The sequence below is a fragment of the Dipodomys spectabilis genome, unplaced genomic scaffold (genome assembly GCF_019054845.1).
Source record: "Dipodomys spectabilis isolate Male_0828 unplaced genomic scaffold, ASM1905484v1 ptg000054l, whole genome shotgun sequence".
Classification (NCBI taxonomy): Eukaryota; Metazoa; Chordata; class Mammalia; order Rodentia; family Heteromyidae; genus Dipodomys; species Dipodomys spectabilis.
In genome coordinates this window covers 1287953-1541605 of record NW_024870731.1, presented here as the reverse complement: position 1 = coordinate 1541605, position 253653 = coordinate 1287953, and the positions used below count along the sequence as shown (strand labels likewise).

Below are 253653 nucleotides of genomic sequence, written 5' to 3'. Positions count from 1 at the left end.
TCTGAAAGTATGAAAAAGCAAGTAAGTCCATGTTATAAGATCAACATTTTGTCATCATGTATGCATAAGTGTCTTTTTAAGAAGAGGTACTCTAATTGAAAAAAATGACAAAAGTATTTGAAACACATAATTTTATTTTTAAAGATAAAAATAGATTACATTGCTCAGACTTAACGCTCCACTTGTATTTTTTAAATAGTTCAGGTTGTCTTCATACTATTGGAAGCCTCAGCCTCCCTAGTGTTTGAACATTATAAGTATGGGCTACCATGCCTGGCTTACTTGCGTTTTAAAATTATTAAAGTCAAGCCGGGTGTCGGTGGCTCACACCTGTAGTCCTAGCTACTCAGGAGGCTGAGATCTGAGGATCGCGGTTCAAAGCCAGCCCAGGCAGGAAAGATGGTGAAACTCTTATCTCCAATAAACCGCTAGAAAACCGGAAGTGGTGCTGTGGCTCAAGCAGTAGAGTGCTCGCCTTGAACTGAAGAAGCACAAGGACAGCGTCCAAGCCCAGAGTTCAAGCCCCATGACAAAAAAAAAAAAAAAAAAAACGTATTCATTTATTTATTTTATTATTATTTTTTTTTTTGGTCCGTCATGGGGCTTGAATTCTGGGCCTGGGCACTGTCCCTCAGCTCTTCAGCTCAAGGCAAGCAGTCTACCACTTGAGCTACAGCGCCACTTCCAAAAAAAAAAAAAATTATTAAAGTCAGCAGAGACTTTGTATTTACAAAAGGTAAAAATGAGTTACAAGCAACATTGACATCTTAAAATGCTTCATAACAAAAATGAGCAAATAGGTGACATTGTGGGCATAAAGAAAAAGGTACTTGAAGCTAAAATCTCAATATTTGGATTTTTCCAAAATGCAAAAAGTTACCTCTGTGTTTTTCAACTTAAACCTTATTTCTAGGTACTTTCTAGTAAATATGTATTTCTCATTTCTAGTAATTACATACTTCTCTGGCTCAAGCAATGATCTCCTCATTCTTTTTGTTTAGATAAATGTAACTACACTTTATGGAAAGGACAGCTTTTAAATAAAGGAAAGCTTCTGTGCTATATTTCTTTGAGGTCATCCACGCAGGCATTTTTGCCTATTAAGCTGTAAGTATGGAACATTAAATAGCAATTCACTAATGCAGTTCTCTCAGTTTCTTTAGCTTTTTATATTTTTTTCACACTTACATTTTACTTTGTTCCCTAAGAAATGAGTATGAGTAGCTAGGATTACAGGTATGAGCTACCAGTGCCCAGCTGAAAGATAATTTTTGAAAGTTTTATCCTGATTATATAGATTGTTTTTCACTCGATGTTTTATATCTAGTAGACATAAAAGTTAACTAGTTTGTTACTGAGGGCTGAGGATTTAGCACAGTGGTAGAATGAAAATTCTGGGTTTGATTCTCTAGCACTTCAAAAAAGAAATGAAAGTTTATACTTTAATTATTTTAAATAAAAATCATAGCTTTTATTGTTTGTGGTTAGTAAAATTGACATAGGATTAACTTCTGGCCTAAGGGTATGGAAGGTGGGCAGTGTTGCTACAAATCTATTTACCTATATATAGGTATCTGAACATTCTATATCAAGTACTCTTTACAATAAAGCAAGTAAGTTATTAATGAATATACTCTTCTATTTTCTACCAAGTGTATATATTTGTCTGATGAAGGGGAGAAGAAAGTGGGGGAGAGAGGGAGGGAAGGAAGAAGAGGGAGAGGCATAACATTATTAGAATTTACAGTTCAGGCATGGCAACATGTTATTTATTTTCTTTCAGTCCTGAGAAGTTAGATGTTGAAACAGTTATGAGTATTGATCATCTGAAGCAGAAAATTCCTCCAGCATTGTTTTATAAGGAAACCTACTTAGGTCCCAATGAAGGTAATTTAATTTTTTAAAAAATTTTATCGGGTGGGGGCGGAGACGGGGGGGGGGGGGGGAAGGAGGAGGCAACAATGCTTGATAAAAATTGTACTCATTATGTTTCCCATGTAATTGTAACCCCTCTATACAGTATTTTCACAATAAAAAAAATTATCAGAAGAACTTGATTTGGATATTTACCATGTTATTTTTTTCTTACCAGTTTTGAAGAATGGGATGTATTGTAACCTTTATGAAGTTGTAGAAAAGCCAAGAATTGGAAATAACTTGGAAAGTTTACTGCAAAAACTGGAGAAAGAAAAACTTGTGAGTGATAGCTGTTTGGATATTCTTTTCTCTTTTTCAAAATTATCTGTGATCATATTGAAACCGGGTTTTTAGACCTCATGCCCAAAGTCCAGAAGTCACGGGTTTGGTCTGGCCATTTGCCTCCATATGCCAAAGAAAAATGGCAAAGGACAGAGATAGGAGGTTTATTATATTGCAGCCATGGGAAGATGACACTTCCATACACCTTTAGTCTCTTCAGATGTATAGAGACATTGGCTTCACTTTAAATAAGTGATGGGAAAAAGGTATTCACATAGGTAAAAAGTCCCAAGTCACAGGTATTGCCTTGTTGACCATTATTAGCTCAGTCTTCATCCCTAGAGGAATTCCAGGAAAGTTACCGCTTTATCACTGGAACAAGATGGGCTCCTGAGGATTTTAACTTGTGTCCATTAATATTATGGAAAGAAGACACTACTTGTTTGAGGGGCAGTTTCCATTCCATACAGATGATGATCAGAATCTGCTTTTCTTCTACAAAGAGGTGATTACAGAGGAACTGCACCAGATGAAAGGGCATAGATTCAGAGTTGAACTTTTAGTTAATTGACAGGACCCACCCAACAATCACATAAGAATCTCCGGAGACTATATATATTATATAATATCCAGATAGTTTAAGACAATTCCATGCAGACAACTCTGGACATTATTTTCCTGCTAAAGAGTGGTGATATTTTTGTTTCCATTTTTTTGTAGCTTGTATCTTACAACAGAAATCTTAAGCATGTGGGTGTTTTTTTGTTTGTTTGCTTGTTTTTTTTTCTGCCACATGTCTATTTTTATTCAATATATTAATCAGAAAAGTCACATACTATAAATTCAGGAAAAATACACAAGTATAAATGTCAGAATCTGTCATTTGTCTTTGTCCTCAAGTGACAGTCTGTGTACATGTGGAAGGAGGTTGGGAAGAGAGGGAGTTGAAAGAGGCTGGAAAGGCTTGCCCAAGGCTGGTGGAGGGTCCCCATCCCTTCCTCCCAACCCCGATCTCAACCTCTTCCTTCCTGTATTTAGAGCAGCATTTGGCTTATTTACAGTAGGGTGGCATGTGTTAAAAACGATTTATTTTATAAAAAAAAAAATGAAGGCCAGGTCTGGGCTAGGGGATAAGACAAATTGTGGGGTCACCCCTGTGAATGCACCCCCTCCCACAGAACTTGAGCTCCCTGCCAACCTCGTGAAGTAGGTGAGGAGGAAGGACAGTCGGCAGCTCAGATCCAGGCTAGGAGATGCTCTGGGGGTCCGTGGGCTCAAGGCATGTAGGGTGGTGTAAGAGTGTACAGATAGGTTTGCACACACGTTCAGGGCAGGAGTCAGAAGGGCAGTGTGTCCATAAAGATCTTGTCAAAAATTGGTGGAGGGGGCACCAAGTCCTCCAGCTTGAGGTACAAGATGGGCTGCAGGCCCTGGGTACACAGGGTCCGCAGCTCAGGCAGTTTGCCCAGCAGACATGACAAGCAACTGGCCAGCTGGGTCTCACCCGCCACAGCTGCCATGTGCTCCTTCAGGCAGCTGGCAATGCGGTTCTGTAGCTCCTCCACCCGCCTTGGCTCCTGCAGCCCATACCGATCAGTGATGAGGACGAGAGCAGAGAGGCAAGAGCAGGCAGGGACATCAACAACCAGGCTGTGCAGGGACCGCGAGAAGGCTAGGATACTGTCAATCCAGTCGCCAAAGCCCCGGGCACACTGCAACCGGTACAGCACCAGGCCTGAGCAGAAGATAAGCTTCCCTTCCCCTGGCTTAGACCGGTAGGCCAGACGGAGTATGAAGAGCTCCAAGAAGGCTGACTCCAGCAGCAGGTCCTGGTCACCTGGGGACAGCTCAGTAAAGCCTGGGATCTTCTCTGCCCACTTTCGGATAACATCCAGGGAACTTGAAAGCAGGTCATAGAACTGCTGCACATCGCCAGCATCCTCCTTCCCAAAACGGGGCAGCACCAGCTCCTGGAACTTGGAGTAGTCCAGTTTGGCAGTGCTGGGTCCTGAGTCCAGATGTGCCCGGACAAGGGACGTGAGTAGATTGACATGGGAGGTATCCAGGGTCTGTTTGGGTTTGGAAGGTAGTCGGCCCCGCCGCCCTTTCAGGCTGTCTGTCCGCACAACTTCTTTCACCATGCCCACAGCCAGGCACTTCTGGAAGCGGCAGAACTGGCAGCGGTTCCGCCGCCTCTTGTCCACAGGGCAGTCCTTGTTCGCCAGGCAGATGTACTTGGTGCTTTTCTGCACTGTGCGCTTGAAGAAGCCCTTGCAACCCTCACAGGTGCGGACCCCGTAATGCTGGCATGAAGCGTTGTCCCCACATACAGCACAGCGGCCCTCACTTCCACCTGGAGCCCCGCTCCGGGCCTTGGCAGAAGACATAGGTGCATCCAGCAACCCTGAGCTGTCGAGGTGCGGAGAAGTGGGTGCCAAGCCTGAGAAAGTAGCTGGCCTGGAATTGCTCTCTCCTTCTCCCAGCTGGTGGGAGGAATAGAATTGAAAATCCAGAAATGAACCTACAGAACTATAGCCATCTAATCTTCGATAAGGGAGCTAAAACAATAGAATGGAACAAAGATAGCCTCTTCAGTAAATGGTGCTGGCAAAACTGGTTAACTACTTGTAGAAAACTAAAGCTAGATCCTTATATATCACCCTGCACCAGAATCAACTCCAAATGGATCAAAGACCTCGAAGTCAAAGCAGACACTCTGAAAACATTACAGGATGGAATAGGAGAAACCCTAGGTCTCCTTGGCTCAGGCCGAAATTTTCTGAATAGAGACCTGGAAACACAACAAATCAAAGAAAGGTTGGACAAATTGAATTTTTTTTTTTTTGCCAGTCTTAGGGCTTGAACTCAGGGCCTAGGCACTGTCCCTGAGCTGCTTTTGTTCAAGGCTAGCACTCTACTACTTGAGACACAGCACCACTTGTGGCTTTTTCTGTGGTACTGAGGAATCAAACCCAGGGCTACATGCATGCTAGGCAAGCACTCTACCATCAAGCCACATTCCCAGCTGAGATTTGTGTTTTGAGTTTAGAGATTCATGCATGTTTAAAAATGAGAAAGAGGAGCTTTACCTTGTTCATTAGATGCCACCTGGTTTTTGACTCTGTTTCTGGATAGGATGAATGAAAATCTTCTGGCGAAGTGCCTCTATTTTGAGAAAGGTGTTCAGAATTATTTTTCTCTACCAATTGAAGCAGTTCCATCTGTCTTCTTACTTTTTTTTCTCCTCTCTGCTTTTGAAGCTGTTTAGGGTACTTTTCTGATGCTGGAACATACCTTTTGAGAGGCTTATTTCTATTCCAAGTCGGCCTTGTGGGACATTTCTTCATGAGTTTTGTTTATTTCTCTATTATAGACTGTTTACATTGCTCATTAAACCAGCTATTTTCTTTTTCTAAGTTGCCTACTCTATCCTGATTTAGTTCTTGCTTGTCTTTCTTAGTGTTAAGCTGTCCATCAAATTCTACAGAACTCTGGGGAGAAGAACAAGGTGTATTTTCCCTTTCTCTCACTGATCCACAGTGTGATAATGTGTTAGTGAAATTTCTTGTAATTAAGTCATCTAAAAGAAAAGATGATGACTTTTTAAACAGACATATAAAAGTTTACCACTTCTATCATTTTTCTCAAATGTTAAACAATTTTATTAGTTACACTTTAAGACTTCTAATTTTAAAACTGAAACTACCCACCTCTCATTACTTGCCCCAGTGGCAACCAGTATGCTACTTTGTTTCTAGACATTCACTACTATAGATAATATCCCTGTAAATGGAGTTATATTGTTTTGTAAATGGCTTAAACACTTGCCATAACATTTAGTCAATGGCATGTATCAATTTCTTACTAAAGCGAATTCCACTATATAGTATATACAACTTTTTACTACCATAATCATTCAGGCTATGAATACACTGTCTTTGAGGCCTTACTTAATCTTTTTTCTTGTGCTAGTACTGAGGCTTGAAATCAGGGTTTTATGCCCTTGCTTGGCCTTTTTGTTCAAAGATGGCACTCTACTACTTCAACCACATTTCCACTTTTAGTTTTTTGCTGGTTAACTGGAGATAAAAGAGTCCTGGGGACTTGTCTGTCCAGGCTCTCTTTGAACTACTGTATTCCAGTCTCAGCCTCCCAAATATTTAAGATTACAGGGCATGGGCCACCAAGGGGAGTGGGGAGGGGGGAAAAAACCCACTGACTTCCAACCCAAGACATTGCCTGATGATTTGAATTGAAAACCAGACATGAAAAGATGCTCATAAAATACAATTGGTGGGGAAATACAATTCAGAACCACTTAATATGCCCCCCATATAACAAGTGTTGGCAATCACAAGGAGAAATTAGAACCCTATTATATTGATGGCTGGATAACTGCTTTGGAGTCTGGACAGTTTGGAAGAATTAGCACATGATCCAGAAATTCTGTTTTTCTTTTTTCACAAAATCTGTACATGAATGTTTAAAGCAACATTATTCACAATAGCCCAAGAGTACAAATAAACGTCCATCAAATCATGAAGAACAAAATGTATTATATATACAACAGAATACTATTCAGGAATAATGTACTTACTGCCATTATCCTAAAGCAGAGTAGACAGACACAAAGGAACATTTTGATTCTAGTAACATGAAATGTGCAGAACAAGCAAACCAGAAAATGAAGAGACTCCCCTGCTAACTTAATGGGTTAGTAGATCAGAGTGAGGGAAAAGTTCTATAATTATGGTGACTGCTCAATTATTAGGAATATACTGAATAATGCTAACTATGCCCATTAAAGGATAAGTTTTGGGTAGGAGCTGTAGCTCAATGGTAAACCATTTGCTAAACCTGTAAGGTCCTGGGCGGGGGTGAGGGTGGTAAATTTGTGACTCATATCTGAAATAAATCTAGTACAAAAAATTAAAAACCAAGAGATGAATTGGGGGCTCACTCTTATATATAATCATAGCTACTCAGGATGCCGTGATTCCTGGAAGATCACGGCTCAAAGGCAACTGGGGCAGAAAATTCTGTATAAGACTCCTTTTCTCCAGTTAACAAGCAAAAGGCTATGGTGGTGAGTTCAAGCCAGTAGCAGTGGAAAAAAAAAATAGATCATTTTATTTTCTCATAAATCACAAGTTTTACACTTGAAATGGAACTCAGTGCTAATGCTTTGGCATTAAGGAAATTACAAATAAAAATTTCGATATGAATACCCGTTTGCACACCAGTATCTTTCTTGGGAGAAGTAGTAGAACTGATACATGTATTTATTTTGCTGCCAGCTTCATCAGAGTCATGTCTTGAGCTTGAAATATTAGGGGACACCTTATCATCCACTTGCAATAGGAAAAAATATTTTTCAAATGATACACAGCATTATTAAGAGAAATTATGTGTAGGAGACTGGGATTGTAGCTTAGTGGTGGTACTTGCCTACCTTGCAAAACTAGGTCTGATTCAGTAGTGAAAAAAAAGTAAATACATACAGTAACTAAACACAGGACTTGACTCAGAATGAATGCTGCAATAAAAATTTCATTAAAAAGTTCTTGCATTCTTACCCATTACTGGATTTACAGAGATCACTCAGTAAGTGTTTTCTTTCTTTCTTTCTTTCTTTTTTTGCCGGTGGTGGGGCCTGAACTCTGGGCCTGGGCGCTGTCCCTCAGCTCTTCAGCTCAAGGCTAGCGCTCTACCACTTTGAGCCACAGCGCCACTTCCAGCTTTTTCTGCTTATGTGGTGCTGAGGAATGGAACCCAGGGCCTCATGCAAGCAAGGCAAGCACTCTACCACTGAGCCACTTTCCCAGCCCCTCAGTAACTGCTTTCTTTGTACAAATGCATACAAATTTATTTTATCAGTGTCATGATTGCTATAGACAATATGTAAGAAAAACTTATGTGTAAAAAGATACTGAAAACTTACTTAACTCTATTTCTAAGATTATTTCCTAAAAGCACTCCTATTTACTAAAGTTAGATTAGCTGAAGAGCTGAAGTTCCTTAAAAATTTTTTATTGTGAAATAATGTTAGAAATAGACAAGTGGTTAAAATCATCTTCAAAAATTATGAAGTTCTGGTTAATCACTTACCATCAGGATTTTTCATCAATCTAGAAGTATCATGTCCTTTTTGAGCCAATGCTCAGAATCTCTGTTCTTCTTTCAGTCTCTGTGCTAACTCCTGTGCTCTCTGCATTTTTTTTTTTTTTTTTTTTTTTTTGGGTCCGGACGTGGGGCCTGAACTCTGGGCCTGGGCGCTGTCCCTCAGCTCTTCAGCTCAAGGCTAGTGCTCTACCACTTGAGCCACAGCGCCACTTCCGGCTTTTTTCTTTTTGCTTATGTGGTGCTGAGGAATCGAACCCAGGGCCTTGAGCATGCAAGGCAAGCGCTCTACCACTGAGCCACCTTCCCAGCCCTCTGCATTTTTTGGTATAGCTCATTTGTCTTGAGAGTCATGATTTCCTAACAACATATTCATGTATATGGTTATTAAATTGACTACTCTCAGTATTTCCTAAGCTTTCTTGGATGTCAGGCACTTGTCTAGATCCTTGTGATTATCATAAATGTTCAAAGAATACAGTATTTATGGACTTCATGTGCTATCACATAAACGTTGCAGCCTTAGATGACTTAAGTCAATGAAATGGGAACCTACACCACATGTCCCTTTACCAGCCAATATTCATTGAGTGCCAAGTGGGAAAAGATAAGAAACTATTGTATTGCTAAACTTTTAGTCTTTGGAAACTGAATGCCACTATATGATTGCTCTTTGTGAGTTGGCTCAATCATGGCACCTGACAACACTCTACTTCCTGTATCTAAATCATTTAATAGCAAAGTTCTCCTAGCTATGGAGATACTCTCTTTGAATTGGCTCTTATTTTAGCAAAAGGACTACTAATACAGCCACCGATTGTTTCATCAATCCCAACCATTTTGCAAAAGGAGCTTCTTTTTTCATTGGTAGATAAGGATAGAAATGCCCATCGTTTCTATACAGAATTACATTATAATCATGGTTTACAAATGAAGTCTACACACCTCTAATATGTAGGAGATAACAATCACATATATGGATGACTAGCATTATGCTATAATTCATCTTGACCTCCTCCATGTGCACAAAGGCCAGTTAATACAGCATTTGAGAACTTTATCATGTGAAGAAATAAAACATTTTTAAGAGTCTCTCTTATTTTCCCAATTTTTTATTCAAAATTTTAATGCCTCCACTTGTATTTCACCACTTCAAAATACAACTTGTAGTGCTGGATGTGGCTCTTGCCTATAATCCTACCTACTGAAAAAGCTGAACTCTTAGCATCTTGGTTCAAAGCCAGCCTGGGGAAGAAATACTCCTCTCCAATTAACCAGCAAAAAGCTGGAAATAGAGGTGTGGCTTAAGTGGTAGAGTGTGAGACTTAAGGCAAAAAGCCAAGACAGCAAGAGGCCCTGAGTTCAAGTGTCAGTAACTTCAAAGTTATTATTCCTCTGAAAACATATACTATTAATTCTAAAATGCTAACAGTTAAATGTAAATACCCACTTCCTTTTGTTTTTGCTTAAGGATATCCTCTTCATACTGTTTCTGCATGTTTTCTCGTTCCCGTGATAAGCGTTGCTCTTCTTCTTGTTCTTCCTTCCTTCTTTGTTCTTCTTCTAGTTGTTTTTTTCTGCGCTTTTCTTCTACCTGCGCAGTGATTGCTTTCTAGTCATAAATAATTCAGAACTCATTGTCACAAAAATCAGAGGAGCATTTGCTTTGGTGATGAAAATAAATCTGTTTTATCAGTACTTAAAATGACAAAATTGTAATTCATTTGGTTTATTTGTCCAGTGAAACGCTACATTGCTTTTTTGTTGTTGTTGTTTTTCCCCTTCAATTCCACCATGGCCATTAGAAGAACGGATAGAAAAATAACTGAATGAAACTTAGGGTATGGCTCAGTCATAGAGCACTTACCTATCATACACAATAAACTCTAGACTTGATCCCAAGCACAAGGGGGGAAAAAGAAAAGCAACTGAAGAAATAATCTCAATACTTTAAATCCTGCTTGATAAATAACAGAGCCTCTAATTTTTTTTTTAAATAGGTGATACTGTCTTTGAATTGAGGGCTTTGTGATTTGCTTGGCAGGTACTCTACTGAGCCATGGCTCCAGACCTTTTTTTGTCCTGGTTATTTTGAGACAGGGTCTTACCATGATTGTCTTACTACTTTATGTTTCCCACAATAACTAGGATGACAAGTGCACATCACCATGCTCAGCCTCTTCCACTGAGATGGAATTTCACAACCTGATTTGTCTTTGGCCTAGGCTGGCTTTGAAATGTGATCCTTTTGATCTAAGCCTCCAAAATAGCTAGGATTGCAAGCATGAGCCACCATGTCCAACTAGATGTTCCAAATTAACTCTACCAAATTATTCATGCATCAAAGTGCTTAAAGAATTATGCAGTTTAGGGCTGGGAAGGTGGCTCAGTGGTAGAGTGCTTGCCTTGCATGCCTGAGGCCCTGGGTTCGATTCCTCAGCACCACATAAGCAAAAAGAAAAAAAGCCGGAAGTGGCGCTGTGGCTCCAGTGGTAGAGCGCTAGCCTTGAGCTGAAGAGCTGAGGAACAGCGTTCAGGCCCCACAACCGGACCCCTCACCCCCAAAAGAAAAAAGGAATTATGCAGTTTAGTAGAGTGTTGAACACCTAGTACCTGGTCTATAGTCCCAGCCATTCAGATGACTGAGATGGGAAGATGATCTGAGCCCATGAGTTAGGAGCTTAGGAAAAAAAAGACTGGGGATATAAAAAAAGAACTACCACAAAAGATTATTAAGTCCCTTTAATATTAAACTAAATTAGGAGTTTTAACATCTTAATATCTGCTAAAGTTCTTAAACAAAATTGTATGTCAACCCCCATATTGTTCCCTCTTTAGAATTATCAGCCTAAACAAAACTCTTGGGAAATAAACTGATGAAAAAAATAACCAATACTAACCTAAAGACAATACAAATTCATATACCGAACTTACATGTTAAAGGCTATTGGAGAGTAATGGTAGGAATACTAACAATGCAGTGTGGATAGGAATTAGCTTTAGCATAGAATGGAACAGGACCTTTGCATATAAGCTTATACCAAAATTGTCATTTCCATTTACTTAAGTGTATGTAGATGTTGTTAAGGCAAGGACTTTGAACTAATTCACTTGTAGGGAGCCATTGAAGGATATATATATATATATATATATATATATATATATATATATATATATATTTTTTTTTTTTTTTTTTGCCTGGTCATGGGGCTTCAACTCTGGGTCTGGGTGCTGTCCCTCAGCTCTTCAGCTCAAGGTTAGTGCTCTATCACTTGCACCACAGCACCACTTCTGGTTTTCTTAGTGGTTTACTGGAGATAAGAGTCTCTTGGCCTTTCCTGCCTGGGCTGGCTTAGATTCTCAGATCTTAACCTCCAGAGTAGCTAGGATCTCAGGGGTGAGCCACCACACCCAGCCATTAGTTTCTTGACAAATAGGTATGATCCAATTTATGTTTTTAGGACATATCAAACAGCAAAACCAGTTAATTGCTAATTAAAAAAATTCAGGGAGAGTTTGATACAGTACTGAACTTAGTAGCTGGAGGAATGAAGATAGGAGACAAATGAAAAGCATTCCAAATATGTTAAAGGAATGCATTGAAAGTGAACAGATATATTGCTTGGAAGACTATAGAAAATATATTGCTGATTTATTACTCAGAAAAAGCTGTATGTGTCAAAAGAAAAATATAATCAGCATAGGTGCAGTGTTTGGAGGCTAACTAAGGTGGTAGAGTCCAGATGCTTAAGCCATAAGCAGTCTATTCAAAACGGTGAAAAGGGGCTGGGAAGGTGGCCCAGTGGTAGAGCGCTTGTCTTGCATGCATGAGGCCATGCCATGTGCTCCCTCTGGGGGGAAATATGGCTCCTCTAATAAACCTTATACTAATCTTTCTCTTTTTACCCCAAATTAGCAGGCTTTTGGTCATGTGTGACAGAGCAGGGACAGAGTCTGGGTGAGTTGTAGCATCTCCTAGTGTGTATGGATTGTCCACCTCCCGCTGGTTACCTGCAAAATTCTATACACTGGTTACAGACCTAGTTCACACTGGCTTTTGCAGGCTGATGCCACTGGTTTAGGCAGCTGTGGCAACTTTGTTCTGTTTCCTGGGCATTTACCATGCACAGGAGCATACTGCATCTTGAGTCACTCTGGTTCCTTGATCTTAAAGAGAGTTGATCGGTGCACAGGGGAGAAAATGGAGAAACACAACCTTAGCCTTAGTTTACGAGCTGTGGTCAGAGGTGCAATATTTAACTTTTAGCATAGATGGACATAAGGAATGACATAAATCACAACCAACTTAATTAGCAACTTCATTTACCTTGCAAAGGAAACCATCTTTTCTAACTCCTTTTCCAAGGCCTTTTAAAACTGCCTGTTTTTCTTTGGATTGTAGTCAGGTCTCAAAATTGACAAACCAAAAACCCAATTCAGATTAAATCACAGCTTCCATTGACAACGGATTTTCTTTTTAGCAAGCAGAATACTTGGTAATCTTGAAACCATAACTGTTTACATATAGACAGACAGACAGATGTGTTTGTGCACAGATCATATTGCTGAAAGACCACAAATAAGTTCGGCAGTAAGGAAACTTTAAGGAAAACATCTGTCATCTGTTTACTGGAGGATAAGTGTTAGAGCCTGCTCCAAGACAATGTAACATTATCAGCACAGACCAAGAGGTCAGAGGGCCCTGACTGGTTAACCCCCCAACTCTAGTGGGAAGCAATTTAGTGCAAGATTCACCCTGGAATCGCCAACCAATCACATAACCCCACACAACCAATGCTGTAATGGCCCCTCCCTCTGCTTCATGTTCCCTATAAAAACCCTGCTGGGCAAGGGATCCAGGGTTCAAATTTCTGGCCTGCTGCCTCAGGCTTGAGGTCTAATAAACTGCTCTCCCATATTTACATCAGTGAGGGCCCCCTAGTGGTCTTTGGCGAGGGGGGGGAGGGTCTACGGCCTGGTACTACAGAGCATGCTTAGATTTTAAAATCAGCCATTTAAAGTTTTTGAAATTTTAGCAGTATTACTTTGCCTAATTATGATGGAACCATGTGGTCAGTTTAAAACACAAAACTTTGCCAACAACAAGAAAACTTTTAGTAAACAGGAGACAAGACATGAAGAGACTTGCAGCCTGGCATGAGGGTGCCTGGGCTGACCATGTTGGCAGGGAGGGTCACAGAATCAAGTCAAGTCAAAAATCGAGTTGGTACAAAACAGCAACTAAGCTACCACAATGCCAAGATGGCACATCCACCACATGGTCAATGCTAGAGAGAAGATTTAACAGAATTTAATAATCCCCATGCTTAATAAGAACCAAAAACCTTTTAGCTAAGCTTTTTTTCTTTAAAACAATATAATTCTTTTACACTTTTAGTAATACCCAAACTTGTTGACCTTTTGGGCGGAGTTTAAACTTAAACTCATCCATTTTTTTTTTTTTTTATATCAACCAGTATAAACGAATGATTGCTGGGCGACATTTTTCCAGGGCTTTTCCAAGGCATTTAGTATTTCCAATACTTGTATTGAAGAGTACTGGGTGGGGATTCCCTGGAGCCCAAATTTGTCCTGATTATCAAGAGCATTTTACCTATCAATTGACCTTTTGAATACCTTTATTTGGAAGAAGGGAGAGTAACCAGAAGCTAATTTTAGCCCTTAACAGAGTTTAAGGGGAGGGGAGGGAGGGAGAGAGTTTTGCCTGCTCCAGAGCTCACAGAAGTGCAGTTTTAAATTTGGGGCCAAATTTGACTCTGATGAGGGCTCAGCAGCCCACCAAAGCCTTAATCCTCTGACAGGGGGCTCAGTAACTCACCAAGGCCTATGCAATCTCTTTTTTCCCCCCTTTCATTAAAAAATATTTTAATTTTCTTTAAGTAATTGTACAAAGGAGTTGTCATTCATTGAAGCAGTTTATGAATACAGTGAATCTTGATCAAGGTTACCCTTTTCAATGTTCTCATCAGCCCCTCCGTTCCCAGCCCTTCCCTTATCTTAACTTTAGGTTATATAATACATTTTTTGACATTTAGCAAAGCAGTTTATATGTACAATGCATCTCAATCTCTGTCATCACATCAAAATCTTCACCCTGCGTTCAGGCACAGGGTGCCTTCCCTCATATTTTTCAATGCTGTTGTATATACTAGAGATTCTTGCCCAAATTCCTTCCCCTTCCCCTCTTAATTCTTCTAGCCTCTCACCGGAATTCCACGGTCTGTGCTCTCCTTGGAGTCTTTCAGACTTCAATTATTTCATTTCTAACTCCTTAGGTACCACCCAAAGTGTTCACTTGCGAAGTCATTTGTAACCCCTTCCTTACCACCCAGTGTGTTTACTTGTAGAGGTATAAGCAACATTCTAGCTACCACAAATGAGAGAAACTCTGCAACCTATGTTTCCTTGAGTCCGGCTTACTTCACTTAATATATTTTTCCCCAAGGCTTTCCATATTCTTACAAAAGATGCAATAACACTCTTTCTGATGGAAGCATAGAATTCCATTGTGAATATACCACATTTTCTTGACGCGTTCATCCACGGAGGGGCATTTGGGTTGACTCCGTCTTGGCTATGGTAAATAATGCTGCAAGGCTGCACTAAAGCTACCTTCACAACCATGTTCATTAAAACTAAGGAAACTTCAAGTAAACCCATGAACCCTCAGTGGAAACAACCACATCTATGAAAAATGTAAAATAACAAATACAAATGAATCTTTGGAAAGATTCATAAGCAGAAGCCAATAGAAAAATAAATGCTAATATAGGAAGTGTTCATGGGTTACGAATACTGAAGAAGTTTTTTAATTTATTGACTATATAACTAGAAGACTACTCTAGAAGGAGTATTTTATTATCGCTCCACTTAAAATGAATGAAAACAGGAAGGGATGCTCTCTCTCTCTCTCCCTCTCCATCTCCCTCCCTGTTTTTCTCTTTGTGTGTGTGTGTCTCTCTGTGTTTAGGTGTAGGTTGTGTTTGTGTATGAGTTTGGGTGTGTTGAATAAATGAATAAATAAAATGAAGGGGTCAAGTATGAGTGGATAAAGGGCAAAGTTGAGCAAAAAGAAGAATGAGAGAATGAGAGAGCAAGAAAGAGAGAGATCAAAGCATTATGTCTTATGCAAATGAAAACACTGCAGAAAGCCTTCTTCATTAGCTGAGGAGAAGGAACAACCACTCACAGTGGTTCTCAAGCAGGATGAATGGACACAGGGAGAGCTACCACCTAACTGCAAATGCACCACAGGGGCCCAGTGCCAGTGGCTCCAGCCTAAAGTCTGACCAACTCAGGAGGCTGAGATCTGAGAATCTCAGTTCAAAGCCAGGCTGACAGGCATAAGACTCTTCTCTCCAATTACCTCCCCAAAAGCGGGGAGTAAATCTGTGGCTCACATACTAGAGTGCTAATGCTAATCAAGGACAAAGGCTCAAAGGCAGCTCCTAGACTCTGAGATCAAGCTCCAGATCTGGCACACACCTCAACACAACAAACTACATCTCCCAAACTCAACTCTCCTGTCTACTTAAGTAAGGGCCCTACTGAAGATAGATGAGCAATAGCCAGTCAGAACCACACAGGATTAAGACACTGCTTCTATTCCAAGCCCCATTCCTAGAAGCTATTCTATCTAAGGACCCTCCTCCACATAGGAGAGCTGAAGACTGAGCCACAGCCTCTCACCAGAGCCCTTCTTCTCCCTGTGCTCTCGTCCCTCTCAGTCCATCATAATGCATCATAATCACAGTGGAGATTATCTCAACATGAGAGCAGCTAGCTGTTCAGGTAGCCGCAGCTGGACTTCCCTTGGCTAGCAGGAGATGATTCTTTTCAGTTAACTGACATTCTGAGACCCCTTGGACAGACCGAGAAGAACCACAGAGGGCTGCAGTCATGTGTCTTTGCACTCAAAGTGCTCATTTTTAAGGCAGTGCCAGCCTCTTGCCCTGCGTTTGTCACAGGGAATGTGGACTCCAGGATTCAAAAAAAAAAAAAAAGCACGTTAGGGTTAGGACTGTGCAGGGGCTGGTTCAAGGATTGTCTCACATGTTGAAGGCCCTGGGTTTCATCCTTTTGAATGAAGCCATAAGCTGCCAACTGCATGCAATGCAATGGGTGTCTCAAAGTACTACTCTTTAGGGATTGGGGTTGCATGAGTTGCTTTATTATGTAGAAAATGAAGAGGCCTACTTTGCATAAACATCCATAACTGTACCTTTCCCAGAGTTCTTCCTTCAGACCTCTAAGAAATACTTGTAAGAAAGTAGAACCCAGCTGTTCAAGGCAGAACTGTAGGTAGAAATAAATTCCGCAGTGTTTGTGTCACTTCTGGGGGACCCAGATGCTGGAACAGATTTTGGGTTTGATCATTAGTATGTTCGGGGCTGAATAGATTGACCTACATCTCTGTGGCTTCCCTTGTTTTTGATGAGAAAATTAATGGTAAGCTTCTAGGAAATCCTGAAGGGTATCTTTGCCTCAGCTAGATACAGCACAGTTCACAATGAATCTGCTTATATATTCTAAATATCATATCAGACACGTGTTTGACATCCATCCAAACAGAATGAAAAAATACTGTGTTTAGAGTAGCCCTCATGTGATCATTCGACTTCAAGATAATGTCAATATTAAAGCAGAAGCAACAAGAATATTGAGGAATAAGAGAGGTTTGAGTTTTGATGAAGTGTTTGAGCTTAAGCTGACCTTAGAAACAGTGAGTCATGAGGGAGGGGGGAGGCTGGGAAGGGAGGTGAAGGGTAAACAAAGGAGGAGGCTGCAATGCTTGGTAAGTAATGTATGCATTATCCTGCCCATGTAATTGTAACCCCTCTGTACAGTATGTTCTCAAGTAAAATAAAATAAAATTAAAAAAAAAAAAAAAAAAGAAACAGTGAGTCATGCCATATCTGTGCTGGTGGTCATCATTTGTTCTTTTTCTTTTAAATTTTCCTGTAAAGGAGATACACAGAGAGGGTGCAGTTACCTAAGTTAGATAATGAGTACATTTCTTACTGAACAGTGTTGTGCTGGTAGTTTTTGAAAGGGATTTGCTTCTGTAGCAGGCAGCAGCCAGAACCTTCATCTTATTTGTCACTTGCCACCTTGGCTGGGATGAGAGGCATGCACCCTGATGCCAACCTGCTCCCTTGTCATGGGCTCTCATGGACTATTTGGCCTACGCTGGCTTCCAACTGCAATCTTCCCACTTCCAACCCCACACGTAACTAGGATTACGGATATGAGCACTCTAGGAGTCTTGATATCGGCACTCTCCCTAGACTGCCATCGGTTGAAATATTAAATATCAATCTACATAACCACCTAAGAAAACTTAGAGTAGACTCTTACTGAACAGAACCTAAGTTCTGTTTAACGTAAGTGTGTTGTAAGCATATGGCTACTGTAAGGCCTGTAATCCTAGCTAAGCAGGAGGCTGGCATATGAGGATGCTAATGCAAAGGCAACATGGGCTGGAAAATTCCCTGAGACTATTATCTCCCATGAAGCACCAAGAAGATAGAAGTGGGACTGTGGCTCAGCTGATAGAGCACCAGCTTTGAGTATCAAAGCTCAGGGACAGGGGCTGGGAATGTGCTTAGTGCTAGAGTGCTTGCCTGGGTTCAATTCCTCAGTAACACAGAAAGAGAAAAAGCGGGAAGTAGGTCTGTGGCTCAAGTGGTAGAGTGCTAACCTTGAGCAAAAAGAAGTTCAAGGACAGTGCCCAGGCCCAGAGTTCAAGGCCCAGGGCTGGCACTAAAATGAAAACAATAATGAAATCAAAATGCTAAAGGACAGTGCCCAGGCCCTGACTGCAAGGCCAGTCCAGGCATGCTCATCTAAGAAGCGTCCTGAAGGCCAGGAACTGAGATGGGCACAGGGGGCGACACCCACATGGGCAGAGACGCTTGGCAGCTCTGACATCACAGACACCTTCGTGAGGTCACAATAACCCTGGCTATATATATATCGCGTGCTGACTGGTGGACTCTTGTAGGTAGTTGGAGGGGTGGAGTTCAGGTGGTTGGTGGCTGGTGAGTGATTGATTTTCGGGATTTGGTTTATTGATTTGGCTTTGACTTTCGGTGTTTGGATTTGGATTGCGATTTGGCTTTGACTCTCTCGGACTTGGTTTCTCTTTTGCCTCTTTTACTTTTTCCTATCTTACTTCTTTCTTCCTTTTTCTTGACTTTTTCCTCTACTTTTCTTTTTCTCACTTTTCTTCTTTTACTCTTCTCTTTCACTTTTCCTTTTTCTTTTCTTGCTCTACTTTTTTCTTATACTTTTTTACTAGATAGCATTTTAGATAGCATTTTAGCATATTGTTCATTTATTATTCTTTCTATATTTACTTATATTGTTAGATAGATAGTTTGTTAGGTAGTTACATTTTATTATTCGTTTATTATACTTATTCATATTTTACTTACATTTTATTCCTTTATTATACATTTATACATTTTATTTCATTGTTTGATTCTATTTTCTCCCTAGACAGCATCGCTAGGGTGCTGTGTAGGATGAGTAGTGAGAGTAGAGAGGAGAGGTCCCGGCAGGGCCTTGAGGCCAGTTCCTCACACGAGGAGCTCCTCAGGGCTCACTACCGGGTGCTGAGAACCATCGGCGAGGGGGGCTTTGCCTCAGTCTATCTGGCCAAGCACCTGCCTACAGACAGCCTGGTCGCCGTGAAAACGATCAGCAAGGAGAACTGCCCATCTGTTGACACAGAACTGGACATCTTAAAGTCTGTGGAGCACCCTAACATCATCAAACTGTACCAGGTGGTGGAGGCAGAGCAGCGGGTGAACTTGGTGATGGAGTACCTCGAGGAAGGAGACCTAGCAGACTATGTGTACAAGGTGGTCAGACTGAGGGAGGAGGAGGCCAGGCTTCTGTTTAGGCAGATCGTGAGGGCGGTCAATTATTGCCACGACCAGGGCATCGTTCACCGCGACATTAAAGCAGAAAACATCCTGCTGGACAGCCAGGGCACAGCTAAGCTATGCGACTTTGGTCTCAGTATGCGGTTCCAGCCCCAGCAGGAGCTGGACGGGTGGTGCGGGACAATGGCTTATTGCCCCCCCGAAATGATTAAGCAGCAGAAATACCAGGGTCCCAAGGTGGACGTCTGGAGTTTGGGGATACTACTCTACTTCATGGTCATGGGCGACATCCCTTTTGATGACAGGTCCTGGCGCGTCCTAAAACAGCAAGTGTTAGCGGGCAGGTGTCTAATATTCAAAAGCTTTTCCACCGAACTGCAACATATCTTAAGGTATCTGATGACACCTGACCCTCAAAAGAGACCTGCTGTGAGGCAAGTGTTGTGCCACCCTTGGTTAAAGGCAACACAGGCACGCTCACCACGCCCCAGCCAGAGTGCCCTGGCCGAGCCAGATCCGGCCATTCTAAACGTCATGGCCTATTTCCTGGGTTTTGACCCAGACCAGGTTGGGGCAGCCCTGTCTGCCTCCATGGCAACCTATAAAATCTTAAAGCAGCAGCAAGACCAGGGCCAAGACCTGACGGGCCTGGTGAGGCATGCACTGCCTGCGCCTCCGCCTTGCCCCTCCCCCGTATGCAGGACCGGCCAGGCTCTACACTTGAAGCAAGCCAGTGCTCCCTTGGGCCACCTGGCTGTAGGCCTGCCTGCTGAGCAGCAGCAGGGGAGTGGTGGCAGGAAAGGCAGGAGATCCGTGTGCCTACCCTGCCTCCCTTGGAGACCCCATATTTCCAACACAGAGGGCAAGACTGTGAGCAGCAAGGCTGCCCTGGTACCAGCAGCTGCAGCAGCAGCAGCAGCCGAAGTAGCACTCCCCATGGCCAAACACAATGAAATGACCAGCTCGGCCCCTGAGCAGGAGAGGCAGGCGGGCAGCAGACCCCACTCTCTTCCCCCTGTAGTATATAACTCATGGGTACATTACAGAAAGAGGAGGAGGAAGATAAGATCTGTTGCCCCATGTCCAAAAACATGTGATCCCAGCGGGAAGGACCAAGCTGGGGAGGAGGAGAGCAGCAAGCTGCCCCCAAGTCCTGCACCTGCCAGAACTTCCCTACCATCCGCTCAACCCACAACATCCACAACAAATGAGCGACACAGGGGCTGGAGGCGCTGGAAGAAGAACATCACCAGCTGCTTTCGAAATTTATGTTGTTGCTGCTGCAGCAGGCCTAGAGTCCTTCCTACACACACTGATTCCTCCTGACAGCCTGGAAAAAAGTAGGTGGCCACTGAGCTGTGCTCTGTGTTTACCTATACTTCAAGGAAGTCCTTTTTTTTTTGTTTAGCTCATCCCCTCTGATCTATGGTTTCCTGGGTGAAAGGGAAGTGTGGAGAAACAAACAGAAAAGGGGAGAGGGAGAGGGAGCTAAAGGGATAGACTTTCAGAAAGAGATTGTGACTTGTCAGGTGTTGTCCTGTACAATTCAGTCCTGAGTTCCCTTTCTTCCTTCAGCTCCAATGGAAAGGCTGAAAACACATCGCTGTGGTGCTCACCTGGAACACGTGCCATTCCGCCTGAACATGCCTGGAGACAACGGTTCCTTCCTCTGCTGCGACCTCCAACAAGCTCCACAGACTTAAGTTTTTCGTATTGGAAATGATACTTAATATGCTTTCTGTATTTTTTTGCTTCTCACCAAACTTATTAAATTGATTTTCTCAAAATTTGATCATATAGGTTCTGAGTACTCTTCATTTCTGCATTGGGTACTGATGTTTGGTGGGAGTTCAAGAATGTGACAGTGACACTAATTTGTGCATCTTGTCTGTACTCCGAGCTATTCAGAGGCCAGAGGCCTTGGAGGATTGATGCTCAAAGAGAAACAGCACACACACAAGTCCTTTCTCCAATACTGCCCACACACAGGAGGGATTGAGGGAGGAACTCCAGCAGTACATGTTTGAACCTATTAAGCACAGCTAACTGCAAGGTCCTGAGTTCTAAACACTAAGAAAAGGACAAGGTGACTCCATGAGTAGCAACCAATTAACAGTGTATCTCAAAGACCTGAGATGCTTTCAGATCAGAAATGAAGCCTTGAACTCTTCTCCTAGTTTAGGGGTGATGTGCTCTCTTTGGGTTTTCTTTTGCACAAGTCCTAGAGCTGACATTCAGGGCCTGCACGCTCTCCTTGAGCTTTTTGTTTGCTTTGTACCAAATCCCTTTATTTGACGAAATGGTACAAGTTGAAAGAACTTAGGAGGTTTTGTAAAATGTATAGAAAAGGTAATAATAATCGCCAACATGCATGCACTGCCTTTGTGACCGGAAGTCATGTGTGGCTTGGGGGTCAGCTCAAGGCTTCTCTCTCATCACTTTCTCCCAGAGGGAGCTTGTCAAAGAGACATTCTGCCATGCCAGATCGGGGCTTCCTCCTGTGCAAGTTGTTGACATGGTCACCAACATGGTTCTTTGATGGACGTCACCTGCTCACTCAGGTAATGAGTCTCAATGAAGACCCACAAGTGGGGATCATTTTTGTCAGTGGCCAGTTCGTGCAGTTCCAGCAGTGACTGATTCACACTCTCTCCCAGTGAGGTGCACACTCCGTCAATTTCAGCCCGCTTTCCCCGACATCACACTCTGGTTTCTAGATCTCCTACAGGAAGATGCGGCCACCTCTCTGGTTCTGCAGCTTCATCCGTTTCTCTGCATGTTCTCTCTCTCATGAGACTAGCAAAAAAGTACTTGGCAAAGTTCTTCAGAGCCACACTTGGCAAAGTTCTTCAGAGCCACACCATCTCGGCGAAAGTCCCAAGACATGGGCAGGTAGACATAGGAGGGGTAGAGCTCCAGATGGATCTGGTGGTTGATGGTGGCCTCTGAGTCCTGGTAGCAGTTCAGGCACACCTGGCAGGAGACTGCATTCCTCAGGGCAGCAGTTAAGAGAGATGGAGTAGCAATGGGTTAGCACTGGGCTGACAACAGAGGCCTCCGGGCAGGTTGAGGACACGGTGAAGAGGTGGCACAAGGTTGGTGGCTTGGAGCAGATGGCCAGAATTGTGGTCCAGCACCTGGTTCCCCTCAAGCACTGTTGAAGCAGAAAACCCCAGCAGCTCTCAGCAGGGATCTTCTGGCCTCCTTGAGGGTTTTTTGGCTTTTCTCTCAAGGCTACTTCTCTACCATAAAGGCCATGGCTCCACTTCTGCCTTTACTGGTGTTTACTTCAAGAACTAATATCCTCAGATCTTAGCCTCCTGACTTGCTAAAATTACAAGTGTAAGATATCAGCACTCAGCAATCTTTCTCTCTTTTTTTTTTTTTAAGAAGGATAAAGAAACTTCTAGGTAGAGAAAACAGCTGTCCTAACTCGGCCTGGAAGTGTGCAATAGGTGGTAAACTCCAGTAACAGGAACAGAGACCTACGTATGCTCACAGCTCAGGCATGTTACTCACCTACATCCTTTCTGTTAACCATCTTTACAGAAGAGAGAACTCAAGAGAGTTCCAGAAATAAACAGTGCCTCATGACTGATAGGAGAACACATTACAGACAGGGTGCTGGTCACTCACACCTATAAATCCCACTACTTGGGATGCTAGAGTCTGAGGGTGGAGGTTCAAAGGCAGGCCAAGCAGAAAAGTTTGAGACACTCATATCCGCATTTATTCTGCAGAAAGACCAGAGGTGGGGTTATGGCTCAAATGACTAGTGCTAGTCATGAGCCACTAAATCCAAGAGAAAGCACAAGACCCTAAGTTCAAGCCCAACTCCTGGCACAAACCAAAGGAAAATACTATGCCACAAAGCTGCTGCCTCAGCCCCCTTCTAAGTGTTTCCACCAAGGGGCTCAGAAAGTTGGTCAACATGGAGGAGCTATTTCACCAAGAGACACACCCAGAAGATACAAGAGAAACTCTTCAGAAAGACAAAGAAGCTGATCGACTCCACTTCCAAAATACTTGAGCTGATTCAAAACTTTGGCAAAGTAGCAGGGTAGAAAAGCAATGGCTTTTCTGTATGCCAACAAGGAGAAGAGTTTGGATGAAATCAGGAAAGCTACTCCTTTGGTAATGGCCCCAATTCCTAGGAGGTAACTAAGAAGTGAATGACCTCTACAATGGAAACTTTACAAATCTGAAAAAGGAAATCAAAGCAGAAATCAGGACGTGGAACAACCTCCCATCCTACTGGATTGGGAGGATTAACGTAGTGAAAATGGCAATACTTCCAAAGGCTAGGTACATATTCGATGTGATACCTATCAATTACCCAACCCAATTTTTCATGGAAATAGAACTAGTCCAAGAAATCATATGAAACAGTAAAAGATGCTGAATAGCATAAACAATCCTTAGCAGCAAGAACAGCGCTGGAGGAATACCAGTAACAAATTTCTAACTCTACTACAAAGCCATAGTAATCTGGCACAAGAACAGACACAAGGACCAATGGAATAGCAACGAAGACCGAGAAACGAGCATGCAGACCCATAGCCACCTAATCTTTGATAAGGGAGCCAAAAAATAGAATGTAAGAAAGACAGCCTCTCCAGTAAATGGTGCTGGCAAAATTGGTTAATCACCCTGCAGAAAACTAAACCTAGAGCCTTATGTATCACCCTACACCAGAATCAACTCCAAATGGATCCAAGCCTCAATGTCAAAGCAGACACCCTGAAAACATTAGAGGAAGTAATAGGAGTAAGTGATCTGGAACCAAAAGCTTGCTCAGAGCATCCTCAGCAGTGCAATTTGGCTGGTAACAGGGTGGGGTGGGGGCCAATGGGAAACGTGGACACATTTTCTCCACGGGGCCCTTGGCCACGGTATGCCTTAGTGGTGAGTTCTGAGTACTTGGCCAAGATTTCTGTCAGTGGGGTGCGGGGGGGGTGTTAGTGGCGCAGGTGGCCTTACTATGGAAATACAGAAATCAGAAACCTGGGGCAGGATTTAAATTAGCCAGTGTTGAAGGCCCAGGTGGCCTTACTATGGAAATACAGAAATCAGAAACCTGGGGCAGGACTTAATTAGCCAGTGTTGATGGGCAGCAGGTAGAGTGCTAGGTCAGGAGAAAGTTACCTTGGTGGTCCTCTGGCGACAGGAGTGTAGGACCTCAGGCTAGGTCCTGGGGAAGCTGGTCAGACCCCCATTCAAAGTGGAGGGGGGAGCAAACCCACAGGGAACCAATCCAATGAAAGGACCCCTCACAGCCATCCCAGGGGACCACCCAGAGGCAAGCAGGCACAGGAGAAAGATTATTGTAAGGTATATTAGAGGAGCCATATTTCCCCCCAGAGGGAGCACATGGCACCTCCCTGTCCAGGTAGCAGGAAGATCTGGGGACAGGAAGTTAGGTGGGTGCTCCAGTGGGTCTGGGCAGAAAGAGGGAGTGGCCAACTGTAGGGCAGGAACTCCAGGGCAGGGTAGAGCTCAGGAATGGGTGGAGCTGAGGACCAAAGTGGAGTTGCTTTGCAGCTCCAAGTGGCAGAGTGCTAGCCTTGAGCTGGAGAACTGAGGGACAGTGCTCAAACCCTGAGTTCAAGTCTAGCAACTGACTGAGGAGAATGACAAAGATGCATTTATCTTAGCATGGAGAAAGGTACTCCAGGGACCCCAGCAACGTTAGCACATCTGATGGCAAAAATGGTGTCAGATCCTGGAGTCATTTATGCTTGGACCTTCAAAAATTGATCAGAGTCAGGATGTCATGGGAAGATAGTCTGTAAGCATGCCTAATGCCCATGTCTAACTGGGCAGGAACGTGTCAGTCATCTGTGAGAGTGGGTAGTCAAAGCTAAGGTTGTAAAATGTGAGGGATAATTTTAGTCCCAAACTCCTTGTATCTGTTCAAAGTCCTAATTGGCAGTGACTTGAGCTGACTCCAGTCACATAAATTCATTTGGTAAGGAAACAGTTTGTAGAACTGAGATTATGTGCTAAACAAGCTACACTGCTGTAGCTCAAGAAAAAGTCTGTACATTTGTTAAAAGTGAAATGTTGTTGACAAGCCACTTTAAGCAGGCTGCCCAGAGGCAATGGGTGGTATTTAGACTGTCAATAAGTTTCAGTTTAAAAAATATCTACTGGGTTTTGTTATTACAAAACTCTGATAAGTAATTGTTAGTCAATTGTTAACAAGTTATAGGTCACCTCTATCTCTATTGATCTCCTTGTTGCTTTAATTGGAAATAAAAAGGGCTTTTGTGACAAAGACGCCTTTTGCCACAGTTCAATGTCATCCCAGGCACAATCTCTCTAAAACTCCATCTCCCAGCTAATCAGCAACGAGCCAGACTGGAGGCATGGCTGGAAACTCTTACCTCTCAGTATCCAACCGAAGGCTAAAAGTGATGTGACTAAGTGGTAGAGCACTAGCCTCGAGCAAAAGTGTTCAAGGACAATGCCCAAGGCTTGAATCCAAACCTGATAGATACCAACTGGGACAAGGTATCCTAGCAATGGATGCTGAGGACCCTCCTTCCCCCCCACACACCCCCCACCCACACACACACAGCCAAGACAAAGTCAGTCCTGACAACAGAAAATCATGGAGAGGAGTAAGGGGACATAATATCCTAAATAGATTCACTTTACACTCATCCTTTCAAAATTAATCAGAGCCAGGAGATAAGAAAAAGAGTTGCCTGTCCATCCAATGTCCATACCTGTCTACCTTCTAACTGGACAGAAAGTTACAGTCTTGCCTCTGCCACCTGGTATTTGTATTTATAGTAGTCTCTGACTGGTACTCCCAACTAGTCCATTATGCCTCCCCTACCCAGTTGCCCAAAAGACTCTAGACACCCCCTTCCTGCCGGGAGTCCAGTTATTCTTCCTTCCCTGTAATGGGCCACAACTGAGCTTATGCTCCAAATGGAACTTTCCTGGCCCACGGCCAGTGTATGTTCTCCTATGTCATTCATGTTAACTGACCTTGTCACTTTGTCAGCTTTTTTGTCTAGCCTTTCCAAAAGTTTCTTTTAACAGGAGAACAATCCCCCACCCAGGACATCACCTGGGAACAAGTCAAAGCCATCCTGTTACTACAGGCAACCAGAGACATCACTTGCACTGCTCTGCCTTGCTCAGCCTAGACTGGGACCCTAAAGACCCCAGCTCCAGGGGCTCCTTGATGCCCCCAGGCCATCAGGAAGTACCCAAAAGAGCCCATGACACCTGTTGGCTCTGGAACTTTTAAATATCTCTGCTACCTCCTCCTCAGGTTAGTGTGATCCTAAAGTAGAAAAGGTCTTACTCCCCCCACCAGGATGACTGGGAGTCAGGTACATGCTATGTCTCCAATCCAAGACAAAAAAGACAATTTCAGGTCTTTGATAGCTCCTTCTGGGAATCAATCCCTCCCTGGCTTATTCCTCTCTTGGGCCACTAACAGCAATTTTTACTTTAACAACAATTTTGGCTTTTATTGTGCCTTGGATTTCAAATAACTATTGTCATGGAAAAAGGAGGACCTTTATCAACCAAACTGTCAAGCAGATGCTTCTTGGATGGTTCCAGCCCAACAACAAAGCAGGAACCCCTACTTTGCCTCTTTATAGCAGGAAGTAGCTATAGAAGAAACAACTTCCACCTATACCACCAGCCTGGTACCCCTATTTTTATTAAACAACAAAGTGGGGAAATGTTAGCATTATGACCACCTTTGGGCCTCAGCTCCACCCATACCTGAGCTCCTCCCTGCCCTGGAGTTCCTGCCCTAGAGCTGGCCACTCCCTCTCTCCGCTCAGACCCACCTGAGCCCCCACCTAACTCCCTTCCTGTCCCCAGACCCTCCTGCTACTTGGATAGGGACAGTGGCTATGTGCTTCCTCTGAGGGGAAATATGGCTCCTCCATTAAACCTTATAATCTTTCCCCTGTGCCTACTTGCCTCCGGTGGTACCCTGGAATGGACATGAAGGATCCTTTCACGAGAGTTTTGGTTTCTGTTTTTTGGGGTCCAGTCATGGGCCTGAACTCTGGGCCTGGGCGCTGTCCCTCAGCTCTTCAGCTCAAGGTAGTGCTCTACTACTTGAGCCACAAAGCCACTTCTGGCTTTTTTTTCCTGCTTATGTGGTACTGAGGAATCGAACTCAGGGCCTCATGCATGCAAGGCAAGCGCTCTACCCCTGAGCAACCTTCCCAGCCCCTTACAAGATTTTTGGTTTTTGTTTTCTGGTGGATCTGTCACTTGAACTCAGTGTTTAGGCACTGTCCCTGCGCTTTTTCACTTAAGACTCGATCTGTAGCAGTTGAGTCACTGCTCTACTTCCATAATCTACCCAAGTCGTATATTTCAGAAGGGATTTCTGAAGGAAGTAATTTTTATAATGAGTCACACTCACACAACACTGGATGGAGACATAGACTCTGGTGTTAAATTGTTCCATGTACAGTAGCCATAGGCAAGTTACTTAACCTCCTTGTGACACAGAGATGTTATAAAGGCTTAAGTCGTAGCCATAAGCACTTAGATGTGTGTCTGGTGCATGTGCACAAACACCTATATTTATTGAGCACTTGTGACTACTGCTAAAACATTCCTTTATTCTTAGTTACACAAAGGGGTTTCAATTCAGCATAGCAATTTGAGTACAGTGCATCTTGATCATGTCATCCCTTCCAACCTTCTCCTCAACCTCTTGCAACAGTATTTTAAAAGAGCTACAATGTGTCCAGCTTGAGTCAGGTTCACAGCAGGACACACACCCACCATATGCCTCCTTGTGTAGTGGTTGTTGAACCAAAATAAATCTTGCAAAGATAACTTCAGGCATAAGGAATGTAAATGAAAGCATTTACAGTTTTTGTTCCTCCCAGTTTTAGCAATTCCACTCAAGCTGAGGTATTCACTGAATGCAGGCAACTGCCACAAGCAGAGGTCTCAACTGCCCGCTCAGCCCGGTCCACCGGGTTCCCCTTCCAGGGCAAAGGTCTCCCAACATCTCCGCCCCCCCCTCCCTGCCCCCCCTTGCCCCCGCGGAACAACCCACCAGCATCCTCTATTCTGATTGGCCCTCTCACCTAGCTCGCCGGCCCTCCCTCATCCAATCGGAATAGCGCCTGTTGAGCTGAGCCGGCCCCCGTAGAACACCACAACGACCGGCAAAGAGAATCGGCGGTCAGGCCATGAATTTGGGGTTCGTCGGGCCCAGAGGGTGGTCGCGAGTGGGGCTAGGTTGGTGCTGGGTGGTTTTCGGCGCCGGCGCCCCGGGCCTAGCTCCCACGGTGGCGAGGCGGGGGGTGGAGGGGAGTGGGGAGGGCGCTCGGTCTCCCCACCCCGCAGGCCGCGTGCTTCCTTCCCGCCTCTGCTGGGAGCTGTCGCGGAGCCGCTTTCTGTGCCGTTATTCGCCGCTGACGCAGCGGGAGGAGAGGGGCAGCGGGAGAGGCGAGCTTGGCGGCCTCGCGGGGAGGAAGCCGGCCCGGACCCCCGCTCCTCGCTCACCTTGTGGTGAGGAGCTTAGCACTGGTGCGTGGGAGTCCCGGCGGGAGTTAACAGCGCCCAGCCTCTAGCGGCCTCGCTGCGGATCCCTGCGAACCACCAACCCGACCTCACCGCGCGGGTGCAGCAGATGAACGAATGCTGTGCTGTACAATCAGGGATTTGTAAATCAGTCCACGCCTCAGTGAAGTGCAGCATTGAGAGGAGTTTCAGGCAACATCTCTTTTTGTTTGGTTAAGTTTCACCAGCACAAACAGGATCTGCCCCACAGAAACACTTCTAATTCCTTCCTTCTTTCCTGTGTAGTACCTTTAATTTTTTAATTTTTATTCTTTTTTGGTGCTGGTACTAGGATGTTGAGTTGAGACCTGGGAGTTGCCCTTTAGATTTTTAGAGCAAGGCTGCCACTCTACCATTCGAGCCACAGTTTCACTTCTGGGTTTTTTGCTTGTTAATTGGTATAAGAGTCTCGCAGACTTTCCTGCTTGAGCTGGCTTCGAACCGTGATTCTCAGATGTAAACCCTCTGAATGGCTAGGATTACTGGTATGAGCTTTTAGCGTCGGTTACCATAAACAAATACTGAGGTAAGCCGGACGCCGGTTGCTCAGGCCTGTAATCCAAGCTCCTCAGGAGGCTGAGACCTGAGGATGCGGTTCAAAGCCAGCCCGTGCAGGAAAGTCCGTGAGACTCTTATCTCCAATTAACCACTAGAACACCGGAAGTGGTGCTGTGGCTCAAGCAATAGAGCGCTCGCCTTGAGCTGAAGAGCTCAGGGACAGTGCACAAGTGCAGAGTTCAAGCCCCACGACCGACCAAAAAAAAAAACAACCCACAAATACTGAGGTAAAATTTGTATTCTCTACCTGGGCAAAGCTGTAAATTTCGCTTTTGTAATCTGACCTTTCCCAGCCCTTCTCTTTTGAGACTGGATTTGGTTTTCTATCTGCCTTTTGTCTCAAAATAGTGTTGGCACGTTTTTTTTACCTCCACTTTTTTTTTTTACAATATGCTATTTTTATTTCTAGTGTAATTTTTGTGTAGGACTGTAGCAGGTGCACAAGTGTTGTTGGTATTACCCACCATTTTATATGCTCATGCTTTTGGCATTGGATCTATCATAGTAGCCAAAGTGTGTTGTCGTGATAGTAGCAAAAGAGTTAGTAAATGTGAATATGTATTATTCAAAATATCTTTTTAAAGTGGAACTCTATACTCAAAAAGTAAACTTTGTGACATTAGCAATCATTTTCAGGACTCCACAGAATGTTAGCCAAGAGAGATCATTATGAAACCAATAAATGTTAGCCAGATCTGCCTTGTTCCATTACCTACTTGAAGAGTTTTAGTAACAGCATTATTTTTTATTTTCAGTCTAGTTAAAGGATGGTATGAAACCTGGCGCTGTTGGCTCATTCCTGTAATCCTAGCTTTTCAGGAGCCTGAGATCTGAGGATTGCAGTTCAAAGCCATCCTAGAAAGTCCATGAGACTCATTTCCAATTAACCCAGAAAACCAGAAGTGGAGCTGTGGCTCAAAGTATAGCCTTGTGTGAATAAACTCAGGTACAGTGTCCAGATACTGAGTTCAAACCCCACAACTGATCCAGAAAAATAGTATGATAACTAATTATTGCTTACCAACCTTAAAAATCAGATTGCATTTTAAAGATGACAAATTCTTGGATTATTGAAAAGTTTTTTTTTAATTTTTTTGGGGGTCCAGTCATGGGGCCTGCACTCTGGGCCTGGGCGCTGTCCCTCAGCTCAAGGCTAGTGCTTTACCACTTGAGCCACAGCACCACTTCTGGCTTTTTTCTTTTTGCTTATGTGGTACTGAGCAATGGAACCCAGGGCCTCATGCATGCAAGGCAAGCACTCTACCACGGCGCCACCTTCCCAGACCCTATTGAAAGTTTTTAAGAAAATTTTTTCTCCCTGTAGTTTTCCTGTGGAGTGAAAAACATTTTAAATTAAAAGACTGTTCTGATATGTACAATATTCCTATCCTATATTTTCAAAGGAATAGATATACTTTCAAAGTTCAGGCTATTTAAAACATTGCTTTTTCTTAATAATGACACACCTTTTTTCATGTTGCAGAGATGGTTTAAAGTTGGAAACTGAACTGCTGGATGGAAAAACCAAGATAATATTATCTCCATATGGTATGCTGTGTAACTGGAAATCTAAAATATTGACTTCAAAATCCCTACATATAATTTATGATATTTAGCAATATTATTTACTTGAAATAAAGTGATATTTAGATACATTGAAAAAGCTGTTTTCCCCACTTCTTCAAATTCATTTTAGCCAAGTAAAGTCAAAAGACATCAGTGCTTTCTGTTGTCAGTATTCAGATGCATAAAATTTAGTATTATGATAGCTTTCATGTGTAATGTGTATTGGTTCTCTGTTTGCTTATAACAAGTATTCTTAATACCTAATGAAAATGCAGGTGTTTTAGGTAATTATATTCTTTGCATCTAAAGAATATTTTGTTTGAGAAAATTATACTGTAGCTATGGTTGCTAATGTTTTTAAATATTAGTTTGAAAACTCAGTGTACTTTGATACTTTTCCAGATTATTTGTCTTGAGTCCTGCCATCCGTTTATAGTTTTACCTGGGGACAATGGCTAAAATAAACAAAAAAGACATAAATACTTGAGCTACATTATAAAATTTGGAACATACAAGCAAGATTTAAAGTTAATGCTTTTGAGGTTAATGGGTTTTTTAATCTTAACATCTTTAATACTAATTAAAATTTTTCTCTTATGTTACTTCCCTAGTATGTTTTTTGGTTGATAGTTTAGTAATTTTTGTTTTCTTTTGTAGACCATAAATCAAAATTTTCTATGAAGGTAAGCCACATGATGTTGACCTGACTTGTTTTCAAACATAAATTGCACTTTTCTTTTCAGTGGTTTGAAAATCATTTTTGGGAAATGTTTTTGCTCTTTGGGGTTTGGAAAAATGAGAAAGAGTTACTATTGCCTTTTGTCAAGCTGGACTTTTCACAGAGATGAAATCGTTTAGTAAAGTTTTCTGTAAAAATGGAAGAGTTCTAAAATCAGTTCTGTCCAGTATAGTAGCCATTTAGTCATATGGAGATTTACCACTTAAAATGTGGCAAGTGTAACAGGGGAATTGTCTAATTTTATTTTTTAGTTAAATTTGATAGCTATTGAACAAGACAGTGATGCTCCAGAGATGTTTGAAAATAGATATTCAGACTTTGAAACAAAAAAAAGTTTTTTTCATACTCAGTTCCATCTACCCACATTTGGGTCACAAATTCTTTATCTTTTTAAGAGTTATTAAATAGTGACTTTCCTGGTTTTTTTGTTTTTGTTTTTGTTTTGTTTGTTTGTTTGTTTTTTGCCTTCCTTAAAAAATTACACTGAGAGCCAGTCACTAGTGGCTAATGCCTGTAATCCTAGTTACTTAGGAGGCTGAGATCTAAGGTATGGTTTGGAAGCCAGCCCAGGCAGGAAAGTTCATGAAGCCAAAAGTAGAGAACTAGCCATGACAAAAAGAAGCTCAGGGATAGCACCCAAGCCCCATAGTTCAAGCCTCAGGTCTGGCACCAAAAACAAAAAACATTGAGCTTGATGATTTTCCTTTAGGAATGTATTGTGCCTGTTGTCTACAAAATATATTACCACTTTATTTTCACTTTCCTGGGGATACATTGCAGGTCCTTACATATACTAGGCAAGCCTTCTGGTATTGGAGCCATATCCTCAGCCCTTGAGATTTGGGGATAGGGCCTTGCTAAGTAGTTAGGCTGGCCTTAAACTCATAATCCTCCCATATCTGCCCAGGATGGTAGCCATGTATCACCATACATAATCATACTATTTTTTGTATATATTGCTACTTGCTCTTGATTTCTTTTTCCATTAACAAGAATATTTCATCTTCCTTTTCTATAATTCACAAGAATCTATTTTTTCTTCACTGCCCAGTGTCTTAATAACTTCCTTTGGATGATATATTCTCCTTTATTCTCAGCCCTTGATAGTTTTTTCATTTTAAGTTTAATCAAGTTAGAATAGTTGCTTGAGTACCCAGCAGATTAATCATTTGATAAGAAGGTGACTATCAAAGTAATCCAAAAGCTACATATAAAAATTATTTCTCTCCATATATGTAAACATTTACTTTCCCTTTAATATTGTCCACTTTCTACAGTTTCAATAACTTGTAATTAATGATTTCTAAGAGTGGAAAATTCCAAAAATAAATAATGCATGAGTTTTACATTATTTGCTATTCTGAATCACATGACTGAAAACGTTTTACCTGTTTCCTATTCAGAACTTGAATCTTTCCTTGATCTAGCATATCCTTGCTTAATGGTTGTTAGCTATCTCAGTTGTCAATTTACTGTTGAGGTATCAGAGGTGCTCATATTTGAGTTTTGTTCCAGTGTGGTTTCAGGCATCCACTGAGAGCCTTTCATTGTTTCCTTTATGAATAAGAGGTACTCCCCCAGATGACAAGCTGATTGTAGTGGTTGATAGCTGTCTTTTCTGGGCATGAACACTCTTTCAAGTGTTCCTTCTTTCTAATCAGATTTGTTCTACTGACCAAATTTGTGAAGCCTTTTCATTGTCTTTTTAACCAACTCAGGATATCTGATCCCTTTCACTCTTGTGATAAAGTTACTGGTTTTAGACATTACAGAACTCTGTCATCTGTTTAGGGATATCTAGTCTTAGGATTTTTGATCTCCTAAGTGTTATAGACCTATAGTTGTATGTAGTAGTAGTAGTAATAGTAATAGTAATAGTAGCAGTAAGAGTGAGTTCAGACTCCAGTAGCAATATATCATTAACATAACATTTTGGTAATGTTATTTTGATTTGATAATGTTATCAAAATAACAACTTTTTATTCTTTGGTTGGTCATGGGGCTTGAACTCTGGGACCTGGGCGCTGTCCCTCAGCCCTTTAGCTCAAGGCTAGCACTCTACCAGTGGAGCCACAGCACCACTTTCAGTTTTCTGGTGGTTAATTGAAGATAAGAGTCTCATGGACTTTCCTGCCCAGGTTGGCTTTGAACTGTGATCCTCAGATCTTACCCTCCTGAGTAGCTAGGATACAGGCATGAGCCACCGATGCCTGGCTCAAAATAACAACTTCTAAAGCTGTAACATTCAGATAGTCTCAAAAATTAGTTGAAATAAGAAACATTCAAAAAAATTTTGGAGAGTGGAGTGTAGTCAGAATTTGCAGTGCATATCCTATGAAACTATGAAAATTGAAGGAAAGTGAGGATGGAAGGGAAAAGGGAGAATGATTGATGAAAGGGAAGATATTGATCAAGATGCGTTATACCTATAAACTGGTGTGATGAATGTAACCTCTTTGTACAGCTACTTAAATTTCAAAAAAAAAGGTGGGTGTTTTTGGCCAATTTTGATGGCTGTCTCCTGTAGTCCTAGGTGCTTGGAAGGCTGAGAGACAGGAGAATCACCTGAGCCTAGGAGTTAAAGACCAGTCTCAATCACATAGTTAGACTTGTCTCAAAAAAGAAAGAAAACCTTTTTCATGAATATTTCTACATAAGAGAATTGTGATATTCTAAAGGGAGTATATATTAGTGCAAAGTAGCACATTTTACATTTGAAATTCTTTTCTTTGATTCCTCTGCAGGAAGTTAGACAGTTTTAAATACTTTGAACAGTATAATATTAAAAATATTGGTAGAATTCAAACTCAGCAAAAGAACATTTAAAAATGTTCCATGAGGGGGTGGGAAAGTGGCTCAGTGATAGAGCGCTTGCCTTGCATGCTTGAGGCCCTGGGCTCGATTCCTCAGCATCACATACGCAGGGAAAAAAAAGCCGGAAGTGGTGCTGTGGCTCAAGTGGTAGAGCATTAGCCTTGAGCTGAAGAGCTGAGGGACAGCGCCCAGGCCCAGAGTTCAGGTTCCACAACCGGACCCCGAAAAAAAAAAGTTCCCTGAAATGTTTTGAAACATAAAGGCCTTATTCAATAAGTTAAAATGGGCTACGTTGCTTTTCATTGTTTAGTACCGGGAACATAATTGCTTTGTGTGTATGTATTTGTGCTGGCCCTGTGCTTGAACTCAGGGTCTAGGGTTGTCCATAAGCTTTTTGCTCAAGGCTAACATTCTATTGCCTGAACCACTCATTGTTCCTCTTCTGCATTTTTGGTAGTTAATGGCAGTTAAGAATCTCATGGACTTTCCTGACTGGGCAGGCTTAGAACCATGATCCTTAAATTTCAGCCTCCTGAGCAGGTAGGATTATAGGCATGAGCTATTGGTGCCAGTGGTAACTAAATCTTGGTATGATAGTTCATCAGTTTTTATAGCCTCCCTTCATTGTTCCTCTAATTTTAAGTGACCACATGCCAGATTATTGCCTTTTATTTTTTTAATAAATATTTGTAGCACACTCGGTATGTGGCAGAAATTCTAGTGAAATTAGAACTGCAGTTGGTAAACTAAAAAGTACTTACTGTCATTATGAACGTACAGTGTGAATATGAGAATCCATTTTGTCTTTGTTATTTTTTAGAGAAAACTAAACAAAACACAAGCAGAAAGTCCTTGTTTTCTATAAGTAGAGTTATTATTGGCCAGCTAAATAACTACACATAAGTAGAAAAGAGTAAGTTCTGTACCAGAGCTACTAAAAAGAACACATTGGAAAGAGCAGCTCCTTCTGGTTTGGAAACACCTAGTACATGCTACATAAATATGGTGAAATTTTAATTAGTGTTTAACAGATGAAGGATATACTTAGAGAAGTCTATAAGCTTAGAGAAAGTAGTAAGCAAAACATTGAGCTATAAAATAAGTTATAAAATAAGCTGAATGTGGAGAATAGTGTGTATGTCTGAGAAATTTAGGATATAAAGCCTGGGGGAGTTACAGTCATGAGGCGTTTCAGTGTATGCTCAAGGACTTTGAACTAATTCACTTGTAGGGAGCCATTAAAGGATATATATTTATTTTTTTTATTTTTTGGCCAGTCATGGGGCTTCAGGTCTGGGTCTGGGCGCTGTCCCTCAGCTCTTCAGCTCAAGGTTAGTGCTCTACCACTTGCACTACAGCACCACTTCTGGTTTTCTTAGTGGTTTACTGGAGATAAGAGGTGCAGTGATTGGAGGCTAACTAAGGTGGTAGAGTCCAGATGCTTAAGCCATATGCAGTCTATTCAAAACGGTGAAAAGGGGCTGGGAAGGTGGCCCAGTGGTAGAGCGCTTGCCTTGCATGCATGAGGCCCTGGGTTCCATTCCTCAGCACCACATAAGCAAAAAGAAAAAAGCCGGAAATGGCGCTGTGGTTCAAGTGGTAGAAGTACTTACTAGCCTTGAGCTGAAGAGCTGAGGGACAGCGTCCGGGCCCAGAGTTCAGGCCCCACGACCGGACCCAAAAAAAAGAAAATTAAAAAACGAACAAAAAATGGTGAAAAGCCCTGGGTCCAGGGTCCCAATCAAACTAGGCATGGCCACTTGTCCCTATATGCCAAATAAAGAGATATGGCTAAAATGGCAGGTGGGGGGTGGGGGGGGGTGGGGGTGGGGCCGGGAACTAGACGCATAGCTCATTTGGTAGAGTGCTGAGCATTAGCCAATGAGCAGAAATATCAGGTACTGAATTTTAGTCCTGGTCTTGGACAAATAAAGACACATGATGGAGGAGCCATAGGAGATAGAGTACTTCAGTACATTGTCAGCCATCTGTGGGATATATGTATTAGGGGATATATACATTTGCCTGAGGTTAAATAAAGAATTGTGTGTAGTTAAAAACAGTTCTGTAGCTGGGTGCTGGTGGCTCACTCCTGTAATCATAGCTACTCAGGAGGCTGAGATCTGAGCATCACAGTTCAAAACCAGCCCAGACAGAAAAGTCTATGAGGCTCTTAACTCCAATAAACTACTCAGAAAAAGTTGGAAGTTGTGCTTTGTTTAAGTGGTAGAGCACAAAGACAGAGACAGCACCCAGGCCCTAAATTCAAGTCCCAGGACTGGCCAAAACACACACACACAAAGAAAAAAACCACACAAAAAAAGCCCAGTTTCATGTCATAGATGTATTCACAGGTAGTAACAGACATGGTCTTTGACAGTACTTTGTCTCTGGTGAAGCTTGTTACTCTGAGTCAATGGGGCCTGGCAGGTGGTCCAGTCCTTTCTGTATTCCAAGATGGCTACAAGTGACTACAGAAGAAAATGGCTCAGGACAAAGAACATAGAAACAAAATAGAGGTGCCTAGGGTGCCTTACTTTATCTTGCTACCAGCCAATTTGTGAATCCAAGTAAGGAGTAAATACTTCCAGGCCAAAAAGCACTATTTACATGCTGATCATTTGCTTGATCCAAGAATTGATTTTTTTTTTAAAAAAAATCTAGAATGACTTGTTAGTGTCTAAAAATTGGAAAATTTCATGTAAAGTTTGGCTTTTGAAAATTTTTTCTTGAAATATTGAATGATCTTAACTAGGCTATGTTCCTGTTTTGACAACTATGCTATATGCCTATTTAGCAGTGTAAGGTAGTGGCTTTGAGTGGAGATAGTTTCCTTTAAATGGGAAAACTGACTCCTTTACATGGGAAAACGGACTTTTGTTCATCTCAGTTCCCATCTGGTCAATTCATAGCAGATATTTGAGTGTTTCATCCCTTGTTTAGACAAATAGTTACATAAAAATAGTTGCAGGCATGGAAGAGTAAAAAGATATTTTAGATTGAGATATTCATATTATCAAAAAGCTAAAACCAGTGAGGTACTATTCTTTTTTTTTTTTTTTTTTTTGGTCAGTCGTGGGGCTTGAACTCAGGGCCTGAGCACTGTCCCTCAGCTCTTCAGCTCAAGGCTAGTGCTCCATCCCTTGAGCTACAGTGCCACTTCTGGTTTTCTGGTGGTTTTTATTGGAGATAAGAGTTTCACAGACTTTCCTCCCCGGGCTGGCTTTGAGCCTCATCCTCAGATCTCAGCCTCCTGAGTAGCTAGGATTATAGGCTTGAGCCACCAGCACCCAGCTTTAATGATTCAGTTTTATAATCCTAGCTACTCAGGAGCTTGAGAGCTGAGAATCAGATTCAAAGCTAGCCTAGGCAATTACCCAGCAACAGCAACTAAAAAAACAGAACAACAAGAACAAGATGAGAAAAAGGGCTGGGGGGTGTAGCACAAGTGGTAGAGTGCCAGCCATGAATGAAAAAACTGAGATCAAGAGACCCTGAAATCAAGCTCTGTTAACAAAACAACAAACAACTTGTATCCATCTTGGAATACAGGAAGGACTGAACCACCTGCCAGGCCCCATTGACTCAGAGTAACAAGCTGCACCTGAGACAAAGTACTGCCAAACACCACCTCTGGGGGCTGGGAAGGTGGCTCAGTGGTAGAGTGCTTGCCTTGCATGCATGAAGCCCTGGGTTCGATTCCTCAGCACCACATAAGCAGAAAAAGCCGGAAGTGGCGCTGTGACTCAAGTGGTAGAGTGCTAGCCTTGAGCTGAAGAGCAGAGGGACAGTGCCCAGGCCCAGAGTTTAGGCCCCATGACTGGACCCCCCCCCCCCCAAGAAAAAAAGAGAGAGACCACCTCTGTTCCTACCTTATAGCTGATGCTTTGGGTATATCTTAGAAAGGATGAATTGTAATTGGCAAATTGGTTATATGTTAGAGTTTCTTGAAGCAAATTTGGAAATGGTAAATCAGATGAAAACTTTGAGGGCATATAACCTACTCTTTGACCCCAAAGTTCTTCTCTTAACCATTTGGGATGGGAGATGGTACAAGCACTGAACCTAGGGCTAGTTCTCAGGCAAGTTCTCTACCCTTTTCTCTCCCTCTTCCCTTTTGCTCTTTCCACCTCCTCCTCATCTCCCTAGCCCTTGTTTAGTCACTTATATCCTCAACACTTTTTAAATAGGGGCAAAAACACTAAAAGCAGTAGTTAATGTAAGTTAAAAGAAGTGATAATTGAATTATTTTAGTTGAGTTTACAGAAATGTACAAAGGATTAAATGGAAGACATGAAATAGGTAAGCTATAATCTAGTAGTGGTCATCAAAACCTGATGACCTAAGGTTTGTCCTTACGTTAAGATGAGAAAGGCATTGGGAATCAGTATATAATCAATATTTCTTAATAAGATAAAGACCCCCTTGAAGAATGAAGGTGTAAGATGACTTTATGGTTAGTATGGTTTCCTATAGAAAGGGAATATTTTAGAAAAGAGAGCTACTTTGAGAGCAAGAGATAAAGAATTGAATATCTTACATGTTGTAAGTAATGAGGAGACACTGGAATAAACAAAGTAGACAAAAATCTGCCCTGTGGAGTTTGTATTAGGAAGCTGTCAGTGGCAGACACTAAACTTAATAAATATTAAAGGAGCTCTGACAAGAAATGGAAGGGAAGAAGTGTGATCACTTTAAGGCCTTAGCAGCACTAGAAATAGTTGTTGCTAGAAAAGGGGGGAAGCTATGTAGAACAGGTGATTAAATTAGCCCTCGCTGAGTATGAGATACTTGAGCAGATTGGGAGGAGGTAAGGGAATGACTTGTATTAAATCTGGAGGAAAGACATCGTAGGAGCAGGGATTGACTTTTGCTAAAACCATGTTGAGTTAAAAAAACAACCAAGTACTAGAAGCTGAGACATAGAAAAACCAAGATAGATGTGAACAAAAGGGGCAAAGCAGCAGGGAGAAAGCAGATACAGATCATTAGGGCTTTTTAGATCGTCATGAGTTTAACTTTGCCTCTAAGTAAGATACAAACCATTAGAGGCTTTTGAAGACAGAGCATGATCTGACATGTAGTATGGTAATCACTGTGGCTTCTGTGTTGAAAATAAATTGACAAGCAAGAGTAGAAGCAGGATACCAGTTATTAGAACATTTTGTAGTAATTCAGGTGAGAGTGAAATATGTTGGAATAGAGGAGTAACAAGAGATGTGTGGGGTGGCAAGACTCAGGATATGTTTTAAAGATATTGTTAAACTGTTTGATGACAAATTAACTGTGGTATATAAGAAAGGAGTCAAGGTGCTGGGAAGGTAGCTCAGTGGTAGAGCGCTTGCCTTGCATGCATGAGGCCCTGGGTTCAATTCCTCAGCACCACATAAACAGAAAAACTAGAAGTAGCGCTGTGGCTCAATTGGTAGAGTGCTAGCCTTGAGCTGAAGAGCTGAGGGACAATGTCCAGACCCGAGTTCAGGCCCCATGACCGACCAAAAAAAAAAAAAAAAAAACGAGAGAGAGAGGAGTCAAGTATAACTGCTTTTAAAACTTTTGGCATGAAAAACAGAAGATGTGTTTCAATGTGGAAAGAGTAATCAGCTGTGTCAGATGTCGGTTTGGGTCAGTAAAATGAAGATTTGAGAATTCGTTACTAGAAGTAGTAAAGTAGAAGTTGTTAGTAACTGTTAGTTGAAATGGGCTTTTAGGAGATGAAAAGACAAGTGGAATCAAGACTTTTTTTTGGGTGGGGGGGGCAGTGGTTGGTCATGGGGCTTGAACTCTGGGACTGAGCGCTGTCCCTCAGCTCGTCAGCTCAAGGCTAGCGCTCTATACCACTTGAGCTACAGCAACACTTTCAGTTTTCAGGTGGTTTATTGGAGTTAAGAGTTTCATGAGGGGCTGGGAAGGTAGCTCAGTGGTAGAGCGCTTGCCTTGCATGCATGAGACCCTGGGTTCGATTCCTCAGCACCACATAAGCAAAAAGAAAAAAGCCGGAAGTGGCGCTGTGGCTCAAGTGGTATGGTGCTAGCCTTCAGCTGAAATGCTAAGGGACAGCACCCAGGCCCAGAGTTCAGGCCCCACGACTGGACCCCCCCCCCCCAAAAAAAAAAGAGTTTCACGAACTTTCCTGCCCAGACTGACTATAAACTTCGATCCTCAGATCTCGGCCCCCTGAGTAGTTAGAATTACAGACGTGAGCCGCAAGCACCCAGTGGAATCAAGAATTTTTTAAGATGGGCTGGGCGCTGGTGGCTCACGCCTGTAATCCTAGCTACTCAGGATGCTGAGATCTGAGGATCACGGTTCAAAGCCATCCCAGGCAGGAAAGTCTGTGAGACTCTTATCTCCAGTAAACCACTCAAAAACCAGAAGTGGCAAACCAAAAGTGGTGCTGTGGCTCAAGCGGTAGAGCGCTTGCCTTGAGCTGCAGAGCTTAGGGACAGCACCCAGGCGTAGAGTTCAAGCCCCACGACTGACAAAAAAAATAAAAAGAATTTATTTATTTTTTTGCCAGTCATGGGGCCTGAACTCTGGGCCTGGGCAGTGTCCCTCAGCTCTTCAGCTCAAGGCTAGTGCTCTACCACTTGAGCCACAGCCTCACTTCCAGCTTTTTCTGCTTATGTGGTGCTGAGGAGTCGAACCCAGGGCCTCATGCATGCAAGGCAAGCACTCTACCACTGAGCCACTTTCCCAGTCCCCCAAAAAAGAATTTTTTAAGATGGTAAAATAATACCATGTTTGTATTGAAACAGTTGTGATCAACTGCAAAAATAATTTGATTTGGGGGCAGCAAAAAATTGCTAGAGATCCTTAAGAATAAGGACTGGGTGAATAACAAGAGTTCTTATATTAAAGTTTCCAGCTCAGAGTAGGCATGAGAGAAAAAGTGTTCGGGGTTTTGGGGAAAAGGAGGTTAAATAATTACTAAAAGAGCAAGAAAGTAATTGGACTTCGGAAATATATGACAGGTAGAGGTTAGAACTCATTTGATGTTCTTGGTTATAAGTTTAAGTGAAACCAGTTAGCATGGCTATTTTTCTCTGCGGGTAAAGTTACAGACTTGTAAAGTTGTCTTGCCAGGGATGGGATTTGCTAAATATTTGTGACAGAAAACAGAGCAAAAAATGGAAAAATAAGGTTTAAGATTGTTAAGAAGGGAAATGGGAGCCAGAGAAATGTAGTATCAACAGATTACACACCCTAGTCCAGATGAAGATTGTTGGAATTGGGATATGGCAGGAAGTGAGTTGGAAAAAAATTAGATGATAGTCTTTCAATAATTGAAATTGAGGTTATGGACAAGTTACAGTTGTGGGTAGTTACAACGTCAAGATAAGAGAAAATCGTTAGGGTGTAGTACACGTCTTAATCACAGCACTCTAAAGGCAGAGGTAAAGTATTAGGAGTTCTAGGCCAGCTTGGGCTGCATAATGAGACCCTGTCTCAAACAACAATGACAACCACAAAAGTTTATTTTTCCACGACAGCAGTACATGAAAAAAATAAACAGTATTTTTTTTTTAACAGATGGGAAATAAGAGCAAGATTACAAAATGTCCTTTAAGAACAAAGCACACTGGACACCTTCTAAAGTCAACACAAAATTCTTATATTGGGAGTGAAAAACTTTTGCAAAAGAAGACAGTTGGTTCAGAAACTTCACAGTCCAAAAGTGAAAAGAATAGAATGACAGTTACACCCACTAAGGATTTATATAAGCAGTATGAAGATAAAGACTGTCTTCATATCCAAACAGAAGTATCATCTTTAACCCCTAATATAAAGAAGACTCGAAACACCATAAATCCATCTTTAGTAATTAAAGAGAAGCCTCATAAAAAACACAACATAACTGAAAACATGAGTAGCAGTTTGGTGTGTCTAACACAAGACCAACTACAACAGATTTTGATGAATATAAACCAAGGAAATGGATCTGTTTCTCTGACTAACAGTGAAAATGATGAGAAAACAAGTAAGATTTTTCTGTTTTGTTGAATATTTTTTCAGTATGTACTTTAGATTTTCTGATTGATTGGCTTTTATATAACTGCCTCTTTGGTTTCAATTTAACGTCTTTAAAAATTATCAAAAATAAAATAAAAATGATCTGTTATCTAAAATTTCTTTTGTAGTTATGCCATAGTTTAGATTAGTGCTCAAAATATCCTTAAGAAAACTAGTTTCTGTGTACTCCATTAAATATGTTAATACTAGCGGGGTGCTAGTGATTCACCCCTGTAATCCTAGGTATTCAAGAAGCTGAAATCTGAGGATCATGGTTTGAAGCCAGCTGGGGAAGGAAAGTGTGAGATTCTTATGTCCATTAAACTCAGAAAAAGCCAGAAGTGGTGCTGTGGCTCAAGGGGTAGACTGCTAGCCTTGAGCAAAAAAAACTTAAGGACAGCACTGGGCCCAAATCCTCAGGACGGGCATGCGCACACAGACACACATGCAAAGATGTTAATACAGAAAATTGTACATATTTTAGAATTTAGGAGACTTAACTTGTAAGGTAATTATATAAAACAGTGTTTTGTTTTTTAAAATGGTATTTCAAATGAAAAGGAGACTTCCCTTGTACTTCAGTTGCTGACAGACATTGCTCCTCTGTCCCTGTACATGTTCTGCCTTCAATTCATATTAAGGTCTGCCTTTAATCCTTTAGCCAATGTCAGGTACAGTTACATAAATCATAGTGTGTCATAAACTTTGTTTGACAATGTCAGGGCCCTGCCTTTTTTTTGGGGGGGGGGGGGCGGTGTCCAGTCGTGGGGCCTGAACTCTGGGCCTGGGCACTGTCCCTCAGCTCTTCAGCTCAAGGCTAGCACTCTACCACTTGAGCCACAGCGCCACTTCCGGCTTTTTTTTTTTTTTTTCTGCTTATGTGGTGCTGACGAATGGAACCCAGGGCCTCATGCATGCAAGGCAAGCGCTCTACCACTGAGCCACCTTCCCAGCCCCAGGGCCCTGTCTTGTGTTTACAATACTTCTAATATTATCTCTGATCTAAGGAATTGTAAATATGAAAATAATGGAGAAATATCATTATATTTTTATTAGGCAATAGCAGAAAATATCAATTTGGCGGTCTCTTTAGGCCTCCCAACTAGCTTGAGGGTCAGGTACCTGCTATACATTTCCAACTTGTTGACAATGTAGTCATTAGTCTATTTTAATTCATATTTTTCGGTTAAAATAAGGGAACTTGATTTTGTTCTTCAGCTTAGATTGCTAGCTCAAACAACAAAAATAACAACTTGACATAATGAGAAAGAATATTAACAGTTAAAGCACATTTTATCTAATCATGATAGGATCTTTTTTGGGGATGGGGGAGTCGGGGCATGGGGCTTGAACTCTGGGCCTGGGCACTGTCCCTGAGCTCTTCAGCTCAAGGCTATTGCTCTACCACTTGAGCCACAGCACGACTTCTGGTTTTCTGGTGGTTAATTGGAGATAAGAATCTCACAGACTTACCTGCCTGGGCCAGCTTTAAACTGTGATCCTCAGATCTCAGCCTCCTGAGTAGCTCGGATTACAGGCATGAGCCACTGGCATCTGGCTTGATAAGAGGATCTTGTATTTACTGTGCTTTCTCTTTTTGAGGAGCTAGAACAGTTCTGGGGCTAGCATATGAGCCCTTGACAAAATATTTGATGTAGCTAGTATAAGTAGGTAGGCCAGAGATAATGGTTCATGGAAAAGGTGTTCTTTTTTTCAAGTTGTGGTGATTGAACTCTGGGCCTGGACACTGTCCCTCAGCTCTTCAGCTCAGGGCTAGCACTCTACCACTTGAGCCACAGCACTACTTCTAGTTTTTTCTGCTTATGTGGTGCTGAGGAACTGAACCCAATGCCTCATGCATGCAAGGCAAGCGCTCCACCACTGAGCCACCTTCTCAGCCCTCAGGGAAAGGTTTTCTTTGTCAGTCATGGGCTTGACCCCAGGTCCTGGATATTGTCCCTGAACCTTTTTTTTCTTTTTCCTCAAGGCTAGCACTCTACCACTTAGAGCCATAGTTCTACTTCCAGTTTTTAGGTGGTTAATTGGAGATGAGAGCCTCATGGCCTTTCCTGTCCCGGCTGGCTTCAAACCACAGTCCTCAGATCTCAGCCTCCTGAATAATGAGGATTTCAGGTGTGAGCCACCAACACCCACTCATGGAAAAGTTTTTCTCTGATTTCACTGGTAGATTTTTAAATAGAATATAATCAAGATATTGAGCTTTTACTAAGCTATTTAAGTTAATTCCCTTTTAGGTTGTGACATACAATTTGTGAAAGTATGCTTAGCAAGAGTTGTATGGCTCTGGCCATGAGCAGCCACTTTGTATATAGATCCAGTTCCCCTCTTTTTTGGGCAGAAACTCAAGTCAAGGATGATTTTGAGAGTTAATATGTAAGATGTCTTTAAGCTGTATAGAAGTATGGCAGGGTAAGGAATTATAATAAATACAATTTAGTGTTAATTTAAAAATACACATTTCCACCCCCACCCCCTCCCCAGGTCAGGACAGTCTACATTTAAAAAATATTCTGAATGAGCCAGAGGATGAGAACATCATGGGCTTACTACAAAAAAAAGAGGCTGTTTTATCCACCCTAGATGAAAATAAATCTCTCTTCAATAAAAATCAGGAAGCAACTGAACAATATGAGCAGAAAACTGTCATGTATGTAACTCATACTTGTATTTCTGGGATCATCTTGGGAATATGGTTTTGCTATATGTGAAATACTCTAAAGATCTTGCTACTTAAAAGCTTATTAATATTTATGGAATTAGCCATATAAATACATAGTGTTAAGGTTTCTGTTTCCTTTTGTGTGTGTGTTTTACCTTAGAAAAAATAAATGGCAACCAGCTGACATATTTAGTACTCTGGGAGAAAGGGAACGTGATAAAAGTTTGTTGGAAGCAAAAAGAGCCCAGTGGCGGAAAGAGCTAGGTAGGTAATTTTTTTTTTAATTTAATTTTATTTTATTTGTGAACATACTGTACAGAGGGGTTACAATTACATGGGCAGGATAATGCGTACATTTCTTACCAAGCATTGCAGCCTCCTCCTTAAGTAGGTAATTTTTGTACCTTATGTTATAGTTTTGTTGGTGTGTGAAACATAGAAGATGAGTCATTATCTTTTATGTATTATTAAAAGTCTTGTTTTTGTTATATTAGATACCTGTATACATCTGTAAGTGCATAAAGAGCTTTGTGATTTCACATTACTTTGTGTCTTTTTATTTGATACGTTGTGATATCCCTGAGCCCTTGTTGCTGAAGCAAATTTATCATTTTTTTTTTTATAGTACTGTGGTTTTGTACTTAGGTCCCTGAACTTCTTTAGGTACACTACCATTTGAACTATGCCCTTAAAAGTATCCTCTTTCCTATTTTTCCGTTACAGAAATGCTTTGGGTTTAAGAATAACTTCAGTTTAAAAATAATTCAGCTCGGTGCTGGTGGCTCACACCTGTAATCCTAGCTACCCAGAAGGCTGAGATCTGAGCATTGCAGTTCAAAGCCAGACTGGGCAGAAAAGTCCCAGAAGTTTTTTTTGTTTTTTGTCTGTTGTAGGGCTTGAACTCTGTCCCAGGCACTGTCCCTGAGCTCTTCAGCTCAAGGCAAGCACTTTACCACTTGAGTCACAGCACCACTTGTGGTTCTCTGGTGGTTTATTGGAGATAAGAGTCTCACAGACTTTCCTGCCTGGGCTGGCTTGGAATCACTATCCTCAGATCTCATCCTCCTGAATAACTAGGATTATAGGCGTGAGCCACCAGTGCCCAGCTCCTGAGAGACTTTTATCTCCAATAAACTACTCAAAAGCCAGAACTGATGCTGTGGCTCAAGTGGCAATCACAAAAAGGCACAGGGACAGCGCCCAAACCCTGAGTTCAAACCCCAGGACCAGCAAAAAAATAGTAATAATTATTGAGCACTGCTGTCTCATATCTGTAATCTAGCTATTTAGGAGGCTGATATCTGAGTATCCTATTTCAAAGCCAGCTCAGCCAGAAATCTCTTGACTAAAAAAAAGTAGGTATGGCTCAAATTGTAAAGTGCCATCAATGAGGGATAAAGCCAAGCAGGAGTGGGAGGCCCTGAGGTTAAGCCCAGTACCAATACCAGGAAAAAAAAAATCAACAGCTGAGTGCAGTGGCATATGCCTATCATCACAGCAGCAAGGGAGGCTGAGAATGGGAAGATCTGTTTTTGGTCAGCTGAGACAGAAATGGTAGTGAGACTCCATTGTAGTGGAAAGAAACTGGGTGTAATGGTGAGGCATCTATCATCTATGACAGGAAGCCTATATAGATGGATCATAGTCCAAGCAGGAAGAAAGACTGACTCACCCATCTCAAAAGTAACTAGTCAGAAAAGGGCTTGAGTCAGGCTTAGTGTTGAGTTCTAGCATAGCAAGCCCTGAGTTCAGACACAAGTATGACCATAAATACATTAAACAAATTTAAAAATAAACACAGTTCTAGTTTTTTGTTTTTTTTTAAAAGATCAATATGAAGCCCAGCGGTAGTGGATCCAGGTTCAAAGCCATCCTGTGCAGAGAGATCCATGTGATTCTTAACCAGCAAAAAGCCTGAAGTGCAAGTGTGGCTCAAGTGGTAAAGTCCCAATCTTGAGTGAAAAAGCTGAGAGAGAAAGCAAGACCCAAGGCCTAAGACTAAGCTCCAGCACTGGCAAAAAAGAAAAAGAAAAAGCTATAGACAAGGGAATGAATTCATTTTGGAAGTTAAGATAACACAGCAATGAAGAATTTGTATTTATGTTAGTCTGATCTGTGTTGCTATCACAGTATTAGCCTTAATTTTTGTTTTGTTTCATTTCTTTGGCAGTACTGCTTTTGAATTCAGGGCCTCGTGCTGAGAGGCAGGCACTGTACCACTAGAGCCACACACATCTATTTTGCTGTACTTATTTCTCAATATACTTGTGCTTTTGCCAGGAACCAGCCTTGGGCCCTAATCATCCTGCATATTTCTTATACAGCTAGGATTACAGGTGTATATCACCAGACATGGCTCATCTATTGAAATTGGGATCTAAATAACATTTTTCCCTAGTTGGCTTTCAACCTCAATACTCCTGATCTTTATGTCACAAGTAATGAGGATTACTGATATATGCCATCACGCTCAACCTATTTTCTTTTAATGCATTTAACTTAACAATATGCAATGCCAAATTACTCAAATAATACAGAGCTACATGCCCAGATCTCTCCCCCTTTACAGTATTTTGTGGGTTTCATTATGCTATCTCCATGTTTGTGTGTATAATGCACTTCAATCTTCATCCCCTAGCTACCATCTTCTCCTCTACCTATTCTTCCCACTAATCCTCCCCCATCTCAAACAGTCTTCCTTTTATACTCATGTTCCATGATCATGATTATCATTATCAACATCATCGGAGTTCATGTGTGGCTGAACAAATGTGATTCTTGGCTTTTTAAACTTGGTTTATCTTGCCAAACATGATGATCTGTGGTTCCAGCCATTTTTCTGTACACCACATAATTTCATTCTTCTTTATGGCTAAATAATATTTCATGCTTAAGACTAGCCCTCTACTACTTGAGCCACAGCTCCACTTTTTTGCTGGTTAATTGGAGATGGGAGTTTCATGGACTTTCCTGCCTGGGCTGGCTTCACACTGCTATCCTTAGAACTCTGCCTCCTGAATAGCTAGGATTACAGGCACCACCAGCACCTACCTTATTTTTTGTGATTGGAATGGAATGGAATCTGTGTAGTTTTGATTTGCATTTCTTTCTTCTTTCTTCCTTTCCTTCCTTCCTTCCTTCCTTCCTTCCTTCCTTCCTTCCTTCCTTCCTTCCTTCCTTCCTTCCTTTCTATCTCTCTCTCTCTCTCTCTTTCTTTCTTAAACTCTTAAACTCTGGGCCTGAGTGCTGTCCCTCATCTCTTCAGCTAAGGCTAGCAGTGTTTTCTCTGTGTTTTCTGATGTAGTTTTGGTGTTTCAGGTCTTATGTAAAATCTTTGATTTATTTTGCACTGACTATTGTGTAGGATGAGATGGGGGTCTAGTTTTCAGTCTTAAGCATATAGACAACCAGTTTTCCCAACACTATTTGTTGAAGAGGTTGTCCTTTTTACAATGTGTATTTTTGGCCCCTTTGTCAAAACTCAGATGGGTGGACCTGTGTGGTTTCATTTCTGGGTCTACTATTCCTTTTTTCTTTGTGTTATTTTTGTTACTATGGCTTGGTAAAGTAATTTACACTTTAGTATTGTGATACCTTTAGGATTGCACTTTTGCTCTGGATTCTTTTTGTTATTTGAGGTCTTTCATGTTTCCAGATGGATTTTTCTTTTTCTTTTTTTTTGAAGGGGGGTCTGGTCTTGGGCCTTAACTCTGGACCTGGGCACTGTCGCTCAGCTCTTCAGCTCAAGGCTAGTGCTCTACCACTTGAGCCATAGCGCCACTTCCAGCTTTTTTCTTTTTGCTTATGTGGTGTTGGGGAATTGAACCCAGGGCCTCATGCATGCAAGGCAAGCGCTCTACCACTGAGCAACCTTCCCAGCCCCTATTTTTCTATTTTTATAAAGAATGATATTGGGATTTTCATGGGAATTACATTGAATCTATAGATTGCTTTCTGTAATATTACCATTTTCCACAATGGCAATTCTCTCAATCAATGAGCATGGGAAATTCTATCTTCTGGCATCTTCTTTGTTTTCTAAAAGGTTTTATAGTTTTCACTATAGAGGTCTTTTACTTCCTTAGCTAAGTTTATTTCTAGGGTTGTTTATGTTCTGAGGGTATCGTAAATAAAATTGTCTTCCTGATTTCTTTCCTAGTCTTGTTTATTACTGTTTTGGCATGTCACTTTTTTTTTTTTTTATCCTGCTACATTGCCAAAAATGATTTTATTAGATTCAAATGGTTTTTTTTTTTTCTGGAAATACTAAGGTTTGAACTCTAGTTCAGGGGCTGTGCTGCTGAGCCATATATCTAGCCCTATTTTTCCCTGGTTATATATTCTTACTTTCTTGATGAGATTGGGATTTGAACTCAGAGCCTCATACTTGACAGGCTGGTGAGATAGCAGTGAATCATGTTACCAGCCCTGTTTCTCATGAGTTATTTTTAGCATCAGGTTTTGCCTCCCACCTAGGCAGTTCCCTGAACTATGATCCACATACTCTATTGACTTTGTGTCTTTGTTGGGATCACAGGATGTATACCACCACATCCAGCTTCCTGTGTATCACAAATTTTTCTGTACAGGCTGGCCAGGCACTATAATCCTTCCAGTCTCAGCCTCCCATGTGTCTTGGGTTAATAGGTATGTGCCAGTGTGCCCAGATATGTTGAGGAGTCTTGTAAACATTTTTGCCCTGTTGGCCTTCAGCTGTAGTCCTCTTGCTCCCAGCTTCTCAAGTAGCTAGGACTATAGGCATGAGCCACCAGCATCCAGCTCACATTGGCTATTTTTGAAGTAGGTCTTACTTCCTACTTGGTCACCTGCCTAGACCACGACCTGCGTGTTTTACACTTCACAAAGTGGTTGACATGATAACTGTATACCACCATATCCAGGTTCTTCCATTGAAGAGGGAGTCTTTGACTCTTCTAAACCACAATCCTCTGATGTACCTAGGATGAGAGGCGTATACCTCATCACCTAGCTAATTGTTGACAAGAACTCTTGTGAACTTCTTTCTACTCAGACTGGCCTTGAACCTCAGTCTTGCTGATCTCAGCCCCTGAGATAGCTAGGATTATAGGCATGAGCCACCTGTGCCTGGCTTTAGAGGAAATGATGTTTAGAAGTATGATGGGTTTGTTATAGATAGCCTTTATTATGTTAAGGTACATTCCTTTCTACTTCAGAGCTTTTTAATTATTAAATGGTGTTAAATTTTGTAGAAGTTTTTTTTGTATCTTTTAAAAACACAAAGCAATTTTCTCTCAATTCTGTTTAAATACTGTATTACATTGAAATCAATTTTTATGAACTCAGTTGGCAATCTGCATTCTTTAAGGTCATGATTTGTTTACATGATTCTTTCTTTACAGTCTTTGTATATTATTTTTAAAAAAGGACATTATTTATAGATGAACAGGTTGCCTTAAAGAAGAAAGAAAAAGAAGCTTCTGAAAAATGGAATAATCCTTGGAAAAAATCTGAGAATGATAAAATAATGTTGGAAAAACTTCAAATTCTTAACCAGTCTAGGGTAAGAGTTTTGATTATGTCTTAACACAATACATGTTAGCATAAGACACCTTAATTAAGTTTTTGTTTTTTGGGAGTGTGTGTGTGTGTGCGTGTGTGCGTGCGTGCGTGCGTGCGTGCGTGCGTGCGTGCGTGTGTGTGTGCGTGTGTGTGTGTGTGTGTTATTACCGGAGCTTGAACTCAGGTCCTGGGTTCTGAGGCTCAAGGCTGGTGCTTTATCAGTGAGGCACAGCTCAAGTAGCTAGGATTATAAGCATGAGCCACTAGCACTTGTCTTAACTTTGTGTAATTTTTATAATAGTTGAGTTTAATTATGAACTAAACTAGTTTGGAGGCTCAACCTCATTTAGGCTCCTATAAATATAGGAGGTATTTTTAAATGCCACAGAAATTGGACACTAATCCTGTGATACCTATGAACCACAAAACCCTGTTTCCATGTCAACATAAATGTGCCCTTATGTGTTTTGTTTTGTATTTAGTTTATTTTTGTGTGACAGTACTAGGGATTGTAAACAGCAGGCCATGCCCATGAACACCTAGGATATGTTCAAAGTGCCTTTGTTTCCTTCCTTCCTTCCTTCCTTCCATTCCTTCCTTCCTTCCTTCCTTCCTTCCTTCCTTCCTTCCTTCCTTTCTTTCTTTCTGTCTTTCTCTCTCTCTCTTTCTTTCCTTTCTTTTCCTTCTTTCTTTTCCTTTCTTCTTTTCTCTCCCTCCCTTCCTCCCTGCCTTCTTTCCTTCCTTTCTTGACTTCTGCTGACTCTTCAAATGTTTTGTCACAGTCTCCTTGTCAGGTTACAATGGCTGATGGATATTTACTACTTACAGATAGCCAGGTTTTAGAGGTTAAGTCCCAGTGTCAATATTTAAACCCTTTATTACTTATTTCTATGTAACCTATTTGCCTTTAAGGAGTCTCTTTGATTTTTAATTACCAAATTATTTATTTATTTATTTTGGTTGGTCATGGGACCTGAACTCTGGGCCCGGGCACTGTCCCTCAGCTCTTCAGCTGTCAATTAGTGCTCTACCACTTGAACCTCAGCCCCACTTCCGGCTTTTTCTGCTTATGTGGTGCTCAAGAATCGAACCCAGGGCCTCATGCATGCAAGGCAAGCACTCTACCACTGAGCCACCTTCCCAGCCCCATTAATTACCAATTAATTTTTGCTGAATGTATTATATAGCTTCTTATAAAAGAAGTTTTAGACCTTTTTTTTGGGGGGGGGGTCTAGTCGTGGGCCTGAACGCTGGGCTAGGGCACTGTCAATCAGCTGTTCAGCTCAAGACTGGCACTCTACCACTTGAGCCACAGCGCCACTTCCGGCTTTTCTTTTTCTTTTTGCTTATATGGTGCTGAGGAATCGAACCCAGGGCCTCGAGCATGCAAGGCAAGCGCTCTACCACTGAGCCACCTTCCCAGCCCTCCTCGACCATTTTTTAACTTGCATAATCCCTTCTTGTGAACATTTATATTACCCAGTGAAAATAATAGTGTAAACTAAAGAAGTGATTCTGGTGGTGAAACTTTTCAGCCCCATGGCCACTTAGCTAGGAGGGATTCCATAAGATATTCTATTCTTTACCATGTAGGGCTGACTGGTTCTTAATCATTTTTATAGTATGTTAAAAATTTATGTTAACAAAAAAGAAGATAAAATGTAAATTGTATTTTTCTACCATCTCTAAAGCACTTTTACGTATTGTTAAAAGGAATAAATTAGTCTCACAAAAAATCTACAGAAAAAGTCTACAGATCTTGGTGGTATTTCTGGTACTGGGTTTGAACTCTCGACTTTGAGCTCTCATTTGTCTTTTTTAGTCACAGCTGGTTCTCTATCATTTGAGCCACACTTCTACTTCAGTTCTTTGTTGGTTAATTAGAGATTAGAGTCTTGCAGATTTGTCAGCTTTCTGAGTATTAGAATTAAAGGCATGAAGCCAGGCACCGGTTGCTCACGCCTGTAATCCTAGCTACTCAGGAGGCTGAGATCTGAGGATCACGGTTCAAAGCCAGCCCAGGCAGGAAAGTCTGTGAGACTCTTATCTCCAATAAACCACTAGAAAACTGGAAGTGGCTCTGTGCCTCAAGCAGTAGAGAGCTCACCTTGAGCTGAAGAGTGCAGGGACAGCACCCAAGCCCAGAGTTCAAGCCCCACGACCAACCAAAAAAAAAAAAGAATTAAAGGCATGAGTAACCAGTGCCTGACAGTATGTCATTTATTAATGATTAATTTGAATGGCTTTATAGGTCATGCTTTATCTGGGGGTGAACCATACCATGATTGTTAATAAGAGGTTAGCTAGGTACTGGTGGATTATACTTGGAATCAATCCTAGCTTTTCAGGAGGCTAATATCTGAGAAGCCAGCCCTACACAGACCAATCTTGGTTCTTTATCTCCAGTTAACCAGCAGAAAACCAGAAGTGGCTTAAGTGATAGAGCACAAGCCTTGAATGGAAAAGCTAAGGGTCAATGCAAGAGAAAGAGCACAGTGTCTGAGTACTTTATTAAAAAAATTGAATCCGGCACTAAAATCCCAATTCAGAACCTCACATCAAATGCCTTTTACTAAATTTTTGCGTATGTATGCTGGCACTGGGGCTTAATTTCAGAGCCTGTGTGCTGGTAGCTTTTTCACTCAAGGCTAGCACTTCTATCACTTGAACCACACCTCTGTTTTTGTCTTGTTAGTGATTAACTGCCGGTGGTAAGAATCTCTTGGACTTTACTGCCCGTGCTGGTTATGAACTGTGATCATTAGATCTCAGCCTCCAGAGCAGCTAGGATTATAGATGTGAGTCACTGGCATCCAGCTAAACTGCTTTAAGTAGAGAAATAAATGACAATTTTCTTTTCTGGCAGTAGGAGTATATATATTAGTATGTTTAAAATGTTTCCAAGGATGAGAATGTACCTATCAATAATATAATTGAGTTCTTTTTTTGACATACTGCTTCTCCTAGAGATAAATTCCTTTTTTGTGTTAAATTTGTCTGAATAACTTTGGCAAGATTTCTAATTATAAAGTAGTTAGAAAAAAGAGAATTGAACTTTATGGGTAGTTTGATGATTGCTGTTTAGGAAACTGTGCTGCTGGAACATCCTTTCAGTGCTGTGAGACAAGAACAGAGAATATGGACTGAAGATTTAAATAAAAAAACACAAGATGACTGGCAAAAGAAAACAGAGGAAAATTCAAAGGTAACCTAAGGAGACTTTATAGCTAAAGAAAAAAAATTCAAGACTTTAACATATAAACTTCAAAGTATTCTGAAACTGCCTATTAAGACAAAGTACTCCACATTTGCCCATAAAAACTTACTGTTTTTTAAGTTTTTAGAATTTCCCAAATGTTTAAATTCTTCAGTTTTTCCAAGCTATGTATCCAAATATATGAGGAATCAAACCAGTATAATCTTGTGTTTATGAGGCTTTATTAGCTCAGTGGTAACTTTTAGAAATCATATTGATTTGTAAATTTGGGATTTTTCATTGGAATAATTGGAAAAATTCTTAGTTCTTATTTCTCACCATCAGAGTCAGGAACATGACAGATGGGCAATGAATTTTGATTCATTAAAGAATCATCCTGGTTCTCAGTCTCGGCTGTCCTCTCAGTTCACACCAAAACACCCGGAGTACTTCTGTGTCTCCCCTGACACTCGGGATCTGGCTGATATCAGCAGTGAATATACTCTTACTCCTGGAAGTCAGATTGAATCTTCAGAGGAAGAGCATATAGTAAAACCTGTTAGCGATGTGGCTGTGGCAAACAGTCAGAAAACAAAGTAAGTTCATTCTTTAGTATTTATTGATTTCAGAAAGTGTGTTTTGGGGACTGGGAAGTTGGCTCAGTGGTAGAGTGCTTGCCTTGCATGCATGCATGAGGCTCTGGGTTCTATTCCTCAGCACCACATAAGCAGGAAAAAAAAAAAGAGCCGGAAGTGGCACTGTGCCTCAAGTGGTAGAATGCTAGCCTTGAGCTGAAGAGCTGAGGGACAGTGCCCAGGCCCAGAGTTCAAGCTCCACAACCGACAAAAAAAAAAAGTGTGTTTAATAGTAGTATGTCTAATTGGTTTTATATTAGTATTTTTGTGTGAAATAGAAATGATTGATATATCTCAAGCAGAAATGGTTTATTTTGTTGAGCCTACCTTATTGTTTTAAACAGCTAATTTATATATATTGTCAGCTTTCTCCGTTCTATGACTGCTCTCTTGGACCCAGCACAGATTGAGGAAAGGAACAGGCGGCGACAAAAACAGCTAGAACATCAGGTATTACATTGTAAAAAGTTTTTGCCTTAGTAATGGTCAACATCTACATACACTTAAGTAAATGGAAATTATAATTTTGGTATAAGCTTATATGCAAAGGTCCTGTTCCATTCTATGCTAAAGCTAATTCCTATCCACACTGCATTGTTAGTATTCCTACCATTACTCTCCAATAGCCTTTAACTTGTAAGTTCTGTATATGAATTTGTACTGTCTTTAGGTTAGTATTGGTTATTTTTTTCATCAGTTTATTTCCCAAGAGTTCTGTTTAGGCTGATAATTCTTAAGAGGGAACAATATGGGGATTGACATACAATTTTGTTGAAGAACTTTAGCAGATATTAAGATGTTAAAACTCCTAATTTAGTTTAATATTAAAGGGACTTAATAATCTTTTGTGGTAGTTCTTTTTTTATATCCCCAGTCTTTTTTTTCCTAAGCTCCTAACTCATGGGCTCAGATCATCTTCCCATCTCAATCTCCTGAATGGCTGGGACTAGAGACCAGGTAGTAGGTGTTCAACACTCTACTAAACTGCATAATTCTTTAAGCACTTTAATGCATGAATAATTTGGTAGAGTTAGTTTGGAACATCTAGTTGGACATGGTGGCTCATGCTTGCAATCCTAGCTATTTTGGAGGCTTAGATCAAAAGGATCACATTTCAAAGCCAGCCTAGGCCAAAGACAAATCAGGTTGTGAAATTCCATCTCAGTGGAAGAGGCTGAGCATGGTGATGTGCACTTGTCATCCTAGTTATTGTGGGAAGCATAAAGTAGTAAGACAATCATGGTAAGACCCTGTCTCAAAATAACCAGGACAAAAAAAGGTCTGCAGCCATGGCTCAGTAGAGTACCTGCCAAGCAAATCACAAAGCCCTCAATTCAAAGACAGTACCACCTATTTAAAAAAAAAATTAGAGGCTCTGTTATTTATCAAGCAGTCTTTAAAGTATTGAGATTATTTTTTCAGTTGCTTTTCTTTTTTCCCCCTTGTGCTTGGGATCAAGTCTAGAGTTTATTGTGTATGATAGGTAAGTGCTCTATGACTGAGCCATACCCTAAGTTTCATTCACTTATTTTTCTATCCGTTCTTCTAATGGCCATGGTGGAATTGAAGGGGAAAAACAACAACAAAAAAAAAAGCAATGTAGCGTTTCACTGGACAAATAAACCAAATGAATTACAATTTTGTCATTTTAAGTACTGATAAAACAGATCTATTTTCATCACCAAAGCAAATGCTCCTCTGATTTTTGTGACAATGATTTCTGAATTATTTATGACTAGAAAGCAATCACTGAGCAGGTAGAAGAAAAGCGCAGAAAAAAACAACTAGAAGAAGAACAAAGAAGGAAGGAAGAACAAGAAGAAGAGCAACGCTTATCACGGGAACGAGAAAAGATGCAGAAACAGTATGAAGAGGATATCCTTAAGCAAAAACAAAAGGAAGTGGGTATTTACATTTAACTGTTAGCATTTTAGAATTAATAGTATATGTTTTCAGAGGAATAATAACTTTGAAGTTACTGACACTTGATTTCAGGACCTCTTGCTTTCTTGGCTTTTTCCCTTAAGTCTGGCACTCTACCTCTTAAGCCACACCTCTATTTCCAGCTTTTTGCTGGTTAATTGGAGAGGAGTCTTTTTTCCCCAGGCTGGCTTTGAACCAGGATGCTAAGATTTCAGCTTTTTCAGTAGGTAGGATTACAGGCATGAGCCACATCCAGCACTTCAAGTTGTATTTTGAAGTGGTAAAATACAAGTGGAGGCATTAAAATTTTGAATAAAAAATTGGGAAAATAAGAGAGACTCTTAAAAATGTTTTATTTTTTCACATGATAAAGTTCTCAAAAGCTGTATTGACTGGCCTTTGTGCAAATGGAGGAGGTCAAGATGAATTATAGCATAATGCTAGTCATCCATATATGTGATTGTTATCTCCTACATATTAGAGGTGTGTAGACTTCATTTGTAAACCATGATTATAATGTAATTCTGTATAGAAACGATGGGCATTTCTATCCTTATCTACCAATGAAAAAAGAAGCTCCTTTTGCAAAATGGTTGGGATTGATGAAACAATCGGTGGCTGTATTAGTAGTCCTTTTGCTAAAATAAGAGCCAATTCAACGAGAGTATCTCAATAGCTAGGAGAGCTTTTCTATTAAATGATTTAGATACAGGAAGTAGAGTGTTGTCAGGTGCCATGATTGAGCCAACTCACAAAGAGCAATCATATAGTGGCATTCAGTTTCCAAAGACTAAAAGTTTAGCAATACAATAGTTTCTTATCTTTTCCCACTTGGCACACAATGAATATTGGCTGGTAAAGGGACATGTGGTGTAGGTTCCCATTTCATTGACTTAAGTCATCTAAGGCTGCAACGTTTATGTGATAGCACATAAAGTCCATAAATACTGTATTCTTTGAATATTTATGATAATCACAATGACCCAGACAAGTGCCTGACATCCAGGAAAGCTTAGGAAATGCTGGGAGTAGTCAATTTAATAACCATATACCTGACTATGTTGGTAGGAAATCATGACTCTCAAGACAAATGAGCTATACCAAAAAATGCAGAGAGCACAGGAGTTAGCACAGAGACTGAAACAAGAACAGCGAATCCAAGAATTGGCTCAAAAAGGACATGATACTTCTAGATTGATGAAAAATCTTGATGGTAAGTGATTAACCAGAACTTCATTTTTTTTTGTGTGTGTGTGTGTGTCCAGTCATGGGGCCTGAACTCTGGGCCTGGGCGCTGTCCCTCAGCTCTTCAGCTCAAGGCTAGTGCTCTACCACTTGAACCACAGCGCCACTTCCAGCTTTTTTCTTTTTGCTTATGTGGTGCTGAGGAATCGAACCCAGGGCCTCAGGCATGCAAGGCAAGCACTCTACCATTGAGCCACCTTCCCAGCCCAGAACTTCATAATTTTTGAAGATGATTTTAACTACTTGTCGATTTCTAACATTATCATACAATAAACAATTTTTAAGAAACTTCAGCTCTTCAGCTAATCTAACTTTAGTAAATAGTAGTGCTTTTAGGAAATTATCTTAGAAGTAGAGTTAAGTAAGTTTTCAGTATCTTTTTACACATAAGTTTTTCTTACATATTGTCTATAGCAATCATGACACTGATAAAATAAATTTGTATGCATTTTTACAAAGAAAGCATTTACTGAGTGGCTGGGAAAGTGGCTCAGTGGTAGAGAGCTTGCCTTGCTTGCATGAGGCCCTGGGTTCCATTCCTCAGCACCACATAAGCAGAAAAAGCTGGAAGTGGCGCTGTGGCTCAAAGTGGTAGAGCGCTAGCCTTGAGCTGAAGAGCTGAGGGACAGCGCCCAGGCCCAGAGTTCAGGCCCCACGACCGGCAAAAATAAAGAAAGAAAGAAAGAAAGAAAACAGTTACTGAGTGATCTCTGTAAATCCAGTAATGGGTAAGAACGCAAGAACTTTTTAATGAAATTTTTATTGCAGCAATCATTCTGAGTAAAGTCCTGTGTTTAGTTACTGTATGTATTTACTTTTTTTTCACTACTGAATCAGACCTAGTCTTGCAAGGTAGGCAAGTACCACCACTAAGCTACAATCCCAGTCTCCTACACATAGTTTCTCTTAATAATACTGTATATCATTTGAAAAATATTTTTTCCTATTGCCAGTAGATGCAATGCAAGTGGATGATAAGGTGTCCCCTAAGATTTCAAGTTCAAGACATGACTCTGATGAAGATGGCAGCAAAATAAATACATGTATCAGTTCTACTATTTCTCCCAAGAAAGATACTGGTGTGCAAACAGGTATTCATATTGAAATTTTTATTTGAAATTTCCTTAAGGCCAAAGCATTAGTACTGAGTTCCATTTCAAGTGTAAAACTTGTGATTTATGAGAAAATAAAAAGATCTATTTTTTTTTCAATGATACTGGCTTGAACTCCCAACCATACCCTTTTGCTTGTTAACTGGAGATAAGGAGTCTTATACAGACTTTTCTGCCCCAGTTGCCTTTGAGCCGTGATCCTCCAGGTATCACGGCATCCTGAGTAGCTATGATTATATATAAGAGTAAGCCCCAATGCATCTCTTGGTATTTAATTTTTTGTACTAGATTTATTTCAGATATGAATCACAAATTTACCACCCTCACCCCCGCCCAGGACCTTACAGGTTTAGCAAATGGTTTACCATTGAGCTACAGCTCCTACACAAAACTTACCCTTTAATGGACATAGTTAGCATTTTTCAGTATATTCCTAATAATTGAGCAGTCACCATCATTATAGAACTTTTCCCTCACTCTGATCTACTAACCCATTAAGTTAGCAGGGGAGTCTCTTCATTTTCTGGTTTGCTTGTTCTGCACATTTCATGTTACTAGAATCAAAATGTTCCTTTGTGTCTGGCTACTCTGCTTTAGGATAATGGCAGTAAGTACATTATTCCTGAATAGTATTCTGTTGTATATATAATACATTTTGTTCTTCATGATTTGATGGACGTTCATTTGTACTCTTGGGCTATTGTGAATAACGTTGCTTTGACCATTCATGTACAGATTTTGTGAAAAAAGAAAAACAGAATTTCTGGATCATGTGATAATTCTTCCAAACTGTCCAGACTCCAAAGCAGTTATCCAGCCATCAATATAATAGGGTTCTAATTTCTCCTTGTGATTGCCAACACTTGTTATATGGGGGGCATATTAAGTGGTTCTGCATTGTATTTCCCCACCAATTGTATTTTATGAGCATCTTTTCATGTCTGGTTTTCAATTCAAATCATCAGGCAATGTCTTGGGTTGGAAGTCAGTGGGTTTTTTCCCCCCTCCCCACTCCCCTTGGTGGCCCATGCCCTGTAATCTTAAATATTTGGGAGGCTGAGACTGGAATACAGTAGTTCAAAGCCAGCCTGGACAGACAAGTCCCCAGGACTCTTTTATCTCCAGTTAACCAGCAAAAAACTAAAAGTGGAAATGTGGTTGAAGTAGTAGAGTGCCATCTTTGAACAAAAAGGCCAAGCAGGGACATAAAACCCTGATTTCAAGCCTCAGTACTAGCACAAGAAAAAAGATTAAGTAAGGCCTCAAAGACAGTGTATTCATAGCCTGAATGATTATGGTAGTAAAAAGTTGTATATACTATATAGTGGAATTGGCTTTAGTAAGAAGTTGATACATGCCATTGACTAAATGTTATGGCAAGTGTTTAAGCCATTTACAAAACAATATAACTCCATTTACTGGGGTATTATCTATAGTAGTAAATGTCTAGAATAATGAGAGGTTGGGTAGTTTCAGTTTTAACATTAGAAGTCTTAAAGTGTAACTAATAAAATTGTTTAACATTTGAGAAAAATGATAGAAGTGGTAAACTTTTATATGTCTGTTTAAAAAGTCATCATCTTTTTTTTTTTAGATGACTTAATTACAAGAAATTTCACTAACACATTATCACACTGTGGATCAGTGATAGAAAGGGAAAATACACCTTGTTCTTCTCCCCAGAGTTCTGTAGAATTTGATGGACAGCTTAACACTAAGAAAGACAAACAAGAACTAAATCAGGATAGAGTAGGCAACTTAGAAAAAGAAAATTGCTGGTTTAATGAGCAATGTAAACAGTCTATAACAGAGAAACAAACAAAACTCATGAAGAAATGTCCCACAAGGCCGACTTGGAATAGAAATAAGCCTCTCAAAAGGTATGTTCCAGCATCAGAAAAGTACCCTAAACAGCTTCAAAAGCAGAGAGAAGAAAAAAAAGTAAGAAGACAGATGGAACTGCTTCAATTGGTAGAGAAAAATAATTCTGAACACCTTTCTCAAAATAGAGGCACTTCGCCAGAAGATTTTCATTCATCCTATCCAGAAACAGAGTCAAAAACCAGGTGGCATTTAATGAACAAGGTAAAGCTCTTTCTCATTTTTAAACATGCATGAATTTCTAAACTCAAAACACAAATCTCAGCTGGGAATGTGGCTTGATGGTAGAGTGCTTGCCTAGCATGCATGTAGCCCTGGGTTTGATTCCTCAGTACCACAGAAAAAGCCACAAGTGGTGCTGTGTAGTAGAGTAGCAGAGTGTAGTAGAGTGCTAGCCTTGAGCAAAAGCAGCTCAGGGACAGTGCCCAGGCCCTAGTTTAAGCCCCAGGACTGGCAAAAAAAACCACAAAACAAACGAAAATCTCACAATTCTCTATAGACATGCATGTTTTGATAGAGTTCTTGTTTGTCTAAATGAGTTCCAAAATTTTATGTTAGGGGTTAGCAAACTAGATTCTATTAGCAAATCAGTCTGCTGTTTTTTGTAAATAAAGGCTTATAGGAACACAACCATACTTGTTTTAATAATCTTTTTGTAAGTGACTTTATGCTGCAAGACACCATGTATGGCTGTAAACGCTGACATTTTATTTACTTGTCCCTTAAAAGAATCTCAAAAGCGAGCTGGGAAGTTGGTTCAGTGGTAGAGCGCTTGCCTTGCGTGTAGGAGGCCCTGGGTTCGATTCCTCAGCACCACATAAGCAGAAAAAATAAAGCCAGAAGTGGCCCTGTGGCTCAAGTGGTAGTGCTAGCCTTGAGCTGAAGAGCTGAGGGACAGCTCCCAGGCCCAGAGTTCAGGCCCCACGACCCGCCTCCCCCCCCCCCCCAAAAAAAAAAAATCTCAAAAGCAAGCTGTGCTTGGTGCCTGCCAGCTACATGCAGATAGTAGTAAGGAGTTCACAGTCTGAGAGTATCTAGGTAGAAATAAAACCCTATCTGATAAGGTAAAAAGCAAAAGGGCTGGTGTGAGGTAGAGTGTAGGGTAGAGTGAGCACTTGGCTAGCAAGCTTTAGGCTCTAAGTTCAATACCCAGAACCATCATAAGCAAACATTTAGACTTCAAGAAACCTGTTTTAGCCAGATATGGTAGTATACATCTGTAATTTGTTTCAGCACTTGGGAGGCTGAGGCAGGATTAGGAGTTCAAAGCCAGACTGCAGGGCTGGGAAGGCGGCACAGTGGTAGAGTGCTTGCCTTGCATTTGTGATGCCCTGGGTTCGATTCCTCAGTACCACATAGCCAAAAAGAAAAAAGCCGGAAGTGGTGCTATGGCTCAAGTGGTAGAGTGCTAGCCTTGAGCTGAAGAGCTGAGGGACAGCGCCCAGGCCCAGAGTTTAGGCCCCACGACCGGACCCAAAAAAAAGAGAAAAAATCCTTGTTTATAGTCCATATAAGTAATCAGTTGGAAGTTAAGGAATTTTTTTATTTGTTTGACTGTGAAAAAATACCTTTCTGACCAACATTAGAAATAGATTTTAAGGGGGGAATTGGGGGGAAGGAGAAGGATTGGGATTGCGGGGGAGGGGGGAGGCTGGGAAGGGATGTGAAGGGTAAACAAAGGAGGAGGCTGCAATGCTTGGTAAGAAATGTACGCATTATCCTGCCCATGTCATTGTAACCCCTCTGTACAGTATGTTCACAAATAAAATAAAATTAAATTAAAAAAAAAAAGAAATAGATTTTAAGTAACATAAGTACATGGTTTCACTTGAAAATGCTATATACTCTTCTCTATACTTACATATCCTTTTAGGAAGAAGAAACTATGAAAATTAATTCAATCAGTGAAGAAAGGTATGTGCATTACTTTTATAGGTATATTCACTTTATGTTTGATTCTGAAGAGGTACAGAACACATGCTCCATGTCTACTAAGGTTAGGCATAAAGGTGAAGATAAAAATGTGAAAGGAGTAGTTACCAGATGAAGGTTAGTAGTTTAAGGGATAAAAGGTTAGTAGTTTAAGGGATAGGTTTTGGCTGGACTGGGATTAAGAAAAACCTATGGCTGGGGCTGGGAAGGTAGCTCAGTGGTAGAGAGCTAGCTTTGAGCTGAAGAGCTGAGGGACAGCGTCCAGGCCTAGAGTTCATGCCCCACAACCGGACCAAAAAAAAAAAAAATATATGGATGACATTCTCCTATCTTCAGATTTAGCTAAACAGTTTTTACTTATCTCAGTATGACCAGTGAAACAGGCATTATGCTTGGATTGAATCAGGAAGAAGTAGGAAAGATAGTAACTTTTTCTTCTTAATCTGTCTTTTGTGCGTGCATAAGCCAGCTGGTTTAGAGTTGCCTCATATTGGGCTTAGTTCAGGTGGTGAGGATATTAATTTATGAAAAATTATCTAAGGAGAAATGAGACTTGTTAGCCCAGATAGAATAGTAATTTTATTCTCCCTTTGTATTGAGTACATACATGTAGCTAGTAAAAATTCCAGGGAACACCCTTTTTTTGCCTTGTTTCATAAATGAAACTTTTAGACTTTAGGCTTCCTTACATGATATTCCTAAAGGTGTAATTACATTTCAAATTATTGGAGATGTAGTTAATTAAAGAGATATATTTATTTTAAAACAAAATTTCTTATTCAAGCTTTTTGTTCTGTTGTGCTTTTTTTTTTTTTTTAAAGGTTCCAGTCATCACCAGTTCCAGCAATAAAAAACAGAACCCAACAAACTCAGACGGATAGCTTACACTCACCACTAAAAAATAGCCTCAAAAGAGAAACAGTGTCAGAAGATGGTGAAACACCTGGAGTGTTTGAACCATCCCATTTTATTCCTTATGTTCGAACAAATGAGATATATTACCTGGATCCAGATGCACCCTTGTCTAGGCCTTCGACTGATCATGGCAAGTAAACTACATATTGTAGATCTAGGAACCCCCAACCCTAAATTCACTTCTAAAGAATTTCTACCTCTAGTTCTACAAAGCATCTCAGCTGCACTTTATAAATCTTTAAGACTTTTAGAGTATGTATGTGAAGCTTTCTAGGAAATAAATTTACTAATGAATCTTACAGCAAACTATTTAGAAATATATTTGGCTTTTATAAATTTTGTCTGGTTTCAGATTGCAACCAAGAGCAAGGACTTGCTCTTGGTTCTGTCAGGGATCCACTTCTTAATCCTAACTTGGTAAAGAACAGGGATCGACAACAAGCAATTCTTAAAGGACTTTCAGAACTACGACAGGTATGAGATTTAAAACAAAAAATAAAAATAAGAATATATAGATGTGTGTGTTCTTTACATGTGGATGTGACATTAGGGAAATTTGCATGGCTAATTGCATTTTAGCTTCTCTAGTTAATCTCAAATAAAAAGGGACTTTGGATTTCCTTTCCATCTTTACAAATATTTTTTGGTGTGATGGTTATACATGCAGCACCTAAGAGGCAAGGAGGATCACAAATTCAAAGACCCTGTCTCAAAAATTTTTTTAGTATGAAATCATGAGACAGTCATTATACTGAGATAATTTTATTATTAAGAAATGTGTACATTTAAACATCCAAACATGATCAATAAGGCCCTAAAACCAAAGACAAAATATATGTGTTTTCAGCTTAAAACAGTGTTGTCTCTCCCAAAGAACATAGTTCAATATGAAATGATTGGGTTTAATAGGCTCACTGGACATTTTCCCACACCAATTATGATGGCCATGCTCTCTCGTTAAACAGGTTAATATCTAATATTTAAGATTATAGTAACTTTACGCCATCTTTGAAGCTTATAACTGGACTTTAGTTCCAAGTTGGGTTTTTTTAAATAAACTTTTTTTTAAGAGTCCAGTCATATTCTAGTGTGTTAACATCTCCCCCCCCCTCCACACCATTTATTTTAAGAAGTTGGTCATGTGTTACCCATTCTTTCCCTTTCTAAAACTAGAAAATCATTCCATACTTTACTTCTGGTTTTACTCATTTGACTTTGTGAAGTACCTTAAATGTACCTATGAATTAACTCCTAAAGTATAGAGGAAGGAGTATGAGGTACATATACCCACCAATATAGTGCCGACGCTTACTTTAGCAGAGCTAAACAATGCATGTTTCATTTTTTTTTTCAGGGACTTCTTCAAAAGCAAAAGGAGTTGGAAACTAATTTCATGTCTTTAGCTACAAATCAAGAAGAGAGTTTTAGTTCTTCATTTTAAATGTTGGAAGTCATTTTTGTCTTCTCAACAGTGCTCATCACTCAACTATTTTTTAATAGCCTAATTAGATTTCTTTTTTAAAAACTCATGTAAAACATGCACATTATGTAGTAAAATGCTGTGATTTTTAAAAAAGTTAATAAAAGACTTTTTGTAAATAAAATAAAATTTGGAAAACACCTAGTAAACTTTTTTTTCTGTTGCTTCAGTCTGGTCATTTAAAAATCCTATAGATACTTTCTACTTACCATAAAGTCTGGAGTTGCTGTTTAAGCTGTTGTCTTTCACGAACTCTTGAGGTTAATAGAACTACTAAAAATTTAGCCAAGAGCTGGTGGCTCATGCCTTACAGACAGCTAAGATGTAAGGATTTCAGTTCAGAGACAACCTTGAGTGAAAAAGCCAAGTGAGAGAACAAGGCCCCGAGTTCAAGCCCTAATATGGGCACCAGAATAAATAACTAACTCTTCACTTTTACTAAATATCAAAAATTGCATTTAGGCTATTTTTTATAGCATTTATTTTAGAAATAGCATTTATTTATTTATATTTATTTATTTATTTATATTTATTTATTTATAGCATTTATTTTAGAAATATTTTAGAAATTTAGCCGGAAGTGGCGCTGTGGCTCAAGTGGTAGAGTGCTAGCCTTGAGCTGAAGAGCTGAGGGACAGCGCCCAGGCCCAGAGTTCAGGCCCACGACCGGACCCAAAAACAACAACAACAACAACAAAAATCAGTAAAAGAAAAACTAGAAAAAATGGAAGAGGCAATGCAATCCAAAAAGAGCAATCTTACCAATTGTGACAACTTCTGGATTTAGAATTGATTCATCAGATACAACAAAACCTCCAGATACAAATAATTCATTGTATGTATGATTTTTAACATTATCCAGGCTATCAACACTAGCGAGAAATACAAGCATGAGCCACCAGTGCCTGGCTCAGTATTTTGACTTTTAAGCCAAAAGACTTATAAGACTTAAGGGAAGTTGTGAGTTCTCTAAAGGTGACATTATTGAGCTATTTGTACTTGCAGTTATAAAGTATGACTACAGTATCTCAAATAAGCAGAATGTACAATACCTACAGAGCATATTGAAGCATACCCATGGTTCCTAATGAGAAAGAATTACTGATAGATAGCATGCGTGAAACCCTAATAGAAGACTGAGGTAAAGAATCAAACACACAAGGACTTGTGTGGGTTCCATTTGTCTGAAGTTCAAGAGGCAAAACTAAACCTGTGGTAAAGTAAGTGAAATTAATTAATGCTTACCTGCTCTGAACAGGTGAAGTACAGACTGGAAAGATACAGAAGGAAATCTAGGGTGCTGAAAATATATATTGGGTGGTGGTCACAGTGTATACAGATGTTAAGCTTCTATGAAATATATACTAAAATGTATAAACTTTCCTGTATGTTATATTATTTTTTTTTTTTGGGTCCGGTCGTGGGGCCTGAACTCTGGGCCTGGTCACTGTCCCTCAGCTCTTCAGCTCAAGGCTAGCACTCTACCACTTGAGCCACAGCGCCACTTCCGGCTTTTTTCTTTTTTCTTATGTGGTACTCAGGAATCGAACCCAGGGTCTCAGGAATGCAAGGCAAGCGCTCTACCACTGAGCCACCTTCCCAGCCCTGTTATATTATTTTTGTACTTTATAAATCATCATTTTCTGGAGGAGCTAATTTTTTTTCTTTTTTTAAATTCCAAAAGGGTAGGATCGACTAAATCATTTAGTTTTCAGTTTCAACTAAAACAAGCAAACAAACAAAAAAACACCCATATGCTTAAGATTTCTGTTGTAAGATACAAGCTACAAAAAAATGGAAACAAAAATATCACCACTCTTTAGCAGGAAAATAATGTCCAGAGTTGTCTGCATGGAATTGTCTTAAACTGTCTGGACATTATATAATAAATATTATATACAGTCTCCGGAGATTCTTATGTGATATTTTTCAGAAATGCATTAGGAAGACATTACAAATCATTATCTATTGTAAATGAAGAAAATAACTATGAATATTCAGTGACTCCCCCAAAAACTCCATAGTAAGAATGTGATGTAATTCAATTTAATGATTGAAATATAAATATGATACTGTCCAAAATTCTTTGTATTTAGCAGAACTTAAAGAAAGCCTTCTCACCTGGTGTTTGTTTCTCATCTTGTTTCCCCAGATTGTCTTCTGGACTTCTTGCATTTGTTCCTGAAGAAAAGTACCCATTATTTGTAGACTCTCTTCATTGACCCCTCTTAAGCACCTTTCAGATAACCCCAAATGTTTAGAAATCAGAACATTTTATCTTTTGCCTAAGAGTTATTCAAAAATGGAAAGTTGCTTCCTTTTCCTTCAGGTGATGACAGCCTAACACCTAGATGTACCGCTTCAAAAGACTCTCACCATCAAGTTAAGGTGTTTAAATGCAGAACTATTAGGATAATCATCACCTATCAACTTCTCTATTCTATGTGTCTCAAGCTGGTTTCTGCAGCTCAGAAAAGAGGACTGGTTCCCTTACGATTATCATGGCCAGGCTTCTTGAACTTTCTAGCAAGGTACCAAGTAGAGAAAGTGTTTAAAAGCCTATGGAAACTCTAGTCTTGGAAATTTCTTCTTAGAACCTTTGGAGGTTTCATAGGTTGTAAGTCACAAGAAGGCAATTTTTCAGCAATAAGTTGCTCACTATTTCCTTTCTAAAGTTAAAAAAAAGAAAGGAATAGCAAAGTTGTGTCTTGAAAGCATTTCCAAAAATATTTTAAAAAGATGAATAAGCACTTGGGAGTAGTAAGACCATGTAGTTGTACACAGAGAAATTACAATGTTTGCAAATGACAATCTTTAAACATCTGCCAAACTATTCTTGCCCAATGGTTTAATGTATCTCTTGGGATACTTGCATTACCTGTAATGGGAATCAATTTCCAGTGTATTTCAGTCTCTTCAACATTACTTGACTTAGACTGTTGTCTATGGAATCCATGTTCGATGGGAACAGTGGGACACAAACTGCACTCTTCAAAATTATTGACGTTAATTAAATTTGCATCCTAAAAATTAAAGTACATATTCAATAGCTTTATTTTCAAGTCATTAAAACAGACAACTATTTTTCACAGGAAATTCCACCTTCAATTTAAGTATTACAAAAGACTAACAGCAATATAATAACTATATATTATATATATAGTCTTTTATTTCCCTTTCCCAAACATTACTTTGATAATGAATTAAAGGAGTAACTACTCCTTTACTTAAACTTTAAAGATACAGCAGCAGACAAGAGGTAATTTAGGGCTTTGTAGGACTAAATTTTGTCATTGTAGGGTAAAGGTAGTCACAAACAATACCAAAATGAATGGGCATAATTTATAGTTACAGAGAGCAAGCTGTGGTCAGCTCACTCCTATCAACTATGTATTAAATATATTGGAAAGTATTAATAATATAGATTAGTATCCCAATGCCTACTATATATTCCTCATCATATAAGCCTCTCAATATTTCACCCCTAAAATAAACATCTCAAAATTACATGGAGAATGGCTCCATATATATATATGACGTTTACTCAAAATAGAATAATTTAGGAATAATCCTTTAGGAAATATGGTGCCATCTAGTATTGTTCTCAATTGATGCAGACATTTCTTCAGGGAGACAAGACTGTTTCTCAGCTAGAAATCAGTACTCTAAGCACACACCATAATTAAATTGGATTCCTATTTGCATGAGAAATACAAAGTACCTAACCTTATTTGTTACACTGGTGCACTGAGTTCAGTTGCTTCATCTGCTTCACCTTTGAGTTTTGTTACTGCTAGCAGAAAGTGGCCAAAGTTTTGAGGACTCAATTTTATTATGAAACAATATGAATTAACTCCCAATAGGCCATTTTTTTGACAAACATTGTCCAGCCTTACTTTCATCACAACAGGGAAACCTTAGACTACATATAAAGCCTATAAGCAGGAAGGAAAACAACTACTTCAGCATTTATCTCTTGGTAACAAGGAATAAGTACCCTCCAGGACAGACATCTTCGAAGTACTTCTTAATTCTTCAAAAACAAACAAAAAAACCCAAAGCACACACCCTCCCTCCCTCCCTCCCTCTCACATATAAACTTTCTAGCAAAAGTAAACAAAGATAACCAAAAAACATGCTCACTTCTATCAAATGCAGCTTATGGTCAGTGCCTATTTCACCAGCAGAAATAGTAACAGGAAACTGTAAAGATGTGTCAACTTCTAGCTGTGGACTCTGAGCATTCTTAAAATGTACATTTTCAATTTTTGCGCAAGTTGACTGCACATAATCTTTCCTATCTGACGCACAGTTTAACTCATACTCATGTCTCAGTTCTTCTTCATAGGCATCATCAGTACTCAATCCTAAGGCTTTGTTCACTGTGTCTGTCAGAGATGCGCATTTGCAAGTGTTTCTGAGAGCCAATTAAACAATGTTTTGACATTAGAATTATTGGAGTTAGAGGTATCTTGCTGTTGCAGTCTCCAGTCATCATCATGTCCAACTAAGGCAACAGGTTGTGGAGACTCTGAAACCAAAGAAAGAAAAGTTATTTCTTGAAGTTTGTAAGCCCCTGTATTTTATTATCAAATACACCTCTTGGCCACATAGCCCCACTGTCTAATGGCTACACAACATGGCCACATGTACTGCCTCAGCTCAGAAAGAATGAAAAAACAGCAGATAACAGTTGCCATCCAGTCTTTATTTGTCCCTATTTAACTCTGTGTGTGTGTGTGAAAGAGAGAGCTCCCATGCAGTCCCAACAGCTTTGTTTTTTGTTGTATCTAGTTGGGAGATAAGAATTTCATGAACTTTACTGCCTAGACTGGCTTCCAATTATGATCCACAGCTATCAGCCCCTCAGTAGTTAGGATTACAAGTGTGAGCCACCGACATCTGTACCATCTACTTTTATAATAAAATAAATCCTTACTAAAAATTACTTTTAAAGCATCCATTGCAGCCAGGTGCCAGTGGCTCATGCCTGTAATCCTAACTTCTCAGGAGGCTGAGAACTAAGGATTGCAGTCCAAAGCCAGCCCAGGCAGAAAAGTCCCGAGACTCATCTCTAAGTAACTACTCAAAAACTGGAAGTGGCCGTGTGGCTTAAAGTGGTAGAGTGCTAACCTTACGCAAAGTACCCAAACCCTGAGCTCCTCTCCCTACCCCCTCCCCCCCCCCCCCCACACACACAAAGAGGGGGAAAAATCCAATTATGAGTAGGGCATAGATTTTTACAAATAAACACAACCATGTACAAATATGGCTCTAAAATTTTACACAAAGGCTATAACTCTTCCTAAGTGAAAATTAGTATATATTTTAACCTTTTTTTTTTTTTTTTTTGGTTGGCCGTGGGTCTTGAACTCTGGGCCTGGGCGCTGTCCCTCAGCTCTTCAGCTCAAGGCGAGCGCTCTACCACTTGAGCTACAGCGCCACTTCCGGTTTTCTGGTGGTTTATTGGAGATAAGTCTCACGGTCTCTCCTGCCCGGGCTGGCTTTGAACCGCGATCCTCAGATCTCAGCCTCCTGAGTAGCTAGGACTACAGGCGTGAGCCACCAGCGCGCGGCTAACCATTTCTTTAATAAGAAAAATGAGCTCACGCATCAAGTTGTAAATATAGATATAACATATATTAATAATTGTAACTGCGGCCAGGCATGGTGATAGACACCTGTAATCACAGCTCTCTACTCAGGAGTTGGTGAGACAGAAGGATCCCATTTCAAGGTTAGCAAAGTCAGCATGAGAGCCTACTTGAAAAACAAATGAAGACATGAAAGAACTTGGAACACAGCTCAAATAGTACAGAGCTTGGCTTAGAAAGCCTGATTCCATGAATTAAGTCTTTGGTTAAAAAAATAAAAGTTAGGGTGCTGGGAAGGTGGCTCAGTGGTAGAGCGCTTGCCTTGCATGCATGAGGCCCTGGGTTCAATTCCTCAGCACCACAGAAGCAAAAAGAAAAAAGCAGGAAGTGGCGCTGTGGCTCAAGTGGTAGAGCACTAGCCTTGAGCTGAAGAGCTGAGGGACAGCGCCCAGGCCCAGAGTTCAGGCCCATGACTGACAAAAAACAACAACAACAACAACAACAAAATTCCCTTACATACTTTTCAACAACAGAATGAAAATTTATAGTATTTATATATTTTTTTAAATTTAATTTTATTTGTGAACATACTGTACAGAGGGGTTACAATTACATGGGCAGGATAATGCGTACATTTCTTACCAAGCATTGCAGCCTCCTCCTTTGTTTACCCTTCACATCCCTTCCCAGCCTCCCCCCTCCCCCCCACCCAATCATACCTCCCCCCCCCCCCCCCACCGACATTGTAAAGCTCGTTTTGGACATGACAACTTGTACTTCTCATTGTTGCAACAGGTCCAACCTGTATCCTTAAACAACTGGTTTTTCCCCATCTCCTCCACAAGTTATACTGACATCAAATATAGTGAAAGCAGGGGTTATACTGTGGGGGAGGGACATACAAAGCAACAAAGAGATAATCTTATAAATGCGTTAGAAACAAATGCATGAAAGAAAAAGCATTAAAATACATATCTAAGGGTTCATTTTACTGACATCACATTATCTGACCTTTTCCGCTTGACTCATACATCTACTAGATATTGCAAATAAAGGAAACCATGGGACCTATGTTTCTTTGGGCCTGGCTTACTTCACTTAATATAATTTTTTCCAAGTTTTTCCATTTCCTAACAAATGGGGCAATGTCATTCTTTCTGATGGAGGCATAGAATTCCATTGTGTATATATACCACATTTTCTTGATCCATTCATCTATTGAGGGGCATCTGGGTTGGTTCCATATCTTAGCTATGGTAAATAATGCTGCAATAAACATAGTTGTGCTGGTAGCTTTAGTGTGGTCTTGTTTGTGAACATTTGGGTAAATGCCCAAAAGTGGGATTGCTGGGTCATAGGGGAGCTCTATGTGGAGTCTTTTGAGGAACCTCCATACTGCTTTCCAAAGTGGTTGAACAAGTTTACATTCCCACCAACAATGCAGTAAGGTTCCCTTCTATCCACATCCCCTCCAGCATCTGTTGTTGTTAGAGTTCTTGATTTTTGCTGTTCTAACTGGAGTGAGCTGATATCTCAATGTTGTTTTGATTTGCATTTCTTTTATGGCTAGGGATGTTGAACATTTCTTCATGTGTCTATTGGCCATCCTTCTTTCTTCTTCAGAGAAGTTTCTCTTTAAGTCTTTAGCCCACTTATTTATTGGGCAGTTGTTTCTTTGAGGATTTGTTGTTGGGGGGTTTAATTTTTTGAGTTTCAGGTAAATTTTAGATATGAGACCCTTGTCTGTTGTATGGCTAGTAAAGATCTTCTCCCAATCCGTGGGCTTTCTATTGATCTTGCTAGCTATGTCATTTGCCCTGCAGAAGCTCTGCAACTTTATGCAATCCCATTTGTCCAACCTTTCTTTGATTTGTTTCTGGGTTTCTATTCAGAAAATTTCGGCCTGAGCCAAGGAGACCTAGGGTTTCTCCTATTCCATCCTGTAATGTTTTCAGAGTGTTTGCTTTGAGTTCAAGGTCTTTGATCCATTTGGAGTTGATTCTGGTGCAGGGTGATATATAAGGATCTAGCTTTAGTTTTCTACATGTAGTTAACCAATTTTGCCAGCACCATTTACTGAAGAGGCTGTCTTTCTTCCATTCTATTGTTTTAGCTCCCTTATCGAAGATTAGATGGCTATAGGTCTGTAGGTTCATTTCTGGGTTTTCAATTCTATTCCATTGGTCCTGAGGTCTGTTCTTATGCCAATACCAAGCTGTTTTGATTACTATGGCTTTATAATAGAGTTTGAAATTTGGTATTGATATTCCTCCAGCAGTGTTCTTTCCGTTGAGGAGCGTTTTTTGCTATTTGGGGTCTTTTATTGTTCCATATGAATTTTTGGATTGCCTCTTCTATTTCCTTGAAGAATGGGGTTGGAATTTTGATAGGTATTGCGTTGAATTTGTAGATAGCCTTGGGAAGTATTGCCATTTTCACGATGTTGATCTTTCCAATCCAGGAGCATGGGAGGTTTTGCCATTTTTTAAGTTCTGTGTTGATTTCCTTTTCAAGATTTTAAAGTTTTCATCATAGAGGTCCTTCACTTCTTTAGTTAATTCCTAGGTATTTTATTTTTTGTGGGGCTATTACAAATGGAGTTGCTTTCCTAATTTCAGCCACACTTTTCTCATTGTTGGCATACAGAAAAGCCATTGATTTTTGGGGGTTAATTTTATAACCTGCTACTTTGCCAAAGTTTTGAATCAGCTTGAGTAATTTGGGAGTGGAGTCTATAGGATTCTTTAAATACAAGATCATGTCATCTGCAAAGAGGGAGAGTTTTATTTCTTCTTTCCCTATTTGGATCCCCTTTATGTCTGCATCTTGTCTTATTGCTGTAGCTAGGCATTCTAATACTAGATTGAAGAGAAGTGGAGAGAGTGGGCATCTTTGTCTTGTTCCTGAATTAAGAGGAAATGTCTTTAGGTTTTCACCATTGAGTATAATGCTGCCTGTAGGTTTGTCATATACAGCCTTTATTATATTGAGGAATATTCCATGGATTCCTAATTTTTCCAAAACCTTCATCATAAAGGGGTGTTGGATCTTGTCGAATGCTTTTTCTGCATCTATTGAGATAACCATGTGGTTCTTATTCTTGCTCCTGTTGATGTGATGAATAATATTAATTGATTTGCGTATATTGAACCAGCTTTGCATCCCTGAAATGAATCCTGTTTGATCGTGGTGTATGATTTTTTGGATGAATTGTTGAAGTCGATTGGCCAAAATTTTGTTGGCAGTTTGAAGCCAGCCCAGGCAGGAAAGTCCATGAGAATCTGATTTCCAATTAATCATCCAAAACCCAGGAATGGATCTGTGGGTCAAGTGGGAGAATACTAACTAGTCTTCAGCAAAAAAGCTCATGTACATGCCCAGGCCCTCAGTTCAAGCTCCAGGACCAGCATTTGAAAAAGTAAACAACAACAACAACAACAAGTCAGAAGTGGAGGGATAGCTTTAAGTGGCAGAGCACCAACTGTGAGTAAAAATGCCAAGAGAGGATCTGAGGCCCTGAGTTTAAGCCCCAAAGCTGCTAAAAAAAAACAACCCCCAAATGCCAAAACAACCAAACAAAAACTAATGTTCATCACAGTTTGGTTATAATAATAAAAAACCAGGAACAAACTGAAATCTCAAGCATAGGGGATGATAAAATTAATTATGCAATGATAAAAATCATAAACCAAGACTTATGCTTCTAGGACATGAGGAAATATATACAACATTAAATGATTAAAAGGCTAAAAAACTCCCTGTAATGTACTATGTCATATATTTGTTCGAATGTAAGAATGTACATCTTCTTTTTAATTTTAATTTTTATTTTTTGTGAACATACTGTACAGAGGGGTTACAATTACATGGGCAAGATAATGAGTACATTTCTTATCAAGCATTGCAGCCTCCTCCTTTGTTTACCCTTCACATCCCTTCCCAGCCTCCCTCCACCCCCCAACCAATCCCCCCTCCTCCCAACTCCCCAACCCCCCCCCCCCGCCCGTACCAAAGTTGTAAAGTTCATTTTTGACATGACAACTTGTACTTCTCATAGTTGCATCGGGTCCTGTACATCTTAATGCCAGTTATTTCTGAGTGGTAGGATTATGGGTATTTTAAATTTTTCTTCCTTGTATTTTTCGAGTTTTTATGATGAGCATATATCATTTTATGATAAAAGATTTATCTAGATGCTTTTAACTGTGGAAAAGTTCAGCTCCATAATAAAGGAGTTTACAAAATTAAATCATGATGGCTTTTTACATAGTTTATAATTATGCAGTAAAACTGAAGAAAAACCAATAAACATGGGAGAGTCTGGAATTTTTAATCTGCCATCAGCTTGCTACAGAAGAATGAAACAGAAGAAAGTGTCTTCCCAAAAAGGAATGTGGAGTCAAGTAAGAGCAAAGACAACTGCAGGACACATTCAATTCTGTGTCTGCTGACTGTCTAATCAGAACACAGGAGGATGAAGAATCCTCTTCTTGCTTAACTCTTATCTGCAAAAGCCAGCAAAGGACAGACTGGTTTGCACAACAATGCTGGTCCATGACAACATCAATGTGATGTGAACACACAGAAAGCAGAAAGGGAGTGAAAAGGGCTTTTCTTCCATTCTGAAGTTCAGCATCAGAAGGACACAAGGGCAGGAAGTCGGGTCCTTTTTCAGTTCATTTGAAATGATAAGGTGAAGACAGCCTGAAAAGACTTTTAATTATAGGAGGAAGGGAAAAGAGGGAGGGAAGGACAGAGAGAAAGGAACCGGGAGAAACCTGTTTTTATATGTTAAATGATGAAAAAAGAAAAATGAAAAACTAAAGGACAGGACAAAATTAAAGAAACAAACCCTGCAAACAGATACTTTGAGAATGAAACCCCAAAGATGCCAATACTTCTTAGGAAACAGAGCCACCTGAGGGAGGTTGGGCCCCTCCTCCCTCCAGGTGCAGGCATACCTGGCGATGCAGGAAGAGATAAATCTACCTAGCTCACATACTGTGGCCTCAGGTCATCCAGAGCCAGTTGGGGCCAAGGAAGAAGGACCAGCAAAGAGTACTCAGGATCACAGAATAAGGCCTTCTTCTTATGCTTCTTTTTAGTCCCAGTTTACAAGCAACTTGAGGGCCCCTCATGGGAAGATCATGGAAGTCTTTTGGTTGAGACCCCTGTGGGCTCTTGGCTCTATCCCTCACAGCATTGGGCTTGGCACAGTTCTTGGACATTGGCTCCTGCATCTCTGAAACAGGATTGTTAACACTTCATTTTCAGCGTTGTGGTTAGGCTTAAATAAGATAATATATTTTAAAATGTTATCGTTCTATTCTGAAATGTGAGCAGAAAAACTCTGATGAAGAGCAATAACTCACACACATTACACCTGAACAAAAGCCTTCCTGAAGTAATGCCACTCAAAGACCCCCATTCCCACCAAACCACACAGTATAACAGCTGGATTCCTCCTACACAGAGAGTAAGGGCTCTCTAGCAGCCAACATCTCTGCCCTGTTCTCCGAGGTGGTAATGAACTGGTTAAAATTGAGGGGATTTTGAACGTGTCTAATCCAATAAGAGGCTCAGTAAAACATGTGTTATCACTTAAAGGATAAATGTTTAAAAATAGAGCACAGATGTGAAATTTGAATAAAAAGAAGGGAGAGAGACAGCCTAGGAGAGACTTTCTTGGCATTTACATGCTAGTATGTTTTGGTCACTTTCAGTTTAAGCCTGCTGTTCTTTTACGCTCTACCAACCTTAGATACTGCAGAGTGATTCAGATCTTAAATACAAATCTAATAAATCTCCCTGAAACTTAAAAGTCAGACCCATTGAAATGTATTTCTTCTTTTCCTTGTCACTTTTTTTTTGTTGTTTGTTTCCTGTTTTGGCTTTTACTTGTGTTTGAAGACCAGCTTTGGCTACATAGTACAGGTTTGACCTGGAATTCTCAAATCTCCTGCCTGTTGCTAGGATTTCAGGTATGTGCCACATCTGGCTCCAAATCCTATACTTCTAAAAGCTGGAGAACACAATGTAAAGTTTGTCTGTCAAGGGTAATCTTAAAAAGCAGAGTAAATGTGTCTTTTGTTTTCTTCTGTAACTAGTGTATTTAACTCTTTGCTGCTGTGGCAAATACCTAAGAGAAACCATTAAAAGGAATACGAGTTATTTTATTTTGGTTCATGTTTTCAGAGGTTGAATTCAGTCCATACCTACCACTTCCATTGCTTCTGGGCCCAGAATGAGGTAGATTATGGGGAAGGGCTTCATAGAGCAGACTTGCTCACTTCATGGCAGTCATAAAGCTTTAGAAAGGACTGGGGACAAGATCTGTCTTTGGAGGGACTGCCTCACTGAGCCACCTCCTTTCCCTAGGCCCCACCTCCTACTTTCCACCACCTACCAATAATTCATCATATTATGAATCCACCAGGGGATTAATCCATTAACTAAGAATTCATGATCCAATTACCTCTCAATAGCACCACCAAGTGGAATCAAGGCTTTAACACATGAGCCTTTGGGTAGAAGGATGGGGGCACCTCATATCCAAAACCATAGTAGTAATAGTTATTCTAGGATCCTTAAAAACTGAAGAGAAAGCATCATGATTTGCACAGGCATTTGTCAAAAAAAAAGATAGGTTATTAATTGCCAATCACAGAATTGTCTAGTTCTACAAGAAATGTTCTTTGAACCCTTGGGTAAAGAAAGATTTTTTAAAAAATTTCAGTATTACTGTTATACAAAAAAAAAGTCACTTTGTACCTTTTTATTGGTGGTAGATAAGGTCCCAGTGTTCAAAGATAAAGTCAGCTATAGCTAAAGAGTCTCTAACAAATCTCCACTCATGATTAGGGAAAGGAACTGATGTTTTTTTGTTTTTTGTTTTCCGTGTGTGTGTGTGTGTGTGTGTGTGTGTGTGTGTGTGTGTGTGTGTCGTGGGGCTTGAGCTCAAGGCTAGTGCTCTACCACTTGAGCCACAGCACCACTTCCGGTTTTCTGAGTGGGTGATTGGAGATAAGAGTCTCACAGACTTTGCTGCCCAGGGCTAGCTTTAAACAGAGATCCTCAGATCTCAGCCTCCTGAGTAGCTAGGATTACAGGTGTGAGCCACCAGGGCCCGGCTCTGAAATAATGTTTTAAAACACTTGGCTTCCACAAAACAAGGCCTTCTGATGACAGACTCGGAAGTTGGTCCATTAGAGTCAGCTTGATGATTTGGGAAGGTTCTTTCTAAGAGGGATTTGAAAAGTAAATGTAACCACTGAGAATGTGTTTCACCTCCTCTGTCTTTTGTAACACAACTGGCGATCTGGATGGACTTTGAATATTGGGGTTGAGGTACAAGCCTAGGGGAAGAAATGTTTCCAGGCAATGAGAGCAGATTAGCATCATGCCTTAATACAGTGCATTAAGAGGAACTGTAATGACTCCAAGCAGTTTAGGGTTTACCACCTTGAAAACCGCCTGCCCTTAGCCTGAAAGAGAGAGGATCTGAGGTTTTCCTTTTTAAAGGGGGTGTTCTTCAGAGCACACTTCAAAGACATTTTACACTGAAGTAAAAGATAAATAGAGATGTGACTAGATTATAGCAGAGGGACAGGAACGGATTAGCCCAAAGTGAGGCTGTTGTAACAACCAATGCATTTGCATTTCAGCAATTGGAGCTGGAGAAAGTCTGCGATGCATTTAAATGCTGGGATCAAATCAAGCCTTTCTGGAACTCATCCAAACACAACAGGAGGCTATGGGAACCCTACTTCACGGAGTTCCTCCACTGCTGTTTAATTGTGCTCACCTTCTGAACTGGAAAGGGTAATTAAAAGTCATCTACATACCATACAAGGGATGTGTTAGGGGACAGCACAAACCCTTGGTCTCAGGTGGAGGGTAGCTAGCCACCCCCTGGTGGGTTTCTATCTTTCCTCACAGCATGGCTCCATCTCTAGTGTCATAAGATTGAGACTGGGACGTCATCCTTAAGTGTTTCTCCTGAGCACATTCGAACAGTCTCTGCTTTATCCCCTGCTTGGCCATATCGGTCTAGCTAATCCTTGAAGACACTCCTAGTACTTTTAGACAACCTAGGTCAGGGAAGACTCTTCCCAAACACATAGCCCAGGACTTATGCCAACTCCGAGAGAGAAAGAACCAGTGGACTTGTTCATCCTCTCAACTCCTTTCTGATCCTGACTGACCTGCATATTTCCTGGTGCCTGAAAGTAATGCCTAGAACTGGTAGGAAAGGGAAAAGAAAACCAAGTACAATTTATCTCTGATCTCAGAAGTATTTTAACTGGTTCTGAGAAATAAGCTGGTTCTAATTTTCACTAAACAATGGTGTCTGGCCCTCATTTAAAAAGGCATTTTCATCAAGGATGTGCATATCAGTGCTTCAGCAACAGGGAAGCATTTGGGAATAAAGCTTCGAGGGTAGGATTTAGTTTTAGCTTTCTTCAAAAATACTTTAGCAGCAGGCAAATCCAATGATTTCAGAATTAATTATTCTGAAGTTCTTTCTCTGAGGGAGGAGGAAGAGAGTTGGGGAGTTGAATCCAAGACACTAAAGAAGACAGTAATTTTTAATAATAATTTCTAGAGCTAGATCCCTTGAGAAAGAACAAAATTTAATTCATTCCCAGTTGAAAGCCCCTTCCCAAATTGCATGAATCTGCGTTCCACATTTATTTTTAAAGAGGTAGAGTGAAAAGAAGTGTGTGCTTTAAAGAAATAGAAACAGCTTTTGTGTATTAGATGATCTGTAGGCACACAATGTTTCTAGTGCTTTCTAAACTATGCATATGAGAACATGTTTTATTCGATGAAAATTTTTAATCAAAATATAGCCCTGTACTCTTATACAAAAAGAAGTAAAAATAACGATATACAAACCGTGACTTAATCAAACTCCACAGATTAGAAAAATAATTTGTGAATTTATATTACACTGAAGCATACACTTTTTGACTACAAAATGACTAACATATGTTAGAAGCGGTAATGGAAAAAAAATTGAACCACAAGTCAAAAGATCTGGTTTCTAACTTCATTTCTATAGTACTTTCTAGATGCTTTAGAAGAGTCATGCTGTTTTTCTTTATTTTTATCTATAAATGATGAAGTTAAATAGAATAGTTTTTGCAAAAAATCTTAGTTTTGTCTACATTACGATTACATCATATAAGTTATCCATAGAAATACATGTATCATGTATATATCATATATATTACATTATATCTATCTTATCTATCTAGGTATATATATAAAACCTCAAGCAAAATTATCCACTTAAATAATTACAAAAATGTGTAGGTCAGAATTCAGTTAATATTTTCTTTCATTTTCTTTTTAGCCTCTTTTTAAAATACATTTTTATTGTAAAAATACTGTACAGAGATGTAACAGTTACATGAGCAAGGTCATGAGTACATTTCCTAGCAAGCATTGTTGCCTCCTCCTCTGTTTTTACCCTACCATCCCCTTCCCTCCCACCTCCACAACTACACTCCGCCCCCTTCCACACCTAAATTGTAAAGTTCCTTTTTCAACATAGTGTCATGTATATCTCATTGTTACAATGGGTCAATCTGTATCCCTATTTAAGCATTTTGTTTTTTCCCTTCCCCTCTCCAAGCTAGAGAAACGTATATACAAGATGCAGGGCATTGTCAACAAATATAGTGAAAAAGGGGTTATACTGTGGGGGAGGAACATACAAAGAAACAAAAAAAATCCCATGGTACATTATAAATAAGTAAGGAGCAATAGCAAGCAAGAAAAAAAACACTGTGTCCCTATCTTGGGGTTCATTTTGCTTAACATCATCTTATCTGGTTCCTTTTAGCCTCTTTTATGAAAAATGGCAAACAATTATAACATGTACAATGATAGATTTTTAACTTTTTTCAGATTAAACTACAGTGGTTACACATAATTTTTCATAGCAATTATGCAAATTGTATTTATATTAAAATACCATAATAATAGCGATTCTAACGCACTAAAAATTAAAAAAAAAAGAAATAGAAACAGGAAGAAAACATAAGTTGGATCTACTTAGATGCCTATTCTATCAAACTATGTTTAATCTTTTTTTTTTTAATCCAACAAACAACAGCAGGACAATCTGTATTCTCTTACCACTAGAAATAACCAAAATGTCAACACCTGAGGAGTGTCAGAAAGATTCATTCATTGTTAGGCATAGCTGGAATTTCTGAGCTTACTTCATATTATCTCGGGCTTTTCTGATAGATGCTTAACAAGAGTTGAGGTATTTCTAGGCAAACTGATTTATGAGATACAAAATTTCAGGGTTGAATTGGAGGAGCTCCCCTCATAACAAGAGTTGTCAGTCACACTGGGAACCAAGTGACATTTCATTCAAGAAAATCTAAGCCATGGGAGGGCATTTAAAGTAGAATAAGGTAAAAGAGACTTGGAGAAAAGGGTCAAATTGGTCACCCTCTCAGAAACTTCAGGCATGGGAATAGGGATCCCTGTAAAGGGCCTTGCAGGAAAGGACAGGCCCTTTATCTGGCCATATCCCTCTTAATGATTGGTGGAGTGTGCTTTGAATATTAAAGTGAATATTACCAAGTTAAGCCTTGTCTAAAGTGAAGAGGACAGTAATTAATTACTTTTGATTCTAATGCTTACTATCAGCTTGCAATTGTGCTAGGAATGGGGATAAAAGGTGAGTTGGAAAAGTTATGTGACCACATTTTCAGTCTTCATGGAGCTCATAAGCTAACAGAGATAATTATTATTCAAAATCAACACAAAAACATATGCAAAACTTCATCTGGTACAATTACTATAAAGTAGATACACATGTACTACAAAGGGCCAAATTAGAGAATCTCATCTAATTGAGAAAGTCCCAGAGGGCTTCTCTGAAGAAAACATCTTGGGCTGAGACTGAATGGATAAACAGGCATTAACTAGGTGAAGAAAAGAGGAGAAAGTGTTCCAGGCAGATGGAAGGAAGAAAACATAAGGTCAAGAGTGCACTGGTTTGAGTATGCCTTTATCCTACTGCCTACGAGAGTCAAGGAAGGCTTTTCTTTTTTTCTTTTTATTTAACATTTAATTTTATTGTCAAGGTGATATAAGATAATGAATACATTTCTTGTGCAACGTTGTTACCCTCCTTCCTCATTTTTTCTCCCACTTTTCCTCCCCGCTGAATCCCCGCCCCCAACATTGTAAAGTTCATTTCTAACAGTGTCTTGTGAGTATGAGTGTAATGGGAGATTTATCTTTAGAAAAGAATTGACTTCTGCTCACTCACATTGGAGAATGGCTGGCCTGGATGCCATTTATACTTCTTGTATGCCCAGTCAACCAATGCACAGGCTAATGGTGTTGGAATGACTACTCCTGTCTACCTGAAAGCCTCCTGACAGGAGGTTGTATAGCAGGGAGACTCCAGTGAGTGGCTGAGATGCTCAGAAAGTTAGGGAGAGCATGGGTCAAAGAGCCCTGCTCCCATACTACCTGCAAATACATTAGATGTGATGGGTGAATTCCGGCATCCCTAACAGAAGTGGCAATGCATCTTCAAAATGGAAGCCAAGCTGCTAAGAGTTCTGGAGGCCAGCCCTTTGTGGGGCAGAGTGGACTTACTAGGGCAGAGTAGCAAAGGAGGAAGCCCTTTTCATTCCCACACTGTGAGGCTAGTGTATTCTGCTTCCTCACTACGGGAAACTTCTATCTCACAACACATTACTCTCAGCAGATCCTGTAGGAAAGTCCCTCAAAGCCCATTCCACCCCTTTACAGCTTTGACACCTTCTCTCACTCCAGCCACACTAACCTCTCTGCTGCTCGCTAACCATGCTCCTGTCAGAGCCTTTGCACTGGCTGTCCTATCTGCTGGAACATTCTTTCCAGATGGCTCCCTGGCTTCCTCTTCTCTCACCTCCTTCAAGCCTTTGTTCTATGCGTCCTTTCCCCTGGGGTTCTTCATGTCCAGCCTATTTTGAATTGTCACTAGCAACTCAACACCACCCTGACATCCCTGCTCTCCCTTAGCCTGGGCTCTATTTTACTTTTTCTCTACCCTATAATTTACTCTGTTCACTGTTTATTGTTTTTCTTCCATCATTAAAAAGAGGAAAAGGTCTTCATTTAATCTGGGCATTCCAAAAATGCCTAACACTGTCACATAGTAAATACTTGAATAATCCTTGAAGGGCAATACTGCTTCTGGGAGGTACCCCGAACTATAAGAATGAGTGGTATTATGGTGCTGAAGTCACTTCATCTCTTAGAGCTTTGGTTTAGTTTAATCAGTTAAAAAATAATGATGACGCTTTTCTTATTGTGCCAGGAAGAATATCTGTCACAGATGAATTCTCAGCACCCAGTAGAGATCCAGGCATGTAGAAGAAACACAAGAAATTGGCTATGATAATGTTTACAAATGTGTATATATGTATATACACAAAGCACTTGGCATAAAGTCTGGCAGGTGGTAACTACTCTTTCATATAACAAATGTTTTTTGAGCAATGTGCATTGAGAGTGGACACTCATGACTGACGAGGTACAATTACCATGGTGGCTGCTGAACTATTCCCATTCAGCTACCTGGCATGGTATGAGAAATGGAGAGACTTGCTGTATAAGTTCAGTTTAGGAGGCAACTCAAAGAACATGGTATCTTTCATGAGCCACTTCCCCTTACATTGTGTAAAGAAACTGAACAGAATAGACCCATAGATCTTCCATTCCCATTGGCCTCCTTCCTGAAAGAGTTCTGCTCTGCCAGGTCAGCCATGCAGGTAATGACAACAGGTCTCTATGGGCTTCACACACAAACCAAGCAAATTTAGTCAGCTCTACAGGCTCATTTCAGAATGAGCTAGGAGCTGGGATCTAGGACTTCTGATGTGTATGTACATTCACTGCTCCCCAAACGCTTGAGCTTTAAGAGAGGAGACTAGCAAGGTTGCGAATCAGCATATGTCTGTTTTTCCCACCACAGGTCAAGCTCAATGGGCTGTAACTGTAACCCTAGGTATGTGGGAAACTAATTATGAAATTAAAAAAACAACAACTATCTCTGAGGACCAGGAGTGCTATTAATTAGCAGTGGTAGTAGAAGAGCACACACACACACACACACACACACACACACACACACACACACACACACACACACAGAGCGCATACCTGTTACATGATAGGCATGTCCAAAGCGTTTTGCATAACCTTTTACTTCAGGAAAAAACAAAAAACAAAACAGCAACCCTACTTTGCATCAGGTTATCAGCCAAGGTGCAGATGGAGAAAGAAATGTGTCTGTGATCACCTAGCAAGTGCTAGAAACAAGATTCAACCCAAGTATTCCCACTCTGGATGTTGTTTATAAAATCCCTTCAGGATTGTTTGGGAAAGACTCTTCAAACATCATGGTATGCATGTACAAACTGTGAAGCCTAAGCAAGGTCTGGTTGTCTCTGATGGCTTCTTCTCTGTAGGAGTTTGGGTATGAGTTGATGTATGCGAAGGCTTTAGACCCATGCCTAGTGCATGGTGAGAACTCTCATTACCGTTGATGTGATACAATTGCTTAGCTAAAGGACTCGAGACAGAGGTCACTCTTTGTGGTTGGGGTTTTGAGCATCTTCAGGTTTTGAAACAGTGTTGCTTGTGACTCTGAATTACCTCCTGAACTTGCCAGGGAACCTGGGAGTGAGGTAGATTGTCTGAAGCTCTTAACTGGCCACTTACAAGTTGTGGGACTTTAGGCTCTGAGCCTCAGTTATGCTCCCACCAAAATAGAGATAATCTTGGTCCTGCACTGCAGGCCCGCTGTGGCAGCAGCTGCAGGACAAAAATCCCTGAGGGACCTTGGAAACAAGGTCTTGCCCACAGTAAACACTTGACAATAGGGAATTGCTTTTACAGGCAATTACCCATTATTCTTAGTATCATTATCAGTCGTGATAAGGATACTTAAATTCATGAGATATTTCTTGCTCTTTGCTGATAACTTGTGAGGAAACTTTCAAACCTTAACTAAGGAGTCCATTCAATCCTTTGGCTCCTCTTTTGCCACAACCCTTCAGAACCTGCCTCGGCCCAAGAGAGAACATAACTCTGCATAGCTGGGATTTCCTAAATGTGCCCCATAATATGCAAACTGCATTTGTCACAAAGAGTGAGGCCTTTGTGCAATTTCCCAGGAGCAAACTAAAGGCCTTCACTCAATCCTTACCAGCATCTAGGAGGGCATTTTCCTGATGTAGAGAAAGAAAAATTGCAGCTTCTTAAAAAATTGCTTAATGAGAAAAGTAGAGAGACATATGGGAAGAAATGTAAGAGAGAAAGAGAAAAAATAATTCATGGTGATTGGCAGTAATGCCTCTGGCTGCTCAGTTTTGCAGCCCAACAGGCTTGGGAGCATTGACAAATCTACATGGCAAATCATGATATGAGGTTGGTGTCTATGGTCTCAGATTTTATGGCTACCAGGCATTAGAAATCTTTCAAAAAAGGTGAAGGCCAAGATAGGATGTAGTTCTTATTTACCCCCACCCTACCCCTATGGTGGGGGCGAGTAGCTCCTTAACAGCTGACTGACCTGAGACCTTTGGATCATGTATGCATCGTAGCTGGACCCGTGGTACTTGGTCGTAATATCTGGGCTGTAGCCAGCATCACAAGTGCATGGTATATTCGAGCTTGGGGGCTGTTTCCTAGGTCTATAAACCTGTGGGAGAAAGCTACAATGGTTAGGTGTAGGAGCGGAGGGTGCAGGGGGCACAGGGAAGGAATTAGGGAAAAGCAAAGAAAGAGGTTCATCTTCACTTTCTGTAGCCAAGTGGGTGGAAAACCCAGTGTTGAAGGTGCACAGCTCCAAACAAAGAGGTCAGATGTAAGCAGTCCCCAGGGGCCAGCGATAGCAAAGCATGGCACTCTATGGAATGACCCCAGTGTTTGGCAGTGACTGAGACCCTCCCTCTGTGCGGAGAGGGTACCAGGCATGGTTGTAGTCTCTCTGTCTTTCAGTAAGATGACCCCATGAGAAAAGGACTCTGGTTCAAGGTCAAAGATGCCTTTACTTCTTGGCTTCTTTGCAAAAGGAGGGGGCATAACTCCATATTAATATACCCAGCACAGATCACCTTAGCAGGCACACAGCCAGTCCTGGGTGCTGAAATCAATGCAGATACTCTACAGGGTAACTGTGTTACTCAGAGAGTTTTGGAGCCACACATGGCCCTAGCTAAGATGTGGCAGCCACTGTATGAAGTCACAGACGCTAAGTGTTTTTGTAATGAAGTAATGAGTACTATTAGCAGGTTGTATTTCATCTACTTCCAGAAAACCCTCCAAAAAGCAAAGAACTTTCTATATGAGTTAAGATTATACCTCTCTTTCCACTTCCCTTAAAACAAGTACAATGACCTAATAAGGAGGAAACAATGCCAGATCATGGGGCAAAAAAAAAAAAAAAAAAAATGCTGATTAAAAATATAGGCTGAGGGCTGGGAAGGTAGCTCAGTGGTAGAGCGCTTGTCTTGCATGCCTGAGGCCCTGGGTTCGATTCCTCAGCACCACATAAGCAAAAAGAAAAAAGCCGGAAGTGGCACTGTGGCTCATGTGGTAGAGCGCTAGCCTTGAGCTGAAGAGCTGAGGGACAGCGCCCAGGCCCAGAGTTCAGGCCCCACGACCGGACCCAAAAAAAAAAAAATATAGGCTGAATAAGGGCTGGGAAGTCTCTAAGCCTGCTTTGGTAGTACTAGAGGCAGGGAGATGCTCCTCAGCCGAAAGTTTCCAGTTGAAGAACAAAGTTGGAAGTATAGAAAGAAACCTAAATAACTGGATGAGGGAAGTCATTTACACAAGTGAGCAAGATAGAAGATAACAGGTCCAACAGGAAAGAAAGTGTCCAGAATTTAATTGGGAGCTTGGAGGGTTTAACCAGAAGTCAAAGTCCACTGGAAGGTAGAGAGCAGAGAGCTATTTCTGGGGAGATGATGCTAATATAAAAGAAAGGAAAACAGTGTTGGTTGCAAACCCAGGCCCAGCCAACATGCGCATAAACACAGAGAAGCAATAAAATGGTGTTCCAGCAATCACTCGGGCATTTATGCTCCTACCTGTTTGGAGATGCTTCAGCCTGCAGGATAGACATGGGAAAATGAAGAGTGGCTAAACCCAGAGAAAGCACCAAGGCCCCAAACCCAGCAAGACCCAGCTTTCGTGCAGAACATCCCACCTGCTGCTTTAACTGATGCACTAGTCGATCTTTCTCCCGCTTGAGTGCCATGACTTCTTCCTGAGTCTTTTTCTTCTTAGAGGCAGACAGTTCCAGCAAAGCAATGTTTGCATCCTTCTCACTGATAGCGGCAAGCAGTGCTTCCTGTCTGGTGAAAACAAAAAACAACTGGGATTTTTAGTGGGAATTTGCCACAAATTATTAGCTCTATGGGAAGAAACTACAAATGTTTAGCATAAACTATCCATTTAACTCTCAGAATAGAGAAACTAGTTTGAGTCAGAATCACTGAGATCTAAATACTGTGTCCTGTGAGAGAGGATCTTTCAATGGCTTCATAGATCCAGCTATAAATTTTAAGAAGGGTAAATCTGAGCATTCATTTTTAAGACACTTTATTCTATCATGTACCCATCCACCCATTTGCCAATAAGGTCTAAGTTTCCAAGGAAACCAAACAAAACTGGCAGCAATTTCAATATCAAGTATTATTACTTTTTTCAAGAGCCATTTTCCCCCTCTGGGCAGGCAGAGTTATTTACAGGTCCATTTTCAATTCAATTAGTAAATGCTAACCTTGTTCTCTTCTCATAAGCTTGGACTTTGGCAGAGCTCCTCATCCTCCAGACTTGTGCTTCTCTCCTCTCTAGAGAGGCTCTCTCTAGCAGCTCTCTCTTAGAATGGTTCCCCATCTACCACCTTATATTCCAGTCAAGGGTCTGTATATCACACTAATTTTTTTCCACAGCACTATCTTTTGACCATCAATTTTCCAGCTTTTCAAAGAGCTCTGAGCACATAGTGGATGCTCAAAAAATGTGGGTTCAACTAATAGTTAAGTTCATATTTTACTTTTTCCAAATGTTAAATACAGCACTAGCCTTCCTCTCACATTTTCTCTCTGGCAGCACTGGGGTTTGAATTCAGGGCCATGCACCTATTAGGCAAGGACTTTATGATCACTTGAGCCACTGCACCAGCCTCTATTTACACTGGCTATCTTCACTTTATGGCTGGGCTGGCCTAGACTGTTGCTCTCCTACTCATGCTTCCCTGAATTCCTGGATAACAGGCATGTGCCACTGTTTCCAGCATTTTTTTTTCTTCTCCTGGGCTGGCTTCAAATTGAAGCTCCTGATCTCTGCCTCTCAAGTTGCTAGAGTTACAGATTTGAGCCACTGTTCCAGAGATCTTCTTACTTTTAAAAAATGAGAATGCTTTGCTTTCTGCCTTTTTTAAGTATCACTGACTATTCAAAGGTTACCTCCTTTCACCTTGAGAATCTAAGCTTGTGGACACATTTGCCACAAATTTTAGCCTAGGATCTTCTGGGGATACTTTTTGAAGTAGACATGCCTTACTTGGGTGTGTTTCTTTAAGTCTTCCTCTATTCCAACCAAAGGTAACAAGTCACTGGGGAAGCATTCTAGGTACTTCAGACGTCCTGAGAGTTCCAGACTCTCTACTGGTTACTTTCTGTGAATACAAGTTTCCTGCCCTAAAGCCTGCTCATGATCTTGTGTTGCTTTTTCTTCAATCCTCATCACCAGACCAGGTTCCCTCCAGATGTTTGGACAAGGTGGTCATTATTTGAATCTCAAATTCCCCCTTCCCACTGCAGGGATTTATATGGACTTTTCTGGGCCCCACTAATGCCTGGCAGTAAGAGCTTCTGTCTGAGGCGCAGGCAGATGTGTGAGCAGCACAATGTGTCAGGAAATATCTCCACTTTCCAAAAGAAAAACAGGGCAGTCTGGACTACCACCAGCAGAATTAATATCCAGCTTCACAGGACTGTTTCCTTCTGGATAACATCTTGAGATGGCAGACTGCTGGCTGTTCCTATGTAGTATGTACTTGTAGAGGAGGCCATACAGAAGATGCTGTACAGACTTCAAATCAGGGCAAGCCCATTTGTGACCTGCTGAACACTTACTATAGCACACAAGGCTACTGCGGTATTTTACCCTCTTTTCTCCAAGCTGAAATGTCTATATGATGCTTTGTTTCATGGAAAACCCTTAAAAGAGCAATCAGAGGAAAACTGGGAATTCGTGTCACATCTCTACACTTGGCCCTCTAGAGCTGTGTGCAGCCATTTTAAATGCCGATAAAGAAATCTTAATGGCATAGGAAAACATTTATGTTTGCTAAGAAAATACATTTTTATAATCAAAGACATTATTTCCTTCCCTGAGATCCTTCCAGGGTAGTGTATTAGTGACCAATGTTGAAAAAACAGGCAGTATCTCCCCTCAGATCAAAGGGCAGAGCTGTTCAGTGCCCCATGTAGTATAGTCTTCTTCAAAAAATACTCCATTTCCCTAAGGTCAGGTTGCTCTCTTGTAATGCTCTCAACTGCATAATCATGTTCTTCTGGTCTCCACAAGATTTGCAGGAAGAGGAATTGATATATATTCAAACACATCCATTCTGTGCTTGCTATAAGCTATAAAAATGGAAGTCTCCTGTAACTTTCCTGAACCCATAACTAAGGTGAGTTAACTTATTACATGTCAATAGGAAAAGTCTCAAACCCTTCATAGTGCTTAGCATGCAAGTATATATTCAATAAAGATCCCAAAGAAAACATCCTTCATTGGGGAAAACTGGAAAGAAGTACAGTAAAATGATACATGTCATCCTATCTCTGTTGTGGAAGGAATGGGATCAGCTTTATTCTTTTTCTACTCACATTTTTCTTTTATTTCTTCTCAGAAAAACATAGTAAGCATAAACAATTAAACATTATAAGCAAAGCTTTTCAGTCATCAAGTAAACTGTAGGTTCATGCTTCAAAACCTTAGCAGATGTGGAATGTGCTCACCCAGGTTACTTATGTTCTGTGTACTTTTCTCATTCTTTATACTTAGGTGCACACACATTTTCACATGTATATAATGTCTGATAAAATCTATATCCACTGCTATTTGATAAACTTCATGAATCTCTTAACAAGACTTCTTGTGCCTACTTTTGTCCCTTTTAATCCATTTTTCTCTTCTAGATAAAATTTGGTGTCCCATAGCTTTACTATTAATCATTATCATCAACCCAAAGGATGATCATTACCAGCTCCCTTTTCCCTATCAGACTATAATTTGGGCTTCTATGAATTTAAGACTTAAGTTTTCCTTCTATGATATAATAGGAGATCCAAATTTATTATTATTATTATTCTTTGAAGTGCTGGAGATCAAAACTAGGGCCTTGTGCATGCTAAGCAAGTGTTCTATCACTGAGCTTTATCCCCAGGAACAATCAACTAATTTTTACTTTTTATTTCACTATTAGAGGAAAAAGGATCAATTTCCAACTCTTTATAAATATTATTGACAAATAAGCTCCAAATCAAATTATTTTCAATTATTATATCTCAAAACACACATAAAGTTCTATTTATAAAAGTACTTAAACCCAGGTCCTAGTGGCTCATGCTTGTAATTCTAGCTACTCAGGAGGCTGAAATCAAAGCCAGCCATGGCAGGAAAGTCAGTGAGACTCTTATTTTCAATTAACCACCAGAAAACTGGAAGTGGAGCTGTGGCTCAAAGGGGTAGAGTATGCTAGCCTTGAGCAAAAGAGTTCAGGAATAACGCCCAAGTCCTGAGTTTAAGCACCATGTCTGACAAAAAAGAAAAAAAATAGCCACTTACTAACATTAATATTAACACAATAATCTATTTTGTTTTATATAACTTTTTTATGTTGCATGTTCTGCCTTTATCTCTTAGTTTTGCTTTAGGATAACAAATCTGTTTTATATACAACATTATACAGTTAGAGAACTCTAAATAAAATTAGATCACATCTTGAAACCTTCATTTAAGCATTGCCCCAAACTAATGATTTCATTAAAAAATATCTTGACTAAGATCAACATTTAATAATTGTAATCTATTTAAAATCAAAGAAAACAATGGTATAAAATAAAAGATTATGAATATTTTGCATTTTAGGATATTTGGAAAGGTATGTGAAGATTAGTCCATATCTGGCTGTATATATTTTTATAGAGATGCCAGACTAGGCCAACCTTTAGTTCTAGGTTGTAACTCACTTCTTATAAAGCAGATACATCTTTGTTAATTATTTAAAGACTATGAGATAAATTTTGTATACTTATGGGTTTTCACCATTTTTGCCTTCAGATTCAGGGTGGGTTTTTTTTTTGAGAGTGAGCAATAGTAAACATAATTTTTTTCAGAGTAACTTTATCTTGCCAGCTTATATTATACTTTAATAGTTCTTGGGAGTCAATTTACTGAGATATGAACATAGAGCACTTAATGAAAAATACATCACTAGAAATACACAATGGCCTGTTTTGAGAAATTGGTCAGCACTAAAAAAGATGAGGAGGCTTAAAATAAGAATTTCAGTTCCCCAGGGGCTGGGGAAATTTGGTTTAGCCATTCAAAAATTGAGAGAAATGGAACATTTGCAGTTGTGATGCACTTTTCAAAAAAGCTAGTGAATATACTAGCAACAAAATACTTGGACTTTGAAAATACAAAAAAGTCTTAGGATTTTCCTTATTAAATATATTAGATTTCAGGTGAGATTTATCTTGCTTTAAAAATTGTAACTCCCTCATCAATCTGAGAAAAGTTCCCAGAAGTTTGAAATCACTTTCAGTACTTAATCCACCCTTTGTGCCACTTAACAGACAGCAGGAGACTTGTATATAAATGCATCCTTGGTCATTTAGTGGGGTTAAGTATATACTGAAGACTTGCAAAATTATCTTTAGAATCCTATCACACTTCAGTATACAATTACTAAGGTGATCTGTCTGAGCCCCAAAATATAGCTTAAAATATGAAAAGGAAGCCCAAATATGCTCGAAAGAAAGATAAGATAATGCAAAGAGAAATAAATCTATAGGAGTCTGCTGCGTGCCAAGCTAAGAGAGTAGATCATAGACAGCATTTTATCAAAGTGCAGCCTAAACAAATGTCAAGGGGCATAATTTCTTTAACGAATATGGGCAAAAATGGAGGAAAAAAGGGGGAGATTCTATGCCCTCCCATGCATTTAGTTAGGGTTAACAATGGATAAAAATACGCATAAGAACACATTTAATAACCCTAAGCTGTCCTTCAGTTTGTAGGAGGTAGTCAAGACACAGCTAATAAAACACCAAAAAAAAAAAAATGGTTTTAGCCACCCTGAAAAAAAACCCTTCATGGACTAACACAAAAGAGGCCTGAAGGGCATCTCCTGCCATGATAAATGTCTCCTCTTGCATGTTGCCTGTGGCTAACCCTCGGAAAGAGGGGTCCAGGAACTGCTGATAGTATTACATAGCCATGACAACTTACCACCGTCAATTAAAAAGAGAGCTCTGTAAACATTTCTGTTTCACTCCCTGTTGCTGTCTTTCTTTTAATGATGATCTGATCCCTTGGGGGGGGCTAAAATTAATTTTAGGAGCTACAAATGAAGTGAGCCAATTAAGAACTGTTATAAATTGGATTGGGACAGAAGCATGGACATGTTTTGTTTTTTGTTTTTGCCCCCCTTTGTGGGTTCTTGTTTTAGTGAGCTGACCCATCTCTAGGACCACATTCGATTACAAAAGCAGATGTTTGAAAAAAATGCATTCCATTAAGAAATGTTTGGATAATGACATATGCGGGTGGAGCTAACATTATGTATGGTGCTCAGCCCCAGGCAGTCATGTTCCAATCAGACTATGGGAAAAAAAAATTCCGCTCAATCAACTTTTCCCAGTTAATTACTGTTTTCTTTCCCTCATGACCCTGAATCTTCAACCATAAGTTCAGTAGGAGGTGACTTAAGACAGCTGGTGAGGAAAGATCTTGTTCAAAACAGCCTGTCTCACCCCGGGGTGAGGGTTGGGGCGGAGGCTCACTGTGATTGCCCCTGGATTGAGATGCTCCTTTGCTTCCATTTTAAAAGTGTATTTTCAAATACCAACTTGAGAAGAAAAAGAAGGCTTTGATAATAATGAATTATTATCAAAACCTATCTACTAACACAGGCAGAAGGGCCCATCAAAAAGCATAGCAGGATGGGCATACAGAGTGAACAAGCACAGATTTCAGCAAGGACAAAGAACTGATTTCTAAAAGCCAGGCTTTGGTAACTCAGATTCCTTAATGTGGCTTACTCTCCTGTCACCTACCTAAAACTGACCTCAAAAAAAAAAAAAAAGGCCGTGCGCTGGTGGCTCACGCCTGTAATCCTGGCTACTCAGGAGGCTGAGATCTGAGGATCGCGGTTCAAAGCCAGCCCGGGCAAGAGAGACCGTGAGACTCCTATCTCCAATAAACCACCAGAAAACCGGAAGTGGCGCTGTAGCTCAAGAGGTAGAGCGCTCGCCTTGAGCTGAAGAGCTGAGGGACAGCGCCCAGGCCCAGAGTTCAAGCCCCACGACCTACAAAAAAAAAAAAAAAAAGTTACTCCAATTACCGAGAATTCAGCCTTTGAAACCTAATAGGACCTGACTGGAATTTCTTTTTTTTTTTTTTAAATTTAATTTAATTTTATTTGAGAACATACTGTACAGAGGGGTTACAATTACATGGGCAGGATAATGCATACATTTCTTACCAAGCATTGCAGCCTCCTCCTTTGGTTTACCCTTCACATCCCTTCCCAGCCTCCCCCCTCCCCCCCAATCCCAATCCTGACTGGAATTTCTTAACACAGGAACCATAGAGGCTTGTGGAAGTTCTGTGCTTTGTGCACCAGTGTCTACCAGAATACCACCTTAACGTATGACCCAGGGAGGCAGGTGGCCTCTAGGCCAGAAGTTAGTTCTCAAATGCCAATACCCTGTGGCACTAAGAGATGGAAAATGCCATCAGTACTTAGTATTCTGCTCCCACTGAGTGGGTGAGTGTGAAGTCAATAGATTTTTCAAATGGGAAAGGCTCAAGGTAAGAGGAGGAGATATGCCAGGAAGAGCTACTGGTACCATCCTAAATTGCTCTCTCAATCCCAGCCCTTTGCAGAACTGATAAGAAGGTAATGAAGGGCAGAGGATACTAAAGTTTATGTCTTGGCAGTGGACATGTGTGAAGCATGATTGATTGCCATGTGCTAGATCTCAAAAGAAGGGAGGGAAGAAGAGTGACTTCTTTTAGAGTACCATATCTTAATATGATAGATTTTTTTTAAAGTATCCTTGAGCAAGGTAATGAGTACATTTCTTATCAAGCATTGTTGTCTCCTCCTTTGTTTTTCCCCTACCATCCCTGCCCTCCCATCTCCACAGCTACACTCCCTCCTTCCCTGCTGAATTGTAAAGTTCGTTTTTTTGACATAGCATCTTGTACATCTCATTGTTGCAATGGTTCAACCTGTATCCCGGTTGAAACAATTTGTTTTTTCCCTTCCCCTCCTCAAATTATACTAACATCAAATACAGTGAAAATAGGGCTTATACTGTGGGGGAGAGACATACAAAGCAACAAAAAAAATCATATGGTACCTTATAAATACGTTAGAAGCAATAGCAAGAAAGAAAAAAAAAACACACTAGTGTCCTTATCTTAGGGTTCATTTTGCCTAACATCATTTTATCCGACCTTTTCTGCTTGTCTCAGACAAATACAAGTTATTGCAAATAAGGGAAACCATGGTACCTATGTTTCTTTGGGCCTGGCTTACTTCACTTCGTCTAATTGTTTCCAAGTCTTTCCATTTCCTAACTGTAACCCCTCCTCTATACAGTATTCTCACAATAAAAACTTATTTAAAAAATGAAACATAAAAAGTATCCTCACAAATAAAATATTGCTCTTGTCTGTGAGAAGAGACCAACCTTTAGCATTTGAGCTTGGGAATCAAATATAGTCAGGTTGACTCTCAGCAACACTTTTTGTTTCTGTGACCCTGAACAAGTTATTTTTCATCTCTGAAACTTTTCCTTGTAAATGGACTAATAATAATAATGGTAACTCCTTCTCGGACCCTGTAAGAAATAAGTATAAAAATGCATGTAAAGGTTTTGTTTAGTGCCTGACATGATCATCCCAAAACATGTTAGCAATTACTTATTATATAACATAGACACCACCAAATTAAAAAATTTGGAAGTTTTACATTGTTTTATACTGAGGTCCTCTTTGTATTTAAGTATATCTAAACATGCTAATGACTCTCTTACTTTCAAGATAGACTTTCAAAGAGACCTCTAAAATTGGTTTCTGTTTAGCTGCACATTTGACTTTCATGAGCTGACATCTGTTTCACAAACAAAACTTGAAGGAGAAAACAGATTTTGAGTGTGGAAAAGGGTCTGTGGACCATAGAAGAGTTGCATCCCAGACAGCCAGGCCTGACTCAGTTAATAACTGTTCAGTATCACTTCAGCCAAAAAAGGCCACACAGAAGTGGGGAGGATGTGATTTCACACAGTATAAGAAACTGAGAAATGGAAACATGTTCTGAAAGGTAACCCTTTAAAAACCAGGGTCAAGTACACCATCTAATCAGTGTCAAACAGTTTCACAACACAAAATTCTTCCATTAAGAAAATCTTTACAAGTAAGTGGTAAATTTGGAAGGCAGAAAGAATGAGTAAAATAGACTTTCATGACTTACTACAGGATCTTGTGTATATTACTAGATGACAATGATTGGTCATTCTTGCCATTCCCATTCAGTGATGAGAAAGCTTCTCTGTTACCATTCAACCTCACTAAGACCTTTCTAGGTGGAATGCACCCAACCAGAGTCCCTGGAAGTCTATTGATGATTGATAATGAGAAAACCATATACATCTGGACTTCACTGTGGGGCAGAACTTTGCTCCATGTCCACCTAATCTAAACCTATTTTTCATGGATGATTAGTTACTGTCAAGAGATTTGTATTAACTTTGGGGTTGGAAATGAGCAACTGCCAGAGAATAATAGGTCACTGACTTCAAGGCTTAGCCCCCAGGGTATTTGATCATTTTTTTTTTCTTACTGGCACACAAGGTGTATGTATGTGTATACATACATGTCATATTTGTATTTCACTAAAGGCATTTTCTTGTCAAACATACATTCAAGACTACTAAGATTTATTAATAAACTTTGCACATAGTAGCAAATAACCCTCTTCTTTCCTTGAGCAAGATATTTCCTTCCCTTGAATATCTTGTGCTAAATCAAATATCCCTTTGATATGTTTACATAAAATAATAGGCAGTTCCCATAGACTATATCATAATGAAGAATAAAACAGATTGGCATGCCATTGTTATGAGAGGGACATGTATAAAAGGGGACATACTTTAGTATTTTGTTAGTGCAACATTTTAAAGAAAATGATTAAGATTCTATAGAGTGGCTCTTACAGAAGAGAAATAAAGAATGTTGAGTTTACTAGAGGCAGATCTTTGGAGGGTATTTGTTTTTATGAGGAAGAAAATGTAGTTGGGTTCTGCGTAGAGGGAAGGAAACACAATCATGTTTGTGCATTGTCAGTGATGGTGGTGGCCAGGGGTAGGTAGGAGGGGCAAAAAGACCTGATGCCTACAGAGAAACTTAAACAGATGCCCATCAACCTATTACAAAACCTAAAGGTGTTTTCAAGCTGCGCTTGACAGAGAACTGGATAACAAGTTAGTATAACCTAGAAAAGTTTCCTCTGGAACACTAATGACTTCAAAAGGGTCTTAGAAGATACAGTTGTTCATGTTTCCCGGCTACTTTGAAGGTTTGGATTTTAGGTCTGCCACCTCGTGGCCACTACAATAAATACTGCCATTTTCTTTCTTTTCCCTCCCCTCCCCCGCAAACGAATTCCATATCTATATTCTTCATTTTCTTTCAATTTTTTATTATAAAGGTGATGTTCACAGGGGTTACAGTTATATAAGTCAAGTAATGAGTACATTTCTTTTTGGACAATGTCACTCCTGCCCACCTTCCCTCTTTCCCAGTTTTTCCCTCCCATCCCCCACAAGTTCTATAGTTCATTTTCAACATAGTGTCTAGTGAGCACCACTGCTGCATTTGTTTATCCTTTCTCAGTCCATTTCTAAAACATTCCAAAAAGGTATTTCCAAAAAGAACCAGGCATCAATGGTTAATACCTATAATACTAGCTACCCATGAGGACAGATCTGAGAATTGTGGTTCAAAGCCAGACAAGCAGACAAATATGAATCTCATCTCCAATTAACCAGAAAACTGGGTAGAGACTTGGCTCAAGTGGTAGAGTACCCCCAGTAAGTTAGAAAGACTGAGGGAGATTTACAAGTCTTGATTTCATGCCCCAGTACCAGGGGGAAGAGAGGATAATGAGAGAGGGAGACAGGAAGAGAGTAAGAGAGATCAGCTATAGGAGACGTCCACGATGCAGAGGGAGTGAGGAAAACTATTTCCAAGTCTAACCTCCTTCTGCTAAAATTGTTCCTCCTTGTATGAAAGTCTGGACTCACATTATCATTTATCAAACTATCAACTTATCATTATGACAGGATTGGACTTGTTGAGGGGTTGGCCTGTTTTAGGTGACTCTTTCTGTATGCTTTTGTCATTGATGTTGTTTTAAGAGGGGGTCATTTTATGGTCACAGAGTTGCTTCTAAGTGAATGAAACTCTCAACATTTCTGTACTTCCCATAGCTTTTGCTAAAAGAACACCCGGAATAAAATAGGTTACTAATCTAAAGGGGCTTTATAGTTGAAAACTGAAGGTTACATGTATGTATTTTTTTTTTTGAAAACTACTTAAAAGCCAATTCACTAAGATTAGAAATTATCGACTTCAGCATTTTAAGGTAAAGAGGTGAAACCATATGGATAATTATTCTCATAGAATTGAGGAAAATTGCTAAAATGCATATGAAAATACACTGAGGATGTATCATACACATTGGCTGGCCTTATCACTGGGAGAAAAAGCAAATAAATGGTCATAGCCATTCTTATGGCGAAGTTTCATCAATGATTGTAGCCTAAAAGGTAGTACAAAAACAAATTCAGTGTTCATAAATTTCAGAGCCCAAGTTACAGAAGTAAAAGATTATGCGTCTAAGACTGGGAAGGTGGCTCAGTGATAGAGTGCTTGCCTTGAATGCATGAGGCCCTGGGTTTGATTCCTCAGCACCGCATAAGCAGAAAAAGGTGGAAGTGGTGCTGTGGCTCAAGTGGTTGAGCATTAGCCTTGAGCTGAAGTGCTCAGGGACAGCACCCAGGCCCAGAGATCAAGCCCCATGATCAACAATAACAACAAAAAAACAGTATGCATCTACCACATATACCTTAAATACTGTATTGCTAAGCAACTGATTTCAAAGATATCCATAACAAAATGCTGCAAAACTCAGCAAAGAAATCCAGAAATAATGAGTTATATTTGTTAGTTATCTGAAATTTCTAGGTCCTTGAATACAATGACTGGTAATCTGGCCATTCCAATTCAGTGACAAGAAAGTTTCTCCTTGGAGAGGCAGCAAGTAAACGCAAAAACAGACAGCTGATGCAGAATGAGAGAACCTGGTAAATTACCTGAATATTCCACATCTGGAAAGAATCGCCAGGGAACCAGCCTGAGACACAAGGGTATAGGAAACAGTCCTATATTTACAGTATGGGTGGCCTTGAGGCTCATAGAAACAAATTTTCCACCCTGGAAGAAGAGATCATTGGAAGACAGGACATTTTTAACATGAAATTATGAAATCCAAGGTGAAGTAAGTGAATTGAACATGCTTCTTTAAGGTGGCCGTTTACTAGCTATACAAGCAAGACTAAACAAGACAAATTTTTAGAGGCCAAGTTTTTGATTCCTTCAATTCTTTGAATGTCCACGTGCTCCAGGTACTAGAGATCAGTGTACAAACAAGACAGACATTGTTTCTGCTTTCATGAAACTTATGACACAGCTGATCACTCCAAATAGCCTCACATAGACTGATCCTGTGGTGATCACAAAATATGAGAAAAGCACCCATTGTTTCCATCAGGAACAAATATATAATTTTCTGGAAAACCACGCAAAGATATCTCAACATTCTGTACCAATCCAGAAGCTGATTATAAGAATTTACACAGGATTCTACCCATGTGTAACAAATGTTAGGATAAACCATTAAAAAGCTCCTTTTCACCCCATCATTTTCATTCTGATTGTCCAATGCAAACCAAAGGCTCAAAAACCAACAGAAAAATGAAACCTTATATTCATGACTAGAATACTAAATGATAGGAAGATAGAAATAGTCAGATATTTGCAATTTCATATGATTCAGACTAACAGTTTTCTATCAATAAAAGTAGCTTTCTTGGATTTTTTTTTTTGTCTAGTTACATGCTTTTCATTTCCTTTTTAGCCTGTACCAGAATTGGAACTCAGGGTCTTTTACTCATTCAGCTTGCTACCAATTTAGCCATACCTCCAGCCTGAATTTTTGCTGGCTATTTTGGAGATAGAATCTTGCGAACTGCCCAGAGTGGTTTTGAACCATGATTCTCTGGATCTCAGCCAGCTGAGTAGCTAAGATTATAGGCATAAACCATCAGTACTCAACTTGTTTATTTGTTTATAATATATTCCCATAGATGATTTAAACTTTTTAACCACTTCATACACTCTTTTTTTTTCTGGTTTGTTGTATTTATTTATTTATTTTTTATTGTAAAGATACTATACAGAGGGTTACAGTTACTTGAGTGAGGTAATGAGTACACTTCCTCTTGAACATTGTTACCCCCTCCATTGTTTTCCCCCTACCATCCCCTCCCTCCCTCCCTTCTCCGAGGTTCTTTTTTTTTTTTTTGATTGTGATTAAGTGATTACATAATTTCAAAGTCACAAGTTCATTCTAACTTTCCTGGAGCAAATTGTCTATCACAGTCTGTAATATATAACAGTGTTCACATGTTATATACCATATTTGTGATCAGCAGCATGGGGATATTTAGTAGTGGTTCAACCAGATGAGTGGGAGTTCTTTGTTTCTTAAGTCCTGTTAGTTTTGTCGTATCACCTAACATTTTGGATTTAGCATCCACTTATCAGGGAGACCATGTACCATTTGTCTCTTCATTCTTGGCTTACCTCGCTCAACATGATTCCTTCTAGCTCCATCCATTTCCATGCAAATGCCATTATTTTGTCATTTCTAATGGCTGCATAATATTCCATTGTGTATAGATACCACAATTTTTGGATCCATTCATCTGTGGTGGGGCATCTAGGTTGTTTCCATATCCTAGCTATTGCGAACAGTGCTGCAATAAACATGGAGGTGCACGTGTCCTTGTATATTGGTTCCTGTTGTTCAGGGTAGATGCCTAGAAGTGGTATGACTGGGTCATAAGGGAGGTCAATATTTAGCTTTCTAAGGACCCTCCAGACTGCTTTCCAAAGTGGTTGTATAAGTGTACATTCCCACCAGCAGTGTAATAGGGTTCCTCTTTCTCCACATCCCCTCCAGCATTTGTCGTTGGCTGATTTGTGGATGTGGGACATTCTGACTGGGGTGAGGTGGTATCTCAGGGTTGTCTTTATTTGCATTTCCTTCACCACCAGGGATGATGAACATTTCCTCATGTGTTTCTTTGCCATTTTTATTTCTTCATTTGAGAAGTCCCTCTTTAGTTCCCTTGCCCATTTAGTAATTGGTTTGTTAGGTTTGGGAGGGATTAGTTTCTTGAGTTCCCTGTATATACAGGATGTTAACCCCTTGTCTGATATATTGCTGGTAAATATTTTTTCCCAATTAGTTGGTTGTCTTTCTAGCTTAGTTGCGATAGATTTAGCTGTGCAGAAGCTTTTTATTTTAAGGTAGTCCCATTTGTCGAGTCTCTCTCCAACTTGTTGTGACCCTGGGACTCTGTTCAGGAAGTTCCTTCCTGTGCCTATTAGTTCAAGTGTCTCTCCTACTCTGTCCTGCAGTAGTTTCAGAGATTCAGGTTTAATGTGAAGGTCTTTAATCCATTTTGAGTTGATGTTGGTGCATGGTGATAGGCTGGGGTCCACTTTTAGTTTTCTGCATGTGGCCGCCCAGTTTTCCCAGCACCAGCGGTTGAAGAGGCTGTGTTTCTTCCATTGTATGTCTTTGGCTCCTTTGTCGAATATCAGCTGGCTGTAGGCCTGTGGATTTATTTCTGGATCTTCTATTCTGTTCCATTGGTCTTCGGGTCTGTTTTTGTGCCAGTACCATGCTGTCTTTGTTATTATAGCTCTGTAGTAGAGTTTGAAGTTCGGCATGGATAGCCCTCCCATATTGTCTTTATCCCCTAGAATTGTTTTGGCTATTCTAGGTCTTTTGTTGTTCCATATAAATTTTTGGACTGTTTTCTGTATTTCAGTGATGTACGTCATTGGGATTTTAATAGGAATTGCATTGAATTTGTATATTAGTTTTGGAAGTATCACCATCTTTACTATATTAAGTCGGCCTATCCAGGAGCTTGGGAGGTCTTTCCATTTCCTAGTGTCTTCTGCAATTTCTTTCTTTAACTTTTTATAGTTCTCATTAAATAGTTCTTTTACATCTTTGGTTAGGTTAATTCCTAAATATTTTATTTTTTGGGAGGTTATTGTGAATGGGGTTGCTCCCTTTATTTCCCTCTCTTCCTGTGCGTTATCAGTGTATAGGAAGGCAACTGATTTTTGTGGGTTTATTTTGTATCCTGCTATTTTGCCGAAGTGACTTATGATTTCTAAAAGTTTGGGGATGGAGTTTTTGGGATCGTGGAGGTATAGTATCATGTCGTCTGCAAAAAGGGATAGTTTCACTTCTTCTTTCCCTATGCGGATCCCTTTAATGTCTTTTTCTTGCCTTATTGCCCTGGCTAAGGGTTCTAGGACTATGTTGAAGAGGAGTGGAGACAGTGGGCATCCTTGCCTTGTTCCTGATTTTAGGAGGATTGGTTGTAGCTTTTCCCCATTAAGTATAATATTGGCTATTGGTCTGTCATAAATGGCTTTTATTGTTTTTAGAAATGTTCCTTCTATTCCTATTTTCTCCAGAGCTTTTAGCATGAATGAATGTTGAATTTTATCAAAGGCCTTTTCTGCATCTGTGGCGATAATCATGTGATTCTTGACCTTGGCTCTGCTGATATGTTGGATTACATTTATTGACTCACGTATGTTAAACCATCCCTGTGTCTCTGGGATGAAGCCTACCTGATCATAGTGTATTATTTTTTTTATGTGTTTCTGGATTCTGTTAGCTAGAATCTTGTTAAGGATCTTTGCATCTGTGTTCATCAAGGAAATTGGCCTGTAATTCTCCTTTTTGGTTGGGTCTTTGCCTGGTTTGGGGATGAGTGTGATATTGGCTTCGTAGAATGAGTTTGGGATAGCTCCCTCCTTCTCTGTTTCTCTGAAGAGCTTGAGGAGTATGGGTATTAGTTCTTGTTTAAAGGTCTTATAGAATTCTGCTGTGAATCCATCTGGTCCTGGGCTTTTTTTTGTTGGAAGACTTTTGATAGCTTCCTGTATCTCATTATAGGATATTGGCTTATTTAATTGGTTAACTTCTTCTTTGCTCAGTTTGGGTAACTTGTATTTCTCTAAAAATGCATCCATTTCTGCCAGATTTTCTTCCTTTAGAGAGTATAGCTTTTGAAAGTAGTCTGTTAGAATTGTTTGGATATCTTGGGTACGTGTTGTGATGTTTCCCGTGGCATCCCTAATCCTATTAATATGGGTTTCCTCTCTTTTTTTTTTTAATTAATCTTGCCAACGGGCCATCAATTTTGTTTATTTTTTCAAAGAACCAGCTTTTTGTTTGGTTTATTTTGGTTATGGTTTTCTGATTTTCTAATTGGTTAATCTCTGCTCTTAATTTGGTTATCTGGCTTCGTCTAGTAGCTTTAGGTCCCATTTTTTCTTGTTTTTCTAGCTGTTTTAGTTGCAACATGAGATTATTTACTTGGTCTGTCTCCATTCTCTTGATGTGGGCACTGAGGGCAATAAATTTGCCCCTCAGGACTGCTTTTGCTGTGTCCCACAAGTTTCTTTGTGAGGTGTTTTCATTTTCATTGAGTTGTAGGAAATGCTTTATTTCTTCTCTGATCTCTTCTGTTACCCAGGCATTGTTAAGGAGTGTGCTGTTCAATTTCCATGTATTAGAGAAATTTCTGCGGTATGCTTTGTTATTGAGAGCTAGCTTGATTCCACTGTGGTCAGATAGGATACAGGGGATTATGTCGATCCCTTTGTATTTGCTTAAGTTCCTTGCATGAACTATGATATGGCCTATTTTGGAGAAAGTTCCATGAGCTGCTGAGAAGAATGTGTACTGTGTTGTTTTAGGGTGAAATACTCGGTAGATGTCAGTTAATTCCGCTTGAAGTATGGCCTCACTTAATTCGGTAGCTTCTTTGCCAATCCTCTGGTTGGTAGACCTGTCCTTTGGTGAGAGTGGCGTGTTAAAGTCTCCTAGTATTATCGTATTGGGATCTATTTTATTCTGTACGTTTGAGAGCATTTTTTTGACATATCTGGGTGCACCAATATTTGGGGCATATAAGTTGATGATGGTTATATCCTCCTCTTGGATTGTTCCCTTTATTAATATGTAGTGTCCGCCCTTGTCTTTCTGTACTGATTTTAATGAAAAGTTTATTTTGTCAGATATCAGGATAGCTACACCTGCTTTCTTATTGGGGGCATTTAATTGGTAGATCCTTTTCCACCCCTTCACTCTGAGTTTGTTTGTATGTTTGGCTGAGAGGTGGGTCTCCTGAAGGCAACAGATGGATGGGTCTTGTTTTCTGATCCAGTCCTCAGTTCGTTTTCTTTTAATTGGCGAATTCAGCCCATTTATATTAAGAGAAAGTATAGAGAGATGCATTGTTGTCCCTGCCATTCCGTTTTCCTAAGTTTTTCTTCTTTCCTTTCCTCCTGTGCTTGCTCAGTTAGACTTTGAGTAATGCGTTTGGGGCAGGTCCCAGTTCCTGGTTGCTTTCTTCAGGTTGTGTCCCCACTCTTAGAATTCTTTGTAATGCTGGCTTAATGTTTATGTATTCATTTAGTTTTTCTTTGCTATTAAAAGTTTTCAGTTCTCCATCGAATGTGAATGCTAGCTTTGCCGGGTATATCAGTCTGGGTTGGCAATTATTGGCTCTCAGGGCTCGTATGGTGCTTTCCCAGGCTTTTCTTGCATTCATTGTTTGTGTGGAGAGATCTGCAGTGATTCTAATTTTTTTCCCGTTGTAGTATAGCTCCTTCTTCATTTTTGCTGCATGCAGGATTGTTTCCTTTTATTATTCAGATCCATCATTTTTACTACAATGTGTCTAGAAGTGTTTCTCCTGGGATCTTGCTTGTTGGGTGTTCGATAAGCTTTTGTGATGTAGTTAAGATGGTCGTTTTTGAGGTGAGGAAAATTTTCATTGATTATCTTGTTAAATAGGTGTTGCATTCCCTTGCTCTGGAATTCCTCACCTTCGTCCACTCCGATTATGCAAAGGTTAAATTTTTTAGCATTATCTGCTTGCTCTTGAATTTCCCTTTGGTTTAATTTGAGTGATTTTTCCATATCTGTCACTTTTTGGTCCAGTTGGTGTATTCTGTCTTCTGTATCTGACACTCTACCTTCCATTTCATTCACTCTGTTGACCGTGGCTTCTATTGTGGTTTGCATGGAGGAAATGGATCCCTTTATGGATTCAATGTTGGTTCTCAGAGTACTGATCTCACCTCTCAATGAGGTGAGATCAGTATGCATTACCTCTAATTTGGCGTTTATCTCACTTCTTACTGAGGTTTGTGCAGCTTCTATTTTTGCATCCAACTTTTGTTTGATATCCTGTATCTCTTTTGATAGTTCATCCTTGTGCTCTTTCAATTTCTGATCCATTTCTCGCTTTATTTCTTGAGTCATTGCCTCCAGCAACCCTTGGATGTAGCTTTTTTCTTCCATTCCTGCTTTGCTCCCACTGGGGCTCTCCCCTGCGTGGCTGCTGGCTTTTGAGGTGAGCTTGCTGCCCTGGGTGGTGGTAAACCTTGTGATTTTTCTCTGTGATTTTCGCATGGGGGTTCAGGAGACTGCTCTTCAATTTTGTTTTGATGTGTCTGTCTTTGCTTGGTTGCTGATTCTGTATTGGTAGAGAGAGTCTGTGCCTGATCTGGGTTCTGTTGGGAGCCTATTTCCAGCTGCTATTCTGACTTACTTAGGATTCTCAGCTCTCTGCTGTAGCAATTCCCGCCTTTGGAAGGGTTGAGCAGCCTAGACTGCTTGTGTTTGCTCCTACGGGTGCTCTTGGGAAGATCAGATGCTGTGGATGCACTCTCCCAAATACTGGAGTCTGCTATGAGCTCCTGATGTGTTTTGTTTGTTTGTTTTGGGCTGGTTGTGGGCTTGAACTCTAGGTTTGGGTGCTGTCCCTCAGCTCTTCAGCTCAAGGCTGGCACCCTACCATTTGAGCCACAGCCCCACTTCTGACCCTTTTTGCTTTGTTCAGGCGCCGGTCCCCGGGCCTGGTTCCGGCCCCAGCCTGGAGCGCGCTCGTTAGGCCTGTGCTAATGTGTATACCACCTAGGTTATGCAGCCTGGAGGACACAGTTCAAATTTCTTCTACTGTTGGTAGTCTTGACCCAGGGGCGCTGTTCCTGGCTTGGGCATTTAAGCTCCCTTCCAGGGGCGCTCTTGCTCTGGCCTGGCCAGCAGAGTGTGCTCCACCGGCTGGTGGAGCTCTCGAACAGTTCCCAGTTTTAGTGGGTCCTGTGGTCCGGGTGTTGGGGTAGGGAGTCTAGGTCAGGGTCTGGGGATTCCCTCCAGCTCTGGTCTCCCTTGAGGGATACACTGTCCCCTGTGGGGGACTCACCCCGGAGCTGGTTGTTTCTGTGTGGTGTAGGTCGTCAGTTGTTGTTGCAGTCCGAGTTCAGTTGGGGTGGTTGCGGGCTGGGTTGGGCGGCCCCCCCGCCGGGTCGTTGCGATCGCGATTGGGCAGGTGGTCTGCGGACAGGTCCCGTTGTCGCGCTGCTGGTGCCGGGCGGCTTTGGCGGGATGGAGCCTCTCCGCTCCGGTGGAGAGTGAGGGGTGGGGGTGGGATCCTCGCGGAGACTCCCGGCTGGTAGGTTTCTCTGTTCCTGGCGATCCGCTGTTCTGCAATCCGGTACCTGGTGATCTGCAAGCAGCCCCCTGTGTCTCTGTGGCTCCGGCAGCCCCCGCCGGGCCGGCTGGCCGGCGGCTTGGCGCACTGCCGCGCGGCCAGTAAAGGTTGGGGGAGGGGTCTTCGCTCTTCTCTGTTCTGAAATTCTTCTTTTCCTCTCTTTCTTTTTTTGTTATTTTCCACCTCTGGTTTTTCTCTGAGTGTTTGTCTTTTTGTTGTTGTCGGTCTCTTGGGGAGATTAAGCGTTGGAACTCAAACTCTCTTTTTGGTTGGAGAGAGCTGTGGCGTTTCCCTACTGCCCCGTCGCCATCTTGGTCCCCCCTCCCCACTTCATACACTCTTAAGATTTAAAAGGCTGAGGCCATTCCCTATCCACAAATCCAACAAATATTCTCCTTGGATTCAAGGCTGACTACAAATGGCAATTAGCCTAGGATTCAGGAATCTGATACACAAATTGGGAGTATGTAAAAGAGACTAGAAGCTGAAGGTGACAGAACTCAGACCATTGTAAGGACCTCTAGACCCGGAAAACCACTTAGTAAGAAAGCATCCTAGTGACCAGACTCTGGCCTGACAATGATTACTACTCCCCATGATACTAATCTGTTGATTGATTGCTTTGAGATCAGTTCATCCATCACCTTGGACAGCCTTGAGGCTGCCTAGCTCCAGCTGAGTAGCACCCCTGTTTAGATTTGAACTTCAAGTCACAGGACATAAGGCAGAAGGCAAGGATGCATGGGGTGCAGAGCTTTCAAGAGAGCACACACGGTCCCGTCCAATGGGTCCTAATAAAAAGCATCCTAAAAAGCATGACTACATTCATATAGGTATCAGGAAAGAGCAGTCTAATATTATCAACCCAGTGCCTTAATATCTGCCTATATCCAGACAAAGTTTACTTTGGACAGAATACCAGAATCAGCAGTAGATAGGCTTGTATATTATTATAGCAAAGAAAATTAAAGTGTTTAAAAACTTATAAAGCAAAAGATAAATAATGGTTACTAGTGACTCCATTGTTAATCATCATCCAATTGCTAATCATTAATATGCATTTTTTGTGACAGTCCTGGGCTTCAACCTGGGCATTGTCCCTGAGGTTTTTTGCTGAAGGCTAGGGCTTTACTACTTGAGCCAGAGTTCCACATCTGGTAGAGTTTTTTTTTGGTGGTTAACTGGAAATAAGTGTCTCAGAAACCTTCCTGCCTAGGCTGGCTTTGAACTGTGATTCTCAGGTCTCAGCCTCCTGAGTAGCTAAGATTACAGGTACGAACTAGTAGGGAACATCTGGCTTACTGCTAACATTTTGATTAGCATATGAACATGTAAGTCCTCTCTGAAAAGTCTAGGTGCTGGTACTTCATGCTTGTAATCCTAGCTATTCAGGAGGTTGAGATTTGAGGATTGAGGTTTGAAGCTATCTCAGGCAGAAGCCAGAAAAAAGTTGGACTGAAGGCATGGCTCAAATGGTAGAGTACCATCGGTGATTGAAAAGGATGAGTAGGAAGACAAGGCCCTGAAACACACACACACACACACGTCTGAAGAGAAAGTTATTATCCTCATTGTACAGTTGAGTAAATTCAGGCTGTGAAGTTTTAATGCATTGCCCATGGCTACCCTGCTTATAATGGTAGAAATAGAAGTTGAATCCAAGTCTATGTGACTGTAGAGCCTGAACTCTTGGCCACATCTTAAAATGCTGGATTGCATTGGAATTATCCTTTCAGTCTGGGAGGATGAAGGCAGGTTTAACAGAAGGCAACTGTAATACCCAGGTGTAAAGGAAGGACAGGATTTGAAGGGCTCAGGAGAAAAGGGAAGGGGCCTTCCAGATTAACAACCCACAGACTAGTAATGACTAGAGCTAATGTTTTCATGCACACTCCTGAGGACATAGACATATAAAAGGAACATTGTCACCATCTTTTCCATGGAATGACAGACTTCCATTCTGAACTTTTGTAGCATCATTTTTACTTTTTGGCAAATACTCTTTTCTGTTTTTCCAGTTTTATTTATTGCTTCCTTTTTTGCTTCCTTTTTAATATATATTTTTATTGTAAAGATACTGTACAGAGAGGTTACAGTTGCATGAGTAAGATGAGTACATTTCTTATTGAGCATTGTTACCCCTTCCATTGTTTTTCCCCAACTAACCCTTCTCTCCCTACCTCCCCAACATCTCCCTCCCCCACCCAAGTTGTAAACTTCATTTTCAACATAGTGTCTTGTACATCTTGTTGTTACAATAGGTCAACCTGTATCCTTATTTCAGCATTTTGATATTTCCCTTCCCCTCCCCAAATTAGAAAAATGTATATGCAAGATGCAGAGCACTGGAATCAAATATGGTGACAATGTGGTTATACCATGGGGGAAGAACATACAAAAGAAACAAAAAAAAATCACATGGTACATTATAAGTACATTAAAAACAACAGCAATAAAGATGAAGCCTCTTGTGTCCTTATCTTGAGGTTCATTTTGTTTAGCATCATCTTACATGGTCATATATACATAGCTTTTGACCTTTTCTGCTGGTCCTAGACATATACTAGTTATTGCAAATAAGGGAAATCATGGGACCTATGTTTCTTGGCCCTGGCTAGCTTCAGTTAATATAATTTTCTTTAAGTCTTTCCATTTCCTAACAAATGGGGCAGTGTCATTCTTTCTGATGGAGGCATAGAATTTATATGTATGTGTGTGTGTGTGTGTGTGTGTGTGTTTGTGTGTGTGTGTGTGTGTGTGTGTGTGTGTGTGTGTATAATTTTCTTGATCCATCTACTGAGGGGCACTGGGTTGGTTCCATATTTTACTTATGGTAAATAATGCTGCAATAAAAATAGTTGTGCTGGTAGCTTTAGTTTGGCCTTGTTTGTGATCATTTGGGTAAATGCCCAAAAGTGGGATTGCTGGGTCATAGGGGAGCTCTATGTGGAGTCTTTTGAGGAACCTCCATATTACTTTCCAAAGTGGTTGAACAAGTTTACACTCCCACCAACAATGCAGTAGGGTTCCCTTTTGGCCACATCCCCTCCAGCATCTGTTGTTATTAGATTTCTTGATTATAGCCATTCTAACTGGGGTGAGGTGGAATCTCCATGTTGTTTTGATTTGCATTTATTTTATGGCTAGAGAAGTTAAGCATTTCTTCACATGTCTATTGGTCATTCTTATTTCCTCTTCAGCGAAATCTCTAAGTCCTTAGCCCACTTATTTGTTGGGCAGTTGTTTCTTTGAGGATTTGTTTTAAGGTGATTTAATTTTTTGAGTTCCAGGTATATTTTAGATATGAGATCCTTGTCCGTTGTATGGCTAGTGAAGATCTTCTACCAATCTGTGATCTTGCTAGCTATGTCCTTTGACATGCAGAAGCTCTGCAGTTTCATGCAATCCCCTTTGTCCAACCTTTCTTTGATTTGTTGTGTTTCTGGGTCATTATCAAGGAAATTTCGGCCTGTGCCAAGGAGGCCTCGAGTTTCTCCTATTCCTTCCTGTACTGTTTTCAGGGTGTCTGCTTTGACTTCGAGGTCTTTGATCCACTTGGATTTGATTCTGGTGAAGGGTGATATAGAAGGATCTATCTTTAGTTTTCTACAGGTATTTAACCAATTTTGCCAGCACCATTTACTGAAGAGGCTGTCTTTCTTCTATTCTGTTTTTTTTTTTAGCACCCTTATAAGGTTAGGTGGCTATAGGTCTGTAGGTTCATTTCTGTAGGTCTTCTGTTTTATCCCATTGGTCCTCAGATCTGTTCTTGTGCCAGTACCAAGCTGTTTTGTAGTAGAGTTTAAAATTTGGCAAATACTCTTTTCTTAAGTGATTTGAATAATCTTATTTAATAGCATAGCTAGGTTATTATTTATTTTTTAAATTTTGTCAATAACATCCAAACATTAGAAAGCATGCATTCCTTCATGGAATATTATTAGAATTAAGGTGTGCCTATAAGACATGTTTGCTGTTCCTCAAAAATTGCACAGATTAAGGCTTGTCTTTCTCTGTGAAAGCATGAGGCATTTCCCTAAGTATTGCTCAGGCGACATGTCATACTAGATGCTATATAAACATCATGGTGAAGCCAAACTGTTGGTTTTACTAAGGGATCATTGATAATGTCTGTTTCAGACAGATACAGAATAATCTCTTTATTTCACAAATAGCCCTCTCTACCTTTGGCATGAGATCCATGTCTTTCTGTAATGCTTAGTGTCCAAAGAACAAAGAAAACACAGAGTTAGTCAAATGTCAACCCTTAGGAAAACTATGTCTGAAGGTAGGCTGGAATGGTCCACTACAAAAAGACATAATCTAGCTCTGTTTGATTCTTTGTCTCTTTCATTGGATTTTTTTTTTTGGGGGGTCCGGTCTTGGGGCCTGAACTCTGGGTCTGGGCACTGTCCCTCAGCTCTTCAGCTCAAGGCTAGCGCTCTACCACTTGAGCCACAGCGCCACTTCTGGTTTTTTTCTTTTTGTTTATGTGGTGCTGAGGAATCGAACCCAGGGCCTCATGCATGCAAGGCAAGCGCTCTACCACTGAGCCACCTTCCCAGCTCCTTTCATTGGATTTTTAATGCAATGTGTATATGGAAGAATTTCGGAATGTGAAGATTATCAGGCTCAGAGAAGCTCTGGTAACATGTCAGCTGGACCTTTACCTATCCACATTACCTATCTGTATTCAACTGAAGTGTGCTCCTAAGATTTGAACTAGCACTCAAGAATGGTAGTCACAGGTAGGAAAGGTTGACATCAACTCAATTACAGGAAAAAGTGTGGCTAAGTCACAGACATCAAGAATTGCACAGGTTGTCTCACTACATTCTCTAAGGGTGTTGGTGCAAATAACAGAAGGCCAGCGTGTGCAATATCCAGAGAAAAATTCTAGCAAAGGATTCATAGTTCATGGTGCCACTCAATGGGTTTAGGTTGTATTTCTCTGGACTGAAGCAGAAGAAATTGATACTGGCTTACACAGCAAATAAAGGAAGTGTTAGAGGAACAGTTGGAAAGATCAAGGAAAAGGGAAGAGCTAATAAGGCCAGTGACTGAGCTGTAGAAAGGTTAGTCAGAAAGCTACTCCAGCAACCTCAGTATCAGGAAATCCTCATCCTTTCTTAGAGGAAAAACATGACCATTTATACCGTCACTCTGCTACAACCTCCAAGTTTGATGAAAGGAAAAAAGAATGATGCTTGAGCTTCTGGAAAGAAAATCAATTGGCCCAATGCAGATCAATCAGCTAGAGCCTAGCGTTCCTATCACCAGAAATATACTTGAAATAATGAGGTAACACCAAGGAAAAAGGAATGACTATCAGCTGAGCCATCCTAAATGGCAATTACTCTAGCAATCATTTCACAGCATTTCTATGCCATTCTATTGTTAGCTCCTACCTATTAGTGACAACCAACTATATGTCTCTCTTTCCATCTCCAGGGCTCTACCTGAACCTTGGCCATGCAAGGCATATTTCCATTATGGAAATGCTACATCCTTACCAATCAGCTATTTTTCCAGATTGACCTGGTTTACTAGCAACCTACTGGTTTATTTAATAATAAAGGAATCTTGACAAGACTTCTGAATACCCATAGACATCATACACACACACACATGCACACATACACACACACATGCTAGGATAGGGAGCACACAGTGGACACAAATGAATTCTTCTTTCTGTGCTGAACACTATACTATGTTAAGTGCCTTATATGTATTAACTCATTAAATCTGCATGAGAACTAATAAGGCAGGTATTATTATGTCGCATTTGATGGAAAAGTAAAAAGTAAAAGTAGAGAGGGTACATTAACTTGCCCAAGTTATCATGCAAAATGGAGATTAGAACCCAGACTATATAATTTCACAGACCCTCAAAATAGAGTAGATAATGTCTAATAATTTTTGAGTTGCGGTACCTTCCCTTGACACAGAAAACTCACAAAACATTCACTTGGTAAAGATCTCACCTGGGCTTGGCTGCATCTTGGTATGAGGACCATACCTTGCTCACAATGAGGCTGTAGTGAGAGAAGCTCAGGTCAGTCAACATCTAGTGCCTGGCTGTTTGTATCTTTTATTACCTGCAATATCCAAGGACTGACTCCTAAACTAAAAGTTGCTAGACAAATGCACAGGAAAGAGGGACTCACAAAGTACAGTTCCAGAACTCAAGTGAGTGACAGAAGTATTTCCTTTTCTTTTTTTTTTTTTGGCCGGTCATGGGGCCTGAACTCTGGGCCTGGGCACTGTTCCTCACCTCTTCAGCTCAAGGCTAGTGCTCTATCACTCGAGCCATAGCGCCACTTCTGGTTTTTTCTGCTTATGTGGTGCTAAGGAATTGAACCCAGGGCCTCATGCATGCAAGGCAAGCACTCTACCACTGAGCCACCTTCCCAGCCCAGTGACAGAAGTATTTCAAGGTTAGTAGGCACAGCCCATCACAAAGGTGTTCCTGAACCAGGGCTGTGATGTCTCAGCCCCAGTGAAAAAGGAAAGAGGAGTGTGAACCTTCAACCTTCAATTCCTATGACTGCCATTAAGACATCAGCATGGATATGAAAACGATAGACATAATAGGAAAACAGTCATCTTAGTTTAGACATGTACTCTAACTTTATACATCTTAGCTGTTGTAAAATACAAATGTTACCACTAAGTTCATTAGATGACCTACAGGAAGTATCTGATAAACTGCAGGATTGGCTTGTCAATATCCTTACCCACAAAGCTTGGGCTCTAAAACCCAAACAGGGCTGATGCTATGTGATTTATCTCAAACAAAACTAGTCTGAACACACTAATGCTTGCAGTATTTAAGCCAAACTCATCAAGCCAATGTAAGATGATTATCAGTCCAAACAACTGATAGGAAGTTCAACTGGGAAAATGAAAATCTATGAAAGAAAAATGATTGTCTAGAGGAAACACAAGATAGATTTTCTTTTCCCTGGCCTGGGAATACAATCATTGGTGGGGAGGGCAATGACTGTTTCCAAATAGACTTGAAAAATTAGAGATTTTTAAAATTCAGCAAACACGCAATCATGATTTGTTGACTCAGCGAGTCAGATTCTATAGAGCTAGGTTCAAATCCTGGGTTAGTACCATTATCATCTATATGATTTGGGGAAAGTTAATTAACTCTATAAACCTCAAGTTCTTCATCTGTAAAATGAGAATACTAATCCAAATTGAACATCACTAACTTCAAAATACCAAATCAAAAATTCAAACGTTTTTCAGCAAAAATATGATACCACATATAGAAAACTGCATACACCATAAAACTTTGCTTCAGGCTCAACGTTATTAAATTTATTACTAAATATCTGAAGGCATAAAATTATCTTCATATTATGTATATAAAATACATGGGAATCATAAATGAATTTCCTGTTTCACTTGAGTACCAGATTCAAGATACCCATTACACATATGAAAATATCTCCAAATTTGACAAAATCCACAACTAAATCACTTCTAGGTCTCAAGCATTTCACTTTATAAAGGATAAACCTATTATCACTCTTTTAGAGTAATATATATGATAAAATGGTTTAATGCATTTAGCACATTTAGTTGTATATACAACAAACAACAAATTATAGTTGTTATGATTGTGATTATGATGGCAGTTCATTAATTTCCTTTTACTAGTTAAAAGATAACTGTATAAAAGTCACCAGTCTTTTAGAAACCAGGTGAGAAAACTAATTTTAAAAGGGGACAGAGTCTAAGTACTATACCACTTCAGCCATAGCACCATTTCTGATTCTTCTGTGATTTAATTGGAAATAAAAGTCTCACAGACTTTCCTGCCAGGCTGGATTCGAACTGCAATCCTCAGATCTCAGACTCCTGAGCAGCTAGGATTACAGGCATGAGCCTCCTCTCATTTTCCATAATTTTATCTATACATTTAGTACATTCCTAATATTTACCATGGTACCAGAATTCCATTTCCATATGTTTAAGCAAATGTAAACTGGAGAGGGGAAATTCTTTTTTTTTTTTAAATGGAACAAAGAATTGGGTTGTAAAATTGACAGTATATCCACAATAAAATTTTCACTCTAGCTTCCACTCCACTTTTTAATTACTTAGCAGGAATCTTGAATATTTTAACATTTCAACCGATCTTCATAGCCAAAAAGCTTTCTGCAAGGGCCTAAAGAAGTAGTGAAATGCCATTAAGAACATGAATTTATTTGCTTGAAAGAGAAAAAAAAAGCTGTGTCTGTGAGAGTTGCCCATATTTATAGAAGGAATGTTTAACTCTCTCAGAATTATAATAAGAAAAATATCAACAGATTGTAGTGCCCAAATAAATGAAAATCCTATCAATTTCTTTGTCATTTGTCTTAAGACCACAAGAAGACACAGGAGCTAAATGTCTTCCTCTGTTTTGTCAAAGAAATCTGAAATTCTGAAGCGTTTCTATTCTAAACAATTCAGCAGGAGCCATGACAACGCTTTGAAAAAACTGAATTCACTTAGTTTCTGGCTTAAAAATAATCAAATATCTATAATCTACAAGTTGTAATAATACAGCAAAATCACTATACTAGGTTCTTAAGTGAAAGCTGCATTCTTGGGGTGATTTTTTAAAATTTTATCAACAAAATGTATCCATAGGTAGGAGAACAGTAATCGTTTGGATATGAAGACAACAAGCAATCTCTATTCTGATGCTTTAAAAAACTAATTACAAATAAAGTACCCATAGCTATTTATCACTTCTTTTCATCTCAGCCATTTCTTCAATGATCCATCTACATGTCATTTATTTATTTCTCTATAAAGGCTTATCCCAAGTTTGAAATATTCTTCTGTCAATAATAGGGAAATTTAGGGGGAAAAAAGTCCCAGTATTGGTGCTTTTAGCTGCCTACTTAATCTTGCTTTAATTACCAGCATTCATAGTGAGGAGTGATATAGAGACGCAGGCTAAGTAAGCAGCAGAAGGTACATTCAGGGGATGAGGTTAATAAAGATTACTGACAGGAACTCTGATGATATTTCAAATCACAGGACCCAACAAGTCACAAAATAACGGCAGCCAGCTACGGTAGTTAAGACATTATTGCTTCTGTAAATGCTAAAATTCAAATATAAAGTAGATATGTAATCTCCAACTCCCTGAACACCCCAATTTGGCCACTAAAGATGCTGTTTTACATTTCCATACATTTTCCCCTGTCACTACTTTTTATACTTCAGTTCTCAGGTTGTAAGTATTTGTTACTTGCAAAGCAGCCCGCTTTGAACACTGAATCATGGGAGGCATTCGTAACTAACTGCCAACGCAGCCTGCCAAACAAAAACTCCCTAGTGACCTCTAAAAATGTTGTAACAATGTGAAAAATAGCTCCCTCTTGTAGGCAATTTTTTAAATTAAACGTACATCGAAAGTTCGCCTATATACAGATAAATGGTGTTCAGAGACACCGTCTCTGTTTCCAATTTCAATCTTTTGAAACCCAGCCCAAACCTAAATAAATAAATGTTGATACCAAGAAGAAACTAAGAGCTCAAGAGCCTTGTGAGTTTGCAAACAGCTTTTTTCCGTTTTTGAAAATCTAAACTCCAGGCCAGACATAGAACAGATAATGAGAAGAAAAAGGCTTGGCAGTCCCTCTGTGGTTCTAAGCTGAAAAATACATCAGGCGCAGTAAGTGGCTATAATTTGGCAGGCTTAATGTCTTTAAAAGTTTGCAGTTTGCTTGTGAATAAAGTTTTTTTTAAAGTTATAACACGTACAAATTGAAACACAAACACTAAGCTATAGGACCACCCTGACATGATTTCATTAACCTGAGACTTAAAGATACTTTTATCATCTTCAAGTGCCTTGAACCCATGTGATAGAGGAGACAGCATTAATAATTCTTAGCACTGGGCCAGCAAGGGACTGTCAGATGCTAAGATGAGTTCAAGTGACTCCAGTACTGATGCATTTGGTTTGTCATTGTCATAATAGTCAAGGCTAGTCTCACTTTAAAGAAGGTGATCTTCCCCAAATACACCTGATGGGACACAAGACACTGGAAATTGGATATGACAGTAAGTATTGTTGAAGCTGCAGATTGTGTTCCCAGTTAGTTATCTTACTAAAATTTCAAAATTAAAACCCTCAGAGCAACAGAGGTATGGCATGTCTAAGGCTGTCTGATGTCCACTCTTACATCTTCTGATGAATCATTTCCAAACACTGACTCAAGCCTTGCAAAATCAAATCAACTTGGAAATAAACTGGTATCACTTAATGTTTATTTCCAAGCTGTGAAGGCACAGCTCCTGTTAGCAAGTGGGTCAGACCTTTTTATCTCTTTACACTATCCTCACATCCACTCCCCATCCTCTGTCTCCCTAACCAAGGCAAAAAAGACGTAAGGTTTCCATCCTTTAAAAGGGAGAAAGGGAATGTACACTCTTGCAACTCTGATTGAAAAAAAATAGGATTCAAAGAAGGAAAAAAATGCACACCTGAGTATATACTGAAATATATACCTATCTCATGTTTTAGATTAAAACCCATTTTGTTGATTGGCTTCAATACCAATTTCAATATGCTTCCTAATAAAGTGTTCCACACTGAATTAAACCTACTGTCTTTGAAATGCAAGTGTGTCATGGGAATCAGAAGAGGACACCAGATAGCATTATTCTCCAACTTAAATTAGCAATTCTCTAATGTGTAAAATGGTATATACTGATGACCATGTATTACTGGTGACTTTATCTACTGGATTTTAGAACGATATGAGGTAATGGAGGTTCTGACTTTTATTTTTTATTTTATTTATTTATTTTTTGGGGGGGGGGTCTGACTTTTAGACTGGTCTCTCCGTCTCAGAATTTGGGTGAGGATGTTCACACTGGCAATACAACTTAATCAATGTTAAATCAAATTCATGTAATAAAAATTGTTATATGAATATGCATACTCTTGCAACTAGAACAATATTTTAACAATTCGCACCAGTTTTCTGGGGGAGAAAACTGCACTTGTCTTCCTAGCATTCTGTATCTTTGACAGAGTACATGGATCTGTGGCACAAGGTGTTTGCTTGTGCATTCTCATGCTCTTCCCAGTTCTTACCATTCTTTTTCTACCTCTTATTACCCTGCTTTCCAGTCTCTATGACAGTGACATTAAATAATTCATTCTTCTTGAATATTTTTGTGATTGGCTTTACCTTATAGATGACTCTTCTATAAGCCTCCACTCAGAAAAATTCTTTTTTTTTTTTTTTGTCGGTTGTGGGGCTTGAACTCTGGGCCTGGGCGCTGTCCCTCAGCTCTTCAGCTCAAGCCAAGCGCTCTACCACTTGAGCTACAGCGCCACTTCCGGTTTTCTGGTGGTTTATTGGAAATAGGAGTCTCACGGTCTCTCCTGCCCGGGCTGGCTTTGAACCGCGATCCTCAGATCTCAGCCTCCTGAGTAGCTAGGATTACAGGCGTGAGCCACCAGCGAGCGGCTTCAGAAAAATTCTTTTTACATTCTTTTTTAAAGTATTAACAACCTATTCTTCAGAAATACTATTATTCTATATTTATTTAATATTGTTAGGTTAATATACTAATACATAATTTTAAATTTAATCCATGTATGGAATTATTTTCTATATGATGTTCATTGTGATTAATTTACCCTTGTTTTCTACATGCTTTGACCTGTACCTAACAAATTTAAAATTTTCAATAAAAGTCTATTTGAATCAGCACAATGAAAAAAATCATTATATTAATACTATACTAGGTGAATCCACATGATCATCAGTGTCTGAATATTCTAAACTCACAAAAATGACAATACTCCAAGTGGTTATGAATGAATTGTCTGAAGTATAACAAAAGCTATCACAAATAGAATAATTAGTTAGAAAGACCAAGTCAGAGCCCAACAAAGTAAATACCAGGAAATGGGTATTTGCCCGGGGAGTGGGGAGGAAAGAACGGTAGAAGTATGAATGTGGGAAATGAGAAAAATGCAGGCAAGAAGGCATTGTATATTCCACAAAAGTCAATAAAGAATTCAATGTATAACTTAAAAATGAAGAAATGAGAGGAAGAGTTGAGGTGAGAGAGGTGGGTGAGATTGTTAAAGGGGGTAACAGTGATCAAGAAGCACTGTATTCATAAGCTGCTCTATTGAATGGCAACTCCTTTGTACAACTACTTAAATAAAAATATTCAAAAAAATGAGACTGCCTTAGGCTCACTCTGATGTCGACATTTCATTTTCTTCACTTGTAAACTGAGCCTAAAACTTCGGAAGATCATTGAGATAGTGCATATATTAGGTCTTCTACAGTGCCTGGCATATGATAAGCATTCAGTAAGTGAAAAGAGAAGGAGCTACAATCTTGTAAATATTATCAAGTTGAACCTTCTAATACTTCAGGCTATTGCTACTTTCATGAAGAAATAACTTGTCAAGCAGCTTGCAATTTGAGAAATATAATCACAACCCTTAGTTATTAGTAACTTTGTGCTTCACTGTAATTTCCTTCCTTTCCCTCCTTGCCTCCCTCCCTCTTTCCCTCCCTCCCTCCGTGCCTCCCTCCCTCCCTCCCTCCCTCCCTTCCTTCCTTCCTTCCTTTTTGCTGGAAGTACTGGGGTTTGCACTCAGGGCCTTGTATTTGTTAAGCAAGTAGTCTACTATTTGTGCCACACGCCCAGCCCATCCCTCTGTCTCCCCGCAATCTTTACATTTCTTAGAAGCTTGTTGTCACTTTTTCTTTGGCTGGTGTCATGAAAGGTAAGGATAGGCAAGGAATCCTGATGTCCTCCAAAGCCCTTAGTGATCCTATGCATTCCTCAGGAATCTTTAAACTTTTAAGATCCACATTTTACAATCTTCTGAGCTAGATTTCCTTTACTTATAGGACACACTGTCAGTTCATACACAGAAGGCAAATATTCAGACAAGGTAGAATGAGCCAATTCTATAGTCAAAAGAAAAGCAGCCATTTAATCTAAGAAATTATATTCTATATTTCCAAGATTACAGTGAGTCCATGACAACAAAGGTGAATGGATCAAATGCATTCTTTAGTAAGGTCTCTACCAGCAAGTGAAGCCTAAACCTGTATAAAAGAGAGTCCATCTGGGGAATTCGAAACCCTTGGTTCACTAAGGTAAGAGCTAACTACCAAATTCCATCAGATAAGTTATTTCCCTCTCTTTTCTTTTTAGATTACAGAATGACGAATTCTTAATATTTGTAGTCCTCTGCGGTGGAATTTCAATTTTGGAATCAAGTTGAACTGTCTAACAAGCTAAATCTCAAAGCAGCTCTATCTTATTACATGTAAGGTTCCCTTAGTTTACCTATCTGTACAATTCCTTCTTTTATGCCAGTCCAACATCACATACATTAAAGCCCATTGTAAAGAGAACTCTAAAGGAAATGATAATCTCTGGCACATTGCTGTGCAATTGTGAAAAATGACAATCCCATTCCAGGTTTTAAAAACAGCTTTCTAAATTCTCCAGAAATACAAAAGCCTGGGCATTGCTACAGCTCATTCAAGCCACACAGATCTCACTGCTCATCCCATCTACCCAGGAATGAAGGCTTTTCACTATCTCCTTACTCTCACAAAGAGTCAGACCAGCTGGGGCATTTTATGTCTCCTTCATTACAAAAAGAAAGGTTAAGGTCAAAATAACTATGACAAATATGGTGGTTTATATTCTACACATTCAAGGACAAAAGACTAAACAACTAAAAAATGTATCATTAAAATTCACTACAATATGACAAAGATTTTTTTCTTTCTTCTCTTGCAATATTATCAGGGAGGGAAAAGGGGTTTTGGAAAGCAGGATTTTTTTTTTTTACCTTTAGTAAATATGGTCTTTTTTTTTTTTGTCGGTTGTGGGGCTTGAACTCTGGGCCTGGGAGCTGTCCCTCAGCTCTTCAGCTCAAGCTGAGCACTCTACCACTTGAGCTACAGCGACACTTCCGGTTTTCTGGTGGTTTATTGGAGATAGGAGTCTCACGGTCTTTCCTGCCCGGGCTGGCTTTGAACCGCGATCCTCAGATCTCAGCCTCCTGAGTAGCTAGGATTACAGGCGTGAGCCACCAGCACCCGGCTAAATATAGTCTTTAACATGAGTCTGATCATTAATTTTACAGCTGCACATTCCTTAAATTTATATGTTTCTAATTATCTGAATGACTGACACTTTTAAGTTGTATGGTTAATTCTGAAGAGCAGAGTATTTAAACTTCCATGAAGTCTATTTTTATGCTAAAGAAAAATAGTAATTAAGTTGTGTTTTACTTTATCAAGCTTGTCTCTGTACTTTGGAAGTTTTAACATTTTGGTTGAAGGTACTTTAAAAGTTAGTGGATTCCAATACTGGCTTTTTATAATACAAACTTTGCTATAAGGCTTAACTTTTTATCTGCAGAATGTCAGCACATATCCCTGACATAACCCCTACCAAACAAACAGTAGTCCACTGTCAAGGTTATCACAGGAAAACAGACCATGGTTTCAGTCCCATCCTCTTTTAATGGCCAGACAGGGCAAAGTCACTACATGAAGAGAGTCTCGTTAACACATGAGAACCACAATCTCACAGGTAAATTAATGTGCTCCCACTGCCCTGAGTCAAAGAACAGACTAGACTCATCAGAAACACATTGTGAAGCTGTCTTATCTTCCAATCGCCTTGTTCCTGAAAAGTAATAATCTACTGTCTGTAAAGAAACAAATATCTCAGTAAGGCTGTGAAAAATGGATGAAGGGCACTTAGCAGACTCCAAGTCAGTGTTTTCAATAATTGTCATACTAATCAGATCTTTGATATTTGCTGCAGTGTGGGACAGAAAAAATCTTTTTCTTCAGTTTGGAAGTGCCTGAAATAGATGAAGTGGCAAAACTTAAGTCATATAATCTAGATAATTAATGCATTATATAACCACTTTTAAATATTCTTCAGAGAGAAAGTAGGTAAACTACATTGTGTGATTAATATATTGCTGTGCTATGAGCTGACTGGATTATAACAGCAGACAGGTAGAAGACTGCCCTGAGCTCTTCCTTCTAAATGCTCCATCCCCAAGGAATTCAGTTTCCTCCAGGCTGTCTATAATGGCTAATACAGAGATGTGTTTCAGTGACACATGACTATACTGTGTAAAAATAATCATCAGATAAATAATCTGCAATTGCTGTGATACAACTGTTGGATATATATAAGCACATGAAGTGATTTAAGAGAGGAATAAAATACAGCAAATAGTAGGAGATTAGAATATCCTGATTTGTTCTAGAATAGGAGAGCCTGATGTATGATTTAAAAAAGAAAGAAAAAGAAAAAAAGAATGAAAAAAGAATAATGGTCAGACACAAACTTCTCTTCAAAAATAGGAGGAATATTCCCAGTTAAATGGGGATGTGCCAAATGAGAAGTCGGAATCAGAGTCTGAGATATCAGCCTGGCTCACTCTGTGATGCAGACCCAGAACCTATTTTTAAGATAAATGCTTTGGGATCACAAGAGATACCTCGCTGACAGTGACAATACAAATAATCATGCCTACTACTAGCATTACTATTGTTCTTACTCCTGCCATCCCCACTACCATTACTGTTATTTCTGCTGCAGCTTGAGAATTGGCTAACATTCTCTAAAAGTCTAGATTGTGAATATGTTAGGTTCCACAGAAAGAGCTGACAGATTTAGCCAGTGGAAGAATAGTTAAATTTGAATTTCTGATGAACAGTGAGTGCAATTTCTAATATTACAAGTATAGCAACCTCAGTACTGGAGATGTGTTTTTTCTAAAAATTTATTCAGGGTTGCTTGTCAGTGGCTCACATCTGTAATCCTAGTTATTCAGAAGATAGATCTGAGGATCATGGTCTGAAGGCAGCAGGGGTAAAAAGTTCTTGAGATTCTTACCTCCAATTAACCAGCAAAAAGCCAGAAGTAGAGCTCTGGCTTAGGTGCTAGTGTACCAGCCTTGAGCATAAATGTGAAGGGAGGATAGATCATCCAGGCAAAAACTCAGCAAAGAAACTTCAGGTCTAAATGATTTCATTCACCAACTACACTTAACAGACATCAATAGATTATTTCATCCAGCAGCATGAGAATATATATTTTTCCCTACACTTCATGGAACATTCTCCAAAATAGATAATATTTTAGGTCACAAGGCAAAGCTGTGTAAATGTTTAAAAAATTAAAATTATTCCCTGCATCCTGTCAGAACATAATAGAAAAAAATTAGATCTCAACACCAAAAGATATCACAGAAAGTTTACTAACTCATGGAGACTGAACAACACATTGCTGAATGGCCAGTGGGTCTTGAAGAGATTAGAAGGGAAATTCAAATGTTTATGGAATTTAATGAAAATGAGCATGCAAAATACCAGCTCCTCTGGGATACAGAAAAGGCAGTAATCAGAAGAAAACTTATAGCTCCAAGTGCCTACAAACTGGAAAACACTCAAATCAACACTTTAATGATACACCTCAAGCTCCTTGAAAAAGAGGAACAAGCCAAATCCCAAACCAGTGGACAGAAACAAATAATCAAAATTAAGTCTGAAATAAATTAGAGACTAAAAAACCATAGGAGGAATCAGAGTAACAAAAAGAGAGAACATACCTAAATAAATAAATTTAGAAATGAAAATGGGAACACCATGACATAAATAAGCAAGATTCAGAACATTATACTTTGCACACCTTTATGCCGACAAATTGGAGAATCTGGAAAAAATTGAATAATTTCTAGAGAACATTGTTATACACAACCTGAACCAAGGAGATTTAAGCCAACTAAATAGACCCATAACAAGTAATGAAATTGAAATGGCAATAAAAGACCTCCCATCCAAGAAAAGCCCAGGACCTGATGGATTTACAGCTGAATTCCATAAGGCCTTCAAAGAAGAATGTACTTCAACACTCCTCAAATTCTTCAATGAGATTGAAAGGGAAAGATCACTACCAAGTCATTCTATTCAGCCAGCATAACCCTCCTCTCAAAATCAGATAGAGACTCATCAAAGAAAGAGAACTATAGACCAATCTCTTTGTGAACATTGATGTAAAATTTATCCCCCCAAAATCTGGCCAACCACATTCAACAACTAATCAAAAACATCATACACTATGATCAAATTGGATTCATTCCAGGGATGCAAAGCTGGTTCAATATATGCAAGTAAGTTAGTATAATTCAACACATTAACAGAAGCATAGATACAGGAAAAGCATTTGACAAGATTCAATATCCCTTTATGATAAAATCTCTGGAGAAGCTAGGAATACATGGAGGAATACATTCCTCAATATAATAAAAGCTAGATATGACAAACCTACAGCAAGTACTACACTTAATGGCAAAATTTTAAAATCATTTCCTTTAAAATCTGGAATGAGATAAGGATATCCATTTTCTCCACTCCTTTTCAATGTAGTACTGGAATTCCTAGCAAGAGTAATAAGGCAAGAGAAAAACATTAAGTGGGGGGGTGGGGGTGAGGGAGTAGGTCCAAATAGGGAAAAAGAAGTAAAACTATCCCTCTTTGCAGATGACATGGTCCCATATGTAAGGAACCCTATAGATTATTCCCCAACTTACATGAGCTGATCCAAAACTTGGCAAAGTAGCAGAATATAAAATTAACCCACAAAAATCAGTACCTTTTCTCTATACCATGAGAAGATAGAGACTGAAATCAGGAAAGCAATTCCATTTGTAATAGCCTCAAAAAATTCCTAGGGGTTAACTTAACCACAGACACGAAGGACTTCTAATATGAAAACTATAAAAATCTCAAAAAAAATAAATTAAAGCAGATATGAAGAAAGAAAAGGATTAACATTGTGAAAATGGCAATACTATCCAAAGCAATTTACAAATTCCATGTAATATCCATAAAAATCCCAACAAAATCCTTCAATAATATATCTAAAGCAACCTAAAAGTTCATATGGCATAATAATAGATCCCAGATAGCAAAAACAATCCTTATCAGGAAGAACAGTGCTGTGGTAATATCAATACCAAACTTCAAAACTTATTACAAAGCTGTAGTAATAAAAACAGTTTGGTCAAGACCATACTAAAGCTACCAGCACGACTATGTTTATTGCAGCATTATTTACCATAGCTAAGATATGGAACCAATCCAGATGCCCCTCAGTAGATGAATGGATCAAGAAAATGTGGTATATATACACAATGGAATTCTATGCCTCCATCAGAAAGAATGACATTGCCCCATTTGTTAGGAAATGGAAAGACTTTGAAAAAATGATATTAAATGAAGTAAGCCAGGCCCAAAGAAACTTAGGTCCCATGTTTTCCCTTATTTGCAATATCTAGTATCTGTCTAAGTCAAACAGAAAAGGTCAGATAAGTTGATGTTAGGGAAATGAACCCTAAGATATGTATTCAAATTTTTTTTTCTTTCATGTGATTGTTTCTAACACATTTATAAGATTATTTCTTTGTTGCTTTGCATGTCCCTCCCCCACGGTATAACCCCTGCTTTCACTGTATTTGATGTTGGTATAATTTGTGGAGGGGAAGGGAAAAAAACAAATCATTTAAATAGGGATACAGGTGGACCCATTGCAACAATGAGATGTACAAGTCGTTATGTCAAAAACGAACTTTACAACTTTGGTGGGGGGGGGACGATTTGGTGGGGGAAGTGGGGGGGGGAAGAAGGGAAGTGATGGGAAGGGGAAACAAAGGAGGAGGCTACAATGCTTGATAAGAAATGTACTCATTATCTTGCCCATGTAATTGTAACCCCTCTGTACAGTATTTTCACAATAAAAAAAAAGTTTGGTACCAGCACAAGAATAGGACTGAGGGTCAACGGAATAGAATAGAAGACCCAGAAATCAATTCACAGACATATAGTCACCTAATATTTAATAAGGGAGCCAAAAAAACAGGTTGGAAGAATTACAGCCTCTTCTACAAATGGTGCTGGAAGCATTGGCTACATATATGCAGAAAACTGAAGCTAGATCCTTATATATACCCTCCACCAGAATCAATTCTAAATAAATCAAAGATATCAAAGTAAGGCTAGATAGCATGAACATATTACAGTACTAGATAAAAGAAACACTAGGGCTCCTAGGCACAGGTTGAAACTTCCTAAGTAAAGACCTAGAATCACAACAAATCAAAGAAAGACTGGATTAATGAAAATCTTCACACTGAAGACTTTCTGCATGACAAAGGATGTGGCTAGATGATAAACAGAAAGCTCACAGAATGGGAGAAAACTTTTTGGCAATAAATCAGACAAGGTTCTCATATCTAAAATATACTTAGAACTCAAAAATTAACTCTCCCTAAAATAAACCTTCAAACAAACAACTACTCGATTAATAAATGGGCTAAAGACTCAACTAGAGACTTCTCAGATGAAGAAGAATGGCCAATAGACACATGAAGAAACGTTCAACATCTCTGGCCATAAAAGAAATGCAAACCAAAACAATACTGAGATTCCATCTCACTCTTGTAAGAATGGCCATTATCAAGAAAACTAACAAAAACAGATGCTGGCAGGGAAGTGGCCAAAATGGAATTCTACTACCCTGTTGGTGTGAACATAAAATTGTTCAACTATTCTGGAAAACAGTATGGAAATGCCTCAAAAGACTGTAAACATAGAGCTTTGCTGTGACCCAACAATTTTATTCCTGGGTATTTATCCAATAGACCACAAACAAGGCCACCCTAAAGCTACCAGCACAACCATGTTCATCACAGCATTGTTTACTGTAGCCAAGATATGGAATCAGCCCAGATTCCCCTTAAAGGACAATGAATGGAGAAAATGAATGGAGAAAATGAAGTATATATACACAACAGAATTTTATGCTTCCATCAGAAAGAATGATATTGCCCCATTAATAAGGAAATGCAAAGACTTGGAAAAATTATATTAAGTGAAGTAAGCCAGATCCAAAGGAACATAGGTTGCATAGTTTCCCTCATTTATTGTAACTAAAATGTGCCTATAAAACTACAAGTGAACACATTAGATGGCAAAGGACAAAAAAATATATTTGCACATGATGAATTATACAGACTTTAGAAATTTACACAGTGAGCCCAAGGAGGACCTTTTTAGGAAAAGATCACAAAGGCTCAATAGCTATGTGCATATGATCATATAAAATAATATTTATTGAAATAAACCCCAAGAACAGGAAAGAAGAGGTTTCTTTTTTTCTATTTTTGTTTTTTTCTCCTTTGTCACTGTTTTATTTTCTGTACCTTTTGTCTTATATGTAAGTTTATGTTTAGGGAGGATAAGGGGGGGCACAGAAATGGTAGGACAAAGGGTCAACAAACGCAGTAATGATACTAAACACTATGTTGAAAATGAACTATACAGCTTGGGGGTGGGTCAGGAGGGAAAAACTAGGGGATAAGTAACTGTTAAAAAAAAGAAATACACTCGTTACCCAACTTACTTAACTGTAACCCCTTTGTACATCACCTTTACAATAATAATTAAAAAAGAAAAGCTAAGGGACAGTGCCTAGGCCCTGTACTAGCACATACACATAAACATTTATTCAATGTTCAGCAGAACTTTGTATTTAACTTAGACTTCCTGAATATTATTTGCAAACATCATTTTTAGGGCCCTGGGTTCTATTGCAACTACTTGCTGTTGTGTAAAGAAGCCGTGACAAAACATTAACAACTGATATGGTTTATGTTAAAGCTTTATTTACACAGAGAGAGAAAGAGAAACATACACACACAGAGAGAGAGAGAGAGAGAGAGAGAGAGAGAGAAAGGAAGAGAGAATAGATGATAGCAAGAATTGGCCCATAAGTTCAAAGTTGAGTCTACATTGAGGGAAATAATGAGATTTAATGAGCGATGGACTATGTAAAACATAGTGAATGTCATTAATATAAAACCGTTAGGTCCTTAAATTCAAGGCAGAAAAATATAATCAGAACTAGGGAAGTTAAGTGAGAAAGAAAAGGATACAAAGAACCAGAATTCATCTCAATTCAACCAAACAGTGGTCAAATGAATACATATGAAGTAGGTCTATATACCAGAACCTGAGTACATATAGATTACAATCAATCTGGGAAGACAGAAGTAAATGCATAATTAAGCTGAATATCAAGAAAGAGAATTCTAAGGAAATGTTACTTGGGACTTGAGTAATAAGCAGAATTGGGTCAGAAGAAAAGGGTAGGAGGCCAGTGGCAAAGGATTGGTAAATGTCCAAAGTACAGAGAGCTTGACCATATAGAAGAAACAATGAGTGCAATGTGGCTAGAGAGCAAATGTATTCCAAAATGACACTGATGACAAAGTAAGTTGAGATTATTGTTCCTGTGATTTTAGTGAGGTGGAATGAGGCACAACGTAAGGAAGAGGTATCCAGTATCACTGAAATGCTGTCTATCCATCAAACTCAAAAGTGTGTTGGCCATCTCAAAGGCCAGTATAGAGATGTGATTTCATCTGTAAAATAGCATTAAACAAAACTAGATTCAGAGAAGAATTCTGCCTGCTGCCAACTGGGTGACCCTTAGGCATCAGTTCTGCCTTCTTTGATAGGAATACTTTTACTGCCTTGGCAATCATCTTGTGATTTGAGAAATTATGGATATTGAGTATCATGGATAACCATCCAGAACATAGAGGTATTCAGTAAGTAGTGGGGATCTTTTCTAATTAAAAATTATGGAAATTATGAAACACATAGAAAAAGGGACAAGACTAGTTTATCACATCCACAAGCCCATCTCCAAAACTTCACAAATGTGCCACGTTTCCTCAACTTTCACTTCTGAGATATTTAAAGGTAGAGAGCAAGATATCATATGCCTAAATATTGCAGTTTGTGTTTTTAAAATTAAGAATGCCTTTCTACATGTAATGAAGACTACTATTATAGTATTTATATAATATAGCATATATATACATATATATGCATATATATATATATATATATATATATATATATATATATATATATATTCCTCCTTTTTAAATGTTGGATTCAGATGTCCCAGTTTTACTACCTTTATTTTAGTGCATCCACTGACCACACAGGCAGACTTGAGTCCTTTCAATCTTTTAAAGTCTCTCAAAGAAGTTCTCAAATACTAACATTTTTCTCTAAGTAAGTTAGTTTTCTAAGTTGCCTAGTTCTCTTACTCTAGTAAATTCAGAATAACGTTTTTCATTTCTTACCTTTGCATTTAAAGCATGGGGGCACACCATTTTAACATCACGAACCCTGCAACTTTCTCCAAATTTAGAAAAAAAAAACTGTTTACCTCTTCAAAGGCAGATGATTTTAACTTAAATTATGTCTCTGCAATAGCCATAATAGATGACGAGCACACTTGTAATTACTTGTCCCATCTACAGCCACTTCTGTTTCTTCTCCAACAATTTTTCCTCCAGGTGAGCACAAACTCCACTCCCTTTCTTTGGAGAACTACCTTGTGTCATTTCCCCAAAGAGACATTTACTGTGACATTTGTTCTTGTGTTTCTTCAACACAGATTTTTTTCCTTTGGGCCGCACACAACGTCTATCATGTAGCTAGTAGAAGAAGGATTCTCAGTGAATGCTGGTTGAGTGGCTTCCTGAATGAAGGCAGAGCCTGTCTGCCACCTTGCAGACCTTGCACATGCTGTCATTTTTCTCATCAAACTTTCCTTTGCTAGATAGCAAAAGCTATGTTGTATTTATACAGTATGATCTTAAAGTCTAATAGATTCCAAACCTGAAAGAAGACCTTGCTCAGAGTTTCTTAGGCAATGCAGATGCAGTTCGTGGAGGTTGGAATCAGTCCCTACTTGTATTTGCGTACATATCACTCAATGATGCATCCACAGACCAGCTGACACCCAGGAAAATCAAGCAGCCAAGAATAGAGATATGGCTTCCTTTTTGCTGCGTCTTAAATGAAGGGAGTACACCTTAGACTAGGGCTTGGGGGAAGCTGAATGTGACTCAAACAACAGGACACTTGCCAACAAGGCTCAATTTTAGTGAGGCTTTTCTTCTTTTTGGCAACACATAGGGTTAGAATACAGTTGCCAAGTTCTCAATGCTGTGCCAAACTTGGTGAACTTCAAGTATTACTTATTACAATGATTTCTAGATCAGTTTTAATCCGACTCAAGATGCATCCCTGCAGCTGTCAGTGATCAGAAAAGTAAGTCACTATCCAATCTTTCTACAAGTTCACATGATCTCTGCCTCTCTTTTTCTTCTTTGACTGAATGAAGCTGGAATTGCTAAGATAGAGAACTGAAACCAGGGTACCTATGACTGTAGTATCCTCATAAATCAAATTATGCAAAATACATGCAATTACCCATATTACCTACTTGAATGAAAGGAGTTTTCTTTTTGTCTCCCAAGACATGAGTGATGTGAAATCTACTTTTCTTGGCAGATTAAGTTGCCCATCCACCTCCAGCCATTGGTACTTGTTCCAGCTGGTGTAATGTTTGTGCAAAGGCTGATCCTAAAGGGTTCTCTAATTCATATTTAATATAGAGATAAGTGCAGCAATCAATCTTTGCCAGGGTCTAAGAACACTATTGTATTCCATCTGATGACAGAGCACATGCAACTCTTGTTATGGCATTCTGCCTTCAAGACTCAAAATGAACTTTTTTTAGACATCCTCAGTTGACAGAGATACCCGTCTCTCACAGAGGGGACCCACTAGAGGAGTAGTCGTTACGAGATAGAGAAATAGCAGTATCCCTGGGGGAAATTACATCATGCAGACACTGTATGGATAGAAAATACTGTCAAGGTGTCTTTAAAGACAGGCTACAGATTGGATTAAACTCTCAGGGTAATCTTGACCTCTATAGCAGAGTACCAGCATTTTCTGCCTGCTCAGATGATTTTGACTATAGTGTATTTTGCTGAATAAAATATTAAGTAACTTCCCTGTCTTCTGTTTGATTCTTATCACTCTCAGAAGAAACAAACTACATCAAAAACCCTTCTATAGAATGAGGTAGGGAGTAGAGTGGGAAACAGTCTTTAGAAAGGATTAGCTCAAAGACTACCCTCCTCACTCTGAGGAAACCTGGTATGGGGCTCAGAATTCCCATAGGGCATGCCTAGGCCCAAGTTCCACACCACAATGGAACTATGTGAATCTGTTGTCCAGGCTACCTCAAAAAGCAGCTGATTGCAAGGCCCAGTCCTGACAGATTGATAAAACCCAGCATTCCATCACAACCCCTGCTTCTGCCTGCTGGCAACAGAAGGAAAGCTGCCAGTTTGCAAAGGGCTATCAGCCTCATTTGAAGGCTAGAACCTACATCTTGGAAAGGAACAGGGCCCCAGTGGAAGAATGGGGAACAAGCATATAAGTTTGGCAGTACATGGTTTTGATTCAATCAACCCACAGTATGAGGGCTATCTAGGATGGCATTTCAGGCAGAGATTAAGGGAACCAGACTGGGGTTCAGATCAGGGAAAACAAGGATGGAAAGGGTAAACAAAGCTTAGGAGACAGATGAGAACTATTGCAGAAGGGTATCTAGGAAGCTAGCCTGCATCTTCAGATACTTCTTACACGTTACACAGGTTGGGAAGGGGTTATCATCAGATCTTCTTGGAGATACCAGATCTACTGTGATTTGGGTAAGGACAGGATTCCGGCTTTATAATCCAGAGTTCAGTTTCCTTGAGAGCCCAGAGTCTGGGGAAACAGACTACCAAAAAGCAGGCTGAATACCTCCTGTGCCTTGGCACCTACACTGTTTGAGTAGCAGTTCTCAGCATGGGTGACCTGCCAGAGCTCCATGCATCCTGTATTCTGGCTATCACCAGTGTTCCCTGGTTGTATCAGCTAAAACTTTAAGCAGGCTTTATCTATTAGCTCTTCCATTCATCTAGCAAGTATTGAGTACTTACTATGCCCAGACCCTGGGTGATATGGTGAGCAAAGCCAGGCAGGGGTCCTGCAGCACTTACAGGCTGATGAATGGGGGATGAGATGCCAGCAAGAAGATCAGTGCTAATTAAACAGTCATGCATATTAAAAAAAAACTATCAGCTGTGCCACTCTTGTAGCATAGTTATATATAAATTGTAATATAAAAATTGCTCAGGGATCTTTATCTTTTTGCCAGGGGTTCCAGAATCCAAGTCACTACCACCTCCCATTGTTAGCTAGTTGGCTGATACAGGTAGTTGAGGGGCTCTCAGAAACCACAAGAAAGTAAGGAGGTCTGTATGATTTTTCACTAGCTGTCCTAATTGTAGGTCTTTGCCATTAGGCACAATGTGCCAGTGAAGAAAACCAGGAAAGTCCCTTGTGTGACTGATGACAAACAGCATGCATGGTCATGCCTTGAGCTCAACATTGCTTTTCCCTTGAGATGTTTTAAGACCCAGGAGAGAGGTAGCCATTTACAACAAAACATGTCCAGTTCCACCAAGAGTCCCAAAAACCAGAGTTGGCAGAGTGACTCTGATGCCTTCTTTAATCCATGCATGATACCCTCTAGGAGTGAAAAGAAGTAGAAGAGGAGGGGGGGAGGAAGAAGAGGAGGAAGAGGAGAAGGAAGAGAAGGTGGAAGAGGAGGAGGAAGAGGAGAAGGAAGAGAAGGTGGAAGAGAAGGAGGAAGAGGAAGAGGAGGAGGAGAAAAGATTTCTGTGGGTGACTACTAATGCCTGCTACAGACACCAAACAATGACATGCCTTCCCTGTGTTCAGCTCAAACTGTAAATACTCCATATTCATTGATCAACTCTTAGAGTACCATCTATATCCCACGTGTAGTAGGAGTAGAAGAGGGTTGACTGGCAAGTGAGAACACAATCCTAGAGTAATGCACCTCCTGTGTATCTTTACATCTGCCTTTCACGCTCTTCATTAATTATTCATTCATTCATCCAACGACTACTTAGTGATCACTGACTTTGTATGAGTGCTGTGTTTAGTACTGGGGACACAGTAGCAGACATAGTGGATCCGGTTCTGCCTTCCTAAACTTCAAGGTCTTATGGATGAGAAGAACAATAAACAGGAAACAAACGTAACTCCAGGGGAAGATGACCAAAGGATCAATGTGATGAAGAGTTACAAGGGATAGGGGGACAGTTCAGGCGTCTGCCATGCTGGAGACAGCTAAATTGAGGCCTAGGGATGCAGGCAATGAGTCACCCATGGGAAGATCATAAGGAAGAGCACATCAGACACATCAGGGGAAGAATAATAGTAAAAATGATGAGGCAGTTTAGAAAAATAAAGTCATGGGCCCTACATGGGCCTGTGCATTTGCTGTTTGTTCTATCTGTCTAGAATGTTCTTTTCTTCAAGGTAGACACATATCTAGCTCCCTTCCTCCCTTGAACCTTTATTCAAACCTCCCCTTCCCTATCAGGTGTTTCTAACTTCAACATTTCATGTTCTTTCCTTCCTTTAATTCTTTCTCCTTTTAGTATTTATCTGTTTCAAAATATCACATAGCTTAGTTGAACCATTTTAACTGGTCACTTAAATGTTTTTGATCTATTAGAAGTTTTTTTGATCTATTATAAATGATCAATTTCATATTCACCTTATGTACCTTACTGGGTTTTTCAGGTGTACAGCATCAGCTCTATTAGGGCAGGAACATTGGCTTTTTCTCTGTATTTCCATCACCAAGCAATAGTGTCACAAAGTAGCCCCTAAGCCAATGGCTCAGGTTTTCAGTTTCCAAATGACAAAACAGTAACAACAGAAAGACCTTGCTGACAGGTGCTCCTGGTAAAGTTGAGTTTGGTTAAAAATATCCTGGGCCTCTTCAGAGTACATAGGGAAAAACAGAAACTTGAAGTTTGTGTTTGGCTTCACTGAGCACCAGAGATAAACAGAAAGGAACAAAAATTATAGAGGGAAGGAAGGCAGCCTCTGTGTATATACTTATCCAATTTGAGATTCCTGTCATTTTATATTCCTCCCCCAAAATTGGGGCTGCTACCCCTGCCTGATGCCCAAACTATTCTAACCAGAAGCCCCATAATCATAATCTTAAAAAAAAAACAACACATCCTTCTAGTTGCCCTGCTTAAGTTTAGAGTGGTAATTAACCCTACCACCTTTGGAGATTCTCATTTAACATACACTTTTAATATGCTACATTCCAACACACTGAGGGAAACAAGATTCTTCAGGGAAAGAAGACAAAACTCAGATTTCCAAATGGTCCACAAACCACCCCGATGGGCTGGGAAAGAAGCCGATGGAATCTCATACCGTCATTTCAACCTCTGCTCTGCTGGCAAGTTTTAAAGAATCTTGAAGCTCAAGTTTGGGACCAGTGTGCATTCAGACACCAGGGAAGAGAAGTTCCCAGCAGTGTGGCTGTTATAGGATATAAAGTACTGAAGGAGCTGTGGTTTATGCCTGCAATCCTAGCTACTTGGGAGGCTGAGATTGGGAGGATTGTGGTTTAAAGCAAGCCTAGAAGTTTCCAATACTCACTTCAATATCTAGGTGTGATGGTGCACGCTTGTCATCTTCAGCTATTATGTGGGAGGCTGAGATTGGTGGTTCTGGGCCAGGCAACTCAGAAGTCTCTGAGACTCCACAGAAAGAGGCTGAACATAGTCATGGCATCCTAACTATGATAAGCCTACAACTGGCAGATCTCTATTCAAGCGTCGGTGTGGACAAGAAGACCCTACCTCGAAAAAGGACTAGAGGTATGGCACAAGGGTAGTGCTGCTTAGCAATGAGGCTTCCTGTAGTGTCAAAAAGTTAAAAAAAAAAAAAAAAAGCAAAAAAAGAATCATTTGTAGACTCTGCAGTCTTTTATCAATGCTATGATACCATGTGCCCCTTTCCTTCTGCTCTCCCGTAATTGTCCAATCCTCAGGTCCTGCCTTGCTTTGTAAGTGGTGACTTATGTGCTCACTGTCAAGTCTGGATCTGCAAGGCCTGGGCCTCCTTCAGAAGCTGGTGACCTCTGATTTTCAGCCTACAGCCTGGATGCCTGCCACCAATAAACAGCAAGGTCTGGTCCAGTGGGTGACCCAGGAACCTTTCCTCAGCCTTAGCCACTCAGGGAGACATAATATACTTTTCCAATCCATTACCCTTCGTTTTCCTTTGAAGAAAACCCTTCATCAAAATAACAAACCATGAATATCAACTAATTACTAAGACTTATTTTAACATGGTTAAGAGAGTGGCACAGCTGACAAGTTTTAGAGACATAAAACACAAGTCCATTTTAATTCTTGCCTCATTAAACTTTAAATTGCTCTAGGTCACTGCTTACACCAACATCGATTCTGCTTCCAGGTCCAATTAGAGAACACATTTGAATCCACTGGACATTTTAGGATAGCCAGCAGCCTTACAGAAGCAGGAGCCCAGCTTTCTTCAAAGGCGGCACCTATATATCCTCCAGCCTATTAATCCCCTCATTCAGCTTTCAAACTACTGAACTTCAGGGAAAAGCCCTCTTCTGTCTTTAATTTACTGTTTCCACTTTCCTTTCTTGCTCACTGATGGTAAAGGCCAGAGAAATGGTAAGAGGTGGGGAGAGAGAAAAGAGAAAGAGAAGGAAGAGAAAGCAAAGCATATTGGAGGAGGAGAGATCGATAATAGGAATAAATCAGAGAGGATGGCACAGAGGAAAGATACGGAGAATGGTTTCTTCAGACTTGACCAGAAATATCCAGTGGGAAATTCCTTCTCCTCCGGACCCTTTGATATCACAGCAGTCATGTGCCAACTTTTCCTTAGTAGTATAGAGATAACGCACTAGGTGCTGGGCGGGGGCAGCCCCGTTGGAAGGCTGTGCGCCACTGTAAACTGCACAACCCGTTTCCTCTTAGCTCAAGAGGAAAGAAGGCAGGTGATCCTGAGCAGGGCAGGGAAGAAAGACCAGGAAGGAAGTCAGCTTGGTGACGGCTCCCCACCAGGGCCTGAGCTCAATCCCACCCTAAGACTAGGTAAGAAGGTCTGTATATCACCACACCAACGTGGGCAGCTCTTCTTTTCTTCTTCAAAAAAATATATTTTAAGTTTAGTTACTGGCCAAGTAAACTGGAATCTCAAAAGACACACAAACTAAGCTAGGCTTCCATTTTTCCTAGTGATCTAGAAATGTCAGTCTCCATAGACCAGCGAAAAGAACTAAAGGCAGAAATGGAGAAGGGGGTTGTCACTGAGATACCAGTGGGGGAGACAGATGATGTAGCCTGAGAAGCGATGTGTGGTGCGTAAGGTTAGCAGTCTCAGGTGTGGAGCTGCGAAGCTACTGAGGACCCCAGAACTGGGCTAGGGATTCACCGGGGATTCTGGAAATCAGAAGAAGCTGGGGGTAGAGAGTAAAATCCTATGAACAACTAGGCACAAATCACTACAGTGAATCCTGGAGGAACAGAAGGGGCCTATGTCGGGACAAGCTGGGGACCAGCACAAACAGGTTTTAATAATGGCTGGAATATTCCAGAAGCTATGAAGCAAAGTTGGTGACTTTGGCCTTTTAGCCTAGACCTCTCTAAATGGCACTTATCCCATAAGTTAGCTGATGGTAGAAGCCAGTGAGATACTACATGCAGAGTAAAATATGGCACCTGGCACAGAGTAAATTCACAGATATTAGACATTAGCACTATAGTTAGAGTTAGTATTAGTTTGCTATGAATGTGATTCCATTTGGCCGGAAGAACCTGAAGGAATTAGAGGGGCCCCTTTTCAACTTCATGACCTCCAACTTTTTCAAAAGTCTTGCAAAATAAAAAGAGGAGAAACCAAGTATTTCCCCTTTCTCTCCCCCCTTCCATTCAAAGGACAGGTTAACAAAAACACATTAAACCAAAAGAATAACATAATAGCATCTCAAAGAGGAGTAAATTATTCCTCCCTAGGGATGAACAGCCTTGCCAAGCAGAAACACTTGGCAATTCTTGCTTTATACCTGGGGTCAACGTTCCAAGATGCCTAAGTCACTAAGCCAGTCAGTGCCAGGGACATGAAGCTTAAGTGTGGGACTTGAAGGCCATGGAGCACAGGTTCTGGGACAGCATCCTGCTGGAAGGAGAGATGTATCCAGCCAGAAAACAACAGCAATGGTGCTACAGTAAAGATGAAGTGTTACTTAGTAGTCTGTAGACAGGACTAACCCACAGATGTACTTCCAGCTTCTCCAGATGGGCTGTCCATCCAGCCATGAAAGTAAACACTTATGTCTCCAACCAGACTGGCTAAAGGAAGGGACAGCAGGCTCTTTGAACAACCTGACTTTGTCTATGCCAGGCTTCAGCTCTATTGAATATGTTGCTACTACCCAGAAAGCCAAATGAGTTAATTTACAACTCAATATATGATGTTATAGATCTAAATTTTGGTTTATAATAAGTCTCCTACTGGTATGAATTTTTATACACCAAGCTTTAGCTGAGCTCTCCCAATCCATAATAATGCTCAGCAATTATACGCTATGAGACAAACATGCTGTAATATATACTTTCACCCTTAATCCGGTATATGAATTTTACTCTTCCACATGTAGATGTCAGAATAACAGTGCTATTTGGTGCACAGTTTATCATAGTGAAATGTGGCAATGGACTATTTTTGCAAGGATGCAGTTTTGTGAGGCTTCTTTATTTTTATTCTTAAAGAAAAACAAAACTTTGAAAGTATAGGAAATTTTAATGAAGCTTCACCAGATTAGGTAAAATTATTAAGGCTTATGGATGATGGATAAATTCCAATAAATAGTTGTATATTTTTCAATAAATTAATTCCTTTTGCAGAGGGATATATATTGTTCCTGTACTAGGGCTAGAACCCAGGGCCAAAGCACTGACTCTGAGCTTTTTCAATCAATGTTGGCACTCTACCACTTGAGCCACAGTTCCATTTACCACTTTTTTTGGGTAGTTAAGTGGAGATAATAGTCTCATGGGCATTCCTGCCCAGGATGGCTTTGAATTGTGATGTTAGGTCCTTAGCCTCTTGAGTAGCTAAGATTACAGGTGTGGTGTCTCACTTAAAAGGCATTTGTTTCAACTAGTGCCTGTGTAAGTAGATATGTATATTCATAACTAAGTGAACACACATGTATTTGCATGTGCATAGACACAGAGAAGAGGTTTGTAGGCAGAGAAATCACTCTTCTGGCAGTTGGTTGACTGAGTAGTTATTTCTGATACTTTACTATTGGCCCCTTTACTCCTTCTGCAGAATGGTATGAGGAGGAAGAAGAGGTGGAGGAAAATGTGTTGGGTATGTCAGCATGTCACAGAACTTGCTGCATACAATGCCCATAATCACTAGACAATTCATTTATTATATTTTCAAAACCTCAGTGATGGGAAAACTTTTCAAAAGACATAAAATGTAGGCAGTGTGAACAAGACTGGGATTCCTATAATCTTAAAAGTTCTGTGGGACAAAAATAAAACAATAATCAACCACAATCCAAAACAAACAGCAGCAAAGACCCCACAGAACAGACGTGTAAAAGAAATATCAATTAGGTAAAGCACACTTTGGATAGGGAATCTAAGCCCAAATGTATCATGTTGATAAAAACAGAACACCTAATAACTCAGCCAAAATATGGACAAAGGATATGAATAGACAAATAACTGAGGAAAGAGTTACAAATGGTCATTCAATAAGATGTGCTCAAACACCAACAACTAGAGAGTGAAACATCAAAGATTAAGGCCAACTTCCTGGAAAGTATGACCAAGAGTAAAAGGGTGGAGGTAGAATCCCAACAAATAATTACAAAAATGGTCAAAAGCAAAATGATTCCAGCATGTGAAGAGATATAATAGTAGTGAGCTGGAGAATATCAATAATAAAATTCATCAAAAAGGGGCAAATAATCTAAGTGGATAAATGATGCAGTTTCTATGAAATAAATGGAAACGGTTATTAAACAAGTATTTCTAAAATTGCCCCAGTCTGAGCCATTCCTTTGCTCCAGGCAAGCCCTCTATCACCTTGAGCCACAGCCCACTTCCCATCTGAGCCATTCAATAGGAGAGTACTTTCACACTTTTAAGGGCAGATCAAATTTTTGGTTGCTTAAAGACTTTTAGAAATACATACTGCTTCAGTGTTTGAGTTCAAAGTTTCCACTGGTACATGAAAGAAGAAACCTTGGGACAATTCTGTCTCGACTATGATATACAGGTTAAAAGCCATAACACATTCAAAGATCTCACGGAATGGTTAACTTTGAGAATTACTGATTAATTAGAATGCTCATGAAGCCTTTTATTAAAATCTAATATTTCTGATGTAAACCCAAGAAAAACTAAGAATACGTGTGTTTCTCTTCCTTAAGGACTATCTTACCTGGACATTACATACAGCAGTGGTGGACCATGGGCAATCATCCTCTGAAACACAAGTATGAGACAAGGCTACATACTATAACCACCAGTATTTAGGACCATTAAGTTTAGTCATCTAACTTCAGCAATGAGACAAGAAAGCAATATGAAAACAGCTGTAATTAAAAACAGCCCAACTGTGATTATTTGCAATGCTCCATAGTCACCCGAATAAACTACTTGAACTAAAAAATAACTCATGATTATGATAGGATAAGGAATATGCTAGGCTTTAACTTGTATTGCTAGTTCAAAAAAGATAATAAGAGGTTTCCATTCGTGACAAGTAACGCATGTATTAACAACCAATAAGTACAATGGGACATGTAGACATTCACACACAGTGAGACCAAAGGAAGATACTGTTAGGATCACAAAGGCACAATGTCTATGTGCATCTAATCATACAAAATACTATTTATCAAAATGAATTTGTTTTAGTTTTTTTTGTGTCTTGTTTGCTTGCTTATATGTCCTTGGGAGTATGGGGGGGGGGGGGGGGAAGAAATGGTGGGACAAAGGGTAACCAAATGCACCAATGGTACTCACTAGACACTATGTTGAAAATCAGCTATATAACTTGTGAGTGGGGATGGGAGGGAAAAACTGGGAGAGGATGAGGAAAGAGGTGACATTGTCCAAAAAGAAATGTACTCTTTACCTGACTCATGTAACTGTTACCCCTCTGTACATTGCCTTTATACAACAATTAAAAACCCAAAACATTAAGTAATGAGTTATGAGTTTTTATCAAAATGGAAAATAATTGTACCTTAGACTTAAACCCAGGCAATAAATTCATAGAAATACCACAATAAAATGTAGAATACCTGAATGATAACAGCTATATTTATTGTGAGTATAAATATATGCATATCTGAGCCTTTTATTTGTATATTTCATTTTCCACTCAGAAAAATCTATGTAGCACATGCTAACATCAGACCCATTTTAGAGATAAACTTTTTGCCCAAAGTCACAAAGTGAGTAGTGGGCAAATCCTGGACTCAGATCCAGCCATAATGCCATGACCCAAACCACAGCTGTGGGGGATACCGAGGCATCTTGCTCTGCAGTCTGTGGTGTGACAGTAGGTGATGTGCTGAGAAGAGCTCTGCTACTCCAAGGTCAAGACCTTTCTACCTCATGTTGAATAAATCATCCTTACTAGGGAATTTCAATAAAGGGCTTTGTAGGAAGCTGTAGCTGACGGCCAGGGCCTCAGCTTGTGGTACGTCACCCAAATGCATTTGGACATTCTGTCACAGCTGTTGATTTGGGCTCTTGCCCAAGACTTTGAGACTTTGGACAAAGAATTCTGTCTTTGCTATATTGAATACTCTGTCAACACTCAAAATAACGCTGAGGCAGCCATAGCACCATTCAGAAAGGGATGTTTTGGGGCAGGATATCCTGCAGAGGACACTCTGTATTTGTCACTGTGTTTTAAGTTCAGACTGCCCTTGGGAGCTCTTCTGGAGTCCTGAATGTGAAGCTGAAAACAATATGAACTGCTGGGAGGAGAGACACTGGGAAGGGAACAAGACCTCCAGCCCTAAAACCAAGAGCTCAGAAAACACTCCTGGACTTCTCTATAGAATCCTAATGCAGGTCAGGGGAGGAACCATTTGTTGGCTGTGAATGTCCAAGTTGATGTAATGCCTTTGTTGCAGTTTTTGAATCCCTCCCTTTTTTTAAAAAAAATCATGTCTTTGTTCCTTTTTCTTCTCCCAGAAGTCTACAAAGATAAAAATTTCCCTCATAATCAAAAAGGAAGAGGTACAAAATGGGTGAGAAGTCTGACAGATCTTTATACAAACAGGAATCACGATTGTAGTGAACAGAGAAGGGGCTACGAGGGGAAGCTCACTGCTCCTCTTCCTCCAGGAGATATCACAGGCATCTGCTAGTGAGATCCCAAACTAGTTTCCAGTGTGTTCTGAAATACTCTTTAGTAATTCTAAGGTTGTTTCACACCATGATTGGCATGTGTTTCTTTTCCAGCTCTCCAGGAAAGCAGGCTGGTGAAGAGTTCTGCATAAGCTAGGCCAACACGCTTGCTCACAGGGGACTTACCTACAGATGATGCCAGTGTTTTCATAGGCTCTGTGGGTTGTCCAGTTCATTGATTTTTCTGCTTATTCTCAATTCCCCAAATCTCCCATACTTCTCCCTGCATCCTTTTACATTTCAGAAGTCATCACCATCTGATAATTTAACCAAACCAAAAATGTTTAACTTCTCTTTCTCATTCTGTCTCTGTTTCTCCTTCCTTCCTTCACTCCTGCTCTCTCTCTCTCTCTGTCTCTCTCTGTCTCTCTCTGTCTCTCTGTCTCTCTCTGTCTCTCTCTGTCTCTCTCTCTGTCTCTCTGCTCTTGCTCTAGCTCTTGTTCTCTCTTCTTTGTCAGGACCAGTTTATTCACTCTGAATCAGTATTCTCTTCATCCCACTGAGAATGTCACAACTCCAATAAGCTCCTTACAGGCCATCCTACTTTGTATGAACAAAGTAGGATGGCCTGTAAGGAGCTATTCTATTTTAGTAACTGTTCTAGATGCTAGGAACACAGGTTGCTGGATGGCAGGTCAGATGACAGAGATCTCCTGCATCTGCAAGCCCCTCCTTCATTCCCCAAGTTATAGCCATAACCACCTCCTCAAAGAACAAGGCAAATAGAGTCACTTTCCAACTTGGAAAAATGTACTGGAAGTCTGAATAACACCCATCACTCAAAGCATTTTTTTTTGTCATTCTAAGAGGCATCTGCTGAGCAAGAAACAGATACAAATGCATGAGAAGTTTTACCATCATGGTTTTACCCTGTGCCTGTCACAGTTTAGTATCCAACTGGTATTTGGTATAAATACTAAAGCAATCTCTAAGATATACTTCCTCACCTCTGGGGATTATAATCCAATCACTAAGCAATTATTTGTACCAAATTCTGTTTTCACAACTAGTCCACAAGCTTTCTTGCCACAACCATTCTTGAAGCTTCTCTATGATACCCAATAAACTTAACAAATACTCTAACATCATCTATGTTAACTTGATGTGATGATGCTGCCAAAACCCATAAAATATCAGTATTTATGTCATGTTAAGAGTAAATACTGTGCTTTTGGAGCACTAGATTAATGGATTTCTCCATGTTTTCTCATTTAATCAACACCCTACCACAATGAAATAGTGAGAGTCAGCAGATAGTAAATTTTAGAGCCAGATTCATGCCCAGACTCCAAGGTCAGAAACAGCTGGAGTGGGCAGCGACAGCAGAGGCCTCAAAACATGGCACTTTCTCCATAGTTGAATCCGGAAATGTCCTACACAAAATGCCACCTATAGTGATGCAGTGACTACTCCCCAAAGTCTGCAATGACAAATTTATGCTTCACATGGAAAGTGCGCTCTCAGCACTACGACTACAGTCTATTGTACTGCAGACTTCAGGACAACCATGTGGACTTTAATGTCAGCCGGTTGCTGCTACTGGCCCAGTAAACAGCCTTGGTTTCCCCATGGATAAGAAGGAAGGCATGAATGCATATAAAGAAGATCATGGTACTAAGATAAGGACTGAATAAGATAATCTAATGTCAGTGTTTAATACAGTACTTAGGTTAGTTATTAGCTTTTAAAAACTATTACATTACCATTTCTTCTTATTCTGGTAGAGTGCCTATTGTTGTTAGATTAACTGATATTCTGTTGGCCCAATGTCATATAATAAGACATATGGAATTTTCCTTTTGAAATCTTTCTCTTTCCTCCAGATTAGCCCTAGAGAAAACTTTTTGTGCTGATACCATTTAAAAATACTGAATTCAAAGGCAGAATTTTAGCATCCTCTGGATGTGCCTACCACCCTGGTTTACTGGAGTTAGAGAATGACATCTTTGATAATACAGAAAAAAAAAACCAGGAATTTATCTCGGGTATCATGATGTGACACTATGTGAAAATCATCAGATACATGGTGGACATCCAACACTGCAAACCATAGACAACCAATGAAAAAATAGTAACTGTCAGACAATAACTAAGAAACTTGGTTTACCTACCAAATAGCCAAGACAATACCAGCTTCCATGACAGGTTTATGTCTTTTACCTTACCCTCTGTCAGTTACCATATTCATCTTGAATATAAGGACTTAAAAATTAATTCTATGTGGTTAAAATATTATTTTGTGTATTTTTGAAGTACTGAGCTTTGAACTCAGTACCTCAACACTTTTCAGGCAGGCATTCTACCACTTGAACCATAACTCCCAAACTTTTGCATACTTTAGAATTTTTAATGTAGGGTCTTACATTTTTGTTAGAGATGCCTAGACTATGGTACTCCTACCTATATTGCTAAATAGCTGAGATGAAAGGCTTAAATAACTACATTTGAAATGGGATCTTGATAACTTTTGTTTGGACTGACCCCAACCTTGATCTCTGCCTCTTGAGTAGGTAGGAGAAGAGATAATCAGCATTATCCTTACCCAGAATATATTATATTTAATTATAATATTTTGTTCCTCCAACTCTTTCTTTCTTTCTTTCCTTCCTTCCTCCTTTCCTTCTTTTTCAATATTAGTGTTTGAACTCAAAGCCTAGAGCTTGCTAGGCAGTCTACCAGTTGAGCTATGCCACTATTTGTGATTTTTGTGATAGGGTATCATGAACTTTTCAGCCTGAGCTAGCCTCAAATAGTGATCCTTCTGCTCTAAGACTCCAGAGCAGGTAGAATTACATGCATGAACCAGCATCACTCAGTCATAAAATTCTCTTTGAAGAGGGAGAAATGGGTGGGCCACTGCCTTTTAAGCAAAATTTGTCCTAGGTTATGTAAAGGGAGGAAAAATCAGTTGTCTTTGGGCACATGTATGTTTTTTCATTTAAAGCAAAACTCGGATTTGTCATCTCTGGTGAATTTTCCTCAACTCAATAGAGTAATAGTATGAAGTCTGGCAAGATATATGCTTTGTTTTATACAAGATTTAAAATCTATAGATGGGCTGGGATGTTGGCTCAGTGATAGAGCGCTTGTCTTGCATGCCTGAGGCTCTGGGTTCAATTCCTCAGCACCACATAAGCAAAAAGAAAAAAGCTGGAAGTGGGGCTGTGACTCAAGTGGTAGAGCGCTAGCCTTGAGCTGAAGAGCTGAGGGACAGTGCTCAGGCCTAGAGTTCAGGCCCCACAACCGGACTCCCCCACCCCCCAAAAAAAAAAAAAATCTATAGATATGCCACAAAAGTTGATCATTTTCTATCTTTTCTTAAAAGGAAAAAAAAGACCAGAGTTTCTATAGAGCTTTTCAAGTTTCTTCATTTTTGGCTATCAATTTATGGGACAGTGCCTAGTTAGGTCATAGGACCTGAACCAGTTAATCAACAACATGACTCTTGAAATATTTCCTACAAACCCATAAATTATGACTGTGGGTACAAATGACTCAAGAAATTTATTCATTGTTTAGAGTCCCCTTCCAACATCGATGGTTTAGAGAGCCTTCCTCCGGCTTCACATTTTTTACCATCTACCATGGCCTTTTCTTCTCACATTTTTCTAGGTTTTCCAAATCTACTCAATAAAGCAAATCAGCCAAACCATAATAATATAGCTAAATTCTTCCTTGATTATCAAATTGTGCTTCAATGCCCCTTTGTCTCTTGGTATTTGTCAGGAGCTAGTTCTTTGGTCATGGCTGGGAAGTAGTTGATGCCAAAGTTAGAGTTGTTGAACAAAGGCAAGACTTGTTCACTTATGACTTTTATGGTGTATTATTTAGCAATGAATACATAAGGACAATTGTGATCTTAAACAGAGGAAGGAAGCTAAGATGGACATTTAACTAGGAATAAGTAAGAAATTCATGAAAGAAAGCAGCACAATGTATGAATCAGGGGAGATGTAAGGGGGATAGTCCCTTTTAGCAAGGTGCCTATAGGAACACCATAGGGAAGAGGAGGAAAAAAGCACTGTCCCACAGGGAATCCTGGAAGAATACCTAAAGGGGAGATCATATACTGGAGCAGCTCAAAATAGCATTTTGAATCATCTAACATCATCCTTTGTTTCTCATCAAATCTCACTTGAAGTTATTTTAAAGATGCCATTGAACTTGTAAAGTTTCAAGATTTCCACGCTTTCTTTTCTTTTCCTTTCTTCTTTCTCTCCCTCTCTACCTTCCCTTCTTTTCCTTCTTCCTATCTTTCTTCTTTCTTTTCCTTCTTTCATTCTTCAGGGCTTCATGTAATTGCTTGCTTTTTTGCTCAAACTCTGTCATTTGAGCCACAGCTCCACTTCAGCTTTTTGGTGGTTAGTTGGAGATCAGAGTCTCATGGACTTTTCTGTCCTGGTTGGTTTCAAACCATGTTTCTCAGGCCCCAGCCTCTTGAGTAGCTAAGGTTACAGAAGTGATCCTCTAGCGCCTGGCAATTTTCAAGATTTCTGTCATGACTTTTCTCCTTTCCTTCTTTTATGACCCCTTCAGCAAATTAACAAATTAATGCCTCCACGGGCATTAGCTGCTTACTGTCGTCCTGATAATGAGAATGAGCATCTTTCCACTTTGCCTTCAATGCCCTGCATCCTTCAACCTCACCCCCCTCCACTAGCGATCTCAGGTACAACGAAAAGCACTCAATCTTATGATAACGTGAAGTCAGTGAGAGATGCTTCCCATGATCTATGCTGTCCACATTCCCTACCTTCTGCCTGCATATGCTTTTTGGTGGGTTCTTTTGACTGGTCTCTATAAGGCTAACTTTGTACCACCTTCTGCTCCCACAGCTTGTTTTCTCCAGCCTTACTGAGTTCACACTGATTGCTTCAGATTGCTTCTTTAACATATCAAGGTCACAGAGAATTCTAATCCTTTCCTGCAAGGTGCCAGCTACTTCTGAGTGGGTTGTGTTCCAACTCAGTGGTAATAGTTACTTTGAAATCAGCCATATGTTTAAAATATTGAACAAAGACTTCAATCTTGGAAATGTGCATTTATCCTTTCACTTATTTCTTAATTTGTGAATTGACTGCCACTTATTATAGATTCTGCCTGTACATATGTTTTAGATGTGGAAACTTCTAAAATTCATCCATCATTCGGTTAAACTCTCCATACTGAGTCATGTGTAGGTTACAATATGCCAATTTACAGTAGAACAATTACCTTTTCTTTTCCAAATCTAATAAAAAATGAGTCAAGACCTGTCCTTCTGTGCAATGTGTATGCATGGTAATGGGGCAGATGAGAGAGTATTTTTATATTTTTCTTTTAAAGAAAACCAAAGCCTGGCTGATTCATATATTTTGGAAGAGATTTCAGAGCCCTATACACATTGAAGCTAATGCCATGAAAACTATGCAATTGCCTACTTGGTGCCAAGGTCTGTGACTATTGAGTTCATTCCAGAGGGACAAGAGAGTTCAGTCTCTGGCTCTCTGTGCTGGAGTCAGATGTCACCATTAATCCCATGTGTGCAACTGTGGGTGGGTGTGTGTACAAGAAGCTCTCTTGTTGCCATTGCTGATCATGTATAATAGTATCTGCAATGTTCTGATGCATACTATGAGCTGGACCCTGTGCCAAGTACAATATATAAGTGTCTCCTTTGGTCTTCCTAATAAGCTTGTTGTATTGGATAAGTAATATTACTATCCCCTTTTACAGATGAATGAATGGAAGCCTTGAAAGTTAATTGTCATATGAACCAGTATTTGTGATCTCTAATGCTTGCTTAGCTCCTTAACTAATACCTACATTGCTGTTGTGAGTGTGTAGAGCTGGGTCACAGCCCTCGTTGGCTCCTGATTTGGCTGTGGCTGGAATGGAGGCCACGTTAGATGAGTTTCATCCAAGGTCAATGGAAGCAGCTCCTTTAAGGTAATAAAAAACCCTATCCTATGACCACAAAAAAATATAACAAAAAAAAAAAAGACATTTTCATGATTAATGTTCCAGACTTTAGGAAAGTCATTCCTAGGAAAATGCAATGAGATCTCGTACTAGAATACATATAGATACATGTACTTAGGGACAGACAACCAAGTCTGCCTGCTCTCCCAATTACTGTGTGGTCTTAGGCAAGATAGATGTCTCATTTGTACAATGAGAATAAAAAGAATGGTATTTAGCAGGGCACTGGCTCAGACCTCTAATCATAGCTCTGGAGGCTGCGATCTGTAGATTGAAGTCTAAAGGCAAACCAGACAGGAAAATCCAAGAGACCTTTATCTCTAGTTGACTAGCAAAATTCTAGACTGGAGGTGTGGCTCAAATGGTAGAGATGTGAACCAAAAAAGGTGAATGAGAGTGTGAGGCTGGAGGCCAAACTAGGTACCAGATTTTTTTTAAAGCATGCTATCACCTAATGTTGCATGTGTGTGTTACAAGAAATATATTAGAAAATTCCCAGTGCCTGAGTGCTAAAAAACAAAATGATCATTGTTTTTTATTATTATTAGTCCCATCTAGTAATTTCTATTCAGATATAGTATTGACTTGGCATCTAATTTATTTCTTACATGGAAAAACATGTCACTGTCAGTTTTCATGCATTTTACTTCATATAGGATTTTTTAGTTACTAACATTTTATCTTATTTTAAGTTAAAAGTCAGAACAAGGGAAATATAAAACATTTATTCTTCAGTAAATCCTCATGGATCCAAATCAGATCACCATTAACCCATCAGAATTCACTGGAAGAAAGTGCTACTCTGCATCTCATAATACTACTTCCACAAGCTCAAAAACAATTTCAAAGTCAAACTCTCTAGAAGGGATCCAAACCAGACCTCTACTATGTCTCCTGGAAGCTTCTAAGACAGGCATCTTCCAATTCCTAGGATTTTTGAGTTCTATAAGAAAAAGAAATACAGGGGCTGGGAAGGTGGCTCAGTGGTAGAGCGCTTGCCTTGCATGCCTGAGGCCCTGGGTTCGATTCCTCAGCACCACATAAGCAAAAAGAAAAAAGCCGGAAGTGGCGCTGTGGCTCAAGGGGTAGAGTGCTAGCCTTGAGCTGAAGAGCTGAGGGATAGTGCCCAGGCCCAGAGTTCAGGTCCCACGACTGGACCCCCCCCCCAAAAAAAGAAATACATGTCCTGGAAGCTATCTCTTTAACCTTGGGATATTTCTGGCATAGGCTCAGCCCTCAATCACTATTATATTGATTAAATAACCAGAACCACATTCATCCTTTCAATTCTTTCATTATTGATCACAAAAACAATACAGGGCTTCCAAATTGGACTTAGTAGAATAAAAGACAGAAGAAGGTTCTTATCTAATTCTTTATACACTCAGTAAATTTATTAACCTCAATTATTGTTTAGGACAAGTTTTACCACTTTCCTTGTATCATTATTATTCCATGGGGAATGTAGCAGGGGTTGAATGAGTCCTAACTGGAATGAAGAGCTACATGTTTGCCTTGAAACATGGTCTAGAATCTCTCTGGTAATCTAATTTTTTCCTCTAACACTAGGTAACTTGGGCAGTCCTTGGCCATGGTACAAGTTCACTACAGAATGTGCTGAATTTAGGCCATCTGCTGGGGAAGGGCTATGAAATCTTCCTGGTATGATCATCAATAAATAAGAGGACAAATGAAAACACCAACAAAATGCAACACAGAAGGACCTTGGTCATCGTGTCCTGTGGTCCTTTTCTTAAGGATTCACACTTCTAACTCAGTTCTCACCTGATAGATAAGTCTATGACATAACTAGGATGGTATAGAGGTACAAGCAATGGCCCAGAAGCATCATAGTAATGCCTTTGGACATCATAATGATTCTGCAGGTGGTTGACTAGTAGCTGGGGAAAGCTTGAATACACTCTCCATCACTCCTCTGGGCCTTGAATAACCTGGATGTAAACATGAACAGGCAAGACCAGATGATCAGCAGGGTCATCTTTGTTTTGTTCACATGGCCTGAAGCTTCTACTTTAATTTTGGTTTTGTTTTAAAATGAACTTTCACATACAATATAAATGTATAGGTCTCCATGAATTGTCACAAAATGGTCATATGTATGTAACCAGATAAGAAAAAAAAAATCAGCACCCTGAAGATTTCTTTTCTCTCTTCTCAGACACTGATCTTTACTACCAAATATTAATTGAATCCATTTGGACTTTATGGGATTATATCCTTTTCTCCTCTGTCTGTTCTTACTTATCTTTTGTCACTCAGCATTCTGGTGAGGTTCATCCCTGTCGTGCTGCGTTCATTTTCATGGCTCCAATTTTATCGTATAAGCCATGACTTAATATAGTTGTGAAAGACCCCAGCCCGTGCTTGCCCACTAGGTACCCCAAGAAAATTGCTGCCCCTTACCCTGCATACCTAAGGGGGTGGTGGGGCAGGATAAGTGCAGGCCGCTAACCAGGAAACGAAACCTCGAGCCTCTGAGTCACCGCCTGCAGACCCTAGCCTGACCCTAGTACATGCCTTAAAGCCAGACATTCCTAGAAAATAGCCGACCCACCTGTCCCTTCCTGTAAAACTTAACCCTAATGGCAGGGTAGGGCAGAATGTAATAAATCACTTGTCAAAATTAGGGAACAAACAGTTTCGGTGCATAACGACCCGCACAGACTTGTCCGGGCAAGTACCCACACGTCAGCTTTCCCCCCAACCCCACCTACCCCATCTGGCTAGCTTAACCTGACCAATCCTCACCCTGAGCGTAATTTGAAATTAACCAATCATCCCCCTGTAACCACGCATCTCGCTTCTGTAACCTCGCTTCTGCTGTCCATAAAAAGAGGGTGCTTTCAAGCACTCGGCGCGCAAGTCTCCCGATAGACTTTGTCGCCCCGGGTACCCGTGTAACCGGTTCTCAGACACTTGACTCGAACCTTGTGGATCTCGTGGTTAAGTGCACCTGGGAGCCGAGGCATGCCCGAATAAACCTCTTGCTGATTGCATCCGCACAAGTGGTCTCGTTGTTCCTTGGGGAAGGGTCTCTTCTGATTGAAGGACACCCCAAGTCTTCGGGGTCTTTCAGTTGTTTAATAAAAGGGAAAAAAGGCAGGAAAACCTACCTAGAGCAGCCTGAGACTTTGCTTAGTGCTCTTGGGGACCATAGATGCCATATTCTTTTCCTAAGTCCTTTGGGAAGCTAAGTATCAACACCACTACACTTATATAAGCAAAATATCAACACTATCAGACTTGTTGAAACAGAACCTTTTTGTACTTGCTACCATCCCCTGAAAATTCTGCAGGAAAGATCTCAAATTCTTCACCAGTCACAAAACTAAAAATACTACCATGATGCAGAGAGATCAGAGACATAGACAAGAAACTAATATATCATCTAATTTAAATAACACAAAACAGTAAATATAAGTAAGAGAAAAATGCTTTGTTAGCAAAAAAGAGGTATAGAAGCAGTTTGTGGAGTTAATTCAGAGAAATTGCTATTGTCTTCCCAATTATACTGAGAAGAATTCGCTAGAAATATTGAGAAAGAACACTGTTGTTGTAATAAATGGCACACAGTTTTAAAAAGAGCTCAGCTTAGCTACACTTTTCTAGAAAATAAAACCCTTTGTATTTGAGGAATTTAGAGGCTAAGAAGCCTCCTAGCATTTCAGGAAGGCAAGAGTAGTTCCAGAGTCATCATCTGCATCTCTTGACAAAGTCAGGAGACCTGTCTGCATTAACATGTTGCCATTTCAGCCAAGATAGACACTGTTGGAAAGTGTTGGCCTGGATCAGGGCTGCTCCCTTGGCCAGGTGAAAGGCAATGACCGACTGAGCCTCAATGATCTGGTTTATTATAATACACTCTTCTCTGGCCTTCCTGATTCCCAGCTGGGAGTCCTGCCCTCTTCAGTCTCTGAAGCAAAGCCATAAAGATGTTTCCCAAATGCAAACCTGATCACACTAATGCCACCACAGAAAATCCTTCCAGGATTCTGCATTGCTCACAGGCTCCAGTCCAAATTCCCCACTGTGGCTTCAAGGTTTTGGGGATCTGGCCTCTGCTTACCTGGACTTGCTCATCTCCCATTGTGCTCCATACATAGGCAACTACTATACTTTTCTCTACCTAGAGTGCTACCTCTAGGGCCTCACTGGTCACTTCTACTTCACAGGTCTTAGGAAGCTTCCAGATTTTGGAAAAACCTCCCTGATGGCCCCCTCTCTACTCCTGTAGCTCCCACCACACACCCATCACAGATGGTAACCTAGTTACCTGTTGTAGCAGCTCTAGTCAGTGCCTTGTCCACTTACCCTCAGAACTTGTAGAGAACTTTACAGATGTTCACAATATGACACTTTGGTGGCACTACACATATTAGCCATGAACACCTGAAGTTACCACTCCTGGGAGCGTCCTTCTGCTAATGGTCCAAGGTGAGGATCTCTGCTTTATTTTTTTTATTCCAGATACCTACTAAGTACTCAAATCCTTCTCTGAAGGCTATTTCTAGGGAGACCTAATCCAGATCTATCTCCCAGCTGGACTGTGAGCCCGGTAAAGTTTGAGGCTGAGAGAGACTCATCTGTGTGGACAACACTGGCCATTATCCAAGGCCTACTGGATGAATGAGGCATGGCCTTCCTCTAGGGACACAAATTTCACCACTGGTTTTGGTTGAAAGACAATGGAGCCTATCAAGGAAGACAGGCTATGGGGTTAAGAGGCCTGGGTTCAATTCAAAACACAGAACCCTCCACTACTGATTATTGTGACTTTAGGGAGGGGTACAGGTAAAACAACTTAGCCTTAGGTCCTCTTCTTTACAACTTAAAAGACTTAAAAGAGAGCTGTTCAAAACTGTGAGCCATCAAAAAACCTGGAGAGAGAGATTCCATTCTACATACCATAAGCACTTCTAGGTGGGAAGAAGAACTTAATGAAAATACAGTCAATAGTTACATTAGGAGACTATTTAGAGGCTTACATCTCTGTTTTGGTAAAGAACATTAGTTCTGAGAACCCAGAATGAATATCAGAAAATAACTTTCATTTCAAGAAAAGAATTGCTAAATATAATAAATGCTTGCTAAATATAAATACACCAGAAAGAGCCAGACATGTAGTACATGCCTATAATCCTAATACTCAGGAGACTGAGGTGAGAACATTGTGAGTTTCAGGCCAGGGTGGGCTACAGCGATCAGTCAGGCCATACACACAAAAGACACATTGGTATCTATCATTCACATTTACAACAGCAAACATGTAAGGAATCAAATTAAATATGAATAACGCCAGTAAGCTTTTTAAATTCATTTTCTTCTTTAACAGTTCCAGTCTTCTAAAACACAAATATATGTATGCTGGAAAATGCTTGAGATGTTTTCGGATCAGGCTAAAATCACATGTCACATCTCAATTTAGTCATTATTTTCAAAGCATACAAAATCCAACACTAACCCACCAGATAAACATTTTGAATAATAAAAGGAATATATTGGAAAAAAATAGAACATGGCCTAAAAGGTGACATTTTTAACTCGTGGCTAACACTGAACATCTTCTGTCAGCCTTTTATTTTAATAGAATTCAGACATAAGAGGTGCCCAAATTCACTGTTTTTGATTCATTGAACTGCTTTGTGGTCTAAGAGAGAAAAAACAGGGAAAACTCTATAAGGCCAGCATCACACTGGTGGGTGCTTTGTCAGAGGGAGAGGATGTGAAAATTCCCCCTCTAGAGTTCTCAAAGTTAGTGCTTCCAGGGCTGGGCTTTCTCTCCAGACCTCACCCACAACTGTGTAGCTTATGTATCTTTGCACATGGAGGACATAAAATACATGTCAAACAAAATAAAGTAAGTTATTAAGTACAACAAAACCCTAAATCTTGGTGGAAGTCAACAGATAAACAGACTATAACAGTAGAATAGTCTAAATACACAATACATAATTCACGGCTAAACCAAGACTGTGCCTGTGCAATATTTCACTGGCTCCCCTTTCAGTCTCTTGAGGTTAAAGCTGGGTAAACTATACTGCCTTTGCAATCTCAGCAAAACCCTGGACAATTAAAAGAGAACCCCCAGACTTTCTAATAAGGGGAGTAAGCAAGAAGGCAGAGGGCTGAGAGAATATCCTGGTGCTCTTGAAGCTAGATATTGAAAACAAAAATATTTTGGTGTGCTAGTCTACCCACTATCTTATTAATAGTTCACTTTATTGATAACAAACATTTATGTATTCTTTAGACTATTACGATGCTACAATTAGGGAGCAGACCCATCTCCTCCCTCACACTCCTTCATACCTCTTTATCCAGATTATAGAAAGCCTTCAATAAATATTTCTTGAAGAAACCTCCTTCTTACTTTCCATTGTTTTCTAATAGGTGTAGTGATAAAATGTATGAATATATAGTGTCCAAAAAGTAATGGAAAGTTGAATACAAGTGGACATCTTAAAGAAACTTGGAGTCTTTGACAACTGCTCTCATTTACTATTTCTCAAAATGCAAAAAAGAGCTAGCAAATGGATTCCACAAAGCTAAGCAGACAAAATCAAATCCTTAGAAGTTCACCAATGGTCTTAAGGAAGGTTCTGTACTGTTAAGGACCAACATGTCTCCCAGAAACTAGAAAGCTGGAGGAATTTTAGGATACTGTGTCATTTGGGGCAACTAAAAAATGAAAGAGGCAAAACAAATATCACACAACACCTGTGAATCACAGTTCCTGCAGGACAGCTTCACCTGGGCCTGGGCAGAAAAGATATTGAGCCTAGAAAAATTCTGTCCCGTGCTACAAGGAAGGTTTCCCCCCTTTAAGTGGCCAAGGGAGCCCCCCAAATAGTTGTGTTTTGACTATTGCATAATTTATGTTAGTTTGACAATGGTAATATACGTAGAATATCAGAATTATATTATTAATACAAAATTTAAAATTCCAATTTATAAGAAAATTAAAGAAATTATTAAAAAGCTAGATGCCAATGGCTCATGTCTGTAATCCTAGTTACTTGGGAGGCTTATGACCTGAGGAATGCAGTTTGAAGCCAGCCTGGGCAGAAATGTCTGGGCAACTGTAAATAGCCAGCAAAACACCAGAAGTTGAGGTGTGGCTCAAGGGATAGAGTACCAGCCTAAGCAAAAAAAAAAAAAAAAGGCTAAGTGAAAATGAGAGGTTTTAGAATTCTAGCTGTAAGGCTGGCACAAAAAATAATGGAAATGAAGACAGAAATGTTTCTGCTTTGATATGTCTGGTAAAAGGGGTAACCCTTTTTATTTAGGGTCTCTCTTTCCACACTTAACCAAGCTATTTAAAGTGTTAAAACATCCTTAATAAATGAAGATGGAGAGACCAAGAGAAACATTTAAGTGCTAGTTCACACTTTCATGAAATTTAGAAGATGATGTGAGAAAAAAGTATAAAAAGAAGATATGTCCAAGTAACGTCTTAGGGAATTGCATGACAGCCCTGGTGCCACATTTCTGTAGTATAGACACACCAATTAGGATTTCTTTCTGGACCTGTAAAGTATGTATTGATAAGTAAGGAAGTCAGGTCTGGCTGGCACCATACTGGCCGGATGGTGGATTGTAGGGTCTGGCATCTTGTCTTCATGCTGGTGGAAGAAAACTCCCTGTCCATCACCTGCCTCTCAGGTAATGGGCATGCCCAGATCCCCCGGAGACAGGGGTGGGCACTTGGCTGATAGGTTACTGCATCTGTCAGTCTAGTGCCTGGGACTGGGAATTTCCTAAGGATCTGCCCCCTGCACTGACCTATTTAGGCCTGGACCAGCCTCGCTGCCAGGAAGCCATGCCATGTGTGTCTCCATAATCATGTCCTATGTTCTGTGTCCTGTCTCCTGGCTCATCTCTGGTCATCATGGTGTCCCAATTCAGCTTGGAGCTGAATTGGATTGTTGGTATTGTTCTTCTTTTCCTCTTTAGCATGTTTCCTAGCTGCGTTATGTATTTGCATGCTGCAGGCCTTTGTAACAACTGGCTGCCTCCAGCCTGTCAACTATATAATAAAGACTCTAATATTCTATATTTTAAAATGTGACTTCTGGGATGATTTCATCTTACAACATTGAAAGCAAAAGCAAGAACTTTTCATGAGAAGAAAATAAATACTAGTACTTTTGCATAAGTACTTTCTCTGAACTGTATTTTAATATTAGGCATGCACATTTATTAGAAGCTGTTATAGAAGACGGCTCTATGAAAACCACATCTATATTTGCTACAAAGGGTTGTTGAGTACATTATCTGTTATGTGGCTCAATATTCCTATAGCAAATCACACATAAGAAACTTTTTATTGTAAAGATACTTTACAGAGGGGTTGCAGCTACACGGGTAAGGTGATGAGTACATTTCCTCTTGAGCTTTGTTACCCATCTTGTTTGTTTTTCCCCTGCCATCCCTTCCCTTCCCCATCCCCCCTCACTGTTACAATGGGTCAGCCTGTATTCTTGAAGAAACTTCTTTTGTTATCTGGTGCCAGAAAACCTTTATCTCCAGAAACTGGTCTGTTCTTTTCTTTCTAATAACAAGCCTGATGCAATTTATCCTGTTTTTCTTTTGCCCAGGCCAAATTTGATTATCAATCATAGTGATTGTAATGGACTTCATGGTTAAAGGCGTTCTTTCCTCCAAGTTTTCGTGGCATTTAATTTCAATTTCTAGTTTTATTGATCATGTTTTACATATGTGTCTGAAAATCAGTTTTGTTTTAACTTAAAGGTTTTGAGGTTTTTGTTTTTTTTTTCCTGGAAAATAATGAGTTGTGCTTACTACACGTAGGTTAAGAAATCTAAGATGTCAAAAGTAGGCTTTCCTTAGTACAAATGACTTTTAAGTGTACCAGTTAGTACATACATTTTGCCTTTCTCTTTGGGAATAACCCCTCTATGTAAGTTATATGTTACTCTACATAATATACAGACATCTTTTATTCTGCTTATGGATAATTTCTTGGACAAAAGAATATGTATTTATAGTTGATGTTTACCAGAAAATTAACACCATAATTATGCAACATTTGCTCTGTTAAGCTTATGATTTGTTAAGCTCTGAGGACCTCTGGCTGAATGAACAAAATCACTGCAGAGAGCTCGTTTACATTATATCCACCCAATGCCTGAAGTGGACCATCATATCATTTTTCCTCAATTTTTTTCTTAAGTAATACATATGAGATTAATGGTTAATTTACTTCAACTGTTCTATTTTCCTGCCCCAAGCCTACTCTATTATCCAGCTTGTATTTAAACACATTTTAGTCTTACAGATTTTCCACTAACTAATAAGCAAAACACAGATTTCCAAATCCTATGAAAGGTATATTAACTTACTTTCAAATTGTGTGTGTGTGTGTGTGTGTGTGTGTGTGTGTGTGTGTGTGTGTGTGTGTGTGTGTGTGTGTGTGTGTGTGTGTCTGTGTCTGTATTTAATGTTCCACGTTACATTCTCAGGCTTTGGACTAACCGGAAGATCTCATGAGTTTTTAAAACCATATTCATTTCCCTGAGCACAGGGGCTCCACATCCTGGATGGCACTATTCATTCAGTGCCCTTGTCAGTTAGAATTTAGGAAGTCATTTCTCTTTAATGGTTGCCAGACCTCCTGGGTGAGCTGGGGCACTTTGCCCTGCCCCAGGTCTCCACTGAGAATGGAACTTTCCTCCTTCCTTTCTCTTAGTCACCCTAAGAACACTGGGATCCTGCTGGCAGAGAACTGTTTTGACCCTGAATCATAATGCTGAGCCTTAACAGTGGGATTTCTTGCAATTAGGAAACTGATCCTTTTCCCTTGACTTGAGCCAGCTCCTTCAATGCTAACACCCCGCTTCTGTAACTTCACCTCTAAACCCCTACCTCTTGCTCACTTGACAGGGCTCCAAGAATAGCTGGGTGGCTTTGTTCTTCAACCCTGCACATAACTAAGAAACTAAGGGCTACAGAGGGTCTGGGTATCAGCTCAGGACCTGGAGTCAGACAGACTCACCTTATACTGACTCTGGAGTCTGCCACTTCCTAGCTGTAAGACCTAGGGACAGTTACTTAATTCTGCAGTATCAGTCTCCTCCATTGTCAACTGTGAAAGCTAGTAAGTAACAACTGCCTCAAGGGTAAATAATTACTAAGAGCAACTATTATTTGCCTGGAACTGGGCTTAGACAGTCAGAACATATATGCTAACTATCCTCCTGGAACTTGCTTTCAGTTAGCTGGGGAGTTGGATAGCAAATAAATAAATGACAAATACACAGTTAAAAATGTGGTGTAAGTGCTCTAAGTTAAATGGACAACATTCTTAGGTAAGTGAAAATGACAAGTACAGGTCAGAGAATGGCTGAATAGAGGGGAATGGAAGAAGGTCTCAAATAAGAAGCATTTAACCCATGTACCAGCATGAAAAAAAAAGGTAGAACACATTTAAGTTGTACTTAGAAGACTATACACGAAGAAGACACAAAAACCAAGGACACACAGAAAGGTATTTTTACAATAAGGATACAGCATGGGCAAAGGCCTCAGAAGGGAAAATGTTTTGTTGTTGTTGTGTTGTTGTGTTTTTTTTTTTTGAGAAAGCAGAAACTTTGGAAAATCCCAAGACACAGATTCAACACATACAAAAAAAAAAAAATCACGGGCTGGGAAGGTGGCTCAGTGGTAGAGCACTTTCCTTGCATGCCTGAGGCCCTGGGTTCGATTCCCCAGCACCACATAAGCTAAAAAGAAAAAAGCCGGAAATGGCGCTGTGGCTCAAGTGGTAGAGCGCTAGCCTTGAGCTGAAGAGCTGAGGGACAGCGCCCAGGCCCAGAGTTCGGGCCCCACGAAAGGACCCAAAAAAAAAAAAATCAATTTAGGGTTCAAAAAAGATCAGAGGTGTACGTGCTATAGCTCATGGGTCCACTGTCTATTTCTGTGATAAAAGTTTTACTGGGACACAGCCATACCATTTGCTCATGAGTGGTATCTGCCTGCTTTCAGAGTAAGACAAAGGACCTGAGTAGCTGCAACAGATCCTCAAACCTAAAATGTTTGCTACCTGCTACCTGGCCCTTTAAGAAAATATTTGACAACTCTGGAACAAAATAACCTTCAATAGGTTTCTACATTAACAAAAGCCATTTCCTATATCCACAAAGGTTAGTAAGTCATAGGCTTTAGGTATAAAATCTTTTAGTAATGATTTAATTAGAAAATCCTGGGGAAGTCAAGAATGAATACTATAAAACTGAGATGGATGAACTAAAAATTTTTAATTTTTTTTCAGAAGTTGCTTTTTATTAGTAGTGTGTATATATATCCTGTGTTCAATACAAGACACCTCTGCTACTGGCATGATGGCTGACTAAACTGAGAGGGGCTCTCCTAAAATATGATTGTTATTGCATTACCATGCTCAATAGAAATTAGGAAACACACAAAACAAAACTTGGAAACAGCTGAAGCCAGAGCTGTGTGCTGTAAGTGCACACAAATAGCAGGACTTACTCAGAGAGCCAACCTCAAGATCATCTGTACAACTGAGAGGCAATGCCAGTGGCACAGAAGCTTCACTTTGTTGTCTCAAGAAATAAGATTCTCCAGGGGAATCCTAGAGTGACAGCAGTGCTGGCTTCTGTAAGAAGCAGAGCAGATTCTTCCTGGAGGAAAGAATCTTCATTACGTCCCTCAAAGAACCTACGATTTGCTAACTATAAAACCTCAAAGATCTCTAGTAAGAGAAATATAGCGAAACAAGAGGAAGAGCAAATTCAGATAATATAACCCAGGACTTATGCTACTGAAACCATTAATCACAGACTATACAATGGCTATTATTTGAAATGCTTTTAGAAATAAATATGTATCATATGCTAAAAGAGAGATAGAATTAAGTAAAGAGTATGCATGCAAATACTACCAAAAAGACTAGAAAGATTTCAAAACTCCAAATTAAATGGAGGATGAAAAGATTAACTTTTAATCTTAAAAACTCATTCATGAGCTGGGCACCAGTGGTTCACGCCTGTAATCCTAGCTATTCAGGAGGCTGAGAGCTGAGGATCGTGGTTCAAAGCCAGCCTGGGTAGGAAAATTCCATGATCCTCTTATCTCCAATAAACCACCAGAAAAGCCAGAAGTGGCGCTGTGACTCAAGTGGTAGAGCACTCGCCTTGAGCTGAAGAGCTGAGGGACAGCGCCCAGGCCCAGAGTTCAAGCCCCACAACCTACCAGAGAGAGGGGGGGTAGGGGGTAGAGAACATAAAACTAGAATATTAAAACAAGAAAATAATTATAATTACTCTAACAAAGAACTTTCCACAGCATCAGTATAGCCAGGATGGATTTTGTAGAATAATATATTCTTAGAGAAAATAATTATCAAGCTAAAATTGGTTGAACTCAAGAGTTAGGGTGATATTCTTGGAGAAACAAAAATTCAGTTTATTGCCGGGCGCTGGTGGCTCACACCTGTAATCCTAGTTACTCAGGAGGCTGAGATCTGAGGATCGCGGTTCAAAGCCAGCCCGGGCAGGAGAGACCGTGAGACTCCTATCTCCAATAAACCACCAGAAAACCGGAAGTGGCGCTGTAGCTCAAGTGGTAGAGCGCTCGCCTTGAGCTGAAGAGCTGAGGGACAGCGCCCAGGCCCAGAGTTCAAGCTCCACGACCAACAACAACAACAAAAAAAATTCAGTTTATTGCCAACAGAGTATACTAAAATAAACAGGATTATAAATTCAGGTGAAAATTGGAAATGTAAGCGGTGAATGAAGAGCATTATTTTATTATCATTTTATATTTTATACTTATATTATTATGTATTATTTTATAAAAATTATATAGAAGCTTTGATTTCTCACACATCTAAACAATAATGTCAATGTCCAATATATTGGTCAAAAAAGGAATAAAGTAGTAGGTAACAAAAACCTGTAAGTAGGAGGGTGCTGAACAGTCAGTATATCTTATCATCTTTATATGGTCTGAATGGAGGGATTCATTGGCAAATCAGGAAGGATAATAGGGGCCACAAGTAACACAGTCACGAAGTTCTTTCCACAGAAGGGACAATACTGAGTCCCTGGATAGACTAACAAGCTAACTACTGATAGGCTAGTGATACCACACTTCCTTAACTTGAAGAAGGCAGGGCTTTGGCTTATTCAGGATAGAAACTTTCTGCTTGTGGATTCCCCTTCTTTTCTTCAACACTTTTGCCAGAAACACAATTCTGAGACATATACAAAGTACCTCATCTATCACATTGAATCCTATGCAGTTTCACCACCAACATTTTACAGCAACATGAATGAACTATTACCAGGCAGTACTAAACCAGCACTTCCTTTATAAAGTGCTGAATGAAAGCACACAAAGATGTTATGCTACTGTCCTATGAAACACAGTCAGCCTATACTTCAAATCAGAGGGCCGGATATGGTGCCATCTCCCCACAGTATGAATGCATGATCAGAAAACAGAGAAGGTGAGAGGGGTTCTTCTCATCAGAGGACCTCATAACTCATTGCTTCCACCTGAGAAGCTTATCATAACTATTTGAGTTTCTCATTCCAATGGCCCAACAGTCAGAAAGGAGGTCATCATTATTGTCACATGATATGTAGGGATTCAATGGAGGTTGCCTTAACCCAAAACCTTGGACAACAGTGTTGTATACTCAGCAATAAAGACAAGGGCTACAACAGTTACACAAGTAACTATATCTTTTTCTTACTTCCCTGGCCACCTCTACCTAACACACAACAACAAAAGACATCATTAGAGTAGTTCATGTTTTAGATGACTAAACTTTCATCTCCACATGATCATACAGGACGTAAGGTAGTTTCACAGAGTCTCTGTATTGGGGACTAACTTCTCATCTGCATGAAAAATAAGAATAGAGTGATAAATGGAGTAAATAATATCAGGTACTGCTTATTTGTCTTTCTAGATCCATCTCGATTCTTGTCTCCTGGCTTTTTTCCCTACAACTTGACATTCATACATGGCATTGGTTGGGCACACTTGTAGACCTTTGGGCTAAAGGCAGCAGATGGGTTCAGGGAATAGTAAGGTCAGCACATTTATTCCCCTGGTTCCTCCCTGGGACTTCACTTCAGACTGGCTGTTTCTCAAGAGAGTCACTGTCTCCCCTAAGCTCTATGTGACTCATGAATTCTAGGTTGCAATCTATACTCCTTTCCCTTTGTCCTTTAGGATAGAAATAGTGACAGCTCTGCTGTTGTAGCCCTGGTTCCTTACACACTAATAGTTTCCATACCTTTGGAATTAATCCCTTTCTAAGTAAATATCTTTTAATTATCCTAAGTTGAAATAACTGTTTCTATTGGGACCCTGCCTGGCTTACCCATTGTGACTGCATGTTTCTGAATATACAATCTATGAATCAATACCTATAGGGAGAGATTTTCCTTAAGATACTTGCACACCTGGTGATCTGGGTAATACGAAACTGGCTGTTTGGCAACACCTGATGGGCTCAGAAAAAGTTGGTATAAGAACAGTTTCTAGGTGATCTGGAAGAACCTTTAAACCAAACAAAGCTATTCTAGTAGCATCCTGTGTGGCAACCTGAGGCACCCAATCCTGAAGCCCATACTGCAGGAGAGTTTGTTACAGCATAGACTGCAGGGTGTTATTTCCAGGACCGCTGGTTCAGGAGGGAAGGGCAGGCCCAAGAATCCATATTCCTAGCATATTTCTTGGTGACGCTGATACTGCAGGTCCAGGGTCTACCGCAAGACAATAACTGTCTTAAGAAATAGAAAAAAAAAGGGAAATCACAGAATAAATATTTCACCAATCTCCGGAGAGGTCAAACTATCTGAAAGGGTTTTATAGTGAGTATCAAGTTACAACTTAAGTAAAGGTAAATATATTCCTTTATAAATCTATAGATATAAATATAATACTGAGAAGTATTAACTTTACCACATTGAAGTATTCCTTTTCTCAATAGACATTTATTAATTTATATATGGTACGATGTCCTAAGGTACTGTGTTTTGCTTATTAAAAGATGTCACTAGAAAAATCCACTTTTCTGTTTTTCATTTCTCTGTTTGTTGTGTCTTCAGGTACACCCTAAGTGTGAAAAAAAATGCCAACACAGCTCCTTCCACACGCAGGGCCCTTGGGCTAGGCTGCCACTCCTGAGTTATATCTTAAAAGCCATACCGCCCAGTGGTAGATATACACATAATACAGGAGGATTCAGAAAGACTGAGCACGCCCCTTCTTAAACATCATAGTGAGAACACAGGTGTTGTGTTGTTGACTTTCTCTTAATGCACATATTTTACAGTACTTAATAGCACAGATGCTCATGCTTTCTGACTTAGGATGGGGTTATGTTACTTGAAACACATTCTAAGTTGAAAATAACAGTAAGTCAAAATTATATTTAATATGTAACTCAGGCTTGCCTCCCCAAATGTGCTCAGAACCTATACCTTAGCCTCATACCTTAGTAATTGAGCAATCACCTTGTATGATACCTACTTACAATCAAGAGCTGAATGTCTCATGCGATTTACCAAATAGCATACTGAAAGCACCAAAAACCAGAGTGATTATATGTACATGCTTTTGTATACTTCTGTAGGATGGTAAAATCACTTAAGTAAAACCATTCTAAGTTGCAGACCATTTGTATTTATAAATTCTCTAGTCTGATATCCAAAAAGATAAGCTGGTTGAGGAAATCTCTAGGAGATGGCACTGGGGTCATTTGTTTATCAATCCGACCAAAGTAGTAAAATTCCTACTTAGCTTTCCTACCAGCTGGTTGGCATCCATGCTTCCAATCACAGAAGCTTTGTGGTAAGGAAGCAGCTGGAACAACCGTTGGCCACGTTTTTGACCCCCCCAATCAAACTGCTGTAGAAATGCATATATCCAATCTTTTCAACGTGTTCTACGATACACCAAATTCATTACAATAAGGACCATCTCGGGTAGACTAAAGCAGTTCTGATCCTTTCTGAGCCTGGCGGCAAGAAGCTGGGGATGTTTACACATAAAGAGCTAAGGTGTAGCTCACACCAAATAATCTTCACTGACAAGATTTTTAAGGATAAAATCTTTTTCCTCACAAAATAAGCGTATCTTATGTGTTTGCAAGTAATCAGGCAACTACTATGTTGTAAAAAACTACTATTTCGTATTAAAGATTTTTTTTTTACTTTTTCTTGTTTGGTTACATATATAATTCATATAATAGAAGATTGAGAAGACAAGGGAAAAGAAAACAATCTTACTGACCAAAAATAATTTTCTAATACCTGTAAACATCAGTGTCTCTCATTCAATCTTGAGCCCCTCCCCTCTCCTCCTTATATACAACATGCAGACAAACACAACTTCACATAGCTGCATGCTAAACATAATAGGGGTTTTTGTTTGTTTGTTTTGTTTTTGTGCTCATCTTTGGCCTGGGTGCTGTCCCTGAACTTCTGTGCTCAAGGCTAGAGCTCTACTACTTGAGCAATAAGGCCACTTTTCTGGTCCTTAATTGGAGATAAGAATCTCATGGGGTTTCTTGCCTGTGCTGATTCTCAATCTTGATCTTCAGATTTCAGCCTCCTGAGTAGCTAGGATTATATAGGTGTGAGCCACAATTGCTGGGTGATTTAATTTAAATTTAAATAACCAAACTTGGTTAGAGACCACCATACTAAAAGCCTCTAGATCAACTTTATGTCACTTAACACTTTCAGAGTGACTGTGCCATATCCAACTTGTCTCTTAATAAATCCCAAACACAAGGCTGACATTAAACAACAATGATTTTTTTTTAAATCAAAGTTTTATATCCGGTCCCTCAAGTGTTCTCCACATCTTCTGAGAAAAGAAGGGCAAGCAATATATTTTCCCATTTCAAATATGATGAAAACTGGAGTTTATGGAGGTAAAGCAATTCACCCACAATTATTTACAAGAAGCAAATGACACCTGGCCCACGTTTTCTACTCTCATTTCATTGGTTTTTTTGCTCATAAAATTGGCTTGCATTACCAGCCTGTGCCTTAATACAAATTGATTTCTTTCTTCCTAGCTTTTGCTTATGCCTAGGACACTGGGTAAATTACTGTTCCTTTATCTACCTTTCATCTTCCAGAAATCAACTTAGATGTTACATAGTTCCTCCAGCAATCTTTCCCTGACCAGGGCCTGGGTTGTATACCTCACTTACAAACTCCTTATGTTCTCACCCCAGGAGTCCTTCTTTACTTTGTGCATCACAATTGCCTATTTCTATATCTGAAACTGGAAGCTCTGTGAAGTTGGGACTATGCCACTCTCATTCACCCCATTAGCAACTAGTCAGGCAATCCTCACAGGCCATGGACCTCAAGCAACACTTGTTTGAGTAAGTAAATACCTAAGTAAATAAATACCTAACAAAAGAAAGAATTCCAAAGCACGTCTATCAGCAAGGTGTGTATGTTCTGAGGTTGATAAAATAATTCCAAATAATCCTCTAATGTGATTATCAGAATAATACACAACCAATTAGTAGGATAATCTAATCTGTCTGGCAAATACCACTAGTGTGTCCATGATATACTAAGCCTTGTAGATTCCAGCACTTGGATGCTCAATAGGAAATAAAAAAAGACACAAACAATGCTATAATTTGATGAAAGTGACAATAAACAAGGTAGCCAATTACAAGTGCTAGGGAGTATAGTGAACAAGGTCATCAGTGGAGCAATTGGAACTGCAGGGTAAAGAAAGCATTTCCAGCATTTTTTTCACTATTTTATACACTATGTGGTCATAAGAGCAGAAAACCCAGGTAACGGGTTAAGAGAGGGAAAATCCAATGATATATAAAATTATAATTAATGTTCTGATTCTTGGCATAAGTGTGTGTGTGTGTGTGTGTGTGTGTGTGTGTGTGCGTGTGCACATGTGTGCATTTATAAACCTTGTGGACAAATGTGATAGAGTGTCTCAAACAAGTATCATGGTTAAACCATTTCTATAACCGAAGGTCCATTAAAAAAAATGAATACCAGGTACCATGTAAAGCATCCTAGACCTTCTTATTCCAAATTTTGCAACAATTCAGTGAGGTAAACACAGTCATTATCCCCATTCTACATGCTAAGAAATGAAGCACAGGAAGAATAAGTCCCCCATCAAGGTCCTATGACAAGTGAGTGTTAGGAACTGAACCAAAGCAGGTTAATAGTAGAGCCACAGTCTCTCAACTACATTGCCACAGAGGGAAACTATGTATTCTGACTATAGAGGTAAGCTTCATTCTCTACAATAGTTTCTATCAACCATGTGGGGGCATTTAAAGTGAAATAAATGAACACAAATACAGTCTAAAATTAAGTTTCACGATCACACTCGCCGCATAAGAAGCACCAAGCAGTCATGTACTAGAAGGGCTACCATCCTGGAGAGGGCCGGTGGAGGACTTGTCACGGTACAAAGTTCTACTGGATGGCAAACAACCAGAGACATAGCTTAATGTAACTCTGGTCTTGGGTCTGTGCTTGTTCCCTGGCTCCACTTGGTCTACTAGACACAGATCCCAAATGTTGCAAGGGAACAAGTGAACATCTACGTGGGAAGACTCTTTGCATTCCTGTGCCCTGTATTACATTGAAAGGGCACAGGGCAACCTGGGACTGGCTGAGCAGAGGGCCAGCTTTCAGTGCTAGCTCTTTGCTCTACGCTGGCTATTGTTCTGAACAAATGAGAAACCAAAAGGATGGAACACAGAAATGCTCAGCATGTGCAAATAGTTACACGAAAGAAAATAAAAGCTTGCCACAACACCTTCAAAGAAACACCAAATTTTTATCATTCTTTCAAAATTATTCCTCCTATTAAATGTGAGCCCTTCCATCAAAGCCACATTTGCTCGTTTAGTCAACCACTCTCCTAGCCTTGGGCAGCACACGCTTTTCCACTTCTTCTCATGTAACCCTCTTGGCTACTGTGAATGCTACAAAACCCACTTCAAAGCACGGAGTCGGCGGGAACAGGATCTACAAGGCCAAGAAGAAAAGAATCCAGGGATGGAATAAGACATGAAATTTAGGAAGGAAGACAAAAGCATTTGTGGACATCTTCACAAATGCATCAACACCAGCAAATTGCAGAAAACAGAATGAGCTACAGAAATGAAGCTGTACTTCTTAATCAAATGTCCTTTCCAGAAACCTGGTTATTCGCATGTTCTAAAATTCAGGAAAAGTACTCTGGTGGCTAGACACACATAAGCAAACTCTAACCTCATTTCATGTACATTTTCTCTTGTTGGTTATCAGGATAATCATGTAAGAAACACTAATTTAGTACTGGTACATTCACTTTACAAGGACAAAAATCAAAACAATTTAAGTATGAGATTGTCAGAGAATCTACATATGATCTAGAATCAAACCAAATTTTTCTGTTGCCTACTCTGAAGGGTTTTAGCTCTAACACTAAGCTGCATTTCACTTTACTTTTGCACTTTAAAGTATAAATCATACTTTATACTGTTCAGACCAGCACAGTTAGGGCATATGTAAAGAAAGCCTTTGAAATTTATAGGTAGGGCATGAAATAGCTAAGAAAATAAGAAACATGGCTGATATGGTCCATCTGTTTTTAAAAAGTAGTTGCACACCCAGATACCAATAGCTCACATCTATAATTCTAGCTACTTAGGAAGCTGAAATCTGAGGATCATGGTTCAAAGCCAGCCTGAAAAGTTTGTGGGACTCATCTACAATGAATTCCCCAAAAAGTGGAAATGAAGCTGTGGCTCAAATGATAGAGAGCTAGCCTTGAACAAAAACAGCTCAGGGTCAGCATCCAGGCCCTGAGTTCAAGCCCCAGGACTAGTATACATATACACAAACTAAGAAGTAGTCGTCTAGCAGGTGACCAGTTGGAAGATATATGTGGGTTAGGAAATGTTGGGTACTCACTGACAAAACTGCATAACTGTTGGGTAAATATGGCTCTGGTAACTCAATGTCCTATCCAAGATAGCACTGTTCCTGCCTTTCTCCACCACAAGTCTCACAAAGATAACATTGCATGCAAGAACTCAATGGATCCCATGCAAAGTCATCTCACGTAAGTATGGTGATTGCCTCCTCATCCTTCGTGTATGTCCAGCAAGAAAACTCGGCTGACTCTGTAGCACTCTTCTCCCTTAACTGTAGTGGCTGCCCAGCCCATCTCCCTGGGACAGACCACATTGCTTTGTCTGTTCTACCAGTACACTATGCACTCCAACAAGGAAGTCTTTAAACACTGGAACCAGAGATATCCCTAGTAATGTTTGTCAAAACATTACAAACAAGAACTTTTTGGTTTATTTTGGGGAAAGTAAAAGGGAGCACAGAAATGGGGAACAAAGGGTGAACAAGTATCATTTAGATACTATGTTGAAAATGAACTATACAACTTGGGCCTAGGGAAGTCAGAAGAGAAAAAACTAGGAGAACCCTACAGAAGAGGTGACATTGTTCAAAAAGAAAGGTACTCATTATCTTACTCAAGTAACCATAACTCCTCTGTGCATCACCTTTACAATAAAAATAAATGTAAAGAAAGAACCTAACAAATGGTCCCAAGAGTCCAGATATGAATTCAAATACAGTAAAGATACTCGCACAGAAATCCGCTTTCTTGGTGAACTGTGGTAGGCAGAATGTCAGCTACTCTTATCTTGTTCCTTGGTGTTTTATCATGAATATTTTATATTATATGCCAAGGAGGATCTTACCCATGTATTTAAAGTCACTGGTGAGTTGATCTTAAAACAGAAAAATGATCCTTAATTTTTTGGTGGGCCCAATGCAATCAGCTGAGTTTTTAATTTAAAGTAGAAGCTAAAGAACCCAAAGAAATGTGTTAAGGAGGGAAGTTGGCTGTCTTAAAGATGGAGGGGCCATACGAAAAGCATGAGAGGAAATTAGCCCTGCCAACAACAAATGACCTCAGAAGAAGCGCTCAAACTCTAGTTGAAGATGATCATTTAATTTCAGCCTGTGAGCCCCTGAGCATAGAAACCAGCTAGAACTCTGAATTCTAAAGATGAAGAGAGCTAATGCGCGATGTGTTTAGCTGCTGAGTTTGTGATAATTTGCTATGGCAGCAGTGCATAAGGCAGGGAGTTTCCCAGATGTGGCAGACCCTAACACAGGGTTTGATTAAAGTCTTCAGGTAGACAAGCATTTTCAGCCAAAAATTATCAGGGAATAGATAAGTAAGCCCAGAAAGGGAAGACGGCCTACACAAAATGTATAAGGAAGCATGTTTCCATGACAAGGATGGGGCTCAGGCCCAATGGGGGGCTCTGAGCAATGTACACAGCCCACTTCATTTACCCCCTCAAAGGCTAGAGAGAGCTAGGATCCTGGTTCACCAGGTGCCCAGTCACAGATAGTAACTCTCCAGAACTTCTGACTTCTTGATGGTTCCTTCTCCCTTATAGTCTCCTCTAGAAGAGGAAGGCCACCTTGATAAAAGAATCTGCAGAAAGCCCTGTGCAAGGCAGTGGTCTGTAGGAGGGGTATAAATCTGAAGCACTGAAATGACACCTGGTGTGGGGACATCCCAAGGATGTGTGTGACTCCAGGAACTGGTTTTTGCACCAATGGCAGATGCAAACTCATCCCATGGGTAATGCCATTACTTTTAGGGCAATTCAAATACTTCCTTTCCTCAGGTAAAAGGCTGTAATTGCTAAACAAGTAGTTATTTTTTACAAGAATAAATTGTTCCATAAAAGAATTGGATTTGAAAACAGTTCCCCAAGCAAACAGAGTAAGCCTAAGATTGTCATGAGCAGGCAGAGCTGGGCAAGTGGAACTTCTAATTGGAATTTCAAACTGAGAGAGAGATTAAAAGCATTTTCTGATGTGTGATGTGTGTAGCAGGATAGAGGAAATAACAATGCATCCTTCATGGGGGGGGCAATGTTCATCAGACTCATGTAGAGGCTAGTCTCATGTGCCATTGAACATGGAATGCTCCCAACCTTAAAGTTTTAGGTATGCAGGATACAAGAGTTTTCTACTCATGCCCAATAACATTTTAGTACTTTCTAGGCCATGAGCCATCATCTAGTATGTACAACCATTTTTGCTATTACGATCCCCATCTTATACCCAACTGAGGCTATGAAAGGTCAGACTGCTTGTCCAAGGCTAGATAGACATAACACATAAGCCCGGGTCTGACTTGCTACTCTGGTACCTCTGTGAACATTTCCTGGCTTTTCCCATTTCCCATTCAACATCCAGTGTTTGGTTCAGCCTTTCCAGCAGTGAGGTGAGCAGCCCTTTGCCTCCTCTTCACAATAAATTGTACCATAGTGCCCACATCTAGACACCTTCATGTTCACCCAAGGGGTAACCTGCTCATCCTGTTCATTGTAGAAAAGGTTTCAGTTTGCAAGCCAGTAGACTTGTGTTATGATAAAAATTATTTCATTTATTTAGAACAAAGTTAAGCATTCCCAAATATCCATCATGAATAAATTAATGTTACTATCCAGGGAATGGCTTCCTGATAAAGGCTCTCTTGAGCTCACATCCCTGTCATCCTCTTCCCTTTGAGATTATGCCACAAGTAGCACCTCAAACTTCCTAGCTTCTAAAGTATAAGGAAGAAGTCTGTATTCTTCCTAAATTACTCAACCTGTGGAATCATGTTGTAGCAGCACAGAGAAGACTCAAACAAGTGACTGATGAGGTAAATAGGTAGTTTCCCAGTCTGACAAATAGACCATTCAGAGAACCTGCTCATGGGCTATTTTGAGGATCAAGTAGAATAATGCTCATAAAGAGCTTTGGAGCATGCCTTTACCACAAGAAGCCCTCAATAAATTAAGTTTCATCACCATTATTGCCTGCTTAACATTTTCTAATTCTTTGTTATTAGTAACAAATCTCTAGCTGGTAAGGACATCATAGTTCCAGCTAAGTCAAAGGAACTGCCTTCTGCTTCTCTAACTGGATAGTGCCAGACTTGACCTCTCCTACTAACCTGTAGAGCCGGACTTCTGATCACCAGTCACCATGTTATTCCCAGGGCACTATATTTCTAGGGGACCAGAAGTAAGATATAAACTCTGCATGATGTGACTGCTTAGTCATGATGTGACCCATTTCCTTTGTCAAAACTGCCAAGATCATCTAGAACGAACCTGGAAAGAGACTATACCCTGAATATTTCAATTCATTACAGTGGTATTTGTGAAACACATACTCTGTGACAAGCTCTAGGCTCAGGGATAAGCCTCACTACTCAATCAGCCAGGTGCCATCTATGGGGGAAAGCATAGCAAAGTACCTTTCGCCTTACCAGGAGACTTGGCAAGAGTAAATAAATCCAAAAAATCAGAATATAAAACCCCACTACCATCAGCTTTCATGCTGATAAGAATAGGGGCAATATAAGGTTTGTTTTGGACAAAATATCCATCAACTGTGAAATGCTATGGCACTGATGTCTTTAAAACATGTAGTACAGAAATTTGATCATCTGCAGGGCACTGGTACCTCACAGCTATAATCCAAGCTACTCAAGAGGATGAGCTTTGAAGATCATGGTTCAAAGCCAGCCCTGGCAGAAAAGTCTATGGGACTCTTATCTCCAATTAACCACCAAAAAGCTTGAAATGGAGTTATGGCTCAAGTGCTAGAGCACTAGCCTTGAGCAAAAACAGCTCAGGGATAGCACCCAAGCCCCAGGACTGGCACAAAACAACAACAACAACAACCACAAATTGAATAATCTTTCTTCTTGCAAAGAATGAGCAAGATCAGAAACTGATATTTGGCTCAAATGGTTTGGGTTCAACCCCTGTCTAGATACTTGTAAGTTGACCTCTTTACTCAATAATCTGGCTTCTCTTTATCTGCAAGACAGAGACATTGATGCTATCCATCTAGGAAGGCTCCTCTTAAGTGCTGTGTGATTTAGCTGGGACAAGACAGCTAAATCACTTAGTATAGACATTTCAGATATAAAATTCTCAGAAAGTAAGTTGAGTAGCTCACACCTGTAATTCTAGCTACTAGGAGGCTGAGATCTATGGACCATGGTTTGAAGCCAGCTCAGGCAGGTAAACCTGACAAACTCTTAGCTCCAATTATCCACTAAAAAGCTAGAAATGGAGCTATGACTCAGGTGGTAGGGTGCTCGCCTTCAGCACAAAAGGGTTCTCAATTTCATGACTGGGATACACAGACAAAACAAACAAAAGTCTCATAAAGTTTTCCTTTTTATTAAAGTGCCTCAAACTTCACTATGTAGATTTACTAGTAATAAGCCAGCAAAGAGGTTTCTAATGGATTCAAAGAAAGAAGATGACTGACTTTTTTTGCCTGGGTGCTGTCCCTCAGCTCTTCAGCTGAAGGCTAGGGCTCTACTACTTGAGCCACAGTGCCATTTCCAGTTTTTTCTGCTTATGTGATGATGAGGAATCAAACCCAGGGCCTCATGCATTTAAGGCAAGCACTTTACTACTAAGCCACCTTCCTAGCCCAGGACTGACATATTTTTTAGTGGGAAACACCTCAAAGTCAACATGCATAGAGTATGTCCACAAGCCCCTAAGTGTCCCTGTGTCTGCTCAGGCTGATAGAAGGGAACCCATTTTTGCAGAGAACAGAGCACACTTCAAGGCTGGCACTGGTGCCAACTAATGTGAGTCACCCTGTGGAAATTCATCTTTTTTTACATTAGCTTTTAATGATCCTTCTCTACTGCTCATACAGGACTATGGTTTGAAGTAAATGCATTCAAATAAACATCTTTTGGTGCCAGAACTGCCATGGGCACATACTTTTCTTTCAATGGTCCTGGGAAGTGGTTTGTTAAACTATTGTTCTCAATTAAAAACTCATGTGCTTGTTCAGACCAATATGGGTCGCCGCTTTGAGTGAAAGATCCCCTTGACATGGTAAAACCTCTACTTGTGACAAGCCCATACCAAGTGCGTCTTAACCAGATGCAGGCCTGGGTTTGATTAGCAGCCACTGAATTCCACGTAAAATCAGATAATGATGGTTTTTCTCCTCTCTACTGAGCAAATAGCCTCAGCTTTTAATCAAGTCTATATATGAAAAACCTCTATGTGAATAACTACATGCAGCACAATGGTTTTAAAACTATGGTTCATCTCAACTTTCCTGACCTCTGACTGTTTAATCTGAGAGAGACCTGTACAATACCAACTAAAAATAAAGGGGACTACAATATTTATTTTGACAGATTCCATATAGATATAATAGAGGAACATGTGGTGTGAGGAAATTCTCTACCACACAGAGAGAAGAGAAAGGAAAGGCTCTGGAGCCTGTTTTTCTTTTCCCACTTGTGGGATAGTATCTATTGGATAATGATAATATTAGCGCTGCAAGGACACGTGCCGCTTTGGAACACTGCACTAGACTCCTTGGCTGGCTTAGAAACCTCCTGCCCCACCCCCTTTGGGTATTCAAAGGTGCAAGTGCAAACCTGAGAAACTTGAACCTTTTCAGAGGGGCTGGAGTCTCGGCCTGGGATTTCTTTCCTTTCTTGTGGGCACAATTTGGGCCCCTAAGTTCAAACCTCAGTGCCACCAAAAGAAGTTTTCTCTATAGTAAGAAAAAGTCATAGCAGGCACCAGTGGCTCACACCTGTAATCCTAGCTAGTCAGTAGGCTGAGATCTGAGGATCACGGTTCAAAGCTGGCCAGAGCAGGAAAGTCCATGAGACTCTCATCTCCAATAAACCACCAGAAAAACCATAAGTGGCACTGTGGCTCAAGAGGTAGAGTGCTTGCCTTGAGCTGAAGAGCCGAGGGACGGCACCCAGACCTAGTTCAAGCCCCATGGTGATCAACCAAAACAGAACAAACAAAACAAAACAAAAAAAGAAAGCAAGAAAAAGTCATAAAATACATATTTCTACTGATAATTCCTCTAAATAACTTGAGTGTTGCCCAAAACCTGATGTAGAAAAAGATAAAATGCTGCTAAGTTTTTCATCTGAAAAAATTCAGTAAAATGTAGTCATCTTTTAGTAATTAGATTTCAATATTCAAAGAACTTACAAGTAATTATAGTTCTAGGTTCTTGAAATAGAAACAGAGCATGTAGGACTCGAGACTTGACTGTATGCTGTTCTATAAAACAGAAACCAAATTAGCAAATAAAACAGAATCAAATTCATTAGCAATATGTTTTTTTTTTAAGTTTAAATTGTAAAAATTAAACAGCAATTACCTACCATAAGGAGGAACCATCTGACAAGGAGAAAGAAGAAAAAGATATCCTTGGTCTCCCAAAGGCTTAACAAGAATCTGAATTTTTGAAAGAGGGAAGACGTTTTATTTGTTTTAATATCATTCACTGAAAGAAAGACAAATAGCACTTTCTGATAATTATGAAGAAAAAGAAAAAAAAACAGGCAGGCTTATGCCTATTGTCCTAGGTAAGGATCAGAGTTCTAAGCCCACCCAGGCATGAAAATCATCTCTAATTAACTACCAAAACAAAATCGAATGTGGAACTAGTCTTGAGCAAAAAAATCTCAGGGACAGTGTCCAGGCCCAGACTTTCAAGTCTCAGGAATAGAACAACAACAAAATTTTGTAGTGTCTTTAATAAAAATAATGCTATTGAATTAAAAATGCTTTTTACCTCAGCAGGTAAAACCAAATACAAAAACTACACCAACTGACTGCTGATTAACAGAATACCAAGCACAAGAAAATTTCCTGTTCCCATAATGTATTGACAATATTGCTGAAATTACTCAGACTTTATATCATGTCTCAACAACTTCCTAATTAACATCTGTGCAGATTACACTTCAATCAAATTAAAAATAAAAACAAAAAATAGCCAGGGGTCAGTGGCTCACTCCTCTAATCCTAGCTACTCAGGAGGCTGAGATCTGAAGATTGTGGTTCAAAACCAGCCCAGACAGAAAAGTCCATGAGACTGATATCGCCAATTAGCCACCAGGAAATTGTGGCTCACGTGGTGAAGCACTAGTCTTGAGTGAAAAAGCCCAGGGACAGCATCCAGGCCCTAAGTTCAAGCCCCATGACCAACCAAAAAAACAAACAAACAAACAAAAAAAGAAAAGCAAAAATATCCCCATATTATTTCTCTGGAAATTAAAGGAGACCTCTATGCATCATTGATAAAAAGTATAAGTAATAATGAAAACTATACTTAGAATGAAAACTATACTTAGAACTCAAAGCACATGAGATGAAAATTAAGTAATACTTGAAACAGTATTCATTTTTTTCTTATTAAGTCAGAAATTAACAAAATAAACTTCAAAAAGTACATGATAGCTAATGGCTAATGAAGATACAAGGATTATACTCAATCTATGTGAAGTTCTATGTAAGCATACCCAGATGTAGCATCCCACTATTACAGACCCTTATTCCCTTTCCAAGCTTCAATATTTGGTTGCTGTTTACCTTAAGTATCACTTGTGTCTTATATACTTTGTCATGATGGCTGTGTTTATAATAAACATGTTAATTTTCTTTCTTGTCTTTATTTCCAAGCCAATGTAACAACAATTACATAGCATTTACTCTGTATTAGGCATTATATATAATGTTCAGATGATTTACAAATATATGGCTATAGGTCATATGCAAATGCAATACCATTATAAAAAGGAAGAGCATCCATCCACTGCAGAAGAAGAAACAATACCCAAGGATAGTGGCACACCTGTGATTAAAAGTTATTCAGAAAGCCACAGATAGGAGAATTGCAGTCTGAGATCAACCTCAGTAAGATCCTAATCTGTAAAATAGCTAAAAAGCAAAAAAGGTGTGAGGATGTGGCTCAAGTGATAAAGTACCTGCCTAGCAAGTGACAGATCTTCGATTCAAACCCTAGTAATACAAAACAGGGTTTATAAAAAAAAAAAAAGAGGGGGCTGGGAAGGTGGCTCAGTGGTAGAGCGCTTGCTTTGCATGCATGAGGCCCCGAGTTTGATTCTTCTGCACCACATAAGCAAAAAGAAAAAAGCCGGAAGTGGCACTGTGGCTCAAGTAGTAGAAGGCAAGTCTTGAGCTGAAGAATGCCCAGGCCCAGAGTTTAGGCCCCACGACCAGACCACCCCAACCCCCCCCCCCCCAAAAAAAAAGAAGGAATAGTACTTAGCTTAGGTTATACTAGCTAGAAATAAAAAAATAAATAAAAATTAGCCAGGCACTGGTGGCTCACATCTGTAATCCTAGCTACTCAGGAAGCTGAGATCTGAGGATCACGGTTCAAAGGCAGCCTGAGCAGGAAAGTCCATGAGACCCTTTATCTCCAATAAACCACCAGAAAAACAGAAGTGGCACTGAGGTTCAAGTGGTAGAACGCACACCTTGAGCTGAAGCGCTGAGGGACAGCGCCCAGGCCCAGAGTTCAAGCCCCATGACTGACAAAAATAAACATATAAATAATAAAAATTAGACAAGGACCATATGAAAAAGAAAAATTTCAGTTCCATCCCACTTATCATGGATATGAAATTGCTTAATCTGTAGGCCAAACTCACCACACTTTTAATTAAAAGGGAGGTAAGGAGGTGAAGAGCTACTTAATAAAAAACACAAATAATCACTTATAAATACCAAGTATTAGCCAGGCAGGGTGAATCATACCTGTAATCCTAACTATTCAAGAGGCTAAAATCTGAGGATCATGGTTCAAAGCCAACCCAAGTAGAAAAGTCCATGAGACTTTTATCTCCAATAAACTACTCAGTAAAAGTCAGAAATAATGCTGTGGCTCAAGTAGTAGAGTGCTAGCCTTGGGCACAAAGAGGCTCAAGGATAGTATCCAGTAGCCTTAAGCTAAAGAGCTGAGGGACAGCGTCCAGGCCCAGAGTTCAGGCCCCATGACTGGACCTCCCCCCCCCCCCCCCCAAAAAAAAAAGGATACTGCCCAGGCCCAGAGTTCAAACCCCAGACCCAGTAGGTGAGGAGGGATAGGGGGGAGATACTAGGTGTTGATAATTATTTACATATGTCAGCTTGACTGGGCTATGTTTGGTCAACCTTATTCTGAATGTTTCTGTCAGCATGAGTTGAACATTTAAATCAAGAGATTTAGTCTCAGTGGTAGAGTGCTTGCCTCGCATGCATGAGGGCCCTGTGTTTGATTCCTTAGCACCACATAAACAGAAAAAAGCCAGAAGTGGTGCTATGGCTCAAGTGATAGAACACTAGCCTTGAGCTGAAGCATAAACAGAAAAAGCCAGAAGTGGTACTATGGCTCAAGTGGTAGAGTACTCTCCTTGAGCTGAAGAGCTGAGGGACAGTGCCCAGGCCCAGAGTTCAAGCCCCATGACCGACCAAGAAAAAAAGAATAAAGAAAGAAAAGAGGTATCATCTCCTTCTGCTTGTCTTTAAGCTGAGAAATCAATTCTTTACTGACTTTTGACTCTAACTGAAACTCAGTTGCGACTTATGTTTATTTACAAGCCTTCAGACAAGAAGTGTACCAAAAAGGATATCCTGGTTCTCAAGTCTTCAAATTAAGAGTAATCTCTATATGATCAGTCCTCTCCCTTCTCTCCCAACCCCAAGTATTTACCTTACTTGGGACATGTCACCAATTCTGTTGATTCTGTTTCTTTGGAGAACTCTAATATTCTTTTAAAAGTCACAAATTTGTTGAAGCAAAGTTTAAAATTTACAAATGTGTTGTGAAAAACGTACTGAAAACTCCTACTTAAGAGAAATTTCAGAAGTATCTTTGTAAAATATAAAAATAGTTGATATAGGTGCCTTACACCTATATCTTAACTACTCAGAAGGCTGAGGTCTGAGGATTGCCATTTGAAGCCAGCCAGAAAAGTCAATGAGATTCCTAGTTCCAATTAACCCTCAAACACACCAGAAGTAAAGGTCTGTTGCTCAAGTGGTATCATTCAAGGCCCTGAGTTTAGCATCTCCCACCCAGTAACTGCAGAGATAAAAATAAAAGTAAAAAAAAAAAAAGAAGACAAGAATGACAACTAGTCAGGTAGGTGCCAGTGGGAGCTAAGGATTATGGCTCAAGGATAAAGACCAGCATGGGCAGAAAAGTCTATGAAGATTCTTACCTCCAATTAACAAGCTAAAAGCCAGAAGTAGAGGTGTGGTTCAAGTGTCAGAGTATAAGTCATGAGTGAAAAAGCTAAGGGATAGCACCCCAAGTCCTGAGTTCAAGCCCCATTACTGACACAAAAACAAAAATAGAAAGAAAAAGGAAAATTTAACAATAAATATGTCATCAGATAAATCTAACAAAATATGATCAAAACTTATATGTATCTGAGAAAGGATTTCAGGGGTTGGGGGTTTAGCTCAGTGGAAGAGCACTTGCCTAGCAAGTCCCTGAATTCACTCCTAGGCTTTCTGGCTTCAAGTGACAATCCTCAGATCTCAGCCTTCTGAGTAGCTAAGATTTTAAGTGTAAATCACCTGTGCCAGCTATCTTGATTTTTACAAAGATACTTTTGAAATTTCTTTTAAGTAGGAGTTTTTAGTACATTTTTCATAAGCACATTTTTAAGTTTTAAACTTTGCTTCAACAAACTTGTGACTTTTAAAAGAATATTAGAGTTCTCCAAAGAAACAGAACCAACAGAATTGACTGATATGTCCCCCCCCCAAAAAAAAAACAATTTTAATTTTGTTGGCAGATACTATTACCAATCAATTCTCCCAAATTTGATTTGCAGGTTGATATAATTCCAATTTTACAAAACTTCCAATGGTTTGTATCCTTCCCCCCTAAGAAGACTAAGAAGTTAGAGCAAGAAGATCCTATATTAAGTTTAGGTGCCAAGACTAGAGGCCTACTGGTGCTCCCAGGAATTTGAACATATCTACTAGTCTAAGAGGGGTTTTTTTTTTTTTGTGCTGGTACTTGAACTCAGGGTCTGCCCTGTCCTTAGCTTCTTCACTCAAAGTTAGTGCCCTACTGCTTAAGCCATAGCTCCATATCTGACTCTTTGCTGGTTAACTGAAGGTGAAAGGTCTCACAAACTCCTGTCCAACCTGGCTCCAAATGCTATCCTCACATCTCATCTTCCTAAGTAGCTAGGAATACAGATGTGAGCCACTGGAGCCCAGCATCCTAAACAGATTTTAATGATAACAAAAGAGAGTTAATGTTCAATTCATTGTCAGAGACACTTTAGAAAGATGGTAAGGGGAATAGCTGCCTCTGTTTTCTTTATAAGCAAAGCGCTAGCATTTGCTCTTGTCCCAAACCTTTGTAAAAAGCAACTAACCCATCCAAGACAAATTAACTTCTTAATCCATTGCCCTAGAGAATAAGGACTGGGTCAATAAAAAGAGCAAATTATTGAATGTGACTTATTTACAAAATCTGTTTTTAATACAGAAAACTTATACATATTCCAGATACAACTATTAAAAACCCAACTATCTTCGATGTACTTCCATGAAGAAAGGAATTAGTTAAGATAGTCCCCAATGAGCTATCCTGGAAAGGGAGTAGCTACACAAAGTATCAAGGTATCTTTAGCATAGGTAGTATATGCAAGGTTAATATCCTTTTTAGATCTTAGATTTTACTTTACTACTTGAATTAGAGAAGACTGAGCACTTCTAGAATCTACTCGGCTCAGGTGGAGGACAAAAGGCCAGTGCTTTTCCTATTCTGGTTTTTATTTTTAGGAATCCAATAATTTCCTAATAACCCACCTATTATATAACTCACTAAGTCCACTACAGTGTCCACATTTTCTCCGATGGTCCAACACCATTAGCCACATGTTTGATTTGCAGGCAAATACATGGATTTTGTGAGGGGGAGGGGGAGGGATGCGTGCACGCGCACACACGTTCAAGTTCTAGGGCCTAAACTCAGAGCCTGGGCTTTTTTTGCTCAAGGCTAGTGCTCTACCACTTGTGCCACAGCTTCATTTGAACCACAGCTCCACTTCTGACTTCACTGGTGCATAATTAGAGATAAGAGTCTCATAACTTTCCTGCCTAGGCTGGCTTCAAACCATGCTCCTCAGATCTCAGTCTCATGACTAGCTAGGATTACAGGAGTGAGCCACTGGTGCCAAGCATTGTACAAACTCGTAATGCTCTCTGAAGCACAAGAACTAAACAGATGTGGATAATTCAGTATCTCTCCATATCTCTCTATATCTCACTATCTACACTTCTACTTTCTACATAAGAATGGTGGTAGATGCATCTGTAATCTCAGCACATGTGAAGCTGAGGCAGGAAGATTCTGAGTTCTAAGTAAGCCTAGGCTATTTAGTAAAAGCCGTCTCAAATAAATGGCTGGGTGAATATATATATAAATAATAAATGTTCACTATTTAAACTCAGGAACTGAACTGAACAACAAGAGGGAATGCTTATCTTATAGTCAGACTTTCATAGGAAAACAGAAACCTAATACAAATATAAAACTGCATTCAAAAGAATGAAGTAGCCTGGTGCCAGTGGCTCATGCCTGTAATCCTATCTACTTAGGAGGCTTTGAGATCTGAGGATCGCAGTTCAAAGCCAGCCCAGGCAGGAAAGTCCGTGAGACTCTTATCTCCAATAAACCACCAGAAAACCGGAAGTGGCATCGTAGCTCAACTGGTAGAGCGCTCTCCTAGAGCTGAAGAGCTGAGGGACAGTGCTCAGGCCCAGAGTTCAAGCCCTAAGACCAACCAAAAAAAAACAAAAGAATGTAGAATGGGGAGATAAATCACCCCAAGACACCTACCCAAAGATTTGTAAGCTAGCTAGGTAAAAATGTTTTAAGGGTGCTAGCAGTTCACTTCTGTAATCCTAACTACTCAAGAGGCTGAGATCTTGGGACCATGGTTTGAAGATGGTCCATGCAAAAAAGTCTCTCCACCAAACTTAAAGTCTTATCTCCACCAAACTTAAAAAAAAAAAAAAAAAAAAAAGGTCCCTTAAGTGGAGCTGTGGCTCAAGTGGTAGAGAACTAACGTTAAGCAAATGAAGCTCAGGGACAAAGTCTAAGCCCTGTGGCACCAAAATAAATACATAAAATTTAACGGGGTTCTTGGTTAAAAATCGTTAACCACAACCTGGCTCTGGTGGTTCATGCCTGTAATCCTAGCTCAGGAGGCTGAGAGCTGAGGACCACAATTCAAAGTCAGGCTGGGCAGCAAGTCCATGAGACTCATCTCTAATTAAGTACCAAAAGAGCTGGAAGTGGAGCTGTGGCTCAAGTGGTAGAGCGCTAGCCTTGAGCAAAAACAGTTCAGGGACAGTGTTGGGACAGTGCCCAGGACCAACACACACACACACACGCGCACACACACACACACGCACACACGCACGCACCCACACACATACACACGCACACACACATGCATATACACATACAAACACACACAACCAAATTAACCTCTGCATAAAATTTTGTATACAATCAGACTACTCCAAGGGATCGAACAAGTTCATATGTATGTGCACACAATGGAATCTACGTAGCCAATTCAAACAAAATTGTAGGTTCTAAGTAAAAATCACAAATACAAATCTCCACTTGATCACTGAAAAGAACAGCCGGGGTTTGCTCTGGGTTATAAGTGTAACAGCAGCTTTTAGGATGTACCTTACCTTTGACCCACTCCATTCTGTATAGCTACTCCATCTTGAGTGTAAGTCTTAAAACAGAATGACTTTGCATTGCATTACTTTGCAAGTTAATAAACGCATAATACAGGCATAAGCCTCTGGTGCCTGGCTCTCACTGTAATCTTTTAAGGAAGGCAAAAAACAAACAAACAAACAAAACAAAAACAAAAAATGAGGGAAGTCACTATTTAATAACTCTTAAAAAGATAAAGAATTTGTGACCCAAATGTGGGTAGATGGAACTGAGTATGAAAAAAAACTTTTTGTTTCAAAGTCTGAATATATTTTTAAACATCTCTGGAGCATCACTATCATGTTCAATAGCTATCAAATTTAACTAAAAAATAAAATTAGACAATTCCTCTGTTACACTTGCCACATTTTAAGTGGTAAATCTCCATATGACCAAATGGCTACTATACTGGAAAGAACAGATTTCAGAACTCTTAAATTTTTACAGAAAACTTTACTAAACGATTTCATTTCTGGGAAAAGTCCAGCTTAATAAAAGGCAATAGGAACTCTTTCTCATCCTTCCAAACCCCAAAGAGCAAAAACATTTCCCAAAAATGATTTTCAAATCACTGAAAAGTGCAATCTATGTTTGAAAACAAGTCAGGTCAACGTCATGTGGCTTACCTTGATAGTAATTTTTGATTATGGTCTACGAAAGAAAACAAAAATTACGAAACTATCAACCAAAAAACATACTAGGGCAGTAACGGAAGAGAAAATTTTTACTTAGTATTAAAGATGATAACATTAAAAAAACCATTAACCTCAAAAGCATTAACTTTAATTCTTGCTTGTATGTTCCAATTTTTACAATGTAGCTCAAGTATTTATGTCAATTTTTTTTTTTTTTTTGGTTCCCGTCACGGGGCCTGAACTCTGGGCCTGGGTGCTGTCCCTCAGCTCTTCAGCTCAAGGCTAGCGCTCTACCACTTGAGCCACAGTGCCAATTCCGGCTTTTTTCTTTCTCCTTATGTGGTGCTGAGCAATCGAACTCAGGGCCTCAGGCATGCAAGGCAAGCGCTCTACCACTGAGCCACCTTCCCAGCCCTATTTATCTCATTTTTATTTTGCCATTGTCCCCAGGTAAAACCATAAACGGAGGGCAGGACTCAAGACAAATAATCTGGAAAAGTATCAAAGTACACTGAGTTTTCAAACTAATATTTAAAAACATTAGCAACCATAGTTACACTATAATTTTCTCAAACAAAATATTCTTTAGATGCAAAGAATATAATTACCTAAAACACCTGCATTTTCATTAGGTATTAAGAATACTTGTTATAAGCAAACAGAGAACCAATACACATTACACATGAAATCTATCATAATATGGGCTGGGAAGTTGGCTCAGTGGTAGAGGGCTTGCCTTGCATGCCTGAGGCCCTGGGTTCGATTCCTCAGCACCACATAAGCAAAAAGCCGGAAGTGGCGCTGTAGCTCAAGTGGTAGAGTGCTAGCCTTGAGCTGAAGAGCTGAGGGACAGTGCCCAAGCCCAGAGTTCAGGCCCCACGACCGGACCCAAAAAAAAAAAAAAAAGAAATCTATCATAATACTAAATTTTATGCAGCTGAATACTGACAGCAGAAAGCACGGATGTCTTTTGACTTTATTTGGCTAAAATGAATTTGAAGAAGTGGGGAAAACAGCTTTTTCAATGTATCTAAATATCACTTTATTTCAAGTAAATAATATTGCTAAATATCATACATTTTATGTAGAGATTTTGAAGTCAATATTTTAGATTTCCAGTTACACAGCATACCATATGGAGATAATATTATCTTGGTCTTTCCATCCAGCAGTTCAGTTTCCAACTTTAAACCAACTCTGCAACATGAAAAAAGGTGTGTCATTATTAAGAAAAAGCAATGTTTTAAATAGCCTGAACTTTGGAAGTATATTTATTCCTTTGAAAATATAGGATAGGAATATTGTACATATCAGAACAGTCTTTTAATTTAAAATGTTTTTCACTCCATAGGAAAACTACAGGGAGAAAAAATTTTCTTAAAAACTTTCAATAGGGACTGGGAAGGTGGCGCCGTGGTAGAGTGCTTGCCTTGCATGCATGAGGCCCTGGGTTCCATTGCTCAGCACCACATAAGCAAAAAAAAAGGCCGGAAGTGGTGCTGTGGCTCAAGTGGTAGAGCACTAGCCTTGAGCTGAAGAGCTGAGGGACAGCGCCCAGGCCCAGAGTTCAGGCCCCATGACTGGACCAAAAAAAGAAATTAAAAAAAAAAAACTTTTCAATAATCCAAGAATTTGTCATCTTCAAAATGCAATCTGATTTTTATAGTTGGTAAGCAATAATTAGTTATCATACTATTTATCTGGATCAGTTGTGGGGTTTGAACTCAGTATCTGGACACTGTACCTGAGTTTATTCACACAAGGTTATACTTTGAGCCACAGCTCCACTTCTGGTTTTCTGGGTTAATTGCAAATGAGTCTCATGGACTTTTTAGGATGGCTTTGAACTGCAATCCTCAGATCTCAGCCTCCTGAAAAGCCAGGATTATAGGATTGAGCCACCAGTGCCAGGTTTCATACTATCCTTTAACTTGTAGTTCTAGACTGAAAATAAAAAATAATGCTGTTACTAAAACTCTTCAAGTAGGTAATGGAACAAGGCAGATCTGGCTAACATGTATTGGTTTCATAATGATCTCTCTTGGCTAACAGTCTGTGCAGTCCTGAAAATGACTGCTAATGTCACAAAGTTTAGTTACTTTTTGAGTATAGAGTTCCACTTTAAAAAGATATTTTGAATAATACATATTCACATTTACTAACTCTTTTGCTACTATCACGACAATACACTTTGGCTACTATGATAGATCCAATGCCAAAGCATGAGCATATAAAATGGTGGGTACTACAAACAACACTTGTGCACCTGCTACAGTCTTAACCAAAAATTACACTAGAACTAAAAATAGCATATAAAAAAAAGTGGAGGTAAAAAAAACGTGCAAACACTATTTTGAGACAAAAGGCAGATAGAAAACCAAATCCAGTCTCAAAAGAGAAGGGCTGGGAAAGGTCAGATTACAAAAGCGAAATTTACAGCTTTGCCCAGGTAGAGAATACAAATTTTACCTCAGTATTTGTGGGTTGTTTTTTTTTTTTTTTTTTTGGTCGGTCGTGGGGCTTGAACTCTGCACTTGTGCACTGTCCCTGAGCTCTTCAGCTCAAGGCGAGCGCTCTATTGCTTGAGCCACAGCACCACTTCCGGTGTTCTAGTGGTTAATTGGAGATAAGAGTCTCACGGACTTTCCTGCACGGGCTGGCTTTGAACTGCATCCTCAGGTCTCAGCCTCCTGAGGAGCTTGGATTACAGGCCTGAGCAACCGGCGTCCGGCTTACCTCAGTATTTGTTTATGGTAACCGACGCTAAAAGCTCATACCAGTAATCCTAGCCATTCAGAGGGTTTACATCTGAGAATCACGGTTCGAAGCCAGCTCAAGCAGGAAAGTCTGCGAGACTCTTATACCAATTAACAAGCAAAAAACCCAGAAGTGAAACTGTGGCTCGAGTGGTAGAGTGGCAGCCTTGCTCTAAAAATCTAAAGGGCAACTCCCAGGTCTGAACTCAACATCCTAGTACCAGCACCAAAAAAGAATAAAAATTAAAAAATTAAAGGTACTACACAGGAAAGAAGGAAGGAATTAGAAGTGTTTCTGTGGGGCAGATCCTGTTTGTGCTGGTGAAACTTAACCAAACAAAAAGAGATGTTGCCTGAAACTCCTCTCAATTCTGCACTTCACTGAGGCGTGGACTGATTTACAAATCCCTGATTGTACAGCACAGCATTCGTTCATCTGCTGCACCCGCGCGGTGAGGTCGGGTTGGTGGTTCGCAGGGATCCGCAGCGAGGCCGCTAGAGGCTGGGCGCTGTTAACTCCCGCCGGGACTCCCACGCACCAGTGCTAAGCTCCTCACCACAAGGTGAGCGAGGAGCGGGGGTCCGGGCCGGCTTCCTCCCCGCGAGGCCGCCAAGCTCGCCTCTCCCGCTGCCCCTCTCCTCCCGCTGCGTCAGCGGCGAATAACGGCACAGAAAGCGGCTCCGCGACAGCTCCCAGCAGAGGCGGGAAGGAAGCACGCGGCCTGCGGGGTGGGGAGACCGAGCGCCCTCCCCACTCCCCTCCACCCCCCGCCTCGCCACCGTGGGAGCTAGGCCCGGGGCGCCGGCGCCGAAAACCACCCAGCACCAACCTAGCCCCACTCGCGACCACCCTCTGCGCCCCGACGAACCCCAAATGCATGGCCTGACCGCCGATTCTCTTTGCGGGTCTTGTGGTGTTCTACGGTGGCCGGCTCAGCTCAACGGGCGCTATTCCGATTGGATGAGGGAGGGCTGGCGAGCTAGGAGAGAGGGCCAATCAGAATGGAGGATGCGGGTGGGTTGTTCCGCAGGGGGGGGGGAAAGGGGGGGAAGGAATTCCCTGGAGATGTTGGGAGACGTTTGCCCTGGAAGGGGAACCCGGTGGACCGGGCTGAGCGGGCAGTTGAGACCTCTGCTTGTGGCAGTTGCCTGCATTCAGTGAATACCTCAGCTTGAGTGGAGTTGGTAAAACTGGGAGGAACAAAAACTGTAAATGCTTTCATTTACATTCCTTATGCCGGAAGTTATCTTTGCAAGATTTATTTTGGTTCAACAACCACAACACAATGAGGCATATGGTGGGTGTGTGTCCTGCTGTGAACCTGACTCAAGCTGGACACATTGTAGCTCTTTTAAAGTACTGTTGCAAGAGGTTGAGGAGAAGGTTGGAAGGGATGACATGATCAAGATGCACTGTACTCAAATTGCTATGTTAAATTGAAACCCCTTTGTGTAATTAAGGATAAATGAATGTTTTAGCAGTAATCACAAGTGCTCAATAAATATAGGTGTTTGTGCACATGCACCAGACACACATCTAAGTGCTTATGGCTACGACTTAAGCCTTTATAACATCTCTGTGTCACAAGGAGGTTAAGTAACTTGCCTATGGCTACTGTCCATGGAACAATTTAACACCAGAGTCTATGTCTCCATCCCGTGTTCTGTGAGTGTGACTCACTTGTAAAAATTACTTCCTTCAGGAATCCCTTCTGAAATATACGACTTGGGTAGATTATGGAAGTGGAGCCATGACTCAACTGGTTTAGATCGAGTCTTAAGTGAAAAAGCGGGGGGACAGTGCCTAAATACTGAGTTCAAGTCACAGATCCACCAGAAAACAAAAACCAAAAATCTTGTGAAAGGATCCTTCATGTCCATTCCAGGGAACCACCGGAGGCAAGTAGGCACAGGGGAAAGATTATAAGTTTTAATGGAGGAGCCATATTTCCCTTCAGAGGAAGCACATAGCCACTGTCCCTATCCAAGTAGCAGGAGGGTCTGGGGTCAGGAAGGGAGTTAGGTTGGGGGCTCAGGTGGGTCTGAGCGGAGAGAGGGAGTGGCCAGCTCTAGGGCAGGAACTCCAGGGCAGGGAGGAGCTCAGGTATGGGTGGAGCTGAGGCCCAAAGGTGGTCATAATGCTAACATTTCCCCACTTTGTTGTTTAATAAAAATAGTGCTACCAGGCTGGTGGTATAGGTGGAAGTTGTTTCTTCTATAGCTACTTCCTGCTATAAAGGGGCAAAGTAGGGGTTCCTGCTTTGTTGTTGGGCCGGAACCGTCCAAAAAGCATCTGCTTGACAGTTTGGTTGGTAAAGGTCCTCCTTTTTCCATGACAATAGTTATTTGAATTCCAAGACACAATAAAAGCCAAAATTGTTGTTAAAGTAAAAATTGCTGTTAGTGGCCCAAGAGAGGAATAAGCCAGGGAGGGACTGATTCCCAGAAGGAGCTATCAAAGACCTGAAATTGTCTTTTTTGTCTTGGATTGGAGACATAGCATGTACCTGACTCCCAGTCATCCTGGTGGGGGGAGTAAGACCTTTTCTACTTTAGGATCACACTAACCTGAGGAGGAGGTAGCAGAGATATTTAAAAGTTCCAGAGCCAACAGGTGTCATGGGCTCTTTTGGGTACTTCCTGATGGCCTGGGGGCATCAAGGAGTCCCTGGAGCTGGGGTCTTTAGGGTCCCAGTCTAGGCTGAGCAAGGCAGAGCAGTGCAAGTGATGTCTCTGGTTGCCTGTAGTAACAGGATGGCTTTGACTTGTTCCCAGGTGATGTCCTGGGTGGGGGATTGTTCTCCTGTTAAAAGAAACTTTTGGAAAGGCTAGACAAAAAAGCTGACAAAGTGACAAGGTCAGTTAACATGAATGACATAGGAGAACATACACTGGCCGTGGGCCAGGAAAGTTCCATTTGGAGCATAAGCTCAGTTGTGGCCCATTACAGGGAAGGAAGAATAACTGGACTCCAGGCAGGAAGGGGGTGTCTAGAGTCTTTTGGGCAACTGGGTAGGGGAGGCATAATGGACTAGTTGGGAGTACCAGTCAGAGACTACTATCAATACAAATAGCAGGTGGCAGAGGCAAGACTGTAACTTTCTATCCAGTTAGAAGGTAGACAGGTATGGACATTGGATGGACAGGCAACTCTTTTTCTTATCTCCTGGCTCTGATTAATTTTGAAAGGATGAGTGTAAAGTGAATCTATTTAGGATATTATGTCCCCTTACTCCTCTCCATGATTTTCTGTTGTCAGGACTGACTTTGTCTTGGCTGTGTGTGGGTGGTGGGGTGTTGGGGGGGGGGAGGAGGGTCCTCAGCATCCATTGCTAGGATAGCTTGTCCCAGTTGGTATCTATCAGGTTTGGATTCAAGGCTTGGGCATTGTCCTTGAACACTTTTGCTCGAGGCTAGTGCTCTACCACTTAGTCACACCACTTTTAGCCTTCGGTTGGATACTGAGAGGTAAGAGTTTCCAGCCATGCCTCCAGTCTGGCTCGTTGCTGATTAGCTGGGAGATGGAGTTTTAGAGAGATTGTGCCTGGGATGACATTGAACTGTGGCAAAAGGCGTCTTTGTCACAAAAGCCCTTTTTATTTCCAATTAAAGCAACAAGGAGATCAATAGAGATAGAGGTGACCTACAACTTGTTAACAATTGACTAACAATTACTTATCAGAGTTTTGTAATAACAAAACCCAGTAGATATTTTTTCAACTGAAACTTATTGACAGTCTAAATACCACCCATTGCCTCTGGGCAGCCTGCTTAAAGTGGCTTATCAACAACATTTCACTTTTAACAAATGTACAGACTTTTTCTTGAGCTACAGCAGTGTAGCCTGTTTAGCACATAATCTCAGTTCTACAAACTTTTTCCTTACCAAATGAATTTATGTGACTGGAGTCAGCTCAAGTCACTGCCAATTAGGACTTTGAACAGATACAAGGAGTTTGGGACTAAAATTATCCCTCACATTTTACAACCTTAGCTTTGACTACCCACTCTCACAGATGACTGACACGTTCCTGCCCAGTTAGACATGGGCATTAGGCATGCTTACAGACTATCTTCCCATGACATCCTGGCTCTGATCAATTTTTGAAGGTCCAAGCATAAATGACTCCAGGATCTGACACCATTTTTGCCATCAGATGTGCTAACGTTGCTGGGGTCCCTGGAGTACCTTTCTCCATGCTAAGATAAATGCATCTTTGTCATTCTCCTCAGTCAGTTGCTAGACTTGAACTCAGGGTTTGAGCACTGTCCCTCAGTTCTCCAGCTCAAGGCTAGCACTGTGCCACTTGGAGCTGCAAAGCAACTCCACTTTGGTCCTCAGCTCCACCCATTCCTGAGCTCTACCCTGCCCTGGAGTTCCTGCCCTACAGTTGGCCACTCCCTCTTTCTGCCCAGACCCACTGGAGCACCCACCTAACTTCCTGTCCCCAGATCTTCCTGCTACCTGGACAGGGAGGTGCCATGTGCTCCCTCTGGGGGGAAATATGGCTCCTCTAATATACCTTACAATAACCTTTCTCCTGTGCCTGCTTGCCTCTGGGTGGTCCCCTGGGATGGCTGTGAGGGGTCCTTTCATTGGATTGGTTCCCTGTGGGTTTGCTCCCCCCTCCACTTTGAATGGGGGTCTGACCAGCTTCCCCAGGACCTAGCCTGAGGTCCTACACTCCTGTCGCCAGAGAACCACCAAGGTAACTTTCTCCTGACCTAGCACTCTACCTGCTGCCCATCAACACTGGCTAATTAAGTCCTGTCCCAGGTTTCTGATTTCTGTATTTCCATCGTAAGGCCACCTGAGCCACTGACCGCCCCCCCCCTACCCCCACACCCCCGACTGACAGAAATCTTGGCCAAGTACTCAGAACTCACCACTAAGGCATACCGTGGCCAAGGGCCCCGTGGAGAAAATGTGTCCACGTTTCCCATTGGCCCCCACCCCACCCTGTTACCAGCCAAATTGCACTGCTGAGGATGCTCTGAGAAAGCTTTTGGTTCCAGATCACTTACTCCTATTGCTTCCTCTAATGTTTTCAGGGTGTCTGCTTTGACGTTGAGGGCTTGGATCCATTTGGAGTTGATTCTGGTGTAGGGTGATACATAAGGCTCTAGGTTTAGTTTTCTGCAGGGTGATTAACCAATTTTGCCAGCACCATTTACTGGAGAGGCTGTCTTTCTTACATTCTATTTTTTGGCTCCCTTATCAAAGATTAGGTGGCTATGGGTCTGCATGCTCATTTCTGGGTCTTCGTTGCTATTCCATTGGTCCTCGTGTCTGTTCTTGTGCCAGATTACTATGGCTTTGTAGTAGAGTTAGAAATTTGGTACTGGTATTCTTCCAGCGCTGTTCTTGCTGCTAAGGATTGTTTATGCTATTCAGGATCTTTTACTGTTTCATATGATTTCTTGGACTAGTTCTATTTCCATGAAAAATTGGGTTGGGTAATTGATAGGTATCACATCGAATATGTACCTAGCCTTTGGAAGTATTGCCATTTTCACTACGTTAATCCTCCCAATCCAGTAGGATGGGAGGTTGTTCCACGTCCTGATTTCTGCTTTGATTTCCTTTTTCAGATTTGTAAAGTTTCCATTGTAGAGGTCATTCACTTCTTAGTTACCTCCTAGGAATTGGGGCCATTACCAAAGGAGTAGCTTTCCTGATTTCATCCAAACTCTTCTCCTTGTTGGCATACAGAAAAGCCATTGCTTTTCTACCCTGCTACTTTGCCAAAGTTTTGAATCAGCTCAAGTATTTTGGAAGTGGAGTCGATCAGCTTCTTTGTCTTTCTGAAGAGTTTCTCTTGTATCCTCTGAGTGTGTCTCTTGGTGAAATAGCTCCTCCATGTTGACCAACTTTCTGAGCCCCTTGGTGGAAACACTTAGAAGGGGGCTGAGGCAGCAGCTTTGTGGCATAGTATTTTCCTTTGGTTTGTGCCAGGAGTTGGGCTTGAACTTAGGGTCTTGTGCTTTCTCTTGGATTTAGTGGCTCATGACTAGCACTAGTCATTTGAGCCATAACCCCACCTCTGGTCTTTCTGCAGAATAAATGCGGATATGAGTGTCTCAAACTTTTCTGCTTGGCCTGCCTTTGAACCTCCACCCTCAGACTCCAGCATCCCAAGTAGTGGGATTTATAGGTGTGAGTGACCAGCACCCTGTCTGTAATGTGTTCTCCTATCAGTCATGAGGCACTGTTTATTTCTGGAACTCTCTTGAGTTCTCTCTTCTGTAAAGATGGTTAACAGAAAGGATGTAGGTGAGTAACATGCCTGAGCTGTGAGCATACGTAGGTCTCTGTTCCTGTTACTGGAGTTTACCAGCTATTGCACACTTCCAGGCCGAGTTAGGACAGCTGTTTTCTCTACCTAGAAGTTTCATTATCCTTCTTAAAAAAACAAAAGAGAGAAACATTGCTGAGTGCTGGTATCTTACACTTGTAATTTTAGCAAGTCAGGAGGCTAAGATCTGAGGATATTAGTTCTTGAAGTAAACACCAGTAAAGGCAGAAGTGGAGCCATGGCCTTTATGGTAGAGAAGTAGCCTTGAGAGAAAAGCCAAAAAACCCTCAAGGAGGCCAGAAGATCCCTGCTGAGAGCTGCTGGGGTTTTCTGCTTCAACAGTGCTTGAGGGGAACCAGGTGCTGGACCACAATTCTGGCCATCTGCTCCAAGCCACCAACCTTGTGCCACCTCTTCACCGTGTCCTCAACCTGCCCGGAGGCCTCTGTTGTCAGCCCAGTGCTAACCCATTGCTACTCCATCTCTCTTAACTGCTGCCCTGAGGAATGCAGTCTCCTGCCAGGTGTGCCTGAACTGCTACCAGGACTCAGAGGCCACCATCAACCACCAGATCCATCTGGAGCTCTACCCCTCCTATGTCTACCTGCCCATGTCTTGGGACTTTCGCCGAGATGGTGTGGCTCTGAAGAACTTTGCCAAGTGTGGCTCTGAAGAACTTTGCCAAGTACTTTTTTGCTAGTCTCATGAGAGAGAGAACATGCAGAGAAACGGATGAAGCTGCAGAACCAGAGAGGTGGCCGCATCTTCCTGTAGGAGATCTAGAAACCAGAGTGTGATGTCGGGGAAAGCGGGCTGAAATTGACGGAGTGTGCACCTCACTGGGAGAGAGTGTGAATCAGTCACTGCTGGAACTGCACGAACTGGCCACTGACAAAAATGATCCCCACTTGTGGGTCTTCATTGAGACTCATTACCTGAGTGAGCAGGTGACGTCCATCAAAGAACCATGTTGGTGACCATGTCAACAACTTGCACAGGAGGAAGCCCCGATCTGGCATGGCAGAATGTCTCTTTGACAAGCTCCCTCTGGGAGAAAGTGATGAGAGAGAAGCCTTGAGCTGACCCCCAAGCCACACATGACTTCCGGTCACAAAGGCAGTGCATGCATGTTGGCGATTATTATTACCTTTTCTATACATTTTACAAAACCTCCTAAGTTCTTTCAACTTGTACCATTTCGTCAAATAAAGGGATTTGGTACAAAGCAAATAAAAAGCTCAAGGAGAGCGTGCAGGCCCTGAATGTCAGCTCTAGGACTTGTGCAAAAGAAAACCCAAAGAGAGCACATCACCCCTAAACTAGGAGAAGAGTTCAAGGCTTCATTTCTGATCTGAAAGCATCTCAGGTCTTTGAGATACACTGTTAATTGGTTGCTACTCATGGAGTCACCTTGTCCTTTTCTTAGTGTTTAGAACTCAGGACCTTGCAGTTAGCTGTGCTTAATAGGTTCAAACATGTACTGCTGGAGTTCCTCCCTCAATCCCTCCTGTGTGTGGGCAGTATTGGAGAAAGGACTTGTGTGTGTGCTGTTTCTCTTTGAGCATCAATCCTCCAAGGCCTCTGGCCTCTGAATAGCTCGGAGTACAGACAAGATGCACAAATTAGTGTCACTGTCACATTCTTGAACTCCCACCAAACATCAGTACCCAATGCAGAAATGAAGAGTACTCAGAACCTATATGATCAAATTTTGAGAAAATCAATTTAATAAGTTTGGTGAGAAGCAAAAAAATATAGAAAGCATATTAAGTATCATTTCCAATACGAAAAACTTAAGTCTGTGGAGCTTGTTGGAGGTCGCAGCAGAGGAAGGAACCGTTGTCTCCAGGCATGTTCAGGCACAATGGCACGTGTTCCAGGTGAGCACCACAGCCTTTCAGCCTTTCCATTGGAGCTGAAGGAAGAAAGGGAACTCAGGACTGAATTGTACAGGACAACACCTGACAAGTCACAATCTCTTTCTGAAAGTCTATCCCTTTAGCTCCCTCTCCCTCTCCCCTTTTCTGTTTGTTTCTCCACACTTCCCTTTCACCCAGGAAACCATAGATCAGAGGGGATGAGCTAAACCAAAAAAAAAAGGACTTCCTTGAAGTATAGATAAACACAGAGCACAGCTCAGTGGCCACCTACTTTTTTCCAGGCTGTCAGGAGGAATCAGTGTGTGTAGGAAGGACTCTAGGCCTGCTGCAGCAGCAACAACATAAATTTCGAAAGCAGCTGGTGATGTTCTTCTTCCAGCGCCTCCAGCCCCTGAGTCGCTCATTTGTTGTGGATGTTGTGGGTTGAGCGGATGGTAGGGAAGTTTTGGCAGGTGCAGGACTTGGGGGCAGCTTGCTGCTCTCCTCCTCCCCAGCTTGGTCCTTCCCGCTGGGATCACATGTTTTTGGACATGGGGCAACAGATCTTATCTTCCTCCTCCTCTTTCTGTACTGTACCCATGAGTTATATACTACAGGGGGAAGAGAGTGGGGTCTGCTGCCCGCCTGCCTCTCCTGCTCAGGGGCCGAGCTGGTCATTTCATTGTGTTTGGCCATGGGGAGTGCTACTTCGGCTGCTGCTGCTGCTGCAGCTGCTGGTACCAGGGCAGCCTTGCTGCTCACAGTCTTGCCCTCTGTGTTGGAAATATGGGGTCTCCAAGGGAGGCAGGGTAGGCACACGGATCTCCTGCCTTTCCTGCCACCACTCCCCTGCTGCTGCTCAGCAGGCAGGCCTACAGCCCGGTGGCCCAAGGGAGCACTGGCTTGCTTCAAGTGTAGAGCCTGGCCGGTCCTGCATACGGGGGAGGGGCAAGGCGGAGGCGCAGGCAGTGCATGCCTCACCAGGCCCGTCAGGTCTTGGCCCTGGTCTTGCTGCTGCTTTAAGATTTTATAGGTTGCCATGGAGGCAGACAGGGCTGCCCCAACCTGGTCTGGGTCAAAACCCAGGAAATAGGCCATGACGTTTAGAATGGCCGGATCTGGCTCGGCCAGGGCACTCTGGCTGGGGCGTGGTGAGCGTGCCTGTGTTGCCTTTAACCAAGGGTGGCACAACACTTGCCTCACAGCAGGTCTCTTTTGAGGGTCAGGTGTCATCAGATACCTTAAGATATGTTGCAGTTCGGTGGAAAAGCTTTTGAATATTAGACACCTGCCCGCTAACACTTGCTGTTTTAGGACGCGCCAGGACCTGTCATCAAAAGGGATGTCGCCCATGACCATGAAGTAGAGTAGTATCCCCAAACTCCAGACGTCCACCTTGGGACCCTGGTATTTCTGCTGCTTAATCATTTCGGGGGGGCAATAAGCCATTGTCCCGCACCACCCGTCCAGCTCCTGCTGGGGCTGGAACCGCATACTGAGACCAAAGTCGCATAGCTTAGCTGTGCCCTGGCTGTCCAGCAGGATGTTTTCTGCTTTAATGTCGCGGTGAACGATGCCGTGGTCGTGGCAATAATTGACCGCCCTCACGATCTGCCTAAACAGAAGCCTGGCCTCCTCCTCCCTCAGTCTGACCACCTTGTACACATAGTCTGCTAGGTCTCCTTCCTCGAGGTACTCCATCACCAAGTTCACCCGCTGCTCTGCCTCCACCACCTGGTACAGTTTGATGATGTTAGGGTGCTCCACAGACTTTAAGATGTCCAGTTCTGTGTCAACAGATGGGCAGTTCTCCTTGCTGATCGTTTTCACGGCGACCAGGCTGTCTGTAGGCAGGTGCTTGGCCAGATAGACTGAGGCAAAGCCCCCCTCGCCGATGGTTCTCAGCACCCGGTAGTGAGCCCTGAGGAGCTCCTCGTGTGAGGAACTGGCCTCAAGGCCCTGCCGGGACCTCTCCTCTCTACTCTCACTACTCATCCTACACAGCACCCTAGCGATGCTGTCTAGGGAGAAAATAGAATCAAACAATGAAATAAAATGTATAAATGTATAATAAAGGAATACAATGTAAGTAAAATATGAATAAGTATAATAAACGAGTAATAAAATGTAACTACCTAACAAACTATCTATCTAACAATATAATGTAAATATAGAAAGAATAATAAATGAACAATATGCTAAAATGCTATCTAAAATGCTATCTAGTAAAAAAGTATAAGAAAAAAGTAGAGCAAGAAAAGAAAAAGGAAAAGTGAAAGAGAAGAGTAAAAGAAGAAAAGTGAGAAAAAGAAAAGAAAAGTAGAGGAAAAAGTCAAGAAAAAGGAAGAAAGAAGTAAGATAGGAAAAAGTAAAAGAGGCAAAAGAGAAACCAAGTCCGAGAGAGTCAAAGCCAAATCGCAATCCAAATCCAAACACCGAAAGTCAAAGCCAAATCAATAAACCAAATCCCGAAAATCAATCACTCACCAGCCACCAACCACCTGAACTCCACCCCTCCAACTACCTACAAGAGTCCACCAGTCAGCACGCGATATATATATAGCCAGGGTTATTGTGACCTCACGAAGGTGTCTGTGATGTCAGAGCTGCCAAGCGTCTCTGCCCATGTGGGTGTCGCCCCCTGTGCCCATCTCAGTTCCTGGCCTTCAGGACGCTTCTTAGATGAGCATGCCTGGACTGGCCTTGCAGTCAGGGCCTGGGCACTGTCCTTTAGCATTTTGACTTGGATTGATTTCATTATTGTTTTCATTTTAGTGCCAGCCCTGGGCCTTGAACTCTGGGCCTGGGCACTGTCCTTGAACTTCTTTTTGCTCAAGGTTAGCACTCTACCACTTGAGCCACAGACCTACTTCCCGCTTTTTCTCTTTCTGTGTTACTGAGGAATTGAACCCAGGCAAGCACTCTAGCACTAAGCACATTCCCAGCCCCTGTCCCTGAGCTTTGATACTCAAAGCTGGTGCTCTATCAGCTGAGCCACAGTCCCACTTCTATCTTCTTGGTGCTTCATGGGAGATAATAGTCTCAGGGAATTTTCCAGCCCATGTTGCCTTTGTATTAGCATCCTCATATGGCAGCCTCCTGCTTAGCTAGGATTACAGGCCTTACAGTAGCCATATGCTTACAACACACTTATGTTAAACAGAACTTAGGTTCTGTTCAGTAAGAGTCTACTCTAAGTTTTCTTAGGTGGTTATGTAGATTGATATTTAATATTTCAACCGATGGCAGTCTAGCGAGAGTGCCGATATCAAGACTCCTAGAGTGCTCATATCCGTAATCCTAGTTACGTGTGGGGTTGGAAGTGGGAAGATTGCAGTTGGAAGCCAGCGTAGGCCAAATAGTCCATGAGAGCCCATGACAAGGGAGCAGGTTGGCATCAGGGTGCATGCCTCTCATCCCAGCCAAGGTGGCAAGTGACAAATAAGATGAAGGTTCTGGCTGCTGCCTGCTACAGAAGCAAATCCCTTTCAAAAACTACCAGCACAACACTGTTCAGTAAGAAATGTACTCATTATCTAACTTAGGTAACTGCACCCTCTCTGTGTATCTCCTTTACAGGAAAATTTAAAAGAAAAAGAACAAATGATGACCACCAGCACAGATATGGCATGACTCACTGTTTATAAGGTCAGCTTAAGCTCAAACACTTCATCAAAACTCACACCTCTCTTATTCCTCAATATTCTTGTTGCTTCTGCTTTAATATTGACATTATCTTGAAGTCGAATGATCACATGAGGGCTACTCTAAACACAGTATTTTTTCATTCTGTTTGGATGGATGTCAAACACGTGTCTGATATGATATTTAGAATATATAAGCAGATTCATTGTGAACTGTGCTGTATCTAGCTGAGGCAAAGATACCCTTCAGGATTTCCTAGAAGCTTACCATTAATTTTCTCATCAAAAACAAGGGAAGCCAGAGAGATGTAGGTCAATCTATTCAGCCCCGAACATACTAATGATCAAACCCAAAATCTTGTCCACAGTAGTTGTTCCAGCATCTGGGTCCCCCAGAAGTGGCACAAACACTGCGGAATTTATTTCTACCTACAGTTCTGCCCTGAACAACTGGGTTCTACTTTCTTACAAGTATTTCTTAGAGGTCTGAAGGAAGAACTCTGGGAAAGGTACAGTTATGGATGTTTATGCAAAGTAGGCCTCTTCATTTTCTACATAATAAAGCAACTCATGCAACCCCAATCCCTAAAGAGTAGTACTTTGAGACACCCATTGCATTGCATGCAGTTGGCAGCTTATGGCTTCATTCAAAAGGATGAAACCCAGGGCCTTCAACATGTGAGACAATCCTTGAACCAGCCCCTGCACAGTCCTAACCCTAACGTGCTTTTTTTTTTTTTTTTGAATCCTGGGGTCCACATTCCCTGTGACAAACGCAGGGCAAGAAGCTGGCACTGCCTTAAAAATGAGCACTTTGAGTGCAAAGACACATGACTGCAGCCCTCTGTGGTTCTTCTCGGTCTGTCCAAGGGGTCTCAGAATGTCAGTTAACTGAAAAGAATCATCTCCTGCTAGCCAAGGGAAGTCCAGCTGCGGCTACCTGAACAGCTGCTCTCATGTTGAGATAATCTCCACTGTGATTATGATGCATTATGATGGACTGAGAGGGACGAGAGCACAGGGAGAAGAAGGGCTCTGGTGAGAGGGTGGGGCTCAGTCTTCAGCTCTCCTATGTGGAGGAGGGTCCTTAGATAGAATAGCTTCTAGGAATGGGGCTTGGAATAGAAGCAGTGTCTTAATCCTGTGTGGTTCTGACTGGCTATTGCTCATCTATCTTCAGTAGGGCCCTTACTTAAGTAGACAGGAGAGTTGAGTTTGGGAGATGTAGTTTGTTGTGTTGAGGTGTGTGCCAGATCTGGAGCTTGATCTCAGAGTCTAGGAGCTGCCTTTGAGCCTTTGTCCTTGATTAGCATTAGCACTCTAGTATGTGAGCCACAGATTTACTCCCCGCTTTTGGGGAGGTAATTGGAGAGAAGAGTCTTATGCCTGTCAGCCTGGCTTTGAACTGAGATTCTCAGATCTCAGCCTCCTGAGTTGGTCAGATTTTAGGCTGGAGCCACTGGCACTGGGCCCCTGTGGTGCATTTGCAGTTAGGTGGTAGCTCTCCCTGTGTCCATTCATCCTGCTTGAGAACCACTGTGAGTGGTTGTTCCTTCTCCTCAGCTAATGAAGAAGGCTTTCTGCAGTGTTTTCATTTGCATAAGACATAATGCTTTGATCTCTTTCTTGCTCTCTCATTCTCTCATTCTTCTTTTTGCTCAACTTTCCCCTTTATCCACTCATACTTGACCCCCTCATTTTATTTATTCATTTATTCAACACACCCACAAACTCATACACAAACACAACCTACACCTAAACACAGAGAGAGACACACACACAAAGAGAAAAACAGGGAGGGAGATGGAGAGGGAGAGAGAGAGAGAGCATCCCTTCCTGTTTTCATTCATTTTAAGTGGAGCGATAATAAAATACTCCTTCTAGAGTAGTCTTCTAGTTATATAGTCAATAAATTAAAAAACTTCTTCAGTATTCGTAACCCATGAACACTTCCTATATTAGCATTTATTTTTCTATTGGCTTCTGCTTATGAATCTTTCCAAAGATTCATTTGTATTTGTTATTTTACATTTTTCATAGATGTGGTTGTTTCCACTGAGGGTTCATGGGTTTACTTGAAGTTTCCTTAGTTTTAATGAACATGGTTGTGAAGGTAGCTTTAGTGCAGCTTTGCAGCATTATTTACCATAGCCAAGACATGGAGTCAACCCAAATGCCCCTCCGTGGATGAACGCGTCAAGAAAATGTGGTATATTCACAGTGGAATTCTATGCTTCCATCAGAAAGAGTGTTATTGCATCTTTTGTAAGAATATGGAAAGCCTTGGGGAAAAATATATTAAGTGAAGTAAGCCGGACTCAAGGAAACATAGGTTGCAGAGTTTCTCTCATTTGTGGTAGCTAGAATGTTGCTTATACCTCTACAAGTAAACACACTGGGTGGTAAGGAAGGGGTTACAAATGACTTCGCAAGTGAACACTTTGGGTGGTACCTAAGGAGTTAGAAATGAAATAATTGAAGTCTGAAAGACTCCAAGGAGAGCACAGACCGTGGAATTCCGGTGAGAGGCTAGAAGAATTAAGAGGGGAAGGGGAAGGAATTTGGGCAAGAATCTCTAGTATATACAACAGCATTGAAAAATATGAGGGAAGGCACCCTGTGCCTGAACGCAGGGTGAAGATTTTGATGTGATGACAGAGATTGAGATGCATTGTACATATAAACTGCTTTGCTAAATGTCAAAAAATGTATTATATAACCTAAAGTTAAGATAAGGGAAGGGCTGGGTACGGAGGGGCTGATGAGAACGTTGAAAAGGGTAACCTTGATCAAGATTCACTGTATTCATAAACTGCTTCAATGAATGGCAACTCCTTTGTACAATTACTTAAAGATAATTAAAATATTTTTTAATGAAAGGGGGAAAAAAAAAAAAAGATTGCATAGGCCTTGGTGAGTTACTGAGCCCCCTGTCAGAGGTTTAAGGCTTTGGTGGGCTGCTGAGCCCTCATCAGAGTCAAATTTGGTCCCAAATTTAAAACTGCACTTCTGTGAGCTCTGGAGCAGGCAAAACTCTCTCCCTCCCTCCCTTCCCCTTAAACCCTGTTAAGGGCTAAAATTAGCTTCTGGTTACTCTCCCTTCTTCAACTAAAGGTATTCAAAAGGTCAATTGATAGGTAAAATGCTCTTGATAATCAGGACAAATTTGGGCTCCAGGGAATCCCCACCCAGTACTCTTCAATACAAGTATTGGAAATACTAAATGCCTTGGAAAAGCCCTGGAAGAATGTCGCCCAGCAATCATTCGTTTATACTGGTTGATATAAAAAAAAAAATGGATGAGTTTAAGTTTAAACTCCCCCCAAAAGGTCAACAAGTTTGGGTATTACCAAAAGTGTAAAAGAATTATATTGTTTTAAAGAAAAAAAGCTTAGCTAAAAGGTTTTTGGTTCTTATTAAGCATGGGGATTATTAAATTCTGTTAAATCTTCTCTCTAGCATTGACCATGTGGTGGATGTGCCATCTTGGCATTGTGGTAGCTTAGTTGCTGTTTTGTACCAACTCGATTTTTGACTTGACTTGATTCTGTGACCCTCCCTGCCAACATGGTCAGCCCAGGCACCCTCATGCCAGGCTGCAAGTCTCTTCATGTCTTGTCTCCTGTTTACTAAAAGGTTCCATCATAATTAGGCAAAGTAATACTGCTAAAATTTCAAAAACTTTAAATGGCTGATTTTAAAATCTAAGCATGCTCTGTAGTACCAGGCCGTAGACCCTCCCCCCCCTCGCCAAAGACCACTAGGGGGCCCTCACTGATGTAAATATGGGAGAGTAGTTTATTAGACCTCAAGCCTGAGGCAGCAGGCCAGAAATGTGAACCCAGGACCCCTTGCCCAGCAGGGTTTTTATAGGGAACATGAAGCAGAGGGAGGGGCCATTACAGCATTGGTTGTGTGGGGTTATGTGATTGGTTGGCGATTCCAGGGTGAATCTTGCACTAAATTGCTTCCCACTAGAGTTGGGGGGTTAACCAGTCAGGCCCTCTGACCTCTTGGTCTGTGCTGATAATGTTACATTGTCTTGGAGCAGGCTCTAACACTTATCCTCCAGTAAACAGATGACAGATGTTTTCCTTAAAATTTCCTTACTGCCGAACTTATTTGTGGTCTTTCAGCAATATGATCTGTGCACAAACACATCTGTCTGTCTGTCTATATGTAAACAGTTATGATTTCAAGATTACCAAGTATTCTGCTTGCTAAAAAGAAAATCCGTTGTCAATGGAAGCTGTGATTTAATCTGAGTTGGGTTTTTGGTTTGCCAATTTTGAGACCTGACTACAAAACAAAGAAAAACAGGCAGTTTTAAAAGGCCTTGGAAAAGGAGTTAGAAAAGATGGTTTCCTTTGCAAGGTAAATGAAGTTGCTAATTAAGTTGGTTGTGATTTATGTCATTCCTTATGTCCATCTATGCTAAAAGTTAAATATTGCACCTCTGACCACAGCTCGTAAACTAAGGCTAAGGTTGTGTTTCTCCATTTTCTCCCCTGTGCACCGATCAACTCTCTTTAAGATCAAGGAACCAGAGTGACTCAAGATGCAGTATGCTCCTGTGCATGGTAAATGCCCAGGAAACAGAACAAAGTTGCCACAGCTGCCTAAACCAGTGGCATCAGCCTGCAAAAGCCAGTGTGAACTAGGTCTGTAACCAGTGTATAGAATTTTGCAGGTAACCAGCGGGAGGTGGACAATCCATACACACTAGGAGATGCTACAACTCACCCAGACTGTCCCTGCTCTGTCACACATGACCAAAAGCCTGCTAATTTGGGGTAAAAAGAGAAAGATTAGTATAAGGTTTATTAGAGGAGCCATATTTCCCCCCAGAGGGAGCACATGGCATGGCCTCATGCATGCAAGACAAGCGCTCTACCACTGGGCCACCTTCCCAGCCCTAAACTGCATAATTCTTTAAGCACTTTGGTGCATGAATAATTTGGTAGAGTTAATTTGGAACATCTAGTTGGACATGGTGGCTCATGCTTGCAATCCTAGCTATTTTGGAGGCTTAGATCAAAAGGATCACATTTCAAAGCCAGCCTAGGCCAAAGACAAATCAGGTTGTGAAATTCCATCTCAGTGGAAGAGGCTGAGCATGGTGATGTGCACTTGTCATCCTAGTTATTGTGGGAAACATAAAGTAGTAAGACAATCATGGTAAGACCCTGTCTCAAAATAACCAGGACAAAAAAAGGTCTGGAGGCATGGCTCAGTAGAGTACCTGCCAAGCAAATCACAAAGCCCTCAATTCAAAGACAGTATCACCTATTTTAAAAAAAAATTAGAGGCTCTGTTATTTATCAAGCAGTCTTTAAAGTATTGAGATTATTTCTTCAGTTGCTTTTCTTTTTTCCCCCCTTGTGCTTGGGATCAAGTCTAGAGTTTATTGTGTATGATAGGTAAGTGCTCTATGACTGAGCCATACCCTAAGTTTCATTCAGTTATTTTTCTATCCGTTCTTCTAATGGCCATGGTGGAATTGAAGGGGAAAAACAACAACAACAAAAAAGCAATGTAGCGTTTCACTGGACAAATAAACCAAATGAATTACAATTTTGTCATTTTAAGTACTGATAAAACAGATTTATTTTCATCACCAAAGCAAATGCTCCTCTGATTTTTGTGACAATGAGTTCTGAATTATTTATGACTAGAAAGCAATCACTGCGCAGGTAGAAGAAAAACGCAGAAAAAAACAACTAGAAGCAGAACAAAGAAGGAAGGAAGAACAAGAAGAAGAGCAACGCTTATCACGGGAACGAGAAAAGATGCAGAAACAGTATGAAGAGGATATCCTTAAGCAAAAACAAAAGGAAATGGGTATTTACATTTAACTGTTAGCATTTTAGAATTAATAGTATATGTTTTCAGAGGAATAATAACTTTGAAGTTATGACACTTGAACTCAGGGCCTCTTGCTGTCTTGGCTTTTTGCCTTAAGTCTCGCACTCTACCACTTAAGCCACACCTCTATTTCCAGCTTTTTGCTGGTTAATTGGAGGAGGAGTCTTTCTTCCCCAGGCTGGCTTTGAACCAAGATGCTAAGAGTTCAGCTTTTTCAGTAGGTAGGATTATAGGCATGAGCCACATCCAGCACTACAAGTTGTATTTTGAAGTGATGAAATACAAGTGGAGGCATTAAAATTTTGAATAAAAAATTGGGAAAATAAGAGAGACTCTTAAAAATGTTTTATTTCTTCACATGATAAAGTTCTGAAATGCTGTATTAACTGGCCTTTGTGCAAATGGAGGAGGTCAAGATGAATTATAGCATAATGCTAGTCATCCATATATGTGATTGTTATCTCCTACATATTAGAGGTGTGTAAACTTCATTTGTAAACCATGATTATAATGTAATTCTGTATAGAAACGATGGGCATTTCTATCCTTATCTACCAATGAAAAAAGAAGCTCCTTTTGCAAAATGGTTGCGATTGATGAAACAATCGGTGGCTGTATTAGTAGTCCTTTTGCTAAAATAAGAGCCAATTCAACGAGAGTATCTCAGTAGCTAGGAGAGCTTTTCTATTAAATGATTTAGATACAGGAAGTAGAGTGTTGTCAGGTGCCATGATTGAGCCAACTCACAAAGAGCAATCATATAGTGGCATTCAGTTTCCAAAGACTAAAAGTTTAGCAATACAATAGTTTCTTATCTTTTCCCACTTGGCACTCAATGAATATTGGCTGGTAAAGGGACATGTGGTGTAGGTTCCCATTTCATTGACTTAAGTCATCTAAGGCTGCAACGTTTATGTGATAGCACGTAAAGTCCATAAATACTGTATTCTTTGAATATTTATGATAATCACAAGGATCCAGACAAGTGCCTGACATCCAGGAAAGCTTAGGAAATACTGAGAGTAGTCAATTTAATAACCATATACATGAATATGTTGTTAGGAAATCATGACTCTCAAGACAAATGAGCTATAGCAAAAAAAGCAGAGGGCTGGGAAGGTGGCTCAGTGGTAGAGCACTTGCCTTGCATGCTCAAGGCCCTGGGTTCGATTCCTCAGCACCACATAAGCAAAAAGAAAAAAGCCGGAAGTGGCGCTGTGGCTCAAGTGGTAGAGCACTAGCCTTGAGCTGAAGAGCTGAGGGACAGCGCCCAGGCCCAGAGTTCAGGCCCCACGTCCGGACCCAAAAAAAAAAAAAAAAAAAAAAAAAAATGCAGAGAGCACAGGAGTTAGCACAAAGACTGAAACAAGAACAGAGAATCTGAGCATTGGCTCAAAAAGGACATGATACTTCTAGATTGATGAAAAATCTTGATGGTAAGTGATTAACCAGAACTTCATAATTTTTGAAGATGATTTTAACCACTTGTCTATTTCTAACATTATTTCACAATAAAAAATTTTTAAGGAACTTCAGCTCTTCAGCTAATCTAACTTTAGTAAATAGGAGTGCTTTTAGGAAATAATCTTAGAAATAGAGTTAAGTAAGTTTTCAGTATCTTTTTACACATAAGTTTTTCTTACATATTGTCTATAGCAATCATGACACTGATAAAATAAATTTGTATGCATTTGTACAAAGAAAGCAGTTACTGAGGGACTGGGAAAGTGGCTCAGTGGTAGAGTGCTTGCCTTGCTTGCATGAGGCCCTGGGTTCCATTCCTCAGCACCACATAAGCAGAAAAAGCTGGAAGTGGCGCTGTGGCTCAAAGTGGTAGAGCGCTAGCCTTGAGCTGAAGAGCTGAGGGACAGCGCCCAGGCCCAGAGTTCAGGCCCCACCACCGGCAAAAAAAGAAAGAAAGAAAGAAAGAAAGAAAACACTTACTGAGTGATCTCTGTAAATCCAGTAATGGGTAAGAATGCAAGAACTTTTTAATGAAATTTTTATTGCAGCATTCATTCTGAGTCAAGTCCTGTGTTTAGTTACTGTATGTATTTACTTTTTTTTCACTACTGAATCAGTCCTAGTCTTGCAAGGTAGGCAAGTACCACCACTAAGCTACAATCCCAGTCTCCTACACATAATTTCTCTTAATAATGCTGTGTATCATTTGAAAAATATTTTTTCCTATTGCAAGTGGATGATAAGGTGTCCCCTAAGATTTCAAGCTCAAGACATGACTCTGATGAAGCTGGCAGCAAAATAAATACATGTATCAGCTCTACTACTTCTCCCAAGAAAGATACTGGTGTGCAAACAGGTATTCATATCGAAATTTTTATTTGAAATTTCCTTAATGCCAAAGCATTAGCACTGAGTTCCATTTCAAGTGTAAAACTTGTGATTTATGAGAAAATAAAATGAGCTATTCTTTTTTTTTTCCACTGATACTGGCTTGAACTCACCACCATAGCCTTTTGCTTGTTAACTGGAGATAAGGAGTCTTATACAGAATTTTCTGCCCCAGTTGCCTTTGAGCCGTGATCTTCCAGGAATCACGGCATCCTGAGTAGCTATGATTATATATAAGAGTGAGCCCCCAATGCATCTCTTGGTTTTTAATTTTTTGTACTAGATTTATTTCAGATATGAGTCACAAATTTACCACCCTCACCCCCGCCCAGGACCTTACAGGTTTAGCAAATGGTTTACCATTGAGCTACAGCTCCTACCCAAAACTTACCCTTTCATGGGCATAGTTAGCATTTTTCAGTATATTCCTAATAATTGAGCAGTCACCATCATTATAGAACTTTTCCCTCACTCTGATCTAGTAACCCATTAAGTTAGCAGGGGAGTCTCTTCATTTTCTGGTTTGCTTGTTCTGCACATTTCATGTTACTAGAATCAAAATGTTCCTTTGTGTCTGGCTACTCTGCTTTAGGATAATGGCAGTAAGTACATTATTCCTGAATAGTATTCTGTTGTATATATAATACATTTTGTTCTTCATGATTTGATGGACGTTTATTTGTACTCCTGGGCTATTGTGAATAATGTTGCTTTGAACATTCATGTACAGATTTTGTGAAAAAAGAAAAACAGAATTTCTGGATCATGTGATAATTCTTCCAAACTGTCCAGACTCCAAAGCAGTTATCCAGCCATCAATATAATAGGGTTCTAATTTCTCCTTGTGATTGCCAACACTTGTTATATGGGGGGCATATTAAGTGGTTCTGAATTGTATTTCCCCACCAATTGTATTTTATGAGCATCTTTTCATGTCTGGTTTTCAATTCAAATCATCAGGCAATGTCTTGGGTTGGAAGTCAGTGGGTTTTTTTCCCCCTCCCCACTCCCCTTGGTGGCCCATGCCCTGTAATCTTAAATATTTGGGAGGCTGAGACTGGAATACAGTAGTTCAAAGCCAGCCTGGGCAGACAAGTCCCCAGGACTCTTTTATCTCCAGTTAACCAGCAAAAAACTAAAAGTGGAAATGTTGTTGAAGTAATAGAGTGCCATCTTTGAACAAAAAGTCCAAGCAGGGGCATAAAACCCTGATTTCAAGCCTCAGTACTAGCACAAGAAAAAAGATTAAGTAAGGCCTCAAAGACAGTGTATTCATAGCCTCAATGAATATGGTAGTAAAAAGTTGTATATACTATATAGTGGAATTCGCTTTAGTAAGAAATTGATACATGCCATTGACTAAATGTTATGGCAAGTGTTTAAGCCATTTACAAAACAATATAACTCCATTTACTGGGATATTATCTATAGTAGTGAATGTCTAGAAACAAAGTAGCATACTGGTTGCCACTGGGGCAAGTAATGAGAGGTGGGTAGTTTCAGTTTTAAAATTAGAAGTCTTAAAGTGTAACTAATAAAATTGTTTAACATTTGAGAAAAATGATAGAAGTGGTAAACTTTTATATGTCTGTTTAAAAAGTCATCATCTTTTTTTTTAGATGACTTAATTACAAGAAATTTCACTAACACATTATCACACTGTGGATCAGTGAGAGAAAGGGAAAATACACCTTGTTCTTCTCCCCAGAGTTCTGTAGAATTTCATGGACAGCTTAACACTAAGAAAGACAAGCAAGAACTAAATCAGGATAGAGTAGGCAACTTAGAAAAAGAAAATTGCTGGTTTAATGAGCAATGTAAACAGTCTATAACAGAAAAATAAACAAAACTCATGAAGAAATGTCCCACAAGGCCGACTTGGAATAGAAATAAGCCTCTCAAAAGGTATGTTCCAGCATCAGAAAAGTACCCTAAACAGCTTCAAAAGCAGAGAGGAGAAAAAAAAGTAAGAAGACAGATGGAACTGCTTCAATTGGTAGAGAAAAATAATTCTGAACACCTTTCTCAAAATAGAGGCACTTCGCCAGAAGATTTTCATTCATCCTATCCAGAAACAGAGTCAAAAACCAGGTGGCATCTAATGAACAAGGTAAAGCTCCTCTTTCTCATTTTTAAACATGCATGAATCTCTAAACTCAAAACACAAATCTCAGCTGGGAATGTGGCTTGATGGTAGAGTGCTTGCCTAGCATGCATGTAGCCCTGGGTTTGATTCTTCAGTACCACAGAAAAAGCCACAAGTGGTGCTGTGTCTCAAGTAGTAGAGTGCTAGCCTTGAGCAAAAGCAGCTCAGGGACAGTGCCTAGGCCCTGAGTTCAAGCCCTAAGACTGGCAAAAAAAAAAAAATTCCATTTGTCCAACTTTTCTTTGATTTGTTGTGTTTCCAGGTCTCTATTCAGAAAATTTCGGCCTGAGCCAAGGAGACCTAGGGTTTCTCCTATTCCATCCTGTAATGTTTTCAGAGTGTCTGCTTTGACTTCGAGGTCTTTGATCCATTTGGAGTTGATTCTGGTGCAGGGTGATATATAAGGATCTAGCTTTAGTTTTCTACAAGTAGTGAAAGATTGAAATTGGGGCTATGTTCATTTTACAATATGCTAACTGCTAATTCTGCTTCTGTAAACCTGCTTGTGCTAACACTGACTCTTCCCCTCCCAGAAATAAGTTACAAAGTTACAAAGTCCAGATGCAGGCCCAGGGACAAGGTCTGCAAACATAGGTAAAGAACAAAAGAGTATGTTCTTCTAAATTCCTGTTTAGAAACTCTCAGCAAGGGGCTCAAGACAAGGACCATCTGGCGAGCCCAGCAAACTAAGTCAAATGTCAACCAATCACAAGCCTGTAACTATGTGGACTCCCCCCCCCCCCCGCCCCCCCCCCAGGGAAGCCTCCCCCTAGAGAGCCAACCAGTTTACCAGTAGTGTTACAAGACTTCCCACACAACAAAATGATTGCTGGAATATATGATAAGTTATAACCTGAGCCAATCCTGGGGAGCCTGGGGTCTTATGCTAATCCTGTGGTTTTTGTCTTTAAAAGTGCCTGTAACCACTGCTCGGGGCTTCCAGTCTGCCTTGGACAGGGAGCCCGTTTGCGCAAATGCCTAATAAACTCCTCTTGCTTATTGCATCTGCTGGTTTGGAGTCTTGGTTCTTGGGGTGCCCTCCCGTTGAAGAAAGCATCCCAGTGAGTCTGGGGTCTTTCAGTAGTTAACCAATTTTGCCAGCACCATTTACTGAAGAGGCTATCTTTGTTCCATTCTATTGTTTTAGCTCCCTTATCGAAGATTAGATGGCTATAGTTCTGTAGGTTCATTTCTGGATTTTCAATTCTATTCCTCCCACCAGCTGGGAGAAGGAGAGAGCAATTCCAGGCCAGCTACTTTCTCAGGCTTGGCACCCACTTCTCCGCACCTCGACAGCTCAGGGTTGCTGGATGCACCTATGACTTCTGCCAAGGCCCGGAGCGGGGCTCCAGGTGGAAGTGAGGGCCGCTGTGCTGTATGTGGGGACAACGCTTCATGCCAGCATTACGGGGTCCGCACCTGTGAGGGTTGCAAGGGCTTCTTCAAGTGCACAGTGCAGAAAAGCGCCAAGTACATCTGCCTGGCGAACGAGGACTGCCCTGTGGACAAGAGGCGGCGGAACCGCTGCCAGTTCTGCCGCTTCCAGAAGTGCCTGGCTGTGGGCATGGTGAAAGAAGTTGTGCGGACAGACAGCCTGAAAGGGCGGCGGGGCCGACTACCTTCCAAACCCAAACAGACCCTGGATACCTCCCATGTCAATCTACTCACTTCCCTTGTGTGGGCACATCTGGACTCAGGACCCAGCACTGCCAAACTGGACTACTCCAAGTTCCAGGAGCTGGTGCTGCCCCGTTTTGGGAAGGAAGATGCTGGCGATGTGCAGCAGTTCTATGACCTGCTTTCAAGTTCCCTGGATGTTATCCGAAAGTGGGCAGAGAAGATCCCAGGCTTTACTGAGCTGTCCCCAAGTGACCAGGACCTGCTGCTGGAGTCAGCCTTCTTGGAGCTCTTCATACTCCGTCTGGCCTACCGGTCTAAGCCAGGGGAAGGGAAGCTTATCTTCTGCTCAGGCCTGGTGCTGTACCGGTTGCAGTGTGCCCGGGGCTTTGGCGACTGGATTGACAGTATCCTAGCCTTCTCGCGGTCCCTGCACAGCCTGGTTGTTGATGTCCCTGCCTGCTCTTGCCTCTCTGCTCTCGTCCTCATCACTGATCGGTATGGGCTGCAGGAGCCAAGGCGGGTGGAGGAGCTACAGAACCGCATTGCCAGCTGCCTGAAGGAGCACATGGCAGCTGTGGCGGGTGAGCCCCAGCTGGCCAGTTGCTTGTCATGTCTGCTGGGCAAACTGCCTGAGCTGCGGACCCTGTGTACCCAGGGCCTGCAGCCCATCTTGTACCTCAAGCTGGAGGACTTGGTGCCCCCTCCACCAATTTTTGACAAGATCTTCATGGACACACTGCCCTTCTGACTCCTGCCCTGAACGTGTGTGCAAACCTATCTGTACACTCTTACACCACCCTACATGCCTTGAGCCCACGGACCCCCAGAGCATCTCCTAGCCTGGATCTGAGCTGCCGACTGTCCTTCCTCCTCACCTACTTCAGGAGGTTGGCAGGGAGCTCAAGTTCTGTGGGAGGGGGTGCATTCACAGGGGTGACCCCACAATTTGTCTTATCCCCTAGCCCAGACCTGGCCTTCATTTTTTTTTTTATAAGATAAATCGTTTTTAACACATGCCACCCTACTGTAAATAAGCCAAATGCTGCTGTAAATACAGGAAGAAAGAGGTTGAGATCGGGGTTGGGAGGAAGGGATGGGGACCCTCCACCAGCCTTGGGCAAGCCTTTCCAGCCTCTTTCAACTCCCTCTCTTCCCAACCTCCTTCCACATGTACACAGACTGTCACTCGAGGACGAAGACAAATGACAGATTCTGACATTTATATTTGTGTATTTTTCCTGAATTTATAGTATGTGACTTTTCTGATTAATATATTGAATAAAAATAGACATGTGGCAGAAAAAAAAACAAGCAAACAAACAAAAAAACACCCACATGCTTAAGATTTCTGTTGTAAGATACAAGCTACAAAAAAATGGAAACAAAAATATCACCACTCTTTAGCAGGAAAATAATGTCCAGAGTTGTCTGCATGGAATTGTCTTAAACTATCTGGATATTATATAATATATATAGTCTCCGGAGATTCTTATGTGATTGCTGGGTGGGTCCTGTCAATTAACTAAAAGTTCAACTCTGAATCTATGCCCTTTCATCTGGTGCAGTTCCTCTGTAATCACCTCTTTGTAGAAGAAAAGCAGATTCTGATCATCATCTGTATGGAATGGAAACTGCCCCTCAAACAAGTAGTGTCTTCTTTCCATAATATTAATGGACACAGTTAAAATCCTCAGGAGCCCATCTTGTTCCAGTGATAAAGCGGTAACTTTCCTGGAATTCCTCTAGGGATGAAGACTGAGCTAATAATGGTCAACAAGGCAATACCTGTGACTTGGGACTTTTTACCTATGTGAATACCTTTTTCCCATCACTTATTTAAAGTGAAGCCAATGTCTCTATACATCTGAAGAGACTAAAGGTGTATGGAAGTGTCATCTTCCCAGGGCTGCAATATAATAAACCTCCTATCTCTGTCCTTTGCCATTTTTCTTTGGCATATGGAGGCAAATGGCCAGACCAAACCCGCGACTTCTGGACTTTGGGCATGAGGTCTAAAAACCCGGTTTCAATATGATCACAGATAATTTTGAGAAAGAGAAAAGAATATTCAAACAGCTATCACTCACAAGTTTTTCTTTCTCCAGTTTTTGCAGTAAACTTTCCAAGTTATTTCCAATTCTTGGCTTTTCTACAACTTCATAAAGGTTACAATACATCCCATTCTTCAAAACTGGTAAGAAAAAAATAACATGGTAAATATCCAAATCAAGTTCTTCTGATAATTTTTTTTATTGTGAAAATACTGTATAGAGGGGTTACAATTACATGGGAAACATAATGAGTACAATTTTTATCAAGCATTGTTGCCTCCTCCTTCCCCCCCCCCTCTCCTCCCACACCCGATAAAATTTTTTAAAAAATTAAATTACCTTCATTGGGACCTAAGTAGGTTTCCTTATAAAACAATGCTGGAGGAATTTTCTGCTTCAGATGATCAATACTCATAACTGTTTCAACATCTAACTTCTCAGGACTGAAAGAAAATAAATAACATGTTGCCATGCCTGAACTGTAAATTCTAATAATGTTATGCCTCTCCCTCTTCTTCCTTCCCTCCCTCTCTCCCCCACTTTCTTCTCCCCTTCATCAGACAAATATATACACTTGGTAGAAAATAGAAGAGTATATTCATTAATAACTTACTTGCTTTATTGTAAAGAGTACTTGATATAGAATGTTCAGATACCTATATATAGGTAAATAGATTTGTAGCAACACTGCCCACCTTCCATACCCTTAAGCCAGAAGTTAATCCTACGTCAATTTTACTAACCACAAACAATAAAAGCTATGATTTTTATTTAAAATAATTAAAGTATAAACTTTCATTTCTTTTTTGAAGTGCTAGAGAATCAAACCCAGAATTTTCGTTCTACCACTGTGCTAAATCCTCAGCCCTCAGTAACAAACTAGTTAACTTTTATGTCTACTAGATATAAAACATCGAGTGAAAAACAATCTATATAATCAGGATAAAACTTTCAAAAATTATCTTTCAGCTGGGCACGTGGCTCATACCTGTAATCCTAGCTACTCATACTCATTTCTTAGGGAACAAAGTAAAATGTAAGTGTGAAAAAAATATAAAAAGCTAAAGAAACTGAGAGAACTGCATTAGTGAATTGCTATTTAATGTTCCATACTTACAGCTTAATAGGCAAAAATGCCTGCGTGGATGACCTCAAAGAAATCTAGCACAGAAGCTTTCCTTTATTTAAAAGCTGTCCTTTCCATAAAGTGTAGTTACATTTATCTAAACAAAAAGAATGAGGAGATCATTGCTTGAGCCAGAGAAGTATGTAATTACTAGAAATGAGAAATACATATTTACTAGAAAGTACCTAGAAATAAGGTTTAAGTTGAAAAACACAGAGGTAACTTTCCATTTTGGAAAAATCCAAATATTGAGATTTTAGCTTCAAGTACCTTTTTCTTTATGCCCACAATGTCACCTATTTGCTCATTTTTGTTATGAAGCATTTTAAGATGTCAATGTTGCTTGTAACTCATTTTTACCTTTTGTAAATACAAAGTCTCTGCTGACTTTAATAATTTTTTTTTTTTTTGGAAGTGGCGCTGTGGCTCAAGTGGTAGACTGCTTGCCTTGAGCTGAAGAGCTGAGGGACAGTGCCCAGGCCCAGAATTCAAGCCCCATGACGGACCAAAAAAAAAAATAATAATAAAATAAATAAATGAATACTTTTTTTTTTTTTTTTTTTTGTCATGGGGCTTGAACTCTGGGCTTGGACGCTGTCCTTGTGCTTCTTCAGTTCAAGGCGAGCACTCTACCGCTTGAGCCACAGCACCACTTCCGGTTTTCTAGCGGTTTATTGGAGATAAGAGTTTCACCATCTTTCCTGCCCGGGCTGGCTTTGAACCGCGATCCTCAGATCTCAGCCTCCTGAGTAGCTAGGACTACAGGTGTGAGCCACCAGCACCCGGCTTGACTTTAATAATTTTAAAACGCAAGTAAGCCAGGCATGGTAGCCCATACTTATAATGTTCAAACACTAGGGAGGCTGAGGCTTCCAATAGTATGAAGACAACCTGAACTATTTAAAAAATACAAGTGGAGCGTTAAGTCTGAGCAATGTAATCTATTTTTATCTTTAAAAATAAAATTATGTGTTTCACTTTTGTCATTTTTTTCAATTAGAGTACCTCTTCTTAAAAAGACACTTATGCATACATGATGACAAAATGTTGATCTTATAACATGGACTTACTTGCTTTTTCATACTTTCAGATTTTTATTCATTACAAAAATAAAAACATTTATTCATCTTTCACTATTGAAACTTGTTTTAACTTATAAAACTAAAAAAAGAAAACTCTTACCTATGTTTCTATCTGCATTAAAGCTGTTAGATCTACAAACAAATTTTTAAAAAGAAAAAGAAATTATTGATTGGCAACAACATGAAAGTTAACATTCAGGACCTTAATATAAGTGTTATTTGTTTTTGTTTGTTTGCAATTCTGGAGATCAAATTCGTAGCCTTATGAACACAGGGCAACTGGTCTACGTTAAGCCCCAGACTGAGTGCTGTCTCTAAGCAATTTTTGCTAATGGTTAACATTCCACCATTTGAGCCACACCTCTACTTCCAGCTTCTTGGTAGTTAATTGGAGATAAGAGTCACAGCCTTTCCTGCCCAGGACCGCTTCAAACAACAATCCTCAGATCTCAGTTTCCTGAATAGCAAGTATTGCCAACGGTGCTAGGTCTTAAGTGCTATTTTTGTTTTTGTGTTTTGCCAGTCCTGGGGCTTGAACTCAGGGCCTGGGCTGTGTCCCTGAGCCTCTTTGTGCTCAAGGCTAGCACTCTACACTTGAACCACAGTGCCACTTCCTGCTTTTTCTGAGTAATTTATTAGAGATAAGAGTCTCATAGACTTTCCTCCCTGGGCTGGCTATAAACCACAATGCTCAAATCTCAGCCTCCTAAGTAGCTAGGATTACAGGTATGAGCAACTGAAACCCAGCTTAAACATTTATTTCGTGACTTTATGAATTATAATGGCTTTGGATTCTAAACATTATGCTTTGAGAGCTTTTTTGTTTTTTTAGTTGTACCGGAATTTGAACTCAGGACCTTGTGCTTGCTCAGCTTTCTTGTTTGTCTGGCATTCGCATCAATTGGGATATATCTACAGCCCAGTTTTTTGCTGGTTATTTTATCTTGTCTCTTTTTTGGTACTGGGGATCAAACCCAGGACATTGCACTTACTAGGCAAGCACTTTGTCACTGAGCTACATCCCAGCGTGCTACTTTTTATGGTATATTGCACAAGAAAATAAAAGCAGAAAGAACAAATTAATTTGTAATTACTCATTAAAGTAAACCAAAGACTATTTATAAAGAAAAATAAGTACTTACATGAGATGTTTACTTCCAATTTACCACCCAAAACCTGGAAATGGAACTGTGATTCAAATGGCTGAGTGCTAGCCTTGAGCAAAAAAACTGAGACACAACACGTGGGTCCTTAGTTCAAGCCCCAGTACTAACACACACACACACACACACACACACACACAAACACACACACACACACACACACACACACACACACACACACACACACACACACACACACACACACACACACACACACCTTTCCTCCTATTACCATATTTATACAAACTTAAGGCAGGTAGGGATAAAAATGCCAGTACCAATGCCTCACCCCTGTAATCTTTGCTATACTTAGGAGGATGAGACCTGAGGATTGAGGTCAGAAGCCAGCCTGGGCAGTTAAGTCCTTGAGACTTATTTAAAATTGATCACCAAAAAGCTAGCAAACCTACAGCTCAAATGGTAGAGCACCAGCCTTGAGTGAGAACACTAGGCCCTGAGATCAATCCAAATATTGGCACAAAAAAATTAAATAAAAAATAAAGGAGGTATTTTCTTTAAAAAAAAAAAAATCCGTTAACAGAAATTAGTCCATTAAAACCTCTCTAAATCAGCAAATTTACCTGGTGATAGTTAGATCTATATAAATATTGGAATATACTTAAAATGTATAGATATATATATAGCAAGAATTATGTAAATATAAAATGTTTATATATTTAGGCATATTTGTATAATAAATATTGTGTTCAAAATTGAAAAACACAATTTTCACTCTAATGAAGACATAGCAATAATTTATACATACATGAATTCAAACATTTTCTTTTTCTGGTCAATTGTGGGGTTTGAACTCTGGGCCTGGACATTGTTCCTCAGCTCTTCAGCTCAAGGCAAGCACTTTAACACTTTGAGCCATAGCACCACTTCAGTTTTCTGGTGGATGACTAGAGATAAGAGTATGGTGGAGCTCGTTGTTGGTGGCTCAGGCCTGTAATCCTAGCTACTAAGGCGGCTGAGATCTGAGGATCTCGGTTCAAAGCCAGCTCGGGCAGCAAAGTCAGTGAGACTCTTATCTCCAATAAACCACTAGACAATCGGAAGTAGTGCTGTGGCTCAAGCGGTAGAGTGCTCGCCTTGAGCTGAAGAGCCCAGGGACAGTGCCCAAGCCGAGTTCAAGCCCCACGATCAACAACAACAACAACAAAATTATCATGGACTTTCCTGCCTGGGCTGACTTTAAACCGTGACCCTCAGATATCAGCTTCCTTACTAACTAGGATTACAGGTCTCAACCACTAGCACCCAGCCTCAAAGCATCTTAAGAATAAAGTAGAATAGTTTTCAAACATTTTTACAAGAATATTTATATCACTAAGACTGTCGAAACACAGGTTATTTAGGTTTTTAACCAAAACAACTAATGCTGTCAATCAGAGCTTCTAGTAAGCATGGACAACCAAGTTAAAAGTTTATAGTGTTAAGTAAAAACAAGTTTAGAAAGCTTTGCCTATCTTGGGAGAAGTGGCTCATACCTTTAACTCCAGATACTGTTTCTTTTTTTTTTGGGTCGGGTCCTGGGGCCTGAACTCTGGACCTGGGCGCTGCCCCTCAGCTCTTCAGCTCAAGGCCAGCACTCTACCACTTGAGGCACAGTGCTACTTCCTGCTTTTTTTTTTTTCTTTTTGCTTATGTGGTGCTGAGGAATCGAACCCAGGGCCTCATGCATGCAGCAAGGCAAGTGCTCTACCACTGAGCCACCTTCCCAGCCCCTCCAGATACTGGTTTAAGGCCAGTCTAGTAAAAAAATTGACAAGATCCTTTCTCAAAAGAAGCTGAACAGGGGGACAGTAACCTGTGACTACTCAGGAAGCATACATAAGAGGATTGTGGTCTAAGCCAGTCTGGACAAAAACCCAAGGCACTTTGTGATGAAAAAAAAAAAATCTAAAAGGAAAAATAAGTATCTGGAAAACAAAAAACTAAAATGCTGAGATAAGGCTCAGCAGGTAAATCACTGCCTACCAAGCACTAGCCATTGAGTTCAAAACTCCAGTACCAGCCGGGCGCTGGTGGCTCACACCTGAAATCCTAGCTACTCAGGAGGCTGAGATCTGAGGATTGCGGTTCAAAGCCAGCCCGGGCAGGAAAGACCGTGAGACTTCTATCTCCAATAAACCACCAGAAAACCAGAAGTGGCGCTGTAGCTGAAGTGGTAAGCGCTCGCCTTGAGCTGAAGAGCTGAGGGACAGCGCCCAGGCCCAGAGTTCAAGCCCCACGACCGACAAAAAAAAAAAACAAACTCCAGTACCACAAAAAAGAAAAAGCAAGGGCTGGGAAGGTGGCTCAGTGGTAGAGCGCTTGCCTTGTATGCATGAGGCCCTGGGTTCGATTCCTCAACACCACATAAGCAAAAAGAAAAAAGCTGGAAGTGGCACTGTGGCTCAAGTGGTAGAGCGCTAGCCTTGAGCTGAAGAGCTGAGGGACAGCGCCCAGGCCCAGAGTTCAGGCCCCACAAACAGACCCCACCCTCCAAAAAAAAAAAAAATCTGTGTTTAACCTATACATCTAATTGAGAGGATATTTTGTCCATACGACAAATATAAATATACAAACAAAATAAATGATATAAAAGATAAATAATACTGTTTTGAATATTCAAGTGGAACAATGCCTCATTCTCATGGGCATATGAAGAAGAGCGGACACTAAACCACAGGTTTAGTGCTAAGACAAGGTGGTAAAAGACAAATAAAAAAATCCTGTGTGGGCTGGGAAGGTGGCTCAGTGGTAGAGCCCTTGCCTTGCATGCCTGAGGTCCTGGGTTCAATTCCTCAGCACCACATAAGCAAAAAAACAAAAAAGCCGGAGTGGCGCTGTGGCTCAAGTGGTAGAGCACTAGCCTTGAGCTGAAGAGCTGAGGGACAGCGCCCAGGCCGAGTTCAGGCCTCACGACCAGACCAAAAGAAAAAAAAAATCCTGTGCTCTGGGGTAAGATGTAAAGATAAAATATTCAGAGGCCTCATTTACCTACTGTAATCCAGGCCAGAGTAATGTCAGTACGAGTGAGGAAGAGGATTCAAGGCTGGAGAGAACACAAGAGAGGACACTGATTCACAAATCTAATGACTATTCAAAAGACAGCAGTGTTTTCATTTTTTTGTTGTTGTTGGTCGTGGGGCTTGAACTCTAGGCCTTGGCTCTGTCCCTGAGCTCTTCAGCTCAAGGCTAATGCTCTACCACTTAAGCCACAGTGCCACTTCCAGTCTTTTCTGCTTATGTGTTGCTGAGGAATGAACCCAGGGCCTCATGCATGCGAGGCAAGCACTCTACCGCTGAGCCACCTTCCAAGCCCCTCATTTTTTTTTTATAAGGGGATATACTCTATAAGTTCCCACTATTTACCCATAATTTTAGCTAACAGATTTGTAAGGATAAACAAATTACTTGATTTCAGATAGTTTATAAATTAATGACAAAGGCATACAATAAACAAGTAGAGTTATCAGATGGTGACGGTTTTAAGTACTATGCAGAAAAAATGGGACAAATTATAAGAGATTTAAAACCTTTAAAAAAGAAAATCAAGGGGCTGGGAAGGTGGCTCAGTAGTAGAGTGCTTGCTTTACATGTTTAAGGCCCAGGGTTCAATTCCTCAGCACCACATATGCAGAAAAAGCTGGGAAGTGGCACTGGGGCTCAAGTGGTAGAGCGCTAGCCTTGAGCTGAAGAGCTCAGGGACAGCGCCTAGGGCCAGAGTTCAGGCCCGCGACGAACCAAAAAACAAAAAAACCTAAAAAAGTTGTGTGCTAATAACTATGATCTTAGCTACTCAGGAGGCTGATATCTAAGGATTTTATATCTCAGTTTGAAGCCAGCCTGGGGGGCTGGGAAGGTGGCCCAGTGGTAAAGCGCTTGCCTTGCATGCATGAGGCCCTGGGTTCCATTTCTCAGCACCACATAAGCAAAAAGAAAAAAAAGCCAGAAGTGGCGATGTGGCTCAAATGGTAGAGCGCTAGCCTTGAGCTGAGGGACAGTGCCCAGGCCCAGATTTCAGGCCCCAGGACCGGACTCCCCCCCTCCCCCCCCAAAAAAAAAGTTGAAGCCAGCCTGGGTAGACAAGTCTGTGATACTCTTTTGTTTTTTTTTGGAGGTCCGGTCGTGGGGCCTGAACTCTGGGCCTGGGCACTGTCCCTCAGCTCTTCAGCTCAAGGCTAGCACTCTACCACTTGAGCCACAGTGCCACTTCCAGCTTTTTTCTTTTTGCTTATGTGGTGCTGAGGAATCGAGCCCAGGGCCTCACGCTTGCAAGGCAAGCGCTCTACCACTGAGCCACCTTCCCAGCCCCTGTGATACTCTTATCTCCAATGAACCACAAAAAAGCTAGAAGTGGAACTGTGGCTCAATTGGTAGAGCACCAGCCTTGAGCAAAACAGCTAAATAGGGCCTAAAGCCCTGAGTTCAAGCCCCAGTACCAGCATGCATACATACACACTAATACACACACACACACACACACATACATATTAAGAAACACCTTATGAGCCAGGCACCAGTGGTTCATGCCTGTAATCTTAGCTACTCAGGAGGCTGAGATCTGAGGATTGCAGTTTGAAGCCAGCTGAGGCAGGAAAGTCTGTAAGAGTCTTATCTCTAATTGTCCACCAGAAAACTGGAATGAGGGCTGTGGCTCAAGTGGTAGAGTGCTAGCCTTGAGCACAAAGGGGCTCAGGAACAAGGCCCAGGCCCGGAGTTCAAGCCCTACAACCAACAAAAAAAGAGGTCCTTAGACAGTCGGTCACCTTTAAGAAGTGACTTGCAGGAGCTGGGAATGTGGCTCAGTGGTAGAGTGCTTGTCCTTGCATGCATGAGGCCCTGGGTTCGATTCCTCACCACCACACAAGCAGAAAAAGCTAGGAGTGCTGCTGTGGCTCAAGTGGTAAGAGTGCTAGCCTTGCACTGGAGAGCTGAGGGATAGTGCCCAGGCCCAGAGTTCAGGCCCACAACCGACAAAACTAAAACAAAAAATATCTCAAGAAGTGACTTGCAGGAATAGAAGAAAACAGCAGATTAATTAGTAAAGAGAAGAGACAACAAATGCAGGGCCCTAAGACTATGACACATTCAAGGTACAGGATGGATGGTCTATCTAACTTGACTGATATAATAATATGTAGAGCTACAGACCAGAATCAAAGTAAACAACTGGCCAGTAAAAACCCCAAAGTGGAGGTTGTGGTTCAAGCGGTAGTGAAAGACTTGAGTGGAAAAAAACCAAGTGAGATAGGTCCTAAGTTCAAGCCCCAGTACCAACAATAACAATAAAAAAATTATTTCCAAATTAATAGATATCCTAAGCTATTTTCAATACGTATAAAAACTCAGACCTTTGGCTATTTCACCTTTATCACTAAATTTACTTTTTCACTAGCTTAAAATGTCTTTAGACCCAGGAGGGATCTAAAGGGGATCTTGGTTCTAAAATTCTCAAAACAAGTTGTCAAATTTCCACCTCAATCAATGGCTGAGATAGCAGCTCGCACCTCTTATCCTAGCTACAGCAGAAGTACAACAGCTGGTGGGAAGCACAAGTAGAAGAATTTCAGTCTAGGCATGAAGTCCAAACCCTACCTCACAAATAACCAACATAAAAAGGGGCTCAAGTAGTAGAGCATCTGTCTAAGCCCTGAGTTCAATCTTTATTACCACACAAAACAAAATAACAAAAAAATAGCTTGGGAGGGGGGGCTGGGAAGGTGGCTCAGGGGTAGAGTGCTTGCCTTGCATGCCTGAGGCCCTGGGTTCAATTCCTCAGCACCACATAAGCAAAAAGAAAAAAGCCAGAAGTGGCACTGTGGCTCAAGTGGTAGAGCAGTAGCCTTGAGCTGAAGAGCTGAGGGACAGCACCCAGGCCCAGAGTTCAGGTACCACAACCGGACCCCCGCCCCCTCCCCAAAAAAATAGCTTGGGATCACCACATTGAAGGAAAGTAGATAACTTTACTCACTGGTTTTTAGCCACTTTATATTAGAGCTTGTAAGGTATCACCAATAATACTAAATAATGGCAGAAAATCAAAATCACCTGGAAGTTTTTAAAACTCCCAATAACTAGGCTTCCAACTAGCACATGATTTAGTTTTAGTTTAATTTTCAAGAAAGCTAATATACAAAATGTCAATTTTAAAAACTGACTAGGAGCCGGGCACTGGTGCTCTCAGCCTCTCAGGTGCCTTAGATCTGAGGATCATGGTTCAAAGCCAGCCCAGGCAGGAAAGTCCACAAGACTCTTATCTCCAATAAACCACCAAAAAACCCGAAGTGGCACTGTGGCTCACGTGGTAGAGCGCACACCTTGAGCTGATGAACTGAGGGACAGCACCCAGGCCCAGAGGTCAAGCCCCACTACCGACAAACAAAAACATAAACAAAAACTGACAAAGAGCCAATTGAAGTGTAAGTAGAATTTAGTATCTATTTCTATATTCAACAACCTGTCTTTCACATATCATTGTACTTTTTTTTTTGTCTGGTTGAATGTTTCATTTTCCTTGTTTTGTCTTGCAATGTAACCTTTAAAGTCAAAATGGCCAATCAAATATCCAATTAATTTTAAGAAAAATGTAAACAGGTAAGGTGGGGCAACATGACAGGCTCACATCATTCTGGAGGAGTTGTGAAATGTATCTCTTCTCAACCTTAAAACTCTTTAACTCTTACCTCAATGAAGATAATTTGTATGTCATCTTTGTAAGTAAAAGATACAACTGCATATGGACAAATGTGTCTTGGTCTTCGCCTTAATTCATCAAAGCCATATTCATAAAAGTAATACTAAAAATAAGAGAACACAAAATTAACTTCTTTGAATATGTAAGTGATACAAAGTGCAATCTTGTATTTATCTTTCTCCTTTTGAAAAATTATTTAGGTACCTGTGGGGGAAAATTGCTTTAAGCTAAACATGTCCCCTTAGCCAAAATAAATTCAGTATTTTATATGTATTTTGTAATATATACTTATACTGTGCATCAGTGGCTCAAGCCTGTAACTCTAGCTATTCAGTAAGCTGAGACCTGAGGATTCTGGTTCAAAGCCAGCCAAGACAGACACCCCCCCACCCCACAATAGATTCTTATGTTCAATTAACAAGCAAAAAGCCAGGTCTGGGCGTGAGGCACAAGTGTAGATCATTGGCTTGGAGTGGAAAGAGACAATGAAGATTGCAAGGCCCTGAGTTTAAACCAGTATCAGCACAAATCATCAATTATTAATCATTATTATGATGATAAATAATAATAATCTACTTGGAGTTCATGGTGCTACTTTTAGGTATTTCAAGTTTACTTCTGAGAAGTTGACCACAGAGGATGTGTAATATATTTCCTAATGAAAATATTACAAATGGAATTGCCTAAGCCTCAAGCTCAGCCCAGAAAAACCAACTTGATCCCAAAAGTAAACTACAAAGGACACAAATGAAACCAATCCTAGTTACCATTTTGCATATTATTTCAAGAGAAAAACACATCTGAGGGCTGGGAAGGTGGCTCAGTAGTAGGGTGCTTGCTTGCATGCATGAGGCCCTGGGTTCGATTCCTCAGCACCACATATGCAGAAAAAGCCGGAAGTGGCACTGTGGCTCAAGTGGTAGAGCACTCACCTTGAGCTGAAGAGCTGAGGGCCCAGAGTTCAGGCCCCATGACCAACAACAACAACAACAACAAAAATGTCTATATATAACCAGGCTTCAGAGGCCACTGTATTTCTGAGCCATCCTGGAAACACTAAACAAACTTCAGTAAGAAAGATTGGGATCTGGGCTGGGGAGGTGGCTCAGTGGTAGAGTGCTTACCTTACATGCATGAGGCCCTTGGTTCCATTCCTCAGCATCACATAAGCAGAACATGCCAGAAATGAGGTTGAGGCTCAAGTGGTAGTGCTAGACTACAGCTGAAGAGCTAAGGGGCAGTGCCCAGGCCCAGAGTTCAGGCCCCACAACCGACAAAAAAAATATATATACATTGTTATTAAAAAAAAAAAGAAAAAAAGAAAGATTGGGATCTAACTGAGAAAACCAGAAACTGATATAATAGAGGAGAAAACTGAAAGGGAGATATTTTGAAGGTTTAGTAACATAATAGATATTACAGGCTGTAATATTAAGATGGATGCAGGCACTTACTGAGTAAGCTCATAGGCTCTGTGAGCCAAAAGGGATGTAATTCTACTGGCATTCTTTGACACATGACATTCATGCTTTGTTGCTGGGTCCAAAGCACTTTTATTTAACATAGGTTCCAAGCTTTTAATACTCATGGGGTCATATATGCTCAATTTTACCCTAAAATAGAAAAAAAAAAACTTCTATTGAGTGTCAATGCAAGCATGATTTTTCACTATGAGCTTAATTTTTAACAAATAAACAGAAACTTTATTAATAAAAACTTCACTCATCTAAATTACATCACGAACATATTAACCTCTCATTCTTTTCTTTGGAAAACAAAAAAGTATGGTTAGCTTAGATCAGAGATGGCAAGTAAACTGCTCAAAAATAGTTTCATATTCTAACAGGTATAGACTTTTCATCACTCCTGAAGACTTGGAAATTAAACTTTTTTTTACAAACAATAACTGTTTATTATTGTCAATAAGCTTTGATTTGTTAAATAGCAAATGATTATACACAACCTTAGACTTAGACATCTCATCTAAGGAAACCTCAGCGCTTGGCCAGTGTGAGAAATCATTCTGTTTTTCTTGTAGCTTCTGATCTACCTGGTAATGCTAAGAAAATTTAGGTAAATTACCAAGTTTAGAGACTCTACCTTTGAAGTGGCTTTTCCCTTTATTGCAAAATGAACCCAGCTCTCCTGATAATGAAAAACCATATCGTCACATTCACTGGGTAGTTCAGAGATTTGATTCCCACAAAGTCAAAGGAACTAGAGACCAGAATTGCTCAATTAGACACAGCACTGAAAAAAGTAAGAGGCTGGAGGCATGGCTCAGATGGTAGAGCAATGGCCAGTGAGCAAAAGGGTCAGATACTGAGTTTGAGTCCTGGTCTTGGACAGAAAAGAAAAGCAATTAGAGAATGAATGTGACATCTGAGTTCCTCTAAGCTGAAAAATGAGTGCTGATAGTCATACCAATGCTTTATATAGCATGTTGCTTTTCATGGTGTTTCCCTATCTAATGTCTGGAGAAGTGTGGGGATGATATAAATAAATCAGGGTACATAAGGAAACAATAGCTCATGGCTCATAATCTTGCTCTTGGTCTTATAGTCAGAGAATGACAAGCAGTCCTTTAATCTGGACTCTGACACCTGGAGTTGGATTGGGTTGCTTTCCAGGACAAGACTACCCTGGCGGTATGAATCCCTTTTAGGTGGGGTCCCCTGAGACCAAAGTGCACTTAAAGGTCTCCTTAAAGACCTCGAGGAAAGGCGGCATTACTTTATCCACAGAGACCTGCCGCTGGAGCTCCTTAGTCAGGGAAGTGACACCTGTCCCAAACAGTCCACAGGGCACGATGTGTTCAAACCATGTATGGTGCGTGTTGCAATTCAGCGCCAGGCCGTGGGATGTGATGTGCCTTCCACAGCGGACACCAATCGCGCAGATTTTGCTCTCGACCCAACCAGACTCCAGTGTAGGGCGGGGGCCGCGCGCAGGCATCTCGCAGGCCCCGGAGCTCACACAGGCGCACCGCACACTTCTCCAGCGCCGCCACGTGGGGGCGCAGGCGCAGGCCAAGGCGCCGCAGGTCGAGCACTGGGTGGCAGAGCAGCTGTCCCGGGCGGTGGAAGGTGGCCAGGCTGCCGCGGTCTGTCGTGCGCACCTCGGCGCCCAGAGCCCTCAGTTGCGCCGTTTCCTCGGGAGTCAGGCCGCCGCGTATCCCGGATGTATACACGGGGCCCCGCTGGCTCGCAGAGCAGGAGCGCACCAGCCTCGAGGCTTGGCCTGCAGCCTCCGCAGCCAGGACTCCTGCAGCGCCAGCAGCTCGGTTTACCGCGCCCGACCCAGCCACACCACCCTGACGACGGGCGGCGGCATCACGCGTGCTGCGCGGTCCAGAAATTAAACTCTTAAATTCCTAAAATTTAAATCACATGCTATCTTTGACACATATAAATTAAAATTACCTCCATTATTTTAAAAATAACAACATCACCTATGGCCCCAGCTTCCAAAGGATTAGCTTGTAATAGATCAGCATATCTAGAAAGATAAATACCTAAAGAGAAAAAATATGAATTTGAGTAAGAAATACTGAAATACAAAAAAAAAATCCAAATATTTAACCAATAATAGAGATACAAGATGTGATTTGTATGCATGCACGTGTGTATCAATACTAGGGATTAAACTCAGTGTTTTAAGATCTCAACTTGAGCTTTCTCTGCTCCAGGCTTGCATTCTACCACCTGACCCACACTCATTTTCAGCTTTTTGCTGGCTAACTGAAGATAACTCATGGATTTTTCTTCCTGGGTTGCTCCAAACTGTAATCCTCAAATCTAAGCCTCCTGAGTAACTAGGATTACCCTTGTGAGCCACCAATGCCTGGTACAGTCTGATATCTTTTCAAAGAGATGAAATGAAAGGTTAGTCAAGACAGCAGACATTGAACCAATGTAAAATGAAATGAGGGTAAAAAATCAGACTGAACAAATTTTATAAAATCACTTGGACCAGAACATTCTGGGAAAGGGATAGGAGTCTAGAGTTTGAACCCAGCCTTGAAATTTTGAAGCAAGTGTCTCTATCACTTGAGCTGTACCTCCTACTCTTTTTATTGTTATGTTTTTGAACAAGGTCTTCTATTTTTTGCCCAGGCAGTGATTCAATAATGCACCGCCACACCTAACATAACCTTTTAAAATGTAACCTCTGATCAATTAGAAGTAAACAATGTTGGTAACAAAAGATGCCAGTAGGGTCAATGGTGAGTGCTAATTCTAAGTTGATTGAAACTAGTGAAAAGATGAGAATATCGCAAAGTTGTGGGGTTTTTTGAGTCATGATTAGTCTACCTGTATGCAGTCCAGGCTAGTCTCAAAGTCTCCTGCCTCAGCCTTCTGAGAGACTGCAGACACACACCACCATGCCAAGATGAAGACATACATAATAGGCTGGGAAGGTGGCTCAGTGGTAGAGCGCTTGCCTTGCATGCCTGAGGCCCTGGGTTCGATTCCTCAGCACCACATAAGCAAAAAGAAAAAAGCCAGAAGTGGCGCTGTGGCTCAAGTGGTAGAGCACTAGCCTTGAGCTGAAGAGCTAAGGGACAGTGCCCAAGCCCAGAGTGAGTTCAGGCCCCACTACTGGAACCCCCCTCAAAAAAAAATTAATCTGTCAAACCAATTGTGTCAGGAATCCATCCTTATTCTAGTTGAGACAGTCTTAATTCCTCTTACAATTGCAATCATTTCCTTTTTTAGAGTGAATTAGAAACAGCAAAATATTTAAAGAAAAAGTAACCCATCTTTAAAAGAGGAAATATGGCTACAATCACATAATCAGCAACTCTAGATGGTAAACATATTATCAAGCACACTCCAGGAGAATGAAATAGGACTGATCAGAGAAAAAAAACAAACAAACCGAACACTTGAAAAAGAAATCATCACAAAAACAACTAGTTCATCCCTCTAAATCTTTTCTTTTCTACCAAGAAAATGTTTATAATCAAATATACTGTTGAAAATTGTGAAATTAGTTGTAAGGGAACATTGTCAAATTGTTTTGTCTAAGGAGTTAACTCACCTGGTTTCGATCAACCATAAGAAATGCATAGGATTCTGAAAGTTCCTTGTCTAAATGACCATCAAACTTCAGTTCTCTTCGCTTCTCTGTAAACTAAATGAAACTCAATCTGTAACTCTCCATATAATTATGTTTTATTAAGCTGAATCAAGAATCTTTTTCAAAAATTACAAGTTTCAACAGTTTTTTTATTTGTTAGTTAGTTGTGGGGCTTGAACTCTGGGCCTGGACGCTGTCCCTCAGCTCAAGGCAAGCACTCTACCACTTAAGCCACAACACCACTTCTGGTTTTCTGGTGTGTAATTGGGGATAAGAGTCTCATGGACTTTCCTGCCCTGGCTGGCTGTGGATCCTCAGATCTCAACCTCCTGAGTAGCTAGAACTACAGGTTTGAACCACTGGTGCCCAGCCAACAGTTTTTTTCCCCAAGATTCCAAACTAATCAAAGTAGAAATCATCTTTCCTTTCCCTATACTTTCTGCAATTCAATTTTCTTCTCCCCATTTGCACTGCTTTTTCACTTCATATCAAGTACTTAAATAAACATCGATCACCTGTTAATTTTTGTTGCTGTTTTGCTTTAATTCCAGTACTGGGGGTTTGAGCTCTTCCTTAACTATTTTGCTTAAGGATGGTGCTCTACCACTTGAGCCACAGCTCAATTTCCAGCTTTTTGGAGGTTAACTGGAGATGACTCTCACAAGACTTTACTGCCCCAGATGGTTCACTGTCCCGGGTGGCTTTCAAACAACAATGCTCAGATCTCAGCCCCAGGAGTAGCTAAGATTACAGGCATGACCTACCAGCACCCAGCCCCTTGTTAATTTAACCTGAACTTCTATTTAAAATCTGCTATACTCCCAAAAGTTATACACCATGCTTTAATTAATCACCCATTTTATTTAATGTGGTGTACTCCATAAATGACCAACATTTTAAACTTATAAACTCAATCAGGACAAAATTATCCTCTCCCCCCACCTTTCCCCTTCTCTTTCTCTCCCCTCTCTCTCAAATCCCCTTCATCCCTTTCTCTCCCTCTCCCTTCCTTTATCCCCCTCCCCCTGCCATACTGGGGCTTGAACTCGGAGCCTGGGCATTGTCTCTGAGCTCTTTTCTGTCCATCATGGGCTTGAACTCTGGACCTGGGCACCATCTCTCAGCTCTTCAGCTCAAGGCGAGTACTCTACCACTAGAGCCTCAGCGCCACTTCGGTTTTCTGGTGGTTTACTGGAGGTAAGAGTCTCATAGATTTTCCTGCCTGGGCTGACTTTGAACTGCGATCCTGAGATCTCTGCCTCCTGAGCATGCAGAATTATACATGAGTCACCAGCGCCCAGTTAATGCTCTACTTCTTTATAATTATTCTCCTTCTTAGGCCTATTAATATAAGCATATACAGTCTTACAGGGAAAAGTGAATTTGTATAAAGTTCTTAGAACTGTTAAAATTAATCCTAATCTACTGCCCTTTGCTTAGCAAATGCTCAGAGATGTTGATTTGAGACAGAGAATACCTAACATTTTACTTCAGTATATATGTCACCACTATTTAATAGAACTACAGAGTAAATTTTCATGTAAAATTTAACAAACTATCCCAATTATACCATGAAACTACATCAAATTACCGAGGCTGTGATTTTTTCTAGATGTCAGTATCATTACTGCTTTCAAAGATATTGTCATAGATGAATTCTGATACTTCTTTAATCAACATGTAAAGATACAAAATTAGTCATATTTCACATCCATTAGCGAGTAATTCTGTCAAATATTTCTCTTTTTTGGATAACACTGGGAACGGAAATCAGGGTCGCACGCTTACTAGATAATTGCTCTACCACTTGAGCCTCGCCTCCTGCCCCTATTTCCATTGTTACTTTCAGGTAGGATCTCAATTTATATTCTCACTAAAATCCTCCTAGTTGTGATTCCTGGAGTCACTGGAGATGAGAGGCATTTCACTCATCACTGTACCCAACCACTGTGCTTCCCCTGTATCTGGGACAGCATTGGTTCAGATGGCATCTTGAAACTTTTATGCCCAACTGACTTCAAATGACAATCCCCTGAATTATGCCTTCCAGGTACCTAGGATTACAGCTTTGAGCCACTGTGCCTGGCTAAAAGTATTTCTAAACATCCCATTTGTGTTACATCAGAATAACACATAAAGGTGCCTTTTCCTAAAGCAAAACTAAATACAGATTTTATTCATGAAACTGAGGTTAATTGCCAAAGATACTCAACATTTCCCTTCGTTCATAACTATTCACTAAATAAATTTGCACTAATGATATTAACACGAACCTCCCACCAAGCAATTGAAGAACTGTCCCTCAGTTCTTCAGCTCAAGGCTAATGCTCTACTACTTGAGCCACAGCACCACTTCCGGTTTTCAGGTGTTTTATTGGATTTAAGAGTCTCTCAGACTTTCCTGCCTGGGCTGGCTTTGAACCATGATCCTCAGATCTCAGTTTCCTGAGTAGCTAGGATTACAGGCGAGAGCCACCTGTGACCTGCTTTGTCCCTGAGCTTTTTTGCTCAAGGAGAGTGTTCTACTACTTGAGCCACAGCTCTACTTCTGCTCTTTTTTTTTTGCCCAAGCTGTCTTCAAACTTCAGTCCTCTAGTCTCAGCCTCCTGAGTTGCTAGGATTATAGGCATGAGATATAAGTGCCCACCTCCTAAGATGTATTTTCATATTAAATACAAATATAATCTACAATTGTCAAAATGATTGTCCCTTTAGTCTCATTTACTGATTCCATAACTTACTAATATATAAAGCAAAAGAAAATTCAGAAAAGATTAAGAAATATATCATCTCAATTAAAATGTTTTATGGAAAAGAGTAGGATAAACCAAAACTATCTTTGTAACAAATCAATCTAAAATGTGAAAACTAAATAAGGAAGTCTATGTTTTCACACACAAAATCCAAGATGTTTGATTACAAAATCTGAGTTTTATGCATAATTTCTGTTTCTAAACAAAGTGTTTTCTGTATCTAACATGCACAAAATAAATAGCTTCAAACTGCTAAACTTTACAAGGCTACCTAAAAAATTATTTCCCTTTCTTAAGCTGCTCCAACACTTTTTCTACAATCAACGTAATCATGAGTAAAAAGTAGTGAAATACAAATTTGCATTAGAGTTAACATTCAATTTTCCTCAAAAAGTGCTTAACATCTACAATTCATCATCTTCTGAAACCTTTGTGGTCTATTTTGTCTGTATATACCATAATCAAGTACCTTACTAGTTTTTGGTCTGAGATGGGGACTCAAACTTGGTACCTGATGCTTTCGTTCATTGTCTAGCACTGTTCCAACTGAGTCATGCATCTAACTCAGTTTTTATTCATGGTGTCAGTACTGAGGCTGGAAGGCCTGGCCTCAAGTTCTCATTTTGCTTTTCCCACTGATAGTTAGCACTCTGCCACTTGAGACACACCTCTGGTTCTGGCTTTTTGTTGGTTAACTTGTTAGATTTGTTGCTTTATCTGTTCTGCCTGGCTTTAAGCCTCTATCCTGAGAAGCTAGGATTATGACATGAGCCACAGGTACTGGGCTGTTGTCACTTCTTTCTAAGAAAGTATATATATTCCCATTTCCATGTGTCATTGTTTGAGGCAATAAACAGCCCTGTGACTATCCAAATCAAGAGAATATTTCATATGAACCAGCCATTTCACTTACTGAAATCACTATTCAACATGTTATTCATAATTTATACTACTTTTCAGATACTAAGAGCTATACATGCATTCTTTCATTTAATCATCAAGATCACTGGATGTAGTCATTTGCATCTGTAATTCTGGTATTTGAAAGGATATCAAGAGGATCAAAGTTTGAAGCTAATCTCTTAAATTCAGGAGATCTCATCTCAACCAATAAAGTGTTACACAGTCCAGGCCAACAGCCATAAATGTGAAACCCTGTTCAAAACATAACAAAAGCAAAGCCGGGTGCCAGCAGCTCACACCTGTAATCCTAGCTACTCAGGAGGCTGAGATCTGAGGGTCATGGTTCAAAGCCAGCCCAGGTGGGACAAGCCGTGGAACTCTTATCTGCAATAAACTACCTGAAAATCGGAAGTGCTGCTGTGGCTCAAGTGGTAGAGTACTAGCCTTGAGCTGAAGAGCTGAGGGACAGTGTGCCCAGGCCCAGAGTTCAGGCCCCATGACTGGACCCCCCACCCCCCAAAAAAAGGATAGGGCCCAGGCCCATAGTTCAAACCCCAGGACCAGCAGGTGGGGAGGGATAGGCGGGAGATACTAGGTGTTGATAATTATTTACATATGTCAGCTTGACTGGGCTATGTTTGGTCAACCTTATTCTGCGTGTTTCCGTGAGCATGAGTTGAACATTTAAATCAAGAGATTTAGTCTCAGTGGTAGAGTGCTTGCCTCGCATACATGAGGGCCCTGAGTTTGATTCCTTAGCACCACATAAACAGAAAAAAAGCCAGAAGTGGTGCTATGGCTCAAGTGATAGAACACGAGCCTTGAGATGAAGCATAAACAGAAAAAGCCAGAAGTGGTGCTATGGCTCAATTGGTAGAGTACTCTCCTTGAGCTGAAGAGCTGAGGGACAGTGCCCAGGCCCAGAGTTCAAACCCCACGACCGACAAAAAAAAAAAAAAAGAAAGAAAGAAAAAAGGTATCATCTCCTTCTGCTTGTCTTTAAGCTGAGAAATCAGTTCTTTACTGACTTTTGACTCTATTTTTACAAGCCTTCAGACAAGAAGTATACCCAAAAGGATATCCTGGTTCTCAAGTCTTCAAAATAAGAGTAATCTCTATATGATCAGTCCTCTCCCTTCTCCCCCCACCCCAAGTATTTACCTTATTGGCACATGTCAGCAATTGTGTTGATTCTGTTTCTTTGGAGAACTCTAATATTCTTTCTTTTTTTTTTTTTTGGTCGGCCATGGTGCTTGAACTCTGGGCCTGGGCGCTGTCCCTCAGCTCTTCAGCTCAAGGCGAGGGTTCTACCACTTGAGCTACAGCGCCACTTCCGGTTTTCTGGTGGTTTATTGGAGATAGGAGTCTCACGGTTTCTCCTGCCCGGACTGGCTTTGAACCGCGATCCTCAGCCTCCTGAGTAGCTAGGATTACAGGCGTGAGCCACCAGCGCCCGGCTCTAATATTCTTTTAAAAGTTACAATTTTGTTGAAGCAAAGTTTAAAATTTACAAATGTGCTTGTGAAAAACGTACTGAAAACTCCTACTTAATAGAAATTTCAGAAGTATCTTTGGAAAATATAAAAATAGTTGACCTAGGTTGCTTACATCTATATCTTAGCTACTCAGAAGGCTGAGGTCTGAGGATTGCCATTTGAAGCCAGCCAGAAAAGTCAATGAGATTCCTAGTTCCAATTAACCCTCAAACACACCAGAAGTAAAGGTCTGTTGCTCAAGTGGTATCATTCAAGGCCCTGAGTTTAGCATCTCCCACCCAGTAACTGCAGAGATAAAAATAAAAGTAAAAAAAAAAAAAGAAGACAAGAATGACAACTAGTCAGGTAGGTGCCAGTGGGAGCTAAGGATTATGGCTCAAAGATAAAGACCAGCATGGGCAGAAAAGTCTATGAAGATTCTTACCTCCAATTAACAAGCTAAAAGCCAGAAGTAGAGGTGTGGTTCAAGTGTCAGAGTGTAAGTCATGAGTGAAAAAGCTAAGGGATAGCACCCCAAGTCCTGAGTTCAAGCCCCATTACTGACACAAAAACAAAAATAGAAAGAAAAAGGAAAATTTAACAATAAATATGTCATCAGATAAATCTGACAAAATATGATCAAAACTTGTATGTATCTGAGAAAGGATTTCAGGGGTTGGGGGTTTAGCTCAGTGGAAGAGCACTTGCCTAGCAAGTCCCTGAATTCACTCCTAGGCTTTCTGGCTTCAAGTGACAATCCTCAGATCTCAGCCTTCTGAGTAGCTAAGATTTTAAGTGTAAATCACCTGTGCCAGCTATCTTGATTTTTACAAAGATACTTTTGAAATTTCTTTTAAGTAGGAGTTTTTAGTACATTTTTCATAAGCACATTTTTAAGCTTTAAACTTTGCTTCAACAAATTTGTGACTTTTAAAAGAATATTAGAGTTCTCCAAAGAAACAGAACCAACAGAATTGACTGATATGTCCCCCCCACCCCAAAAAACTATAATTTTAATTTGGTTGGCAGATACTATTACCAATCAATTCTCCCAAATTTGGTTTGCAGGTTGATATAATTCCAATTTTACAAAACTTCCAATGGCTTGTATCCCTCCCCCCTTAGAAGATTAAGAAGTTAGAGCAAGAAGATCCTATATTAAGTTTAGGTGCCAAGACTAGAGGCCTACTGGTGCTCCCAGGAATTTGAAGATGTCTACTAGTCTAAGAGGGTTTTTTTGTGTGCTGGTACTTGAACTCAAACCCAAAGAACAGAAGTGGGATTATTCTGTCACATTTTAAGAAAACATTTGGCTGGTAGAATGGATATTTTTACATTGACATGTCCAACCATCACTGAAATTTGAAATTCGTGCTGTGGATATTCTTTTTTTTGGGGGGGGGGGGAGGGACTGGTACTGGGGCTTGTAGAGCTCCACAAATACAAGCCAACATATCTCAAGTGAAAAACGGCCAGGGGCACCTCTGTGCATTCCCAGAAAGTAGCACATTTTTGTGAGCCAGGTATCACAGAATTATTGACTACACACTAGCATTCACACAGTATTATTTCCTAAGTTATGTTTCTGTTATATTTAGTATGCTTAATTTTAACTTTTGATTTGTTTTGTTTTTTTGGGTCCAGTCGTGGGGACTGAACTCTGGGCCTGGGCGCTGTCCCTCAGCTCTTCAGCTCAAGGCTAGTGCTCTACCACTTGAGTCACAGCGCCACTTCCAGCTTTTTTCTTTTTGCTTATGTGGTGCTGAGGAATCGAACCCAGAGCCTTAGGCATGCAAGGCAAGTGCTCTACCACTGAGCCACCTTCCCAGCCCCACTTAATTTTAACTTTTAAGTACTAAATTTATATATTTTAAATTTAAATTCATTTCTAATTTTAATTTACAACTGCATTTTTCAAGTCACATAAAAATTTGAGTGGAATGGATTCAATATTAGAATTGTTATTGGGAGAATTTGACACCAGAATCAAAAAGATTAAACAGCCCTAACCAGAAATCAATGGTACAAATGTATTTATCAATCCATCTTTCAAAGGAGTTTTTGTTCTTATAAACAGCCTGTAACATTAAGATACTGCATGCCTTTCTACAAAAGATAGCACAAAACAATAATTTAAGTTCCCTCAAATAGAAGGGGTGGGGGGGAAACAACAGATTTCCATTCATGTATTCAACTGCTTTCATACTATATTTCTCCTAAAATCCACGGCTGCCAAATCATGATAAATTTTCATTGCTTTTACAATTTTAGGAAAGCTATAACTACTTATTGTTTGAAACTTAAGAGTATTCAGAAAGCAAAGAACACCCTCCCCCTCATAGTGCAGAGATAAACACTAAGCTGGCCTGTTCCTTCAATCACACTGCATCATATTATCAAACCCAGTAATTTCTAATCCACTTTTTACTGAATATTATTATATTCCCATTACTTTAATCCTTACACTTTTCTCTAAGACTTAACATTGTAACTTGTTTCAAAAGCAATTTAAGTTCATTACAGAAAATCAGAAAATAGAGCAAAGAAGGACATAAAACACCCATAATTCTGCTCACCAGGACACAGCTGCTATCAGTATGTTGTATGGTTTCCAAGTACCTTTCTTCTTGCATATATGTAAATGATCCTATGTCCAAGAAAGCCTATATCTGAAGGCTTCATAAAATGGGCTATCACGTACATAGTGCTAAGAACGAGGGCTCTGAAAACAGCCAGCACTGAAGAAACTCAGCTCTACCCCTAATTAGGAGGATGATACTAACTTCTCTGTGTCTCAACTTCCTAGTCTACAAAACACAGACAAAGAAAGAAAGAAAGACAGACAGACAGACAAAGACCTGAGCAAAATGCTTCCCCCAATACATGAAAAGTACTTGGTAAAAATATCCCATTATACCATATGAAATATTCTGTAACCTTATTTTTCACCTAATACATTCAGGCAATTCCCTCCACGTCAACTAAGACAATTCTCCATCTTCCTTTTTTAATAATATAAGAACAGTAGCTTGGGGTGCAACATAAGCCACTACCAAAGCCCCATCACTTTGGTCAAGGTGACCTACTGTGGACTAGCATGTACAGGGTCTGAGGACTCCAGGCAAACCAGTTTCCTTACTAAGACTAGGAAAGTCAAGTTAAACAGGTTAACATGCCCCCAGGTCTCCTCTCTCATTGATGTGGTACATACAATCCATGGGACAATCCACAGGCCACACAGTTTGGCTTCTAAGTAAAATTGTCATTGCTGCCTATACTATTTATGAGAAAATTCTATCTTCAGAGTAATCATCTTTCAAAATAATGGTAGGCTAAAAAGAAACTGAGAAACCCATCTCTGGCTGTGTTTGAAGCTGATACAATGCTAAAATTTTCAACTGATACAAAGTAGCTAGACAGGTGGTATACATTTGTAATCCTAACATTCAGGAGACTTGAGACAGGAGGATCACAGATGAGTTTTTTTTAAAAATGCTACAAAATATCCATCTACATAGATGAATAATACCACATCTTAAGTGTCATGCTTTTTACTGTCACAAAAAAACAGCCAAGTTAGAGATACAAAAGACCTTCATCTTTCTAACAATAACAATTTGATACTAAATTTAAGTAATTTTCAAATTTCAAGGGTTGGTGAGAACCAGAAACACCATGTTGCTAAAAAGGGCAAATGACTACATTTTTATCTGTTACTCTCCACTGAGCTATCCCCTATTCCTCTACGTGAATGCTTTTCCTCACAGTAGTTAGAAGAACCTCTTCTTTAGGCATTTATTCTATCTCTCTGAGAGCCAAGATCCCAAGTTCTATTTTCCCATAGTGATGGCAATAAGATTCAGACTATAAAGGACAGCATTCAGGCCTTGATACTTGAGGGCATCATTATCTAGGTGTTGGGTTGCTCCTCACTCCTGTTGCCCATCTCTTCAGCTATTTCCAAGCACTAATCTGAATCTTAGATTCCAATATTGCCTACCTACTTGTTCCCCTGCTAAAAGTCTCATCTCCCAAATTCTAAACCATCCCTGTGATGTTAAAAGCTCTCTGGTAACAACCTCACTGTCAAACTCAAACCATACCACATATTTCACTTCTAACCATGAATATTACTTCATATGGAGACAGATGTCTACAATGGTGGTTTTCCTCCTGAACATTTTGAAGACATTCTGCTTTGACAAATGATCTGTCAGTCTGAACATATGCTTGGCTCAGGTGGCCTTGCCTTATTTTCTAGTGTTGACCTAAAATGTGTCTTGGTATGAATTTATTTTTACTATATTGGTTGGGGTCCGTTGTACTTCTGGAACCTAAAAACTCATTACAAAAAGACAAAAGAAAGAAGAAAAGAAGAAAGGAAGGAAAAGAAAGAAGAAAGAGACAGAAAGAATTCAGCCAGCACATCTTCTTATAGTGCCCCTCCTCCATTCCCTCTTTCTGGAAGCTTGCTGGAAGCTTGCAGAGGTATACTGGACTGGACTTTATCATTCTAAAGTTCATGAATCTTAACCTCTCAATTTCCATCTCTTTATCCCTCAATACTGTAGTCTGAGCAATTTCCCCCCAATCTCCTTTAAAAAATCAATAGTTTTCTCTTCCATTATATCTACTTGGCTGTTTAACCTGTCCATTGAGGTTACTTTTTTAAATTTAATGACCATAATTTTCTTTTATAGAAGTTTTATTTGGTTCTTTCCCAAATCTGTGTTCATTTTGTAAACTGTTCTTTCATTATGGTCTTTTATTTCTAATAATTTTAAATAAAGTCATCTCTTTCATGTGTTCTATCATCTCTACCTCCTGGACCACTAATTCTCCTATTTGTAATATCTGCTGACTCTCCTTAACAGTGACTCATTTCCTAAGGGCCTGGACCATTTCTGATTGGCAAACTCATCTTTAGCATGAGTTTTCCTCTGCAAGAGTCCTACATTTTAATTTGCTCTACAGGATATTTTCACACTTACTTCTGAAGGCTCTATTCGTTTTCTTAGTTCTAAACTAGATCTTATGCTAATTTCTCAGTGTGAGCGTTAATTCCACTGGAGAAAAATGGTAAATCTGAACCTTGCCCTATGGTGAGCTGTAACCTTAGATTTAAGAGTCTTTATTCCTAATAGTCATAACCCCAAAGAACACAGCAAGTTCCTCTGCACTTTCCCAGATACGATATCATTCTTTCACCTGCGGAAAAACCCTTCAGGTTCTAGGCTAAGGACCTCATGGTCACTTTTCCGTTTTATGTAGACATAAGGCATGTCTCTTGCTTCTTTAGGAGACCCACCACCACTAAACGCTAGGAATCTGTATCCACAGCTGAACACTATTACAGACCTAGAGCTCTTGATTAACTGCCCTAGTGCAGAATTTTCATCTTGTTTCTGGTACCTGGGGATTTCAGTCTTTCAAGCTCACAATTGCTTTTGTTATTGTTACATTTTTCTCACAGTTTCTATGTGTTCATAACAGTGTGGGAATTTGAGTCCTTTATATCAGCTCTGGTGGCAATATGGCTAGAAGCTTCTAATAGTCAAATTTTGAACCTGAAAGAACGTTACAGAACTATGATGAATATTTTCTATTTTTCCAGATGACAATAATCCAGATTCTTTTCCATCCTCAAGAGAAGGTCTTAAGTTTAAAATAAGTATTCCCAAGGCATTTTAAGATTATTTTGTCACTATGCATTTCAAATGCCTTCATAGGTCCACAGTATGAGAACAAAACTAGTGACACCACTTTCTCCATTCATTTATGATCAGTCTATGTTATACTCATAGAATTGCAGTGAAAGTATGTCAGGAATATCACAATAGCTCAACTAATCAACAAATCTAATCGCTATTTCTTGGTCCCCATATTATTTACCTCACTCTGCAACCATTCTATTACTCCAGTTTTCCTATCCCTGTACTGCCCCCCATTCAAGGATTTATCATTTGTGGATTCTCACCACTGTTCCCTACCTCTCCTATGGCACGCCCTCTCTTTGCAATTCATCCAGTAAATCTCAGTCATCCCATTACTACTTAACACTCCTGTAGCTGTGTCAACTGCTCACATTCACACTCTGTACTACAGTGGCTCATGAGTTTATTCAGGAACTGAGTAAGGAGTGACTCCTTCCCACCAAAGGGCAAGTAACAACAGCAACACCTAACACTTAATGGTACATACCATGTACCAGATAAGGGGCTTAACATCATGTATGAGATCACATCCACTGATCTTTCCAACAGCTGTATGAAACAGGTAAGATTGTTATACAGTTCTTTAGGGATGAGGAAAGGAAGGTTTAAAGAAGATTATGTAAACAATCCAAGAAAGCACAGCGAGCAAGAGGTTGGATTCGTTTTATTCTATGCCAGGTTTATCCTTTTAAAGTATGTGCTGCACTGTCTCCACAAATATTTATAGCGAAAGCTCCTCTTATGATTATTAAATCCACCCCCCATTTATAGCAAATCATCCCTCTTCTAATTGCAGAACTCACCTATCTGAACACCTCCCTAATGCCTGTCTGTAATCATGGACACATTCAAAACCACATTAATTGACCACACTGCCCAATCTGAAGTGATCCAATCTCAATGAGTTACTGCACTAACCACCTACTCATGCAAGCTAGAAATCTGGACATGACCTTTGATACTTTCTCACTCACACAGTGCATACAACCTATTACCAAACTCTACCCACTTTTGCCCCTTAAATCTCTCTGAACTGTAACAATATTAGTCTCCAAAACTACCACTCTAAACCCTAGCAGCTACTTCCACCTCCTCTGCTGCTGCTCCTAGCTCAACTAGTCATTCATTGTCATTTCTTCCAGCCATTCTCAAGTTTTACAACAGAAAATGTTTCCACTTCTCTTAGGATGATAATTTTTAAATATAAACTTGATCACTTCACAAAATTGTGGACTCAGGATGAAAGTTTTCAGTCAATTGTGGAGATTCTGAAGCTACAGGAATACAAAGATTAGCAACAGCTGGGTTTCAACCAAAAAGCAATTTTTTTCCCCATAACTCCAGAATAACACCAAACAGAAACATCAGCAAACAGATGATGACAAAGAGGACAACACCTGAGGGATTGATGGTGGTAGTGCTGCTGAGAATCAAACTAAGGGTCTCACACATTTCAGCACACGACTCATTCCTGGGCTCACCTGAGACAGAGCTAAATCCCAAACCCACCCTAAGTTTCAAGGTATCCCTCCACTAATATACTGTAACACACACACACACACACACACACACACACACATACACACACACCTTTCCAATTAAATCCTCCAAGGAATTTAGACTGAGTTTCTAGCTTGCCACTAGTAAAAGACTTAGCTAAGAAAGAATTCAGAAAAGCCAAGATGCACACTTAAAGGCAGCAGGGGAGGCAATGCCTATAAGGGGGAAAAAACAAACAAAAACAAATTCTACATACATAATTCTGCAAAAACACACTTGGCTAGAAAATACATAAACATGCTCAATGTTTGCAAACTCATGTAACTCCTTTTAAGTGTAATATAAAATATTTTGAGGTAAGAGTCATGTTTTCTTTTAATGTTTTGCAAATCACCATAGCTTACTATAAAAGCTGAATTTTAAACATGTACACATAGAAGCATGACTATACAATAATATAAGTGATGAAGTTGCATGCCTCACTACTCCCTTTGGAAATAGTTTATACATGCTCTCCCATAAGTAAAACCTTTTTGTTTGTAGTGACACCATACTACTTTTGTATTTCCTAATTGTAATCTTACATTGTGCACTTAGTCAAAAAATTTTATATATGCCCTAAGTATACTGAGAGGTTGTGTCATGTAAGGAAAAATTAGCTATGGAAAACATAGATTGTATTCTATATAAACACTTTTTCTGTTGCCATCTGGTGGTTCATATATAAAAATCAATGCTGACACCCATCATTTAGAAGGGCTTGATCACACAAAATCAAAATCTCATTCTCTTCCGCATCATGCCTAATACCTAGAACTTCTATTCATTTTGAAAATACGCCCTTTCTCATGAGAAAACAACAAATAATATACACAAATAATCCTGGAGATGATTGCCTTCACCTAAGTAGGACTGGTCAAACCTACATGATAAAGAAGCCCTCTTTACTCCAAAATCTAAAATATGTTCCTAACTAGCCTGCCTGTGTTGCTAAAATTCCCATCAACTATTGTTAATGGAGGTAAGTAGGTAGAGAGCTCCCAAATATCCGTCTCCCTGAATCAATGCAGCCATTCCTTGACTATCTAAATCATTGCAGCCATTTTTTGGTTATGTCTCTACATTCCCCCCCCCCCCCCCGTCCCCCGGGAAGTGTATTCATCTTTGTAAAAACAGGCTTCCAAATATCTCATGGTAAAAAAGCAGGTCTAGAACAGAGAAGAGTTATGAAAGGTAGAAAAACACTGCACCTGAGGCTAATTTTGCCTTTGTCATAATTAATCTGAATTTAGTCCAGTCTCTAAACCTCACATCTTCCTAGATTAGCTTTGTCAATTCAAAAAGAATAATATTTACGAATATGCAGGGGCTAGGAATGTGGCTTAGTTGTAGAGTGCTTACCTAGCATGCATGAAGCCCTGCAATCAATTCCTCAGCACCATATAAAGAGAAGGGCAAAAGCGATGCTATGGTTCAAGTGGTAGAGTGCTGGCCTTGAGCAAAAGAAGCTCAGATGGGGGGTGGGGGAAGGATGGGAGGGATGGGAAGGGAAAACAAAGGAGGAGGCTACAATGCTTGATAAGAAATGTACTCATTACCTTGCCCATGTAATTATAACCCCTCTGTACAGTATTTTCACAATAAAAAAAGAATATCATAATAAATAAATATTTTTTTAAAAAAAGAAGCTCATGATCACAAATATGGTATATAACATGTGAACACTGTTATATATTACAGACTGTGGTAGACAATTTGCTCCAGGGAAGTTAGAATGAACTTGTGACTTTGAAATTATGAAATCATTTAATCACAATCAAAAAAAAAAAAAAAAAAACAAGCTCGGGGAAGGGAGGGAGGGAGGGGATGGTAGGGGGAAAACAATGGAGGGGGTAACAATGTTCAAGAGGAAGTGTACTCATTACCTCACGCATGTAACTGTAACCCTCTGTATAGTAGCTTTACAATAAAAAAAAAGAAAAAAGAAGCTCAGGGACAGCACCTAGGCCCTGAGTTCAAACCCAAACTGGCAAAAAAAAAGAAAAAAGTTCAGAAACCAGAAACACTGCATACTATAGTCCTATCACATGTTCAACAAGCAAATCTTCAAGATCAGGAAAGTAATAGATTTTCTTGACTGACATGTCAGTTGTCAAGAAATTGAATTATTTAATTGATAGCTGTTAACTTCACTAGACATGTCTGGATATCAATATAATACCAGCTAAGCCTGTTCAAAGTGAAAAATCATTCTTGCATTAATTTTAAGGACCCTATGATTTACTAAAGGCCCTAATGATGTTAATTAAACTAACGTAACATTAGAATGAGCCCAGAGATATCAATGGACACCATCCTCTAATCTCTTTAATTACTGATGGTCACTGTCCAGCAAATGTAAACACTCTCATAGCCACCATTATTTCATTGCTTTTTAAATTTCTCACTGCATTAATTGCCTCCCATAGATTTTGAAACATAATTTTTCTTCCTGTAGCCATTTAGACAAATAAGCATCTTCTATTTTCAGAAAATTTATTTCTCCAAACTTCAGGCTTAACACTGATAAATTACAGCACTAATTTGTTTTACAGAACCTAAACTTTTGAGCAAGAAATATTTCCAGGCTAGAATAAATACATCATGTGTTAGATGGCAGCACCTAAGGAGAAATACGATATTACAGCATCTCAGTCCTTCAACATTGTAAATACCCTGACAAAAGTAAAATGAGAGAAATAGATTCTAAGAGCTAAGACATATGGACATAAGTGTATGCCCCAGACTGAAGACATGCTTAAGGAATCTAGTGAAGGACAGACAAGATATAACATCCAGAAGATCAGCGAATCAGAGTGGAATGATTTTGAATATTTACACTAAACCCCTCCCTATATATACAAGAAAACAGGCTCAAGAGGGGCTAAGAGACTCGCTTAAACTGCAAGATAGTTTCAGGATGAGATAAAAGCTAAGGCTACCAACACTTAGTCCAATGCTGCCTCTGTTTGCCACATCCATGTTTCTAGGAAAGCTTTATAAAATCTATTCTCATTCTCACAAGACCCACAGGAGATTGGGGCCAAGCTGACACAATGACTCGCTGGCTCTCCAGCTGCTGGTCAGGAGGTCAAACCATATACTCACTAGAATAGCAACTGCATAAACAATAAGGGCTTCTTTCCTAAAACCATATTGCTCTGATACCACCTATTATTTTTATATTTGGCATAATAAAAGTAGCGTCAGTATAAGAAACCCTACAACTAGGAATAATAAACTTCTCCACTCCCCCACCTCCCCTAACAGGTGCAGACCTACTGTCAGGTATGTATCTGTCAGTGACAGACTTACATTTCCCACATTCATGGAAAACCTACCACTGTGATTCCTATGTGCTACCACGTGATGGCAAGAGGTGCCAAACCTATGGTCAGCGGAGAATATATATATAATATATATAGTATAATATATATATATCTTATATATATATATATATATATATACTATATATATTATATATATCTTAGAGTGAAGCATACAAAGTCTATGCCCTTTTATTAACAGGAATGTACAAATTGGGAGCTTTAACAATAGGCCATATAGAAATGTTGAAGTTAATTATAATAAAGACTACATGAATTTAAGTGTTCAATTTCCTTATGGAGAATGTATCACTGTTTGCTAGAAGTATTGAGCCAAATAAAACTTGTTTTAACATCTCTTTTAATTTTAAATGATTCTTAATCTCTTCTTTATACTATACCTTTCATTTTCATCCCCCCTCCCAATTCAACTTTTATGCTTTTGACTTAAACTACCACTTTAATGTCTTAGAAAAAGTTGAGCCATGACCCAGACAAAACCTAGATTCTACGATTCCTCCTCTGTGACAATTTCATTCTCAGTTTTAATCAGCCAACATTACTGGTCTATTACTTGCAGAACACCCCTAACTAAGGTCAGAAAGTCAGTAGAAAGACACTACATATGGTAAATGTCTGCCACCTGGAACACCAAATTCCACATATCAACAAAAACAATCCAAGGCCTCAGAATGGAAATATAAAGACAATAGAGAGAATATAACTTCAAATATGCCAGTTTAACTTGCAGCTTTCCACTTTGTTCTACCCCAACATTTGAAGGTTCAGAAAACTTCCTGTCTCGGTACCGTTCCAGTATGTAGCTGAATTCAACTCCTGTTAAATAAAACTCATGCTAAAGCAAAATAACAAACAAAAGGTCTATTCCTTACATTCTCTACTTCTTTGAGTCTTATTAAATTCATTTGGGTACAGATAAAAGAATTTTCCACATGTTCCTCAAAAAATGGTTTAGGGGGGGAGGGGGGAGGCTGGGAAGGGATGTGAAGGATAAACAAAGGAGGAGGCTGCAATGCTTGGTAAGAAATGTACACATTATCCTGCCCATGTAACTGTAACTCCTCTGTACAGTATGTTCACAAATAAAATAAAATTAAATTAAAAAAAAAAAAAAAATGGTTTAGTCACATTGGCCTACTCTGGAGGTGATCGAATCACTACCAAAGGGGCTACCACAACCCACTCTCAGTTGGAATGCAAGTTATGCAATGAAAAAATATGAGAAGGAATATTTTAAAATACTGACAGTCACTTTATTGGGGGAAGGGATACACAAAAATTATACACATTCCTCTTTCTTCCAAATTCTTCACTTTTTGTTGTCTCACAAGCATTGCTGTAAGTAAGGTGACCTGAAACATGAAGTCAGGTAACGCTAGAAAACACAGTCTACCATCTTCCCTATAGTATGGCTCAAACTGCTCCCCATCTACCCCTCCCCCAACAATGGCAGCGACTACATGGGAGATACTCCAGCCCAATGGTTATAACCTTGGGCTATGTTCACAAGAATTCTGAGTAAGGCTTTTCTTTCTGGCTCCACCACTACTAGTCCTGGGGCTTCAGGCAGATACTTAACTCAGTGCCTCAGTTTCCCCACAGCTAAAAGGAGAATAAAAATTCTGCCAGTATCAGGAATTATGTGAAGAATGAGCCTTAGTGCTTACCACATAAGGGCTTCATTAAAGGAGCGCTACAGGTGGTTACACAGACTGTGGAGAGGTGATAATTGCTTACTGTTGGATTTACAAGATAGTTGCCAACCAAATGACTAGTTGCCATCTGTTAAATATGCAATGGTCTAATAAGATTTAATTCAGTGAGTTTCTGAGCACTTACTAAGAGTAAGACTCTAGTACAACAAGGTGGTCTGAAGCCCAAGTTCCAGTTCAAATATAGCTCCCAAGTTCCCAAGTGTACACAGGGCAAGAGGAAAAGAGGAAACAAAGCGCTCCTAGATTAATGAAAAACAGTAAGGACTCGAAAGAAAGCTAGATCTACAGTGGCCTCAATTAACACCGCTTTGTAATTTCTCTACCAGACAAATGGCAGGAAAGCCTAATGAGTAGAGCTTACCTATGGCTAGGAAATGATCTGAGAAAAGTATTCCAGACAGCAGGAAATCAGTAGAAGGGCATGATTATGGGATTAGCCTGCACAGAAGAAAGGCAATACAAAGAAACAAGAATTACTTGTAGAGCCTCCCTCTCCCATTGCATACTTCTGAGAACAAGCAGGTCTGAACCTAAGTAACTCCATTATTTTTATTTCACTAGTGATTCTGATGCACACCCCAGGCTAGCACAAAGCAGGAGCTCAACACTTTCAGTAGCAATAAAGAGGACATGGGATAAAGAAGCTGATTAGACAGTGAGATCAAGAAGTTGGATCTCACAGAAGACAGGCCCATAGAAGTCACTGGAATTTGGAGGTTGGGAGAGACTGAGAAATGGAGGCATATGATCTCACTGAAGAGGTAAAGCAGTGGGTCTCAAACTTAAACAGTCAGAATCAAGAGTGTCAATATTCTACCCCTTGGCTCAAACCTACAGTCAATTAAACAGATTCTGGAAGTGAGATCCAGGCAACAGTGTTTCAACTTCTCAGCCGATTACAACATGCAACCAAGTTTGGTAGAGAGTTCTCAGGAAATCAGAGTGGGGAAAAACGGAGTAATAGAAGTTCACAGATGTCAGTATATGACAATCATCTGGAAAGTAAGCTGTGGTTCACACAAAAGCAGCTGGAACCCTGTAGCTTCAACACACCCATGGGAAGCTACTAAATGAAGTGACTGGAGGATGGGGAGGACGCCAACTCTAGATGAGAAACAGAACTCAAGGCATTCCTCTCCTCAGCCTGACAAAGAAGCACAGTCTATGAGGTAAACTGAACAGGACCAGAATCTACAAGCTATAAAAATGTCCAGGCACCAAGACTTCACATGTGATACTTAGGAGGCCTGAGAGTTCATCTTTCTAAACCACTCACATTCAGCTTCTTGTTGGACAGCTGAAAGAAAGCATGCATTGCCATCTGCCTTTGGCTTCCAGAAAGCCAAGGCCTTGAAGGCTTTTTAGGAATCCAGCGATGTCACAAGCAACTAAACACACACACACCAATAAGCAGAGTATACAACAGGAATTTTTGTTACCTTATAGGAAAAAAAAGAAACTCCAGTTTATTAAAGTTACATTCTGGAAGACCTGAATCTGGTGTTTCACACAATCATCCATTACAGAGACCTTCTTACAACTTCAACAAATATATATGTAACTTGTACTAAACATATGTTGCCCTTATTTTCTCCCAAGATGTCAGAAACAAGCCTACCCACAAGAAGTGCCATTAGAAGAAAATGCTTAATGAGAATTAGGAACAGATTCTCCTAGCTACATAGTAATAAAATACGTAGACCAACTCCAACTTAGTGATAACTATTCTGTCGACAATGATACAATTGCTCTGCTAAGATTCAAGAGAATGTATTCCTTTGCATATGACCAACTCATCAACCCATCAGAAATCTCTATAGCAGCACCAGAATTTTCATTTTCAAGATACATGAGCTTTTGTCAAATGGTGACATCTCCTCGGTAATATGAATTTTCAATATGATATAAAAAAGTGATGGATATATTACATATTTCACAGAGCACAGAGAACAGAAAGCTGTCAAAGAATTTAGAATCTGTGACAGCCTATTTGAAATTTTACACTAAAAGATCTGTATACTTTCATAAACTATATAAGAGATACTAGTAAAAATAAAAGGAAGATTCCTCAATAACAATGGCTAAACAATTTTTTTAATTAGAGATTTCATGAACATTCCAATTATAAGAATGCAGTACTGGGGCTGGGAAGGTGGCTCAGTGGTAGAGTGCTTGCCTTGCATGCTCGAGGCCCTGGGTTCGATTCCTCAGCACCACATAAGCAAAAAGAAAAAAAAAGCCGGAAGTGGCACTGTGGCTTAAGTGGTAGAGCGCTAGCCTTGAGCTGCAGAGCTGAGGGACAGCGCCCAGGCCCAGAGTTCAGGCCCCACGACCGCACCCCAAAAAAAAAAAAAAAAGAATGCAGTACTTCATGTAGCCTCAAAGTGGAACTGTTAAAAAACCTGAACTCTTATAATCTAGTTCAATAATCTACTTCAAGACACTGGTCAATAGCCCATGCACACCCAAATTCATGCACAAGTTTTTAAATGTATAAGTCTTACTGCAAAATGCATATAACTTTAAATATATAAATAATATACTTCTGTGGCCAGTGTAGATAGGATTACAGGTATATAATTACCATGTCCAGCTAGTTTGTAGAGATAGGATCTCACTAACTTCTTTGCCTGGCCTGGCCTCAAACTTCCATCCTCCTATCTCTGCCTCCTGTTTATTCTTCTGCCTCTTCTTAGAGGCATGAGATACACCCCCAAAAATCTATATAACAGAATTGTTTTTTTAGTTTAAGAGGAAAATATAAAACTTACTAAAATATCAATAGATTCCACTATATAAATCAAACTGAAACCATCTTTATTTTCCTATAGTAAGAAAGTGGAAAAAAGTATTATTATCAAATATCTCTAAATGTGTAATATCTCTTGTCTATATCTACATATAGACAAGCCCTATAGTAATATAAACAAAAAACATGAACAGGTAAGACTTGGAGATATTCTAAAGAAACATTCAATGGAATACACAAAGAAATTGATCCAAAAGATGGCACACTGATAGTTTATCACGGTTTCAAAGGACTGAAAATGGCACGTGTAGGCAGGGTCTGTAGAAGTGAATATTCATGTATTCTTGATGGAAATATCTCTTCTGGAAAAGAGTCCAGAACCCATGGCTAAACCTCAAATATGAATTGCCATAGGGAGGGAGTCTTGCCATTTTACTAAAGTAGAGCAACCTGTGTACAAATATGTCCATTGTAGCATTGCTCATATTAAAAAACAAAAAGGTACCATAGAGACAGGCACTGGTGGCTTGCACCTGTAATCCTAGTCACTCTGGAGACTGAGATCTCAGCATCACAGTTCAAATCCAGCCCAGGCAAAAAAGTCCATAAGATTCTTATTGCCAATTATCCATCAAAAAGCCAGGTGAGGATCAAGTGGTAGAGTGTCAGACCTCAGCAAAAAAAAGCTGCAAGAGCATGAGGCCCTGAGTTCAAGCCCCAGTGCTGTCCTTAAGCTTTTTTTGCTCAAGGCTAGCAGTCTACCTCTTAAGCCACAGCGCCACTTCTGGCTTTTTCTGAGTTTAATGGACATAAGAATCTCACACTTTCCTTCCCCAGCTGGCTTCAAACCATGATCCTCAGATTTCAGCTTCTTGAATACCTAGGATTAAAGGGGTGAATCACTAGCACCCTGCTAGTATTAACATATTTAATGGAGTACACAGAAACTAGTTTTCTTAAGGATACTTTGAGCAATAATCTAAACTATGGCATAACTACAAAAGAAATTTCAGATAACAGATCATTTTTATTTTACTTTTGATAATTAATTTTTAAAGATGTTAAATTGAAATTGAAGAGGCAGTTATATAAAAGCCAATCAATCAGAAAATCTAAAGTACATACTGAAAAAATATTCAACAAAACAGAAAAATCTTACTTGTTTTCTCATCATTTTCACTGTTAGTCAGAGAAACAGATCCATTTCCTTGGTTTATACTACTCATCAAAATCTGTTGTAGTTGGTCTTGTGTTAGACACACCAAACTGCTTTAATTACTAAAGATGGATTTATGTTGTTTCCAGTCTTCTTTAGGGGTTAAAGATGATACTTCTGTTTGGATATGAAGACAGTCTTTATCTTCATACTGCTTATATAAATCATTAGTGGGTGTAACTGTCATTCTATTCTTTTCACTTTTTGACTGTGACGTTTCTGAACCAACTGTCATCTTTTGCAAGTTTTTCACTCCCAATATAAGAATTTTGTGTTGACTTTAGAAGGTGTCCAGTGTGCTTTGTTCTTAAAGGACATTTTGTAATCTTGCTCTTATTTCCCATCTGTTAAAAAAAAAAACTGTTTATTTTTTTCATGTACTGCTGTCTTGGAAAAATAAACTTTTGTGGTTGTCATTGTTGTTTGAGACAGGGTCTCATGATGCAGCCCAAGCTGGCCTAGAACTCCTAATACTTTACCTCTGCCTTTAGAGTGCTGCGATTAAGACGTGTACTACACCCTAACGATTTTCTCTTATCTTGACGTTGTAACTACCCACAACTGTAACTTGTCCATAACCTCAATTTCAATTATTGAACGACTATCATCTAATTTTTTTCCAACTCACTTCCTGCCATATCCCAATTCCAACAATCTTCATCTGGACTAGGGTGTGTAATCTGTTGATACTACATTTCTCTGGCTCCCATTTCCCTTCTTAACAATCTTAAACATTATTTTTCCATTTTTTGCTTTGTTTTCTGTCACAAATACTTAGCAAATCCCATCTCTGGCAAGACAACTTTACAAGTCTGTAACTTCACCCGCAGAGAAAAATAGCCATGCTAACTGGTTTCACTTAAACTTATAACCAAGAACATAAGCAAACGAGAACCAACACACATTACACATGAAATCTATCATAATGCTAAATTTTATGCATCTGAAAACTGACAGCAGAAAGCACGGATGTCTTTTGACTTTACTTGGCTAAAATGAATTTGAAGAAGTGGGGAAAACAGCTTTTTCAATGTATCTAAATATCACTTTATTTCAAGTAAATAATATTGCTAAATATCATAAATTTTATGTAGGAATTTTGAAGTCAATATTTTAAATTTCCAGTTACACAGCATACCATATAGAGGTAATATTATCTTGGTTTTTCCATCCAGCAGTTCAGTTTCCAACTTTAAACCATCTCTGCAACATGAAAAAAGGTGTGTCATTATTAAGAAAAAGCAATGTTTTAAATAGCCTGAACTTTGAAAGTATATCTATTCCTTTGAAAATATAGGATAGGAATATTGTACATATCAGAACAGTCTTTTAATTTAAAATGTTTTTCACTCCACAGGAAAACTACAGGGAGGAAAAATTTTCTTAAAAACTTTCAATAGGCGGAAGTGGGGCTGTGGCTCAAGTGGTAGAGCGCTAGCCTTGAGCTGAAGAGCTGAGGGACAGAGCTCAGGCCCAGAGTTCAGGCCCCACGACCAGACCCCAAAAAAAAAAAAAAAAACTTTCAATAGGGACAGGGAGGTGGCTCAGTGGTAGAGCGCTTGCCTTGCATGAATAAGGCCCTAGGTTCCATTGCTCAGCACCACATAAGCAAAAAGAAAAAAGCCGGAAGTGGTGCTGTGGCTCAAGTGGTAGAACACTAGCCTTGAGCTGAAGAGCTGAGGGACAGCGCCAGGCCCAGAGTTCAGGCCCCATGACTGGACCCCCAAAAAAATTTAAAAAAAAAACAACTTTTCAATAATCCAAGAATTTGTCATCTTCAAAATGCAATCTGATTTTTATAGTTGGTAAGCAATAATTAGCTATCATACTATTTTTCTGGATCAGTTGTGGGGTTTGAATTCAGTCCCTGGACACTGTACCTGAGTCTATTCACACAAAGCTAGCAATCTTTGAGCTACACTTCCGGTTTTCTGGGTTAATTAGAAATGAGTCTCATGGACTTTCTAGGCTGGCTTTGAACTGCAATCCTCAGATCTCAGCCTCCTGAGAAGCTAGGATTACAGGAATGAGCCACCAGCAACAGGTTTCATACTATCCTTTAACTTGTAGTTCTAGACTGAAAATAAAAAATAATGCTGTTACTAAAACTCTTCAAGAAGTAGGTAATGGAACAAGGCAGATCTAGCTAACATTTATTGGTTTCATAATGATCTCTCTTGGCTAACATTCTGTGGAGTCCTGAAAATGATTGCTAATGTCACAAAGTTTTAGTTTTTGAGTATAGAGTTCCACTTTAAAAAGATATTTTGAATAATACATATTCACATTTACTAACTCTTTTGCTACTATCACGACAATACACATTGGCTACTATGACAGATCAATGCCAAAAGCATGAGCATAAAAAATGGTGGGTACTACCAACAACCCTTGTGCACCTGCTACAGTCCTACACAAAAATTACACTAGAAATAAAAGTAGCATATTGTTAAAAAAAAAAAAGTGGAGGAAAAAAAAAATGTGCCAACACTATTTTGAGACAAAAGGCAGATAGAAAACCAAATCCAGTCTCAAAAGAGAAGGGCTGGGAAAGGTCAGATTACAAAAGCGAAATTTACAGCTTTGCCCAGGTAGAGAATACAAATTTTACCTCAGTATTTGTGGGTTTTTTTTTTTTTTTTTTTGGTCGGTCGTGGGACTTGGAACTCTGGACTTGTGCACTGTCCCTGAGCTCTTCAGCTCAAGGCGAGCGCTCTATTGCTTGAGCCACAGCACCACTTCCGGTGTTCTAGTGGTTAATTGGAGATAAGAGTCTCACGGACTTTCCTGCACGGGCTGGCTTTGAACCGCATCCTCAGGTCTCAGCCTCCTGAGGAGCTTGGATTACAGGCCTGAGCAACCGGCCTCCGGCTTACCTCAGTATTTGTTTATGGTAACCGACGCTAAAAGCTCATACCAGTAATCCTAGCCATTCAGAGGGTTTACATCTGAGAATCACGGTTCGAAGCCAGCTCAAGCAGGAAAGTCTGCGAGACTCTTATACCAATTAACAAGCAAAAAACCCAGAAGTGAAACTGTGGCTCGAGTGGTAGAGTGGCAGCCTTGCTCTAAAAATCTAAAGGGCAACTCCCAGGTCTGAACTCAACATCCTAGTACCAGCACCAAAAAAGAATAAAAATTAAAAAATTAAAGGTACTACACAGGAAAGAAGGAAGGAATTAGAAGTGTTTCTGTGGGGCAGATCCTGTTTGTGCTGGTGAAACTTAACCAAACAAAAAGAGATGTTGCCTGAAACTCCTCTCAATTCTGCACTTCACTGAGGCGTGGACTGATTTACAAATCCCTGATTGTACAGCACAGCATTCGTTCATCTGCTGCACCCGCGCGGTGAGGTCGGGTTGGTGGTTCGCAGGGATCCGCAGCGAGGCCGCTAGAGGCTGGGCGCTGTTAACTCCCGCCGGGACTCCCACGCACCAGTGCTAAGCTCCTCACCACAAGGTGAGCGAGGAGCGGGGGTCCGGGCCGGCTTCCTCCCCGCGAGGCCGCCAAGCTCGCCTCTCCAGCTGCCCCTCTCCTCCCGCTGCGTCAGCGGCGAATAACGGCACAGAAAGCGGCTCCGCGACAGCTCCCAGCAGAGGCGGGAAGGAAGCACGCGGCCTGCGGGGTGGGGAGACCGAGCGCCCTCCCCACTCCCCTCCACCCCCCGCCTCGCCACCGTGGGAGCTAGGCCCGGGGCGCCGGCGCCGAAAACCACCCAGCACCAACCTAGCCCCACTCGCGACCACCCTCTGCGCCCCGACGAACCCCAAATGCATGGCCTGACCGCCGATTCTCTTTGCTGGTCTTGTGGTGTTGTACGGTGGCCGGCTCAGCTCAACGGGCGCTATTCCGATTGGATGAGGGAGGGCTGGCGAGCTAGGAGAGAGGGCCAATCAGAATGGAGGATGCGGGTGGGTTGTTCCGCGGGGGGGGGGGGGGGGGGGGGGCGTGGAGATGTTGGGAGACCTTTGCCCTGGAAGGGGAACCCGGTGGACCGGGCTGAGCTGGCAGTTGAGACCTCTACTTGTGGCAGTTGCCTGCATTCAGTGAATACCTGAGCTTGAGTGGAATTGCTAAAACTGGGAGGAACAAAAACTGTAAATGCTTTCATTTACATTCCTTATGCCACATGTTATCTTTGCAAGATTTATTTTGGTTCAACAACCACAAGACAATGAGGCATATGATGGGTGGGTGTCCTGCTGTGAACCTGACTCAAGCTGGACACATTGTAGCTCTTTTAAAATACTGTTGCAAGAGGTTGAGGAGAAGGTTGGAAGGGATGACATGATCAAGATGCACTGTACTCAAATTGCTATGCTGAATTGAAACCCCTTTGTGTAATTAAGGATAAACGAATGTTTTAGCAGTAATCACAAGTGCTCAATAAATATAGGTGTTTGTGCACATGCACCAGACACACATCTAAGTGCTTATGGCTACGACTTAAGCCTTTATAACATCTCTGTGTCACAAGGAGGTTAAGTAACTTGCCTATGGCTACTGTCCATGGAACAATTTAACACCAGAGTCTATGTCTCCATCCAGTGTTGTGTGAGTGTGACTCATTGTAAAAATTACTTCCTTCAGGAATCCCTTCTGAAATATACGACTTGGGTAGATTATGGAAGTAGAGCAGTGACTCAACAGCTACAGATCGAGTCTTAAGTGAAAAAGCGCAGGGACAGTGCCTAAACACTGAGTTCAAGTCACAGAACCAGCAGAAAACAAAAACCAAAAATCTTGTGAAAGGATCCTTCATGTCCATTCCAGGGTACCACCGGAGGCAAGTAGGCACAGGGGAAAGATTATAAGGTTTAATGGAGGAGCCATATTTCCCCTCAGAGGAAGCACATAGCCACTGTCCCTATCCAAGTAGCAGGAGGGTCTGGGGACAGGAAGGGAGTTAGGTGGGGGCTCAGGTGGGTCTGAGCGGAGAGAGGGAGTGGCCAGCTCTAGGGCAGGAACTCCAGGGCAGGGAGGAGCTCAGGTATGGGTGGAGCTGAGGCCCAAAGGTGGTCATAATGCTAACATTTCCCCACTTTGTTGTTTAATAAAAATAGTGCTACCAGGCTGGTGGTATAGGTGGAAGTTGTTTCTTCTATAGCTACTTCCTGCTATAAAGGGGCAAAGTAGGGGTTCCTGCTTTGTTGTTGGGCCGGAACCGTCCAAGAAGCATCTGCTTGACAGTTTGGTTGGTAAAGGTCCTCTTTTTCCATGACAATAGTTATTTGAATTCCAAGACACAATAAAAGCCAAAATTGTTGTTAAAGTAAAAATTGCTGTTAGTGGCCCAAGAGAGGAATAAGCCAGGGAGGGATTGATTCCCAGAAGGAGCTATCAAAGACCTGAAATTGTCTTTTTTGTCTTGGATTGGAGACATAGCATGTACCTGACTCCCAGTCATCCTGGTGGGGGGAGTAAGACCTTTTCTACTTTAGGATCACACTAACCTGAGGAGGAGGTAGCAGAGATATTTAAAAGTTCCAGAGCCAACAGGTGTCATGGGCTCTTTTGGGTACTTCCTGATGGCCTGGGGGCATCAAGGAGTCCCTGGAGCTGGGGTCTTTAGGGTCCCAGTCTAGGCTGAGCAAGGCAGAGCAGTGCAAGTGATGTCTCTGGTTGCCTGTAGTAACAGGATGGCTTTGACTTGTTCCCAGATGATGTCCTGGGTGGGGGATTGTTCTCCTGTTAAAAGAAACTTTTGGAAAGGCTAGACAAAAAAGCTGACAAAGTGACAAGGTCAGTTAACATGAATGACATAGGAGAACATACACTGGCCGTGGGCCAGGAAAGTTCCATTTGGAGCATAAGCTCAGTTGTGGCCCATTACAGGGAAGGAAGAATAACTGGACTCCAGGCAGGAAGGGGGTGTCTAGAGTCTTTTGGGCAACTGGGTAGGGGAGGCATAATGGACTAGTTGGGAGTACCAGTCAGAGACTACTATCAATACAAATAGCAGGTGGCAGAGGCAAGACTGTAACTTTCTGTCCAGTTAGAAGGTAGACAGGTATGGACATTGGATGGACAGGCAACTCTTTTTCTTATCTCCTGGCTCTGATTAATTTTGAAAGGATGAGTGTAAAGTGAATCTATTTAGGATATTATGTCCCCTTACTCCTCTCCATGATTTTCTGTTGTCAGGACTGACTTTGTCTTGGCTGTGTGTGGGTCGGTGGGGGGTGTGAGGGGGGGGGGGAAGGAGGGTCCTCAGCATCCATTGCTAGGATAGCTTGTCCCAGTTGGTATCTATCAGGTTTGGATTCAAGGCTTGGGCATTGTCCTTGAACACTTTTGCTGGAGGCTAGTGCTCTACCACTTAGTCACACCACTTTTAGCCTTCGGTTGGATACTGAGAGGTAAGAGTTTCCAGCCATGCCTCCAGTCTGGCTCGTTGCTGATTAGCTGGGAGATGGAGTTTTAGAGAGATTGTGCCTGGGATGACATTGAACTGTGGCAAAAGGCGTCTTTGTCACAAAAGCCCTTTTTATTTCCAATTAAAGCAACAAGGAGATCAATATAGAGGTGACCTACAACTTGTTAACAATTGACTAACAATTACTTATCAGAGTTTTGTAATAACAAAACCGAGTAGATATTTTTTAAACTGAAACTTATTGACAGTCTAAATACCACCCATTGCCTCTGGACAGCCTGCTTAAAGTGGCTTATCAACAACATTTCACTTTTAACAAATGTACAGACTTTTTCTTGAGCTACAGCAGTGTAGCCTGTTTAGCACATAATCTCAGTTCTACAAACTGTTTCCTTACCAAATGAATTTATGTGACTGGAGTCAGCTCAAGTCACTGCCAATTAGGACTTTGAACAGATACAAGGAGTTTGGGACTAAAATTATCCCTCACATTTTACAACCTTAGCTTTGGCTACCCACTCTCACAGATGACTGACACGTTCCTGCCCAGTTAGACATGGGCATTAGGCATGCTTACAGACTATCTTCCCATGACATCCTGGCTCTGATCAATTTTTGAAGGTCCAAGCATAAATGACTCCAGGATCTGACACCATTTTTGCCATCAGATGTGCTAACGTTGCTGGGGTCCCGGGAGTACCTTTCTCCATGCTAAGATAAATGCATTTTGTCATTCTCCTCAGTCAGTTGCTAGACTTGAACTCAGGGTTTGAGCACTGTCCCTCAGTTCTCCAGCTCAAGGCTAGCACTCTGCCACTTGGAGCTGCAAAGCAACTCCACTTTGGTCCTCAGCTCCACCCATTCCTGAGCTCTACCCTGCCCTGGAGTTCCTGCCCTACAGTTGGCCACTCCCTCTTTCTGCCCAGACCCACTGGAGCACCCACCTAACTTCCTGTCCCCAGATCTTCCTGCTACCTGGACAGGGAGGTGCCATGTGCTCCCTCTGGGGGGAAATATGGCTCCTCTAATATACCTTACAATAACCTTTCTCCTGTGCCTGCTTGCCTCTGGGTGGTCCCCTGGGATGGCTGTGAGGGGTCCTTTCATTGGATTGGTTCCCTGTGGGTTTGCTCCCCCCTCCACTTTGAATGGGGGTCTGACCAGCTTCCCCAGGACCTAGCCTGAGGTCCTACACTCCTGTCGCCAGAGGACCACCAAGGTAACTTTCTCCTGACCTAGCACTCTACCTGCTGCCCATCAACACTGGCTAATTAAGTCCTGTCCCAGGTTTCTGATTTCTGTATTTCCATAGTAAGGCCACCTGGGCCTTCAACACTGGCTAATTTAAATCCTGCCCCAGGTTTCTGATTTCTGTATTTCCATAGTAAGGCCACCTGCACCACTAACACCCCCCCCCCCCCACCCCACTGACAGAAATCTTGGCCAAGTACTCAGAACTCACCACTAAGGCATACCGTGGCCAAGGGCCCTGTGGAGAAAATGTGTCCACGTTTCCCATTGGCCCCCACCCCAACCTGTTACCAGCCTAATTGCACTGCTTAGGATGCTCTGAG

The 253653-nt window shown here is 40.5% G+C and overlaps 5 protein-coding genes, 4 long non-coding RNA genes and 1 pseudogene across 15 annotated transcripts; 4 read left to right on the top strand and 6 right to left on the bottom strand.

Moving 5' to 3' along the window:
• Nucleotides 1–3536: 3536 nt before the first annotated feature.
• LOC122108067 (nuclear receptor subfamily 4 group A member 1-like) lies at nucleotides 3537–4688 on the bottom strand (the record flags this gene model as incomplete). Its single annotated transcript, XM_042680041.1, has 1 exon — nucleotides 3537–4688. A coding segment is annotated over one exon (1152 nt), but the record flags the coding sequence as incomplete, so codon positions are not given.
• Nucleotides 4689–18800: 14112 nt separating this feature from the next.
• On the top strand, nucleotides 18801–20440 carry LOC122107899 (sperm motility kinase 4A-like). The gene is made up of 2 exons (XM_042679768.1): nucleotides 18801–20216; nucleotides 20333–20440. Exons 1-2 carry the CDS (start codon nucleotides 18867–18869, stop codon nucleotides 20438–20440), a joined length of 1458 nt encoding a protein of 485 aa, XP_042535702.1. The 5' UTR covers nucleotides 18801–18866.
• A 14-nt stretch (nucleotides 20441–20454) lies between these two features.
• LOC122108078 lies at nucleotides 20455–21021 on the top strand. Its single transcript, XR_006147467.1, has 2 exons — nucleotides 20455–20569; nucleotides 20805–21021. It is a non-coding gene; the product is annotated as an uncharacterized LOC122108078 (long non-coding RNA).
• A 941-nt stretch (nucleotides 21022–21962) lies between these two features.
• On the bottom strand, nucleotides 21963–190274 carry LOC122108079. The gene is made up of 3 exons (XR_006147468.1): nucleotides 190237–190274; nucleotides 171748–171750; nucleotides 21963–22010 (listed from the first exon to the last, which is right to left on the bottom strand). It is a non-coding gene; the product is annotated as an uncharacterized LOC122108079 (long non-coding RNA).
• Nucleotides 28371–65164, top strand: LOC122108058 (coiled-coil domain-containing protein 66-like). Of its 7 annotated transcripts, XM_042680033.1 has the most exons (19): nucleotides 28371–28434; nucleotides 30838–30902; nucleotides 31578–31603; nucleotides 42007–42454; nucleotides 44989–45154; nucleotides 45327–45430; nucleotides 50587–50708; nucleotides 51457–51552; nucleotides 53793–53912; nucleotides 54249–54499; nucleotides 54904–54988; nucleotides 56278–56439; nucleotides 57530–57674; nucleotides 58660–58797; nucleotides 60413–60903; nucleotides 62573–62613; nucleotides 63453–63676; nucleotides 63899–64020; nucleotides 64901–65164. In XM_042680033.1, exons 1-19 carry the CDS (start codon nucleotides 28424–28426, stop codon nucleotides 64985–64987), a joined length of 2904 nt encoding a protein of 967 aa, XP_042535967.1. In that variant the 5' UTR covers nucleotides 28371–28423; the 3' UTR covers nucleotides 64988–65164. The 7 variants fall into 7 exon arrangements, with proteins under 7 accessions (XP_042535967.1, XP_042535960.1, XP_042535961.1 ...); XM_042680026.1 differs by lacking the exon at nucleotides 51457–51552; XM_042680027.1 differs by lacking the exon at nucleotides 51457–51552 and having other exon boundaries at nucleotides 28405–28434; nucleotides 58663–58797.
• Nucleotides 67182–69567, bottom strand: LOC122108073. Its single transcript, XR_006147462.1, has 3 exons — nucleotides 69170–69567; nucleotides 67905–68049; nucleotides 67182–67207 (listed from the first exon to the last, which is right to left on the bottom strand). It is a non-coding gene; the product is annotated as an uncharacterized LOC122108073 (long non-coding RNA).
• On the bottom strand, nucleotides 181580–184265 carry LOC122108076. The gene is made up of 2 exons (XR_006147465.1): nucleotides 184188–184265; nucleotides 181580–181759 (listed from the first exon to the last, which is right to left on the bottom strand). It is a non-coding gene; the product is annotated as an uncharacterized LOC122108076 (long non-coding RNA).
• A 1505-nt stretch (nucleotides 190275–191779) lies between the features above and the next one.
• LOC122107898 (sperm motility kinase 4A-like) lies at nucleotides 191780–193688 on the bottom strand. The gene has a single exon (XM_042679767.1). The coding sequence runs from the start codon at nucleotides 193466–193468 to the stop codon at nucleotides 191780–191782; it is 1689 nt and encodes a 562-aa protein (XP_042535701.1). The 5' UTR covers nucleotides 193469–193688.
• Nucleotides 193689–206696: 13008 nt separating this feature from the next.
• Nucleotides 206697–207848, top strand: LOC122108071 (nuclear receptor subfamily 4 group A member 1-like; the record flags this gene model as incomplete). Its single annotated transcript, XM_042680044.1, has 1 exon — nucleotides 206697–207848. A coding segment is annotated over one exon (1152 nt), but the record flags the coding sequence as incomplete, so codon positions are not given.
• Nucleotides 207849–220829: 12981 nt separating this feature from the next.
• LOC122108063 lies at nucleotides 220830–249554 on the bottom strand (annotated as a pseudogene).
• Between the last annotated feature and the right edge of the window lie 4099 nt (nucleotides 249555–253653).

What these genes read in the sequence shown, in the direction of transcription:
- LOC122107899 (XM_042679768.1), top strand. Translation starts at nt 18,867, where the DNA reads ATGAGTAGTGAGAGTAGAGAGGAGAGGTCCCGGCAGGGCCTTGAGGCC. An exon ending in CCCCTGAGCAGGAGAGGCAG is followed by an intron (nt 20,217 to 20,332) that starts GCGGGCAGCAGA and finishes ATGTGATCCCAG; the next exon opens with CGGGAAGGACCAAGCTGGGG.
- LOC122108058 (XM_042680033.1), top strand. An exon ending in GCAAACAGTCAGAAAACAAA is followed by an intron (nt 54,500 to 54,903) that starts GTAAGTTCATTC and finishes ATATATTGTCAG; the next exon opens with CTTTCTCCGTTCTATGACTG. An exon ending in AATTCAATCAGTGAAGAAAG is followed by an intron (nt 62,614 to 63,452) that starts GTATGTGCATTA and finishes TTTTTTTTAAAG; the next exon opens with GTTCCAGTCATCACCAGTTC.
- LOC122107898 (XM_042679767.1), bottom strand. Translation starts at nt 193,468, where the DNA reads ATGAGTAGTGAGAGTAGAGAGGAGAGGTCCCGGCAGGGCCTTGAGGCC.